General features: G+C 42.3%; 2 protein-coding genes across 5 annotated transcripts; one reads left to right on the plus strand and one right to left on the minus strand.

The window, feature by feature from the left end:
* Window positions 1–28799: 28799 nt before the first annotated feature.
* mbtps1 (membrane-bound transcription factor peptidase, site 1) lies at window positions 28800–148514 on the plus strand. 4 transcript variants are annotated; one of them, XM_073069779.1, is made up of 23 exons: window positions 28800–28874; window positions 58888–59399; window positions 59980–60237; window positions 64033–64236; window positions 66827–66937; window positions 74192–74301; window positions 85331–85447; window positions 88500–88567; window positions 94212–94314; window positions 98572–98723; window positions 106547–106708; window positions 111018–111162; window positions 113012–113200; window positions 118708–118880; window positions 119759–119874; window positions 131447–131603; window positions 133868–133992; window positions 135585–135662; window positions 137216–137356; window positions 139043–139174; window positions 140343–140469; window positions 145644–145774; window positions 147709–148514. In XM_073069779.1, the coding sequence occupies exons 2-23, from the start codon at window positions 59252–59254 to the stop codon at window positions 147900–147902; spliced, it is 3141 nt and encodes a 1046-aa protein (XP_072925880.1). In that variant the 5' UTR covers window positions 28800–28874; window positions 58888–59251; the 3' UTR covers window positions 147903–148514. The 4 variants fall into 4 exon arrangements, with proteins under 4 accessions (XP_072925880.1, XP_072925884.1, XP_072925882.1 ...); XM_073069783.1 differs by having other exon boundaries at window positions 64036–64236; XM_073069781.1 differs by having other exon boundaries at window positions 28801–28879.
* Window positions 148515–190032: 41518 nt separating this feature from the next.
* On the minus strand, window positions 190033–224229 carry LOC140740984 (uncharacterized). The gene is made up of 6 exons (XM_073070623.1): window positions 224031–224229; window positions 212659–212967; window positions 198647–198955; window positions 197191–197292; window positions 194684–194727; window positions 190033–193560 (listed from the first exon to the last, which is right to left on the minus strand). Exons 1-6 carry the CDS (start codon window positions 224227–224229, stop codon window positions 193396–193398), a joined length of 1128 nt encoding a protein of 375 aa, XP_072926724.1. The 3' UTR covers window positions 190033–193395.
* Between the last annotated feature and the right edge of the window lie 64129 nt (window positions 224230–288358).

A 288358-nucleotide genomic window follows, 5' to 3' on the forward strand; every position in this document is an offset into this window, starting at 1 on the left:
ACCAACATACACTCACCACAATCACTGATCACACTGCCCAACGTACACTCACCACAATCACTGATGACACTGCCCAACGTATACACACCACAATCACTGATCACACTGCCCAACGTATACTCACCACCATCACTGATCACACAGCCCAGCGTATACTCACCACAATCACTGATCACACTGCCCAACGTATACTCACCACAATCACTGATCACACTGCCCAACATACACTCACCCGGATCACCGATCACACTGCCCAACATATACTCACCACAATGACTGATCACACTGCCCAACATAAACTCACACGGATCACTGATCACACTGCCCAGCGTATACTCACCACAATCACCGATCACACTGCCGAACATACATTCACACGGATCACTGATCACACTTCCCAACGTATACTCACCACAATCACTGATCACACTGCCCAACGTATACTCACCACAATCACTGATCACACTGCCCAACAGACACTCACCCCAATCACTGATGACACTGCCCAACGTATACTCACCACAATCACTGATCACACTGCCCAACGTATACTCACCACAATCACTGATCACACTGCCCAACATACACTCACCCCAATCACTGATGACACTGCCCAACGTATACTCACCACAATCACTGATCACACTGCCCAGCATTTACTCACCACAATCACTGATCACACTGCCCAACGTATACTCACCACAATCACTGATCACACTGCCCAACATATACTCACCACAATCACTGATCACACTACCCAAAATACACTCACCACAATCACTGATCACACTGCCCAACGTATACTCACCACAATCACTGATCACACTGCCCAACATACACTCACCCCGATCACTGATCACACTGCCCAACGTTCACTTACCACAATCACAGATCACACTGCCCAACGTATACTCACCACAATCACTGAACACACTGCCCAACATACACTCCCCCCGATCACTGATCACACTGCCCAAAATACACTCACCACAATCACTGATGACACTGCCCAACGTATACACACCACAATCACTGATCACACTGCCCAACGTATACTCACCACCATCACTGATCACACTGCCCAACGTATACTCACCACAATCACTGATCACACTGACCAACATACACTCACCACAATCACTGATCACACTGCCCAATGTATACTCACCACAATCACTGATCACACTGACCAACGTATACTCACCACAATCACTGATCACACTGCCCAACATACACTCACCTGGATCACCGATCACACTGCCCAACATATACTCACCAGAATGACTGATCACACTGCCCAACATACACTCACACGGATCACTCATCACACTGCCCAGCGTATACTCACCACAATCACCGATCACACTGCCGAACATACATTCACACGGACCTCTGATCACACTGCCCAACGTATACTCACCACAATCACTGATCACACTGCCCAACGTATACTCACCACAATCACTGATCACACTGCCCAACGTATACTCACCACAATCACTGATCACACTGCCCAACATACACTCACCCGGATCACCGATCACACTGCCCAACATATACTCACCACAATGACTGATCACACTGCCCAACATAAACTCACACGGATCACTGATCACACTGCCCAGCGTATACTCACCACAATCACCGATCACACTGCCGAACATACATTCACACGGATCACTGATCACACTGCCCAACGTATACTCACCACAATCACTGATCACACTGCCCAACGTATACTCACCACAATCACTGATCACACTGCCCAACAGACACTCACCCCAATCACTGATGACACTGCCCAACGTATACTCACCACAATCACTGATCACACTGCCCAACGTATACTCACCACATTCACTGATCACACTGCCCAACAGACACTCACCCCAATCACTGATGACACTGCCCAACGTATACTCACCACAATCACTGATCACACTGCCCAACGTATACAAAACACAATCACTGATTACACTGCCCAACATATACTCACCACAATCACTGATCACACTACCCAAAATACACTCACCACAATCACTGATCACACTGCCCAACGTATACTCACCACAATCACTGATCACACTGCCCAACATACACTCACCCCGATCACTGATCACACTGCCCAACGTTCACTCACCACAATCACTGATCACACTGCCCAACGTATACTCACCACAATCACTGAACACACTGCCCAACATACACTCCCCCCGATCACTGATCACACTGCCCAAACTACACTCACCACAATCACTGATGACACTGCCCAACGTATACACACCACAATCACTGATCACACTGCCCAACGTATACTCACCACCATCACTGATCACACTGCCCAACGTATACTCACCACAATCACTGATCACACTGACCAACATACACTCACCACAATCACTGATCACACTGCCCAATGTATACTCACCACAATCACTGATCACACTGACCAACGTATACTCACCACAATCACTGATCACACTGCCCAACATACACTCACCTGGATCACCGATCACACTGCCCAACATATACTCACCAGAATGACTGATCACACTGCCCAACATACACTCACACGGATCACTCATCACACTGCCCAGCGTATACTCACCACAATCACCGATCACACTGCCGAACATACATTCACACGGACCTCTGATCACACTGCCCAACGTATACTCACCACAATCACTGATCACACTGCCCAACGTATACTCACCACAATCACTGATCACACTGCCCAACATACACTCACCACAATCACTGATCACACTGCCCAACGTATACACACCCCGATCACTGATCACACTGCCTAACATATACTCACCACTATCACTGATCACACTGACCAACGTATACTCCCCACAATCACTGATTACACTGCCTAACATATACTCACCACTATCACTGATCACACTGCCCAACGTATACACACCCCGATCACTGATCACACTGCCTAACATACACTCACCACAATCACTGATCACACTGCCCAACATATACAAAATACAATCACTGATCACACTGCCCAACATATACACACCCCGATCACTGATCACACTGCCTAACATATACACACCCCGATCACTGATCACACTGCCTAACATATACTCACCAGAATCACTGATCACACTACCCAAAATACACTCACCACAATCAATGTTCACACTGCCCAAGGTATACTCACCACAATCACTGATCACACATACCAACATACACTCACCACAATCACTGATCACACTGCCCAACGTACACTCACCACAATCACTGATGACACTGCCCAACGTATACACACCACAATCACTGATCACACTGCCCAACGTATACTCACCACCATCACTGATCACACAGCCCAGCGTATACTCACCACAATCACTGATCACACTGCCCAACGTATACTCACCACAATCACTGATCACACTGCCCAACATACACTCACCCGGATCACCGATCACACTGCCCAACATATACTCACCACAATGACTGATCACACTGCCCAACATAAACTCACACGGATCACTGATCACACTGCCCAGCGTATACTCACCACAATCACCGATCACACTGCCGAACATACATTCACACGGATCACTGATCACACTTCCCAACGTATACTCACCACAATCACTGATCACACTGCCCAACGTATACTCACCACAATCACTGATCACACTGCCCAACAGACACTCACCCCAATCACTGATGACACTGCCCAACGTATACTCACCACAATCACTGATCACACTGCCCAACGTATACTCACCACAATCACTGATCACACTGCCCAACATACACTCACCCCAATCACTGATGACACTGCCCAACGTATACTCACCACAATCACTGATCACACTGCCCAGCATTTACTCACCACAATCACTGATCACACTGCCCAACGTATACTCACCACAATCACTGATCACACTGCCCAACATATACTCACCACAATCACTGATCACACTACCCAAAATACACTCACCACAATCACTGATCACACTGCCCAACGTATACTCACCACAATCACTGATCACACTGCCCAACATACACTCACCCCGATCACTGATCACACTGCCCAACGTTCACTTACCACAATCACAGATCACACTGCCCAACGTATACTCACCACAATCACTGAACACACTGCCCAACATACACTCCCCCCGATCACTGATCACACTGCCCAAAATACACTCACCACAATCACTGATGACACTGCCCAACGTATACACACCACAATCACTGATCACACTGCCCAACGTATACTCACCACCATCACTGATCACACTGCCCAACGTATACTCACCACAATCACTGATCACACTGACCAACATACACTCACCACAATCACTGATCACACTGCCCAATGTATACTCACCACAATCACTGATCACACTGACCAACGTATACTCACCACAATCACTGATCACACTGCCCAACATACACTCACCTGGATCACCGATCACACTGCCCAACATATACTCACCAGAATGACTGATCACACTGCCCAACATACACTCACACGGATCACTCATCACACTGCCCAGCGTATACTCACCACAATCACCGATCACACTGCCGAACATACATTCACACGGACCTCTGATCACACTGCCCAACGTATACTCACCACAATCACTGATCACACTGACCAACGTATACTCACCACAATCACTGATCACACTGCCCAACATACACTCACCTGGATCACCGATCACACTGCCCAACATATACTCACCAGAATGACTGATCACACTGCCCAACATACATTCACACGGATCACTGATCACACTGCCCAACGTATACTCACCACAATCACTGATCACACTGCCCAACGTATACTCACCACAATCACTGATCACACTGCCCAACAGACACTCACCCCAATCACTGATGACACTGCCCAACGTATACTCACCACAATCACTGATCACACTGCCCAACGTATACTCACCACATTCACTGATCACACTGCCCAACAGACACTCACCCCAATCACTGATGACACTGCCCAACGTATACTCACCACAATCACTGATCACACTGCCCAACGTATACAAAACACAATCACTGATTACACTGCCCAACATATACTCACCACAATCACTGATCACACTACCCAAAATACACTCACCACAATCACTGATCACACTGCCCAACGTATACTCACCACAATCACTGATCACACTGCCCAACATACACTCACCCCGATCACTGATCACACTGCCCAACGTTCACTCACCACAATCACTGATCACACTGCCCAACGTATACTCACCACAATCACTGAACACACTGCCCAACATACACTCCCCCCGATCACTGATCACACTGCCCAAACTACACTCACCACAATCACTGATGACACTGCCCAACGTATACACACCACAATCACTGATCACACTGCCCAACGTATACTCACCACCATCACTGATCACACTGCCCAACGTATACTCACCACAATCACTGATCACACTGACCAACATACACTCACCACAATCACTGATCACACTGCCCAATGTATACTCACCACAATCACTGATCACACTGACCAACGTATACTCACCACAATCACTGATCACACTGCCCAACATACACTCACCTGGATCACCGATCACACTGCCCAACATATACTCACCAGAATGACTGATCACACTGCCCAACATACACTCACACGGATCACTCATCACACTGCCCAGCGTATACTCACCACAATCACCGATCACACTGCCGAACATACATTCACACGGACCTCTGATCACACTGCCCAACGTATACTCACCACAATCACTGATCACACTGCCCAACGTATACTCACCACAATCACTGATCACACTGCCCAACGTTTACTCACCACAATCACTGATCACACTGCACAACATACACTCACCACAATCACTGATCACACTGCCCAACGTATACACACCCCGATCACTGATCACACTGCCTAACATATACTCACCACTATCACTGATCACACTGACCAACGTATACTCCCCACAATCACTGATTACACTGCCTAACATATACTCACCACTATCACTGATCACACTGCCCAACGTATACACACCCCGATCACTGATCACACTGCCTAACATACACTCACCACAATCACTGATCACACTGCCCAACATATACAAAATACAATCACTGATCACACTGCCCAACATATACACACCCCGATCACTGATCACACTGCCTAACATATACACACCCCGATCACTGATCACACTGCCTAACATATACTCACCAGAATCACTGATCACACTACCCAAAATACACTCACCACAATCAATGTTCACACTGCCCAAGGTATACTCACCACAATCACTGATCACACATACCAACATACACTCACCACAATCACTGATCACACTGCCCAACGTACACTCACCACAATCACTGATGACACTGCCCAACGTATACACACCACAATCACTGATCACACTGCCCAACGTATACTCACCACCATCACTGATCACACAGCCCAGCGTATACTCACCACAATCACTGATCACACTGCCCAACGTATACTCACCACAATCACTGATCACACTGCCCAACATACACTCACCCGGATCACCGATCACACTGCCCAACATATACTCACCACAATGACTGATCACACTGCCCAACATAAACTCACACGGATCACTGATCACACTGCCCAGCGTATACTCACCACAATCACCGATCACACTGCCGAACATACATTCACACGGATCACTGATCACACTTCCCAACGTATACTCACCACAATCACTGATCACACTGCCCAACGTATACTCACCACAATCACTGATCACACTGCCCAACAGACACTCACCCCAATCACTGATGACACTGCCCAACGTATACTCACCACAATCACTGATCACACTGCCCAACGTATACTCACCACAATCACTGATCACACTGCCCAACATACACTCACCCCAATCACTGATGACACTGCCCAACGTATACTCACCACAATCACTGATCACACTGCCCAGCATTTACTCACCACAATCACTGATCACACTGCCCAACGTATACTCACCACAATCACTGATCACACTGCCCAACATATACTCACCACAATCACTGATCACACTACCCAAAATACACTCACCACAATCACTGATCACACTGCCCAACGTATACTCACCACAATCACTGATCACACTGCCCAACATACACTCACCCCGATCACTGATCACACTGCCCAACGTTCACTTACCACAATCACAGATCACACTGCCCAACGTATACTCACCACAATCACTGAACACACTGCCCAACATACACTCCCCCCGATCACTGATCACACTGCCCAAAATACACTCACCACAATCACTGATGACACTGCCCAACGTATACACACCACAATCACTGATCACACTGCCCAACGTATACTCACCACCATCACTGATCACACTGCCCAACGTATACTCACCACAATCACTGATCACACTGACCAACATACACTCACCACAATCACTGATCACACTGCCCAATGTATACTCACCACAATCACTGATCACACTGACCAACGTATACTCACCACAATCACTGATCACACTGCCCAACATACACTCACCTGGATCACCGATCACACTGCCCAACATATACTCACCAGAATGACTGATCACACTGCCCAACATACACTCACACGGATCACTCATCACACTGCCCAGCGTATACTCACCACAATCACCGATCACACTGCCGAACATACATTCACACGGACCTCTGATCACACTGCCCAACGTATACTCACCACAATCACTGATCACACTGCCCAAAGTATACTCACCACAATCACTGATCACACTGCCCAACGTATACTCACCACAATCACTGATCACACTGCCCAACATACACTCACCCGGATCACCGATCACACTGCCCAACATATACTCACCACAATGACTGATCACACTGCCCAACATAAACTCACACGGATCACTGATCACACTGCCCAGCGTATACTCACCACAATCACCGATCACACTGCCGAACATACATTCACACGGATCACTGATCACACTGCCCAACGTATACTCACCACAATCACTGATCACACTGCCCAACGTATACTCACCACAATCACTGATCACACTGCCCAACAGACACTCACCCCAATCACTGATGACACTGCCCAACGTATACTCACCACAATCTCTGATCACACTGCCCAACGTATACTCACCACATTCACTGATCACACTGCCCAACAGACACTCACCCCAATCACTGATGACACTGCCCAACGTATACTCACCACAATCACTGATCACACTGCCCAACGTATACAAAACACAATCACTGATTACACTGCCCAACATATACTCACCACAATCACTGATCACACTACCCAAAATACACTCACCACAATCACTGATCACACTGCCCAACGTATACTCACCACAATCACTGATCACACTGCCCAACATACACTCACCCCGATCACTGATCACACTGCCCAACGTTCACTCACCACAATCACTGATCACACTGCCCAACGTATACTCACCACAATCACTGAACACACTGCCCAACATACACTCCCCCCGATCACTGATCACACTGCCCAAACTACACTCACCACAATCACTGATGACACTGCCCAACGTATACACACCACAATCACTGATCACACTGCCCAACGTATACTCACCACCATCACTGATCACACTGCCCAACGTATACTCACCACAATCACTGATCACACTGACCAACATACACTCACCACAATCACTGATCACACTGCCCAATGTATACTCACCACAATCACTGATCACACTGACCAACGTATACTCACCACAATCACTGATCACACTGCCCAACATACACTCACCTGGATCACCGATCACACTGCCCAACATATACTCACCAGAATGACTGATCACACTGCCCAACATACACTCACACGGATCACTCATCACACTGCCCAGCGTATACTCACCACAATCACCGATCACACTGCCGAACATACATTCACACGGACCTCTGATCACACTGCCCAACGTATACTCACCACAATCACTGATCACACTGCCCAACGTATACTCACCACAATCACTGATCACACTGCCCAACGTTTACTCACCACAATCACTGATCACACTGCCCAACATACACTCACCACAATCACTGATCACACTGCCCAACGTATACACACCCCGATCACTGATCACACTGCCTAACATATACTCACCACTATCACTGATCACACTGACCAACGTATACTCCCCACAATCACTGATTACACTGCCTAACATATACTCACCACTATCACTGATCACACTGCCCAACGTATACACACCCCGATCACTGATCACACTGCCTAACATACACTCACCACAATCACTGATCACACTGCCCAACATATACAAAATACAATCACTGATCACACTGCCCAACATATACACACCCCGATCACTGATCACACTGCCTAACATATACACACCCCGATCACTGATCACACTGCCTAACATATACTCACCACTATCACTGATCACACTGACCAACGTATACACACCCCGATCACTGATCACACTGCCTAACATATACTCACCACTATCACTGATCACACTGACCAACGTATACTCACCACAATCACTGATCACACTGCCTAACATATACTCACCACAATCACTGATCACACTGCCCAACCTACACTCACCCCGATCACTGATCACACTGCCTAACATATACTCACCACTATCACTGATCCCACTGCCCAATGTACATTCACCAAGAGCACTGATCACACAGCCCAACATATACTCACCACAATCTCTGATCACACTACCCAAAATACACTCACCACAATCACTGATCACACTGCCCAACGTATACTCACCACAATCACTGATCACACTGCCCAACATACACTCACCCCGATCACTGATCACTCTGCCCAACGTTCACAAACCACAATCACTGATCACACTGCCCAACGTATACTCACCACAATCACTGAACACACTGCCCAACATATACTCCCCCCGATCACTGTTCACACTGCCCAAAATACACTCACCACATTCACGGATCACACTGCCCAAGGTATACTCACCACAATGACTGATCACACACACCAACATACACTCACCAGAATCACTGATGACACTACCCAACGTATACTCACGACAATCACTGATGACACTGCCCAATGTATACACACCAGAATCACTGATCACACTGCCCAACGTATGCTCACCACCATCACTGATCACACTGCCCAGCGTATACTCACCACAATCACAGATCACACTGCCCAACGTATACTCACCACAATCACTGATCACACTGCCCAACATACACTCACCCGGATCACCGATCACACTGCCCAACATATACTCACCACAATGACTGATCACACTGCCCAACATACACTCACACGGATCACTGATCACACTGCCCAGCGTATACTAACCACAATCACCGATCACACTGCCGAACATACATTCACACGGATCACTGATCACACTGCCCAACGTATACACACCACAATCACTGATCACACTGCCCAATGTATACTCACCACAATCACTGATCAGACTGCCCAACGTTTACTCACCACAATCACTGATCACACTGCCCAACGTATACTCACCACGATCACTGATCACACTGCCCAACATACAGTCACCACAATCACTGATCACACTGCCCAACGTATACTCACCAGAATCACTGATCACACTGCCCAACCTACACTCATTCCGATCACTGAACACACTGCCCAACCTACACTCACCCCGTTCACTGATCACACTGCCCAACATATACTCACCACTATCACTGATCACACTGACCAACGTATACTCACCACAATCACTGATCACACTGCCCAACGTAAACTCATAACAATCACTGATCACACTGCCCAACCGAAACTCACCCCGATCACTGATCACACTGCCCAACCTACATTCACCCCGATCACTGATCACACTGCCTAACATATGCTCTCCACTATCACTGATCACACTGACCAACGTATACTCAACACAATCACTGATCACAATGCCCAATGAATACTCACCACAATCACTGATCACACTGCCCAACATACACTCACCACAATCACTGATCACACTGCCCAACGTATACAAAACACAATCACTGATCACACTGCCCAACATACAATCGCCCCGATCACTGATCACACTGCCCAATGTACATTCACCAAGATCACTGATCACACAGCCCAACATATACTCACCACAATCACTGATCACATTACCCAAAATACACTCACCACAATCACTGATCACACTACCCAAAATACACTCACCACAATCACTGATCACACTGCCCAACATACACACACCACAATCACTGATCACACTGCCCAACGTATACTCACCACAATCACTGATCACACTGCCCAACAAACACTCACCACAATCACTGATCACACAGCCCAAGATATACTCACCACAATCACTGATCACACTACCCAAAATACACTCACCACAATCAATGTTCACACTGCCCAACATACACACACCACAATCACTGATCACACTGCCCAACGTATACTCACCACAATCACTGATCACACTGCCCAACAAACACTCACCACAATCACTGATCACACAGCCCAAGATATACTCACCACAATCACTGATCACACTACCCAAAATACACTCACCACAATCAATGTTCACACTGCCCAAGGTATACTCACCACAATCACTGATCACACATACCAACATACACTCACCACAATCACTGAACACACTGCCCAACGTACACTCACCACAATCACTGATGACACTGCCCAACGTATACACACCACAATCACTGATCACACTGCCCAACGTATACTCACCACAATCACTGATCACACTGCCCAGCGTATACTCACCACAATCACTGATCACACTGCCCAACGTATACTCACCACAATCACTGATCACACTGCCCAACATACACTCACCCGGATCACCGATCACACTGCCCAACATATACTCACCACAATGACTGATCACACTGCCCAACATAAACTCACACGGATCACTGATCACACTGACCAGCGTATACTCACCACAATCACCGATCACACTGCCGAACATACATTCACACGGATCACTGAGCACACTGCCCAACGTATACTCACCACAATCACTGATCACACTGCCCAACGTATACTCACCACAATCACTGATCACACTGCCCAACAGACACTCACCCCAATCACTGATGACACTGCCCAACGTATACTCACCACAATCACTGATCACACTGCCCAACGTATACTCACCACAATCACTGATCACACTGCCCAACGTATACTCACCCCGATCACTGATCACACTGCCCAACGTTCACTCACCACAATCACTGATCACACTGCCCAACGTATACTCACCACAATCACTGAACACACTGCCCAACATACACTCCCCCCGATCACTGATCACACTGCCCAAAATACACTCACCACAATCACTGATGACACTGCCCAACGTATACACACCACAATCACTGATCACACTGCCCAACGTATACTCACCACCATCACTGATCACACTGCCCAACGTATACTCACCACAATCACTGATCACACTGACCAACATACACTCACCACAATCACTGATCACACTGCCCAATGTATACTCACCACAATCACTGATCACACTGACCAACGTATACTCACCACAATCACTGATCACACTGCCCAACATACACTCACCTGGATCACCGATCACACTGCCCAACATATACTCACCAGAATAACTGATCACACTGCCCAACATACACTCACACGGATCACTCATCACACTGCCCAGCGTATACTCACCACAATCACCGATCACACTGCCGAACATACATTCACACGGACCTCTGATCACACTGCCCAAAATACACTCACCACAATCACTGATGACACTGCCCAACGTATACACACCACAATCACAGATCACACTGCCCAACGTATACTCACCACCATCACTGATCACACTGCCCAACGTATACTCACCACAATCACTGATCACACTGACCAACATACACTCACCACAATCACTGATCACACTGCCCAGCGTATACTCACCACAATCACCGATCACACTGCCGAACATACATTCACACGGACCTCTGATCACACTGCCCAAAATACACTCACCACAATCACTGATGACACTGCCCAACGTATACACACCACAATCACTGATCACACTGCCCAACGTATACTCACCACCATCACTGATCACACTGCCCAGCGTATACTCACCACAATCACCGATCACACTGCCGAACATACATTCACACGGACCTCTGATCACACTGCCCAACATATACTCACCACAATGACTGATCACACTGCCCAACATAAACTCACACGGATCACTGATCACACTGCCCAGCGTATACTCACCACAATCACCGATCTCACTGCCGAACATACATTCACACGGATCACTGATCACACTGCCCAACGTATACTCACCACAATCACTGATCACACTGCCCAACGTATACTCACCACAATCACTGATCACACTGCCCAACAGACACTCACCCCAATCACTGATGACACTGCCCAACGTATACTCACCACAATCACTGATCACACTGCCCAGCATTTACTCACCACAATCACTGATCACACTGCCCAACGTATACTCACCCCAATCACTGATCACACTGCCGAACATACAATCGCCCGGATCACTGATCACACTGCCCAACATATACTCACCACAATCACTGATCACACTACCCAAAATACACTCACCACAATCACTGATCACACTGCCCAACGTATACTCACCACAATCACTGATTACACTGCCCAACATACACTCACCCCGATCACTGATCACACTGCCCAACGTTCACTCACCACAATCTCTGATCACACTGCCCAACGTATACTCACCACAATCACTGATCACACTGCCCAACATACACTCCCCCCGATCACTGATCACACTGCCCAAAATACACTCACCACAATCACTGATGACACTGCCCAACGTATACACACCACAATCACTGATCACACTGCCCAACATATACTCACCACCATCACTGATCACACTGCCCAACGTATACTCACCACAATCACTGATCACACTGACCAACATACACTCACCACAATCACTGATCACACTGACCAATGTATACTCACCACAATCACTGATCACACTGCCCAACATACACTCACCTGGATCACCGATCACACTGCCCAACATATACTCACCAGAATGACTGATCACACTGCCCAACATACACTCACACGGATCACTCATCACACTGCCCAGCGTATACTCACCACAATCACCGATCACACTGCCGAACATACATTCACACGGACCTCTGATCACACTGCCCAACGTATACTCACCACAATCACTGATCACACTGCCCAACGTATACTCACCACAATCACTGATCACACTGCCCAACGTTTACTCACCACAATCACTGATCACACTGCCCAACATACACTCACCACAATCACTGATCACACTGCCCAACGTATACACACCCCTATCACTGATCACACTGCCTAACATATACTCACCACTATCACTGATCACACTGACCAACGTATACTCACCACAATCACTGATCACACTGCCTAACATATACTCACCACTATCACTGATCACACTGCCCAACGTATACACACCCCGATCACTGATCACACTGCCTAACATACACTGACCACAATCACTGATCACACTGCCCAACATATACAAAACACAATCACTGATCACACTGCCCAACATATACACACCCCGATCACTGATCACACTGCCTAACATATACACACCCCGATCACTGATCACACTGCCTAACATATACTCACCACTATCACTGATCACACTGACCAACGTATACACACCCCGATCACTGATCACACTGCCTAACATATACTCACCACTATCACTGATCACACTGACCAACGTATACTCACCACAATCACTGATCACACTGCCTAACATATACAAAACACAATCACTGATCACACTGCGCAACGTATACTCACCACAATCACTGATCACACTTCCCCACATACACTCACCCCGATCACTGATCACACTGCCCAACGTTCACTCACCACAATCACTGATCACACTGCCCAACGTATACTCACCACAATCACTGTTCACACTGCCCAAGGTATACTCACCACAATGACTGATCACACACACCAACATACACTCACCACAATCACTGATCACACTGCCCAACGTATACTCACCACCATCACTGATCACACTGCCCAGCGTATACTCACCACAATCACTGATCACACTGACCAACGTATACTCACCACAATGACTGATCACACTGCCCAACATAAACTCACACGGATCACTGATCACACTGCCCAGCGTATACTCACCACAATCACTAATCACATTGCCCAACGTATACTCACCACAATCACTGATCACGCTGCCTAACATACACTCAACCCGATCACTGATCACACTGCCCAACATACACTCACCCCGATCACTGATCACACTGCCCAACATATACTCACCACTTTCACTGATCACACTACCCAACGTGTATTCACCACTATCACTGATCACACTGCCCAATATATACTCACAACAATCACTGATCACACTGCCCAACCTACACTCACCCCTATCACTGATCACACTGCCCAACATATACTCACCACAATCACTGATCACACTGCCCAACATATACTCACCACAATCACTGATCACACTGCCCAACGTATACTCACCACAATCACTGATCACACTGCCCAACATATACTCACCACAATCACTGATCACACTGCCCAACGTATACTCACCACAATCACTGATCACACTGTCCAACATATACTCACCACAATCACTGATCACACTGCCCAACGTATACTCACCACAATCTCTGATCACACTGCCCAACATATACTCACCACAATCACTGATCACACTGCCCAACGTATACTCACCACAATCACTGATCACACTGCCCAACATATACTCACCACAATCACTGATCACACTGCCCAACGTATACTCACCACAATCACTGATCACACTGCCCAACCTATACTAACCACAATCACTGATCACACTGCCCAACGTATACTCACCACAATCACTGATCACACTGCCCAACATATACTCACCACAATCACTGATCACACTGCCCAACGTATACTCACCACAATCACTGATCACACTGCCCAACATATACTCACCACAATCACTGATCACACTGCCCAACGTATACTCACCACAATCACTGATCACACTGCCCAACGTATACTCACCACAATCACTGATCACACTGCCCAACATATACTCACCACAATCACTGATCACACTGCCCAACGTATACTCACCACAATCACTGATCACACTGCCCAACGTATACTCACCACAATCACTGATCACACTGCCCAACGTATACTCACCACAATCACTGATCACACTGCCCAACATATACTCACCACAATCACTGATCACACTGCCCAACGTATACTCACCAAAATCACTGATCACACTGCCCAACCTATACTCACCACAATCACTGATCACACTGCCCAACGTATACTCACCACAATCACTGATCACACTGCCCAAAGTATACTCACCCCGATCACTGATCAGACTGCCCAACATAAACTCACCCCAATCACTGATCACACTGCCCAATGTATACTCACTACAATCACTGATCAGATTGCCCAACATACACTCACCCCAATCACTGATCACACTGCCGAAAGGATACTGACCACAATCACTGATCACACTGCCCAATGTATACTCACCGGAATCACTGATCACACTGCCCAACATACACTCACCACAATCACTGATCACACTGCCCAACGTATACTCACCACAATCACTGATCACACTGCCCAACGTAAACTCACAACAATCACTGATCACACTGCCCAACCTACACTCACCCCGATCACTGATCACACTGCCCAACGTATACTCACCCCGATCACTGATCACACTGCCCAACATATACTCACCACTATCACGGATCACACTGACCAACATATACACACCACAATCACTGATCATACTGCCCAACCTACATTCACCCCGATCACTGATCACACTGCCCAACATATACTCACCACTATCACTGATCACACTACCCAACGTGTATTCACCACTATCACTGATCACACTGCCCAATGTATACTCACAACAATCACTGATCACACTGCCCAAACTGCACTCACCCCGATCACTGATCACACTGCCCAACCTACACTCACCCCGATCACTGATCACACTGCCCAACATATACTCACCACAATCACTGATCACACTGCCCAACGTATACTCACCACAATCACTGATCACACTGCCCAACGTATACTCACCCCGATCACTGATCACACTGCCCAACGTATACTCACCACAATCACTGATCACACTGCCCAACATAAACTCACCCCAATCACTGATCACACTGCCCAACGTATACTCACCACAATCACTGATCACATTGCCCAACATACACTCACCCCAATCACTGATCACACTGCCCAACGTATACTCACCACAATCACTGATCACACTGCCCAACGTATACTCACCACAATCACTGATCACACTGCCCAACATACACTCACCACAATCACTGATCACACTGCCCAACGTATACTCACCACAATCACTGATCACACTGCCCAACGTAAACTCACAACAATCACTGATCACACTGCCCTACCTACACTCACCCCGATCTCTGATCACACTGCCCAACCTACACTCACCCCTATCACTGATCACACTGCCCAACATATACTCACCACTATCACTGATCACACTGACCAACATATACACACCACAATCACTGATCACACTGCCCAACGTATACTCACCACAATCACTGATCACACTGCCCAACGTATACTCACCACAATCACCGATCACACTGCCCAACATACACTCACCCCGATCACACTGCCCAACATATACTCACCACAATCACTGATCACACTGCCCAACGTATAATCACCACAATACTGAACACACTGCCCAACATACACTCACCCGGATCACTAATCACACTGCCCAACATACACTCACCCCGATCACTGATCACACTGCCCAACGTTCACTCACCACAATCACTGATCACACTGCCCAACGTATACTCACCACAATCACTGATCACACTGCCCAACGTTTACTCACCACAATCACTGATCACACTGCCCAACGTACACTCACCACAATCACTGATCACACTGCCCAACGTACACTCACCACAATCACTGATCACACTGCCCAACGTACACTCACCACAATCACTGATCACACTGCCCAACGTATACTCACCACAATCACTGATCACACTGCCCAATGTATACTCACCAGAATCACTGATCGCACTGCCCAACATACACTCACCCCGATCACTGATCACATTCTCCAACATACACTCACCACAATCACTGATCACACTCCCCAACATACACTCACCCCGATCACTGATCACACTCCCCAACATACACTCACCCTGATCACTGATCACACTGCCCAACATACACTCACCAGAATCACTGATCACACTCCCCAACATACACTCACCCTGATCACTGATCACACTGCCCAACGTATACTCACCACAATCACTGATCACACAGCCCAACATACACTCACCCCGATCACTGATCACACTGCCCAACATACACTCACCCCGATCACTGATCACACTGCCGAACGTATACTCACCACAATCACTGATCACACTGCCGAATGTATATTCACCACAATCACTGCTCACACTTCCCAACATACACTCACCACAATGACTGATCACACTGCCCAAGATACACTCACCCCGATCACTGATCACTCTGCTCAACGTATACTCACCACAATCACTGATCACACTGCCGAACGTATACTCACCACAATCACTGATTGCACTGCCCAACGTAAACTCACCACAATCACTGATCACACTGCCCAACATACACTCACCCCGATCACACTGCCCAACGTATACTCACCACAATCACTGATCACACTGCCCAACGTATACTCACCACACTCACTGATCACACTGCCCAACGTATACTCACCCTGATCACTGATCACACTCCCGAACATACACTCACCACGATCACTGATCACACTCCCCAACATACACTCACCCCGATCACTGATCACACTCCCCAACATACACTCACCCCGATCACTGATCACACTCCCGAAGATACAGTCACCCCTATCACTGATCACACTCCCCGACATACACTCACCCCGATCACTGATCACACTCCCCAACATACACTCACCCCGATCACTGATCACACTCCCCAACGTACACTCACCCCGATCACTGATGACACTCGCCAACATACACTCACCACAATCACTGATCAGACTCCCCAACATACACTCAGCCTCAGTGTCTGTCAGGCCCTCTGCCAGATACTGTAAGCAGTTAACCCTTGCTCCGACCCATTACTCGGTACCCTGTTCTATAATCAAATTTTGAAGTGAATTTGCATATGTTGTCTTATCCAGCTCTGAGATTAATTTTCTTGCAAGCATTTACAATAGAACAAAGAAATACAATATGATCAATGAAAAACTACAAACATTTGTACATACAACACACTGACAAACAGCCATTGGGCAAAAGAAGACAATCTTTGCAGATAGTTAAAAAGAAATCATACATAAACAAATAACATTGGGAGCATGAGTTGTAGAGTCTTTGGACGTGAGTCAATCATTTGTGGAATCAGTTCAACATTGAGCTGAGAGAAGTTATCCCTGTTGGTTCGGAAGCCTGATGATTGAAGGTAATAATTGTTCCTGAAATGTGGTATGGGACCTAGGGCTCCTGTGCTTCCTTCCCGATGTCAGCAACGAGAAGAGAGTATGGCCTGATGGTGGGGATTCATAAATGATGGATGATGATGATATATTCCTCAAACTTCCTCTCACCTTCTATGGGTCTCTATTTCCTCTATCTGTCCCCCCTCCCCCATCAGCTGTTTTTCGACCGCAGTTGTCAACATAAAGACAACTCACTAAACATGATATAGTGTTGAAAAATAGGAATGGTAAATGATGGAGATAGAGTCATAGAAACAGGTCCTTCAGGCCATCTAGTCTATGCTAAACTATTTAAACTGCCTACTCCCAGTGACCTGCACTGGTACCGTAGCTCTCCTTCCCCCCACCATCCATGCACCCATCTAAACTTCTCTTAAACATTGAAATTGAGCTCACATGCACCACTTGCACTGACAGCTTGACCCATACTCCCATGATGCTCTGAATGAAAAAAATTCCTGCATGTTCCCCTTAAACCTTTTCCCTTTCACCCTTAACCCATGACCTCTGGTTGTAGTCCCATCCAACCTCAATTGAAAAAGCCTGCTTGCATTTACCCTTTCTATACCCCTCATAATTTTGTATACCACTATTAAATCTCCCCTTGATCTTCTACAATCCAAGGAATAAAGCCCTAACCTATTCAATCTTTTCTTCTGACTCAAGTCCCAGCAACATGCTTGTAAATTTTCTCTGTACTCTTTCCACCTTATTTACATCTTCCCTGTGGGTAGGTGACCAGAACTGCACAAAATACTCCAACTTAGGCCTTAACAACATCTTATACAGTTTCAACTTAACATCCCATCTCCTGTATTTCAGTACTTCGATTTATGAAGGCCAATGTGCCAAAAAGCTTTTTTTATTTAGCGTCCAGGTAGTGGAAAGAGAAAGAGGTTTGAGGACCTTATTTGTCAAAATGTTATCTTTATTTCAATTAACCCAGAACTGAGTTTTACATGAACATACCACACACAAGTATAGATAAAACCCAGCTAGGTATTTATAATGTTTGGAACCACAACTATATATATATATATATATATATATATATATATATATATATATATATATATATATATATATATATATATATGTATGTATGTGTGTATGTATATATATATATATATATGTATGTGTATATATATATATATATATATATATATATATATGTATGTGTATATATATATATATATTCACTTTACATCTTCTGTTATGACCTGAAAAAAGGAAATTCTGCCAGAACAGTAACTGAAAAAGGATCTGAAAAGGAAGAAAAAATGTACACTGATCAAATTATCAGCTGATTCTTGCATCAAAATATGCTTGCTTCCATTGTGGTTTGTAGAGTGGAGAGTGTGATTCTTTCATCATTACATAGTGGGCTGGGAGAGTGAGCCCTTGGACCAATGTCAAGGAAGTCCAGGAAAGCCAGAATCTAGGGTTTGCAGGGCATGCATGTGCACATAAAAACATCCAGTGAGCGGCAGTTTTGTTGGTGAAAACACCTTGTTAATGACGGAGGACAGAGGAGATTGGCCTGACTGGTTCAAATTGACAGGAAGGCGACAGTAACTCAAATAACGATGCATTACCATGGTGGTGTGCAGGAGAGCATCTCTGAATTCACAACGCATTGAACCTTGAAGTGGATGAGTGACCGCAGCAGAAGACCATGAACATGCACTCAGAGGTATACTGAGTGTAGGTTACCTCTAGATTGCAAAATCTAGGCCAAGTAATTCGTTCCAGAAATCAAATACTTTCAAATTAACAGTTACACTTATTACCTGTTGCATTATACAAACAACGTACAGCACTGGATTTAGGAACATAAGCAATGGATTGAATCCTAGATATATTTTTAACTTGTTACTAGCCATGATGTCGCTACTTGGAATGAACCACATCTCTGGTTACATGAATTAATTTCGGAAAGGATGTGACAGCACTCTAGAGTTCACAGGAGATCTGTGAGGACGTTGCCAAGAATGGGGATTTATATAATGATATAATGCTGCAATAGAGAGGGAGGTCATTCAGCCTTTCATGCTGTTGCCAGCCCTCTTAGAAAGAGCTACCTAACTAGCCAGTTAATCCTGCACTTATTTCCCTTCAAGTATTTAACATATTCCTTTTGGCAGATTATCAGGGAATCTTCTTCCATCTTCCCTTTACCCAGACCATTTCCAGATGAAAACAAATCCACTTCATTTCACCTGTTTTTCCTACCATCTATCCATATTTTTCAGTCAAATCTCTCCAATTTCAGGTAACTGGTTGCCTCCATCCCTCTCAGCCCAGTTCCCCGTCACCGTGTTTCTTCTTCTCCTCCACCCACTCCATCTTCCCATCCTCCACACATTCCCTTCCTCTACTGTTCCCATAAGCCCTCCTCACCTCCCTTATTTGCTCCATTTCCTGTCTTAACATATTTCAGCATCAACGGCTCTCTTGGTGCCTCTACCTGTCACTCCCAGCGCTTGTCGCTGTTTCAAGTCTCCCCTCCTCCATCTGCCTATCAGCCCCTCCTCACCTCGATCGACGATGGCTTGGCAGATGAGTATGTGGCTGAGAAATCGGAGCAGGGGCCAGGTTTTCAGATTTCTGGGTCTTTGAGATCTCTTCTGGGCAAGATATGACCTGCACAAAAAGTACCGGTTACCCCTGAACCTGAGGGGAACTAATCTCCTTCTGGGCAGGTTTACTGGAGCTGTTGGGGAGGGTTTAAACTAGTACGGCAGTGAATGGGAATGGGAGTGAGAGGGCTGAGGATGGAGCAGTTGGTGTACAAGAAACTGCAGTATGTAGTGAGACTGTGAGGAAGATGATAGGGAGAAAATTGCAGTCAGGGGGATGAGTTGAAGTGTAACAGATGCAAAATCAAAAAGGATGATGAATAGAGAACTGAACAAGTTATATTTGAATGCACACTGAATATGGAATAAAGTACGCAATCTTGTAGTGCAGTTAGTATTTGGCAGGTGTGACGTGGGCATCACTGAGTTGTGACTGAAAGAAGATCCAAGAATACATATTTTATTGAAAGGACAAGCAATTAGGCAGAGGGGGTAGGCTGGCTCTGTTGAGAAAAATGAAATCAAATCCTTAGAAAGAGGTGACATGGGATCAAAAGATGAGGAATAATTGTGGGTAGCGTTGGGGAACTGCAAGGGTAAAAAGATCATGAAGAGAATTATATACAAGCCTCCAAAAAGTAGTCAGAACGAGGGATTAAAAATTACAACGGGAGATAGAAAAGGCAGGTAAAAAAGGACAATGTTAAGAAAGACGTGTGGTATTTCAATATGCAGGTCGATTGGGAAAACTGTATCCCAAGAGAGGAAATTTATAGAATGCCTACGAGATAGTTGAATCCTCTAGGGGAAAGGCAATTCTGGATGGGATGTTCTGTAAAGAACCGGATTTGATTAGGGAGCTTAAGATAAAGGAATCCTTGGTAGGCAGTGATTGTAGTATGATAGAATACACCCTGCAGTTTGAGAGGGAGAAGCTAGCGTCAGATGTATCAGTATTACAATGGAGTAAAAGGAATTACAGAGGCATGAAAGAGGAGCTAGCTAAATTTGATTGTAAGGACACACGATCAGGAATATCAGTGGAGCAGCTTTATCTGGAATTTCTGGGGGCAATTCTGGGCTCAGTATAGATAAATCCCAAAGATGAAGAAGCATTTTAAAGTGAGGATGAGATGATAGTGGATGACAAGGGAAATCAAAGACAACATAAAAGAAAAAGAAACGGCATATAATAAAAAATTGTGGGAAGGTAGAGGATTGGGAAGCCTTTAAAAATCAACAGAAGGCAACTATGAAAGCAATAAGAAGAGACAATATGAAATAGGAAGTTAAACTAGCCAATAATATAAAAGAGGATACCAAAAGATTTTTCAGATGCATAAGCACTTAAAGGGAGGTGAGAGTGGATATTGGATTGCTGGAAAATTACGCTGGAGAAGTAGTAATGGGAGACAAAGAAATAGTGGATGAACTTAGTAAGAATTTTGTGTCAGTCTTTGCCATGAAAGACTCTAGCAGTATGCCAGAAGCCTGAAAGTGTCAATGAAAGACTGCATCCAATAGGAAGGGCAAACAACCAATGTGTAATTGACAACAATGGTACAAATACAAAAATGAATAATAAATAAACAAACAAACAAACAGATAAACAAACAAATAAATACATTTATAGGTAGATAGATAGATAAATACAAAGTAAATGGATAGCTGGTTAGATGCCAGATAGATAAATAAATATTGAGAACATGAGATGAAGAGTCCTTGAAAGCAAGTCTATAGGTTGTGAGAACAGTTCAGTGATTGGGCAAATGAAGTTATCTGTTTCAGGAGCCTGATGGTTGAAGGGTAATCACTGTTCGTGAACCTGGTAGTGTGAGACCTGAGGCGCCTGTACCTTCTTCCTGATGGCAGCAGCGAGAAAAAAGCATGTCCTAACAATGGATGCCACTTTCCTGTGACAATGGTACTTGTCGATGTGCTCAATGGTGGGGAGGACTTTACCTGTGATGGACTGGGCCATATCCACTACTTCTTGTAGGATTTTCTGTTCAAGGGCATTGGTGTTTCTATATCATGCTATGATGCAGCCAGTCAATATACTCTTCACCACATGTCTATAGAAGTTGGTCAAAGTTGTAGATGTCATGCCAAATCTTTGCAAACTCCTAAGGAAGCAGAGATGCTACCATGCTTTCTTTATAATTGCACTTATGTGTTGGGCCCAGGACAGGTCCTCTGAAATGATAACACCGAGGAGAAGGTGCTTGGGAAACTGAAAGGTCTGAAGGTAGATCAGATGAATGACACCCCAGGGTTCTGAAAGAGGTAGCTGAAGAGATTGTGGAGGAATTAGTAATGATCTTTAAAAAATCACTAGTTACTGGAATGGTTCTGGAGGAATGGAAAATTGCAAATGTCACTCCACTGTTTAAGAAAGAAGGGAATCAGAAAAAGGAAATTATAAGCCTGACTTGTTTGGGAAGATGTTATTAAGGATGAGGTTTCAGGGTACTTGGAGGTACATGGTAAAATAGAACATCAGCATGGTTTCTTTAAGGGGGAATCTTACCTAACAAATCTATTGGAAATCTTTGAGGAAATAACTGTCAGAATAGACAAAGGAGGGTCAGTGAATGTTGTTTACTTGAATTTTCAGAAGGCCTTTGACAAGGGGCTGCACATGGGACTGCTTAACAGGGTAAAAGTCCATGTTATTACTGGAAATATACTGGTATGGACAGAGCATTGGCTGATTGGCAGGAGGCAAAGAGAGGAAGAAAGGTGACCTTTTCTGGTTGGCTGCCAGTGACTAGTGATGTTCTGCAAGGGTTGGTATTGGGCCCGCTTCTTTTCACGTTATATATCAATGGTTTGGATGACAGAATTGATGGTTCTGTGGCCAAGTTTACGGATGATATAAAGAAAGATGAAGGGGTAGGTAGTATTGAGGAAGCAGGGAGTCTGTAGAAGGACTTAGACAGATTGGGAGAATGGGCAAACCAGTGGTAGATGGAAAATAGTGCAGGTTAGTGGGTATTTTGGTAGAAGGAATAAAGGGGTAGACTATTTTCTAACCAGGGAGAAAGTTCAAAAAATCAGATATGCAAATGGACTTGAGAGTTCTTGTGCAGGATTCCTTGAAGTTTAACTTGTAGGTTGAGTTGGGGGTAAGGAAGGCAAATATTCATTCATTTTGAGAGGACTAGAAAATAGGAGCAAGGATGTAACACTGAGGCTCTATATGGCATTGGACGGACCACACTTGGAGTATTGTGAGCAATTTTGGACCAATTATCTAAGAAAGCATGTGCTAGCACTTGAGAGGGTCCAAAGGAGATTCACATGAATAATTTTGGAAATGAAAGGGTTACTGTATGAGGAGTAGTTGATGGCTCTGGGCCTGCACTTGCTGGAGTTTAGAAGAATGAGGGGGATTCTCATTGAAATTTATTGAATATTGAAAGATCTAGATAGAATGGATATGGAGAGGATGTTTCCTATAGTGGGGAGTCTATGTCCAGAAGGCACAGTCACAAAGGGACATACATCCAGAACAAAGATGAGGAATTTCTTTAGACAGATGGTAGTGAATCTGTGAAATTCATTGCCACAGACGGCTGAGGAGGTCAAGTCATTGAGTACATTTAAAGTGAAGGTTGATAGGTTTCTTGATCAGATAAGATAAAACTTCATTTATCCTGAAGGAAATTATTGTTGCAAGGGTGCTCAGTCAGCAATATATACCTTAAAATACAAAAAGTAAGCATTAAGGTATGAAAAAAATACAAAATGTGCATTAAAAAGTAATAGTGCAAAATACAGATGTGCAATGAAACCATATACTTATACACTTAAAGAGGAGGAGTTGTAGAGTCTTACAGCTACAGGGAGAAAGGATCTCCTGTGGCGTTCAGCGGTGCACCTCAGTGGAATCAGTCTGTTACTAAAGGTGCTCCTCTGTTGTCCAGTACATCATGGAGGGGCTGAGAGAGATTGTCCATAATGCACTGTACCTTCTGCAGCATCCTCCTCTCAGTCACAATCACCAGGGAATCCAGTTCAGAACCAGCCTTCCTGATGAGCTTATCGATCTTCTTGGCGTTAGCTGCTCTCACCCTGCTGCCCCAGCAGACTACAGCGGAGAATAGAATGCTGGCCACCACCAAGTCAAAGAATATCTGCAGCATTGTACTGCAGACATTGAATGACTGGAGCCTCCTCAGGAAGTACAGTCAGCTCTGTCCCTTCTTGTACCGAACCCCTGTATTTTTACTGCAGTCCAGTTTATTATCCAGGTGAGGTATTTGTAGCCCCTGGATGACTTCCTCATTCATTCCCTTGATGGAGATGAGAATGCAGGGTGTTTTCACCTTCCTAAAGTCTACCACCAACTTCTTTGCCTTAGTGATGTTGAGCTGCAGGTGATTCAGCCCACACCACTCAACAAAGTTGTCCACAACCCTTGTACACTCAGCCTCTTAATCCCGGCTGATACAGCCCACAGCTGCCAAAATGTCCAAAAACCTCTGCAGATAGCAGGACTCTGAGTTGCATCTGAAGCCTGAGGTGTAGACGGTGACAGGAATATTCAGGGTGTCAAAGGTTGCAGGGAGAAGGCATAAGAATGGGTTGGAAGGAATAATAAATTGGCCATTTTAGAATGGCGGAGCAGACTCAACGGGCCAATTCTGCCTCCATATCTTATGGTCTTAAGATCAATCTAACCCTTTCCTCCTAGCCCTCCATTTTTGTATCATCCATGTGCCTATTTAAGAGTTCCTTAAATATCCCTAATTTATCTGCCCTCAGTACCACTCCTGGAGCCCATTTCACACACCCACCACTCTACGTGTAAAAAACCTATCTCTGACATCCCCACCCCCCAACCCCACCAATCACCTTAAAATTATTAGCCATTTCTGCCCTGGAAGAAGTCTCTGGCTGTCCACTCGATCCATCTTCTTATCATCTTGTACACGTATCTCAAGTCACCTCTCATCCTCCTTTGCTCAAAAGAGAAAAGCCCAAGCTCACTCAGCCTATCCTCTACGATATCCTCTCTAATCTGGGTAGAAGTGAGTAGTGCGGGGTAAAGGAACTATGAGTTTGGTAGCAGTGGTTTGGGGTTCTCTGGAGTTGTTGAGGTCAGTGATGGTGTTGGTGACAGTTTTCTGATGGTCCGGATTGGGGTCCCTTCAAGGGGTAAGTAGGAGGAGGTGTCTGAGAGTGTCTTAGGAAGGTGGCATCCAACATTAAGGACCTTCACCAATCCAAACATGTTTTCTTCTTCTTACTACCGCCAAGGAGGAGGTGCCGGAGCCTGAAGATCCACACTCACTAATTCAGAAACAGTTTCTTCCCATCCGCCATCAGGTTTTATAACGGTCTATGAACACTACCTCATTATTTTTTGCACTATTTATTTACTTGTAATATATAATAAAGATATGTCTTGCCAGGGTACAGCAGGGTCCAGGCCCAAAGCGTATCAATGCGACAGGGCCTTGGTCCTGGTGCATGGAAGTTTAGTTAATTTGAACGTCAGGCCAGATGTACTGGAAAGACATGGTGTCAGGACTGGAGGGGAGGGTTGGGCCCGTTCTGCTTGCTGCTCCGCGACATTTACTCCACTCTCCACAGAACTTACACTGTAGCTAGGTCCTGCTCCGAGCTCTGTGTCTGTGAGCTCGTTTTTTTCTCTACTTTGTGATGAACTGAAGTTGAGGCTGTGGGCCTGCTCTGGCTGCTTTAGGCTTTGTGTCTGTGGACTCAATTTAGTTCTGAATGCTGTTGCTTGCTTTTATTGTTTGCACAATTTCTGCTTTTTACCCCCTCTCTCCGCACATTGGGTGTTTGTTACTGTTTTTAAATGAGTTATTTCGGGGTTCTCGTTTTTGTGGCCGCCTGTAACAAGATGAATTTCAAGGTAGTATAATTTATACTTGATAATATATGTAATTTGAACTTTGAAATTTCACGCCATACAAGAGAGTGATAATAAACTTGATATTCGTTGGCATAAAATGAGAATCAGGTTCTTGACTTGAAACATCCACTGTCCATTTCCCCCAGCAGATGCTGCCAGACCGTCTGAGTTCCTCCAGCATCCGGTTTGTTGTTCCAGATTCCAGTAACTGTGTCTGTTTTTTTTTGTCCTCCACCAAGGAGGATCCTTCGATAGGAAACGTTTACTCTTCCCACAGATGCAGCTTGACTCATCGAGAATCCCCAGCATTGTTTCTGCAGTCTCCAGAGGTTCTTTCGAGCAACACCGCGGAGACTCGCCAGTCTCGGGCTACGGAGAGTGTTTCTCGCACGGCCCACTAGCGCCCCAGGTGGCAGGACTTCCACGCTTCACAAAAATCCCCGACGAAACCCATTGGTCTTTGGTCTTGTCAGTACAACAGATACGAGGCTGTGATTGGTTGCGATAGCGTCAATCAGCTGGAGGGGGTTGGCCTATTCTGGAGCGGGGTCTGAGGGCAGCTGCAAGAGGTTGTCAGCGGTGCTCGAGTGTTGTGAGGTGAGGTCTGTGCCTTTTTCATCGAGTTGGCGTTAGATGTCGGTCCGACGTCATACACCGGCCGTTTGGAGGGTGACGGGCAGGTTGCTGTTGCCGCTGACAGGCGCCGACCTTCTTTGTGGCCCCCCGGTTAAAGGGACTGCTCGGAGAACAGGGCACTGCAGGCCCTCGGGTGGGTGGGTATGAAGGCCCGGTTTGGGGCTTCAGTCGTCGGCCTTGTGGCTCACTGCAGCCGCTGAGACCGCGCGAGGCCTGCTAGGGACCCGATCTCTGGTAGCGGCAGCGGCTGCTGCTACAGGGAGGGCTTTGGCCCCACAATGGGCCTCGTTGTATCCCTGACTCTTGCTTAGACAGGGCATTTCTCTACACGGCTGGTGAGATCCGTTCTGTTTTTTCCCCCTCTGTGTTGGCGTCCTTGTGTGCTTCATTTGTTAACCAAAACTACAAAAACTGCCTTTATTTTAAAATCGGGCAGCAATCACGTGTTCTTTATTTTTTAATATCGGTACGATCGGTGCTTTATTTTATGGAGGAATAGACAATGGTTGAGATACTGCAATGAAAAAGTACAAAATCTAGTTCGCTAGCTGCGCTCTAAACTTTCAAAAATTAGCTTGAACTGGTATGGACATGAATTTGGTTTGTGAAAATATAAGAAGGGACTACCGTGTTCCGAATTTATTGCCATAAGGTCTTGAACTGGCGTTAAGATACTGTAATTCTTTGTATTTTCTTACCTGCGGCTCTAATCATTAACTTATTTCACTAATTTAGAATTGTAAAGCTATCTTGTGGATTTTTACCTAACGTGTTCTTGTTTTAAGAACAAGCCCCACTCATCTAAATTTTGTTTAAAAGCTTTGAATGGGAGGGGAATTGTGATTATTTTTGGAGTGAATCAATTGAAATGGATACTTCTGGTTGGGATGCATGCTGGTGAACCTGACACTGTGTTTAATGAAACTCTTCCTTTGAGAAGTATTGGGCAAGGTAAATGTAGTTATGCTGAGGATATTTTTGGTATGTCTTATCTGTGACAGCTAGCTCTCCAACACATGTCACTGGAGCAGGTAAACCCCTTTGGCAGTGCACCTCTTCTCCTCACCTCTGATCTAACAGAGAGGGTTACTGTGGAATCACAGATTTTTCTGCTTTTAACTCTCAAATCCTTCTCAAAAATGTTTGCTTTTTAGTTTTGCTTCTCCTAGAGGTCTCAGTCCTGGATTCTACATTTTCAACATCGAAAGAAGAGCGGCATCCTTTTGGATGTTGAGTCCTTTGGGTGCTGTTGGTACTCAATTTCCAGTGTACTGGCTCACAACCAAAAATGGCTGTGACTGTACCATTGTTACAACTAACTTGCATGCCCTTTACAGTGCATTGGATTTCTAGGGTTTTAAATTTTCTTCATTATTATAATAATAGATTTCTTTGTGTTTTCTTAATTTTGGTTTTACTGTACTTAATTTATAATATAAATTTATAGCGTCTGAAGTTTATGGGCTAACTTGTGTTTTTATAACATTTTAATATTTTATTTCCATTGTCTATATGGATTTTACGCATGTGTTTTTACAAATCAACAACCTTTTAAATCTAAAAGGATCTCACTTTTAGTGGAATGCTTATTAGTTGTTGACAGTCCTTGGTACTAGCATCTCAAAATACTTTCTTTTCTTAGAAGATAGAGATGGCTGTGATTTCTTTTTTCCACCACTTGCCTGGTTGATCCCATTAAGCCAACTGAAGTTTGCTTGAGACTGCACAACAATATGAATTGTAAGGAAGGCAATTGGAATTAAAGAGGTGACTACTTTGTGAAAATCTAACCCCAAATATAATTTGTCAATCTCTACAGTTTATCACTGTACTATTTGAAAAAGTTGAGTAGTTTCCATCCCGACTGCGAACAAAGAAATATTTTTGGAGTTCATAAATAGACGATCAGTACAATTATTCTCAAGAAATGTTGCTGTCATCTCTATGCATTTCTGTTGCCTCCAGGCTTTCCTGTTCAGCTTATATAGCTTTGTTCTCCACTACACACGACAATGGATAATAAATTTAGACTGAATTAAGTAAGGGTGGCACTGATAAACTTTTTTTTTGCCATATGCTAACTTTTGCAGCTCATTTTCCTCCTCTAGTCTGTTTGCAATGCCACATGTTTGATTAATTTTCACAAACTGCTTTTTCATTTTTTGTCCAGTACCAGAACTTTTATATAGAATATAAATACATTTCCCTCTCTCCCCCTCCTTTTTTTTAATGCAATATGTATGTTATTCTGTGGAGAACACAGTTTATTACTATCATTTTTTTTAGTTTCTCTTGTATAGATATCAGATAGTCTGGTTTTGCTGTCTGGATGCTATTATGGCTTTACTTTGGATAACAGTAGGGACATTTTAGAGAACTGTTTGAATGCAGTTTAAACTGCGATTTCTTTGTTCATTTCACACTGAAGTAATGTTTTACAGTTAATTTGATAGGTACACAACTAAAGACACATGTTAGTACCTGTATTGTAGTATTTCAGAAGGATGTATAACTGGAAATGGATTGTTGGAATTTTGGATAATTGTTTTAATTTTGAGGGAATTAAGATGAACGGGTATTCTTTTCCATGAACACACAAGTATTCCTGATTTTTTTAAACAGTGTCTTTTTATTTAAATCTGTATGTAGCCTGGTGAAAAATTCTTGGCAAAATAATTTATAAATACATTTGAATAGCATCACTTGATGTAACTCTTTCTAGTTGTCATTTCTTTTCTTAGATGCTGTGATGTTGAGGCTCTATAAGGCACTCATGAGACCACACTTGGAGTATTGTGTGCAGTTTTGGGCTCCTTATTTTAGAAAGGGCATACTGACACTGGAGAGGGCTCATTGAAGATTCCCAAGAATTATTTCAGGAATGAAAGGGTTACCGTATGAGGAACGTCTGGCAGCTCTTTGGCTGTATTCCCTGGAGTTCAGGAGAATGAGGGGGATCTCATAGAAAAATTCTGAATGTTAAAAGGCCTGAACAGATTAGATATGGCAAAGTTATTTCCCATGGTAGGAGATTCTAGGACAAGAGGGCATAACTTCAGGATTTAAGGGCGTCCATTTAGAACTCAGATGCGGAGAAATTACTTTAGTCAGAGGGTGGTAAATCTGTAGAATTTGTTGCCACGAGCGGCTGTGGAGGCCAAGTCATTGGGTGTATTTAAGGCTGAAATAGATAGGTTCTTAATTAGCCAGGGCGTCAAAGGGTATGGGGTGAAGGCAGGGGAATGGGGATGACTGGAAGAATTGGTTCAGCCCATGATTGAATAGTGGAGCAGACTCAATGGGCTGAATGGCCTACTTCTGCTTCTACATCTTATGTCTTATGCTATATGATTGTTCAGTCACTGTGTCAGTTCTGTCCTGTTCAGCAGGATATGAAGGTGTGAGCCATTCTGTCACTAATGAGTTTTGAAAATAATGGATGTTGTCCTATTTGACTTCAGTTCACCTATCTAAAGTGGGTATGAAGAGAATTGCAAATAAAAAACTAAATATCTCTTCTGGGCATCTTCCAAAGATAATAAAATAGAGTTTTATTGTAATCTAGGAGTGAAGTGAATGCTTTTGAAATATGGCTCATTTAATTTTAACTCAAGCTAAACTCTTACCCTCTGTGGTTTGACATTACAGTATCTTGTCTCCTCTGATTAGGAGAGATCTCTTCCCTGTTCACATCTTAAGTAACAGAATGACTTCTGATTCCAACATTGTCTTAAATTGTGCACTGGCTCCCAGACTGTGTTGTGCCCACGTGACTTAACTGTTAACTGGGTAAAAGAGCCCAGTGAGGACTGTGCCTAGCCAAAATATAGTTTTCCTTGCATAGATAAATATCTACAATTTCTCCACACTTTTCTATTTTCTCTTTTCCCCTACACTTTTCCATATAAAACAGAGTGAGGCCATGCTCTTCGGCACCTGACCTGACTGATTCAGTGTCCCCTTCACCATCTGGTCTGATTACATTAAGGTGCTAGGGATCTGGTTCAGAGGGACTGAGGTATACCCTGGAGAATTGGCTGGAGCAGTGGGGAGAGTACTCCCTGTTGATAACTGGGAAGAACCTGGTCATCAGGTGTGGGGTACTTTCAGGACCCATTCCCTACTCCTCCAGCTTGGGAATCAACTGTGCTGTCTTCAGGTTCATCTGGAGATCCTAGCTGGAGCAGGGCAGGTGGGTCACAATGCATAAGTCTCTAAGACAATGGGAGCAAAAAGGTACTCAATATTGTCTTCACTCTGACCACTTTCCTGTATGGCTGCATCAGGCTGTGTGTGGAACCTAAATATATGGGCACCAAGTACCTCTACAAGCTGAGATTCTGTCCCTGGGGTGTTAAGAAGGTTAGGTCTGGCTCTGTTGCTGCGCAACATCCCAGTCACCTGAATGTTGCTGCACTACCTGCCCTTTGTGGAAACATTCATCTGGACTAACTGTTTGACCACAAGTCCACTAGGCAGTGGTCAACAGGGAGCATCCAGCAGGCACTCCAGGAGAAGTGGTCAAGTTACACGGGGGTGCTTTCCTGACCAGTCTGTCCAGACCATCTGTCAGAATACCTCTTCACCAGGCCTCACCAACTGGTGCTGACCGGCTGCCAATGAGAGGGGCCCTCCCAGTCAGATCCTGCCTGCATGCCTGGCACGTCACTCCCACAGCATGCTGTCTGCGGGATGATTGTAGTGGGGAAGAGATGGTGGAAAACCTCTTTGCAGACTGCGGGTCTATGAAGAGGGTATGGAGAAAGATGAAAGGACTTGTGTCGCTGTACATCCTGAGCAGCTGTGTGACAGAGGACTCTGATCTACAGACAGACATACTTTATTGATCCCGAGGGAATTTGGGTTTCATTACAGTCGCACCAACCAAGAATAGTGTAGAGATATAGCAATATAAAACCATAAATAATTAAATAATAATAATAATAAGTAAACTATGACAAGTGGAAATAAGTCCAGGACCAGCCTATTGGCTCAGGGTGTCTGACCCTCCGAAGGAGGAGTTGTAAAGTTTGATGGCCGCAGGCAGGAATGACTTCCTATGACGCTTGCTCAGTGTTGCATTTCGGTGGAATGACTCCTTGGCTGAATGTACTCCTGTGCCTAACCAGTACATTATGGAGTGGATGGAAGACATTGTCCAAGATGGCATGCAACTTGGACAGCATCCTCTTTTCCGACACCACTGTCAGAGAGTCCAGTTCCACCCCCACAACATCACTGGCCTTACGAATGAGTTTGTTGATTCTTTTGGTGTCTGCTACCCTCAGCCTGCTGCCCCAGCACACAACAGCAAACATGATAGCACTGGCCACCACAGACTCGTAGAACACCCTCAGCATCGTCCGGCAGATGTTAAAGGACCTCAGTCTCCTCAGGAAGTAGAGACTGCTCTGACCCTTCTTGTAGACGGCCTGTTCTACAGGCTATCCTCAGAGACATGGAGATGGATACCAGAGCTTCTGACAGATCATCAATTTGGTGAAAAGTGCCCTTTGGTCTGCCCGAGGCTTGTTGATCTGCCAGCACATTGAGGTGTCTGTGGAGAAGTGCTGCCAACTGGCATATTTCCGAGATCAGGGGCACACGCTGAAGCTTGCTGCATGCAACACAAGGGTTTGGTTGGGAAGGCCCACTGTGTAGGGTTCTTTTCCTACTTGAGGGAGGAGTTGGTTTGTGGTAGTGGTTATTATACCACCCAGAGGGCCACATTAGTGGCAACAGTGCTATTGATGTTTAGGAATTTAATAGAGCAGTACAGAAAACATTGATTATGAATGTAAAGAACAAAAAAAGCATTGAATCATTTATTTTTGCAAATATTTTTATTATCTTGTCTAAAAAGCAAAATCATAAATTATGTTCTTTCTGAACATGAATGTTTTAAAAAGACACTGCCTATTTCTAATTTAAGGTGGATACTATAGTGTCTTAAAAGACTTCTGGACAGGTATATGGAGCTCAGAAAAATAGAGGGCTATGGGTAACCCTAGGTAATTTCTCAGGTAAGGACATGTTCGGCACAACTTTGTGGGCTGAAGGGCCTGTATTGTGCTGTAGGTTTTCTATGTTTCTACTTCTGTGGGCAGGCTGACACAAGCTAATCCAGTACCTTTTGTTTTAAGGTCTGCATACACAAACACTTGTTTACTGATGAACTTCAGACAGCCTGATATTATAAATCAGACAGTGTCTGTTCTTGTGCCTCAAATCAGCCAGCCTTCTAGCTTTGCATATCTATTAACTGACTTGTGTGATGTTGGCCTTGTCAACATGCCAAACTGTATTTATGACTTTTTTTGAGTGCTGAACAAACCAAGCAGCATTGTAATTTTTGCTCCAGACCTTTTCATTCTGGATGGTTAATAATTGTGTTAACAGATTAAATAAACTGCTTAAGCAATAGTGTTTAGTTTATCAAAGGAAATGGGAGCCAACTTTCCTAGTATAAAAAATCTAGGCCTGGAAATTGTGCTTGACACAATTGCTTGGTTATGACATAAAGCTATCATTATTTGGATCCAAGTCAGCTTTATAAGGTACTATTCCTAAGCAATTTGCTTAAATAGTCTATTTTCTTGCAACATAAATGTTGTTTGTACCCAGGGATTATCTGCATCTTACGGCAATTTTAGGAATACATTGCTGCATCACAGCAAAGTTAATAATTAACGCTCATCATGAATTTTACTTGGGAAAGTAATGGAGAGTTCTCTTAATGAACTGATGGTCTTTGCGGTGAAGATGTTCTTATAATGTTGTTGGATAGGAACTTGCAAGTCTTTGGCTCAGTGACAAAGAAGATGTGACTTTCCAAGTTGGCGTGATGAGTAAGTCCCTTGCAGGTAATTGTATGGTATACAGTCATTACTGTTGTACTTCTAAATGGTAGAGGTCTTAGGTTTGGAAGGTGTTTTCAAAGTAACCTTGGCAAATGATCATGGTTCATTTTGTAAATAATACATATTGCAGTCTGTATTGGCTGTTTAGGGTCTTGGATGAAGCCTGACAAGCAAAGTGTACTGGACATTGTTCAGTTTCCTGAACATTGCTGGAACAGCACTCAAGACAATGGAGAATATTACAACTTCTTCCTGAGGTGTCTTGTGAATGGTGGATAGTAAAGAGATTTGGTTTGGTCATGTGGGCTTCTGGCCATTGCTGAACTTGACACAATACATTGGAGTGAATCATTGGTCGGTGAGGTTAATTAGATCATTTGCCATGATTAGAAGTCCAGTTTGAGGTCCGGGTCTTTGCTGGGAAGAACAGGCCCCCAGTCCTCGGGGTTGCGTTGCCGGTGGCGGAGTGGGGGGTGTTGTAGTGCGCTTGGCAGAGGATGGTGCTCAGAATGGCTGCGTTGGAGGGGATGGTCGGAGGCTCGACGCACTCGGAGTCCACTGCGGTCGGGGCGCTTTCACTGTGCGCTGCGTCTGCGAGGCTGGGTCCAGCGGCGCTTTCATTGCGTGCTGTGTCTGTGAGGCTGAGTCTGGCAGCGCCGTGGAAGTCCATAGTGGGGGTATTCCCTTCTGCCGCCTGCGTGGGATGACAAATCTATTTGGACCCTGAGGACTTGTGGAAACTGTGTGGTGATTTCTTTTGAACTTATAGTCTTTTAACATCTTTGGACTATTTTTACTGTGCCCATGGTCTTTTAAAAAAAATCAACTATGGTGTTGTTTGCACTGTTGTAACTATGTGGTTTTGTGTGGGCCTTGTAGCTTTAGTTTTTGGTTTGTTGGGTGGTAGAGTTGGTCTCCTGACGGTGTGTCTGGGTAGTCTTGTTTTGTTTGGTGAGTTTGGAGCTGCTTTCCGGGGAACGCGCTAAGATGGTAGCGCAATATTAATATGCAGCAGCCTCTCTGGACTCTGGATTTGGGGATTGCCAAACATTATGTGGATTTTCTGGTGTAGTCTGTTTTGTCGTGTGCTTTTGTGATATAATTCTGGAGGATTGTTGTTTCATTTTTTTAACTGCATTGCAGTTGTGGTTTCGAAATGACAATAAACCGAAATTCAATATTTAGGTTATTCAGGGTCAATTATTGGAAGTTTAGTGGAGCTACTCTTGATGGGCATTGAAGTCTTCAATAATGAGTAGATTTTGTGACTTTTGTTAATCTCGAGTTTCTTCTAGTTGGTGCTTAACCAGTGTTTAATGTGATGAAGTAGGGTTATGGGATGTTACTGTGGTCAGGTTTGACCTGATGTTATAAGATCTCATGGAATCTGGACTCATTGGTGAGGACCCAGAGAGCCATTTTCTTCATATTGTTTGCCATTCCTCAGTCACTATAGGTTGATCACGATGGTGCATTGCATATAACTTGTTGGTGATTTTTTTATGTATTTAAGCTGGAATGTGTGATTCCATGAATAGCTGTCAAATTGCAGCTTGACTATCTGTGGGACAGATTTATTTGGATCAAGTTACTAGATGGTTGGACGAGAGTTTGATGCATCTCCCAGGCTGAGTTTGCTTTTGTTGTGTCTGATTCTACATCTAAAAGTCAATGTCCTAGTAATCAATCCAGTTTTGTTTTACTGTGATAGTGTAAATAAGGAGTTTTCTTTACATTCCAAATTGTGTTTAAGTTTTTAAACTTTCCATGTAATCTGAGTGAGTTATAAGTTAGATTGGCATCATTCTGGGTGAAATTTAGGTTAGTTTGTCTGTGCATATTTGAATACTTTTTGATTTTTTTTTTCTCATTCAGTTCTCTCTTTGCTCTCTGAGGGATACTGGAGAAAATCTCTGACTTTGTGAATTAATTACAATGATGCATTAGTGGTGCACTTCTGAAATGGGGTTGATAGATCTCGTGCAGTGGCAAACTTCCATGTTGTTAGAATCATTGGGTAACAAACATTTGGTAAATTGATAGATTATTGTCACATGAACAGTAGAAAGCTTATTTGCATTTGGTCCAGAGCTTGAATCATAACAACAGTTCCACTGAGGTAGTACAAGGTAAAACAATAAGACTGCAGAATTAAGTGCAAGTGCAGTACAGGTAAACATTAAAGTGCAAGGTCACAGTGAGATAGATTGTGAGGTCAAGTCCACCTTATTGTACTAGGAAACAGTTCAATAGTCTTATAAGAGCAGGGTGGAAACTGCTTGAGTCTGGTGATACGTTCATTTAAGCTTTCATATCATGTGCCCGATGGGAGGGAGAAGAGGGAATATCAGGTTGGATGGGACCTTTGATTATGCTGATTGCTTAACAAGACAACGAGAAATGTAGACAGTCCTCAAAAGGGAGGCTGGCTTCAGTGATGTGCTGAACTGTGACCACAGCTCTCTGCAGTTTCTTGTGATCATGGGCAGAGTAGTTGCCATACCAAGCTGTAGTTCATCCAGATGAATGCTTGCTATGGTGCATCAATAACATTGGTGAGAATCAAAAGGAACATGCTGAATTTATTTCATTTCCTGAGGAAGTAGAGCTGCTGGTGAGGTGTGATGTATATAGGAGCATATGCACTGCTGCCCTTTTTAATTAAATTGAATGATCTTTATTGTCATTATACATAGGTACAATGAAACTCTGTTTGGCTTCCTCTCAGGCAATTAAATAAAGCGGTAGATAAAAACAAGACAGTAATAAAAAAACAGTATTAAATAGATAAGTAGCAGAAAATAAGTTGCAGCAGCACCAGAATATCACAGTAATGAACAAAGTGCCGTTAGTGCAAGTATTTGAGTCCTTGTGTGTGCTCACAGTTTCAATCATTGCTCTGTGGGAATGGTGTGATGGAAGCCACAGCTCTGGGGTAGAAGCTGTTCCTCAGTCCATCTGTTCTGGCTTTTAGTGTCCTGAACCTTTTGCTGGACGGCAGCGGGTCAAACAGGAGTGGCCGGGGTGTGTGGTGTCTCTGGTTATGCTGATTGCTTTCCTCCTGAATCTGCTGGAATAGATGATGTCCAGTCCTGGGAGCTCCATCCTGACAATTCGCTGGGCCGCCTTCACCACGCGATGCAGGTCTTGTCACTCAGCAGCTGTGCAGCTGGCATACCACACTGTGGCGCTGTTGGTCAGGATGATTTCAGTTGTGCTGCTGTAGAAGTTAAGCAACAGCTTTTGTGGGAGTTTGGTCTGTTTCAGCTTTCTGAGGAAGAAGAGTCTTTGTTGTGCCTTCTTTACAAGCAGCGAGGTGCTGGTGGTCTATGTCAACTGTTTTGACAACATAACTCCAAGGAACTTTAGGTTTTCCACACTTTCTGAAGTCAGTGACCAGCTTTTTTGTTTTGCTGACTTAAAGGTAAAGGTCGTTACCATAACACAATGTTGTTACGCTCTCTACCTCCTTCCTGTCCTCTTGACTCATCAAAATCTGAGAAGCAAACTAGAAAAGCAGAATCTAGACACACAGTTGTGAGTGAAAACCCTGTCTTGTGGGACACCAATGTTGGGAATAACTATGGCAGGGGTGTTATGGCCCCTCCTTACTGATTGCGACCTGTTGAATCATATTATGTATATGAAAGAGTAATCCTAGTTACAGCCTATGGAAGGCCATCATGAGAGTGAAAAGGCAATTCTGTGTGAAGTTGGGGACAAAATCGGATGCATGACAGCTTTGGCAGGGTTTGTGACAGACATCCTGTAAGGCAAAGCCTAGCATCATATAAGGCAGTGCTGAGCTAATGAGCTCAATGCCTTTTGTGCATGCGTTGAAAGGGAGATTAACCCTAAGTTTAACAATAAGAGATACATTTTCTAGCAGACATTCACAGTAAGTACAAAAAATACAATAGAAACAACGAAAGATCACACCCAACAGGACAAACAACTAATGTGCAAAAGACAGCATACTGTGGAAGTACAACATTTAATAATAAATAATCAATATGTATTAAAAACATGAGATTAAGAGACCTTGAAATTGAGTCCGTAGGTTTTTGGGGAAAGTTACATGATAGGGTGAGTGAAGTTATCCCTCTGGTTCAGGAGCCTGATCGTTGAGGGGTAATAACTGTTGCTGAACCTGGTGGTGTGGGTCATGAGGCTCCTGTACCACCCTTCTTGATAGGAGCAATGAAAAGAGAGCATGGCCTGGATGCTATGGGTCCTTGATGGACGTTGATTTCCTGCGTCAGTGCTCATGTAGATATGTTCAGTGGTTGTGAGGGCTTTACCCATGAGGGAATGGGCCTTCTGTACTACCTTTTGTAGTTTTTTTCCATTCAAGGGCATTGGTGTTTCCATACCAGGCTGTCATGCAACCAGTCAATATTCTCTTCACTACTCATCTAGAGGTTTGTCAAAGTTTTAGATGACATGCCAAATCTTCACAAACTTTTAAGAAAGTAGAGACGCTGTCATGCTTTCTTCATAATTACACTTGCGTGTCCCAGGACAAGACCTCTAAAATGATAACACAGAGGAATTTTAAGTTGTTGACCCTCTCCACCTCTGATCCCTCAATGAAGACTGGCTCATGGACCTCTGGTTTACTCTTCCTGAAGTCAATAAACTGCTCCTTGGTCTTGCTGACATTGAGTGAAAGGTTGTTGGTTCTTTGTGGTGGGAGACCCACTCCTGGGGTCTCACAACTGGCCGCTTTTCAAAATCCCAAGGACATAGCCTAGAAGAGGAGTGCTCCTTCGTGGCTCTGAGGACGAATCGACTCTATCGTGCTGCCGGTGACTGAAGTGTCACAGGAGAAAATGAAACTTTGGGGACAGCGGAATGGCTGTCGGGGGTTCTGTACGGTAAATTTCTCCCTCTCTCCCATGGGGGGTGGTGGGGAGGCTACTTGGCAGACTTTATCATCGCAAATCAGTGAGGTGTTCTGTTTGTCTCCCCTCTTTCTGAGTGACACCTCTCTGCCCCTTTATGAGAGAGAGCCTGTGGTGCATCTGTGCTGATGGAGACTGTGCAGGAGATTTTGTTACCTATCTGAATTGACTGGGGTGTGCAAGTGAGGAAATGGGGGATTCAGTTGCAGAAGGAGGTATTGAGGCCTTATTGATTAGTTTTGAAGAGGATGATGTTATTGAATTCCAAGCTGCAGTTGTTGAGGATCATCCTGATGTGTGTATGTGTGTATAATGTGTGTTCGCTAACTGAATATTCCAGGGATGAGTGAAGAGCCAATGAATTGGTATCTGCTGTTGTTGATAGGCAGATTGGAGTGGATCCAAGTCACTTCTCAGGCAAGAGTTGATATGTTTCATCACCAACCTTTCAAAGCACTTCATCATATTGGATGTAAGTGCACTTGCATGACCGTTAGATGTTACACTGTACTTAGTATAAAACTGTTTTTAAACAGTTGTTTCAAAGGTAAAGCAATGATCCCCCCCACCAGCAAAAAAAACATCAATTCCCCCCCCCCCCCCCCCCACTGAGCACTCAAGCATGCAAGAAAGCATTAATAAAGATACAGACGTACAGTGCCCCAAAGACTACTCATTCACCCGGTAATTCAACATACCATAGGCGCTGTCTCTCCCTAATAAGGGGACAAGAGGTGTCTCCGTTGTGTGTGTTTGTGCTCAAAAAGAGTGATTTTTGTCACTGGTAGTTGGTAAGAAATAAGCAATAAGACAACTTGGAACTGTTTTGCTCACTGCCGATTTAAGCATTCAGGCTTGGAGAGGCCAGAAATGTCCAAGAATGAAAATAAAGCTATTTCACTACTTCAAGTTAGGAACTACAAAACATTTGATGGTATTGACAGTCATCTTGAATGATACAATGAAAATGAAGATTTCAACACACAAGCTTTGAAAGTGGTCTATTATCTGTACTAGGTGTCTACGCTGATGTTGTTCATTTACTCTTCAATCAAAAGAGCATGGCAGCGTATGCTAGATGAATTCCTTGTCAATAACTATCAGGAACCAATACAGTTTTAAAGTACTACTTTGTTCTGTTTCATTTAAGTACATAATTTGTTACTCAGTTAAACAGTAGTTTGTCTTTTTTTTATACCTTTTTAAACTATTTCCATGAAACTTTTGGCTAATTGGGGCAGCCACTTCATTGGACTAAAATGTTCTTGTTCTGGTCCTGATATGTCATAATTAACTGGAATCAACTGTACTTTTAAGTCATTAGTACAACTCTTGGCTCATTTGAGGTTCTCGTACAGGGATGGTGGTTTTTTGAAAAAATATATTCACTTGCTAGAGGCATCCAATATGGCCTCAGAATGAATAAAGCACTGTGCAATATAGCATAATGGATAGTTTGCTGTACATGCAGTACCAGCGCTAAGAAGTCAGACATGCAGGAAGAACTAAGGTAAATTCTCTGCACTTTGTACTTTTGGTGTTTGTACTCTTTAACCCTTTTGCAGTTCTCTGATCTTCATTTCCAAGGTTTTGGTGTGATAATGAAGTGTGGCAAATGGGTCATTGGGATACTGCTTTCCATCCTCGCAGCTGAAAGACCTGTCAGCTCCCTAAGAGGTGACAGGTGGTCCCAAAATATGGGGCCATCTATTCAGAACTGAGATTAAAAATTTTCACCAATAATTTTCACCGTAAATACCCAAAAGCGTGGTGGCAGCTTAACCATTTGAGTATATTCAAAATAGATTGATCTTTAGATATTAAGGGATCAGTGAAAATAGCATTTGGGGAAAAATCAGTTTAGAGATAATTGAATGGTGAGCAGGTACAAGGGGCCAGTTGGCAAGTGTAGATAGTAACTAAAAGAGTGACTAGTTTAGAGGAGAATAATTTAATGGGATCTTTACTTCATTGTTAAGCTATTTGATGGTATTGGTTTTGGATGAAAGAAATATGTAGATCCAATCAATTTATGATGCTAGTTTGTGAAAAAATGACTTGTACTTTGCTGATTCTAATGAAACATCGAAAGGTATTCTGTTTCATTAGTTATGGCACTGAACCATGAAGATTTTCGGATGAGTAACAAAGGCTTACTCAGAATTGGGTTCTTGAGCAGCATCTTAAACAAGAAAAGGATGATAGAAACAAAATTCCTGCAGCAAGATAGCTGAAGTAATGGTTAATCAATTCAAATCCATATAATGTGAAAGCTGCAAAGTTCCTGAAGGCCAGAGGAGTTTGCAAAAATGGTAACACACATGTCTATGGAGGGGACTTGGACAACAAAAGTGAGAATTTTAAAAATGAGCCATGTTTCTTAATTAGGTGTCAGTGTAGATCAGGAAGAGCTGGCATGAAGATCATGTGATGAACTGAGTGAAGCTATTTGCAGCATGTTTATGTGGGATAATGTTTAGGAGGCTAAATGAGGGCAACATTGGCATAATCTGTAGATAAGACAAAGAATCTGTGTTTGAAAAATGACAATGAACTGCAAAAAGATTCCAGGACAAGTGACCTAAGACTTGGTCAAAGTGGTAGGTCGTTAAGAAGTAACTGAAATGGGACGTGTTTAGTAAGGGGAATTTGGGATAAAGCTAGATGCTGTAACTTAGGTGGAATTTGGGCAGTCTTGGGGATCGAGCTGGAATGTGCACAAAATCTTGTATCTGTGTCAAGCACAACATTGTGTTTAAGCTTGGCGTCAGACAATGTTTTGCAATGGGAATGATTTCCAAGCATCTGATTTTTTTTTGTAGCAGTCAAAGGCAATGGGATGGAAGTTGTTGACATTGGCTGATTATTAAGTTTGCAAAATCTGGCACCATCTACATTTGTTACAAGTGGAGCTGTTGCCCTTTAGGAGGTGAAAAGTAAGGGGGAAAGTATGAAGTAAAGGCTACATTAGGAGTATTAATGTACAGGGTGATCTTGGGGCACCAGTCCATAGCTCTCTGGTGGCAGTGTAAGTAGATGTGGTAATAAATAAGGCATACTGCATCCTTGTTTTCATTGGTTGAGGTGTGAAGCATGGAAGTCAGTTCGGAACTATTTAGGCTACATTTGGTGCATTGTGTGCATTTCTGGTCACCGCATTACAGGAAGCAGAAAAGGTTAGCCAGGAGATTGCCTGGATTGGAGAATATTAGATATGAGGAGAGATTAGATGAACATAGATTTTTTTTCTCGGTAATGTCGGAGGCTGAGGGATGACCTGATAAAAAAATTTATTAAAAAATTTTTGCAGCATTGATATGGTTGGTAGTCATCTTTTCCAAAGTGTAAATGTTGCATGCCAAAGAGTGTAGGTGAGAAGTGGAAAATTTGTAGAAGTGCAAGGTATGTTTTCTTTTAAACTCAGTGATGGTGTCTGGAACACACTGCTAGGCAAGTTTTGGAGATGCTGGGAAGGCAGGGGTCATGTAGTGAATCAGATATGGTAGTAATGTTTAACATGCAAATGTACTATTATAAAATAGAGTTAAGTGCATCATGTGCAAACAGATGGGATTAATTTAATTTGGCATAATGGTTGCCACAGACATTGTGGGCAGTGGGGTCTATTCCTGTGCTGTATATTCTCTGCATACATGCCGTCAGGTTCTGAAATTACATTTTTGTTTATCCTTGCCTTATTCCACTCTGTTAGTCTCATAGTGGAAGGGAACTTGTTCACCTACAAAGGTATTGGATCAAAATAAAGAGCTGAAAGAAGTTACTTGAGGAACAAAAAGATGGGTAAAAGTATGATTAGAAGTTGAGGGCTACTTTAGCACTTTGTTTGAAAAATGTTTAAGCGGGTTGTTTCATCCCAGGTAGTGACTGAGCATGTTAAATGTTGGAGTTTCCTTCTGATAGACAAGTATGGGCCATTCTGTCATAATTCTGAGTTGTGTCTTGTAGATAGTGGAAACTGTTAAACTAGGAGATAAACATTGCATGGCAAGTGATTTGAACCTCCAGTTTGCTCTTGTAGTTACAGTATTAATGTGGCTGGTCCAATTAAATTTCAACTCTCATGTTGTATACTTGAAATTGTTAGGCACAGTTTCCAAGTTTTGAGATTCTACTAAATTCCCAGGCAATGGTAAAAGATTTTAGGAATAAAGCCAGTGGTGAAATGAGCAGACAGGTGACAGTTGAGATTTAATGCACCACTGTCAGTTCTTCATAATTCAGGTAAGAACAGTAAAGAGATAAATAATTTGCTCTGTGTTATACACATTAAAGAGCCAGTAGGAAGTCGTTTGTACAATGCATAAATCATATTAAGTGGCAAAACCAGTTTATTGAGGCAGCTTCTTGTATCCTGTTTCTTTGAGTGTAATAAGTGATGTATACAAAGACAGACTGTTCTACTAAATCTCAAAGTAATTTATCAAGTCTTAGCTAGAGGAAAAGGTGCCCCACTTTTTGGCACAATTCTAATAAATCTTTTCTAGTACCCTATTTGATACCAACCTTTCTGGTTAATTCTGGATACTTCTCAAAGATTACAGTACAGGTGAGGGTACAAACTGATGGCACCAAAGAAATGTGAAGTATTTGTCTTCACTGTAGTAGAGAACTTTAATGGTAGGTTTAATACTGTAAGTTTAAATCCCATGGAAATTTTGAGTAATTAGGGGTTAAGTGTTTTCATCAGAGGGTTAGCAACTGATTTAAAATTGGCAAACAAAGACACTGGGCGGAAAGGAGAGGAACACTGCACAGATACAGTCTTCGATGTACTGCTGGAAGTGTAGTGAACTGATGATCTTGATCATCTTCAAGTTCAGTATGAAACTGCTGGCACTTGCTATTACCGCCCAGCTGGTTACAATTGCCAGGAAAGTTGGTCCAACACTGAATTCAATGAATACAGATGAATGTGAATTTAGGAGGCTACCCACTATTCCTAAATGAAATTATAGGTGTGGAGGACCAAAAGGTTCTTTCATTCGAATGACAGGAAGGACTGTGAGGGAAAGGCAGCTATGGGGTGTTGTCCCTCTGCTTCTATAAGGGATCAATTGTTTAATGGTGTAAATGTTTACAACTATTTTAAAATGCAATTAATGATTAAAACATTTTAAATTTTAATATTTCCACTTAAGTAAACTTATTGTCAGATTGACATGGTTATCTTACATGCAAGACCTCAGCATTCCGGTCAGAGCCTGCTTCCTTTCGGGGTGTGTGGTTGTATAGGCATGTGAATAGGGAGCCATTCAACAGGTCCTGGGTCAATAACTTCAAAGAGACGGTTTCATAAATTTGTGAAAATGGAAAAAATTATAGGACTTTCACATTTAAAGGATTTTGGCAGCTAAGTATTGTTAGCAGGTTATTTATTTGGAGGGCAGCAATTGATGGAGGACAGTCCATACAGATTTTTAGAGATGTGATCAAATTTTTTTTTGAAGAGGTAATTAAATGCTTTGAAAGCAGTGTGGTTGAAATAAGGCCTTTGACAAAGTTCCTTCGTAAAATGCCGGTCTACATGATTTAGAGACTTGGATCCAAGGCAAATGGTAATAGATGAGTGACAGTAGAGTATTGCTTTTGTGCTAAAAAACCTGTGGAGTTCTACAGGAAATGGAGTGGGTCCTTTTCTATTTGTTTTGTACATCTAATGAGCTGAATGTAGAAGGTGTGCAGAAGACATTAAAATAGGTGGTGTTGATAATGAGGAGGGTATTACTGAGCTGCAGAATATATATCAGCTGGAAAATTGGACGGAGCAAAGTAGATTTAATTTAATCTTAATAATCAATATGATTAGGAAGAAACTATTTCCCATGGCAGTGATGTTTAAGATTGAAGGTTTAAGGTGAGGCACAGTGAGGGAGGATTTAAGGAAGAATTCTCTCACCTGGGTGTTTGCAATCTGGAACACTGCCTGGAAAAAGTGGTGGAGGCATATATTCAGATTTCAGAAGCATCTGGATGAGCATGAGAATTGTCTACAGATGAAGTGTTAATAAATGAGATTAATGTAGATGGATACTCTGGTAGGCCAAAAGCCCTCTTTCTATTCTGTATGACTGACTAGTGTCAGTGTTTTACAAGTATTATCAAATGAAATAGGATAGCGAACCACATGTAAGGGAATTGGGGCAGGAAATAGGGAAAAAAAACTTGAGGATGGAAGAAGGTTTGGGAAGGGTATTCTAGAGCAAAGCCACCAACGATGGACTGATTTGTTTCTGGGAAAGTGAATAGTATGAGAGTCCAATTTATGACAAAGAAGATTTCTGATGGACTGAATTGTTATCATTAATTTCTTAACTTAATTTTGAGGGCATAAACTCCTATGTAACAGGTAGATTGAGTGAGATTAAGGGATAGAAGAAAATAAATAGTTTAGATACTTGGAGGTGGTGAGATAGTCACATATGTCCAAACATCTGATATTTTTAGCTGCTGTTCTTTCCTCTTTGCTGGGTTCTTGGTTTATTGCCAAAAGTGAGATTTGATTTTCCTTTGAAGTAATAAAATTGAGAACATGCTGGAGATGAGTGAAAAGATAGGGACAGAAAGATCAAGACAGTCTTGATGAAAGATTATCAGATAGATAGATAGATACTTTATTCATCCCCATGGGGAAATTCAACTTTTTTCCAATGTCCCATACACTTGTTGTAGCAAAACTAATTACATACAATACTTAACTCAGTAAAAAATATGATATGCATCTAAATCACTATCTCAAAAAGCATTAATAATAGCTTTTAAAAAGTTCTAAGTCCTGGCGGTAGAATTGTAAAGCCTAATGGCATTGGGGAGTATTGACCTCTTCATCCTGTCTGAGGAGCATTGCATCGATAGTAACCTGTCGCTGAAACTGCTTCTCTGTCTCTGGATGGTGCTATGTAGAGGATGTTCAGAGTTATCCATAATTGACCGTAGCCTACTCAGCGCCCTTCGCTCAGCTACCGATGTTAAACTCTCCAGTACTTTGCCCACGACAGAGCCCGCCTTCCTTACCAGCTTATTAAGACGTGAGGCGTCCCTCTTCTTAATGCTTCCTCCCCAACACGCCACCACAAAGAAGAGGGCGCTCTCCACAACTGACCTATAGAACATCTTCAGCATCTCACTACAGACATTGAATGACGCCAACCTTCTAAGGAAGTACAGTCGACTCTGTGCCTTCCTGCACAAGGCATCTGTGTTGGCAGTCCAGTCTAGCTTCTCATCCAACTGTACTCCCAGATACTTGTAGGTCTTAACCTGCTCCACACATTCTCCATTAATGATCACTGGCTCCATATGAGGCCTAGATCTCCTAAAGTCCACCACCATCTCCTTGGTCTTGGTGATATTGAGACGCAGGTAGTTTGAGTTGCACCATATCACAAAGTCCTGTATCAGTTTCCTATACTCCTCCTCCTGTCCATTCCTGACACACCCCACTATGGCCGTGTCATCAGCGAACTTCTGCACATGGCAGGACTCCGAGTTATATTGGAAGTCTGATGTGTACAGGGTGAACAGGACCGGAGAGAGTACGGTTCCCTGCGGCGCTCCTGTGCTGCTGACCACCGTGTCAGACCTACAGTCTCCCAACCGCACATACTGAGGTCTATCTGTCAAGTAGTCCACTATCCAATCCACCATGTGAGAGTCTACTCCCATCTCCGTTAGTTTGTGCCTTAAGATCTTGGGCTGGATGGTGTTAAAGGCACTAGAGAAGTCAAGGAATGTAATCCTCACAGCACAACTGACCCCATCTAGGTGAGAGAGTGATTTGTGCAGCAAATACGTGATAGCATCCTCCACTCCCACCTTCTCCTTATACGCAAACTGAAGAGGATCCTGGGCGTGCCTGGTTTGTGGCCTCAGATTCTGTATTATCAGCCGCTCCATGGTCTTCATCACGTGCGACGTCAAGGCAACAGGTCTGAAGTCATTCAACTCCTTTGGTTGTGGTTTCTTCGGTACCGGGACAATACAGGATGTTTTCCACTGTCTGGGTACTCTTCTCTGCTCCAGGCTCATGTTGAAGATGCGCTGTAGTGGTTCTCCCAGCTCAGTCGCACAGGCCCTCAGTAATTGTGGGGAAACTCCATCCGGTCCAGCTGCCTTGCTGGTACAAATCTTCCTCAGTTGACCTTCCACCTGTGCAGCCGTAATCCTGGGCGTGGGCAAGGTCTCCTGTGAGTGGCTATTTTCCTGTGAGGGAAGTAAGCCTGGTGTGGATTTCTGCGGTGAGGATTTTTATATTCAAATTTTTATATCCATTTCTTTATACACAGGTGCTGTGTATAAGTATTTCCAGCATTTTTGATATTTCTGATTGCCATCATCTAGTGGACACGGTGTCCTTTCAGGTAATTGCACAACATGTAAACTGATATGAATATTACTGAAAAGCTTACCAAAATTTTAGAATTTAAAGCAATATATCATGCTTTCATTCATCAGCTTTGCCTTGCTTTGAAGTCAGATTAGAGGATTATTTTTATTAGCTTTGTTAGGTAGTTAAAAACTATTTTTGGAAAAAGTACGTTAAGCAAACAGAAAAGCATACTTTTACTACCGTATTTCATCAAGATCTATTTTGTTTTTTTTCTCTTTATGAACAGGTAGTTAGCTTTTTAACTCTCTTGTTATTGTTTGCCTATTTGTATCAAAGCATAGACATTGGAATTAGAACTATGACCATTTTGTCCCATGAAGTCTTGGCAGTATTTCAATTGAAGCTGTGTGTTTTACTTTCTTTGTGGTTTATGGCAGTGCATTGGTCTTTAATGAAGTTTGGCTGTAAACAATTAGTAGATTCTTGGTATAAAGTATAAAATAGAACAAACTTCTATCCTGCCATGAGTGAACTATTTGTTAGCCATCTGTGGTACGGGAGTGGAAAAAATATATCTGGACTTCATTTTTAAATTAGCTATTTGATGTCCAAGAGCTATGTTGGATAACAATTAGAATACAGAATCCTGTGTGTATAAGAATCCTGAACTTGGAACATTTTCTAGCCTGTAATAATTTCTGCCTTCTAAACGAGCACACAAATAAGAATTGGCTCAATAATCTGACAAGGCTGCTTCTTCATTCAACATAAATAACTATGATTAAGCATCTACATTTAACACACTTTCCAGTCCCATCACAAGGAATTAACTTTGCTGTAGTCTCTCAATCTTGTCTTTCAATATATTCATCAGCTGCAAATCTTTAACCATTTGGAATCACAAATTCCAAATTGAATAGTTTTATCTTGGTGCTGATGGCCAGCCCCCCCCCCCCCCACCTTTTAGATCTTCTAGCAAGATTAAACAGTTTGTCAATGTCCACCTTGTTAGGCTGTCCTGAAATCTGTACATTTCTATAAAGAGCATCTCATATGAGTAACTATCAGTGACATCTTTTGTATTCCTCTTTGTCTGTGAAAGAAAAACAGCACTGTATAATTCCATTTTCAATTTGCAGTCAATGCAGTAGTCATAAAATGTTGTTTTCTCTGTAATGATAAATGAGAAACATTTTACATCGAACACGACAGCACAGTACAGTACAGTTCAGGCCCTTCAGTTCACATTGCTATGCCAAACTTTTAACCTTCCAAGATCAATTAACCCTTCCCTTCCACATAACCCTCTATTTTTCTATAATCCATGTGCCTAACTAAGAGTTTCTTTAATGTCTTTAATGTATCTGCCTCTACCAACACACCTGGAAGGTTGTTCCACACATCCACCATTCTGTGTAAAGAGCTTGCCCCTGACATCTAGCCCTATACTTTCCATCAATCACCTTAAATTTACGCTCACGACTATTTGCCATTTCCACCCTGAGGAAAAAGTCTCTGGCTGTTCACTCCATTTATATCTTTTATCATCTTGTGCAGTTTTATCAAGACATCTCATCCTCCTGCTCTCTAGACAGAGAAGATCTAGCTTACTCAGTCTGTCCTCATAAAACATGCTCTTTAATCATTCAGCATGCTGGTGAATCTCCTCTGGATAATGCTGCTGGATAGCGAATTCTAAGATTCAAACACACAAGAGAATGGTGATTAAGAATTCCGAATTGGGGTAGTGTGGAACTTTGAGTGAAGCAGTAGAGAGAGGCATTTCCATGTGCTAGCTGTCCCTGTTAGCATTAGAGGTCATGGCATTGATGAGGTGCTCTTGGACTGACCCATGTGGGTAAATGCAGTGCAGTTTGGAGATGGAGAACACTGAATCCTAAATGCAATAACAGCACAGAGGATGAATGTTCAGGTTAGTTAATAAGATGCTGATGAATTGAATTGACTTTATTTCATACATCCTTCACATACATGAGAAAAATCTTTATGTTACGTCTCCTCTAAATGTGCAATCATAGTAATTTATAATAAATAGAACAGTCAATGTAACATAGAAATACACTCAATCAGCATGAGTTAATCAGTCTGGTAGCCTGGTGGAAGAAGCTGTCCTGGAGTCTATTGGTCCTGACTTTTATGCTGCAGTACAGTTTCTCAGAAGATAGCAGCTGGAATAGATTGTAGTTGGGGTGACTTGGGGTCCCCAATGATCCTTCAGGCCCCTTTTTCACACCTGTCTTTGTAAATGTTCAGAATCTTGGGAAGTTCACAACTACAGATGCGCTGGGCTGTCCACACCACTCTCTGCAGAATACCGTGATTAAGGGAGGTACAGTTCCCATATCAGGCAGTGATGCAGCCAGTCAGGATGCTCTCAGTTGTGCCCCTGTAGAAAGTTCTTAAGAATTTGGGAGCCCATACCAAACTTACTCCACTGTCTGAGGTGAAAGAGGCACTGTTGTGCCTTTTTCACCACACAGCTGGTGTGTACAGACCACATGAGGTCTTCGGTGATGTGGATGCCGAGGAACTTAAAGCTGTTTACCCTCTCAACCCCAGATCCATTGATATGAAAGGAACTGCTTTGTCCTGGGTGGTGTCATTTATTATTATTATTATTATTACATTTTTAATTTTTTTATTAGTTCAATTTGGGAAAACTTGAGGTAAGCACACTCATTTCTCAATTGCTAGGAACTTTGTGGCTACCGTAGATTCCGGATTATAAGCCGCTACTTTTTTCCCACATTTTGAACAGCTTTGAACTCTGCGGCCTTTAATCCAGAGCGGCTAATACATGGTTTTTTTTCATGCCGCCTCGTAAACATTTTGCCTCATAACAGTAGACCAATAAAATTGATGAGTAGTTCACAGAGGTCCAATGAAATTGTACGATAAATCAAGCGCACTTTCACAATTAAATTATTGTAAATCAGTCATTTGTACTCACCCTCATCAACATGGAAAACACTCGAAGAAAAGCATTGTGCTGCCTTTATGGCAGTTACTTAGTTTATAATATTTTCGCTTAGTAATTCATTTGTTAGTTAAAGTTAGAAGTGTTTTAACTATATTTGTTTTCTGTACTACATCCCGGGATGCTATGACGTCACACCCGGTTTCGCCGCGTCTTGTGGGATATATACGGGAAGGTGGGGGCATTACGCGAGCACATCAGACCCGAGCGCGTCAGACCCGAGCGCATCAGACCCGATTAGACCCGATCGCGTTACGCGAGCGCCTCAGACCCGAGTGCGTCAGACCCGAGCGCATCAGACCCGATTAGACCCGATCGCGTTACATGAGCTCATCAGACCCGAGCGAAAACGCTGCTTTTAAGTTAAAGGCGATCAATAACTTTTCCTGGTAGGCTGCAGTATATATATTTTTACCAGTCGCTAGGAGATATTGGAATGTTGTTCGTGCTGTTCAGTAAAAAAGTATATGCAACGTAATTTGTGTTACCGATACGTATGTATATTTAAAAGTAGCGGTGCGGCCTAAAATCCGGTGCGGCCTTTACAATTAAAAAATTGATTTTATTTCTAAAATTAGAGCCAGCGGCTTTTAATCAGGTGCGCTCTGTAGTCCGGAATCTACGGTATTTATTTTAGTGGTGTTTAGTATTGTGGCTTTCTGGAGAGTTACATAAATATCGTTGTTTAGGCCCAATTGTTTAATGCTATTGCTATTGACACCAGTTGTAGATATTACTATTTGGGCAATAATTCCCCTGTTCATGTTCCATAATCTTTCAGTTTCCTCTTTTAATTCAGCATATTTTTGTTGTTTTTCCACTTATTTCCGTATGTTATGTGTGTTTGTATTGGCTATATCTGTTAATTAAGTTGTTTCTGCTTGTTTTTCCTGCAATGTTATAAGCAATTGGTTATTGTGGATTCCTCTATCTGTAATAATGGATCAGTCATATAATTTGTAGGATTCTGACTTGGATCAGGCTTGTATTTATAGCAAGTTGTGGTGTCTTTTATGAATTTGTATCTTAAAGCAAGGTTTTGGTGAATGATGCCTGTGCCTACTTGCGCCTGTGTAGGTAATCAGATTGGGTTAAACTGCTGCAGGATCCTCTAATGCAATGGATTGTTTCTGGTTTCTCGTGGTATTTTCTACATTTATCATCTTCAATTTGTTGGTCTTTTATTATGTATTTTTGATTACTATTATTGATATATCATGTGGAATAGGCCCTTCTAGCCCTTTGAGCTGTGCTGCTCAGCAACCTCTGATTTAACTTTGGCCTAATCATGGCACAACGTACAGTCGGCCTTCCTTATCTGCATGTTCTGCATGCGTGAATTCAACCAACCGTGAATTGAAAAAACCCAGAAGTGCTCTTCCAGCACTCGTTGCTCGAGCATTATTTGCCTCGCATCTCGTTCGTTCGCTACTTTGTTCCTGTGAAAAAAAGACTCCTGAAAAGCAATTACGTGGTCTAAGCAATTCCTCAAAGACTAAGAGGGAATGTAAAGTGCTATCTCTCGCCGAGGAAGTAGAAATATTAGATCTTTTGAAAAGTGGCATGTAGCTTTCCGAAGTGGGTTGTAAGGTCGGTAAGAATGAATTGAGCATTCACACAATAAAGTAGAAAGAAGCTGAAATTCGTGGTAGTATTAGTGCTGCCCTTACAACGGCAAAAATGGTCTCTGATTCGTGATAAAGTGCTTGCAAAGACTGAGAAAGCATTAAGTGTGTGGCTAGAGGAAATGTCACAGAAGCATAACCCTGTCGATGGCCAAATTATATGTGAAAACGCACTTAGTCTCTATGAGCACTACTGTGATGGGGTTGATGAGAGCGAGAGAAAAGAGTTTAAGGTTAGTAAGGGATGGCTGGCTGGCTCTGTAAAGCGCTACAGCCTCAAGAATGTAAAGATCACGGGAGAATCAGCATCTCATTCATTCACTGCCTGTGTTGTGAGCGAGAGGAACATGTACAGTTTTTTTTGTCAATATTCCCTAAACATTACAGTATAACAACTATTTACATGGCATTTCATTGTATTAGGTATTATAAATAATCTAGAGATGATTTAAAGTACCGTAGATTCCGGAATTTAAGCCGCTACTTTTTTCCCACATTTTGATCAGCTTTGAACACTGCGGCCTTTACTACGGTGCGGCTAATGCATGATTTTTTTTCATGCCGCCAAAAACATTTTGCCTCGTAACAGTAGACCAATAAAATTGATGAGTAGTTCACAGAGGTCCAATGAAATTGTACGATAAATCAAGCGCACTTTCACAATTAAATTATTGTAAATCAGTCATTTGTACTCACCCTCATCAACATGGAAAACACTCGAAGAAAAGCATTTATGGCAGTTATTTAGTTTATAATATTTTCGCTTAGTAATTCATTTGTTAGTATGTTTTCTGTACTACAGCCCGGAATGCTAGACGTTATATCCGGTTTCGCCGCGTCTTGTGGGAAATACCGGTTTGCGATAAACGGGAAGGTGGGGGGGGGGGGGGGGAGCGGCGGAGCCAAAACGCTGCTTTTAAGTTAAAGGCGATCAATAACTTTTCCTGGTAGGCTGCAGTATATATATTTTTACCAGTCGCTAGGAGATATTGGAATATGTATGCAACGTAATTTGTGTGTTACCGATACGTATGTATATTTAAAAGTAGCCGTATTACAGGCACGGTTCGAAAAAAAGCATTTGCAATATGTATTTGTTTGTTACCATATGGATTTAATTAAAAGTTAAAAAAATCCTCACGTGTAATATCTTTCTGTGTAAATATCTCATATTACAACGTGGGACACCTGCGGCCTAAAATCCGGTGCGGCCTGTACAAGTACAAAATTGATTTTCTTTCTAAAATTAGAGCCAGCGGCTTTTAATCAGGTGCGCTCTGTAGTGCGAAATCTACGGTATACGGGAGGATGTGCGTAGGTTATATGCAAATACTACGCCATTTTATATAAGGGACTTGAGCATCCGCTTTTTTGGGTATCTGCGAGAGGTCCTGGAACCAATCACTCGCAGATAAGGAGGGCCGTCTGTACAATGACCAATTAACTTACTAACCAATACATCTTTACCCTGAGGGAAGAAACCAGAGCACCTGGAGAAAACTCATGCATTCCACAGGAGGACTTAGAAACTCCTTACTGATGATGTTGGAATTGAACTGTACTCTGATGCCCTGAGCTGTACTAGCATTGTGCTAACTGCTACACTACCATGGCTTGTTTAAAGATTGGTTGAAGTACATTTTCTGAGGAAGTAGAGAAGATGCCATCATGCTGTTGAGTTCATGCTGTTGAGTTGTGCCCATTGGGATGTTAGCAAACCTTTTTGGGTGTCATGCAGCATCCCATTCATATGAACTCCTTCATGCCAGTGAGTTTCTAGCATGTTAATGGTGGGAGACTTTCTGATAGTATAAATGATAGATATTTAGGCTTCTGCTTGGTGGGAAGGTCATTGTGTAACCAGAATTCACAATCGTGAGCTGATTCATTTGTAAGTGAATACTCTCATTCAACATCTGAAGGAGGAAGGAAGACCATTGATAAAGCTGCTGAAGATGGTTGCCCTGAGGAACTCCTGCACTGATATACTGGAGTTGTGATGATTGACCTCATACAAAAGGGACATAAGTCATGTTTTTTTTGCAGTTATGACTCTAGCAATAAATATTTTCAGTGATAGGCAATGACTTTTTATCAAGATCATTGGTGCCATGCTTTGTCAAATTCTACTTTGAGATCAAGGGCAGTCATGCTTGTCTAACTTCTGGACTTCAGTTCTCAGACTAGTGTTTCGACCAAGGCCTTGATAGTGTCTAAAGCTGAATGGTTGTCTTGCAAACAAGTAAAGGCCTGAAGGGCCATTAGATGCTTTAAATCAACTTTGCTGTAACTATTCACCTTTGGCCTTGTTTGAGATTGGTGCTTGGATGTGAACACAAAGTAGAGTGAGTATTAAATATGAACAGGGAGGGAAAGTAATATGCTGACTGTCATGTCCTGACAAGTTGTAAGTTTTACCTTCTAATAAGATAGTGTGAAAAGCATGCTTTCTTTCAAAGAGATTTGGTTTTTTAAAAACTTTTTTTATGGATGATGAGCAAAATCTGTTTGTTATGAAATGTTGTGAAGTGGTTTGGGTTGTAAGTATAGATGTCACTGTGAGAAGAGTCATTGCTTAGGGTTCCATTTTCCATGATCTCTATGGAGAAATCAATTTTCATTGTGTTCAGTATTATTCACCCCTTTGATTCATCAGCAGTGAAGCCACTTGCATATGCCAGTGATAGCATTCTTGTAGGGGATGATGAACATGGAAGAAGCCGTGCTTATGAATCTATTTAATCTGTGATGTTTAAAAACAACCATGCATAATTATTTTAAAAAAGCAGCAATAGCTAATGTAAGCAATTACTGAAATGCAGGTACACAAATAATTGCAACCATTTAAGCCAAACTCAATTTAAATAGAACATAAAATGATCAATTACTTTTGTCCCTGGCTGCCATTTGTCATTCTGAGTCTGGTGAAATCTGATTTGGGCTTCCTGTGCAGATTACTGCAGAATTACGTTTGCTCTTTTCTACTTTTACTAGATTCCAGAAGTTTTGATAGCTTGCATTTGTCAGCTATCTGTATTTTGTGGTTGCATTTTGTCTCCCTTAAGTTCTTATAAACTGATCAATTATTTTTATTCATAATACATTATTTATATTCTTGATCCATAATTAAACACTGAATCATTGCTTTTATCATTTAACTTCCTCATACCTTCAACTATATCACAGGCCTTACTCTCCTTTTGTGCCCTCAGCCTTTACTCTTCATATCAAATCTTAGTTTCCAATTATTTTTATTTCTGATGGATGGTCATTAAAGTTTAAAAAATAAATCAAAAGTAAATTTATTGTCAAAGTACTTACATGTCACTTATACTATCTGAGGTTCATTTTCTTGCAATTATTCACAGTAGATATAAAGAAGCACAATAAAATCAATGAACAAAAGCAGACAAAAAACCAGTGCAAAAGCCAGCAAGCGGTGCAAAGACAAAAAGAAAAACAAAATAATTAATTAATAAATAATATTGAGTTGCTGAGTCCGTGTTGTGGATTCAGTTCAGTGTTAAGCTGAGTTATCTATGCTGGTTGAAGAGAACCTGAATTGTTCTTGAACCTTTTGGTGTGGGACCCCAGTTTCCTGTACCCCTTGCCTGATGGCAGCAGTGAGAAGAGAGCATGGCCTGGATGTTCTAGATCTTGATTATGATTGCTACTTTCATGTGCCAGTGCTCCTTATAGATATGCTCAATGGCAGGAATGGCTTCTCACACATAATTTTTCACATGACTTGATTATGTCCTGGCCATTTTTTAAAATTGTGTAAATATTAAAGATACTGTGATATTCTTGCTACTTGCAAGGAGTTAATTGATTGTATACCAACTCCCAGGAACCGTCTCTTTATTAATGTATTGGGAGTAGATAAAATTGCATCCAACTTTGTCGTAGAAACGCATTTGCTTTCTGTTTGTTCTTTTAGTTAATATAGCTAAGAAAACTCTAAGTTTGAATCTTAGGTCTTGTGTACGGATGTTCATCTTAATAATTTTTGAGAGGAGTCCTTCTCATATGAGGACAATGTTTTCTATCCCAACACTTTTAATCCTTTTGGAAATTGTTTAGATGGTGACAGAATATCTGCTCTCAAATTAGTTTTAAATTAGTCAGATCAAACTCTTTCCCATCTCCATACAACCTTGTATCTCCCAGAAAGTACAGCTTTAGTAGGCATTAATTTCTCCTTGTAATTTCAACCATTGCATCTATTCAAGTAATTCTTAATTGAAGCCTAGATTCCTTTCATTGAGTTTTTAAATAGCTAGAGCATGACTACTTCAAACCCTATTGGTTTTGGTATGCTCCAGATAGAAAGGCCAACATTGCCTGGGAAGTTCAGTTATTGTCTATTCCTGTCCATAATAAATAATTTTTGCACTCTGAGCCCAAAGTCTCTGAATCTCCGCTGATTTTCATCTTGCTCAGATACCTAACCAGGAGGGAGAGATCAATTCCCAAGAACTATAAAAAAGAAACACTGAGTATATATAAAAGCTTTAAAGAAAAAAGGGCTGCATTTAGAAATTGAAAATACGCTGAAGGCTTGTCTGAAATTTGAGAAAGGCCAAAAAGTTGGAGAAATCGTTTACACATTATTTAAAAGGGCATGGTTCTATTGAAAATCCATTTTAATACATTTATTTGTCCACAGTGAAATCCATTTATCACTGATTTACTCAGTTACTTAATCCATTAGTGTCTTTATAATTTATTGCATTGAACCACGCACTTTTATAATACAACAAAATAAATTAAGAAATCAGGTCAGGCAGCATCTTTGGAGCCATCTGTATTTTATTTCAGATCTTTCAGTGTTCTGTTCTTTTCTTGCATATTCTAATATTTGTAGTCCCTTTGTCATCAAATGTCACAGTGCCCTTTGAGTATCAGTAAACCTGTACATGTACTCTGAATTTTTAACAGTGCAATTGCCTTTTTATGTAACTTCTCATTCTCTTCATGAGAAAATGACAGAGTTGGTGTTAGCAGATTGCATACCTCCTTTAGGGGAAAAAGAGGGAGGAGAAATAAAACATTGCATTGATTAGTGAGAAATACAGTTTTTTGGAAATAATAGGAGGGAATCTCATCCTTTGCTTACTAAGTGGTGATACTGTGTGTTGGGAGATGAAAAAATCTATTAAAATTTGATCTGTTACTGTACTTTTTTTCCTCTTTTTATTAAAAACCTGATCCTTTTCATGTCTTTACTATTTCAACAGAATTGGTCATCTGTCAAGCTACACTGGTGGATTTTCCTTCAGAATTCTCTGCCCCCAACACTTTGTCCTCCTTCCCCCTTAATTGCAAATGGATTCTTCAGTCCACGTCCTTCAACAGTTGTGATTGCAGCAGTTGGGTGCCATGGAGAAGAAGCGAAGAAAGAAATGATAGCCTTCTGAACAAGGCTGCATTGTTAACAATTGCCTCAATATCATGAAAACAAAAGTAGCTTATTTTGCAAACATCTTTTGCAAATTGCACATCAATATGAGAACCTTTATATTAAGGAAAATGAACTGACCCTTGTGGACATCACAAAACGATCGGATTTCTGGGCTTTTGGAAATTTAGGATTCTGTGACCATGAGATTGGAGTGTACCTGGCTGCTGTTGGTTGTGGTGGTATTGTGCAGTGGGGGACGACTTGGTACGGAATTGCGGCACAAAATTTGTCCAAATTGTACCCATCTGACTTTGAAGTTGGAATACACTTCCTCTAATGTTGAACATGGTAAGTAAGTGATCTAGTTTCACACTAAGTAACTAGTTTAACTTTTTTTTTGTCAACTGCATTGATGTAATGTTCAAATATACTGAAATAGCACATTGGGTAGGGTTGGCTGAAGTAAGTGCCTTATTTTCTATTGGGTTTAGAGTTGATTACAATGCATTTGAATAAAGTGGCAGCTTGCTAATGATTTTTCAAATCTAGAGTAGGGTGATGGGAGGAAAGACAGAAGGTTAGAGTAATGATAAGTGGCTTTTATTGAACTGGAGTAAAAAAGAATCCTGAGAGCACATACATCTGATACTTGATGGTTATCTCCCTGAAGAAAGGAACAATTTATTCATCTTGCTGCTCCTTAGAGGTCACAATCACTTTGTCAGCTATCTGTGTTGCTGGTATTTCCAATTATTGCAGTTCCCTGCAGTTTTCCTGACATTCCTTGCTTTTTTCCCCTCAGGATGTAGTAGCAGATTTGAGCTTTTCAATATCTGTTCAATCAGTGCTGATGGGGGTGAATAAAAAAAGTCTAATAGCTGTGTATCAAAGGTAATTTTAATTGTAATGTTTTCTGTTTTAATTTTAGAGTACATTGTTGCTTTTAAGGGGTACTTCACTGCCACAGCCAGGAGTAAGTTTATTTCTAGTGCAATGAAAAATATGGATGTGGTGGAATGGCGAATAGTTCCTCGTGACAATCCTGCCAGTGACTATCCAAGTGACTTTGAGGTGGTACAAATTAAAGAGAAGCAGCAGCACATCGTCTTAACTCTAGAAGATCATCCACATATTAAACGAGTTACGCCTCAAAGAAAAGTCATCCGCTCCCTCAAATTCACAGAGAGTAAGTATAATAAAGTAAACGATATTGATTCAGAATTAGCAAAAATAATATAACAAAATAGTCTGAGGGTAATACAGCATCGAAATAAGCCCTTTGGCCCAATGTATTCATGTCAAACATGGTGTATGCAAAGCTAGTTCCATTTGCCAGTGTTTGGCCCATAACCCTCTTAAACCCCTCCTATATAAATATATATTCAAATATCTTTTAAATGTTGTCATTTTACCGGCCTCAATTGCTTCCTCCGGCAGCTCACTCCATATACACACCACCAATGAGATGAAGAGGCATTTCCCTCAGGTCCTTTTTAAATCTTTCTTCTCACTATAAACCTATTTTTTTTTCATTTTTCTTCCCTAGGGAAAAAAAATCCCTGTCCATTAATCCCTTTCTAGGGAATAAAATCTTAGCCTGTCCCAACCTCCCCCTATAATTAGGCCCTCAGTCCTGGCAGTGTTCTCAAGTCTTCTCTACACCCTTTTCAATTTAATCATATCTTTCCTATAATATATTAGTGTTGGCGTGTGGCCAAGTGGCTCAGGCATCGGTCTAGCGATCTGAAGGTCGCTAGTTCGAGCCTCAGCTGAGGCAGTGTGTTGTGTCCTTGAGCAAGGCACTTAACCACACATTGCTTTGCGACGACACCGGTGCCAAGCTGCATCGGCCTAGCGCCCTTCCTTTGGATAACATCAGTGGCGTGGAGAGGAGAGACTTGCAGCATGGGCAACTGCCGGTCTTCCATACAACCTTGCCCAGTCCTCAGTCAACATCGAAATCGATGGACAGCCGAAGAACAAGATACTACTAAAACTCTCATGCTCTGTTTGTCTGTTTGTGACTTCCAATTAGCCCAAACGGTGCATTACAGCGGCACTTTTTTTGAATGAGTCGACTTAAAATGCGCTAACCTACAGAATGCATGCAAAGTTCAGGGTTATATATTCATATAAAATTGCTCACTCGTCAATCAGCAGGTTCCGCTTTCCACAACCCGAGCCGATTCCACCTTCCATGGAAACCGTGACGCGACACCATGACGCATGTGCACGGCCAGCCTCAGCAGCGCCTCACAATTCTCACAGCAGCGACACCAACCGTAGCAAAAGGGCAGGAGTATCACGTCCATTTAGGAGAGCGTCATCCACATCATCAAGAAAAATCAGCATCCTGGAGGCTTTGGCGTTACTGCTTTGTATCTTCTATCCAGCATTCGGGTAAAAAAAAATGGACAGCCTAATTATACCGTGCGGAAAGAGAAAGGGGACATTATGGTCAAGAGATGACACCAAACATCGTTGGGAGTGGCAAACGCCACTCATTTTCCAACCGAATTCCTTGATTCGGTCGAACTCTCTGGATTGCCAGCACCTAAACTGGAATTGATGAGGGGATCTCCCATCATTTCAGTGAGGGACTTGGATCCACTAGGACTTTGCAATAGAACGCAAATGATAGTGGAAGAACTGCACGACAAATCTCATCGTAGCAAAGATAAACACTGGTGTGTTCAAAAATGACATTGTCATGATCCCAAGAATTACTCTCAATTTATCAGAAGGGGAAGATGTCCTTCTTCAGCGGAGCCAGTTCCCGATACAGTCATGCTTTACTATGACTATACATAGGCACAAGGCCAAACCATGGAGAATGTGTTGATTTATCTGGAGAAACTGGTATTCCAGCATGGTCAGCTGTATGTAGCTTTAAGCCAGGGAAAAAGAAATGAAAGCGTTAGAGTATTCTTGAAGGGTGGCAGATCAACCAGAAATGTTGTCATCAAAATTGTCCTTCGTTAAACGAGGAGGAGCTATATTTGTCTTGCTATGCGTCTTTCTTCTTTAATAAACTGAGTTTTTCTTCTTTAATTTCCAAAGCACATCACATCACTCTGCACTACCTTTCTCTCAAAGGGTGCCCCAACGGGTCACCCGGTTGTCTAGTAGATGATGAAAACTACACAATACTCCAAATGCAGTCTCCCCAATATCTTGCATAACTGCAACATAACATCCCAGCTCCTATTCGCGACACCCTGATGAATTTGGCCAATGTGCCAAATGCCTTATTTACCATCCTTTGTATCTTCAAAGCTGCTTTCAGTGAACTAGTATCCATGCCCCAAGGCAGAACTTTCATTGTGTATATCCAACCCTGGTTTGAGTACTCAGTTCAACACTTTGCACTGACCCAAATTGAAAGCCTTTGCCAATCGTTAGCTCACTTTGCTAGTTAATTGAGATTTCCCTCTGTAATTTTTGATAACCTGTTTGAAAGTTTTTGATGTCACCTATTTTAGTATGATTTGCAAAAACACAAAGTGAGGCTGTATGTGAACAAGAAGAATAAAGTATGGGGCGCATATGTGCTAAAACTTCCAAAAGCAGACCCTTGGACCCACGGTGACAAACAAATTAATGCTCTAGTTTCTGAACTCAATTAATTTCTAATATCTTTGGTATTTGGTTTGCTGAATATTTATTTATATAAAATTACTGAGGTGCTTCAATCATATAATCTGGAATTGCAAAGTGTAGCACTCCCTCAATTTGTGTACTGTACTTACAAATGAAGGAATGAGGAAAAGGGCTTGTTTTGTTCTTGTTTTGCTTTGTTGTTGCTTGTATTGTACTGCTGTACATTGTGGGCATGCCATGTACGCACCAGAATATGTGGAGACTCTTGCGGGCTGCCCCCAGTACATCTTGGATTGCAAGTGGAACAAGCCTACGCTTGTCCCTACACCTCCTCCCTCACTACCATTTAATCCTTCCAGGTGAGGCAACACTTCACCTGCAAGTCTGTTGGGATCTTTTGCTGTATCTGGTGCTCCTGGTGTAGCCTCCTATATATTAGTGAGACCTGATGTAGATAGTGAGTTTGCTTTGTCGAGCACCTTCGCTCCGTCTGCCAGAAGAAAGTGGGATTTCCTAGTGGCCACCCATTTCAATTTTACTTCCCATTCCCATTCTGTCATGTCAGTCCATTGCCTCCTGTACTGTCACAATGAAGGCCACTCTCAGGTTGGAGGAGCAACACTTTGTATTTAGTCTAGCTAGCCTCCAATCTGATGGCATGAACATTGATTTTTTGAACTTACAGTACTTGGCTCTTCCATTCCCCCCCCCCCCCCCCCCCCCACCTTTTCACCATTCCCCATTCCTGTTTTCCTCTCACACCTTCTCTTCTTACCTGCTCATCATCTCCCTCTGGGCACCTCTCCCCCTTCTTCCATAGTCTTCTGCCCTCTCCTATCAGATTACCCCTCCTACAGCCTTTAATCTCTTTTACTGAACAACTTCCCAGCTTTTTACTGCACATCTCCCCATTTCCTGGGTTCACCTATCACCTGCCACCTTGTACTACCACCTCCCCTCCCCCCACCTTATTCTGACTTCTTTCCCCTTTCTTTACCAGTCCTGATAAAGGGTATTGGTCCGAAATGTCAGTTGTTTATTTCTCACCATAGATGCTACCTGACCTGCTGAGCTCCTCCAGCATTTTGTGCATGTTGCTTTGGATTTCCAGCAACTGCAGATTTTGTCTTGTTAATGTCTTGTCTTGGCTGTTAATGGTAACGTATTTCACTATGTTTCTATGCACATCTGATAAATAATCTGAATCTGAAACTTGTACTATAGACTGCCAACAAATTTGATTTAAGCTTTCAGCAGTAAAATATGGTAAATTACCAGATCGAAACCACAAAACAAAAATCAATGTACTATTTGGCAATTTGGTGTAGGTGAGGTTTCTTGCTCCCTTGTATACTTAAATTTTATTTTCATTTTGTTGCAGCAGACTCTGCTCCACCATGCAATGATAGTCGATGGACACAGAAGTGGCAGTCTTCAAGACCTCTGAGGAGAACCAGCCTCTCCCTGAGCTCTGGATTCTGGCATGCTACAGGCAGGCACTCAAGCCGACGTCTGTTAAGGGCTATCCCACGGCAAGTAGCTCAGACTCTTCAGGCAGATGTATTATGGCAGATGGGACATACAGGTAAGTATAGAACATTATGTATGCAAGTAAACAATCTGATGTTTGATAGAAGCTTAAATGAGACTTGGTTTTTGACAGTTCCGACATGATCATTAGATATTTATTTTTGTAGGTGCAATTAGTAATTTTTCAGCTGTGCAAATTTGCTGCAGAGAATAGTATTAATGGAAATGTTATAATTAATGTTATGTAAATCACTATCTTCATAAACTCAATATTTGAGTAAATCTATATTTGGAAACTTGTAAATACACTCTTGGCTATAAGGAACTCATTATGTTGGAAACCCGATCTAAAACTAGTTTTGACTGACCCATCGGTCTTGAGTTTTTAAAAGATGTTATATATTATGCTAATTGTTTGATTTTAAGAGCAATTTGAGCACAAATAGAAGTCAGTTAACATAATCTGAACAAACACTTGTGAAATATGGTGACAAACCTGCCAAATATTTGGGATTCAGTTGGCTTTGGTTAGCATTCCTCCACTTACTGTAACTAGCTTTTCTTTTCATCAGTACTTCATGAAAAAAAATCTATATAGTGTAGAAATCTAGTTTGTGCACTAGAGTCAGTTGTGTTAATTATTTCTTCATTAAAGAGGCTGGACAAAAGGCCCTAGCTGTGATCTTAATATGAAATGCTTAATAGATTCATCAGTAATTTCGGTGTTAAATTGTCTTTAATTGTTTATTAGTGAATTCATTGACTTAGAATAAAAGGTAATCTACATAAAGATAGTTAATATATAATTTCTGTTGGTGAAGAATTTTTTATGCCAAAATATTTGTCATTTCAAAAGAGGCAGTCTGTTTCCTAGAAATGTGGGGTTGTGGCGACCCACTTTTCTGCGCAGGCGAATCGGCTCACAAATAGCCAGTGCGCGGGGGGAGACTTTGGTAATGCACCTCTGATGTCATTTCCGCCCGGAGAGGGCGGGCGCTAGGGTTTAAATGCCAGCGCCGCGAAGTTTGAATAAACTAGTCTCGAAACGACTTACCGACTGCGTGTCATTATTTCAGCGCTGTGTGTAGCTCATCGCTACAGGGTCATCTATAGTTAAAGTGTGTATATGTCTGTGTGTTTCCTTAGATCAGTAATGTTTGTAGCCCACACATTTATTTTAGCACAGTGTGGCTGGATCACTTGATCACAGTTGTGGGGTTGGTTCTTTGCAGTTCTTCACCCTGTGAATACAGTCAAATGAATGATCTTAAAAGCTGTAAATTATTTGACTTTAAATTACTGGTAGATTGTGAAACCTAAATTGCTTTGAAACCCGTTCAACTTGTATCAATTACTATGTTAAATCCAATTTTTCACCTTTGCATGCCCCAGAACAGGTGTAGCAGATTTTCTATCTCAAGTTAAAAGGACCTTGTGAATTTGTTCTGTTCATATGAAGGCTTGTCATCTCCACTACTGTCTTCCATGGACACTTGAATCATGTGTAGTGCTTTTTCTGCCTACAATATTAACTATGTAAAGGCTACTAATAAAGTTCCTGAAGACAGCTGCTCAGTTACCTGTTTACTAGAAGAACTATACCCAGTATTTGATTTATTTTAATATACTCTGTCTTTACAGACTACTTGGCAGATAATTCCATATTTTTAACATTCATTTGCCTTAATTTCCATTTCAAGTCATCTTCTGGTAATACCAGTTGTAGCTTATAGCAAGCAGCAGCAGAGATCATAGAGTTATATAGAGTGAAAGTTGCTCACCATTGACGTTCTGCTGATCAAGTTGTTGCTACAGTAACTTGGTCTTTGTGTTAACCAAAATAAAACATGCATATTTATATAAATGCCATGGAAGTCTTTTATATGAGGCGGCCAATGCTTGTACTCTTGCAATTAAGGATGGGTTGTGGGTGGGGTTCATTATTGTAGGTGAGTGGCTCAGTGAGTCAGACTGTCCACATTTGGGACTGTCTTAGTGGGAAAAAATACAGGCTCTTATAGTTTTTCTGAAAGCTAGTCATTTAAAAAAGAGAGAATTTTGAAGCACTGCAGCTTCTGTTCTGTACTTTAGGAGCTAAAACCCTAAAGGCAATTCAAGAAAAAAAGTGTTTATCTGTTAAATAGCTGGCTGCTCACAACTTGTCTCTTGAGTACAGATATATTTTCCACTCCCCTAAGTTAGGAAGTAAGATATGCTTCCAGTCCTCATAGTAGTCACCATACTTCACAGCTTTGTCTGAAAATCTTAATATATATGTGCCTCTCTTGCTTGTGGGTCAATTAGTGCCTGAATGAATATACCCAACACCAGAATGGACATACACAGGGAAATCTGCAGATGCTGGAAATTCAAGCAACACACACAAAATGTTGGTGGAACGCAGCAGGCCAGGCAGCATCTATAGGGAGAAGCGCTGTCGACGTTTCGGGCTGAAACCCTTCGTCAGGACTAACTGAAAGGAGAAATAGTAAGAGATAGTAGTCTCGGCTCAAAACGTTGACAGTGGTTCTCCCTATAGATGCTGCTTGGCCTGCTCTGTTCCACCAGCATTTTATGTGTGTTACCAGAATGGGCATGCATTGTTTAGATTTTCTGTTTGACGAATTCTCTTTTTAATATTTTAGGTGCTGGTGTAAAAGTAGCAGTGTTTGATACAGGACTTAGTGAAAAACATCCTCACTTCAAAAATGTAAAGGAACGAACCAACTGGACCAATGAGAAAACCTTAGATGATGGTGTGTACACTTGAATTCTACATCTATCAGCAATTTTAATAGGCATTTCTCATTCAGAATATCATGTGTCACTAGCTGAGATTTGCTGGAATTTTGGGCCATTTCTTTTGTGCCCATTAGTAAGTTTTATTTTAAGAAAAAGTTTAAAGGATACTGACTATTTTTCTGCACTGCATTATTTTAAAATTTACTTGATTGAAAAATGCTAACAAAAAGTTCATTTTTGTCCATTTCATAGTTCTAATTGTAGTCAGCATTTTATCTCAGATTGGTATGGTTTGAGTAGATTCATAGAAGGCTATGATCTTATAGACTAACAACCTTAATTTGTGAATAAGGCAAAGTTGTATTTGAGGATTAGTAGCCATTGTTATGAGTGTCAGACCAAGAGATCAGATTTGTGGTTGATGCAACTACAAAGAAATTAATAAAATTGCCTTCCCCGCAGAGAAAGAGGAGCAAAACAAACTGATATATTGTGGTGAGTTACAAGTGGGAGATTTTCAGTCTCTTATGTTCCAGCAGAGTTCTTCAGAAAATCATATGGTATATTTTAACAACCGAAGTAATAACTGCTTTTGCTAAATTATCGGTGTATATTTTCCATACAAATTCTCTGTTTTGGTAGTAGTTTTAGTTCTTAGCAGTGGAAAAATTGGGTCATCACCATTGTCACTAATATCCCAATCAGAGATAACAAATATGTGCACTCATTATGACTTTTCTGGTCATAAAACCAATTTTCCAACTTGCATGTTATCAGGGAAATATCAAGAAACTGACTTGTGCACATCTCTTTCCTACATCAAATGTACCATTTGTTCTTGTTAAGTTATAATACAGCCTTGTGAATGGCTGCATAGAATTTGTTCTTTGCATGCTTTCGTTATCTTATTCTGGGAGTTCTTAGTTTTGCTCAGGAAGATGTCATGGGCAACAAATGACAAAGACCAAGTCCCTGATCTTGGTGCAGTCATGTTGATTCAGCTGTCTGTTATTGTTCATTCTCAAAGATAATACAAATGCAGTGAAGAAGGAACTTAACTGAAATTAACTGAAGCTGCACTTTTTATCGTTTTTTTCTTTATTCTTTCAACTGAAGTTCTGCTCTAGGCTTGCTGTCAAATACGTGTTGTCCTTTTCCCATTATTGTAGAGCATTCTGAGATGTTGCTTGCATGGTGTTACGTTCCCCAGTAACCGGGTGACTTACCAGCAAAGATAGAGAGGTCCGCTGAAGCCTGGTGCTACTATTTTCAAACGTTTTATTTATAAAGGGGCACAAACGTATGGTTAATACAAAACATTCAGATCATATACATCGTCAAAACTCAATCTAAAGCACAGGTGTAGTAATAATCAATCAAAAATGAGCTCTATCGTTGTCTAGGGGATACTGAGTCCAATTGGATATAAGAGTCACTCAAAGTCTGCAGGCTTCCCCGTTTCGGGGACCGCTGGCATTTCACGTGTTGGAGAGAGAGAAAAGGAACACTTGCCTGTCGTCCTTGCGAAGTAAATCCCTGCTGTTAGTTAAAGCGGTTTTTCCTTTTGGGTCCAGCCACAGACTCCCGATCCGGAATCTAACGCACGTGGCTTCCTTCAGAATGGCTTCCCGCTCCGACGGGAAGCGCTATCGTGTCTTCTTCGTGTGTCTCCAAGGTGCGTCTGAGGCCCCGCCTCGGCAGCCCACCCTTTATCTGGACTGGCAGGGTTGTAGATGTCAATCAGGATGGGGGCGAGGCAATCTTTCCCCCATCACCCATCTCACATTGCCCTGAGGGTTTGCACGTATTCCAGTTCCTTATTCCACAAAGGTGTCTCCCAAGACAATGGCTATGTCCAAGGCTTTTGTCTTGCTGAGCGACCAGCCCACATTCCAAACTGTAAGGCTCTCTCTCTCTTGCGATTCTCACAAAGGAGGGGGCTGAGGTCATGACAATGGAAAAGCAGAAGCATAGTGGTCAAGTTACTGCACTAGCAGCCAGAATTTGAGATTGTTGATCTAGGGTCATGGGAAATTTAATTTCAATACATTAAATCGAGAAGTTTATTGTCTCAATAATAATAGCCATAAAACTGCTGGATCGTTATTTTAAAACAATCTTCTTCTTTGAAGTCCTTCAGGGAGGGAAATCTGCTGACATTGACATCAGAGCAAATAATATTGTTGACTATTAATTGCTTGGTTCTGCAGTTGAGGATAGGCAATAAGTTCTGGTATTACCAGTGCTCTTCTGAGCAAATAAGTTGAAAATCTAGTAGTGCTGTGGAGATTTTTACATAAAATAGCTATCTCATAATCCAATTTTCTTTATAAGCTATTAGGAGTAATATGCCTTAAGTACTGCCAATAAGGTATGAAATTTATAAACTAGATGTACTTGTCAAGGGGGCTAAAAAAAAAATAGAGTTGAACTGAAAATATGCTCTAGGTCCAAGGCTCATTTTCTTTTAAGAACCTTCTCCAAGTGGATCTCGTTTGTAATAGAACTAATTGTTAGTTTTATCCCTTCTTTTGTTGAAATAATCCTGAAACATATTCACAAGCATGAAAACATTGCAATTTCATTATTGAAATTTTATCAAATTTAATGTATTGACTAAAGCAGTTATTGTGCATTTGAGTTTGGCATTGAAAATAACAATGTAGTTTAGCACTGAAAAATTTGTAAATTGAACAAGCTGATTACTTATTTTCTTTAAATCTAATCAAAACTAACAAAGACCATTTTTGCACATCTCCTAATGCCACCAGAGAGTTAATCACATTGTGGGACCAGAGTTGCCACAGGCCACAAAACTGGATCAACACGTACAAACAAGCTGGATGAACTCAGCAGGTCGGGCAGCATCCGTTGAAATGAGCAGTGAACGTCATCCTGACAAAGGGTTTCGGCCCGAAACTTTGACTGCTCATTTCAACGGATGCTGCCCGACCTGCTTGTTTGAACACGTTGATTTGACCACAGCATCTACAGAGTACTTTGTGTTCACAAAATTGGATGATTTGCCAGCTTTCATTCCCTGAATTATGATATTGGCACTTCATCATTTGAGGATTTTAGCATTCTGATCATCAGCTTTGTTTATAACATTAAACTTGAGCTCCATTAGCTGTTTTATTGCTGCTCTGGCATCATTGCCAATAGGTGGGTGGAACTATAAAGAAACAAGAATGAGTTGTCAGTTATAGAAAAGACAAAAGCTTAGGGAGCACACACAAAATACTGGAGAAACTCAGCAGGTCAGGCAGCATCTGTGGAAATGAATAAACAAATGACATTTCGGGCCGAGGTCTTCTTAGGACTCAAAATCTTAGACATTCTAGATTTACAACATATTAAAGTCAGCTGGATAAATAGTTACTTAAGATGGAAATGACCATTATTTTATGTTTGAATCTGATGCAGCAATTCAAGGCAAATGTAAGGTGTAGGTTGTTTAATTAGAGTTGGCTGCAGCTGTCATTAGCCGATTGTTCTTTTCCCAGCAAACAATCAATTAAATCACATTCATTCTCTGCAAAGTTAGGTTTAAATTCCTTTTGCAGACTTTCTTAGGTATTTTGCAAAGACTTAGGTATTTGTAGGGTCAGTACTACATCTACAGAAAACATGTGGCATCAATTTTCTTGTTTCTGTTACAATTATTCTTTGGTTACAACTTTTTGAACATGCACTCTGTAATGCAAATACTATAAAAATGTATTTTATAATACAATTTAGGTTTGGCTATGTATTGCTTAACTTTATTAATATTAACGTGATTCTCATGCTTAGTGATATGATTTGGATTTTGTCACGCAATTTGAGAAGTTAGAAGGTTCAGGAGAAAATTTGTTAATCTGAAACATTAACTCTGTTCTCCTCAGGTGATTGATTTGTTGTGTCTTTCCAGTTCTTTTTTAATTTGCTTTCCAGACAAGATTCAGTTTTCCTGGAAACTATTCTTGTACTCACTATTCTTGCACTTGCAATTCTGGAACTTTATATAAAATATCAGGCACTTCAAAACTGAGTTCTAATTCCCTTCAAAACACTCATTTTGAGATGTGATGTCTGTTAACAGTGATTCAGTGCCTAGAAAAAGTATTCACTCCCCTCCCCTTAGAAGTTTTCATGTTTTATTTTACAACATTGAATCACAATGGATTTAATTTGGCTTTTTTTGACACTGATCAACAGAAAAATAGCATTTCTTGTCAAATTGAAAACAGATCTCTTAAAAAGTAATTTTTTTTACAGATATAAAACACAAAATAATTGATTGCTTAAGTATTCACCCTGCTCCTTTAATAAGTCACACCAAATCATCATTTGTGCAGCCAATTGGTTTTAGAAGTCACATAAGTAGTTAAATGGAGAACTGTTTTTCAAGACCCGTGTGCAGCCAAGGTGTATCAATTGATTATAGTAAAAATACACTTGTACCTGGAAGATCCAACTGTTGGTGAGTCAGTATCCTGGCAAAAACTACACCTATGATGACAAAAGAACACTCCAAGCAATCCCCCAAAATGGTTATTGAAAAGCACGAGCCAGGAGATGCATACAAGATAATTTCCAAGGCACTGAATATCCCTTGGAGTATAGTTAATCATCAAGAAATGGAAAGAATATGGCACAGCTGTAAATCTGCCTAGAGCAGGCTTTCCTCAGTGACCGTGAAAGAAGGAGACTAGTGAGGGATGCCACTTAGAGATCTGTGACAACTCTGAGTAGTTTCAAGCTTCAGTAGCTGAGATAGGAGAGACTGCGCATACTACTGTTACCTGGGTGCTTCACCAGTTGCAACTTTACGGGTGAGTGACAAAGAGAAAGCCAATGTTGAATAAAAAATTCACATGAAATCTTGGCTAGAGTTTGCCAGAACGCATGTGGGTGACTGAAGTCAGCTAGAAGAAGGTTCTATGGTCTGATGAAACCAAAATTTTGGCCTTCAGACTAAACGCTATGTTCGGTGTAAGCCCATCACCACACATCATCAAAAAAACACCATCCCTACTGTGAAGCATGGTGGTGGCTGCATCATGCTGTGGGTATGTTTCACTACTACAGCAGGCCCTCAAAGGCTTGTGAAGGTAGAGGGTAAAATGAATGCAGCAAAATACGGGGAAATCGTGGAGGAAAACCTGATGTGGTCTGCGAGAGAACTGTGACTAGAGAGAAAATTTGTTTTCTGGCATGACCCCAAGCATAAAACCAAAGTTACCCAGGAATGCATTAAAAACCACAAGGTTAATCTCCTGGAGTGGCCAAGTCAGAGTCCAGATCTCAATCCAGTTGAGAATTTGTGGCTAGACTTGAAGAGGGCTATTCACTCATGATCTCCATGCAATCTGGCAGATCTTGAGCAGTTTCGTAAAGAAGAGTGGGGAGAAATTGCAGTTTCTAGATGTGCAGAGTTGATAGAGACCTATCCACAGAGACTGAAGACTGTAATTGCTGCCAAAGGCGCATCTACTAAACACTGACTTGAAGGGGGTGAATACTTGTGCAATCAATTATTTTGTGTTTAATATTTGTAATTAATTTAGATCATTTTCTATAGATCAGTTTTCACTTGAACATAAAAGAGTCTTTTTCTGTTGATCAGTGTCAAAAAAGCCAAATTAAATCCACTGTGATTCAATGTTGTAAAACCATAAAACATGAAAACCTCCATTGACAGACTTCAATACATGTAGTTCAAAAGACACAAATGGGAGCAGGGTCAGGCCATTTAGCCCTTTTGAGATTACTCTGCCATTCAACAAATTCATCAACAATCTTCAAACACTATTTTCCTGCTTTATCCCCAAATACTTTAATTCCTGTACAGTTCAGAATTTTTTTTAATGCTGTGAATGCAGTCGATACTGATATGGGTAGAAACTCTCAATTTCTGAGTGAAGAATTTTATGTTCATTTAAGTCCTAAATGCCCTGCTTACTTTTAGACTGACTGCTAATTCTAGATTCCTTCCTTAGGAGATATGTCTGCCTTGCACTGACTCTTTTGAGTCTGCTGGGAATGTTACACATTTTAATGAGATCTCCCCTCATTCTTGTAAACTCTATATGGCGACACCTGGCCTATTTGACCAACTCTTCTTTGAAAGACATCCCACCTTCCCTGGAACCAGTCTGTGAGCCATCATAGCAATTATATAGATTTTTAGATTTTATCCTCAAAGGTAAATAATACTCCATTTGTGATATTACCAAAGACCTTTATTTTTGCTGTTAGACTTTAAATCCTCTAACCATAAATGCCAATATATTATTTGCCTTCCTAATTGCCTGTGCAACAGCATGTTAGCTTTTAGTGACTTGTATACAAAAGCACTTGGGTCCTTTCTGAGCATCAACGTTTTCCAATCTCTTGTTATTTAAAAAAAACACCAAATCTGTTTTTTCCACCAATATAGATAACCTTGCGTCTTTCTACGTTGTACTTCATTGCTATACAACTATCTGCATCACTTGACATCTTCATCAATGCTCTCATTCCCATTTAGTACTTTCATCATTGAATGTTGGATACTGCATTTGGTTCTGTCAGCCAAATTGTCTGGACTGTGAATAGAAATAAACTTGTTTTGCTTATTCACAGATGTAGGCCATTTGACCCATGGGGTTCATACCAGTTGCAGCAGAGCAATTTCATTGTATGATATTCTATATCCCTTTCTACCCATGGCTCCTTACTTCACTGTAGTCCTCCAGTTTATTCCCACTCTGTGTTCACTAATTCCACTTTGATTCTTTTTTGACATTAGAGCAACACTAAGGGCTAATTTACAGGAATGTTTACATTTAACCTACCATATTCTATTGATAAATTTGCATGGCTGTTGGTAGGATTGCAATGCATGGAATCTAGACAGAGCATAAACCATACATAATTGTCCCTGTCTCTGCATTGATATGTTATTTTGGTAACCTTTTCCTTGTAGTTTGCAAAAATGGTAAAAGTCATGCAGAAACCATTGGTTCAAATGTTACTTAGTTCCTTAGTGGAAAGGAACTATGACAGCGTTAATTTAAAAAAAAAGCTGGTATTGGTATGTTCTCAAGAGATGTGTCTCAAAAATGTGCTAATGCTGTACGAAGATATATGATTGTCTCATTGTTGGGTATGTCTTCTTTGGTAGTAGAATTTTAAGAAAATCATGCTTTTTCTTCTGTATGATCATGAATGATATCTGACAAATGTACTGATGCCATCTATGCTGATATCTTAATGTATTTTTGCTTTTCTGTTGACATTAGGCTTGGGGCATGGGACATTCGTTGCAGGGGTGATTGCTAGCATGCGGGAATGTCAGGGATTGGCACCAGATGCAGAGCTACACATTTTTAGAGTCTTCACTAACAATCAGGTAATGATTATTTTCTAACCGGTCATTGTAAGGGTTTGAGTCTGAGAAAAAGGGTTCACATTTTGATTATTTTTTCTGAATGAGCTGTAACTGTTCTTGTGGACTGAAAATTCTCCAGAAAATCTTTTAACTGAAGTATTATTTTTAACACATTGATAAAATACATTGTGGATAGTTTAATAAGGTATTCCTTAGGATATAGAATGCCATGTTATTCATTAGGTGAAAGTCATCTTTGTAAATTGAAGATAAACCCTCCAAAGAAATAGTTTTTTAAAAAACTCAGAAACTGAGGAATTATTGTGTATTGTATTTTGAAGAGCTCAGCTTCCAAAGTTTAATTACTGTATTTTTTTAACAAAGAACCTGATTACTTAAATAAAAGTATGAGCTGATCAAGTGACCCATGCAAATTGTCGTAAGTAAATTCATTGGTTTAAACTTTTTATAACTTGGATTAGCAGTAAAATACAGTAATTCCCAATTTCTGAATGTTTGCTTTAATTTTTCAGTTCAACGTCCTTTCTTGATTTTCAGGTCTTAAATTTTATTTACAAAGCTAGCTTTCACTTTATGAATAATTCACCACTCACAGTCTAGGAATACATTATATCAAAAAACTTGCAATGTGTTTTATCCTGCTTTTGATTTTAATGAAATTTCCATTAAAGCATTTTCCAAGAACATATTATTTTTGTAAATGAAGGAATGCTGTATTTTTAATGAAAGTATATCCTTTACATGGGTGTAACATCTCAGCTAAAAATCAATAGCTGGCTGGAGCACTTAAAATTCAGCTGGCGTCCAGGAATTACAGTCAGCCCTCCTTATCCGCGAATTCAACCAACCACAAATCATGAAAACCTGGAAGTGCACTTCCAGCACTTGTTGTTCGAGCATGTACAGACTTTTTTTTCTTGTCATTATTCCCTAAACAATGCAGTATAACAACTATTTTGCATAGCATTTACATTGTATTAGGTATAATAAGTAATCTAGAGATGACTTAAAGTATACGGGGAGGATGTTCATGGGTTATCGTGGATCGGGATTGAAAAAAATCGGAAGTTCTCTTACTAAGTAAGTCGGAACAGGTACATCCGGTATTATTTAGCGTCAGTTAGTCAAAGGTTTGCATTTGTATATAGTATATATTTTACCTTTCTATGCATATAAAACACTTAAGAAAGTTATCTTTCAGTGCCGGGTTTGGAAAGTTCCCGAGTTCAATCTAGTGACAGATCGCTATCGAGTGCGCACTCCACCGTGCCGGGTTGATGTAGAGGATCAAAAATCCAAAACCCAATAATTAAACCACTGCGTTGCTTAGTAATAATTGTAGCTTTCATCGGGGCACAGCCTTTCTCACTTTATCCTTTAAAATTGTTCCGATTGTTGACCGACGTAGCCTGTTTTCTAATGACCGATGGAGTTTCACCTCTTTCTGATTGCTTGATTATTTCCACTTTATTTTTAATCGTGATCATGATTATTTTCGTGAACAGAAACACTGCAGATTCAAATCTCTGCTGCTGGGTCCTAATGTCTGCTGCACTGAGACAGGTTAAATAAAGTTTTGGGTTCTGCTGGGTCCTAAGGTCCACCGCATTGAGACAGGTTGAATAAGGGACTTGAGCATCTGTGAATTTTGGTATCCGTGAGGGGTCCCAGAACCAATCCCTCGCGGATAAGGAGGGCCGACTGTACTGTAAATATAAATGTTGGCTTGATCTCTAATCACACAGGCTTGAGTCTGTATTCTTGCTAAATGTTTTGGAAACATTAGTTCAGTCATTTGCCTGCCGAAGCAACAGGTCTACAGCAGATGCTAACTTGTTGGCTCTTCACACAACTCTGAAACATCTGGACAGCAAAGGTGCATACTTCAGGATGCTCTTTATTGATTACAGCTTGGCATTTAACATCTTCATCCCCTCTAAACTAATCAGTAAGCTCAAGACCTGGGCCTCAATACCTCTTTGTGCAATTGGATCTTGGATTTTCTTACTTGTGGACCTCAGTCAGTTCAGGTTAGCAAAAGCATCTCCTCCACAATCTCCATCAGCACATGGATGTGTACTTGGCACTCTATTCACTTTACACCTATGACTGTTTAGCTAAGTTCAGCTCCAACACCACATACAAGTTTGCTGATGACACCGCTGTTAATGGCTATATCAAAGGTGGTGATGAATCAGCATATAGGAGGGAGATTGAAAATTTGGCAGAGTAGTGTAATAACAACTCAATGTCAATAAGACCAAGGAACTGATAGTAAACTTCAGGAAAGAGAAACAAGAGGTTTATGAACCAGTAATCATCGGAGGATCAGAGGTGGAGGTCAGTAACTTTAAATTCCTGAGTGTCACTATCTCAGAGGACCTGTCCTGGACCCATCATACAAATATAATTGCAAAGAAAGCCCGACAATGCCTGTACATCCTCAGGAGTCTGTGGAGATTCAGCATGTCATCAAAAACCTTGGAAAACTTCTATAGATGTGTGGTGGAAAGTGTACTTACTGGCTGCATTATGGCCTGGTATGGGAATACCAGTGCCTTTGAGCGTTAAGTCCTACACGAGGTAGTGCATTTGGCCCAGTACATCATGGGTATTACCCTCCCAACTACTGAGCGCATCTACCTGAAATGTTGCTGCAGAAAAATGGCATCCATTAGAGATCCTCACCACCCAGGCCTTGCTCTTTTCTCGCTGCTGTCATCAGGTAGAAGGTACAGATGCTTCAGGACTCACACCACCAGGTTCAAGAACAGTTACTACCCCTCAACCATCAGGCCCTTGAACAAAAAGGGATAACCACTCTCATTGAGGACTCTTTTATGTTGTTATTCCATGCTCCATATTTATTGCTATTTACTTATCATCTGCATTTGCACAGTCTGTTTACAGTTCCCGATGTTTACAGTTTGTGGATCCTGTTTACAATTACTGTTTTATAGATTTGTTAAGTGTGCCCACAGACAAAGAATCTCAGGGTTGTATATGGTGACATGTATGTACTCTGTTAATAAATTTTATTTTGAACTTAGAACTTTGAATGGGATCAGTGGGTAAAGCATCCTTGGGAAATGGGGTAAGGACAGAATGAACAAATAATTAAAATCACAGATCTTAAATTCGGGCTTTAGATAATTGAACAAGAAACTTGTATTGCTAAGCATCATGAACTTGTTTCCTGGGTTGCGTGTGATTTACAGGGATTGGCAGTGGGTGAAGGGGGTATGATTTAGCAGGTCCATTAGTTTGTATTGGTGGCATTATGTAGATACCCTACAACTTGACTCCTCGTTGTAATCAGCTAATGGCTTTGTGATCCCATGGTATTTTCTTCCATTCCTACACCTGAAGACATTTCATTGTGTCTTACACTTTATTTTAATGAAGGGTCATTCTGTTCTGAGTGTCGAATTATGAATTAGTGAGATCACATTCATGAAGCTAGCCTTTCAGAGGGACTTAATTTCAAATTTGGATGGAATAGAAAGTCACTAACTTAAAAAACATTAAGGGAATGATATTCAAGAGAAATGAGTGCACAGTTTAAACTTTAAGCTTTAACTGGGCAAATTCACATTACTGAAATATTTCACAACCAAATAGACAAAACAAGGACTTTGTCCTTAACAGACTCTAAAATAACTGCATGCCAAGTTCAAAACACAGGCCAATATTCCTTATACAGCTGTTAGAGAAATGCATATTTTTTAAGGAAAGCAATATTTAATATAATAAAATATTTTGGAAATAGAATCCCTCTTTTAAAGCCAACTTCCAGACTGCAATTCACAAACTACCTCCACCCTTCACATGCATCAATCCAACCTGCTTATTGAGTAATAGGTTCAAATTCCAGGTGTGTTTTTCAATTTGTAATTAAATACTGTTGTAACAAGTTTCAAGGGCATCTTTCTTTTAATTAATCCAGTAGGATATTGGCAAATGAGTTGTGTAATCTGAACGGTCTGTCCCTTTTCAACTTAAATTCTAATCAAAAGACAAGTTAAACACACTGTGAGCAAATCCTACTTGGATATGGGCCAACCGGGAAATGTTTAATGAATATTCATCTGCTGGTGAGCCATTTCAAATGCTGTCATTTTCTTTGATCTGATTGTATATGTGAATTAGGAGCATGTTACATACCCTCTCAAGCTTTCTCTGCCATAAATTCATCAGATTGTAACCTGAATACTGCTTTCCCATCTACCCATAGTAACATTTCAATCTGTTGCTTATCAAATATATATTTACCTCTTGCTAGAAAATATTGTATTGTCCTTTGAAGAAGAGAAAATCCACTAAGTTCAATACTTGGGGGAGGGATGGGAGATTTGACATTTTTTTTACTGTTGTAAATGGGCTCCCCTTTTTTTAAAAACAGTGAAACCCTAGTTCTAGATTCTCCCACAAAAGAAGACCCTCTCCTTATCTATCTGTCATGACCCTTAGGATGTTGCTTTTCCATAAGATATAGGAGCAGAATTCAGCCATTTAGCCCATTGAGTCTGCCCTACCAATTCATTAAGGCTGATCCTATCAAGAATCTTATAAACCTCTGCCTTAAATATACATTAAAAACTTGGCTTCTGCAGCTGCCGGTGGCAGTGAATTCCACAAATTCACCACTCTCTGGCTAAAGAAATTCCTCTTCATCTCCATTGGAAAAGGACAGCCCTCTATTCTGAGGCTGTGTACTCTTGTTTTAGACTCTCCCACCATAGGAAACATTCTCTCCGCATCCACTCTTATCAAGGCCATTCACCATTCAATAATTTTTCTCATTCTTCTGAATTCTGGTAAATACAGGCCCAGAGCCATCATACACTCTTCATTTGACAACCCATTCAATCCTGAAATAATTTTCATGAACCTCCTTTGAACCCTCTCCAGTTTTAGCACATCCTTTCTAAGATGAGGGGCCCAAAACTGCTCATAATACTTCAAGTGAGTCCTCACCCATGCTTTATGAAGGCTTAACATTACACCCTCGCTTTTATATGTAGTTCTCTTGAAATCAATGCCAGCATTGTATTTGCCTTCCTCACTACGGGCTCAACCTGCAGATTAACCTTTAGGGAATCCTGCGCAAAAACTCTCAAGTCCCTTTGCACTTCACTCTTTGTATTTTTACTCCATTTAGAAATTAGTCAACCCTTTCATTTCTTCTACCAAAGTGCATGACCACACTCATCTGCCATTTCTTTACCTAGATACACTAGTAAAATTTATAAGACTACTAGACAGGTATATGGAGGAATTTAAGGTGGGGGGCTATATGGGAGGCAGGGTTTAAGGGTCGGCACAACATTGTGGGCTGAAGGGCCTGTACTGGGCTGTATTGTTCTGTGTTCATTCTCCTGATATGTCTAGGTCCTTCTGTAGCCTCTCTACTTTCTCAAAACTACTAGCTTCATATCATCTGCAAACTTTGCAACAAAGCCATCAATTCTATCATCCAAATCATTGACATAATGTAAAAAGAATTGGCCCAACACAGACCCCTGTGGAACACAGTTAGTCATTGGCAGCCAGCCAGAAAAGGCTCCCTTTACTCCCACTCTTACCTCCTGCCTATCAGCCATGCTAGAATCTTTCCTGTAATACCATGGGCTTGTAGCTTGTCAAAGGCCTTCTGAAAATCCAAGTACACAACATCAACCAATTTTCCTTTTGTCTATCCTGTTTGTTATTTCTTCAAAGAATTCCAACAGATTTGCCAGGCAAGATATTCCTTTGAGGAAACCATGCTGACTACGGCCTATTTTATCATGTGCCTCCAAGTACCCTGAGAACTCATCTTTAATAATCAAATCCAACATCTGAGGTCAAACTAATTAGCTTATAGTTTCTTTTCTTCTGCTTGCCCTTCTTGAAGAGCGGAGTGACATTTGCAATTTTCCAGTCTTCCAGAACCATTTCAAAATTGAGTGATTCTTGAAAGATCATGATTAATGCCTCCACGATCTCCTCAGTAACCTCTTTCAGAACCCTGGGATGTACAGCATCTGAGTCCAGGTGACTTATCTACCTTCAGACCTTTATTTACCAAGAACCTTTTCACTAGTTATGGTAGCCTCACACACTTCATCACCCCTGACACCTGGAACTTCTACCATACTGTTAGTGTCTGCCAGAGTGAAGACTGATGCAAAATACTTACTCAGTTCTTCTGCTATTTTTTTTGTTCCCCCATTACTACCTCTCTAGCATCGTTTTCCAGCAGTCTGATATCCACTCTCACCTCTCATTTTCACTTTATAATTGAAGAAACTTTTGGTATATTCTTTTTTTCTATTTGCTAGCTTACTTTCATATTCAGTCTTTACCATAATATTTTTAGTTGCCTTCTGTTTGTTTTTAAAAGCTTCCCAAGAATTTTTGCTGTATCTATATTAATTTTTGCTGTATTTTCTACCCTCTTTTTGGCTTTTATGTTCGCTTCCCCTGTTAGCCACAAGCCCCTGTTTGTCATCTTTCCTTTAGAATTATTCTTCCTCTTTGGGATATATCGATCCTGTGCCTTCCAAATTATTTCCAGAAATTCCAGCTATTGATGCTCTGCATCATCCCTGCCAGTGTTATTTTTCAGTCAGTTCTGGCCAACTTATCTCTCTCGTGCCTCTGTAATTCCCTTTACTCCACTGCAATACTGATCCATGTGACTTTAGTGTCGCAACTTTCAGGGTGAATTGGATTGTATTATGATCATTTGTCCCTCAGGATTCTTTTACCTCAAGGTCTCTAATCGGTTCTGGTTCATTGCACAGCACCCAGTCTAGAATAGCTGATCCCCTACTGGACTCAGCTATGAGCTGCACTTAAAAGTCATCTTGTAGGCACTCTAGAATTTTTCCCTCCTAGAGTCCAGCACCAACCTGATTTTCCCAATCTACCTGCTTATTGAAATCTCCCATGACTATTGTAACATTGCCCTTTTGGCATGTATTTTCTCTGTCCTGTTGTAATTCGTAGGCCATATCCTTACTATTGTCTGGGGGTCTGTATGCAACTCCCATCAGGGTCTTTTTACCCTTGCAGTTCCTTAGCTCTATCCACAATGATTCAATGTCTTCCTACCCTAGTCACCTCTTTCTAATGATCTTACTTAAACTTTTACCAACAGAGCACTGCATTAAGAAGTTGGAGGTGGAACTAGATGAACTCCGGAGGCTGAAGGGGTGCTAGCTAAGACATACAGAGGTGTAGTTACACTCAAGGTGCAGGACACAGGAAACTGGGTGACAGTCAGGAAAGGAAAAGGGGTTAAGGAGCTAGCGCAGAGTAACCCTGTAAGCTCTTGCTTGCCTTTTCAATACAATGTGTATCCTTGGACATTAAGCTCCCAACTATAATCTTCTTTTAGGCATGACTCTGTGATGCCTACATCTGCAATACGCTGCAAGTTCGTCTACCTTATTCCATATACTGCATGTATTCAGATACACCTTCAGTCCTGTATTCACCCTTTTCAATTTTGTCCGCCTTTTACGTTGCAACTCATCCTGTTAACTGCAGTTTTTGCCCTATCGACAACCTCTCCTCATGCCTCTGTTTGTCAACCAGCTACCTCATCTTCAGAACTATTACCTACCTTTTCCACGATACATCTTGCATTGAAGTACATACAGCTCAGTACACTAGTCATACCATGCTCAATCTTTTGAATCCTAACTTTGAGGTCTACCAACATCTGCCTCCATAACCTGTTCCCATCCCCCTGCAACTCTAGTGTAAACCTCACTGTGCAGCATTAACAAACCTTCCCGCTATGATATTAGGTCCCCACCAGTTCAGGTGCAATCTGTCCCTTCTTTACAGGTCCCACTTTCCCAATGATCCAAAACTCCCAATGCAGAACCTTGTCACTCGTACTACCCATCTCATTGGTACCTATATGCACCATGACTTCTGGCTGTTCACCATCCCACTTAAGAATGCTGAAGACTTGATCTGAGATATCCCAGACCCTGGCACCTGGAAGGCAACATACCATCCGGGAATCTTGTTCTCGCTCACAGAACCTCCTGTCTGACCCCCTAACTAACAACTCCTCTATCACTACAGTGATCCTCTTCTCCCCCTTCCCTTCAGTGCCCAAGACCCAACTACTGAGACTTTCTTCTGTTAGGTTATTTTCTACCCCTCCCCTGACTGTATCCAAAGTGTCAGTTGTTGAGGGGATGACCACAGGGTTACTCTGCGCTAGCTCCTTAACCCCTTTTCCTTTCCTGACTGTCACCCAGTCTCCTGTGTCCTGCACCTTGTGTGTAACTACACCTCTGTATGTCTTAGCTAGCACCCCTTCAGCCTCCGGAGTTCATCTAGTTCCACCTCCAACTTCTTAATGCAGTTTGTTAGAAGCTGCAGCTGGATGCAGTTCTCACAGCTGTAGTCATCACTGGAGGTCTCCCTGATTTTCCATATCCCATAAGAGGTGCATACCACTATCCTGCCTGGCATCTCTACTGTCCTAGCTGTGCAGATATAAAGAAGAAACTTGAGATTTTCTTTCCTTTGCTTTCTTTAACTGAGCTAAAGCCTCAAGATCACTACCCGGGTGACTGTGTCGACCCAGATGATGGCTGCTGCATTTGTCCCTGCCTTTGCTTTTGCTAATTAATCCTAAGCGCTGATTGTTTGCTGGTCAAAGCTCTTTTCACTGTAGCCACCCACTGCTGCCTTTTATCCTGGGGCAGTAGACCTGATTGAAGTCCTCTCTCAAAACTTTCAATGTCTGATTGGCCGCTGGTCAAAGCTCCTCTCATTCTTTGAAATTGCATCTGATGCATGTCACACTTTCACAGTCTTTCTTCGGAAAGCAACCATCCCCATTCTGTGTAAAACTCCTTTGTAGCCTGCTTCCTAAACTTTAATCATGAGTGGTTGTTCTGGCTTGCTCTTGCACAGTACTTGTTTGTACTTCAATTAAGTACACGTTTGTAGATCAATACTGTCTTGTAATGTAAATGAAGCATAAACTTAATTTCTTCAATTCATCAAGCAAGAAATAGCTTCTTTTATATAGATATTACAAGTAATACAAGCCTTTTCCAAGTCATTCACCAGGAAACCAAATCCTTCTGCATCCTCTTGCCTTTCACATTGGTATTTTCTCTTGTCAAAATAGAAAGCTTCACAATTCCCCACATTGCATTCTATTTCCCTGATCTTTACCTATACAGTCCACTTACCAATTTGTCTTGGAAACTTGCTTGTATGTGCTTCTCAATCCCTGTCCTATCTATTTGTGTCATCAGCAGATTTAGTAATCATGCATTTGATGCTTTCATCCAAATCATTTTTAGAAATAGTTGAAGCTCAGCAAAGGTGCTTGTTTGTCAGATGCCATTAACACATTTTAAAATAAATTGAATGTACCGGTACTTCTATATCCTCTTCTCCTACTCTGATGTTTTTGAAATACATTTGGCTCACAATTTAACAGGAAAATCATGACTACATTGATTTGCTATTCACTAATCAATTGAATTTTATTGCTCCTCCTGTCCTCACTTGTTAATTTTATTCATTATCAGATGTCCTCTAAACTTCAGTCCACGTGACTTTCTACATTCTGTACCTTGCAATCATTAAGAACAGTGCAATGTTGTGGTTCATTTAATTCTCACTCTTTCACCTACAAAATGTAGAAATTAACAGCATCTTGTGCCAACCTCCAACATCATGAATGGTTGTCCTGGCTTGCTCTTGCACAGTAATTGTTTGTACTTGTTCAAGAGAGCTTGGAAAGATTCTTCACATGATGTTTAACAAATGGAATGTATTTCAGTTAGGGTAAGCAAAACAATGTCTTCTGAATTGTTGTCATAACAATATCTTTTGAACTGTGTCATAGTTGTTTCTGGTAGATTTTTCTCTTGGAGTACTGGAGGGGGCAGTTGAGTGGTTGTGTGGAAGTTTGCTTCAAGATTGATGTCATGTGTTGCTGTCCTCCAGCAAATAGCTTGCATGATCAAAGTAACAGCTGGATGGTTTGGGTCATCCTTTGTCTATGGAAGAATCTCAAGAGTAGGAAGATAAATGGATGGGAAATTAAAAAGGAAATCTAGTGGTGACTCCAGTGTCTAGGTAATTTGGTTGTCTTTAATTTTGAAGCATCCATCAACTCTATAAACAAAGTTGTGCACGGATAGATGGGTTTACATCCTTTTCCGACAGCCCTAGGGTATCCTAGTAGCAGGGGGATCTAATGATTTTGATGTGCATGCTTTTTAATATGCCTTACTAGCTGCCACTTAGATTTACAAAGTGTGTATGTTTGTTGTGGCTGTAAAAGGAAGATTTTTAAGAACTCATTAACTTGCCTGACTTTGGAGTTTCAATTTTCAAGAGTTTATTTTATTATTTGTTAAAATCCCATAATCTCTTCAGCAGGTGAGGACTTTACAAATTTCTACAAAGAACAATGAATAACAGTGGAGAAACTGAAAATGGGGATTTTACTTAATATTAAAGCACGATATTGGAAGAACTCAAAATGGTACTTCAGCTAGCATAGGCAAAGCAATGTCTTTGAAGTTTTTGTCATAGTTGGTAGATTGTTTTCTTAGGAGATACCTCAGTGGTTGTATGGAAGATTTAGAATTTAAAAACTCAGTTGATGCTTCAGGTTAGTCTTTGTCAGGACATTATTTTTGAGTTTTGGGGTAAAACTCTGGATCCTTTTAACATTTCATGGCAATGGCTCGGAGATTAGCATGGAATGGCATCCAATTTTGTGTGTTACTCAAGATTTCCAACATCTGCAAAATCTCTTGTGTTTACAATTTGCCATTGAAATATTTTGTCACCGTAGGGCCATTTCAAGATGTGCTGCTTGCTGTTTGATTGGGTTACAGCACTGTTGCTAGTTCTACAGGGATTTATAACAAATAGGGTAAAAGGAGTTGGTGGGACGTTGAGTGCACAGGAGTCTGAATTAGAAATATCTAGTATGTTAGAAATGTAGTCCTGAAGTTTTATTAAGGAATCTGATTTTATTATACAGGTGTCTTATACCTCCTGGTTCCTGGATGCCTTTAATTATGCAATTTTGAAGAAGATAGATGTTCTGAACCTCAGCATAGGAGGACCAGACTTCATGGATCATCCTTTTGTTGATAAGGTATGTTTTGAAATTAAATTTGGTTTATTATAGCATGTACAGAGGTACATTAAGAACACTTGCCTTGCATATTGCTGATACAGATATATTCATTACACAGTGCATTGAAGTAGTACAAGTTAAAGCAGTAACAAAATGCAGAATAAAGTGTAACAGCTACAGAGTGCAGTGCAAGATTATAATGAGGTGGATTGTGAGTTCTAGGGAACCATTCAATAGCCTTATAATGAGGTAGAAGTTTAATTCCCAGATACAAAACTTCTCCACAAATTGCCGTGAAGGGGTGGAGATTTGATGGTTAGGAATTTTCAATTTATTGAATGAAGTACCCTTCTCTATTTTCTTTTTTTGATATTACTCTTAGGTGGAAACTTAAAAGTTGTCAGCTTGGTTCCATAAGAAGCAGTTTTTCATTGACATTTGGTGGCAGTCTGCAAATCTACCAAGTGCATAGTTCCCATTTTAAACTGTTGCTTAATTTATTTTTTTAAATGTTATTCTTACAAAATATTGTGATTTGTATTTCAAGATCTTTCATGAATATTTTAATACAGACTTCAAAATGCCATTTTTTCATGGAGCCAGCAATTAAATTTGTTCTCCAGGGATGGGTTATCATGAGTGTATTGTGTCATTGCTGATAAGGGGCACACGGGACTTCATGATTTGGATGGTGAAGAACTGAGGTGCATGAAACAATTGAGGAGCTGGCATTGAAAAGTTGAGGCCAGCATGGATCTGCTTTGATCCTGATGAATTCTGGGGCAGAACCTGTTGACTTAGTCTTCCTATTTTTTTTTTGATGTACCTCGTCAGATAGGCATTAGCCCAGTATTAAAACCCTCTATTTCTCTTGAGGAATCTGTTGAGATGTTAAACTAGTGCCATAATCTGTGTTTTCACAGATGTGAGTGTTGCAGTAAATAATCCAATTTTACATTTATGTAAATGTGGCGAGTCATAAAAAGCATGTTTTAGTGCAGTTTAATAAAGATTTGCGGTGGACCTATTTTAACCTTTTGTTTTGCATTCAGTAAGATGTCATTCAGTAGATTTATGATCATCAGACTGTGCAGTAAGCAAAAAATTAGCAGGATGGATAGCCAGCTCACCACATGACATCTTTGCATATAAGCTTTGCTATTCAGACTTTTGAGCATTGTTGTCCCTCAAGGATGTGCGGTGAGAGTTCTGTGATCACAATTTGCATGAATGATCTGCAGTTTCTAATTTGTGGAGCTTAATATTGCAGTTGGTATACGTAAGGAAAGCAAAATATTACGGTAACAAATTTGGATCATCTTTACATTTGGGAAACTTGCTTCAATGTAATTAAGTCTGGTTTCACATTTTGGTGTGAATACTAAGGGTCATGTGAAAATAAAAATATAAGGATTATAGGAATACAAACATTGCTAAACACCACACACAATGCTGGAGGAACTCAGCAGGCCATGCAGCATCAATGGAAAGGAATAAACAGTCAATATTTTGGACCAAGACCCTTCTTCAAGTCTGTCAAGGAAGGAAAAAGATGCTAGAAGTAAAACCTGGGAGCAGGGGAAGGAGGACTAGCTAGAAAAGTGATGGGTGAAACCAGGTAGGTGAAAGGTTAAAGGGCTGGAGAAGAGGGAATCAGATGGGAGAGGAGAGTTGACTAGGGTGAAAGGGAAGAAGGAGGGCCACCAGGAGGAGGTGATATGTATGTGAGGAGAAGAGGTAAGAGGCCACGGAAGAGAATACATTATCAGAAGGAGAAATCGATATTTGTCCCGTCAGGTTGGAGGCTACCTAGATGGAATAAGAGGTGTTGCTCCTCCACCCTGAGAGTGGCACCACATTATAACCAATCTCATTACATATTGCTAATTTCTTTTATTGAGGTTAATAAGGTCTTTTTAAGAGATAGCAAAGCCATCCATGGTATCATTTTGTCAAAACAACTATGAATTGTTTTTAGAAGGATGGAATTTGCAGAACAACAATGTATTTAGTCTTGAATAAAAGTGCCCAGCATTGGCTGCTGCCTCTGGAAAAGCATACAAGGGCACTAGGAAATTTGTTTAAGATATTTTGTTCAAGAATTGTTGCATCTTGTAGTTGTGTTACTGAAAATTCACTTTTGTAAGGGTCGTAAATTGTGCATGCACAAGAGAAAAGGCAGACGGAAACCTACTGAAGGCAATTAAGGGTGTCGAGTATTCTTGAGGAAACTTCTCTCTTCAGAATATGATCGTAGTGGATGAGGCAATGATATAGATGCACATGAGACCGAGGTAATGGAGGCTTATGTTGAGCAGAGCTACATAAGGAATGGTCCTATAATGTTCAAGTGGAGGTAGCAGGGTCTCAGTGGACAATTGTTTGTGCTGTATATTTCATTTTGCAGATGGGTGATTAGTTCATTGTATCTGACTTAAGTAAATTTTACTTCATAAATATTTTCTATAGTTACAGAAAATGCACTAGATTAACAGTGGTACAGTATTCTTATTTGATGATGCATCTTGTTGGAGAAATGTGCTGGGACTCTTCATCGTGGTTTATCTTGTTCTATATTCTGGTGCTGAAAGCAATTATTCCTTGGTAGTGCTAAGTTGAAAAAGCCTGAAGGCTTGTTGGCATAGACATGCTTAGCCTACGCCCTGGTATTGAAATTAACCATGGCATCACTATTACAAAGATACCTGACCTATATTAAATTTACTGCTCTGATGTTATTCATCTTAAAAAGATAAAAAAATACTTGTTTTGCTCTTCTTCATCTGTCACCAATAATATTTGTATTATTAAATTAAGAAATTATATTTCTAGCTAATGTGTGGTTTGTTATTTAACATTTTGTATTGTTACATTTTGGTTAATTTGAAGGTACAGTGGAGGTAAGTTGCTGTTTCTAACTTAAAGCAAACCTAAAATGATTATATACTGAATGAAATTACTGTGATAATGTTCCTCTTTGTGAGGTTGCAGGTTGGAGGGGAAGGAAGTGAGGTGGGAGATAAAGAGATAAGTTTGGTTTTAATTTCATGGTGTTTTTTACCCCCTTTAGGTTTGGGAGCTGACTGCTAATAAAGTGATCATGGTCTCTGCAATTGGTAATGATGGGCCTCTTTATGGGTGAGTTTGCTGTAATTGATCTTGGTTATGAAATTCGAAGTTCGAGGCTTGGTTACAGCACTGACAAAGCTAATTGTGCTTTCGTGTCTAGCTGTAGGATTCTGGGGAAAAGTAGTGTTTCTGTTTGCAGCCAATAAAGACTAGTTTTTTATTATTACCTGCAGTTGCTATGGGTCAATAGATAAATCAAGGTTAGAGTTAAGAAGTTGGATGAATTTGAGCTGCATTTCACACCTACTTGTAGACTAGTGGTCACCAGCCTTTTTAAGCCCAAGATTCCCTACCTCGGCCTTAGTGAAAGGCAAGATAGAGGTACTAAATTGGTTAGTCACAGGCATGCACACCGGGCAGAAAAGACCGAAAGTAAAACCCCGCAACCTGGATGTAGAAATAATGTATGTACACTCTGTAGTTTCACTTAATAGAATCGGGAAGATTAAGCCAAAACCGATTTGCAGGAAAAAAAATCGGTATGTACACGCATGCACGCACACATGCCCACGCAGGGCTTCATGGTAGTCTTTCTCGGGGTAAACACAAGTGTCCCGTATTTGACTGCTTCTTTTGTCCCTTATTTGGGAGTGAGAAATTTGACTCATAACTACAGACAGCCAGTTTGAGGCAGTCTGTGAGGTGTCTGTCAGTAAGACAGCTCCTGTACTTAGATTTCATAATTTTCATCTGTTGCAGCACAGCGCCCTCGCAAACCTCCTGACAGACTGAGTATTTGAATGGACTGTTTACTGTGTTAGACTGAATGTTGAATCTGTCACGTTTTTCAGGTGTTTTCTATTGGTAAACTGTTACTGAGACACTAGTATAAGTTTCAGAGGTACGCAAGATAATGACACCATTGTTTTTTGTTTCCCAGTCATTTACATTTGGGGAATGTTGGAATTTAAAGGGGGAGAAGTGTTCTAACGTGAGCATTATAAAGATAAGTTAATACAAATTAGGATAATGATAATATAGCAATTCCCCCCGCTACAGAAGCTGTTTGTAAGAGAGGTTGCTTCCAGGTTGTGGGGTTTTACTTCCGGTCTTTTCTACCACGGTGCGTGGCGGGGGAGCTACACACATGCGCACTGGGCAGGAAGAACGGAACTAAAACCCTGCAACCCGGAAACAATCTCTCAACAGTATTTGTGTATTTATTATTCATTTTTTGCGGGATCTACTGGGAAAGTTTCAAAGATCGACCAGTCGATTGCGATCAATGGGTTAGTGACCAGTATTTTAGACCATTGTCCAAACTTGTTAATGACAAATATTAATGACTGTTAACTTTATAATTGACAGTCCACAAAACATCTTCGTTTTCTGCTGCTAAGTGCTGGATGGAAACACTAAGCATCTGAGGCTACATCCACACTAGACTGGATGATTTTGAAAACGCCGGTTTCACGTAAAAATGATAGGCGTCCACACTATGTGTTTTTGAAAATATCTCTATCCACACTGTAACGGAGATTACGGCGAATCTCTTCCTCCTACGCATGTCCAGGACACATCTACTGAAAACAAGCGACATGTTTGGTGTCGAATCTCACCGTAAAAGTGCGCGTTTGTGTAGTTACAGACTAGAGAAACTTAAAACGATGGACAGCTGTTGGCTTTCGCGCAGGAGAACTTAAAACTAAAAAAAAACAAATACTGGAGCGTATGGCGACAACTGACAGGGAGTTCACGAACAGATGGACCCAGCTGATGACGAACATTGAAAAACTGACTAACTCTGTTGTATTCATAAAGCTTCTTGTTAAATGTATAAAACATGTCTGCATCAGTGTTATCTTGTACTAACTCTTCCGACTTCAGTCTCGTTGCTGTCTGCTCTGAAATTGTTAGGTTGCGTTCAAGAAAACTGAAATAGCGCGCTGCCGTCTGATAGCGTTTTCAGAAGTCTCTGGTTACCCCGTCCACACTGATCTGCCCAAACAATGTTTTCAAAAATATCCAGCCTGGAAAGCGTTTATGAAAAGCTCCAGTTTCGGGGGATGAAAACGCCGTTTTAGTGTGGACAGAGTGTAAAAACGAAGAGAAAAAGCTTCGGTTACGGATTTATCTGGTGTAGTGTGGATGTAGCCTGAAATATAATAACTGCACTGAGTTTCATTGTGTGCTGTAACTAGAATGCAAGTTATTTTTTATGAAAATAGTCTCACTCACTTAAACCATCAACTTTGCATTTGTAATACATTCGGCAGTAGAGCCATAACAGGAAGCAGAATGCTGAGGCCAGTTTGATCAGCTATTACACTTGAACTGCAGTGCAGAAAGGGTTGGTTGAGCCACTGTCCACGCCAGTTGCATAAAACTACTTTGAATAATCTCAAATTGACCATGCAAGGCCAATTTCTCCTTCCAGTAATTTTTTTCCCCTCCCTCTTCCCTCTTCTTGTATTCCATACTCTGGCCTCTGTCCTCTTAGCTCTTCTCCTCACCTACCTATTACCTCCCCCTGGTGTACCTCTTCCTTCCCTTTATCCCATAGTCCACCCTTCTCTCCTATCATATTTCTTCTTCAACCTTTTACCTTTACTACCTACCTGAGTTCACCAATCCTATAGCTGATCCTATTTTCCCTTGCGTCATCTTTTATTCTGACGTCTTTCCCCCTTCCTTTCTAGTACTGAAAAAGGGTCTCAGCCCAAAATGTCGAATGTTTATTCATTTTCAGAGATGCTGCCTTACCCCCTGAATTCCTCCAATATATTGTGTGTTGGTTTGAATAATCTTGCCTTTCAGTAATATTCCCTTATCCCACCAGTTTGGTCTCCCAAGTAGATATCAAAATAGTTTTGAAAACATGAGTGTTTTTGCCTGTATATATTGTAAATGAATTCTAAACCCCTACTACAACTGACCTGAAATTATTTTTCCTCTGCTAATTATTCACCGATTATGCCCATGTGTTTTTCCTTTCCCCACCAACCCAACTATTTTTTCAAGTGTCTCAATTTTTTAAATCAATTGATTGCATTAATAGTAGTTTTCAGGATTATGCTTCTGGACTTAAAAATGCTTCTTTCTAAAGAATAGTTAAAACCTGAGCAATTTTGTTTTTCAGGGAGGAGTTGCTATTCGACTTGTCTTCAGGTTAATTATAAATGTCCAAATGTAATTTGTGGATTATTTTCAGAAATTCTTTGATTTGATATTTATTTGTGGGATGGAAACAGTACCTTACTGGGAAAGTACACTGAACTGTTTCCATGCTCATTCCATTCCCTTTATTAGAGAATGCGGTTTCAGTTACATGGATCTTGCTCTCTGGAATCCTGAATCCTTAATCCTTTTACTGACTGCATCTGAATGAACCTTTCTTATAAATATTGGGAGATGCCACTCAAAAATAAACCTATATTGCAAGTCTTAAATTATTTAAAATTTATTGATTTACTTACAAACCCCATTTCCAGAAAAGTTGGGATATTTTCCAAAATGCAGTAAAAACAAAAATCTGAGATATGTTAATTCACATGAACCTTTATTTGACTGACAAAAGTACAAAGAAAAGATTTTCAATAGTTTTACTGACCAACTTAATTGTATTTTGTAAATATGCACAAATTTAGAATTTGATGGCTGCAACACTCTCAACAAAAGTTGGGACAGAGTTAAAATAAGGTTGAAAAGTGCGCAGCATATTCAAGTAACACCGGTTTGGAAGACTCCACATTAAGCAGGCTAATTGGTAGCAAGTAAGGTATCATGACTGGGTATAAAAGTAGCATCCATCAAAGGCTCAGTCTTTGCAAGCAAGGATGGGTCGTGGCTCACCCCTTTTGCCAAAATTCATGAGAGAATTGTTAGTCAGTTCAAAAGGAACATTTCCCAATGCAAGATTGCAGAGAATTTAGGTCTTTCAACATCTACAGTACATAATATTGTGAAAAAATTCAGAGATATCTCAGTGCGTAAAGGGCAAGGTCGGAAACCACTGTTGAACGCGCGTGATCTTCGAGCCCTGGCGGCACTGCCTAAGAAACCGTCATGCTACTGTGACTATTATAGCCACCTGGGCTTGGGAGTACTTCGGAAAACCATTGTCACTTAACACAGTCCGTTGCTGCATCCAGAAATGCAATTTGAAACTGTATTACGCAAGGAGGAAGCCATACATCAACTCTATGCAGAAATGCCGGCGAGTTCTCTGGGCCCGAGCTCATCTCAGATGGACCGAAAGACTGTGGATCAGTGTGCGGTGGTCAGAGAGTCCACATTTCAGCTAGTTTTCGGAAAAAACGGGCATTGAGTTCTCCGTGCTGAAGATGAAAACGACCATCCTGATTGTTATCAACGAAAGGTGCAAAAGCCAGCATCTGTGATGGTATGGGGGTGCATCAGTGCCCATGGCATGGGTGAGTTGCATGTATGTGAAGGTACCATTGACTCTGAGGCGTATATTAGGATTTTAGAGAGACATATGTTGCCATCAAGGCGACGTCTATTCCCGGGACGTCCATGCTTATTTCAGCAGGACAATGCCAGACCACATTCTGCACGGGCTACAACAGTGTGGCTTTGTAGACATAGAGTGCGTGTGCTTGACTGGCCTGCTGCCAGTCCAGATCTATCTCCTATTGAAAATGTATGGCGCATCACGAAGACGAGGATCAGACAACAGAGACCACAGACTGTTGAGCAGCTGAAGTCTTATATCAAGCAAGAATGGGCAAAATTTCCAATTGCAAATCTACTACAATTAGTATCCTCAGTTCCAAAATGATTAAAAAGTGTTATTAAAAGGAAAGGTGATGTAACACAATGGTAAACATGCCTCTGTCCCAACTTTTGTTGAGTGTGTTGCAGCCATCAAATTCTAAATTTGTGTATATTTACTAAATACAATTAAGTTAGTCAGTAAAACTATTGAAAATCTTTTCTTTGTACTTTTGTCAGTTAAATAAAGGTTCACGTGAATTAACATATCACAGACTTTTGTTTTTATTGCATTTTGGAAAATATCCCAACTTTTCTGGAAATGGGGTTTGTAGAATCAACTAAAATTGCACAAAACAACATCATGTCTTTCTCCTATGAGTTTGACTATTGCTCTGTGGGTGTACCTACACCTCAGGGACTGTAGTGGTTCAAGAAGGCAGCTCATCACCACCTTCTCAAAGGCAGCTAAGGATGGGCAATAAATGCTGGCATAGCTGGTAACACCCACATTCTGTAAATGAATGAGAAAAAAAAAAATTGCACTATAGTTTCTCGATTCTGAAGGCTGTGGATTCAACTTTGCTTTGGCATTTGAGTGTGGTCAGAAGTTGTTAGTTTTTAGCTGATATGCTTAAAGCTTACCTCTCCATGTTAGTATAAAAAGTTGGATTGGCAGTAATTGCAGAAGGTTGAGAGTTTTAAACTCTTGACCTGCATGAAGACTTCTGGAATGTTCATTATCATAAACATGTTTATGGCATCTTTGTGCACAAATTAGTATGTTTAGACCTGTCTATTTTGCAGTGGTAAAACTTCAGAAAACACATTATTAGTTGCCAGACATTTAAACAGAATTTAGAAAAACATGAAAGTTATTATGTTTGCTATGACTTGACACAGCTAAACGATAATCCTAGTTTATTAACTCATTCTAACCGTAATTGTTTTGACTCTAATGTTGCTTCATCTCTTCCAGTACTCTCAATAATCCTGCTGACCAGATGGATGTAATTGGTGTAGGTGGGATTGATTTTGAAGACAACATGGCTCGATTCTCCTCCAGAGGAATGACCACTTGGGTAAGTTAGCAGTGAATTGTATATCTCTTACTTGCAGATTGACCACAGGAAAGACCAACACATAAAGCTCACATGTACTTGACTTTAGCAGTATTGTATAGCAGTGGTCATTCCTTCCGTATCTTTCTGAGAACTGACCTATTTCCAGCAGGGACCTCAAGGCATTTGTCCCTTTTATACCCTCTCTGAATTCGTTGGATGGGTAATTGATTACTGTCAAGGTACCCTCCAAGGCCAATGTTACAACCATTATAGTTACAACCTTATTATAGTTCGTTCAATTGTCATTCAACCATACTGTAATAACCATGGATACCATAGAACCATAGAACATTACAGCACAGAAACAGGTCTTTTGGCCCTTCTTGGCTGTGCCAAACCATTTTTCTGCCTAGTCCCACTGACCTGCACCTGGCTCATATCCCTCCATACACCTCTCATCCATGTACCTGTCCAAGTTTTTCTTAAATGTTAAAAGTGAGCCCGCATTTACCACTTCATCTGACAGCTCATTCCACACTCCCAACACTCTGTGTGAAGAAGCCCCCCCTAATGTTCCCTTTAAACTTTTCCCCCTTCACCCTTAACCCACGTCCTTTGGTTTTTTTTCTCCCCTAGCCTCAGTGGAAAAAGCCTGCTTGCATTCACTCTATCTATACCCATCATAATTTTATATACATCTATCAAGTCTCCCCTCATTCTTCTACGCTCCAGGGAATAAAGTCCTAACCTATTCAACCTTTCTCTATAACTCAGTATCTCAAGTCCCGGCAACATCCTTGTAAACCTTCCTTGCACTCTTTCAACCTTATTACTATCCTTCCTGATGCAACCAGTCAATATACTCTCTACCACACATCTATAAAAGTTTGTGCAGGTAGAAGGGATTTGGTGCCATTAACTTAATTAGTTTGGCACAATGTGGGCAGAAGGGCTAGTTCCTGTGCTGTACTGTCCAGTAAATGAAAGAACAGTCAAGATTGCATGTGATCTTTTAACGGAACTTGTGTGTTGTTGTGTTCCCAATTGTCTTGTGTCATTGTCTCAAGATGGCAAAGCTGGTGGGCTTTTAAATGCTTTAAAGGAAATTTTGACAAGGTGCCAAGCTGCATTTTATAAGTGATGATGAATGTTGATGGTAGAGGGAGTAAATGTTTGCATAGGACGGTGGTTAGTATGTCAATCAATTGGGCTGCTTTGTCTATGGTAGTGTTGAACTTTTATGTGTTGTTAAAACTGTTTTTATGCAGATCTGTGTGTAGCATCTTGGAATGTTGATGTGCACTTTGCCGTAAACTTCTCCATTTCAGAGCATTGCAGTGTGTAACTTCAGTTCTTTGTACTTTTCAAAGCAAGTAATCTTGTACTTCTCGAGGCTGTTTTAAACCTGTACAATGTATGACTAATCTCACATTTCTAAAGTTTTATCTGTTTCATGTTTCTCCATGTTCAGTGCACGACTAAATGTGGTCTTGTATGCATATTATCTGACATCAACCACACATATACATTTAGTGTTACTTAAAAACAAGAGAGCATAAGCAGAGCAAGTCTGCTATTCAGCATACTTAAGAGTGATCAAATATCTTAATGGCATATTCCTGCTCTCTTCCACTGTCCTTGTTTTGTCTCAAGGAATATGTCTATCTCCTTAAAACTACCTTGGCCTTTATAGTTTTTATGTGAATTCCAGACTCACCATCTTCAGCTCTGAGGATGTCTACTTGCAGTCTTCAATCTCTTCCCTGTAATCTGAATCTTTGACCCCTCAGAAATCTAAACTGCATCCAGTCTGTGGGTTTGCTACAGTGTTGCTTTGGTTAATGTCATTGCCCCATAGCTCTAGACACCCAGATTTAACCTTGACCTTAGGTGCTGACTCAAGTGTCTGCACATCCTGTGTAGAATTATAAGATGTTCTGGTCTCTTCCCACCTCCCACAAATGTGCTGGTGAGTTAATTGTCCTTGGTGTAGGTAAGAGGGAAGAAATTGATGAGCATGAGAGAAAGAATAATATGCAATGATAGAGGGAAATAAGGAGATGGAGAATGGGACCACTGTGATTACCCTGCTGGGAGCTCATGGAGTTATTAAGCCAAAACAGTCTCCAGTGCCATAGAGGATAAGTAATCTTTTTACTTCAAGACACAGGTATACAGCTTTAAGTTAACGGTGCTTCCTATTTACTGTCATGCATAAAGAATACAGGGACTGTTTAAATAAGAGTAGGGGCGTTCTTTATGTTTTCTATTTGACATTTATCCCTCAACCAACAATACTAATTATGTGATCATTACGTCATTCGTGATCGCAAAACTTTGCTGTTTAGATTCATTGAGAAGTACAACACAGAAACAGGCCCTTCAACCCATCTCATCCATGCCAAAACCATTAAAACTGTCTCCTGCTATTGACCTGCACCAGGACCATAGCCCTCCATACCCCTACTATCCATGTACCTATCCAAACTTCTCTTAAACGTTGAAATCGAGCTTGCATGCACCACTTGTGCTGGTAGCTCATACCACACTCTCACAGCCCTCTCGATGAAGAAGTTCCCCTCATGTACCCCTAAGTTTCTCACCTTTCACCCTTAACCCATGACCTCTGTAGTCCCACCCACCCTCAGTGGAAAAAGCCTGCTTCTATTTACCTTATCTATACCCCTCATAATTTTGTATACTTCTGTCAATCTCCTCTTAATCTTCTGCGTTCTCAAGAATACAGCCCTAACCAATTCAATCTTTCCTTATAATTCAAGTTCTCTAGAGATGGCAATATTCCTTGTAAATTTTCTCTGCAGTTTTTCAATCTTATTTACATCTTTCCTAAAGGTAGGTGACCAAAACTGCACACATACTCCAAATTAGGCCTCACCAATATCTTGTACATAACGTCCCATCTTCTGTGTATGTGTATGGCTCACTACAATTTTGACACAGGTCCTCCCCCTTTAGCCGGATGGTTGTGTAGTGGCATCCACACCGGACTTAAAAGCAATTGGTCCTGCGTTCGAATCCAGCCAGCTCCTTGCATGCTTTCCTTCCATGCTGGGTTGAGCACTGAGCTAGCAACTCACCCTTTTAAAAAACAAACAAACAGATAAATGCTAAAGTAATGGCAAGGTTGCCGCCTGATGCACCATAAGGCACGGCGAGGAACAACAATATCTCAGGTCCTCCTCAGGTTATGGCAGTGTTCTATTCCTGTGGTGTTCATAATCTGAATAGTTTGTAAATTGGTTATGCAGTCGTAATGCAAGTTTCCACAGCAGAATATGCCTGTAGCCCCAGAGTAGCCCCCCAAATGGGCTGTTTTCCCTTACAAGTTGGGTGCTCATAATCCTTGGAGGATCTGTATAATAATTCATTGCCAGTTAATCTATTACTGGTCTCAATTGTACAATTCATTCTGAGATGATAGGTCATAAGTTCAGGTCCAACTAATAATCTGAGTATAGAAATCCAGTTTTTTCACTCCAGAGGAATATACTGAGGGGATTATGCTTTGACAATTGTGTTGCTAGAGTGAGCTATTCAAACAAGACTGTGTCCATTCTCTCAGCTGAATGTTAAAGAACCTAGCTACATAGCTATTCTTTTTATAGGGCAACATTTGCTTGGTGTTCTGTTGTGAAAATTCATTATTTATAAACAGTTTTCTAATAATCCCATTGTTGTATTAGGGGCTTTCTGTGCACAGATAGACTAGTATCTTCCTACATTAAAACAGTAAATGCACTCGTGAAAAACTTCATTGGCTGCAAAATACTTTGAAAGGGGGATATAAAAGGCTCTGATTTTGCAATTGAACTGCGCAAGAGCCTTGAGGATTTAAAAAGCACTAAAACAAATGCAGCTTTGACTTGTGTAAGGCATTTGAAGATTTCTGTTGCATGTGTATCTGCAATTCTGAATGATCTGATGCAAGTATATTTAATTGACTGTTCAACCTATTTGTAAAGAAGGTCTAATGTTTGGAAACCCATAATGAGTACCTTTTTGTTTCAATGTTGTATTTTCAGAGCCCAGCCCATAGTTAAACAGCATGTGCTTGAAATGTAAAATAAAAATACTTTGCTTATGTTAGTAAGGTGGTGAATACCAGATAAAATTATTGCTTGTACTCATTCTGCTCAGCATTGACCATTTGCTAATGTTAGTGTATGATATTCTTCCAAATTTATACACAAATTAACATTTGTGGTTATTGCATTTGAGTTCTTGCCAAATGAATGCTTGTTTTTCTTCCTATAGGAGCTTCCTGGTGGTTATGGCAGAATGAAACCAGACATTGTGACCTATGGCTCTAGCGTGCGAGGCTCTGGTATGCAAGGAGGTTGCCGTTCGCTTTCGGGCACTAGTGTGGCATCGCCAGTGGTGGCTGGTGCAGTCACTCTGCTTGCAAGGTGAGTACATCTTGATGTGATTGCAAGCAAGTGGATATTGCACAAAAAATTCCTGCTCTTTGAATGTACTGTTCTACTTGGGCTTCAGGATTCTGACACCCAATGGCAATGGCCCACACCTGAGCCTGAGTGATGGAAGCCTTAATGAAGCACTATTCTAGTCGGACTTAAATGCATGTCTACTTTACCCAAGGTGCCAAAAAGAGCAATCAGAGGGTTAGGTTTTAAGTGGCAATTAAGAATATGGGTTAAAGATTAAAAAAAACTAGTCTGGAATTTCTCTAGACTAGGACAAGCCCAGTACATATGAATAAGAGAAGCCTTGCCCCCTTTACACTTGTCAAAAATTGGACTAATGTCAGGATAAAACCGCGATAATTTAGTTTTAGACATATGAGCCCTATGTATAACCTTAAACTGCAAAAGGCAGTGGCGAGCACATAAAGAGGTTGAGTTAACTGACTTAATAATTGAATCCCAAACCGCATCAGATAAAGAAATATTTAAATCATGCTCCCAGGCAGTTTTTTATCTTTATCCCATATTCTTAATTGCCACTTAAAACCTAACCCTCTGATTGCTCTTATTGGCACTTTGAGTGAAGCAGACATGCATTTGAGTCCAACTAAACTTTGAACATTATCTTTTGCCTCTCTTTTGGCTAGATGGTTAGTTCTTCTCAGGTGGAGAGATGCTGCCGCACCCACTCATGCTCAATGGCTTAGTGATATTACGTCCTGTTTAGACCTTGAAAAGATTCATTATTCACTTCTCAATTCGGACATAAAGTTTCATAAGGTGTGGGGACCTTTTCTTGAATACTTTCATTACACTATTTAGATTAAGTTTATTCTTTTTTTTGTACTATAATCCCTTACTTTCAGCTTTTTTTCTTGTAAGTTTTTTATGGTTTTTTTTGATGTGAATTACATTATAATTTTGGTAGTAAGCATTATATTTTCTTTTTATATGTATTTACAGCCTGGGATCAAACACTCCGATTATTAATTTTTCTTTTACACATTGAAGTGGTTGGCCTGGAGTTTTGTAGTTGGAGGGTGGGGAGGATACTAACTTTATATGATTTTATTTTGGGTGTTTTTTCCTTATTGTTATGAATTATATATTAGACACGTTTGTTTTGCACTGTATAAATCTCCATTTTGTTGACGGTTTTTTTTGTAGTTGTAGGAAGTCATAAAAAAAAATAAAAAAGCCCTATTTTGAGTCTATCACAACAGCCAATATTGCAAAAGTATCTGTAGCTCACCAGCACATCACTAATGAAACTCCTGTAAATTGTGTGTCTGCTCTATCAAGAATTATCATTATTTTCAAGTTTGGAGTAGGATTACACTTTTCTACCCGTTGTATGGAAAACATCCCATGAGTGATGTAACCACTATCAAATTACATACAGGATGCTTCTGTATTTTGAGCAAACAAGGATTATTATCTGTAAATATTTAAAACAGCTGCTACTATAAATTTATCTCAAGATTACTTGGTGGCTTCTGGGAAGTACTGACAGATGGGGTATATGAATACTCTCCCAAGTGAGTTTTAAACAGCTATTAAGACTTTTGAGGAAGTTTTGGGATTGGCTCTTGCAAACTTCATATTGAGTAAATAAAATAACCAAGTTAGTCTAAAATTCCATTTAAAAAAAAATTAGTTCAAATTATCTTTAGTTAGTTTGACCTAGAAGCCTTTATGCATTATGGTGTTCAGTTTGACAAAACTTTGGCTTGCAAGGTGATTACAGGTGTTTTCCCCTTTTGCCTTAGTACATTAAAAAAACGGGAGTGACAGTAAGTTCCTTAAGATTGCTCTGCCACTCCGTATTGATCTGTCCTAAACTTATCTTCTTTTGTACATTTTCCCAATAGCCCCCAAATCCCTAATCATTCTAAGATTTAAATATCCTTAATGATCTAGTCCTCTATAACTCCATCATGGAGAACTCCAGAGATTCGCCACCTGCAGTGCAGAAACTGAATATAAATGACATCTTTGCCTTCTGAAGATTTGATTGTGATAATCTGAATCACCAGAGTAAGTATGTTCTATGTCATATGAAGTGGGAAATCATGGACTTCCATCTTCTCTATCCATGGCCATGATTGTTCTTGACAAGTTTTTCTATAGAAATGGTTTGCCAAAGCCATTGGGCAGTGTCTTTACAAGACAGTGACCCCAGCCATTATCAATACTTTTCAGAGATTATCTGCTTGGCATCAGTGGTCACATAACCAGCACTTGTGATCTACACCATGCTCATACAACCATTCACTGCCTGCTTCCGTGGTTACATATGACCCTGATCAAGGGATAAGTGGGTGCTGTACCTTGCCCATGGGTGACTTGATTAGCTGTTAAAAAATGGGAGGGATAAGAAATATTAAATGCAAATCTGTATGGAAACTCAGATTGTACACTACAATGGGTACAATTAGTACAGTGTCTTGGCTCTTATCTGCAATGACTTAATTCATTCGGTTAATCGGCTGAAATATGCGGGTTTCTGCCACTTCCCATCAGGCAGCATGCAAACTTGGGGAAAAAAAACTCTGGACAAGTGGCCTGACTTAATGTTGAATTAGAGGAGGAGTTTTCTGGTGCAGATTTTGAGGAAATGTCGAGAATATAATATAATACATTTTCCCTTGACATTGACATTTTCATTTTTAAAAAGGGGGTGGCAAGACATTATCAAATAGAAACATAGAAACGTAGAAAACCTACAGCACAATACAGGCCCTTTGGCCCACAAAGTTGTGCCGAACATGTCCCTACCTTAGAAATTACTAGGCTTACCCATAGCCCTCTATTTTTCTATTTTTATCCAAAAGTCTCCTACAAGACCCTATTGTATCCGCCTCCCCCACTGTTGCTGGCAGCCCATTCCATGCACTTGCCACTCTCTGAGTAAGAAACTTACCCCTAACATCTCCTCTGTACTCCCCAGCACCTTAAACCTGTGTCCTCTTGTGGCAGCCATTTCAGCCCTGGGAAAAGGCCTCTGACTATCCACACGATCAATGTCTCTCATCATCTTACACACCTCTATCAGGTCACCTCTCATACTCTGTTGTTCCAAGGAGAAAAGGCCATGTTCACTCAACCTGTTCTCATAAGTGAGGCGATCAGAACTGAGCACAGTACTCCAAGTGGGGTCTGACCAGGGTCTTGTATAGCTGGAACATTCCCTCTTGGCTCCTAAATTCAGTTCCACAATTGATGAAGGCCAATACACCATACACCTTCTTAACCACAGTGTCAACCTGCGCAGCTGATTTGAGCGTCCTATAGACTCGGACCCCAAGATCCATCTGATACTCCACACTGCCAAGAGTCTTACCATTAATACTATATTCTGCTATCATATTTGACCTACCAAAATGAACCACTTCACACTTAGTTCTGGTCACCTCAGTATAGGAAGGATGTGGAAGCATTGGAAAGGGTACAGAGGAGATTTACCAGGATGCTGCCTGGTTTAGAGAGTATGGATTATGATCAGAGATTAAGGGAGCTAGGGCTTTACTCTTTGGAGAGAAGGAAGATGAGAGGAGACATGATAGAGGAGACATGATAGAGGTGTACAAGATATTAAGAGGAATAGACAGAGTGGACAGCCAGCGCCTCTTCCCCAGGGCACCACTACTCAGTACAAGAGGACATGGCTTTAAGGTAAGGGGTGGGAAGTTCAAGGGGGATATTAGAGGAAGGTTTTTCACTCAGAGAGTGGTTGGTGCGTGGAATGCACTGCCTGAGTCAGTGGTGGAAGCAGATACACTAGTGAAGTTTAAGAGACTACTAGTCTTCTACTATATGGAGGAATTTAAGGTGGGGGGTTATATGGGAGGCAGGATTTGAGGGGTCGGTACAACATTGTGGGCCGAAGGGCCTGTAATGTGCTGTACTATTCTATGTTATATGTTATCTGGGTCGAACTCCATCTGCCACTTCTCAGGTCAGTTTTGCATCCTATCAATGTCCCGCTGTAACCTCTGACAGCCCTCCACACTATCCACAACACCTCCAACCTTTGTGTCACCAGCAAACTTAATAACCCATCCCTCCACTTCCTCATCCAGGTCATTTATAAACATCACAAAGAGTAAGGGTCCCAGAACAGATCCCTGAGGCATCCCACTGGTGACCAACCTCCATGCAGAATATGACCCATCTACAACCACTCTTTGCCTTCTGTGGGCAAGCCAGTTCCGGATCCACAAAGCAATGTCCCCTTGGATCCCATGCCTCTTTACTTTTCAGTAAACCTTGCAAGGGGTACCTTATCAAATGCCTTGCTGAAATCCATATACACTACATCGACTGCTCTTCCTTCATCAATGTGTTTAGTCACATCCTCAAAAAATTCATTCAGGCTTGTAAGGCACGACCTGCCTTTGACAAAGCCACACCGACTATTCCTAATCATATTATACCTCCAACTGTTCATAAATCCTGCTTCTCAGGATCTTCTCCATCAACTTACCAACCACTGAGGTAAGACTCACTTGTCTATAATTTCCTGGTCTATCTCTATTCCCTTTCCTGAATAAAGGAACAACATTTACAACCCTCCAATCCTCTGGAACCTCTCCCGTCCCCATTGATGATGCAAAGATAATCGCCAGAGGCTCAGCAATCTCCTCCCTCACCTCCCACAGTAACCTAGGGGTATATCTCATCCAGGCCCGGTGAATTATCCAACTTGATGCTTTCCAAGAGATCCAGCACATCCCCTTTCTTAATATCTGCATGCTCAAGCTTTTCAGTTTGCTGCAAGTCATCACTACAATCACCAAGTTCCTCTTCCGTAGTGAATACTGTAGCAAAGTATTCATTAAGTACCTCTGCTATTTCCTTCTGTTTCATACACACTTTGCCACCATCAAACTTGATAGGTCATATTCTTTTACGTCTTATCCTCCTGCTCTTCACGTACTTGTAGAACGCCTTTGGGTTTTCCTTAATCCTGGCCGCCAAGGCCTTCTCGTGGCCCCTTCTGCCTCTCTGAATTTCCTTCTGAAGCTCCTTCCTATTAGCCTTATAATCTTCTAGATCTCTAACATTACCTAGCTCTCTGAACTTTTTGTAAGCTTTCTTTTCTTCTTGAGTAGATTTATTACAGCCTTTGGACACCACGGTTCCTGTACCTTACCATAACTTCCCTGTCTCATTGGAACGTACCTGTGCAGAACTCCACACAAATATCCCCTGAATGTTTGCCACATTTCTTCTGTATTTTTCCCTGAGAACATCTGTTTCCAATTTAAGCTTCCATTTTCCTGCCTGATAGCCTCATAATTCCCCTTACTCCAATTAAATGCTTTCCTAATTTGCCTGTTCCTATCTCTCTCCAATGCTGTGGTAAATGAGATAGAATTATGATCACTATCTCCAAAATGCTCTCCCACTGAGAGATCTGACACCTGAGCAGGTTCATTTTCCAATACCAAATCAAGTACAGCCTCTCCTCTTGTAGGCTTATCTACATATTGTGTCAAGAAACCTTCCTGAACACAAATAACATACTCCACCCCATCTAAACTCCTTGCTCTAGGGAGATGCCAATCAATAATTGGGAAATTAAAATCTTCCATTACGACAACTCATATTATTACACCTTTCCAGGATCTGTTTCTCTATCTGCTCCTCAATATCCCTTTTACAATCGAGCGGCCTATAAAAAACACCCAGTAAAGTTATTGACCCCTTCCTGTTCCTAACCTCCTACCACAGAGATACCGTAGACAATCCCTCATGATGTCCACATTTTCTGCAGCTGTGACACTATCTCTGATCAACAGTGCCTTGCCCCCACCTATTTTTTCTTCCCTCCCTGTCCTTTCTGAAACATCTAAAACCCGGCACTTAAAGTAACCATTCCTGTCCCTGGGCCATCCAAGTCTCTGTAATGGCCACCACATCATATCTCCAAGTACTGATCCAACCTCTAAGCTCATCCGCTTTGTTCACAACACTCCTTGTGTTAAAACAGACACATCTCAGAGCTTCGGTCTGAGTGCGTCCTTTCTCTATCACCTGCCTATCCTACCTCATACACGAAGAAACTTGCTGTACAAAACAGCGGTCAGCCCCTAGATGGAATGGGTTTAAGGCATTGGTTAAGATTTGAGTGATTCTTTAAGCTAAAAGATGTGTTACTTAAGGGGTATGGTGACAGAGACACTTGGGTGCTGCAGATGAATTTTAACAAGCACTTCATGTGTCTTAACCAAAAAGCCAATCAGCCAAGAGCTGGAAAACATTGGATCAGGCAGCCTTTTTTTTTGTCCACCATAGACAATATGGCATATAGCTTCCATCTTTTTAGCCAACTTATTTACTTTTTTTACGATACAGAAAGAAGCCATTTGGCCAGTGGGTCCATACTGGCTTCCTGCTGAGCACTCCCAATCTTTATTTCCCTATAGGTCTACAATTAATTCTCTCTCACAAGCCTTTCAACTCACCTTTGATTCTTTTCCTACTTGTCTGTTCTGATGATACTTTAAATTAGCTAAATTATCAGCAAAGCACTTTTAAGAAACCCACACAGTCATGAGAGAATGTTCAAGCACCTCAGAGTGCACCAAAGATCTTAATTAAACCTTGGCTGCTGAAGCTACGAGACAGCAGCATTAACTTACGGATTGCCATGCTCCATTAGGATTTAACTTGTAATATGTGCCTTTTTCTTTGATTATCCCTATCTGAAGAAAGGTGTATCTTCTGAATCTGTACCTCTGCCATAGCCGGTTCTGCACATGCCATGTTTATGTCCTTGTATAATTTAGGTACATGATCTTTGGACCTTTTTACCCTCGATTTTTCATTACTACTTTATATATGTTATCTTGAACTCTGGGAAAGCAAGCTTGCATTCTACAAGTCACTAAAATAGAAAATAAGGACATCCATTTAATATCCCTCTGGTTAGTTATTAGTTCCTGAATTCATCATTAGTTCTTTTAAAATCAAGTTTGAGGTTTTGCAATATGGAAAGATGTTTGGAAAGGGCACAATGTGGATTGATCAAATAAAACTTTGTGCTAATATTTGCTGTACTCTTGCAAATTGCTTTACACCAGGATTTAAGCTAGTGGGCAGTTACAGGTACAAGACACAGTTGCTGGATTTGATTCAAGTTTTAGTTGGTTTATTTGTTAACCACATAGCAAATGGTTTAAGTTGGAGCTGATCCAAGACTTGGGAGTCTCCAAAGGAAATCTTATCTAATTTTTTTCCAAAGCAAATGACTAAGTTATCAGGTGTGGTTTCAAGCAAAAAGTTTTGGATAACATTATTGAGCTATTATTTCCAGCCTTCATTAGTTGTTGGTCTAAATGTTCCTTGCATGAGTTTTGCATGTATGGTTCTTGATAGTCAAATACATTTTCTGCTCCTTTCTAGTGATTCTTTGTGCCGAAATAAAACATTGTAATCTGCTGTTGACCATGACCTCTGATCTAGTGTCTATTATAGAAACTTTGTAAGAAATCTTGTAGCTGCTTGTATGTGAGAACACACAGCAAGATTTTATATAAAAAAACTTGACACTAAACATTTGGTTGAATTACCTTGTTCAAACAAAAGTGTTGGGATCTTTCAAATTGCTGTGATTGTGATCTCTTTGATAAAATGTTCCAATAGGTTTTTGAAAAGGCAAAGTGGCTTTTGTTGGAAATTTGTATTTTAAATTTTCCAAGTTTAACTGAGAAATCCCACTGTCTATAGAAGTTTTGTGTGATAAAATGGAATTCCTCCTTTAAATTTGTTCTGATTGAACTTGCTCTGTCTTTTGCCAGCACTGTACAACACCGTGAGATGGTAAATCCTGCCAGTATGAAGCAAGCATTAATAGCATCTGCTCGCAGACTACCAGGGGTCAACATGTTTGAACAGGGACATGGCAAACTGGATCTACTGAAGGCATACCAAATTCTCAAAATCTATAAGCCTCAAGCCAGGTGAGTCCTGAAGTGGATAAGGATAATTCATACTTTTTCCACATCTGTCATGCCCATCTTCCCAGACAAACAACTTTATTTCTGTTGTTAATAGTTTTGATTCTGTATTGTAAATGATTTTTGAATACCTATAGCTCTACCTTGGATATCTTGACTGTTCTTTATGCAAGTATCATCATCCCACTGATTCAGCTTTGTTAAAACTGCTTTGAATACTGTTGTCGACAAATGTTTTCCAATTACAGCGTATTGCTTCTGTGACATCAGGCTGCTTAATTATTGGAGCTTGGATAACTTCAGTCTCTCCCCAGAAGCTCAAGATCTTTTGCAGGTCATTTTTACAACCATTGTATCCTTGTTAGTGTGGTTCACACTGGGCATACCTTAAACCTTTAATCACCAGTTAAGGCTGTTGACAGCTGACTCAGCATGATGGCCAGTTTCTATCCTTTTATTAAAATACTTATCAGTACCCTTTCAGATTTGACAGTTCTTAATATTGGTTTTATCTTTCATTCCAATAAGTACATTTTTTCATATAGAGTCTTGGGTATTGCTGGAAAGATCAACATTTACTGTTTCCTTGAACTGGGAACATGGGGGTCAGGTAACTCGCATGGTGGCATTGGAATGGAACTTACAGTGCTTTGGCTGGGGATCCAACTAATATAAGAGTCATGAGACTGCAGGTGCTTGAACCTGGAGTAACAAACAATCTACTAGAGCAGGGGTTCCTAAATGGCTCAGTTAATGGTAGGGGTCTGTAGCATAAAAAAGGCTGGGAGCCCTTGTACTCGAGGAACCTGAGGTCAGGGAGCATAGAACATAGAATAGTACAGCACAGTACAGGCCCTTCAGCCCACAATGTTGTGCCAACCCTTAAACCCTGCCTCCCATATAACCCCCCACCTTAAATTCTTCCATATACCTGTCTAGTAGTCTCTTAAATTTCACTAGTGTGTCTGCCACCACCACTGACTCAGGCAGTGCATTCCATGCATCAACCACTCTCTAAGTAAAAAAAACCTTCCTCTAATATCCCCTTTGAACTTCCCTCCCCTTACCTTAAAGCCATGTCCCTGGTGCCCTGGGGAAGAGGCACTGGTTATCAACTCTATCTATTCCTCTTAATATCTTGTATACCTCTATCATGTCTCCTCTCATCCTCCTTCTCTTCAAAGAGTAAAGCCCTAGCTCCCTTAATCTCTGATCATAATGCATACTCTCTAAACCAGGCAGCATCCAGATAAATTTCCTCTAAAACCTTTCCAATGCTTCCACATTCTTCCAATAGTGAGATGACCAGAACTGGACACAGTACTTCAAGTGTGGCCTAACCAGAATTTTATAGAGCTGCATCATTACCTCGCGACTCTTAAACTCTATCCCTCGACTTATGAAAGCTGACTCCCAATAAGCTTTCTTAACTACCTTGTCTACCTGTGAGACAACTTTCAGGGATCTGTAGACATGTACCTCCAGATCCCTCTGCTCTTCCACATTATCTTTGGATAGTGGACATCATCTTTGGATGGAAATGGATAGTTGATATTTTGGATTGCGAAAGAGCTGATGTTTTACATTGAAGACCCATTTGTCAGAATTGCATTAATTGAAACAGTTCTAGGTGATCTTAGTTCTATAAGCAGCCCCATACAGTGCTCACTCAGATCTTGTTTGACATAGAGCCATCTGCAGTAGATTAATTTGGAGAATTTTGAGGGCAAATTCTTTATTATAATATGCCCTTTATTCTCTTGCCACCTGTTGTAGTCCCAGCTGTGAAATGATAGGTTTAATCAATAGTTTTAGTATTACTAAATAACTTTCTGTGGTGGACATTGAACCCTCCTCTTTGATGTATGACTGTTCACTGTACTTTGCAGCATTGTACATAGAGAAGTACTGATTAGCTGAGGGAGGGCAGAATGCTGAGCCAGGAGCCTGACGTTTTTTTCTGACAGTATTTGCAAAATTGTTTCTGAAAATTAAATTTACCTCTACTTTGTATGGAATGTGATAGTTGAAGCTTTTCTTTTCTGAATTGCTAGGCAGTAGAGGCCAGCATTTAGCTGCCATTCTCTTTTCATGTTAATCTTTCCCATGAATCATTTGCATCTTAATTTTAACTTCAGTGCTCCAATCATTTTGCCATTTTTTTTACATCATTCATCAGGTATCTTGGAAAGCAATGTAAGAGTGAGCTGTTTACATACAGTGGCTAGAAAGTTTGTGAACCCTATAGAATTTTCTCTATTTCTGCACAAGTATGATCTAAAGTGTGATCAGAACTTCACATGTTCTAAAACTAGATAAAGTGAACCCTGTTTAATAAAAAACATTATACTTGCTCATTTATTTATTGAGAAAAGTGATCCAATTTTACCTGTATTTGTTGGAAAAAGTACCATAGATTCCGGACTACAGAGCGCACCTGATTAAAAGCCGCTGGCTCTAATTTTAGAAATAAAATCAATTTTTTACTTGTACAGGCCGCACCAGATTTTAGGCCGCACCGGATTTTCGGCCGCAGGTGTCCCACGTTGTAATATGAGATATTTACACAGAAAGATATTACACGTGAGGATTTTTTAACTTTTAATTAAATCCATATGGTAACATAAACAAATACATATTGCAAATGCTTTTCTTCGAGTGTTTTCCATGTTGATGAGGGTGAGTACAAATGACTGATTTACAATAATTTAATTGTGAAAGTGCGCTTGATTTATCGTACAATTTCATTGGACCTCTGTGAACTACTCATCAATTTTATTGGACTACTGTTACGAGGCAAAATGTTTTCGGCGGCATGAAAAAAAATAATGCATTAGCCGCTCCATATTAAAGGCCGCAAAGTTCAAAGCTGTTCAAAATGTGGGAAAAAAGTAGCGGCTTAAAATCCGGAATCTACGGTATGTGAAGCTTTCCTTTCAGTAACTGGCGTGATCCCCTTGTTCCCTCAACGATTGCAAGCTGTCTAGGCCCTAAGGCAGCAAAGCAGCCCCAAACCATGATGCTCCTTCCACCGTGCTTCACAGTTGGGTTGTGGTTTTGGTGTTGATATGCAGTGCCCTTTTTCTTCCAAATATAGCAATGTGCATTTCTGTCAAAAAGTTCTAACTTTTGTCTCATTTGTCCACGAAGCATTGACCTAGAAACATTGTAGAACATCCAGGTGGTCTTCTGCAAATTTGAGACATGCAGCAATTTTGTTTTTAGCAGAGCAGTGGTTTCCGCCATGATGTCCTTGCATTCTTGTTTGGTATTTTTCTTACAGTGGACACTTGAACAGAGACTTTAGCAGGTTTTAGAGATTTCTGCAGGTCTTTTACTGTTCCCCTTGGTTCTTTTTCATCATGTTCGGCATTCCACATTGTGCTCTCGGTGTGATCTTTGCAAGGTGCCAACTCCAGGGAGATTAGTAATAGTTAGGGCTGAGTTTCCTCCATTTGTAAACAATTTCTCTTACCGTGGACTGACAAACACTCAGGTCTTTAGAAATGCTGTTGTAGTCTTTTCCAGCTTCGTGCATCTCTACAATTCTTCTTCTAAGATCCTTTGAAAGTTGTTTTGATTGAGGCATGGTGTGTGTTAACAGACATTTCTTGAGAACAGCAGGCTCTATCAGTAACCTGACTTTGTCTTTTTTATAGGGCAGGGCATCTCTACAACCCACACCTTCAATTTCATCTCATTGATTGAAACACCCGACTCCAAATAGCATTTTTAGAAGGCATTGCCCCATAGGTTCACATACTTTTTCTAGCAAATACATGTAACATTGGATCATTTTCCTCAATAAATAAATGTTTTTTGTTATTTATTTTATTGGGTTCTCTTTATCTAGCACTTGCATGAAGATCTGATCACATTTTTCAGTCAAATTTATGCAAAAATAGAGAAGATTCACAGGGTTCACAAACTTTCTAGCTCCACTGTAGTTCAATGACTTGCTACTTTATCAGAAGTAAATTCTACTACCTGTTTGGCATGGACTCTTGCATTGAGTGCTTTACAGATGGCAAACGTTGTTATTTATTATGCTGTTGAAAGAATGAAAATAATCTTTATTATCATTCTTTTTTAAATCACTAAGCAGTTAGTAGTCTCCTTTGAAATATTTGCATCCTTGATGCTAAAGAATCCAACAACAGTTATTTAGGGTTCAGATATTTGCTTATCAATAGACTGAAAATTGAATTACTACTTTTTTTGTAGACCAAACTTCATTGCATCCAGCTGTGCTGTGGTTTAATGAAATTAAACGTACATTTTAGTGTGTTAATAGTCAACTCTTTTCTTCCAGCTTAAGTCCAAGCTACATTGATCTGACTGAATGCCCTTACATGTGGCCCTACTGTTCCCAGCCAATCTATTGTGGAGGGATGCCAACTGTCGTCAATGTAACCATCTTAAATGGTATGGGGGTCACTGGTCGGATTATTGACAAGGTAAGCATGATTGAAATTATGAAATTTGTAATATAGTTTAAATTCAAGTTTATTGTCATTCAACGCCATATGTGTATACAGCAAATGAAACAACGTTCGTCAGGACCGAGGTGCATCCTTATTTTATTTTTTGGTGCTTGAATGCTATAGCTCACACACAACACAAAGTAATATTAACATAAATAAGTTAACAAATAGTAAAACATATTTCCGTAATATTAACATTTAGCATAAGGTGTATCACTAGTTCAAATTGAAAAGTAAACAGTATAATGCTTATGGTGCTTAATAGTGATGAGACCCAGGTGGTGACAGGGAGTTCAGTAGTCTTACGCTGAGGGTGGTGGTGGAAGAAGCTGTTTCTATCTTAACAATCTTTGTCCTAATGCTGTGGCACCTCCTGCCTGATGGTAGGGGTCAAAGAGATTATGGGAGGGATCCTTGATCAATGCTAAGGGCACTCTGATAAATATCCTAGCTGGGTGAAAGAGCGATCCCAGTAATTGTGCCAGCAGTCCTTGCAATCCTTTGTAGAGTCTTGTGATCAGATGCCCTGTAAATCCTGTACCAGATGGTGATGCAGCTGGTTAGGACACTCCTGTACAGTAGTGCTCCTGTTAGAAATTGCTTAGAACAATGGGAGGGAGAGCCTTGCTCACCTCAGTCTCTGTAGGAAATGGAGGAAAATACCTCTATAGGAAACACTAATGCTTTCTCTTGACTAGAGGTAGTATTGAGGGGCTAGGTGAGATCATCTGTTATGTACACTCCCAGAAACTTGGTGCTCCCAACACTCTCCACATAGGAGCCTTTCATATACAGTAAGGAGCGGTCAGCCTACACCTTCCTAAAGTTCACAATCATCTTTTTGGTTTTGTCCACATTGAGACTTAAATTGTTGTGCTTGCACAATTTTACAAGCCACTGTACTTCCTCTCTGTACACCATCTCATCATTGTTGTTGATGAGGCCAACCACTGTTGCGTCATCAGTGAACTAACTCAGTTTGAGCTGCATCTGGCAGTACAGTCATCCTTCAACAGTGGACTGAGTACACAGCCCTTAGGGGTGCCGCTGCTCAGCGAGATGGAGTTGGTGATATTGCTACCTACCAGCTTCTAAGGGATGATTGTATTAAACACCAAGCTGAAGTCAATAAGCAGCACCTTGGCGTGTGAGGCATAATTTTCCATGTGCAATTTTCTTTTATTTTCTCTTATTGAAGTACTTTTGTTAGATTTGATTACATTTTTTAAAATGGTGTGCATAATGAATTGGGAATCTAATACTTGGCAATAATATGGATATTATTCCTACGCTTGTTTGAGCAATATATAATTTGTGTACCTAAATTCCTTCAAAGGACTGATTGTCTTACAAAGTAAGACACCAAATAAAAGGCTTTGTTTCATTGACACTGATATGAGTATTCATTGTTACAATCAAGACCTGATTCATTGTGAAGCAAGAAAGGACATGGGAGCAGTACCAAGCATACCTTAAAAAAATTTAGCTATTGACTTGGCGAAATTGTAATAGCGGGCTGTGTGTGCCAAGAAGCATCTTAATAGACTGTTGAGCAACCCAACAATCAACAAATGAGATCAAAGCTCTCTATTCCTGTTACATCTAGTCTTAAATGGTAATGAGCAATTACAAGTAAAAGGAGCAATTGGGGCTCAATAAGCGAGTGCCAAAGATGAGGCTGTTCACAGCTTTATTCAGTGAGAAGGACTGAGTGGATAATGGGTCTTGTCTTTCTGCCATGCTTCCCATTGTAGCAGCCAATATTATCCAATTTGATCAGCTGCATCATATAAAGAGCTTTAAATGTACTTTTCTTTTCTAGCCCATATGGCAGCCATATCTGCCCCAGAATGGAGACCATATAGAAGTTGCTTTTTCCTATTCTCAAGTCCTCTGGCCTTGGTCTGGATTCCTAGCTATATCTATATCTGTCGCAAAGAAAGCTGCATCATGGGAAGGCATTGCTCAGGGTCACGTGATGGTAACAGTTGCCTCACCAGCTGAAAATGATGTAAGTGCATCTGTATTTTTTTGGTGAAAATAGTAGAGTTGAATTTTAGGAATCTAATGTCGTGTATTTTAACTGTCAAAACTGACAGGTACAGTCTGAGTAAGTTCTGTAATATGAAGGGAATATCTTAAGACTACAGGCAGTCCCTGGGTTACGATTGAGTTCCGTTCCTAAGTCCGTCTGTAAGTCGGATTTGTACGTAAGTCGGAATAGGTACATCCGGTATTATTTAGCATCAGTTAGTCAAACATTTGTCTTAGTATATATTTTATCTTTCTATGCATATAAAACACATAAGAAGCGTATAGTGTGTATTTCAATAATTAAACCACTCTTGCTTATTAATAATTGTAGCTTTCATCGGGGCGAGGCCTTTCACATACTCCATTATTCTCACTTTATCCTTTAAAATTGTTCCAATCAGTGACCGACTGCGTCTCACCTCTTTCCGATCACTTTATTATTTCCACCTTACAGTATTTTCAACCATGATCGTTTTCTGTCAATGGAACAGATACAGTACGTACTGTACTGTACACTGCAGGCGACGCGACATGAGCTGCCCCGGGTCCTAAAATCCACCGCACTGCGACAGGTTAAATAGGGATAAGTGGGGGCGGTGCTGACCCAAATACGTACAGTTAAACATCTTAAATATAATAATACAGTACTGTACATAATACCGTAATAATAAAAGTAACTACATATGGTTGCATTGATGTCTTGCATACCGGTAGGGGCATTCGTGAGGTAACATTATGATGGACCTGGTGCTGCAGAGTCAGGCTTTGATTCTGCTGCTGGAGACGGTTGGTTGAGTTGTCCGTAAGTCAGATGTTCGTAACTCGGGGACTGCCTGTACTGTCAATAGCTATCTCCTCTGCTGCTTAGTTACCAGACTTTATGTACATTACTTCAGGCATCTCTGTGCTATGACCAATGTTAGCACCAAATCTGAAGTTGCAAAAAAAAAGTTATGACTTCTGTGCTTTAATGTGGTTTAGTCCCCTTATTTTTAAATGAAAGAGCCTAAAAAACCTGATCTCCACAGTTTGAAGATGTTGCACTTTTATTTGAGTTCATGTGGAAAATGAATCAGTTTTAAGATTTAAGATGTTAAGTTCTAACATCTGCTGATACAAAACAGGTAGGAGGTGCAGAGCTGGGAGGTGTTAACTATTTGTGAATTGGGTGTTTGCCAAGTTGATTGACGGATGTAACTAGTGGTATGTGTGAATAAAGTGAGTTATAAATGGGGCAATAAAGTAGGCTTAAAGGTACAAGGATGCTATCCTTCATGAACTGATGCAGAACTTATAAGAACAGGAAGTTAACACTAGAAATGTACGTATTGTAGTTGGATCACAATTTAAATGTGCTGTGCAGCACTGGTTGCTGCATAACATGAAAGAAGTGTATGTATGAGAGGTTACAGAAATGTACAAAAATTGCTGGGACTATAAAATTGTAACTACAAAGGAAAAATTAGTTTAGTTAGAATTTTCTTTGGAACTGAAGTGGCCTAGAAGAAGCTTATTGACGTCTATAAAATTAAGTCTGTAAAAATAATTGGAAGGAGACCCATTTTCTGTAGTAACAGGGTCAGTAATCAGAATGCACAAATGTAAACTGATAACCAAGGATCAGAAAGTAGTTGAGAAACTTTTTGTTATCCTGAGAGTGATTGGTGTCTGGAACTTCTCACTTACAGGTTGATAGAGGAAACACCTATCACATTTCAAAGTGATAATAAATTTACTTTGAAAAGTACATGTATGTCACAATATACAAACCAAGATTCATTTTCTTGTGGGCATACTCAATAAATCCATAGTAGAATAATAACCATAACAAAATCAGTGAAAACTACACTAATCTGGGCGTTCAACCAGTGTGCAAAAGACGACAAACTGAAAATAAAATATAAAGAAAGAATAATAATAAATAGATGAGCAATAAATATCAGGAAGATATTTATCTAAGGATGAAGAGTCCTTGAAAGTGAGTTCATAAGTTGTGGGAGCATTTCAGTGATGGGGCAAGTGAAGTTGAGTAAAGTTATCCCCTTTGGTCCAAGAGCCGGATGTTTGAGGGATAATAACTGTTCCTGAACCTGATAGTGTGAGTCCTGGGGCTCCTGTACCACCTCCCTGATGGCAGCAACAAAAAGAGAGCATGACGTGGATGGTGATGGGGGGGCCCCTGATGATGGATGCTGCTTTCCTGCAGCAGCGTTTCATGTAGATGTGCTTAATGGTGGGGATGGCTTTACCCATGATGGATTGGGCCACGTCCACTACTTTATATCAAGGACATTGTGTTTCCATACTAGGCTGTAATGCAGGCAGTCAATGTATTCTCTACCACACATCTATAGAAGCCTGTCAAGGTTTTAGATATACAGAATCTCCACAAGTGCTGATGTGCTTTCTTTGTCTTTGGATGCGTGCTGGGCCAAGGACAGATCCTCTGAAATAATAACATAGAGGAACTTAAAGTGCTGAGCTCGCCACCTCTGACTCTCCGATGAGGACTCGCTCATGGACCTCTGGTTTCCTCCTCCTGAAGTCAATAATCAGCTCCTTGATCTTGCTGACATTGAGTAAGAGGTTGTTGTTGTGGCTCCATTCAGACAGATTTTCAATCTCCCTCCAATTTACTGATGTATCACCACCTTTGATTCAGCCTCCGACAGTGGTGTCATCAGCAGACTTCAGTATGCCCTTGGATCTGTGCTTAGTCACACAGTCATGAATGTAAAGTGAGTAGAGCAGGGGGCTAATTACACAGACGTGGTGCACTGAGCTGATGGAGATTGTGGAGGGAGGTATTGCTAATCCAAATTGACTGGAGACGAAAAGTGAGGAAATCGAGGATGCAATTGCACGAAGAGGTATTGAGGCCAAGATCTTTAAGTTTATTGATCATGGTACTGAATGCTGAGCTGTAGTTGATAAAGAGCATCCTGATGTATGCACCTTTGCTGTCCAGATGTTTTGGGGTTGAGCGAAGAGCCATTGGGATAGCATCTGCTGCAGACCTTTTGCTCCAGTAGAAAAATTGGAGCAGATCCAAGTTGCGCCTCAGGCAGGAGTTGATGTGTTTCATTACCAACCTCTCAAAACACTTCATCACTGTGGATGTAAGTGTTACTGGATGATAGTTATTGGGCACCAGTATAAGTGAAGTCTGCTTGAAACAGGTTGGTACCTCAGACTGCCAAAGCGAGATATTAAAGATCTCAGTGAGCATTCAAGCCAGTTGTTCAGCATGGGTCTGAAGTACTTGACCGGGTACCCTGTGTAGGCTAGATGCTTTTCATGGGCTCACACTCCTGAAGGTTGCTCGTATTTCGGCCTCAGAAGCTGAAATCATAGGATTATCGAGTGCTGTGGGAATTCGTGATGGTTCCTCCATGTTTTGACAAAGCCAACTTCGAAGTCATTGACCTCATCTGGGAGCGAAGTCTTGTTGTCACCTATGTTACTTGATTTAACTTTATAAGAGGTGATAGCATTTAAGCCCTGCCACAACAGTTGAGCAATTTTGCCCTTGAGATGACTTTCTGGAGATCATACCTGGACCTTGTGTAACTTTCTTGGTTACCAAATTTAAATGCCTCTGATGTGGCCTTCAGCAGATTACGGATCTTATGGTTCATGCAGGGTTTCTGGTTGGTGAAGACTCTGAAAGGGAAGATACATGCTGAGATTGCAGTGAGAGTTATTCAAAAGAGGTACATTTAGAAGTAGTGTATATAGCACGCAGAGCATCACCATGATTCACCAGCACCTTTTTGTATCTGTTTTAAACAGTAATTGGATATGTACTGGAAGAGCTATGAATTGAAAAATGTGGATTCAGTGCTGGTAAATGGAATTAGGCTAGAGAGTTGCTTTTCCCCACTGGGACAAGCTAGATGGTTATTTGTTTTAAATTTTTCTTTTTCTGTGATCAAACCCATGGCTGCAATGGATCCTGAGTCCCCGTGATCAATGACAAAGTCAAACAATCGATCGAGAGATCTGATGTGGAGTTAGCAATTTACATAATGCCTGATCTTTACAGAGGGCCATGGTGCCAATTTGTTTTTCATATATAAAAACTCTAGAGGCAATACATCACATGATACTGTGGCTGAGGTCATTTTAATTCATATGCAGTTTATAATTTTCAGTGTTATGTTCTCATTTTATTGCAAGAGATCATTGAAATGCTTCCATAATAGTAAGTCATCATCTTTTGCTCTAATTTTTATTGTTAAGTAATTAAAGTAAGCTCTGCATATTAATATTATCTCGTTGGCAAATGAAAGCCTGACAAAAATTGTCTGGTCCTCTTTCCATTTGGGTTTGACTCCTTCAGGAAATTGTGCAAGCACTTTAAAATGGGCACGTAATACCATTTCTGCTTTGCCCAATTTATACATAAAATACAAGTTTGTGGGCAACGATACAGAGTCATAGAAGAAGGAAGCACTATCAACGTATCCTTTGACTTCCGGTCAAGATGGTACCAAACTGCGGCTAAACAGGGAGGGATATGAGGAAATTAGAAGTCAGGCCGAGTCCAGGCCTCCGTTCCACATTTGAATCCAAGCGATGTGGACACGTGACAAAGGACATATGAGGTCAGATGTTGACCTGACAGACTGGCGAGGATGAGGGCTGGTGCCCACACCCCACCAGGTCAACGCCAGAATGTGTGGTGACACTTGGCGGAGCTGCCCCAGCACATCTTTAGGATGTTGGTTGTAATACTAACAACACATTTTGCTGTATGGTTTGATGTGCATATGATAAATATGAATCTGAGTTCATGTTTTCTAAATGTGCTACAACTTCAGTTACCTAGAATTTGACCTGTTTGCTCTTTTATTTTGAACATAGAGTTTAGAAAGTGTATATTGTTACCTATGATATCTTTCGTAAGAAACTTCAAGCAGGATTATTCGTTTTTCAAAACGCTAAACTTTATTAGAAAAAAAACTTTGCAGGACAAGATATGCAAGTGCATTCTTTTTCTAGTCCTGTTGGATGCACCAAGGATTCCATTCTTGGATTCAAGGATTCTTCCACACCAAAGAAATTTGCAAACTTCAGAAAACCTTTTCTTTTGGATCATGCCAAAACCATTATCGATAATCCAGGCTTTGTTTACTAGGAATTCCTACAATATGGCATTTTAATGGATGGCTGAAACCTCTGGGGTACCACCATGGCTGGTTTTGTTTGAAGCTAGTGTCTTGTAGATAATTAAAATGGCTATCGTGCCTGCATTCGAGATGGTTACTGACAAATGGTTTATAATTTGAATGTGATTTTGCTCCTTTGTCATATATGAAATCCAAATATTTTGGTTGCAGGGTAATTGGAGCCAAATTGCATTTGTATTTTTATTTGGTTCACAGATTATCCTGAATAAAAAGCAACCAGTGTTATGACAGTCTGCATTAAGAGTCCCTCTGATGCTCATCAGTCCTATAATTTCTTCACTTTTCTCAATAGTCTAATAATGGCAATGAAGTGACTTCAACTGTGAAGCTGCCGGTTAAGGTGAAAATCATTCCAACACCACCTCGCAGTAAGCGTGTTTTGTGGGATCAGTACCATAATCTGCGTTACCCACCCGGTTACTTCCCAAGGGATAACCTACGCATGAAAAATGACCCACTAGATTGGTAAGTTTCTGCATTGTGCACCTGTTGAACTTTACTTTTTTTAAACCCTTCCACCACTATGCCACAGTGAGAAGCTGAGAAGAACTAAGTTGGCCATGTAGAAATTATTAGTACAAATATATACTAGGTTTGCAAAATTTTAAAATACTATTGTTGGTAACAATGTAATTTCTGGAGAAATGAGAAATGGATTTTTCCCTATTAGGCTGAAGTAGATGAAAACATCTCAATGACATGAACAGGTCATCTTAAATTCAAGCCTGATTCTTGAATGCAAAAACAAATCCGAAACTGAATATCCTGTTGTGAATGAATTCTCTTGTGACACCTGCTGAGTCTCAGATTGTGATCTTCATGGATTACTTCACAGATGCAAGAAGCTCAGTGATATTTTGGACAAGACAACCCACTCTCATCACTCGAAGCATTCATTCCCTCCTCCATTTTGTATTGTGTGGTACAATACACTATAGGATGCAGTTACTTGGATTTTTCTCATGGAAAGACCGCTGCTTACAGATGTCCATTCTTGTGTGTGTTCTTAAATCCTGGGACTTCCAATTCAAAAGTGTTAAAAGAACTGCGGTAATTGTGAAGGGAGCTCACCATATTTTGGGCAGCAGGGATGGCAATAAATGTTGCACTTGTCAGTGATGCCACATCCTGACAATGTATGAAGAAGAACTATATTGTCAAAAGTCTTCTCAGAATACATAAACCTAGTTTATAAATTTATATTCTATTTGTTTGCTGCTGTACATTGTAACCCCACACAGTCATCATCATCATGCTCTGCTCTGTGAATTAAAATTTACTCTAAATGTTTATTTCAGGATTGAGGGAGACTTCTAATGTGCATTTTAAATTCTTTTTGTCAGGAACGGTGACCATATACACACCAACTTTAGAGATATGTACCAACATTTGCGCAGCATGGGATACTTTGTGGAGGTGCTTGGAGCTCCCATTACCTGCTTTGATGCCAGTCAGTATGGTATGTTTCACCTATGTAAGCAGACAGTTAATTGGGAATATGTAGAAGGTTTGTGCTCAAAAAACATTTGATTTTTTCCAATTGCTGTACCTGTGTCCTACTGCTTCTGTTCTAACTAATTTTCAGAAATCCCAAGTATTGAATCTCAAACGTGGCACCCGTCAGGGATGCCCCTTAAGTCCCTTTCTCTTTGATTTGGCTATAGAACCTCTGGTGATAGCATTTCGAAATTGTCCTGAATTGACCGGGATTTGGAGAGGGGGTGTTGAGCATAAAGTTTCTCTCTATGCTGATGACTTATTACTCTTCTCTCAAATCTGTCTACATCCTTACCTCTAATGTTTTCACTTCTTGACCAGTTTAGCCAGATCTCTGGCTATAAACTCAACTTACATAAGAGTGAACTTTTCCCAATTAATAAAGAAGCACAAGAACTAATATTTCGTGATCTCCCTTTTAAAGTAGTCCATAATCAATTTACTTATCTTGGAATTACAGTCACAAGGAAGTTTAAAGATCTCTTTCGTGAAAACTTTGTCAATCTTTCATATGCTATAAAACAGAGTCTGGTACAATGGTCACCTCTATCTATGTCCTTGGTAGGTCGTATTAATGTTGTTAAAATGTATGTTCTCCCCAAATTTTTATACTTATTTCAATCTATCCCAATTTTTATTCCTAAATCTTTTTTTGATTCCTTAGACTCTATTATTTTGTCATATCTGTGGCAGAATAAGCGCTCTAGAATTAATAAAATCCACCTCCAAAAATCTAAAAAAGAGGGTGGCATGGCTTTACCTAACTTTCGCTTATATTACTGGGCAGCTAATATACGTTGTGCTGCCTTCTGGTCTTTCTTCCACGGTCAACCCGAGTGCCCTAACTGGGTGGCAATGGAGTTGAGCTCCACTGAAGAATTATCTATATCTGCACTTCTTGGCTCTGCATTCCCTAGCAGTCTGCCCAGATCAATAGCTAATCCTCTGGTTAGACACACTTTCTGTATATGGGCTCAGTTCAGGAAATGCTATGGTTTCCAGGGGTTTTCCGTTTCTAGCCCTGTCGCACATAATCGCCATTTTTTTACCTACTACGTACAATTCAGCATTCCATGTTTGGTACAGGAAGGGCATTAGACATTTTGAAGATCTCTTCATTGATAATCGCTTCGCTTCTTTTCAGCAGCTCTCCGTTAAGTTCAACCTGCCTAACGCTCACTTTTTCAGATATCTCCAAATCCGACACTTTACTGCTCCTTTAATTCCTAACTTTCCTGAAATGCCTGCGAAAAATGCTATGGACTTATTTCTTTCCATTAATCCACTAGGTAAAGATTTAATTTCAATTATCCGAGATAAACTAGCAGCCTTACGATGGGCCCCTGTGGATAAAATTAAAAAGGCCTGGGAGCAGGATTTAAATATCTCCTTATCCGAGGAGAGCTGGGACTCAGTTCTCAAATCGGTTAACTCAACCTCCCTTTGTGCTCGCCATTGCCTCTTACAGTTTAAGATTGTTCATAGAGCCCATATGTCTAAATCTAAACTATCTCGATTCTACCCTGGCATTAGTCCATTCTGTGATAAATGCAAGAGGGGCGTGGCCTCTCTCATCCATATGTACTGGCTCTGTCCTAGCTTGGAGAAATTCTGGAAAGATGTCTTCACTACATTATTGGGTATTCTGAATCAGCACCTAGAACCTAACCCCTTAATTGCTCTGTTCGGTTTTTGGGGCGAGACAGATTTATGTCTGGGTCCGACCAAATGCCGAATACTATCCTTTGCCTCTCTCCTGGCGAGACGCTTGATCCTCCTTAGATGGAGAGATGTTGCCCCGCCCACTCATGCGCAATGGCTTAACAACATTATGGCCTGCTTGGACCTCGAAAAAATTCATTATTCAGTTCTTAATTCGGATCTAAAGTTCCATAAGGTCTGGGGACCTTTTATCGAGTACTTTCATAACCTTCCTCTTGACTAGGGTTTTTTTTTCTTTTTCTTCTTTTCGGTCTCTTGCTTTCAGCTCCCTTTTTTTTCTGGTAGTAGGCATTATTATCCTCTGTTACTAAGTGTATTCACAGTCTGGGAGTTTGACTGTCCGGACTTATACTCTTTATACTGTGTGGTGGTTGGTCTGGAGTTGTTGTTGTTTTTTTCTTGTGTTGTGGGGCTTGGGGAGGACACTAAGCTCACTTGTCTTTAATTTAGGTGCTTTTTTGTTAAATTCTTTTCGTTTGTAGCATATTGTTATTGTATGCTTAATCTTGCACTGTATTAATGCTCCCCATTGGGATTTGGGGTTTTTAATTTTATAAAATGTTTTGAAAGACTAATACATTTTTTTTAAAAAAGAACAAAAAAAACATTTAATTTTTACGTTCGTATTAAATCTTCAGATCATGAGGACCCAAATTTTCAATTAAGATTTTGTTTTGATTGGGACTTTCACTGTGGAATATTCATGTGGGAATAGTCAATTTCTTGATCTATCAGTTTTTAAATTTTGGTTGCAAGAATAGTTAAAGTGCCAACCTAAGTTCTTTAAATATGTGGTTAGATGCTTAAAAAAACAGTTGGTATTGCAGGCATATCTGATGTGATTGGGTAAATAGACTGCTGTTAAACTTAGCTGTTCGTTTCCTTCATTGATAGCTGGGAAAGAAGAGAGAAGGAGTTTTATACAGATGAAGTTATGGTTTGTTGACGAATTTTGAAGGATGTAGAATATTTATGGTTTTTTCAACAGCTGTCAATGTTATTTGGTTTAAAAATAACCTGGAGGTTGCTGTGAATTGGTAAAGTGTTATTTTGTGAAGAATCTGGAGGTTGTTTCTTATATACAACAAAATGGGAAAGCCCATTTCCTTTTTTTTCTTCTCCAGCCACTCAGTGTTTTGTCTATGTGTATGTGTCAGTGTCAGTCAAATAAGCTGGACAAAGTTGAAATATACAGTGCCTATAAAAAGTATTCTCCCCCACCCCCTGAAGTTTTCATGTTTCATCGCTTTACAACATTGAATCACAGTGGAATTAATTTGTTTTTTTTTTGACACTTTAGTGTCAAAGTAAAACAAATCTCTACAAAGTGATCTAAATTAGTTACAAATATAAAACACAAAATAATTGATTGCATGACACACCAACTCATCACTGGTGCAGCCATTTGGTTTTAGAAGTCACATAATTAAATGGAGATCTGTTTTTGGAGATCTGTGTGCAGTCAAGGTGTTTCAATTGATTGTGGTAAAAATACACTTGTATCTGGAAGGTTCAACTACTGGTGAGCAACATCCTGGCAAAAACTACACCATGAAGGCAAAAAAATACTCCAAACAACTCCATGAAAAGGTTATTGAAAAACGCAAGTTAGGAGATGAATGCAAGAAAACTCCGTCACTGAAAATCCCTCGGAGTACAGTTAAACTATCATCAAGAAATGGAAAGATTATGCCACAGCTGTAAATCTACCTAAAGCAGATGTCCACAAAAACTGACTGTGGAAGAAGGGGACTAGTGAAGGAGGGCCAGCAAGAGACTCATGACAACTCTGGATTAGTTATAAGCTTCAGTGGCTGAAATGGGAGAGATTGAGCATACAACGACTGTTGCCCGGGTGCGTCACCAGTTGCAGCTTTATGGGAGAGTGGCAAAGAGAGTGGCACTGTTGGAAAACAATTCACAGGAAATCTCAGCTAGAGTTTGCCAGAAGGCATGTGGGAGACTCTGAAGTCAGCTGGAAGAAGGTTCTATAGTCTGATGAAACTAAAAGTGAACTTTCTGACCATCAAATTAAATACTATCTTTGGCATAAGCCAAGCACCATAAATCATCAAAAACACACCATCCCTTCTGTGAAGCATGATGGTGGCTGCATCATGCTGTGGAGATGCTTCACTGCAGCAGGCCCTGGAAGGCTTGTAGAGGATAAAATTAATGCAGCAAAATACAGAGAAATCCTGGAGGCAAACCTGACACAGTCTGCAAGAGGAACTGTGACTTGGAGAAGATTTGTTTTCCAGCAAGACAATGACCCCAAGCATAAAACCAAAGCTACTCACGGCTGGCTTAAAAAAAAAGTTAATATTCTGGAGTGGCCAAGTCAGAGTCCAGACCTCAATCCAATTGAGAATTTGTGGTTGAAGCTGAAATAGCTGTTCACTCACAATCCCCATGCAATCTGACAGAGCTTGAGCAGTTTTGTCAAGAGGAATGAGGAAGAATTGCAATGTCCAGATGTGCAAAGCTGATAGAGGTGTAACCACACATGTAATGTATTGCGTGAGTATTCGTAGGTCAGTGTGCATATGATGTCAGGACGTAGGTAAGAAAAATGGAAGTCTGTTGAATAAACGTGGTTGTTCAATATACAGCGGTGTCTGAGTCACATCAATACTACATGGTGTAAGAAGAAATCGCAAAAAAAAAGAAAAAAGGAAGAGAAGACACGTAAAAGATGCTACAGTTACAGCCACCGTCAAGTTTAAGCCTACAAAGTAATCTTGCTGAGAACTAGAAAATATGGATCCAGAAGTTTGAGCTGTTTTGCACCGCAAGTGGCGTAGCTGAAAAGACGGAGAAAGTGCAATGTGCTGCATTTCTGCATGTGGCGGGGGAAGAGGCAGTAAAGGTCTGCAACACGTTTGTCTTCCAAGATGATGAGCAAGATAAAATTGAAGTGTTGAAGTAAAAGTTTCAAGGTTACTGCGAACTGAGAAAAAAACTACCATACATCTGACACGTTTTTTATGAGGGCTCAAGGACCAACAGAGACCATAGACGCCTATGTAACAAATTTGAAGAACAATGCAAAAGACTGTGAGTTTGGACAACTGCATGATTCTTTAATACGTGACAGGATTGTATGTGGCATATGAGATGATCAAGTGAGAGGCAGGCTATTGAGAGGCAGATCTTACATTAGAAAAGGCAATTGATGTTTGCCGTGCCAGCGAGATCACGCTAAGTCAGGTTAAAGTGCTCAATGAAGAGATTGCACAAAATAAAAACTGTGAAAACTGACAAGAGTAGGACAAAGCCAGCTCCACAGGACGATCAAAAGGAAGTTATCTGCAACAGATGGTTATAAACATGGATACAGAAAATATCCAGCCTTTGGTCAGAGATGCAAGTTATGCCAGAAAAGAAATCACTTTGCAAAGATGTGAAATCGCAGGAGCACACAAGGAAAATGCATGCTGTGTAACAGAGTTGAGAGCAACAGTGACATGTTCATTGGCACAGTTGAAGTGGAACAAGAGGTATGCATCAAGAATATTGACAATGCAGAGATGGAGGATGAAGATGATTGGACTCAAGATCTGATCATAAACAGGAGGAATGTGACATTTAAGCTTGACACTGGGGCAAAGTGCAATGTAATGTCAGCAGAAACTTTCAACTCACTGGACATCAGAGGAAGACTGAGATAATCCACCTGCAAGCTTGGTACATATTTCGGCCACAAGATGGCGCCATTAGGAAAGAAACCACTCACCTGTGTGTACAAAGGACAAAAACACAAGATAGAGTTTGAGATAGTACAGCAACATGTTCCAGCAATACTGGGCAAAGCAACATGCACAATGCTAGGCCTGGTGAAGCGAATCTATGGTGTTGAGAAAGAAAATGACATTCTCAAAGACTTTGTTGACTTGTTTTCTGGATTAGGATGCTTACCAGGGAAACACCATATTCAGATTGATCCAACTATTGAGCCAGTCATGCATGCCCCGAGAAAGATTCCAGTAGCTCTCAGGGATCAAGTAGTGGAGGAGCTACACAGAATGGAACAGATGGGAGTCATAACGAGACAAATAGAACTGACCGACTGGGTGAAGAGTATGGTGACAGTGGTCACAGAAAAAAAGATGAGTATTTGCATGGATCCACAAGATCTCAACTAAGCCATCAAAAGAGAGCACTATCCGCTGCTCATGGTTGAAGAGGTTCTCTCCCGCATGCCTAATGCGAAACACTTTTCAGTATTAGATGCAAATCAAGGTTTCTGGCAGATCAAGCTGGATGAGGAAAGTTCCAAATTAAGCACTTTCAACACACCCATAGGGAGATATTGTTTTCTGCGTCTACCCTTTGGGATTTCTTCTGCATCAGAGGTATTCCAGAGGTCCGTGGCACAAATGATTGAAGGCCTGGATGGGGTGGTCAACATCATTGATGATTTGCTGATATGGGGTGACACAATTGAGGAACATGATCAGAGACTGAGGAAGCTCCTGGAGAGAACACGTGAATACAACCTAAAACTGAGCAAAAGTAAATGTAAGATCAGACCTACAGAGATCAAATACATAGGTCGCGAACTCAGCGCTGATGGGCTAAAACCAGATAATGAAAAGGTCAGGGCTGTGGTACAGCTACCACCACCCGAAGACAAGTAAGGACTATTGAGGTTCATAGGCATGATACAGTATCTTGCCAAAATCATAACCAACTTATCAGAGGTCAGTGCTCCACTTCAAAAGCTACTAGAGAGCAACACTGAATGGCATTAGGAAGACGAACTAAAGAAAAGTTTTGACACATTGAAGCAGTTGGTTACCAATGCACCAGCACTCAAGTTCTATGATGTCAATAAACTGGTGACGATGTCTGTGGATGCCAGTTTGGAAGGAATAGGTGCTGTTATACTGCAGGATGGGAGGCCTGTGGCTTATGGATCACGAGCACTTATGGACTGTCAACGCCAATATGCTCAAAGCGAGAAGGAATTACTCGCCATAGTTTATGGGTGTGAGAAGTTCCACCAGTATGTATATAGCAAAGAAATCCAGGCTGAGAGTGATCACAAACCACTTGAGAACATCTTCAAAAAGCCACTCCACCAAGTTCCTATGAGTTTGCAAAGAATGCTTTTTTAGGCTACAGAGGTACACTCTCACAGTCACCTATAAGACAGGAAAAGAATTGTACATCGCTGATGCTTTGAGCCGTGCTTACCTCAAAGGGCAAAAGGAAAAGTTGCTAGGAAGAGACCTGGAGGTCAACTGGGTTACACCTCAGCTACCCATCTCTGAGGAGAAGTTGAACATGTTCAGGAAAGTGACTGCAGATGATCTGAAGTGCAAATGCTAAGAGACATTACAATGAATGGATGGCCAACAGAAAGAAAAGATGTTCCAAAGGAAATGCAGAAATACTGGACATTTAAAGAGGAAATTAGCTATGCATCAGGACTAATGTTCAAAACGGCAAAACTCATCGTACCCACCCAAATGAGACAGGAAATGCTCAACAGAATTCATGAGTCTCATCTGGGGATAGTGAAATGTAAAGAAAGAGCAAGGAACATTCTCTATTGGCCATGCATGTCAACTCAGATAGAGGACATTGTGTCTCAGTGTGCTGTCTGTAATGAAAACAAAAACAGCAATCCAAGAGAGCCTCTGCTTCCCCACCCACTACCAGGAAGACCATGGGAGAAGATTGGCACAGATCTCTCACTACAATGGTGCAGAATATCTGCTTTGTGTGGACTACTATTCAAAATATCCGGAGATCACCAAGTTAAGTGACACGTCCAGTCAAGGTGTCATTACCACAATGAAGTGAACATTCGCAAGACATGGTATTCCAGATATTGTCGTCAGTGACAATGGTCCACAATATGCCAGTGGTGAGTTTAGAGGGTTCTCAGAAAGCTGGGAATTTCAACATGTTACTTCCCGTCCAGGGCACGCTCAGTCTAATGGACAAGCAGAGAGAACTGTACAAACTGTCAAGAACATGCTCAAGAAGGCACAAAGCAGCAACGGTGACCCTTACATTGCTCTGCTTGAATATCACAACACACCGATTGAGGGTGTGGGGTTCTCTCCTGCACAGCTGTTGATAGGGCATCATCTGAAGTCCAAACTGAAGTCTGACATCCACAACTCTACTGACTCCTGAAGATAATGCTCAAGTACATGACAAGCAAATAAAGCAAAAGAGCTACTATGACAGACATACAAGACAGTTGCCAGATCTGCATACAGGTGAAAATGTCAGAATACAGAGAGGAGACACTTGGCAACCAGCTGTGGTTGTGAACAGAAATCAGCAACCAAGATCCTTCATAGTTCGCACGCCAGATGGAAGAGTCTACAGGAGGAACAGGAAGCATCTGCTGAAGACAGGCAAGAGGAAGTTCCCACGTACAAATGCACAGGACATTACCACAGATACAAGACATGGAAACAAATGACACCAAGAGTGATGCAGACCACAAAGACACAGAGGTCACTCGAGAGACTGACACTGATGTAGGACAAGCAATGTCACAGTTGTGTTACACACGGTCTGGGAGACAAGTCAAACTTCCAGCTAGATACAGAGATTAGATCTATCTACGGTCTCACACAGTTTGAGGCAAAGTCACGCATGTTATAAGTTCCAAGGTGTGAAATAAAAGGTTTATAAGTCTATGTTAATAAAAGAAAATACACTGCTGTTGGTATTGTAAGATACAATGTAGAATACAGCATAAGAAGTTAAGATTTTTTTTAGCGAGCAAACACGAGGAAATCTGCAGATGCTGGAAATTCAATCAACAACACACAAAATGCTGGTGGAACACAGCAGACCAGGCAGCATCTATAGGGAGAAGTGCTGTCGACGTTTCAGGCTGTGACCCTTCGTCAGGACTAACCAAAAGGAAAGATAGTAAGAGATTTGAAAGTAGTGGGGGGAGGGGGAAATGCAAAATGATAGGAGAAGACAGGAGGGGGTGGGGTGAAACTAAGAGCTGGAAAGGTGATTGGCGAAAGTGATACAGAGCTGGAGAAGGGAAAGGATCATGAGACGGGAGGCCTCAGGAGAAAGAAGGGCGAGGGGGGAACACCAGAGGGAGATGGAGAACAGGCAAACAACTAAATATATCAGGGATGGGGTAAGAAGGGGAGGAGGGGCATTAACGGAAGTTAGAGAAGTCAATGTTCGTGCCATCAGGTTAGAAGCTACCCAACTGGTACATAAGGTGTTGTTCCTCCAACCTGAGTTTGGATTCATTTTGACAATAGAGGAGACCATGGATAGACATATCAGAATGGGACTGGGACATGGAATTAAAATGTGTGGACACTGGGAGATCCTGCTTTTTCTGGCGGACCAAGTGTAGGTGTTCAGCGAAATGGTCTCCCAGTCTGCGTCGGGTCTCACCGATATATAAAAGGCCACACCGGGAGCACCGGACGCAGTATACCACACCAGCCGACTCACAGGTGAAGTGTCGCCTCACCTGGAAGGACTGTCTGGGGCCCTGAATGGTGGTGAGGGAGGAAGTGTAAGGGCAGGTGTAGCACTTGTTCTGGTTACAAAGATAAGTGCCAGGAGGGAGATGGGGGGGACGAGTGGACAAGGGAGTCGCGTAGGGAGCGATCCCTGCGAAAAGCAGAAGGGGGGGAGGACGGAAAAATGTGTTTGGTAGTGGGATCCCGTTGGAGGTGGCGGAAGTTACAGAGAATTATACATTGGACCTGGAGGCTGGTGGGGTGGTAGGTAAGGACAAGGGGAGCCCTATCCCGAGTGGGGTGGCGGGTGGATGAGGTGATTTTTTTTTTAGTTTATGTCATGACTCTTGCAATGTAAGAAAGGCATACCTAGAGGCATTGTTTAGTAATTCATAGTGTTGTAAAAAAAATATCTTGAGAAGGGGAATGTAATTTATTGTGTAATTACATAGGTCAGAGTGCGTATGACATCAGGACGTAGGTAAGAAAAATGGAAGTCTGTTGAATAAACGTCGTTGTTCAATCTACAGCGGTGTCCAAGTCACATCAATACTACAGCAGAGACTGAAGGCTGTAATTGCTGCCAAAGGTGCATCTACCAAATAATGATTTGAAGGGGATGAACACTTATGCATTCAGTTATTTTGTGTTTAATAATTGTAATAAATTTAGACCAATTTGTAGAAATTTGTTTTCACTTTGGCATGAAAGTCTTTTCTGTTGATCAGTGTCAAAAAGAGCCAAATTAAATCCACTCTGATTAAACATTGTTAAACAATAAAACATGAAAACTTCTGTGGGGTGGAGGGATGCTTTTTAAAGGCACTGTGCATGCCAATGTAGATTAATAGGAATGCTCTACCTTTTACCATGCTTTGTAAATGTTGTCACATCTGATATAACTTCAGTAGCTAGACAATATGGAGAAAAACATTCTCAATAAAATATGTCATTGAATTTTCACTCAAGATTGAACATTCGCTCTTTCTCATTGTACTTCTATCTGCAGATGTGGTGACCCTTTCCTTTCTGTGTACTTGTCCATTTCTCCTTTCTTATCTCAACTGATAATGCATTTTCATATCAATTTGTTTCCACAACAGGACTTTAAAGCAAATAGATTGTAATTGAATGAGGGTATCTGTGAGTTATATCAATGGAGACATTGAGCTGAAATGTTGGGGTCAGTTCAAAAATAATATTGTCTTGATTTTGCTTTGATGCTTTTGCTGTTTTGTTCTACATTATTGTGTTCCTAATATCCATTATTGCACTCTTTTCAAGGCTCCTTGTTGACACTTGCCTAGTTTTATGTTCAGTCCACTCCCAAATGTAGTACTCGCAGTAACTGAGGACAGCAGTGTGATTAATTGTGCTTTAGAACTCTTTGGGGTAGCTTTGTTCAAATATGATGTACCGTAGATGTCGGATTATAAGCCGCTACTTTTTTCCCACATTTTGAACAGCTTTGAACACTGCGGCCTTTACTACGGTGCGGCTAATACATGATTTTTTTTCATGCCGCCAAAAACATTTTGCCTCGTAACAGTAGACCAATAAAATTGATGAGTAGTTCACAGAGGTCCAATGAAATTGTACGATAAATCAAGCGCACTTTCACAATTAAATTATTGTAAATCAGTCATTTGTACTCACCCTCATCAACATGGAAAACACTCGAAGAAAAGCATTGTGCTGCCTTTATGGCAGGTATTTAGTTTATAATATTTTCGCTTAGTAATTCATTTGTTAGTATTTTCTAGTTAAAGTTAGAAGTACTACATCCCGGGATACTATGATGTCACATCCGGTTTCGCCGCGTCTTGTGGGAAATACCGGTTTGCGATAAACGGGAAGGTGGGGGGAGCGCATTAGACCCGATCGAAAACGCTGCTTTTAAGTTAAAGGCGATCAATAACTTTTCCTGGTAGGCTGCAGTATATATTTTTTTTACCAGTCCTAAGGAGATATTGGAATGTTGTTCGTGCACTGTTCAGTAAAAAAGTATACGCAACGTAATTTGTGTGTTACCGATACGTATGTATATTTAAAAGTAGCCGTGTTAGAGGCACGGTTCGAAAAAAAGCATTTGCAATATGTATTTGTTTATGTTACCATATGGATTTAATTAAAAGTTAAAAAATCCTCACGTGTAGTATCTTTCTGTGTAAATATCTCATATTACAACATGGGACACCTGCGGCCTAAAATCCGGTGCGGCTTGTACAAGTACAAAATTGATTTTCTTTCTAAAATTAGAGCCAGCGGCTCTTAATCAGGTGCGCTCTGTAGTGCGAAATCTACGGTAATCTGTGATTTAATGTTTTGCTGTTTATCTTGCAGGTACGCTGCTGATGGTAGACAGTGAAGAGGAATACTTTCCTGAGGAAATTACTAAACTGAGGCGGGATGTTGATAATGGCCTTTCTGTCATAGTCTTTAGTGATTGGTACAACACATCTGTAATGAGAAAAGTGAAATTCTATGATGAAAATACAAGGTAAAAAGATAATGTATTTGACAATGTAAAGACATTGTCATTTAAACTTGCTACTTTTGGAGGTGTAAGATTCTTTCTATGACAGACTATTTTAACTAAATATATGTGAGTTAATACATTAAGATAAACTAATGTCTACTGCTCCAACTTCTTTGTTGTATTTTTAAATTACTTAAAAACTGTTTTGTTCAAGTTGTTGTTCAGTGAGTATTCCCATTACAACAGGGGTCCCTAACCACTGGGCAAAGCATGTGCTACCGGGCTGCGAAGAAACAATATGATTTGGCGATATGAAACGATATAAGTCAGTTGCACCTTTCCTCATTCCCTGTCACGCGCCCACTGTTGAACTTGAACGTGCACGAGGTTATTACGCATGCAAAGTCATCAGTCACCTAAACACAGTGATACCCTCGCGCCAGGGATCACTGGTTGGCCTCGGGTAACTGGCTGCCTTGCGCGGCCGGAGAGAAGTGCCGATGCTGCTAGCCTGGAGCGCGGACAGATGGTCACCTCCTCTAAACCTGTTTAGCACACCGAATGTTAATGGGGAACCCGGTGCTAAAATATTCGCAGACGACCTAATTTGGGCTCAGGGTTTCATAAGTAGCAGAGCAGCTACCTTGCTGCGATCTACTGAAAGTCATCCCTTGAGCCAAACTTTTGTTGGCCAATAGATCCTCCCTACCTACAGAGGATGTGGGCACGTGCCTTGTCGCACTCCTCGCTCGATCAGTCGCTTTCTCCGGACTGTGACCGCCGTGGCCCTGGTACGGGGACCTCTGGCCCTTACTTTGTCCTCTCACTGGTGTGTTGCAATGATTTTATATGTTCATACGAGGAAAATATGCGCTGTGTGTTTAATATCCAAACGTTACTTAAAATGTTATGATGCTATTGACTTATAAATGAGTTATAATTGACAACGCTATGTTCATGCTGGAAAATATGTGCTGTGTGTTTAATATTAAATTGGGTAGATACACACAGTTTTGTTTCTAAAAGGGTTTATTAGCCATTTATAAGTGACTTATAGTTGACCACCTATATTCTGGAGGATATTAACACCCACACACCCCCCCCCCCCCCCATCCAGCTGGTCTGCAAGAATATCGTCAATATTAAACTGGTCCATGGTGCAAAAAAAGGTTGACCCCTGCATTACAAGATATATTGAAAGATCATTTCTGTTACCTTGGATGAGATTCCTAAAAGTTTATCTGAAAGAAGATGTGTGAAGATAAGACCATAAGACATGGGAGCAAAATTAGGCCATTTGGCCCATAGAGTCTCTCTGCCATTCCATCATGGCTGATTTATTATCCCCCTCAACTCCATTCTCTTACCTTCTCCCTGTAACTTTTGGCACTCTAACTAATCAAGAACCTATCAACCTCTGCTTTAACTGTACCCAATTTTTGTGGCTTCCACAACTTTTCTGTGTCAATGAATTCCACAGATGCACCACACTCTGGCTGAAGAAATTCCTTCTTATCTTTGTTATAAAGGGACATCCTTGATTCTGAGGCTGTGCTCTCTGGTTCTATAGGAAGCATCCTCTCCACATCTACTCAGTCTAGGCCTTTCAATATTTGATAAGTTTCCATGAGATCCCCCCCCCCCCTTCATTCCTCAAACAGGTCGAGAGTCAACAACCACTCCTCTTCCATTAAGCCTTTCATTCCCAGGATTATTCTCATGGAACTCTTCTGAATTCTCTCCAATGCCAGCACATCCTTTCTTAGCTGAGAGCAGGTGATAGGTGAGACCATGTGAGGGGGCAGGGGGATTGAAGTGAGAAGCTGGGGGTGGTAGTTGATGGGTGGAAAAGATGAAGGGTTAAAGAAGAGGAAAATAGTCCATTGAAAGAATGGAAGGAAGAGGGAAACTAGAGTGAGGTGATGGGAAGGTGAAGAGAAAAGAATGGGTGAGAAGGTAAGCAAAATGGAAATAGAGAAAGAGGAGGAAAATGGGAGAGATTACTGGAATTTGTACTCCTTCCATTCCACCCCTCAACCTTCTTATTCTATCTTCTACTTCCTTTCCAACCTTAGTGAAGGGTTTTGGGGAAGCTTCAACCACTTATTCTCCTCCATAGATACTGCCTGACTTGCTGAGTTTCTCCGGTATTTTGTGTGTTGTCCAAGATTTCCAGCAAAATATTTTGTGTCTAAGATTTGGTAGACTAATCCATGTGTTACATAAGTAGTTTTCCCTCTTGAACTAAGGTATTACTTATTGTATGCTTGTCTCTTTTCCTTTAGACAGTGGTGGATGCCAGATACTGGAGGAGCAAATATCCCAGCACTCAATGATTTGTTGTCAGTGTGGGGCATGGCTTTTGGTGATGGCTTGTATGAAGGGGATTTCAGTATGGCAAATCATGACAGTAAGTGTTGATTTGAGGTGGCTATAGAATGGTTATGTACATTTATAGAGGTACTTCACTTTGAATGTTCGTGGATATGCTATTAATTTTCAGGAAAACTGTTTCATAAGTTAATGTATGAATTCACCTGCCTGGGTTTAGTGTGCATTTTAGCATAGGACTGTTGAAATTTTCCCTCAAAGACAGTGGATGAAGCTCAGTAAAGTAAGAATGTGCTAGAAATCACCAACCTTTAACAATGTGGAATCTGCTTTTCGGTTCAACAGAGTTAGGTCCGGGCCAGGATCTGCAAGCCTACATTTGAATAGAGAACAGGCTGCAAAGATGGGAAATTTCTTCAGAAAAGATGTTTTTTTAAAAACTGTTTACTATGTTGCGATGACCACAGTGCAAGAAGCTGTGGGTGGGGGTGATTAATGGAAGAGCTAAAGTGCTAAAGAAGAAATTTAATAGGAGAGGAAAGTAATAAGGTACTGGAACCTGTTCTCTGCAGTCTTAAGGCTGATTTATTCTTGTGCGTACGGGCTATGCCGTAGCCCTGATTTTCACTTCTGTGTCGCTCTACACCGTAGCGAGCATGTGCCAAGACGCTAGTTGGCAGTGGCGTTTCTATGCCCCTGTGAGTTTCTTTGTGAGAGACATGGGCGAGGAAATGCATTTCAAACATTTTCGCATGTCGGCAGGTAGATTTAACGATTTGGATTAATCTATTTTGCATCGGTGTACAGACATGGCGGAGAAGAAGCAACCGGAAATGCGTAAGAGGAAATGCAATGCTACCAAGCAGACTAATGACAGTTGTTGCGGTCTGCGTCGCCGTGACGCATGAATTATTTTTTTGTGGAGGTGCACGTCACTGTACGGCGTAGGGTACACAGTACCTATGGCGTAGATGCGATGCACAAGTATAAATCAGCCTTTGGGGCCACCATGATACCATAGCTGTTAGTGTTACACTTTATGGCATGAGTAACTGGGTTCATTTTCTGCCTCAGTCTGTAAGGAGTTTGAACATTCTCCCGTGACCACATGGGTTACCTCTGGGTGCTCCAGCTTCCTCCCACAATCCAAAGACATGCGGTTTTGGAATGTGGAAGGAAACCAGAGCACCAAAGAGGAATGGTTCCACATTTCAGAAGGATAGATAGACTACGAAAGGAAAATGGGTTGTAATATGATATTAAATAAGGAGCATAAGTTCAAGGCTAAAAATTGTAATTGATTTATCTAATTGTCTAAGGAGCAGAAAACATTAGGAGTTGTCTTCTATCTTTCAAATAATCAATCCAGTAGTATAGCTAATCAGTCAAAAAATAAAGGCCTTGAGGTGAATGTTTTAAAATCACTGCAGAACTACATGTCTATGTCAAATAGTGCTTGTGAAATAGTAAGGTAGGATTCTTGGGTACCCACTTTCGCCACAGAATCTATGGCTTTATCTGAGCAGTTTCATTTGCGCTGGTGCTCAAGTTATTGCATAGTATTTCTGTTACAATAATGCAAAATCAGATTTGTGTTTTAGGCAATTTTGTGGATTTTCATCATACCTTTACAGTATTCAATAATAAAAATTAATCATTTTTTCCTTTCAGTGTATTATGCTTCAGGAAGCAGTATTGCTAAATTTCCAGAGGATGGACTTGTTCTTGCTCAAACTCTAAAGGATCAAGGTAAAACCTTTAGTTTATCAATTGTATTTTAGTTTTTCTGTGCACAGTTCAAAGTCAGTGGTAGGGAAAGTATCAAAATGTAGTATTTCTCTGATAATATCTTCCTAAAGAAAGCTAGCTTTTTTCACCAGCACTGCACCTTAATTGCCTATTTGGCTGGTTAAATATTAACCTGTTCTTGGATTGGTCTTGGGTTGTGATTATGTTATCTGCAATAGAATGAGACAAGAATCCTGCAATGTTTCTATGATGCTGCTGTAAGCAATTTTTTTTGTCATATCTGTACTTGTGCAAATGACAAATTCGACTTATCCAGCAGTGAAAGAAGTCCATTCTGAGCAATCAATCAGATCTGAAGAAATGATGAGAGTTCAAGACTGGGCAAAAGAATATCTCAATCAATTTCAAACTGCAGATGGAGATTAGGAGAGGATTGTGGTTCTTGGGTTTGAATGACATAGGAAAGAGATTCAAAAGGTTTGCTTGCCATGGCAGAACAAATTTTTAAAAAATTGCTCTAGAATTGTTGCAGAGCAGCTTGATTGATATAAATGTCAAACTTGGTTATCATGAGCTGTAATTTCTGTGAAATATCTCAGTGCCACTGTATCTCTTCAAAGATTTTGTGTAAGTCCAACTCCAGTTCCTCTGGCATTTAATTTAACAATAAATCTGATTAACTTGACAGGCAGATATCCCAAGGGCACCAATAATTTGTTCAGCTTTAACCCTGCAAGAAATGTAGAAAACAAGTCAGAGCCAAAGAAGCAATTATCAAAGTAAATCATCTGTGGGACTAAGTTGACTAGACCTGTACAATAGAGTTTTGAAAATATTTGAAAACCTGGCGTTGCACAACAGGCTTGATGCTAGAGGGATGTCCACCCTGGCTTATTGAGTCTGGAATAAGGGGTCACAGTCTTGTGAAGGAAAGTGGTGAATTTTACACCACAGAAACCAATTCATTGACTATTTAAAAATTTGCTAATCAAGGCATCAAAGTAATATTGTTGTGACAGCAAATCAGTTATCATATTGAATATGGAGCAGGTATTTGTGGTTGAATGCCCATCTGCCATTTTTTCATTTTGTAACCATTCGTTTTGCATGGATGGCCTGACTGGAATCATTTATTTAAATCGTTGAAGGCCTGTTTATCAAATGTGTATTGCTAATCACTCAATTTGTGAAGCAGAATGTACATACAAGGACCTTTTGCTTGAACTGCAGTTCTTTTTATCCAGATAGACTGGGGCAAGTATGTAGAGGACATGTTTAAACTAATGATTAATACTTATTCTGTGTGTAATAAGAGGCAAGATCTCAAAGATAATTTCGTATTTCTAGCATTTATTACTTATTTATATCTGCAGAAAGTTAGTAACTTGCAGTTAAGGCAAAAATTACCATAACAATCTAAATTGAGCAATTTCTTACGAAATTATTTGTTCCACTTTATTTTTTAGATTTTTTTCAAATTTAGTTGAATGTACAAGTTTAAAATATATGGCGCTTTGAAGTCAGCAAATTTCAATTTTGATATTGTCTTGCAGGACTCGAAGTCTTAAAACAAGAAACGGTTGTGGTTAAAAATGTCCCTGTCCTTGGGTTGTACCAGACTCCGTCAGATGGTGGGGGGCGGATTGTCTTGTATGGAGATTCCAATTGTCTTGATGATAGTCACAGGCAGAAAGGTAAAAAGTTGGTTTGTATTTTACTTTTGTGGAAGTATCATTAAAAGCTTTGAGGAAATCTGTAATTTTCAGATGCACTCTGTTCCACTGTCACAAATTGTGATGGCTCCTGAAATGGTGTCTCAAGAATGGAATTGGGCATCATAATTAGTCACAGCTGTTGACCTTCACAACATACAAAACTGATGGATTCAAACTTATTAATCAAAAATTATGAAATAATATAAAACCTGATTAAAATATTATATAAAATAAATATTATAAGGAGTATCTTTCTTTTAAACCTGAAGTGGTAAGATACTGATTCATAATAATTAAGGCACTGCTGTAGCTTGTTAGTTGAATGTTTAATTACTGTTAATTAAGTAATTACAATAATTTGCAATATTTATTGTTAAAGGATTGATTTATTTTGAATTTCTCAACTGTAATCTAACCTGTAATCTGCCTCTGTCATTATTGTTCCATGTCTGTGGTGGTTTAAATTTTAGAAGTGAACTGCAAACTTGATTTTGGAAAAGCTAGACTTCTATTTATACTTAAATCTTTTATGTAAGGCATGATTTTGAATATTAAAATAACAGTGGTTTGAAAATTGCCTTGAGACAGAAGATCCGGCTAAAAAGAACTTTGCCATTATCTTCGTTAATGAATCACAGATCATCAGACAGCCCGGTCATTTAATTAGACAGCTCCTGAGTTGGAAAAAGCATGGTATCTTTTTGAAAATCAGATGCGTATCTTTTCATTGATTCAGTTTCGATTTCATAAAATGTTAGTTATTTTCCCATATGTAGCTAATTACATACGGTACCTGAAAAAGTAAAGTTAGACCATTCATGAAACTTGCTGCCTTCAGTTCTTTCAATAAGTATTGTTGTGGAATGCCATTTCTGTTGTTTATCATTCTAATCAATCTGCAGAGTACCATCATCTACGAGGTTGTAGATCACAAACTTTGCAGTGAAACACTGCATTATGGGCAGCCGCAATGGTTCGTTATTCCATTTCCACCATGTCACAGTGCATCAATTAATAAATATTCAATATAGTTAACTGTAATGATCATTGAAGACTGGCTTAAATGGAATTGTTTAATATTTTTCTTTCCTTGATGTGAAGTATCTCAAAATACATACAGAAGATTTGACAAGGCTAACCATATTGTTAAATCTGTTTTCATTGCTTTTCAGAGCACAGTAGGGTGCTGTATTAATTTAAATGTAAAATTCTTGATGTTGCTTGTGGCCCTTGTGCCAATCATCTTGTATTGTAATTGAAAAATCAAACAACTGCAGATACTGACTATCTGAAATACAAGTAGAAAATGCAGGATGCATACAGCAGGTCAAGCAGCATCTGTAGATGCTGTTCTGGGTTGAATTTCTTGCAACTGTATCACAGATGTTGTCTCCAATCTTGTTCCAGTGGATTCCTTGAAGATGTATTAAGCTGCAGGTGGATTAAAAAGTACAGATAAAATTGATTTATTGTCTGTCCCGCTCCTAGTAGTTTGTTTAGCATGGTATAAGTATTTCAAGAGTAACTTAATGTTTTATAAAAAAGGGAATTTTGCAATGTACCAATTGATGGAGAGGTTTAATGAGCTTTATACTTTTTTTTGTCACAGTTATCTTGGATTATTTTGCTTGAAAGTTTATCTGGAAGTTTGTCCTGTATTTGCAGATTGCTTCTGGTTGCTTGATGCCCTTCTTCAATACACTTCATATGGAGTTATGCCCCCAAGCTTAAGCCACTCTGAAAATAGACTGCAGCCTCTCTCTGGGACTGATCATCCACTGCCTGAGCGGATGGAAGGTGAAGTAAAGTAGAACAAATGAGACGCTCTTTCAAAGTTTGTTCATTGTTCCAAGTAACCATTTGACAATGGTATAATAAATGGAGCATTTACCTTGTAGTGACAGAACCTTGGGTTTGATCCTGACCTTTGGTGCTGTCTGTCTGGAGTTTGTGTATTCTCCCTGTGACTGTAGAGGTTCTCTTTGGGCATTCTCATTTCCTCACATATACCAACAAGGTGCATGTTAGTAGGTTATTTGGCTATGGTATAGAAAGATAAACAGAAACTTCTGTGACATGCACATCAACAACGTAATCATGTACAGTAAAATACTTTGTTTATTTCCAAGGATGTGCTAGGGGCAGCCTGTAAGTGTAGCATTGCTTCCAGCACCAACGTAAGATGTCCACAACTTACTAACCCTTGCCTGTACGCCTTTGGAATAAGAGAGGGAACTGGAGGACCCAAAGAAAGCTTCACAGTAGCAGGAATTGAACCCTGATCTCAGAGCTGTAAAGTGTTACCCTAGCCCTACACCATGATACCATACCAGGAGATGATGATAATGCGCATGTGGCAAAAATAATATGGGTAATCAGCAGTTGGCACAGACTCAGAGGTTTGAAGTGCCATTCCCATTCCGTGTGTTTCTCACATTGCTGTAAGGCCTGCCCATGTATTAACTTCTATGTTATTGATATTAATCTAATATTTATTAATAAGAGATTTTTGGATAAGGACTGCAATATTCCATTATTTATTAATTAAGACATTTCTAAACTTGAATCTACTTTGAGTATGTAATTTTAGATATTTGAGGTACTTCAACCATGACAAACTTGTTAAATTTTATTGTATTTTAATTAAATTATTTAAGTTATTAGTGATAAACCTCTGAAGACTAACAGATATTTGCACCATTGCTTGCCTCTTAAATTAAACACTAGTAAATTGACAGAAATGCTGTTATGTTCCATCTCCATCCACTGGTGTAAGTTTGATGTCAAGTCATGGAAGAAAAACTCAATTAAATTTTTTCATAAGAAAAAATACTTGTATATGCATCTGATATGATGCTACTTAGTTGAATTTTTAAAAAATTAATTGTATACCCCAAATCATTTATTCTAAAGCTTTTTGTCTTGCAGAACTGTATTGTGATTTTAATTTTATTTAAATTTTTAGGCAATCATTTGTATCGATTTTCCAAGGTTCTTGAATCACATCTTGCAGATCCGAAGCCACGTCCTCTGCCAGCATGTCCTCATTTATCCTGGGCCAAACCTCAACCTCTAAATGAAACGGCACCCAGGTAAGAACAGACAAGCTGACACAACTTGATGTGCACTTATCATAAAGTGACATGACGAAACATGAGTGTAATTTAAAGAAGTTCCACATGGAGTACATACTTGGCTAAACATAATTTTCATTTCCATGTTACTTGGAAGGCAAAGACTTGATTACAGAGAAGAAGAATATGGACAAGCAGGAGGAATAAAATTTTTGGAGATGTTATTCAGTCATTTTTATTTTCCATTCTTCACTGACCTTATCTGCCAATATGCCACTCTGTTTTTTAAGTTTCCATTCTTGTATACAGTCTTTGTGGTTCTTTAAGGGAACTTTAAAGTAGGGGAAGAGTTGGTAAGTGAGCATTTTTCCTACTGCTTCTGGATCTTGGATGTTGATTGAATCACGGAAGTCAGCCTTGTATGGTGCTCAAGTATGAGTATAAAATTTAGTGAAGAAGGCAAATAATAAAATTTAGGAATCTGATAGCATCTGGAGACATTAGAATGAAGTTTATTTGTGTCAAAGGAACTGGAGTTTAGCCAGGGATATAGAAAGATTTTTAAAAGTGAGGAAGGCCTGTCAAATTTTCAATGGAAATTGTGATTATTTAGGTTATTAGGCTACTTAGCAAGGACCAATTAAGAGAAGTCATGTTTTAGTGGAGCGGCCATAAATTGGGGAACTGAGGATCAAGAGTGAGAAGAGGTGGAGCCTAGGTTGAGGTTTTTGTCAAGTTTTTTTTTCTTTATCAGTGACTACCTAGAATAGCCAAAATGGATCTTAGGTCAGTGGTGTGCTCCACATGGGATCTGGGATACCTGCAATCTCCCTAATTGTTGTAAGAAGTGCATCTGGGTGCAAATCCTTACAGACCACATTAGGGAAATGGAGCTGGATGACCTTCGGCTCATTCAGGAGAATAAAGAGGTGCTAAGAGCTACAGGGATGTAATCACACCAAGGTTGCAAGGGTTAACCCACCAGGGGAAAGCCACAACAGTCAGGACTCTGGCACTGAGTCTGGTTCTGTGGCTCAGAAGGGAAGGGGAAAAGAGAATGAGAGCAGTGTGATAGAGGATTCTGTAGTTCAACAGAGGCAGTTATTACATAATCTTGGAGAGAGATAGGAGCAAATGGTATGGGAAAACAATTGGGGGAGGGTGAACTTTTAAACAGGAACTTGGGAGCGAATATTAGGAACGGGTGTATTTGGGGAAATACACAACAGAAATGTGCAAGTTGTTTTAGGGAGCATTGTGTTCTGGATAGGTTTGTCTCATTGAGGCAGGGAAAGGATGCTAGGGTCCAAAAGAACTATGGTTGACAAAAGAAGTGGATCATCTAGTCAAGAGGAAGAAAGAAAGATACTTAAGGTTTTTGATGCCAGGATCAGACAGGGCTCTAGAGGGTTACAAGTAGCCAGGAAGGAGCTCAAGAATGGACTTAGGAGAGCTGGAAGAGAACATAAGAAGGCTTTGTGAATAGGATTAAAGAAAACCCCAAGGCATTCTGTAGAATGAAAAACAGGAGGATGACTTTCACAAGGGACGGACTAATCTTGGATAGAAAAGAAAACGTGTCCAGAGTTAGGAGGTTGCGGAGGTCCATAATGAATATTCTGCTTCACTATTCACCAATAAGAGGAACATTGATGAATGTGAGGACAGTGTAAAACAAGCTGATATGTTGGAACCTGTTGATCTTCAAAAAGATGATGAGCTGGCACTTATAGGATAGATAATTCCCAGTGCTGGATGGGATATACCTTGGGTTACTGCAGGAAGCAAGGGAAGAGATTGCAGTGATTTTTGTGTCCTGAATGGCCATAGGAGTAGTACCAGAAGATTGGAGGGTGGTAAATGTTACTCCTTTGTTCAAAAGAGTTAATAAGATAACTGTGGGTATAATAGACCAGTGAATTTTATGTCAGTGGTGGGCAACGTATTGGAGTTGATGACAACATATTGGAGAAGACAGAATTTATGAGCATTTGGAGCATTGTCTGATTTGGAATGGTCATGCTTCATGAGCTCGATTGAATTCTGTGAGGAAGAGGCCAAGTACATTGATCAAGGCAGAGCTATAGATGTGGTGGCAATGGATTTTAATAAGGTGTTTGAAAGGATACTCTATTGTAGGCTCGTTCAGAAAGTCGAGAAACTTGGCTGTCTGGATTCAGAACTTGTTTGCCCACAGAGGCAGAGGGTGGCCGTAGATGGAGCGTATTCTGGCTGGAGGTCTGTGACCAGTGGTGTTCTGCAAGGATCTGTTCTGGGACGCTTGTTCTTTGCAGGTAGTGTAGAAGGTTGTCGTAGGTTGCAGCAGGACATTGATAGGATGCAGAGCTGGATGAGGAGTGGCAGATGGAGTTCAATCCGGAGAAGTATGAAGTGGTACACGTTGGAAGGTGAAACTTGAGGCAGAATGCAGGGTTAATGGCAGAATCCTTAACAGTGTAGAAGAAAGGTAGGATCTTGGGGCTTGTATCCACAGATTTCTCAAAGTTGTTTAGCAGCTTGATAGGGTGGTTAAGGGTGGTAACCTTCAATAATCAGGGGGATTGAGTTAAAGATCCATGAATTAATGTTGAAGTTCCATAAAACTCTGTTTAGACCACACTTGGAATATTGTGTTCAGTCTGGTTGCCTTATTTTAGAAAGGATGTTGAAGCTTTAGAGAGTGTGCAGAGGAGATTTACCAGGGTGCTACCTGGATTGGAGAGCGTGTCTTAATAGGACAGGTTGAGTAAGCTAGTAATTTTCTCTTTGGAGCGAAGGAGAATGAGAGGCAACTTAATAGAGGTATACAAGATTATAAGAGGCACAGATCGAGTGGACAGCCGGAGACTTTTTTCCCTGGATGCAGATAGCTAATATGAGGGAGGCATAATTTTAAGGTGATTGAAGGCAAGTATTGGAGGAATGTCAGAGGTTAGCTTGTAACACAGAGTGTGGTTGGTGCATGGAATGAACTGCCAGGAGTGGTGGTAGAGGCAGACACATTAGCTACATTTAAGGAACTCTTGGATAGGCACGTGGATAAAGGAAAAATAGAGGGCTATGTGGGAAGGAAGTGTTAGATGGAGTAGATGTGATGTTCTAATGGAATGTGTGACTTTAGTATAGAATATATATTATTTAATGTTCATGTTGGTTTGTGATTTCATTAGCAGTATAACCTGGAAGGAGTTTTATAGAAAATTATTATTAAAGCTATAATATTGTTGAGGTCGTTGGCACTTTCTGTCAGTGTTTAAGACACTGGTAATAAGTACTAGTGCAAACTCAAAGGTAGTTTAGTATTACCCACCATTGGAAACAGTCTGTCTTTCACTGAGGTATTCTGCACTTTTCAGTAACCTGCAGTTTTCCATTCCACTTTCATGTTGACCTATCTGTCTGTGGATTCTGTAAATTGTTCTGATGAAGCCTAGTGTAACCAGAACTTCATCTTCCCTCTAAGCATGTGACAACCTTCATAACTCTCGTTTTGTCTTTCTGATGGGGTCTTCAATCTGAAACTGGTGTTTTCCACAGAAGCTGCTGCTCTGTTGAATCTTTCCAGCTTTCTCTGCTTTTATTTTAATTTCCCTATGTGCAGTTATTTTAGTTTCCCAAGTGCTAAATGCCACTGCTCTATCACATACTTCTGTGATGTTAGATTTCAAAAGCAAAAGATTTGGCAAGGAGGTGGGTTTAAGGAAGTTAGAGGATTATGAAACAACCCAGTTTTCAGTGATTCACTAACAACATTTTTAATGTGTAAGAATGTCCAATCTTTAGTTGAAAGATGAGAGGATTAAAGATGGGTGATTAGCCATGGAGGTGTTTGTTAACAAGGATGAGGATTTTAATTGAGACATTGTTTAGCTTGAGTCCAATGTGCATAATTGAAGAACTGGGTCCTTGTTACAATACAGACACCATGGTACAAAATTTCAGGTTACAAAATTTAAATTGGGCTAGAACAAAGAATTCACAAGGAATCTTGTTTAGTGGTGAAAAAGAAGCATGGGCTAAGAGTTTAGAAGTGGACAGTGAGGGGTGGGGGTAAGGGGCAATCTGGTTTTGGATATCTTAACAGCACAAATGGTAGGCATAAGCTCATTCTGTTAAGTCTAGCCATAGGATTGCAAAAGATCTAGTTCAATTTATTATCACAAGGAGAGAAGCATTTGGTGGTTTGGAAGCATTTCATGGTGGGGCTAGATACAATGGCTTATGCCCATGAATATTTAGTTGGAGGAAATTTCTGCTTCCAAATGCTGTATGTTGGTCAAGCAGCCTTGACTTAGACACACATTAAGAAAGGTGATGGTAAGTTAGTGCTGGAAGTTAACAGTTCTTATGATGTTTGAGGACCTCATTTTGATGAGGAAATAGGAGAGATCCCATAAATGGAGCCAGAATAGATTGGGATTAGTTCTATTAGCTAATAACTAAAATGCCCAGCAATCAGAATCTGTTTTTTTATGTAAAGATAACTAGAATTGTGGTTAATATAATCTATACTTTTTAAATGTACATTGCATTTACAAATTAAAAACCTAGTGAATTATCTAATGTTCTCATTGGTCCAGCCCTTACTCTGAGCAGGTAAACTAATTCTGATATTGAATAAGACCATAAGTAGAATTAGGTCGTTTGACCCGTTGAGTCTGCTCCACCATTCGATTAAAGCCATTCTCCTAGAAAATCATAACACAGAAAAAACATGAATCATGTGAATCAGGGCATTACAACATTTTAATTTTTTTATTTCCCAACTGAACCCTAGTTAACCACATTGCAGCGATTAAAATGTAGCTGGTTTATCTTGTAATTTTTTTTTCCCAAATTGCCAGAGAGTGTACAGATTTGGACTTTGATGTAGAAGTATGTAATGAGACAAACACTGTTTTATCAGGACTTAAAAATACAAGTTACAGACTTCAAGTGTAATTTTTGCTCTTTGCCAAAGTTTCTTGATATCTGATATGAAGCCTTTTAGTCCAGGTTTAAATTATTTTAGTAAGCAGTGGTTTTTTTTCTTCTGAACTTTGTCTTCTTTTTGCATAGTCTAGGAAGGCTGATTTCTATCCAAAGTTTAACGTGCTAATTTTGCAAGTTATGAATATTGCTTAAAATAGTAGTAATTGTATATAAGCTTGTACCACATATAAACATGTTTCTATATTATATTTCCCTCTCAGTAACCTTTGGAAACATCAGAAATTGTTGTCTATTGACTTAGACAAAGTGGTTCTGCCAAATTTTAAGCAAAACCGTCCCCAAGTGCGACCTTTATCACCTGGTGAAAGTGGGGCGTGGGACATTCCTGGAGGTAAGTGCTTCAGAAATATTTCTAGAAATATTTAACTCTGGACTGACTCAAATCAATGTTAGTGGTTTTTTGATGTGTGAATCAGGAAACTAGCAGGAAACAGGATGATTTGTGTAGGTGGATTCCAGTGGCTCATTCTGCAAGTAAATTTATACATTACAAATGGGTCTGTTTATTGTCACTGAAGTTAGATTCAGACTTATTGTTGGACATGCTCTGGTGTGAAATACCAACTGTTCTTGCTTGCTTTCGGCTATCAGCGCTGACTTAAATGTTGAAGTCCAGAATAGACCATAAGACAAAGGAGCAGAAGTCGGCCATTCGGTCCATCAAGTCTGCTCCGCCATTTCATCATGAGCTGATCCAATCTCCCCTCTAGTCCCATTCCCCCGCCTTCTCACCATAACCTTTGATGCCCTGAATAAAGCAGTGCCTTTATTCCTGATGTCTTTGATATTTGGGTGGCACTAAGTGGTAGTGTGCTTAATGGAGGATGCAAGAAATCTGAGTAAGTTAAATATAGTTGCAAATCTTCAAAAAACAAGTACAGTCTAGCTTCCATTTATTATTTGGTTGCTTCAGTAGGAGCTTTTTTTTAAGCATTAATTAGTTATTACAATAATGATTTTTTAGAGTGGTATAAATCTGCAGTAAATACTTCATGGTGCTAAAATATTTAGGAAGTGACACATGATGTAAAATTGAGAATAATGTAATGGAGAAATGTTATACTGGTGTACAAATACATGTCTGTGATTTTGTTGTTTGAAGATTTTGTTACTAGAGAAAATGCTGAAGTATGATGGTGTTAACAGAACCCTTGGTAAATAATAGGATTGGACAAGGCCATCAGATTTATGCGAGGAAACAACCACTGCTTTTTCTCATGGAATTTTTTGAGATTGTAAAAAGCAGACCAAGCCAGTTGTTATATATTTAGACTGTTTGAAGGCCTTTGGGGGAGAAAAAGTGCCATGGCAGAGATTATTAAACAAAATTAGGGTGCACAGTAATGTGGATAATATAATGGCATTGATTGATGGTTGGTTACAAGGCAGAAAACAGAGGAATAAGCAGCATATGTTTAGGTTGGGAGGCTACACTCAATGAGCTGCAGTATGGACTGGAGCTATGAACCCCGCCCTTCCAATGGAGGGTAGTTGTGTGGACTGTGACGAGGATGCAAAAAGATTCAGGTTGCTAGGAGAACATGCAAGGATATGGCAAATGGAATACAATAAGGAAAATTGCACGGCCATTCACTTATGTAGGAAAGATAGAAATTGGTGTCACACTGAGAAGTGTCTAGGGAAGCATGAATATCCTTGTAGGTAGATCACAGATCACTAACAAGCAGCTGCATCAGGCCAACAAGAAGGGAAATGTTATCTGGCTTTTATTGTAAGAGGATTTGAGTACAAATGTAGAAGGAAAAGTGGTCTAATTATATAGAGTTTCGGGTAAGATGCATCTGGAATCTAGTCTCCTGAACAACGAAAGGATACCCTTGAGACAGTGAGTTTGATTACGAAGAGAAATTAAGCACATTAGGTGTCTTCTTGAATTTAGAAGAAAGAAGTGATTGTGCTTAGGCATACAGAATACTTAATGTGCTACAGCGAGTAGATGCTGGGATGAAACAAAGATAGTAAAATACAATATGCCAAGTGTTTAGATTAATTCTTGCATGTGGCACAAATATATGTCACTATAAAATAATTTAAAGGTTGATACTATGGTGTCCATTTTGAAACTGCAAGAGTAGGAAAGGCTGCATTTTTGGGTATTTCAAGTCAACAAAGTTTAATTAGTTTGCTTAGCTACCTCTGTTGATTAATTCAAGCATCAGTCCAGACTTAATTATGGTTTGTCTACTTTGTCGTCTTCATCAAAGTTGGGTGCATTTGCAATTAATTTTAATTTTTGTTTTTAAGGTATAATGCCAGGCCGATACAACCAAGATGTGGGACAGACAATTCCAGTCTTTGCTTTCCTTGGTGCTATGGTAGTTCTGGCATTCTTTGTGGTTCAAATAAAGTCAAAGAGCAAGCCGAAGAGACGGAAACCACGGGTCAAACGTCCTCTACTACTTCAGCAGATGCACCCGCCAAAGACTCCTACTGTGTAATTGTGCAATGGACACCAGCTAATCAAGATCCATCCAGGGAACAGAATTCTGCAGTCAGCAGCTCTTGAAAAGCATAGTGCTTCATTTAAGACAAAAACTACACAAGGCACTTGATTGGTTTGTTGCCATTTTTAAACACCCAGAGGCTGTGTGAGGATACCAAGTTTGAGGATATCTTTTCACAGCAATCATAACTACCAAAAACATTGTGTTTGGTTGCTCTATATTTATATTTCTCTAAGAGCAGAATTGTAAACAGATCAGCCTGTACAGACATTGGGATCTCTTTCTTCAGTTCTTGGTTTTATTTTGTCATCATGTCAAGCAGTTGTTTTGTTACAAGGACATTTATTGACGTAAAATGTATTTTGTAACATGAATCTGCAACCTTGCCATGCTTAAGAATGAATTGCTGATTTTTTTGGATATTGTGCACAGTGGCACTAGACAGGAATAATGGATTGAGGAAACTGTACCAATGGGCTCTGTGCTTGAAATGACTTATTTTTATAAAATGGAAACTACCATAATTCACTGTAAATATTTAAAATGGCAGTTTGCAATCTATTTTCACCATTGTCGGTGGAATAAATTTACAACTATCTGCAAGTATATACTGTCTGAAAAGTTGATTAGGTTCTTGCTCTTTCTCATTGTAAAAAAAGTATGGTGCATCATAATATGTCTAGTAGTATGATGCTTGGAGCTTCGAAGCATCCTTTTGCACAGTGTTATTGAGTGAATTATCATGGCAGTATGATCATTTACTGTCTTTAGATTGTCCAAACAAGACGTGTCTATATAATTTAGGTTTGTGAATGCGTAGACTTTATTCGATCATACGATGCATTTCACCCTCTGATTAGCAGGCCATAAGTCATAAAGCAAGTCTCATTGGACTTGGTGATTGCATATCTTCATGTCTCTGCTCCCCTTGGGCCCACTTTCTGTGAAGTTATTGAACAGTTCTGGGGATTGGTGGTTTTAACTTTTTCTTGTAGCGTGATGCCACAATGATTAGTTTCATTATTTAAAAATAGTAGAAGCAGTAACTTGGAAACATGACATGAGGCGGAAGGAAGGATTTATGGAGAAATTAAGGTAGCAATTGAATAGAATCAAATTCATTAATATCACTGACATTTGTCATGAAAATTGTTTTGCAGCACAGTACATTAGAAATGACAATGTTACAAAAATACATAGTGCAAAAGAGGAATACTGAGGTAGTGTTCATGGACCGTTCAGAAATCTGATGGTGAAGGAGGGGGAAGAAGCAATTCCAAAGACATTGAGTGTGTGTCTTCAGGCTCCTGTACCTCCTCCCTAATGAGAAGAGGGCGTGTCCCAAATGTCTTCTATAGGCACCATTTTTTGAAGGTGCCCTCGATGGTAGGGAGAGTTGTGCCTGTGATGGAGCTGGCTAAATTTACAACACTCTGCAAGTGCTTTTGATCCTGAGCATTGGAGCCTCCATGTCAAATAGTGATGCAACTGGTCAGAATACTCCCCACCATTCATCTGTTTTTTAACAACTGTTGTTTTCCAGGAGGAAATCCTATCCTACCTGTTAACAGACAAGAAAAAGTCTGCAGATGCTGGAAATCCAAGCAATGTACATAAAATGTTGGAGGAACTCAACAGGCCAGGCCTACTGCGAAGCCTCTTCCAGTGATGCCTACACTGAAGAAGTTCAGAACCTCCATTGATACCCCTGCCCCACCCTTACGCCATCCCTATCTATAATTTTAGTCTGGTTCTCTTTCTCTCCTTTCCCCCCTCACTATAATCTCCCCCAGCCCTACCTTTCTTTCTCTTTTATTTCCCTTAATTCTCCACCTTCCCCCTAGTCCATTTCCCTCCAGCCTATCACTTCCAAGCTCTCTACTTCATCCCTCACCCCACTTCTTATCCCCCCTCGGCCATCCCATGTTACTTCACTCCTGATGAAGGGTTTCGGCCCAAAACGTCGTCACTACCTCCTCCCATAGATGCTGTTTGGCCTGCTGAGTTCTGCCAGCATTTTGTGTTTTTAACATCTATGGAATAATCTTTTTCCTATTGATGCTGCCTGGCCTGCTGAGTTCCTCCAGCATTTTGTGTGTTGCTACCTGTTTAATTTGAGGAAAGAATGAAATTTATAATAAGTTTCTAGGTTTTCGGTGCAGATGGTCTTTAATGTACCTTTGTATTGCACTGCAATCTGCCCATCTTCCACCAGGTGGTGCTTCACATAGACTGTCCATTTCCAAGAACTGGTGACATCCAGTGGCAGAAACTGGTACTGCAACGAGAAGTGCATTACTAGTTATTAAACTGTGTTGCTAGATTATTGCAGTTTCAAAGCAGAACTGTGGATCTTAGTCTGTAGGGTCATGTAGCCACTGCAGACACCACTTAAAGCTTTTTGTTCTTTGACAAGAAAGGATGTTATTTTATTTTGGAAAAGACATTGTTAAGAAAGATGCATTTTGAAGTAATTAAGGTATGTGAACTAACTCTCTAGTGAAATACATGCCCCATTCTCAGTTTTGAGTGGAGTAGTCTAAGTTTCAGTTAATCAGATTGTGAACAACTGAAATACAAAATCATAGCAAATGTGTAGATGTACAGGCACCGACATAGCCAGAATAAAACTAGAATGCAGAACAAGGGGCAAGGACTCATGGTAAGTATTTAGCTGCTTCAGGCTTAGATGAGAAATTTCTGAACATAAAGGGTTGCAAATTGTTGGAGTTCTTTACCTTGGTGAGCTCCAAATACTACTAGTACTACTATTATTATTATTATTATTATTATTATTATTATTATTATTTCCAGCAGTTTAGATGTATCTGGGTGTATTACTGCCCTCCACAGGATGTACATTTAATTACAGAATTTCAAGAAACTCAAATTCTAAAATATAAACTAGTTGCACAGAAACAGAACTTTTCAAACAGAACAAATTAACTTTTCAATCAGATGGTGGTTCACTTGGTGGCCAAACAAAGATTTAATAGAAAAACAAAATACATTTAAGCCAGACAGCCTCTTGGACAATATTCTTCTTTCAATTTTATATTGATTACAACTCAGCAAAACATGCTGAACTGTCTCTGGACTACCAGTCACATAATCCAGTAGGATGTTTTCCTATTATCTTTAAGTAATAGTTTAGCCCACAATGCCCCAACCTAAGTCTTGTTAATTTCACCATATCTCTATGATTTAAAATGTAACAGTGAGACCTTTCTAACTACAGGGTGACTAGAAAAGAAATACCTCTCCTTTAATTCATTTTTCCAATCCTCTTGCCAAATACTTAGTTATTGTGTATATTTAATCCTAAGAGCTTGACAGCTGAAAAGAATGGGATTGTGTGTAGAGTGAATTAGTTTATTCAGCACCACGTACAATGAGCATACTCCTCTGCCAGTGGGTATATGTGTCTGATTTTAGCTTTGACCTGACTGAGAGCATTGATCTGTGTTTTAGTTCCATTTGAGGAAACAACAAAGGAAGCCCAGTATTAGTGATTTTTGCAAAATATTCTAGTTGGTACTGAAATATCCTGAAAGCAACCAAACTTATTACTCTGTTCTCATCAGCCTTTAGCACCTTTAATATAGCAGAACTGTTCCAGGACAATTCACAGGAGTGTTATTAAGAAAGAAAAACAGGCTTGATCATAGGATGTTTTTGTGTGATACTTTGGAAGAGAAGCAAATTGATTTTTGTTGGGAAAGGGCTTTTCTCTTTGGAACAATGGAGATTGAGAATGACTTGATTGAGGTATACAAGATGGTGAGAGACATTGATTGATTGAATAGCCAGAAACCTTTTGTCCCCAGGACGATGGTGGTTAATACGAAGGAGCATAACTTTAAGGTGATTGGAGGTAAGTACAAGGGGGAAGGATGTCAAAAGTAAGTTTTTTTTTCACACAGATCGTGGGGGGTGCATGGAATGCCCTGCCAAGTGTGGTAGAGGCAGATACATTAGGGGCATGTAAGGCACATGCATGATAGAAAAATTGAAGACTATGTAGGAGTAAAGGGTTGAATAGATCTTGTATTTTGTTAAAAGGTAAACACAACATCGTGACCTGAAGCCCCTGTACTGTCCGGTTATTTTCAATTATCTATGTTCTATGAATTCTAAGTCTTCAGTGCTGGGCAGCAGAAAAAAAAGGTTAAATTCAGAAAGGGTGCAGAAGTGGAGCAGAGCCACAAATGTTTATTTGAAAGTCCATTAAACTGCAAATGAATTTGCAAGTTCTGGGAATCTGAAAGGTTAACTACTAAAGCACCATCAACATTGAGTTTGATGATGGAACTGGAGGATGTAAATCATTGTTTATGAAACAGTTAAGCAATTTCAATTTCTCATGGCGTAGAAAGGAGTAGAAACACCTTTAGCTATTATACAATGTAGAGAATATTGAACAAGAACTTCTTAGCTCTAGGAATGTACTTCATACCTTTCCAATTTCCATAGCAATCAGTAACTGCCCCCAGTTACTCGCAATTTTTGATGTGTCATTCTGTCTGTAAGGGAAATCTTAAGTTGCATTGAGCAAGAAAATTGAATGAATAACTAACAATGCTTCCTGACATGACACAAAAGAACCCAAAATAGCTTATTCTGCCATTTAATTGCTTAGCTGAAAGTAAGGAGTTTCTGGGTCTAACATCTTTGCAAATCTTTCAAGTGAATTTTCAAATGAATAAATAATATTCCAAGCTTTGTCTGTTCCAAGTCAAACAAAACAAGCTGCTGGAGGAAACACCTGTAAGAGAAAGGGAAAGTTGCAGTTTCCCTAAAACGTGATTTTGCTCCTGGTCCGAGCATCTGCAGCCTCTTGTGTACCCTCTTATCTTTTCTATTTCATAAAGTTTTTAAATCTCTAATCTCCAAAAAAGTCTGTGATTCTTTTGCTCTTCCTTGTGATTCCTTCAATACTCTAGGCTTTCTCTGTCTTGGATGCTGTGGTTTAATATTTACTTAGTGGTCTCATAGGCTCTAACTTTTTGGCTTGAATTTAGCTAATTCAGCAAGGTTTGCTGATGGGCTTTCTTGATTTCTGAACTGCATACATTGAGTATCAACAAGTCCTTTCCTTCCACTGATGCTGCTCGACCTGCTGATTTTGTTTAGTAACCTGTTTCACATTACGGCATCTACACCCTGTGACTGCATTCAGTATCAGGCAGGTTGTCAGCCAAACCCATGGTTAATTCCAAACTGATCAAAGGTTGATTCCATTGTCTCTTGTGTGGAGCATTTTACACTCTGCTTTAAAATTCATCCTGGCCATTATGCTGCCCACACTTTCTTCAATTGGTTTCATGTCTTGTATTACCTTTGTATTATGACTTTTTTTTTCTCATACCCACCCTTCATGGTATCTGTTGTCAATTGCACTGTTCCTGAAATGATTTCTGCAATTTTAAATGGCAGAGATCCTGTTGCCACACAACAGTACTTACCTCCACCAAGCAGTGTCAATGAAAAATGTGTTGCAATTTAATAGAGATCTGCTCACTGGAGCTGACTGTCCATTGAAGTAGTTAAATTCAGTATGATTCTTTGGCTATCTGATTTCACCAAATGGCTAACATATTGACATTCCAGAAGTTTGGAATAAAATTGAGGTAGAACTGCATATGTCCAAATGCATCTGAATGTTAGACAATCTCTAGCTGATATTGATTAAAAATTCATTTTTTATCCCTTGAATTACTTGCATGAATTGGTTCAAATGAATGTCCATTTTTTTTTTATTCTGTAGAACACATAGCATCCTCTGACCATGTGATAAGAACCAAGGGTATTTATTGATAAGTGTTAGAAGTCACTTTTGGGTGAGGTGAGTTCAAGGAAGGTCTAAATTACTTTGTGATTCCACTCCATTACATATGTTATCAGAATTAGGTTTATTGTCACCGGCATGTGGCGTGAAATTTGTTAATCTAGCAGCAGCAGTTCAATGCAATACATAATATAGAAGAAAAAATAATCAATTACAGTATATGTATATTGAATAGATTTTAAATTGTGCAAAAAACACAAATACAACATAGAACAATACAGCACAGTACAGGCCCTTTGGCCCACAATGCTGTGCTGACCCAAATACCTTGCCTCCCATAAAACCCTCCAACTTAAATTCGTCCATATACCTGTCTAGTAGTCTCTTAAATTTCCCTAGTGTATCTGCCTCCGCCACTGACTCAGGCAGTGCATTCCACGCACCAACCACTCTCTGAGTAAAAAAGCCTTCCTCTAATATCCCCCTTGAACTTTCCACCTCTCACCTTAAAGCCATGTCCTTTTGTATTGAACAGTGGTGCCCTGGAGAAGAGGCGCTGGCTGTCCACTCTATCTGTTCCTCTTAATATCTTGTACACCTCTATCAAGTCTCCTCTCATCCTCCTCCTCTCCAGAGAGTAAAGTCCTAGCTGTCTTAATCTCTGGTCATAAGGCATACTCTCTAAACCAGGCAGCATCCTGGCAAATCTCCTCTGTGCCCTTTCCAATGCTTCCACATCCTTCCTATAGTGAGGTGACCAGAACTGGACACAGTACTCCAAGTGTGGCCTACCAGAGTTTTACAGAGCAGCATCATTACCTCATGACTCTTAAACTCTATCCCTCGACTTATGAAAGCTAACACTCCATAAGCTTTCTTAACTACCTTATCTACCTGTGAGGCAACTTTCAGGGATCTGTACCCCCAGATCTCTCCTCCTCCACACTTCCAAGTAATCTGCCATTTACTTTGTACTCTGCCTTGGAGTTTGTCCTTCCAAAGTGTACCACCTCACACTTCTCTGGGTTGAACTCCATCTGCCACTTCTCAGCCCACTTCTGCATCCTATCAATGTCTCTCTGCAATCTTTGACAATCCTCTACACTATCCACAACAGCACCAACATTTGTGTCATCTACAAACATGCCAACCCACCTTCCACCCCCCACATCTAGGTCGTTAATAAATATCACGGAAAGTAGAGGTCCCAGAACCGATCCTTGTGGGACACCACTAGTCACAACTCTCCAATCCAAATGTACTCCCTCTGCTTTCTGCAGGCAAGCCAATTCTGAATCCGCCTGGCCAAACTTCCTTGGATCCCATACCTTCTGACTTTCTGAATAAGCCTACTGTGTGGAACCATGTCAACTGCCTTACTAAAATCCATGTAGATCACATCCACTGCACTACCCTCATCTATATGCCTGGTCTCCTCAAAGAACTCTATCAGGCTTGTTAGACATGATCTGCCCTTCACAAAGCCAAGCTGACTGTCCCTGATCAGACAATGATTCTCTAAATGCTCATAGATCCTATCTCTAAGAATCTTTTCCAACAGCTTTCCCACCACAGATGTAAAGCCCACTGGTCTATAATTACCCGGACTATCCCTACTACCTTTTTTGAACAAGTGGACAATATTCGCCTCCCTCCAGTCCTCCGGTACAATTTCCGTGGACAACAAGGACATAAAGATCCTAGCCAGAGGCTCAGCAATCTGTTACCTCGCCTCGTGGAGCAGCCTGGGGAATATTCCGTCAGGCCCCGGGGACTTATTTGTCCTAATGTATTTTAACAATTCCAATACCTTTTTTTACTGAGTTAAGTATTGTATGTAATTAGTTTTGCTACAACAAGTGTATGGGACATTGGAAAAAAGTTGAATTTCCCCATGGGGATGAATAAAGTATCTATCTATCTATCTACCTCTTCTGCCTTAATATCAACATGCTCCAGAACATCAAACTCACTCATACTGTCCTCACCGTTATCAAGTTCCCTCTCATTGGTAAATACCAAAGAGAAGTATTCATTGAGGACCTCGCTCACTTCCACAGCCTCCAGGCATATCTTCCCATCTTTATCTCTAATTGGTCCTATCTTCACTCCTGTCAACCTTTTGTTCTTCACATAATTGAAGAATGCCTTGGGGTTTTCCTTTACCCTACTTGCCAAGTCCTTCTCATGCCCCCTTCTCGCTCTCCTTAGTCCCTTCTTAAACTCCTTTCTTGCAACCCCATATTCCTCAATAGACTCATCTGATCCTTGCTTCATGTATGCTGCCTTCTTCCATCTGACTAGATTCCACCTCACTTGTCAGCCATGGTTCCTTCACTCTACCATTCTTTATCTTCCTCACCGGGACAAATTTATTCATAACATCCTGCAAGAGATCCCTAAACATCGACCACATGTCCAAAGTACATTTCCCTGCAAATGCTCCAAATGCTCACCCACTGAGAGATCTGTGACCTGACCTGGTTCGTTACCTAATACAAGATCTAGTATGGCATTCCTCCTAGTCGGGCCTGTCAACATACCGTGACAGGAATCTGTCTTGGATGCACTTAACAAACTCTGCTCCATCTAAACCATTGGAACTAATCAGGTGCCAATCAATATTAGGGAAGTTAAAGTCATGCATGATAACAACCCTGTTATTTGCACCTTTCCAAAATCTGCCTCCCAATCTGCTCCTCAGTATCTCTGCTGCTACCAGGGGGCCTAGAGAATACTCCCAATAGAGTAACTGCTCCCTTCCTGTTCCTGACTGCTACCCATACTGACTCAAAAGAGGATCCTGCTACATCACCCACCCTTTCTGTAGCTGTAACAGTATCCCTGACCAGTAATGTCATCCCTCCTCCCCTCCCCCCCCCCCCCCATCCCTTTTTAAGCACTGAAATCTAGGAATATTGAGAATCCATTCCTGCCCTGGTGCCAACCAAGTCTCCGTATGGCCACTACATCATAATTCCATGTATCTATACAAGCTCTCAGTTCATCACCTTTGTTCCTGATGCTTCTTGCATTGACGTACATGCACTTTAGCCCTTCTACCTTACTACCCTTATGCCTTTATTCTGTTTCTCTTTCCTCAAAGCCTGTTTATATGTTAGATCTGGCTTTACTCCATGCACTATACTTACAGTTCTCGCATGACCTTTATCCACCTCCACCTCACCATCTGCTCTAATACTCTGGTTCCCCTCCCCCTGAAAATTCTAGTTTAAACCCCCCCTGAGCAGCAGTAGCAAACCTCCAGCAGTAGCAAACCCATCGGAACAGGTCCCACCTTCCCTGGAATAAGGCCCAATTGTCCAGAAACATGAAGCCCTCCCTCCTGCACCAGCTCCTTAGCCACGTATTTAGCTGCATTATCTTCCTATTCCTAGCCTCACTAGCACATGGCACGTGTAGCAATCCTGCGATTGTAACCCTGGATTGCAAGGTCCTGTCCTTTAACTTTGCAGCTCCCTAAATTCTCTTTGCTGGACCTCCTCCTTCTTCCTATCCACGTCATTGGTCCCTACATGGACCATGGCATCTACCTGTTCACCCTCCCTCTTGAGAATACAGAGAACTCGATCCGAGATATCGCGGACCCTGGCACCAGGGAGGCAACAGACCATCCGGGATTCTCGATCTCTTCCACAGAACCTCTTATCTGTTCCCCTCACTATCGAATCCCCTATCACTACTGCTCTCCTCTTTCCCTTCTGAGCTGAGGGTCCAGTCTCGGTGCCAGAGACGCAACCACTGCAACTTGTCCCTGGTAGGTCGTCCCCACCAACAGTATCCAAAATGGTATACTTATTATCGAAGGGAACGGCCACAGGGATGCTCTGCTCTTTCCGTCTATTCCCCTTCCCTCTCCTGACAGTCACCCAGCTACCTGCCTCCTGACTGTTAGGGGTGACTATCTCCCTGTAAGTCCTGTTTATTTCTTCCTCTGCCTCATGAATGATCTGAAGTTCATCCAGCTCCAGCTCCAGTTCCCTAACTCGGTTTGTCAGGAGCTGCAGCTGGGTGCACCTTTTACAGGTGTAGTCATCAGGGACAATTGTGCTCACCCTGACTTCCCACATACTGCAAACGGAGCACTAGACTGCCCTAACTGCTGCCTCCATTACCTACTTCTAAGCTAATTAGATTAATTAAAGGAGCTTACCCAGCCTCACCTGACTGGGAGCAAGTTCGTCCTGAGCCTCTGTTCGCCAAAGCCTTCCTACTCTGTCTCCCACTACTCCCGCTCCATTAATCTGCTTGCTCTTTAAACTCTCCCGTTGCCTCACGGGCTGATTTTCACATGCTTGCGCAGTCGTGTCCAGTTCAAACTGCTGAAGAAAATGGAAACTGCAGAGGAAAATAATATATATTTTAAAAAGTGAGGTAGTGTCCAAGGGTTCAATGTCCATTTAGGAATCAGATGGCAAAGGGGAAGAAGCTGTTCCTGAATCGCTGAGTGTGTGCCTTCAGGCTTCTGTATCTCCTACCTGATGATAACAGTGAGAAAACGGTATGCCCTTGGTGCTGGAGGTCCTTAGTAATGGATGCTGCCTTTCTGAGATACCGTTCCTTAAAGATGTCCTGGGTACTCAGTCAGCTCCACCTTGGGTACTAGCCTACAAAGTTTACAACCCTCTGCAGCTTCTTTGGTCCAGTGCAGTAGCCCCCCCCCCCCATACCAGATAGTGATTCAGCCTGTCAGAATGCTCTCCATGGTACATCTATAGAAGTTTTTGAGTGTATTTGTTGACATACCAAATCCCTTCAAACTCCTAATGAAGTATAGCTACTGTCTTGCCTTCTTTATAACTGCATTGATATATTGGCAGCAGGTTAGATCCTCAGAGATCTTGACACCCAGGAACTTGAAACTGCTCACTTGCTCAACTTCTGATCCCTCTATGAGGATTGGTATGTGTTCCTTTGTTTTGCCCTTCCTGAAGTCCACAATCATCTCTTTCGTCTTACTGACATTGAGTGCCAGGTTGTTGCTGTGGCATCACTCCACCAGTTGGGATATCTCACTCCCATACGCCCTCTTGTCCCCACCTGAGATTCTACCAGCAATGATCGTATCATCAGCAAAGTTATAGATGGTATTTAAGCTATGTCTAGACACACAGTCATGGGTATATAGAGAGTAGAGCAGTGGGCTAAGCACATACCCCTGAGATGTGCCAGTATCGATCATCAGTGAGGAGAAGATATCACCGATCTGCATAGATTGTGGTCTTCTGGTTAGGAAGTTGAGGATCCAATTACAGAGGGAGGTACAGAGGCCCAGGTTCTGTAACTTCTCAATCAGGATTGTGGGAATGATGGTATTAAATGCTGAGCTATAGTTGATGAGCGGCATCCTGGCATGGGTGTTTTGAGTTGTTCACATGTTCTAAAGCCATGTGAAGAGCCATTGAGATTGCATTTGCCGTTGACCTGTTGTGACGATAGACAAATTGCAATGGGTCCAGGTCCTTGCTGAGGCCAGAGTTCAGTCTCGTCATGACTAACCTCGCAAAGCATTCCACCGCTGTAGATGTGAGAGCTACTGGGCGATAGTCATTGAGGCAGCTCACATGATTCTCCTTAGGCATTGGTATAATCTGCTATTTCTTTGTCTATTCTCCTAATCCACGTCCTTCTATAGGCTCTCTACTTCCTCAAAACTACCTGGCCCTCCACCTATCTTCAAACTTTAAACTATAGTCATCAAACTTTGCAACAAAGCCATTAATTGTATCAATGATATGTAATGTAAAAAGAATCAATCCCAACACAGACTGCTGTGGAACACTACTGATCCTAGGCAGCCATCTAGAAAGGGCTCACTTTATCCCCACTCTGTGCCTCCTGCCTATCAGCCACTGCTTTATCCATGTTAGAATCTTTCCTGTAATACTATGTTAAAGTATGTTAAAGCTTGTTAAGCAGCTTCATGCATGGCACCTTGTCAAAGGCCTTCCGAAAATCCAAGTATACAACATCAACTGATTCTCCTTTGTCTGTCCTGCTTGTTATTTCTTCAAAGAATTCCAAGAGATTTGTCAGGCAAGATTTTCCTTGAGGAAACCATGCTGACTGGCCTTTTTTATCATGTGGTCATTACTAATGACTCAACGATTTCTTCAGCCACCTCTTTCAGAACCCTTAGGTGTACACCATCTGATCTAGGTGACTTATCTACCTTAAGACTTTAGCTTCCCAAGAACCTTCTCCCTATTAATGGCAACTTCACTCACTTCTCCCCACTGACACTCAAACTTCCAGTATACTGTTAGTGTCTTCCACAGAGAAGACCGATGCAAAGTACTTATTCAGTTTATGCACTATTTCTTTGTCCCCCATTATTACCTCTTCTGCACTATTTTCCAGCAGTCTGATATCTACTCTTGCCTCTCTTACATTTTATATATCTGAGGAAACTTTTTGTATCATCTTTAATATTATTTGTTAGCTTAACTTAGTATTCTATTTTTTCCTTCTTTATGGTCTTCTTTTAAAAGTTGTCTTTCATTGGTTTGGCTTCCCAATACTCTAACTTTACACTATTTTTTTGCCCTATTTTATGCCCACTCTTTGGCTTTTGTGTTGACTTTGACTTCTTGTCAGCCACAGTTGTGTCATCTTGCCTTTAGAATACTACTACTTCTTTGGAATGCATCTATCCTGTGCTTTCCACATTGCTCCCAGAAAATTCCAGCTGGTGTTGCTCGATCGTCATCTATGCTAGTGCCCCTCCAATCAAGTTTGGCCAGATTCTCTCTCATGAGTCTGTAATTCCCTTTACTCCATTGTAATACTGATACATCTGACTCACTTCTCCTTCGCAAATTGCAGGGTAAATTCTATCATATTTTGATCACTCACTGTAAGCTCACCAATCAATTTGAGTTCATTGCAGAAGACTCAGTCCAGAATAACTGATCCTCTAGTGGGCTCAACCACAAACTGTTCTAAAAAGCCATCTCATAGGCATTCTACAAATTCCCCTCTTGGGATCGATCAGCAACTGTCAGGTTGCTGACAATGGTTAATCTGCAGGTTGAGTCTGTGTTGAGGAAGGCAAGTGTGATGTCAACATTCATTTTGAGAGGACTAGAATATAAAAGTAAGGATGAAAAGTTGAGGCTTTATAAAGCACTGGTGAGGCCTCACTTGGAGTAAAGTGAGCAGTTTTGAAAGAACGTGCTGATATTGAAGAGTGTTCAAAGGTCGACTACGAAAATGATTCCGGGATTGAACGGCTTATCATATGACACACAGTTGATGGCTCTGTGCCTGTAGTCACTGGAATTCAGAAGAATGGGGGAGGGGAGAATCTCATTGAAATCTATTGAATGTTGAAAGGTCTCGATATAGTGCATGTGGATAGGATGTTTCCTATGGGAGAGTCTCAGACCAGAAGAGACAGCCTTCGAATAGAGAGATGTCCTTTTAGAATGGAGATGAGGACTTCCTTTAGTTAGAGTGGTGAATCTGTGGAATTTGGTGCTAAGGGTGGCTGTGGAGGTCAAGTCATTGGGTATATTTAAGGCAGAGGTTGATAGATTCTTGATTGGTCAGGGCATGAAATGATACAGGGAGAAAGCAGGAGACTGGGGCTAAGAGGGAAAATGATGAAGCCATGATGAAATGGTGGAACAGATACAATAAGGCCAAACAGCCTAATTTTGTTCCTATGTCAACAGAGCCATGTATTCCTTCCCAGTTCTGCATCATAGCTCTTGTGGTTGCAGCATTTTAACCAGGTCAAACAAAGACAGTCCTGCCTAAATTCCACCAGCATGTTGATTTTGCTACCGGAGGTGAAGATACACTAGACCTGGTTTACACTAACATACTACCTACCTATAAAGTAGACCTTCCAACCCACATTGGACTCTCAGATCATTTTTCTGTAATATTAATTCCAGCCTACAAACGAGCTCTAAAGGTGGTGAAACCCTAGCCTGATGGTGCAACCTCGGCAGTTCAGGACTGCTTTAATAATAGGAACTGGAGAGTGTTCGGGAGAGGTCGCTACCTATGGCAACCACATTAACATCGAGGAATATGTGGATTCTGTGACCAGCTACATAGAGAAGCATACTAAGGATGTTGTCATCACTAAACACGTGCGGGTGAGGGCAAATCAGAAGCCATGGCTTACCGCAGAGGCTGAGAGATAGTAAAGCTGCCTTTAGATTGGGGGCTGCGACAGCTCCCAAGGAAGGAAGAATTGTGCTTTCCCGCTGCATCAGGAAGGCAAAATGGGAGCATTCCCAGAGAATTTACAGCCGCTTCTGCGATACCAGAGACATGAGGCGCACGTGGCAGGGAATTCGCAGGATTTGAGTCCAGCCTGCGCGTCAGTGACCAAGCTGCTTCTCTCCCTGAGAGGCTGAAGGTCTTCTACGGCCGGTTTGATGCTAGTGAGGAAGGCACCCCAGGGGAACAGACGCTTGGTCTGGCTGAAGCTGAGGTAAGGAAGACCCTGTCCAGATTTATCCCACGCAAAGCTGCGGGGCCCGGTGATATACCAGGTCGGTTTCCGAAAGACTGCGCAGCCCAGATGACAGATATATTCAACATCTCTCTGGAACAATACCTTCTCCCCTTGGCTTTCAAGAGGGCAACTTTCGTTCCAGTGCCAAAGGCAGCGACAGTATCCTGTCTAAATCACTATCATCCGGTGGCATTAACATCAACCATTATGAAATGCTTTAAGCGGCTAATCATGGCTTTTTCCCTACTACACTGGCCTTTTTCCAGTTCACTTATCACTCAAATCGATCCACTGATGATGCCTCAGCTGTCCACTCTGTCCCGTATGCCAGACTGCTGTTTATAGACTTCAGTTCAGCGTTCAACACCATCATACCCCAGAAACTGGTAGGGCAACTGTCCTCGCTGCGTCTCAACACCTCCCTCTGCGACTGGATTCTGGACTCCCTAACAGTAAGGTCACAGTCAGTCCGTGTGGGCAGTAACGTGTCTCGTCCCATTATGCTGAGCACTGGCACTCCCCAAGGTCGTGTGCTCAGCTCGCTGCTGTTCCCACTGCTGACGCGTGACTGTAGCGCAGGATCCTGCTCAAACCGTGTCAACAAGTTTGCGGATGGACAACAGTGGTTGGCCGCATCAAGAACGATTATGAGTTAGAGTGTAGAGAGGAAGTGGGCGGCTGAGAAGAACAATCTACGCCTGAACGTGGAGAAGGCAAAGGAAATCATTGTGGACTTCAGGAAGGGTCAGACAAACCATCCAGACAAACCTTCTTTCCCCTTCCTTTCCAGTCCTGATGAAGGGTCTCGACCCGAAAGGTCAACTCTTCATTTCCCTCCATAGATGCTGCCTGACCTGTTGAGTTCCCCCAATATTATGTGTGTTGCTCAAGATTTCCAGCATTTGCAGAATCGCATGTCTTCACTATAATTTAACAAATCTAACACAGATGAGCAAATATATAGATTACACCCTGAATGCATTCCATATGAAAACTGTCAATTTGAATACGTTTTGAGGTTTCATTACTTTGTATAATTAAAATTAAAAGGTGGCTAATTCAGGTTGAATGTTGCTCTGGATATTCAATACATCACTTCTAAGTGGTGTAAAACAAATGAAAGCAAGAGTTTGGGTCCCTGTAACTTTCAAAGTTGGTTTCAGTGTGATGGAACCGATGACTTTAAAAGAACAGATTTTTTTTCTGTAGAGTTGCTTCACCTATAACTGCCCCAAGTGTGCCAAGGAGTGGCCTTGGCAGGAAGTGTGTCAACTTGCTTGCCTGACAGAGGAAAAATGGATACCTTATGAAATGCAGCTGTGCAAATTAATAAGCAATGGGGCAAAGTCACACTAAAAGGTGTTTTATAATTTTTGAGTTTTAATGGAAAATTTGCAACTTAATGTTGTAAGAAATACTTCTTGCCTCTTTCCTTCTATTTAAACACCATATAAACCATTGTTTTGTACTTCCTGGATAGTTAAATCAAAAAAATGAATTTTATCAGATGGTTGGTATCCTGTTGACTTTGGCATGTTGGTTAAATAATTGAATGCAAACTGTTATTTTAGAAGTGATTGTAGAGAATTTTGGAGTTGGAAAAAGAATCGAGTTGCAGAAGAGTTCCTAATGAAGTCATGAGGAAAGAGTAATTTAGTTTTTCTTATTTTTGATTCTGGTGTTATGAATGAACAAAATCTGAGAGGTTAAATGCAAGCAGCACAGAGATAAGTTTGTGTAAACGCTGGAATTTCCAACAGTTTTAATTGTAGTAGAGATGCAGGGTGTGATGGAAACAAAAATTGCAGATGTAGCTAGCATGAGTTAAATAATAATGTGGGACTTAATTCTACATTGACCAAACCAACCAAATATGCAGTAATTGTCAGGTCACAAATTCAAAGAAAAATTTAAGACGTTTTATAGCTCAATATATTGAGGAACCAATGAAGGGACAGGCAGAGAGAGTTTGTTAATGGAACTTAAGAGAATAACGATATAGAATTTTATATTAAAATTAAAAGCTCAGTCTGGAACTTGGGTGAACAAATTATGAAGGCATGAGTTACACAATTGACTATGAAAGACAAGGGAACTACACCTGAAAACTAGTTTGTCCCCACCTTTGCAGAAGGACCTATTGGAAATAGTAAACAACTGAAGCTTCTTTTGTTAATGAAAAACGCAAGGAAATTGATTTGTAAGTACTGTAAAACTTTTGATTAGACCACATTTGGGATATTGGGTATGATTCTGGAAGGATGTGAAGGGCTTGGAATGGTGCAAAAGCAGTTAACCAGGATGTAGCCTGGATTGAAGAGTATTAGCTGAAAGGAGATGTTGGAGAAACTTTGATTGTATTCTCCACAGTTTTGGAGGCTGAGGGGTGATCTGGTAGATTATAAAATTGTGAGAATCAAAGATTTGGTGGATAGTTGGTACTTTGCCCCAGAGTGGACTTCTCAAAGATTAGAGGGCATGGTTTTAACATTTACTGGAGATGTGCAAGGCATGTGGTCTGTGTTTGGAATGTACAGCCATGAGAGGTGACAGAGTTGGATACGATGGCAACAATTAAGAGCTATTTAGAAAGATAGAAGATAAAGGCATATAGACTATGTACAGGAAAATGGGATTAGTTTGAATTGGCATCATGGCTGGCACAGATATCATGGGCTGAAGGGCCTGTCTTCTCCAAGGAGACTGATTAATCCCTAGGATCTGATGATTCATGTCCTGTGGTTTCGACAGAAGTTGCTATGGAGATAATAAATCTCACCTGCCTAACACCTCCCTCTGGGATCCCTCCTCCTTCCCTTTCTCCTATCGTCAACTTTTCTCTCCTATCTGATTCCTTCTTTTCCAGTCTTTTTCTTTCTACCCATCTAGTTTCACTTATCACCTTCTAGCTATTCTCCTTCCCATCCCCCCTCCACCTGGCATCTTCCTCCTTCCTCTCCAGTTCTGAAGAAGGGTCTCAGCCCGAAATGGCAACTGTTGATTTAATTCCATAGATGCTGCCTGACCAGCTGAGTTCCTCTAGATGTGTGTGTGTGTTGCTTTAAATAACCTGACATGTTTGCCACAGACTAGATGTTGTCCCAATATTGGGATACCACTGTAGTGTAGCGATTCGCATGACGCTACTACAGCCCGGGGGGGTCGCAGTTCGGAATTCAGTGCCGGTGTTCTCTGTGGAGAGTTCGTACATCCTCCCTGTGGAATGCATGGGTTTTGACCGGGTGCTCTGGTTTCCTCCCACAATTCAAAGACATACCAGTTAGTAGGTTAATTGGTCACTGTAAATTGTCCCATGGTTAGACAAGATCAACTCCTGCTTTTATTCTTCACAGTCTTTATGCAAAACCTCTAATGCCCCTCTCCATAATGCTCTGAGTAAGGGACAATTGAAGATTTCAAAATAGAATACAATGGATTCCAGATAATTGGGACACATTGGGTCACTACATTTTGCCCCAATTATTTGGAGTTTCATGAAAATAGTTAAAAAGGTATAAAAAAAAGACAAACTACTGTTTAACTGAGTAACTGGTTATTTATTTAAATTAAATACAGAATAAATCAGAACATTACAAATACCTCTACAGTACTATAAAACTCTGTGTTCATTCCAATGTATGCTCCTGGGTTCTTTTAATTGACGGCAAATGAACAAAACCTGAACAGACTCTGAGTGCAGACAGATAATGGAGTATCATCGTGCAATGTTTTTGATGATTGCATCCTCCAAATCTTCAACTTCATTGTAACATTGATTGTCGATACTGTGTCTTTAAATTCTTCCTAATACCAAACTTGTTGAAGTAGTGAAATTATTTCATTTTCACTTCTGCCCTTTTCTGGCATCTCCAAACCTGAATGCTTGAAACTGTTTTTTGAACACAAACACATGCAGCTGACGCTATCTAAAAACTCAAGGTTTGCTCGAGGTTTGGTGTAAAGCCTAACTGATGCTAGTTAGAAATTTCGACATTAGTCTCCTGTCTCAGTTAATGTCCCAACTAAACTAACAGAATCCTGGCTATTTTCTTGATTACTGTCTGTACTTTACGTGAGCAGCTGGCCCAATTAACTGGAATCCACTGTATTATGCAACAGCAGATATTATGATAAGGAAACAAATGTACCTGCCAGGGTTCTTTATACTTGTGTCACTAATTCTTTTCATGCTGTCTCCCAGTGACCAGATAGTGGTCTTTATGTCCAGAGAACAGATTTGGAGAAGTTGTGTGTTCAGTATCTGTCTTGTTCAGGAAAATCAAAGAAGCTCTCAGTTCTATTGGGATTGTCTGTGAGAATGGGAAAACACTGATGCTCAGGGTGAACACTGTGGTAACAAGCCTTGCACTATGATGACACTGCTTCTGAGCTGTGATGCAATAAAAGATGAAGCTAACAGTGTTTGGATGTCCTAAAGTGCATTCTTGCCCCAAATATGAGGTGTTAATATCACACTCCATAACAGGTTGTCCAAGTGCAAACTATGCTGTTGCATTTGCTGTTATCAAATCTCTTACTGGTGCCCTGATTTAAATGGATTTTGTAGAAAGAGGTGCGCTATTTTCACTCATTGCCCTACAGCTGAATGGCAAAAGCTGACTGGCAAAAAAGTTTACAATAAATAGAAGGAAAGGCAAGTTGAAAATTCAGTTCGAGGTCTGATTGTGTCTCCACCAAATTTACAATCGTACCAGAGTACTGGGCTGCAAGTAAGCGCACATGCACAGCAGCCAAGAGTTGATGTATCTGCAAACATCTGTGTAACTTACTAAACCTAATGTTTAGAATGTTCTTGCTCTTAAAGAAAAGATATGCAGGAAAGAAATCATCTGTCAGATAGTGTGGAAGAAAATAAAGAGGAAAATTAAATATTGTCATGCTTGACTAGCTAAGTATTGGTCAGGACTTGGGTCATGGGGGTGACAGGTTAAGATGCAGACACTGCCTTGCTGGTGCAAGCTAACAACAGCTAGCAATAGATCATGCCAGTGATGAGATATTGCTAACCTTTGTCTGAAGTTGTCTTGCTAATAGAGGAACTGACTGGGGAGGTGCAATTTTAATTTTGTGTATCATGTGGGAACATTGGTAGACTTGCTGATACCAACAAGTGCTTCTTGAAGTCACTGACCAAGTATGTTTGGATGTTGGCTATTATCTGAGATGTAACCTGACATTGACAGAATCATAAGATAATGGCTCCCTGTGATCACGTATTAAAGGGTTAACCTTATACCGAGGTCTGTGTCTATTTCTGTGCCACAACGGTAAATTGGCGATGCAATTCTGTTACACTAAAGCATGATAAATGAGGGTAAATTCTTCAACAGGTAGCTAACATTTTTATTAACATTAGTATCTTTTTATAAACTTTTGTTAGTACTTCTCATCCCACTTACATTTCCAACCCTGAAACCAAGATGATTATAGCAAAAGTTTCTCCCTTTTTTTCTCCATAGTGACCTTTCCTTGTTTATTGGCTTGGACGGAAGTAAAGGTAGCTGCTCACCTTCAGTTAGCCAAGAATCCTGACCTATAAAATAGATTCCATACTGGGAAAGCAGGAGATGTACCACTGTGGATTTCATTGCCGCTTAGTATGGTGAATTAGAGATGTCATGCGTAATGCAATCTGATTTGGTCCAGACAGAACCGAACTCAATGCTACAGACCTCCTTCAATGCCCTCATTCATATTCTTAGTGCTTGCATTTAAGTTTAAAGATAATTCTTTCTTCTCTTAATCATCGTTCCTTCAAAACTGATTAGTTCAAAAATACTAACACAAGCATGCTGGAATTCCATTACTATTGTGGGTAATTATATGAACTAAAAACAAATGCAAATAGCATTTCAAAGATCAGGCAGCATCTGTGGATAGTTAATGTGTCAGATCTGAGGCCTGTAGATATGGGATAATGAAATATTTTTGAAGCTTGTGTTACGTTCCCAGTAACCGAGTGACTTACCAGCAAAGATAGAGAGGTCCGCTGAAGTCTGATGCTACTATTTTCAAACGTTTTTATTTATAAAGGGGCACAAACGTATGGTTAATACAAAACATTTAGATCATATACGTCGTCACAACTCAATCTAAAGCACAGGTATAGTAATAATCAATCAGAAATAAGCTCTATCGTTGTCTAGGGGATAATACTGAGTTCAATGGAATATAAAAGTCACTCATAAATTTTCAGGCTTTCCCGTTTGGGAACCGCTGGCATTTCACGTGTTGGAGAGAGAGTGAGTGGTGAGAAAGAAGGAACACTTGCCCGTCGTCTTTGCAAAGCAAATCCCGGTTGTTAGTTAAAACGTTTTTCCTTTGGTTTCAGCTACAGACTCCCGATCCGGAATCTAACGCATGTGGCTTCCTTCAAAATGGCTTCCCGCTCCGACGGGAAGCGCTATCGTGTCTTCTTTGTGTGTCTCCTTGGTGCGTCTGAGGCCCCGCCTCGGCAGCCCACCTTTTATCTGGACTGGCAGGGTTGTAGATGTCAATCAGGGTGGGGGTGAGGCAATCTTTCCCCCATCACCCAGCCCACGTTGCCCTGAGGGTTTGCACGTAGTCCAGTCCCTTATTCCACAAAGGTGTCTCCCAAGACAATGGCTATGTCCATGGCTTTTGTCTGGCTGAGAGGCCAGCCCACATTTCAAACTGTAAGGCTGCTCTCTCTCTCTCTCGCGATTCTCACCAAGGAGGGGGCTGGGGTCATAACACCTCCCCTCTTAAAAGTTTTTTACCAGTGGTTAAAAACAAGTTGGTGTAGGATTTTTGGAATCTAACATACTACACAAGCTTTTCTCTTCACAGAGTACTACCGTTATACATTCCAGTCAGTATCTAAACAGGTAACAATTACAGTGCCCCTTTCTTTAATATTTTAACATCACGTACCGTACTAAAGTCTGGTAGCATCAAACTTCAGCTCAATAACCACCTTATTTATTTATTTTCTTCAGCAACACAACTAAGGAGGTGTGATCTTAGCTTAGGTGCATCTACAAAAGTTTATACAAATACTAATCGTTTCGGTCGTGTTATTTCACCGGCAGGTCTCCAAAGGGGTTGTCTTTATTATTCACAGGCTTTGGCGCAAACCTGTACAACCGGCGTTGCTGTTTAAAAATGACAATTTCTATTAACCATTGCCTCTTTCCCGGGGAGTCCCCCCGTGGGGAACTTGAGTAATTTGGCGAGGTACTCTCCCGCCTTTCCTTTCCACGAGGGTTATTCTTTTAACTCCGTGTCCCCAACCTAGTCCATCATGGGAATTTCCACCCAATTCTTTAATGCTACACAGGTAGTTAACCCTTTTGTCAGGACCATGCAGGCTGATGTGTTTCAGTTCGAACCTTTTTCTCCGGCCGCATTTAAATTTCGGCTTCCTCACAGCGCTTTCTTGAATAACAATAGCGTGTGAGGCCCCTTTACATTCCAAATCAACCTGTAATCGATGCGCAGGCATCAATCTAGACTTTAACTTTTTTTCATTCGATTTGGGAACTACAGATTTACCGTTCTCCTCCACAACAACAGTTATCTCCCCATTCATAAACTCCACCTTAACTCTGAACACCCCCTTCAGCACAGACACCTTCTTCCCCGAACCAAGTCTATCTGATCCAAAAGGACGGCCGTCTCGTCCAGCTGAGTCAAATACCTCAGACTTTTTCTGAGCTCCGTGACTAGGTTTAGGACCACGGGCATCCCCATCTTGGACACACTCAAACGGGGCATTGGCCTCTTCCAGGCTTTTAATACCCATACCCTTTTCAAATTCTAAATTCCCCTGATCCTCCCAGTTACTCTCTGGGCAACTCACTTCCAGAGTAAACTCAACCCCTTGGGCTGAAACAACCTCATCTGCCAACTCAGCCGACTTCTTCAAGGTAATGGCATCCTTTTCATCGAGGACTGCCCTCATTTCATTATCGGGAACACCTTTAGAATCATCCATGTCCAACCCTGGACCTTTTAACAGCTTTATCTGTTTCTCATCTTTATTTCCTACCTCTAGGACCTTTTTCTTCGCTAAGGGGGAATCTACCTTCTCTCCCTTACCCCCTTTTACGTTACTATTCCTCGTTTTACCACCCTCGAAACCCTCGTGGCACAGGGTCAGTAAAGACGTCTGGGCCAAATCAAAACTGGCCAATTTTAAACTGCTCGCTTTCTCAGCTGCCGCTCTCGACAGGCTGCGAGTGTCCACGCATGCGGGATAGCTCGGGGACTCTATGGGCGGGGCCTCAACTCTCACGGGCTGGGTTGTCAGCTTCACGGCTGCACCCATCTTCCCACCCGCTAGGTCGTTACCCAGAAGGACGCCCACGCCTTCCCCCAGCAACTCCGGCAGGACCCCCAGTTCCACTGGTCCCAACACCAACTCACAATCTAGAAGGACCCTATGCAAAGGCACTACCTCGGTCCAGTTTCCTATGCCTCTCAGGGCTACCTCGCCCATCGGAGGTCCGAATGGTAATACGTTACGGCTAATTAATGATAGCTCCGCCCCCATGTCTCTCCAAATCCGTACGGGGATTGGCGGGTCCCCCTTCCTCACAGACACGGTTCCGCGTGACAGATAAATCTCCGACCCCTCGCGCTCTCTGCTCCCCTGGGACCCTCTTGCTGATTTTCTGATTACCACTGCACACCCGATAGGGATCGCTGCTCTCTCTCTCTCTCTGGCTCCTTTCTCGGAGCAAAGCATTTAGATGCAATATGACCCACCTTTCCACAATTAAAACAGGTCAAGCCAGGACCTCTCCTGCCGTCTTGCCTCTTTTCCTCAATTTTACCACTAGCTCCCAGCGGGATCTCCGCCTCAGCCGGCGGGCTTTCTCTACCGTTCCCACGGTCTCTCTGGTAACTTTTTGGCGAGGAAAACTTTGTCTTGTGGGTTAGGGCATATTCATCTGCGAACCTAGCAATTTCTGAGATGGACTGATTCGTCCTCTCATTCAAATACATCCGGATCTCTTCCGGAACACAACCTTTAAATTCCTCAATCAAAAATAACTCCCTGAGATGCCCACAGTTCTCGGCCACCTTTTCCGCGGTGCACCAACGGTCCAAGAGCACACCCTTCTCATGGGCTAGCTCGGTATATGTTTGATTCCACCCTTTCCTTAAATTTCGGAACCTTTGTCTATACGCCTCAGGTACTAACTCGTAACTTCGGATAATGGCCTCCTTTACTTGGTCATAATTCCCTTCCCCTTCCGGGGGCAACGCTGCATATGCCCACTGTGCTTTCCCTCATAACACACTTTGTAACAACGCCACCCACTGCTCTCTGGGCCACTTCTGATTCACTGCCACCTTTTCAAAAAGCAAGAAATAACTATCAACATCTGTCTCCTCGAATAGGGGGACCAACCTCAACGCCCGACTAACATCAAACCCCTCCTCTCTGTCTACCCCTTGAGCTCTTCGCTCTTGTCTTCGCCTGTCCAGCTCCAATTCATGGCTCCTTTGTTTCTCTTTCTCTTCTGCTTCCAGCTGCTTTAGCTGGAGCTCATGACCCCGTTTTACCTCTAATTCCTTTAGTTTGAACGCCTGCTCCCTTTCCTTTTCCTTTTCTTTCTCAACCCGTTCCTCAGCCCGTTCCTTTTCCTTCTCGGCTCGTTCCTTTTCCTTCTCAGCTGCTTCTAGCTGCTTTACTTTAAATTCATGTTCCAACCTTACTTTCTCCAACTCTAACTGATCTGTCCCACTCGCTAATCTCTTTTCGGGGATATTTTCCAAATCCTCAGCTGCAAACACCTTCTTCCCAATGTAATACAGATTTATGACCCTTCGCACTTCCTGCTTTTTCATTGATGACCTCACCTCTGCGAGGTCTAACTCCTTTGCCAGATTTACCAAGTCTAATTTGGTAGCCGCCCCTAGCGCCTCTACAGTCGGGTTTCTCATAAATTCATCCGCATCCATCTTTGCTGGTTTCCTGTCTGGCTACCTGCCTAACCAGATTTAAGTTTGGACTTACAGCCCGATTCACTGAACCTCCCCTTTTGTTTCAAATCCCGGGACGAGGCCCCACTTGTTACGTTCCCAGTAACCGGGTGACTTACCAGCAAAGATAGAGAGGTCCGCTGAAGTCTGATGATACTATTTTCAAATGTTTTTATTTGTAAAGGGGCACAAACGTATGGTTAATACAAAACATTCAGATCATATACATCGTCAAAACTCAATCTAAAGCACAGGTATAGTAATAATCAATCAGAAATAAGCTCTATCATTGTCTAGGGGAATACTGAGTCCAATGGAATATAAAAGTCACTCATAAATTTTCAGGCTTTTCCGTTTGGGAACCGCTGGCATTTCACGTGTTGGAGAGAGAGAGTGGTGAGAAAGAAGGAACACTTGCCCATCGTCTTTGCAAAGCAAATCCCTGTTGTTATTTAAAACGGTTTTCCTTTGGTTTCAGCCACAGACTCCCGATCTGGAATCTAACGCACGTGGCTTCCTTCAAAATGGCTTCCCGCTCCGACGGGAAGTGCTATCGTGTCTTCTTCGTGTGTCTCCTTGGTGCGTCTGAGGGGCCGCCTCGGCAGCCCACCTTTTATCGGGACTTGCAGGGTTTTAGATATCAGGGTGGGGGTGAGGCAATCTTTCCCCCATCACCCAGCCCACGTTGCCCTGAGGGTTTGCACGTAGTCCAGTCCCTTATTCCACAAAGGTGTCTCCCAAGACAATGGCTATGTCCATGGCTTTTGTCTGGCTGAGAGGCCAGCCCACATTCCAAACTGTAAGGCTGCTCTCTCTCTCTCTCGCGATTCTCACAAAGGAGGGGGCTGGGGTCATAACACTTGTTGACTAAGGCAGGCTCATGACGTGAGAAATTTAACAAGATCTTTGGAAAATGCAGTTAACCTTTTTCTTACTTTCCTTGTCTGCCTGCACAGCATTTTCACTTTTCTTTATAAATCTGGAGAAGGATGAAGAATAGTGTATTTCTTTGAGAGCAATGACCCCCCTCCAGCACAATGTATTGATCTGTTGTTTGCACATGTGCTATTGTCTACGCACGTGCATGTTCTCTTCATCGTTGCAATGTGATTACACCGGTTTGTGCTTTCATTTAATTGATATGTAGTTTTGCACAGACACAATAAACAGGTGACAAGTATGAACCTGAATGTCAGAAAATATCATGAACTACACCAACAGTTACAGGACGAAACAGCGATAGTTAAACAGCACAAAAAAGTCATCACGCACGCTAACAAAGTCGTGCGTGCAGTATAGTACACAATGAAAGATACACTGAATTTAAAGTGAAAATAACGTGGCGATGGCTTCAGTCAGGAAAGTTGATGGATTTGATAGTACTAATGAAGGCCGGGATTCGTAGATTGAGAGTGTGGAACTGCATTGTAATGCGAACAATATGGAGAAGCAAAATTAAGGCCTTAGGCTTCTCAGCTTAGTGTGTGCAAGGACGTACAGCGTCTTATGCAACTTTGTAACTCCTGCAAAGCCAGTAAGCAAGATGTTCGATAACATTGTTACAATTTTACAAAATCACTTGAGACCTAAACTGCTGGTAATAACTGAGAGATTTAGATGTAACAAAAGGAACCAGTCAAAGGATGAAAACATTTCTGAATACATTGCAGAACTGTGCAAACTTTCCCAGTACTGTGACTTCAGAGATGGAATTTCTGAAGTATTAAGGGACAGGCTTGTAGGTGGTATGTATAGTCAAAGCACTCAAACAAGGCTACTGTCAGGAAGAGACCTAACCTTAGAATGAGCATTGACCATTGCATTACCATTAGAGACGGCAGCAAAGGATGCAGCAGAACAAGAGAAAAAGAGTTTAAAATGTGAACCACACAAAATGCCTCTGCAAAAACCCAAAAATGTTATCAATGTGGCAAACCTTCCCATGATGCAAATGACTGTTGGTTCAAAGAAAAAGTCTGCAGAAAGGGTCACATCGAGGGAGCATGCAAGACAGAGAAAAAAACTACCAAAGAGAAAAAACACACAGAGCGAAAAGTTTCAAACACAGAGCTACGCAAAAGCATAAAGTGACCAAATGTGAAACAGAATCAGACAACACAGAGTCTGACAAAGTGATCTGTCATGCCTAGAACTGCATAGTATAACTGAAACAGATCACAAATTCATATGGATCACAGGAGATGTGATTGGTGTCAAACTGAAAATGGAGCTGCATATAGGATCAGTTTTGTCTATCATTTTAGAGACTGACTAAAACAGACTGTTTTCTAAGATAGAATTAGAAAAGACCTAGACCTCAGTGATGCTAAAGACTTACACAAGTGAAAAAGTGTCTCCCAAAGGCAAACTAAAAGTAAATGTGAGGTATGGAGACCAAACACATCAGTTAGAACTTCATGTATTGAAAGGTGGAGGGCCAGCACTTTTCAGACATGAATGATTGAGAACAAATCAACTCAATCAAAGCTCTCAATGTGACATCAACAGGCAATGGCAGCCCAAATCGTGGCACTAACCAGAGACTGGCACAGCTGCTTAGTGCTAATGAGAAGGGAATTGGTAAACTGAAAGGCATGAAGGCTGGAATTGAACTGGATGAAAAAGCAACACCAAGATTCCATAAAGCATGTCTAGTGCCTTACGTACTACATCCTAAAATGGATTAATTTCAGAGCTTGGAGGCATTTGCCATTCTCACGAAAGTTGAGTGAAGCAATTGGGCCACACCCATTGTCCTGATGATCAAGAAAGGGGAAGCGGGAGATGTTCGTATGTGGGGATTTCAAAGTGAGTATCAACCTGGTGCTGCATGCTGTACAGTATGCATGAATAGAGTACATTTTTGCATCTTTGGCAGGGAGGGAGACATTTCAAAGATTGACTTGTCACAAGCCTATTTGCAAGTGGAGGCTGAGGATTCAAGCAGGAAGTTTCTCATGATCAACACTCACAAGGGACTGTTCCAGTATAATCATCTCATCTTTGGCGTCACATCAGCTCCAGGGATTTTGCAAAGAGCAATGGACCAAGTGCTCCAAGATATCCCAGGAACACAATGTTACCTTGATAATGTCATTATGACTGGCAAAAATGATGGAGAGCACCTCCAAGAACCTTGGTAAAGTGCTCACCAGGCTGTGAGGATGGTCTGCGTGCAAAAAGGGAGAGAAATGTGAGTGTTTCAAGAATGAAATCTCATATTGGGGACATGTCATTGACAAGCAGGGTTTGTAAGTTATAAGAGAAGATTGAAGCAGTGCTACAGGCACCCAAACCAGAAAATGTGTCGCATCTCAGGTAATAATTGGATCTTGTAAACTACTACCACCGGTTTTTCCTAAACATTGCTACAGTGCTACATCCATTGAATGCACTGTTACAGACAGGAGCAAAGTGGGAATGGTCAGAAATATATGAAAAAGCATTAAAGGAAACAAAGAGACGAATATCATCGAATGAACTGCTTACCCATTATGACCCATCAGACTGGTGTGAAATGTGTCCCCTTGTGGCATTGGAGCGGTTTTGTCACACAATGGATCTGTGCACCTAATTTCGTTTGTTTCAAGATTATTGATGAGTGCAGAACCCAACTATGCACAGGTCGACTGCAGGTCTACTATGGGAAATAAAGAAGTTCCACTGCTACCTCTAAGGACAAAAGTTTACGCGAGTGACAGATCACCAGCCCCTTGGGTCCATTTTCAATCCCAGGAAGGGAATTCCAGTGATGACTGCTACCCGGATACAACATTGGGCACTGTTCCTTGAGCCTACTCTTATGACATAGAGTTCAAGGTGCCAAACAACACAGCAATGCTGATGGCTTGTCACATCTTCCACTACTGGTAACTGAGGGAAAGTTCTCATACTGTGACCCGGCAGACATGTTCCACACCACGTTGGCGGACCAGCTGCCAGAAACAAATTCTGAAATATAAGAAGAACCAAGGAATGACTCAACATTGTCAGAAGTCTATGACATCGCCTTGCAAGGATGACCAGCTCTTGGTAACCCTATGTTTTCAGCACTCAGTGAGATGAGACCAACTGTCGGTACGTTAAAGAACGCTGATGTGGGGATCTTGTGTTGTGGTTCCCTCTAAGCTGTGTACCAGAGTGGTAGAGAATCTGCATGAAGGACATCTGGGTACGATCAAGATGAAGAGTCTCACCCGGAGCTGTGTGTGGTGGCCAGGAATAGATAAACAAATGAAAACTTGGCCAAAAACTGTTTGGGATGACAAAAATTTCAAAATGCACCCTCACAGGCACCGTCACACCTATGGGAGTGACTGTCGTCACCATGGCAAAGAGTACGTATTGACTTTGCTGGGCCATTCACAGACTCCATGCTTCTGATTGCTGTGGATGCTCATTTGAAGTGGCTGGAGGTTATACCAGTAAAGAATGTCTCCACCCTGAGGATAATCTTCACCAGAAATGGCTTACCAGAACAAATTATGAGTTACAACAGACACATAATAAATGACAGAAGAATTGCAGCTGTTTATGAAGCAAAACGGCATCAGACATTTCAAGTCAGCTCCTCACCACACTCCAACGAATGGGTTAGCTAAGAGGTTTATCCAAACGTTCAAGAAGTCCATTAAAATGATGGACAAGCAGGACATTTCTCTACAGCAGAAGGTGGACAACTTCCTTTTTGTGTATCGGAATTCTGTTCACGTGATGACAAATCAAACACCTGGAATGCTGTATCTGCGATCTCGCACGGACTTCCAAAAGGAAGTACAGAATAAACAGTTCAGCCAGTTGCCAAATGAAGCAGCAAGGAGCTTTGAGATTGGACAGTAAGTCCAGTCCACGATTATCAAGAAGACAAGTGTGCACCCAGTAGGATAGCTACAAGAACTGAACCACTGATGTACACAGTGGATGTTGGAGATCAAACATGGAGATGTCATGTGGACCAGATACTCAATGTTCCACTGGAGAACACATCTGAGTTGATTGCATCCAACAAGATGGACACATCATAGTCACTGGACTTACCTCTCAGTGATGATCATGTTACTGACAACAAAGTGATATGGGAAGCCCAGAACATTGTCTTAGACAAGACACCTACCAAACTTGATGCCACTCCACAGATCCAGAGGCACTATTCTAAAAGAAGCAGAGTACCACCAAAAGACTGAACCTTTAGGACTGTGAAGTTAGATGTGGACTGTTATTGTGAAAGCAGGTTTATTTGGAATATGAGTTTATGAATGGGAAATTGAACATTTTGTGCATGTGCAGTTTTATGGGGGAGGAAGTGTAATGCATGGATTATGTCTTTGAGAGCATCACGCCTCCCCCTTTTAGCACTATGTGTTGATCTGTTGTCTGTTCATGCTCTGTTGTCCACACTTGCACACTGCTTTCTCTCTGTTGTTGCAATGTGAATGCAATGTTAAAGCCATGCGTGTTTTTACTCACTTGATACGTAGTTGTGCACAGACACAACAAACAGTCTCCGAGGTCTGATCAGTTGCTTGTGATGTCCAGAAATGGTCTGCTGATTGGTTTGAGACTGGAGTACAGCAACACAAGTTGACCTCTGAACCCCTTTGTTCAATGTGGCCCAGAGGACTGAGTATTTTATTCACCTTCACAATATATTTTCTCTGTTTGTGATGCTTTGCCATCTTAATAATTGTGCTTTGACGCATTAGCCATGCTCTTGGTCAGTTTTTGAACTAAACAAGTCAATGTCAGGGTATAATGAGGATTATCTGAACAAGAGCTTTTATTTTTGGCTTGTTGGAAAGAATCGGTTATGTACTATTGTGGCTGTCTTGTCACTGAAGTGCATATTAGGAATAAACAATGTTTATTAGCTAGAGGACCTGCTGAAATAGACTGAACACAGCCAATCCACAACATTCTGATCCCTGAATTGAAATTGTTTTCAGTAGCACAAACTGTTCTACTCGTATCCCCCAACTGCTTCCATCTTCATCTAACCCATCTTCAGATTTGTATTTTTTAGAAGAGTACAGACCCTTCAGCCCACAATGTTGTGCCAACCCATATATCCCCCCCACCTTAAATTCCTCCATATACCTGTCTAGTAGTCTCTTAAATTTCACTAGTGTATTCGCCTCCACCACTGACTCAGGCAGTGCATTCCACGCACCAACCACTCTCTGAGTAAAAAAACCTTCCTCTAATATCGCCCTTGAACTTTCCTCCCCTTACCTTAAAGCCATGTCCTCTTGTACTGAGCAGTGGTGCCCTGGGGAAGAGGCACTGGCTGTCCACTCTGTCTATTCCTCTTAATATATTGTACACCTCTATCCTCTCATCCTCCATCTCTCCAAAGAGTAAAGCCCTAGCTTCCTTAATCTCTGATCATAATGCATATTCTCTAAACCAGGCAGCATCCTGGTAAATCTCCTCTGTACCCTTTCCAATGCTTCCATATCCTTCCTATAGTGAGGTGACCAGAACTGGATGCAGTACTCCAAGTGTGGCTTAACCAGAGTTTTATAGAGCTGCATCATTACCTCACGATTCTATCCCTCGACTTATGAAAGCTACCACCCCGTAAGCTTTCTGAACTACCCAATCTACCTGTGAGGCAACTTTCAGGGATCTGCGGACATGTAGCCCCAGATCCCTTTGCTCCTCCACACTACCAAGTATCCTGCCATTTACTTTGTACTCTGCCTTGGAGTTTGTCCTTCTGAAGTGGACCACCTCACACTTCTCTAGGTTGAACTCCATCTGCCACTTCTCAGCCCACTTCTGCATCCTATCAATGTCTCTCTGCAATCTTCAACAATCCTCTACACTATCCACAACACCACCAACCATTGTGTCATCTGCAAACTTGCCAACCCACCCTTCTAACCCCACATCCAGGTTGTTAATAAAAATCACGAAAAGTAGAGGTCCCAGAACCGATCCTTGTGGGACACCACTAGTCACAACCCTCCAATCCGAATGTACCCCCTCCACCATGACCCTCTGCTTTCTACAGGCAAGCCAATTCTGAATCCACCTGGCCAAACTTCCCTGGATCCTATGCCTTCTGACTTTCTGAATAAGCCTACTGTGTGGAACCTTATCAAGTGCTTTACTAAAATCCATGTAGATCACATCCACTGCACTACCCTCATCTATATGCCAGGTCACCTCCTCAAAGAACTTTATCGGGCTTGTTAGACACAATCTGCCCTTCACAAAGCCACGCTGACTGTCCCTGATCAGACCATGATTCTCTAAATGCCCATAGATCCTATCTCTAAGAATCTTTTCCAACAGCTTTCCCACCACAGATATAAGGCCCACTGGTCTATAATTACCCGGACTATCCCTACTACCTTTTTTGAATAAGGGGACAACACTTGCCTCCCTCCAATCCTCCGGTACTATTCCCGTGGACAATGAGTACATAAGGATCCTAGCCAGAGACTCAGCAATCTCTTCCCTTGCCTCGTGGAGCAGCCTGGGGAATATCCCGTCAAGCCCCAGGGACCTATCCATCCGAATGTATTTTAACAACTCCAACACCTCCTCTCCCTTAATATCAACATGCTCCAGAACTTCAGCCTCACTCATATTGTCCTCAGCATCATCAAGTTCCCTCTCATTGGTGAATACTGAAGAGAAGTATTCATTGAGAACCTCGCTCACTTCCACAGCCTCCAGGCACATCTTCCCACCTTTATCTCTAATCGGTCCTACCTTCACTCCTGTCATCCTTTTGTTCTTCACATAATTGAAGAATGCCTTGGGGTTTTCCTTTACCCTACTCACCAAGGCCTTCTCATGCCCCCTTCTTGCTCTCCTCAGCCCCTTCTTAAGCTCCTTCCTTGCCACCCTATATTCCTCAATAGGCCCATCTGATCCCTGCTTCCTAAACCTCATGTATGCTGCCTTCTTCCATCTGACTAGATTCTCCACCTCACTTGTCACCCATGGTTCCTTCACCCTACCATTCTTTATCTTCCTAACCGGGAAAAATTTATCCCTAGCATCTTACAAGAGATCCCTAAACATCGACCACATGTCCATAGTACATTTCCCTGAAAAAACATCATCCCAATTCACACCCACAAATTCTAGCCTTATAGCCTCATAATTTGCCCTTCCCCAATTAAAAATTTTCCTGTCTATTCTGCTTCTATCCTTCTCCATGATAATGCTAAAGGCCAGGGAGCAGTGGTCACTGTCCCACAGATGCTCACCCACTGACAGATCTGTGACCTGACCCGGTTCGTTACCTAATACTAGATGTAGTATGGCATTCCCCCAAGTCGGCCTGTCAACATACTGTGACAGGAATCTGTCCTGGACACACTTAACAAACTCTGCCCATCTAAACCATTGGAACTAATCAGGTGCCAATCAATATTAGGGAAGTTCAAGTAACAGGGTTATCTTCTTATTTCTAGCCTCACTAGCACGTGACACATGTAGCAATCCTGAGATTGCAATCCTGGAGGTCCTGTCCTTCAACTTTGCACCTAACTCCCTAAACTCTCTTTGCAGGACCTCCTCCTTCTTCCTATCCACATCATTGGTCCCTACATGAACCACAACATCTAGCTGCTCACTCTCCCTATGAGAATACGGAGAACTCGATCCAAGATATCATGGACCCTGGCACCAGGGAAGCAACAGACCATCCGGGATTCTCGATTTCTCCCACAGAACCTCTTATCTGTCCTCCTAACTATCGAATCCCCTATCACTACTGCTCTCCTCTTTCCCTTCTGAGCTGAGGGTCCAGTCTCGGTGCCAGAGACGCAACCACTGCAACTTGTCCCTGGTAGGTCATCCCCACCAAAAGTATCCATAACGATATACTTATTATTGATAGGAACGGCCACAGGGATGCTCTGCTCATTCCATCTATTCCCCTTCCCTCTCCTGACAGTCACCCAGCTACCTGCCTCCTGGCTGTTAGGGGTGACTATCTCCCTGTAAGTCCTGTTTATTTCTGCTTCTGCCTCATGAATGATCTGAAGTTCATCCAGCTCCAGCTCCAGTTCCCTAACTCGGTTTGTCGGGAGCTGCAACTGGATGCACCTTTTAGGTGTAGTCATCAGGGACAATTGTGCTCACCCTGACTTCCCACATACTGAAAACGGAGCACTTGACTGCCCTAACTGCTGCCTCCAGAACCTACTTCTAAGCTAATTAGAGTAATTAAAGGAGCTTACCCGGCCTCACCTGACTGGGAGCAAGTTCGTCCTGAGCCTCTGCTCGCCAAAGCCTCTTGAGCCAAAGCCTTCCTACTCTGTCTCTCACTACTCCGACGCCCGCTCCATTAATCTGCTTGCTCTTTAAACTCTCCCGCTGCCTCACAGGCCGACCTTTATGCGCTTACGCAATTGTGCCCCGTTCAAACTACCGAAGAAAGGTATTATATACAACACCCCCCCCCCCCATTCCTAATCCTTCTTCTTGCTGTTGAAAGATTGTATGATAGCAATGGAAACTTCCCTTTCTCACTGGTCAATTAGTTAATACAAACTTTTAGTCATTATCTCTGAATGTTAGAATGAAATGCAGTATCTGCTGACTTGTAGCATCCTTGAATCATCTTTTATTAATTAGTGAGTTATGGGCGTGTCTGGCTGGGTCAGAATTTATTCTCTGTGGCAGAGGAATGAATTCTATAATACCACAATTAATTTTCTCAAAAGCACTGTGAATTTATGCCAGCATGCAGTAAAGCCTTGAGGACCAGCAGTTGAGTTACTTGTACTTGGTATCCATGCCTATGATAGCTAAAGGCAATTGGTATTCATGTTTTCAGCTCCCATCTAGAATCCAGATCACAGTAGAAATGTTCTCTGTGCCATTTATCTTGTGCACATTTTCATCGTCATTGAGACATTGTTTTGGATTTTGTATGGGTGGGGAAACAATTTTTGGGTTAATTCAGTGTATTTTCTCAATAAAGAAGCTCTGTGCTCTGGGTTCAAGCAAGATGGTTATGTGGGATTCACAGGGTGTGTGCTTCTGTCACAGTAACAAGATGCCTAAGAAGCCCACTGCAAGTGATCAGTCAATGTATTCAATCACAGACATCTCGGTCATTGACCAGTACTGGCTTGACAACCAATACTGGTTATACACCTTCAGTGAATGGCTTTTGACCAGTATAATAAAACATACCATTCTGTAACAGCATATCTTCTTGTACAAGGAAACATTCCTGTAACCATATACACAAAGCTGGGTGGCAATGTGAAATGTCAGGAAGATGTTATGAGAATGCAGGGTGGGTGAGTGGGCAAATGTATGGCAGATGCAGTTTAATGTGGATAAATGTGAGGTTATCCACTTTGGTGGCAAGAACAAGAAGGCAGATTACTATCTAAATGGAGTCAAGTTAGGAAAAGGGGAAGCACAATGAGATCTAGGTGTTCTTGTACATCAGTCAATGAAAGCAAGCATGCAGGTAAAGCAGGCAGTGAAGAAAGCTAATAGCATGCTGGCCTTTATAACAAGAGGAATTGAGTATAGGAGTAAAGAGTTCCTTCTGCAGCTGTACAGGGCCCTGGTGAGACCCCACCTGGAGTATTGTGTGCAGTTTTGGTCTCCAAATTTGAGAAAGGACATTCTTGCTATTGAGGGAGTGCAGCGTAGGTTTACAAGGTTAATTCCCAGAATGGCGGGACTGTCATATGTTGAAAGATTGGAGCGACTGGGCTTGTATACACTAGACTTTAGAAGGATGAAAGGGGATCTGATAGAGACATATAAGATTATTAAGGGATTGGACATGCTGGAGGCAGGAAGCATGTTCCCGCTGATGGGTGAGTCCAGAACTAGAGGCCACAGTTTAAGAATAAGGGGTAGGCCATTTAGAACAGAGATGCGGAAAAACTTTTTCACCCAGAGAGTGATGGATATGTGGAATGCTCTGCCCCAGAAGGCAGTAGAGGCCAAGTCTCTGGATGCATTCAAGAGAGAGTTAGATAGAGCTCTTATAGATAGCGGGGTCAAGGGATATGGGGAGAGGGCAGGAACGGGGTACTGATTGTGTATGATCAGCCATGATCACAGTGAATGGCGGTGCTGGCTAGAAGGGCCGAATGGCCTACTCCTGCACCTATTGTCTATTGTCTATATTGTCTATTAAGTCTGAAATTTTGTATCTGTGCTGAGATAACTTTCATGCTGACCATCACAGTTAAAAATGTGAGGTTTATATTCTAGTCTGATGGAAACTGAGTTGTTTCTCTACTTTGAGCTTCTTTATAAAATTTCTTAAGATTCATTTCCTTGTATAATATAATGTCTATTCACCTGTCTTGGGTAAATAAAATTAACTTGTGGTCTGGTAAGATCTTATCTTCTATTCTTTAAGGGATGGAGAATGATGAAACTTTCTTTGTTATAACTCTTGACCTTTTCTATGGTTTTAGGTACATATTGGAAAGGAAATTACATTTTCTGCATTATGATGAGATACTGCATTCCAAAAAAGGAATCAAATTTGTTCCCCAATTTTGATATAAGAGTTCCCATAGTACAATATGAACTGAGAAGACTCATAATAGCTGATGTTCTGGTTGCTAGCTATTCCTCATTCAGTCTCTGATATTATCTCATTTCCATCTGATATTAGTGAGCTATTGCTTTGTACAAATTGGCAGTCAGATTCCCTCCTTCATAACAGTGATTACACAGCCAAAGCATACATGCTCTGGAGCCAGTGAAGGACATTCTGGAGAAATTAAAGATATACTCTATGAACAGAAGATCTGTTTTGCAGGAAATTTTAATTCTGCTCCTGGGAGTGGAGTGTCACAAACCTGAGAATATATATGTTTTTTAATATCCACACAGGGCAGGCATGTCATGTTTTGTAAACAAAAACAAAGTTGTAGTGGTTGTGCTTCCCCCACAACAGGATTGTTTTCCAACAACTGCTTTAAGCTCGTGCAATGATAAAGGCCACTTGAATGTAGGACTGGAGAATAAACTGATTGATTTGAGTAAGAAGCCAATGTCTTGTGGCAGGTTAAAAAAATCAGTTTTTGAAAGGGTGAGTAAATTCAAATTATATTAATGAACATCTAGACCAGGGGTTCCCAACTTTTTTTATGCCATAGACGTCAGGTTGGGAACCTCTGATTTATGACCTTCTTCCTGCAGCGTTTCCACTTTCAGAGAGGTTTCCTGCTGTGCAGTTGATCAACTTTCTATAGTTTACTGACATCCTACGAAATGTGGGGCAGAATTGGAAGCTGGCACATGTCGACTTTCATAACTCCATGGAAAGGTAATCTACAGCAGGTAGTCAAGCAGATACATCTAATTCCTTTTGCAACTAATTACATAATTTTGGAGAATGTGACATTTGGTGTGTAAGAACTTTGAGGTAAATTATCCACTTTTCTTTCACCTCCAGATCTTACAGTAATTTTCAGGAAACTATTTACCATCATTTTGGTTAATATTAAGCTAAAGTGTTGGGAATTAGGTTCCAGGAAACTACAGCAAGACCTGGAGGGGAAAGAAAAGTGAATAATTTACTTCAAAATTTGTGTTGTTTATGTATATCAGGCTCAATTGCTTCACTTGGCTCCCACATCATCTTGTTTATGGTGATGTCAGTCCTGGCCTCTCTATAGACTGTATTAGTATTCTAACAGGCACTGAAAAGTTTTTCTTCAAACTCTATGTCCTCTCCATCTGCTGCCAGTGGTGATGCCCCTATCCACAACCATTTTCTACATTGACCTTATCCATAATTGCACTAACATTTCATTCATAAATTTGGTTTAGAATGTTTTACAATATTTACATTACAGCATAGCAGACAGTGAGCTATTCTGCAAAGCTGGTTGGCTGATGAATGAAGAATTTAGAGTGCAGTAGTGTTTTGTTTTGTTCTGAGATGTTTCACAAGACAGCTCAGCACAAAGGAGTTTTCAAGAGTGCCCAGCCCCTTTGTTCCTCATACACTCTGTTGCTTAGCTTGCAAAGAGCAGTGGCATGATCTGTTCTCTTGGGGTGGAAAGGTTGATTAACTTCAACAGACAAAATGTTAGCACACACTTTGCTCAGTGCTGTAGAGGTGCTTCACCATGAAGAGACCTTGCCCCAGTGGACTCATGGATGTAGTCCAGTGTGCTGTGAGTCAGCATTGCTCTCAATGTGAGTATTTAGCACTGTAGATATTATCACCCAGAAGCCACCTGTCAGCTTGCTGTCATGTCACAGTGGTAGTGAGCTGCTGTAACATGAAGATGTAGGGCCAAGGAAGAGCCTATTCCTAAAGCAATACAATCATCCACTATTCCAGGATGGAGCAGATTTCATACATCACCCTTCATAACAATATGCATCAGGTCGGTAACAGCCCATACACTGAGAAAGTTGCCTTCCTACTGCAGCCCCATGTTCTCTAAGAGCTGGTCTCTGCCTAAAATGTTTGTGGCTCTCCAAGAGCTTTGATGACCTCCAATATGCAACAATGGACAGAAAGCTGCAAGCTCCTGCAGATATCCACAGTCATGTGTGCATTGTAGCGGGAATGAGAGAGACAGCTGGCATGTTTAAATAAGGATATTCCGTATTCTAGCACAGATGTCATAGACCACTGCAACACAGGAACAGGCCCATCTAGTCTATGTCAAGCTGATCTGATAAAGCCTATGCCTTGAACTGTTCCTTGCCAGTGTCATGCTCCGGTCCGTGAAATCCGCATTCTGGTTCATGGTCCGGTCCATGTTCCTTATTCCAGGTTTTCCAGTTTCCCCCCATTTCTGTTGAGGCAGCTGATTCTCGTTTGGGCTGGCTTCATAAATAGCTTCAAAATTCAGCATCTGGCTGCTGGATTGTTCCTGTTTAAACCCCCTGTCTGTATCCCTTCCCTTCACCTTCCTCCTGGAGCCTCACCCCACCTGGATCCTTGCCCTGCCTCACCTGAAACCTTGCCTTCACCGCTGTCAAGTTCAACCATCGGAGCAAGATAAGGAACTGTCTTTCCTTGTTTTAAACTGTCTCTGTGTCCTTGCCTTTGCTAGGTAGGTCCTGCTGTTTGCCACTACCTAGTGTTGGGAACCATCTTGTTGTATTCTGCATTCTGTGTAATGAGCCCTGGCCCTATGTCCTGTACCCAAGGAGAGGTCCCAGCTCTGTATTCCATGTTCCTGTCTCTCCCTCGACCAAGGCTCTGCATTCCTGTCTCTTCCTCGACCAAGTCAAGGCTTCAGGGTCTCGTCCAGTCCTAGCCATGTCCAAGAACCTTGTCCTGTCCAAGCCCAGGCTCCTAGTTCTCAGTTCCATGTTCTGGTTCCGCTATCCTAGTCAAGTCCTAGCCCAGGCCCGGAATCCTTGTCTCATCCAGGATCTGTGTCATGTCCAACATCCTTTCTTCCCCACTTTCCTTGCTTCCTTCTCATGCCTAGTCCTGTTCCTGGTAGTTCAGTGTCTGTGTCTTGCTTTTGGTTCCACTCCCAATGCCCCCCTTATGACAGCCAGGGCTTAGTTTGACGATTTGGCTGGGACTAGCATTGGGATCCTTTCTCCTTCCATGCTATCACCTCCTCGTCCATCTACTAGAGCTTTTCCTGCTCCACTGGTGTCTAATTCCAAGCAGGATGCCCATGTACACCACCAACACCTTGGAGCAACTGCTTAGTGCATAACAAATTGAGTATGTCTCATTCCACTCATGGTAGACATTTGCAACTTAGCCGGAATGTACCAATATGTAAAGTTTCCTCATACACACGACAGAAAATACTCCCACTCTTTCTCTGTATGTCGTTGCTATTAGTGTACCAGTTTGTGGAAGATCCCCCCCCCCCACCCCATAATTGAGTCCGTCTGTGCACATTTTTGCAATTTAACTGGTAGACATCACAATCTGATAAGGAAACTCCAGTTCACAGATTCACAAGAGTGTTGTAAACTTGGTCTGATCCATCACAGGTACAACTCCCCCCCCCCCCACCCCCATCAAGGACATCTTCAAGAGGTGCTACCTCAAGAAGGCAGCATCCATAACTAAGAACTCTCACCACCTGGAACATTGTCCTTTTGATGTCACTTCTATCAGAGAGAAGGTACAGATACCTGAAGACCTACACTGAATGATTGCAAAACACCTTCCTCTCCACCAGGTTTTTGAACAGTCCATGAACACCACCTCATTATTCCTTTTGCACTATTTATTTTTAAAATTTATAATAATGTTTGGCTTTGTATTGTACTGCTGCCTCAAAGCAACATATTTCATGTAATGCAAGTCAGTGATAATAAATCTGATTCTGATCCCCTCAATTAGGGTTCCACAGTCCCACCAGTATAATCCCGCCTCTATTGTTTCTTAATGCTGAACAGATAAGATCTTCTTGCTTCTCTCAGGACATTCTCTCTGTCCAAAAGTCAATATACTCCTTGGTCAATACTGCTTCACTCCCCTTTCTTCCCTTCCCTGTCTTTGCTTGTATCCAGGAATATTTAGAAGCCATTCCTTCCCCTTTGAGGTGAGGTTCACCATGCCTGCCAGCATTAGCTTTGTTTGCTACATTTCTTTGGTTATAGAGAATAGCTTTAAACAGATCTTAGAGCTTTTTGATCTTTCTCTCCATCTGATTCTGTCCAAAAGCTTTCCTGCTTTGGTTCTTTTTCCCTCCCCAAATTCTTTTTTGCAACCTTTTTCTTTTTTCCTAAATTAGTTTACACCTTCCCACACAGCATTTGTGTGATGGTATTTGTCCAAATCCTGCATTCTGACGGGCCTGCCAAATCCCACCGATCCATGTATCCATACACCGGAAGACTTGCAGTTTCAGTGACCAAAGTATGTGCTTTACAGCAAGTTGATGGTCTTCCCTGGTAACAGTCCATAGTTCTGTTAGCAGCTGCTCAGGGTGAACCACTGCATCTATTCCAAACCTTCTTGTCGGAAGCACTACCCATGAGAAGGCATAGTTTAACTTAATTAACAGTAATATCATCGTAAGTTTTATTCTATACCCACCAGAGTACTTCACACTTTACCAATTTGAAGGCACTTTGTAATTCTCTGCTTCTTTGCTTAAAGCAGATGTGGTTAACGCCACTTCTTGAACTCCTTTTAAGCGTGATGAAATCGCAATCATGAATTGTTGTTCCTCCCTTGATGGAAATTTGTTATTGAAATAGAGAAGCTTTCAAATGAGCTGTGATTTTACTGGCGATGGGCAGAAACAGAAATAATTAGCTCTGCAGTAGCACTGGGCTACGTGCAAAAATGAGAGATTAGCTTTATTTGTCACATGCACATTGAAGCATACAGTGAATTTTCTGTGTCAGTGTGCACACATCGAATCAAGCAGATCAAACCAAATTAGTGAAGCCCACAAATGTCATCACACTCACAGCATGCCACACCCCGTTAATCCCAAAAGTTCTTAGAATGTGGGAGAAAACCGGAGCACCCGGGGAAGTGCACACAGTCATGGGAAGAATGAGCAAAACTTCTTATGGACAGCAACAGGAATCTAACCCCAGTCTAACAGCCAGTGTGCTGAGAGAGGGTATTGCAGTTCCACTTTAAAATCCTTCTTTTAAATTGGCTCTCACTCATCGTGTTGTATTGGCAGGTGGATGTTGCTGCAAACCAAAGGACATAAATGTAAATCATATTTCTTAGGCAGTCCCTAGGGATTGAAATGTCAGGTTTTGTGACCTCTGAGGGGACTGAGGCCGATATGGAATGGGAGACTGCCAGACTTGAAGCTGGAGGTAACTGGTGAGGCAAAGGATAGTCTTTGAGCTAATATATTCCTACTGCTGATGAGGCAGGGCTACCGAAGCTCCTGATGCGTAGCCTTGAAGTTCTCCGTATTATGCTGCTGTTCCACTTCGAGCAGTCATGCGGCAAAGGAGTCTGTGGCAATATTACATTTCTTCGAGCAAAGCTTGGGACTGTCCCTTAAACCTGAGCTTCTCTCTATCTGGGGATCTCTTCCCTTGAAATTAAAGTGCTTGTTCTGGAGTCTGGTGTTAGGCATGCAGCTGCTGTGACCTGCCCAATGTAGTTGATTGAGCTTGTTATGTATGTGCGGAAGAAGAGCCATAACTGAGTAGTATGATTAAACGTTTTCACTGAGTCATTTTAGCCATGGTACACACTGGGCAACTTTCAGTGTGGGAGTGACAAGCCGGGCCTCACCAAGGCGAAAGACGTGCACACTCAAAACCCCACGCAAAATAAAGGCTTCTGCATGTGGGAGGCCCAGTTGATTCACTGGGCGATGTGCACCTGCCACGTACTCACAATGGATCTGATACAGTTCAGAGTGTTACTAGGACCTCAGTACTTCGATGCTGTTTCACTAATCTTTCATGTGAACTTGAAGGGTCTTTCAGAGACAGTAATTGTGTTATTTTCCCAGTTCCTTGAGGAGCCTGCTGTAGGTAGACCAGGTTTCAGAAGCACGCGGCAAAACAAGGGTTACTGCTGCTGCGAGTTCTCTGCCCATGTCTGAGGTCTTGATCTTTGAATATCCGTTTCATCAGTCAGCCAAAAGGTGTACTGGTGCATTGAAAGCTGCTGATTTTCATCATCAGTGTCCACTTTCATCCTGAACTGACTCCCAAATTACAAGGAAATGGTCCATGTTCACCAGAATCTCATTGTGAATCTTTATTTTCAGAGGGTGCAGTGTTGCAGTGGGGAGGGGGAGGAGTGTAAAGGACGGTTACCTTCCTGATGCAGAATGTAAGGTCTATTCCCTTGTTGCAGTGAGCTGAAGAGCAGGGGCTCCTGTGCCTGACGCCACTCACATGCAAAATATATTAGCAATACTTAAAGTTTGAATGTTTTAAGACATTGTAATACCAAAGAGCCTTTGATCAATTATTTTAATTTTAATGTAGCAATAAAACATAAGCTGAAAAAGCCTTTAAAAAAAATTGAACAATTCTGATGTTCAAACGCTTGAGTCTAGACCTAAAGTTATGTTGAAGTAACTCTAACTAAAGACACAAAGACCTTTCTTTTAACAATAAAGTCAAAGACGTGGAGAAATGTTTTCTAATCTACACATTGTGCTGTATAGTTGTTGTAAGTCTTATTGAACTAACATGCTTTGATCTATTATCTGATTAAATTTAACTCTCCACACTAAAAATGTTGAAACTAGAATATTATTTGTTTGTCTTTCTATTGCTGAACATTGCCGTAACTTCTGTGCTGGCTGCCAGGAAATTCCACTGAGATAGACCAATTTCTCTTTGAGCACATATATTGCCTAAACCAGTCCAAGGCCTATAAGTCATGTTTGTACTTCTTCAGGAATGTGTCCCTCATAGTGCAGAGCTTATGGTTGTATCATAAGCAAGATTGTTAACTGCTCCCTAACACAATACGTTGTCCACAATTAATGGTTTTTACACCACAGTACTGACTATGTGCAGATGGTGCTCACCATATTGTTTCATGGGAGTTACTGGGAATTATCCAATGAATTGCCTCATTCACCATTTTGTTAACAAATACCACCATCCATTCCATCTTGCATGGCTTTTTAGGAATTCTTATATTGTTTGAAATTAATCTCAAATTGCGATTTTAGAGTTTTGGCAGAATTCGGGAGAAGAGAATGAATACAAGGCACTCTGTCTTTGAGGCTGAATTGATCCTGCACAATCAATACACTGATGAAAACTCCATATAGCTCCTGATATTGAAGTAATGTGCACATTTTACGAGCCTATGACCACTAGAAAACAATGAAGCATTAGAAAATGAATGATTAGATATCTATTGCTCGGCTATGTAAAGGAATCCTATATCAGAAAATAGACAACTTCTCAACAACATATTTAAAAATCTGAGGTATGGAGGTTAATTTTAATTTTCAGGAATTAAACTTCCAATTCAAATTAATGGGGCCTTGATTAAATTAAAGGAGTTGTTGTATCAGAGACCATCAGTAAAAGGAAGAATGATTCCAATGGATTGCTGTGCTTAGACCTAGCATAATCCTAGTGGGCAGAGTAGCCTCCAGTGTAGTAGTAAGTGCAATTAAATTTATTGTACAAACAGGAAAAGGAGTGGGACCAACTTGCTATCTCACTCTTACAGCTATACATGTGTAACCACTCCAAGAGGTTTTGATGGTGTGTAATTTGTTTAATTTGGCGCCAAGGTTGGCATAAACATCATGGCCCAAAGGATCTGTTCCTCTACTGTTCTACAGTTCTATGAACAGCCAGTTATAGAGCTGATTCACCATGGTATGTCTTATAAATCACTTTTACATGGATTTCAGAAACATACCTGTACATTTCTTATGTAACAGTAATGTGGTTTTCAGTGGAATGCAGTCACATTTCTCCAGATTAAATTTAAGCTCTTGATTAATTTGATGTTTTATCAGGGTACGTTTGGACTTGCTGTTTGCTTTACTTTCAAACTGCAAACTGATTGATCCAGACAAAATGTTCCTATTCCACCATTGATGCTGAGCTCTCTATAAAGAAGCTGCTGTCTAAATTTTATCGGTCACTATATTGACAGCATTATCTTGGTTGGATCTTCTGCCAAAAAATCTTCCAAATACAGCTAATACATTGTTTGAACTAAGCTCAGAGCATCTTTGCCTTAAAAGCCCCATAATGGGATCTGCATAGTTATAGGTTATAGACTGGTGCACACAGTAACCTATCTGTTACTCAGCACTTGCAACTCTTTGCACTACTGAGTCTATACAAAATGCTCCTTCATGTCCAGAATACATTTCCTTTTATTACTGGCCACCACTTGTCCTCTTCCTAATTTTCCCAAACACAATCCAATCTCTGATTTATATTTACCACTTATTTTTACACAGCTAAGGAAAATGGTCCCATGAGTTATGGTGCGGTATTTTCTCTATCATCAGAGCAAGGGTGCTAGAGACTTGGGTCGGACTACTTGTAATTTACAACTAGCCCACTTTATAGCGTGCTAGGAGTTTTAGTGAGGCTATTGTCGCAAACACAAGTTGCATCACATTATTTTCTAGTTTCTGGCACAGATAGAAGTTTGGCTGACTGGCAGGAGGCAGGGGGAATAAAGAAGGCCTTTTCTGCTTGGCTGCCGGTGACTCTGTGTTGGGCCCACGTCTTTTAATATTGTATGTCAATGATTCGGATGATGGAATTGATGGCTTTGTGGCCAAATCTGCAGACAATTCAAAGATAGGTGGAAGGGCAGGTAGTTTTGAGGAAGCAGGAAGTTTGCAGAAGGACTTAGGTTGAGAGAATGGACAAAGAAGTGGCCAGTGAAATATAGTATAGGGAAGTGTATGATCATGCACTTTATTAGAAGGAGTAAAGGAGTAGTCCATTTTGTAAACAGGGAGAAAATCAATAATCAGAGATGCAAAGGGACTTGGGAGTCTTCATGCAGGATTTCCTAAAGGTTAACTTGCAGGTTGAATCGGTGGTATGGAAGGCAAGGCGATGTTAGCATTCAATTCGAGAGGATTAGAATAGAAACCCAAGGATGTAATGCTGAGGCTTTTTAAGGCACTGGTCATACCACACTTGGAATATTCTGAGCAATTTTGGGACCCTTATGTGCTGGCATCGGATAAGGTGCAGAGGAGGTCCACAAAAATGATTTTGGGAATGAAAGACCTATAATATGAGGGGTATTTTATAGCTCTGGGCTGATACTTGCTCATTGAAACCTATTGACTCTTTACTAAAAAGGCCTAGATAGAGTGGACATGGAGAGGATGCTTTCTCTAGTGGGGAGTCTAGGACCAGAGGGCACAGCCTCAGAATTGAGGGATATCCATTTAGAACAGATGAGGAGGAATTTCTTCAGCCAAAGGGTAGTAAATCTGTGGAATTCATTGCCAGAGGCAACTGTGCAGGCCAAGTCATCGAGTATATTTAAAGTGGAGGTTGACAGCTTTTAGATTAGTTGGGGTGTAAAAGGTTACAGGGAGAAAGCAGGGGAATGGGATTGAGGGGGATAATAAATCAGCCATGATGGAATGGTGGAATGGACCTGATGGGCAGAATGGCCTCATTCTGCTTCTATGAATACGGTCTCACTTTTAACATGCAGGAAGACATTAGGAAAATATGCTGAAGAGATTGCAACATCTAAAAGAGTTGTTAATATATATTTGATATTTAAATCTTTGGACCAACTAGGAATGGAGAAGAACCTTATTGTCGTATGTGGTCCAACGCTGTTCCGAGTTTCCATTGTTCTGATGGCCCTTTCTGCAGCTCTATCGCGGTTTGAATTGTGGAGCAGCATAAATAGCCTTGCCAAATCCCTTCTGCCTTCTTGGGGGGACATGGGGGCATTGTGGTTTCTGGTTCATGTTGTTGGGCACTGTGCCTTTTGCGAGACCTCTGGGAGTCATCCTTTGACCAGGTCGCATCTGCGTATGCTAAAAGGTAATATTATAACAGAGGTTAATAAAATGTTGACTGGGAGCACTAAAATCTTCAGAGGTAACAGAGTTTTCTTTTGATTGCCTTTGCCTTGTGTTGGAGGCATTAAAATCCTATGGCCTCACTGACCTGCATCAATGAAGGTTAACACTGCCAGGTTTCCTAAGGGCCATTTCATTTTACTCCTTCCCCTCTGACCTACTACTCCTGCCTGACACTCAGATAGAAATATTCATCATATTTGAATGAGCTTTTGACAAAAGATGGATCAGTTTTGCTCACTGCCTCAAACCGCCCACACCTACCTCCAGTTAAAATCAGAGCCTATCATGGTAAAATCACTTGGAGTTAGAAAGGGCCTTTCTACTTTTCTTGATGACTCATGCCTTTGGCTCCTATCACTCTGGACCACTCTTATCCATGTACTGCACGAACTTACCTATATGCTATGGTATCTACCTCAGCTGTTTTCTCTTACAATTCATTCCATATATACACCACCCTCTGACTGAAGAAATTGACCATCAGCTTCCTTTTTAAAATATCTTTCTACTCTCACTTTAAACCTATGCCCTCTAGTTTTGGTCCCCTTCCCTTGAGGAAAAGTCTGTACATTCACCCAACCTATGCCCCTTGAAACATAGAAAACTGGAGTTCATTAAACAGAACTGCTTCTATAGATCAGACAGCATCTATGGGGAGCAATAATCAGTCAAGACCCGAAATGATGACTGTTTATTGCTCTCCATAGCTGCTGCCTGACTTGCTGGATTCTTCCAGCAGTTGCTCTGGATTTCCAGCATCTGCAGAATCTCTAGCGTTTAGTTCTTCTGTACAAGGTCTACCTGGAAGCTGAGGGAGGCTTTTTTGGATCATTGATCTTTCACTAATTATTTAAACATACTGAGGAAATTCAAGTTCCAATCTTCATATTTCCTTACAAGATGAAAGGAGGCCGTTCACCCATCAAGTTCGTGCCAGTCCATCATGTTTAGGGCACAAATGTAAACTGAATGTTAGTTGCCTTTTGACCTGTTCCTTCCTCACAGTCTACATTTTGTACTATTTAATCCATATTGTGAACAAATTAGAGTTGCTGGTAATATACTGTCTGCTTACCATCTCTTTAGGAACACTTCTGTATTCATCACGTCTTCTTTTGCCTGGTATAAATTAATTGACAAGAAACATAATTGTTAACATGTTCTGTTGAAAGATTAGAACAGATTTTTTTTTGAAAGAAGATACATAGGAGGACGTTGATTTAAGTCAGCATTTCTCAATTGGGGTTCCGTGAGAGTTCATGATTTTAAAGAATAAACATTACTTTTTGAACTTTGCATGATGCTGGCACTTGCAGTGATGGGCAACTCTCTGCAAGGCCGTGGAGAAAATGTTTTGACTTCAAGTGACAAGATTATTGGATTTAAAAGGAAACCACTGCTGCTTGGGCTTGAGAATGGGTAAGATAGCAGAAAGTCTTGAAAAGCACCTGGAAGAACTGCAGAACAAAATTGAACAGTATTTTTCCTCACTTTCAACACAAGTGTATGTCTGGGTGAGGGACCCTTTCACTGAATCTTCTGCTCAGCCCGAGAACTGGACTTTGTGAGAAGAGAGAAGAGGAAGAACTTTCTGAGCTGCTCTCTGAATGTGCACTCAAGATGAGATGTACTGACCTGCCCATGGACAAGTTCTGGATTTCCGTCAAAGAATATCCTACCAGTCATAGGAAAGCAATGAACATAGTGCTGCAGTTTTCAACTTCTTACATGTGTGAGCACACATTTTCTTGTTTAACAAGCATCAAGAGCAAGGATACAAATAATCTCATTTCAGTTGATAGTGAAATCCTGTGTGCTTATCTCAAGTTTGACTCAGAATTATTTGTACAGAGGTTTCACATGCAAGGCCTATATTTAGAAAAATAGAGGGCTATGGGTAACCCGAGGTCACTTCTAAAGTGAGTACGTCTTCGGCACAGCATTGTGGGCCGAAGGGCTTGTCTTGTTTTCTATGTTTCTATACTTGAGCCTGATCATGTCACTTTGTTAGAAAATGCTTTTTAAAAAAGTCTTGTATAAAATTGTGTCTTAGGTTATACTTTTATTCAATTTGCTTTGGATTACGGCTTTTAGTAACTTTACTATTCAATATTGTCAATAAATTTTCATGTTGTATTACATTAATTAAAATTAATTTGCAACCTTTATTTAAATTAAGTCTACTGAGCCTACCTTTAGACAAGTTAAATATCATTTTGGCTTAAGCCAATTATTTAACAGAAATTTATTCAGCTTTGAAAATTAGTTAGCTGTAAATGACTGTTGTATGATTGATACAATGGCATGGTAGCATAGTGGTTAGAACAATGCTTTACAGTACCAGTGACCTGGGTTCAAACTCCTGTAAGGAGTCTGTATGTTCTCCCCATGACCATGTGGTTTTCTCTGGGTATTCTGGTTAACTCAACAGTCCAAAGCCATACCAGTTGGTAGGTTAATTAGTCACTGCAAATTGTCCCATGATTAGGCGAGGGTTAAATCAGGGGTTGCTGGGCGGAATGGCTCAAAGGACCAGAGGGCCTTCTCTGCACTGTATGTCAATTGGTAAATTTATTGGATATTTATATGATGGCATGCTAATATCAGATACAATGCTCCACTTGCAGAAATATAACACATTTTTCAATGCCAACTATTTTTAGTAAAAGCCAAAACATGTAATATAAGTTTATTGCTACAAATGAAATTGATACAGTTAATGGAGTAATTTTTAGATTTTGACTAATGCAGCTGGATCAAAAAGCAAAGTAATGCAGCTGTAGAAATCTGGAATAAAACGGGATATTGGAAGCGCTCAGCAGGTCAGGCAGTAATGAGTAATCCTAGTACTTAGATCATGAGTGAGATGACAGTAAATTGTAACACTTTTTTAGAGATAGAGCATGGTGGCTGACCCTGCTGTCCCAATGAGCCCAATTACACCTGTGTGACCAATTCTCCTACTTATCTCTACGTGTTTGGGATGGGAGAGGAAACTGGAGCACCTGAGAAAATCCAGGCAATTATGTGAAGACTGTAGAAACACATAGCGGCAGTGGGAAGAGAACCTGGGTTGCTGGCACTGTAAGACAATATCCTCCTCTGCTGCCAGGTTTTGAACAATTCTTAACTCGGCTGGAAGTTAATTTGCTCTTTGTTGGGGTTTGGGACATTTACCCTGGTGCAGACTGTGGGTAGTTAATGAGGATATGGTTGGGATTTTGATGCTATTGATAAAAAACAGTAAAACTGGTTCAGGACTACTGAATGGAGCAGATCAATCAGAAAGGGGAGCTAATGAATAACATGCATTGCTTCTCTTGCTGTTAACTGAAGAATTACAAAAACCCCAAGGTAGACCAGCAAGTGAGGAGGTTGTGGTAAATGCTGTTGTATTTACTGTACTTAGGCACAATATCAACTTCCCCATTAGCACAAAACCCACTCTGCCGCTTCACTGAATTATCAGTTAAATCTGAGTACAGAGACTTAAGATAAATTCTATAACGTTGCCTCAAATCATTTAAAGTAGTTTTGAGAAATATACAAGGTGTAAATAGTTTACCAGTCTGGCTCACTTACGCTTGCATACTAAACATATGACTGTAAGGAAGAGGAGCAGAATGAAGGCTGCAGTCGCTAAACAGACGTAGATCCACCAGGGGAAACCAGCTGTTTGTCTCTCTGCAAAGTGCAAATATATTACACCATTAACTACTTACACCAGACCACAAGAAATGTGAACAATATACCTGCTTTGGGTGTCGATATGCAAAGTAACAATAAGATTTTATCTGACAATACCACATCCTGATTCATGAACACTCGGGTTGTAAATAACACTGGCTTGTACGTCAGATGCAATTTCTAAAGTGAACTCTGGGAAGGAACGGGGCAATGGGTAGCAGGGGCCAATTTTAGTTTCAATAGGATCCCGGTTCACTGATTATCCACAAATATTGCTTCCTTAAAGCGATTGCAACTGCACTAAAATCAAAACGTTGTAAGTTATTTCTTTACAAGCTTGAAAAAGAATGACACATCGCGTTGCTAAAGAGCATGAAATGCAATTTCGGAATCTTCCCTCTAGGTCCTTAGAAATGAAAGTCAGGATCAGGCACTAGAGAGTGGCAGTTGTATCCCTACCCCAGTGGCAGGTGAGGGGGAGGTGGCAGAGAGCGAGCGAGACTGTGTACTGAATTTGGAGCGTAGTTTCATGTGTGGGCTGGCTGGGAAAAATGCTGCTGCTTCGGGATTCCGGAGTGTAACTATATTCTCTCCTTAACGCTGAAAGGAGATATAACGTAATTATACAGTAAGGGCGAGGACATTCGGCCCACCGTTGGACGCTCTATCCAATTAGTTATTTTGCACTGTAATTTCCAATTGCCGTGGAAATTTTCCTTCCCAATGTAAGTGTCAATTTCCTCGGTGGAAGTTACTGCCCCGAGGCACTTTGAGACACTGCGAGCTCTGAAAGACTCGCTCCGTGGTGCCAGTTCCCTCTCGTCAGCCTAGCCATTGCAACAGTCTCGCCAGGACAAAGAGGTGGGAACATCCCAACATTTTGCTTAGGATTTCATCCTATATTGTGGATGCACATGAACGCCTAAATGGTCGGGAATATAAAACTCAATTGATCCGACGGACTCAGTATTAGGTATCTGGCTACCAAGAATTTCATGCGAGCTGTTCAATTACCTCTCCGACACACTTTTAATTGACTGTTTTAAGAGACGTGTACACAGTAAGGACAGAGCGGACCCGGTACTTCACGGGAGCGCGACCACCCGAACCAGGCCAGTTATAAACAGAGGGAAGCTGGGTTTATATCACCCTGTCATCCAGATGCCGAACTATCAGCATCTCTGTGATCGGAAAGCGGGGTTCATTGAACTCCGCTCCAGTCCCGCCAATCCAATTGTTGCCATCGGATCCACGTCCCGAGGGTTGCCTACAAAACCGCCATCCTCATGGCAAAAGCAAAACATCCAATTACATCCACATAGCCCGGCGAACACTACAACAAGAACCGTACCTTCAGCGCTGGAAATGTACGTGTAATTTTGCTTTAAAGTCTTGTTGCCGGGATAGGTGACTTGGCAGGTGTACACTGTCGCGTTCCTGGCTTGACCCACGACCTCATATGAGCTGGAGATTCGGAAGAGAGCTCCCTGCAACGGCTCCACGTGTGGCTTGGCGCCGCTTCTAACCTCCGTGTTATTCACCAGCCATGCAAACACCAGCTCCCGGGACTGCGATCTGGCAACCGAACAGACAAGCCTCAGGATCGCCGAAGAACCTTTCGGAACCGGCATGGAGGCAATCTGCGGTAGGTTCAGGGCAGCTTCAACACAGGTGGGAGAAATGGAGTGAATTAGCAATTCCAGACTTCATTATTTTTCATTCTTATTTTACATTGTAATAACCAGTTTATTTTGTTCTTGCTATTATTGTGCACTAGTTTATAATAAAATATATTATTTGTATAATAATCAGATTTTATTCAATTATATGTTTATTTTCTCAGTCTTATTTTGTATGGTAATATCAAACTTATTCTCTTATTATTATTATTATTTTTCAATATTTCATTATAAAACTTGTTAGCATTGTAATCAGGTTTTATTCAGATTTTCAGTCTTATGTTTGCTTTGTAATATTAAATTTATTCTATTCATATTACGATTATTTTGCACAGTTTTTATAATAAGTTATTCGTTATTATTATTTTCTGCGACCATTACATCGTCATTTTTGCCCGTTTGCTCCTGCCTACTATTACACTGTAGAAGGAGCAATCGGTGCCTTTTCGCCACCGTGAGATTTCATGGAAATTCCAGCCCTGTTTGCAAAATCGGTCGGAACCCCCGAGCCTCGACAATGTTAACACTGCCGGTACAAACAAGTCTCCTCTCACCGGGATTCGCACCGAGCTAGTGACGCACAGATCCCGCCCCAGCTCTACAAACGGTCGCGCTGTGTTGAATGATTTCAGTAGATAAACCACACCATTTCAGAATGACTTGGGCTCAAACACCAGACCGAACACACCGATACTGTGTCTACAACACTGACGAATAATTAATTAGATGATGTTTGTTCCCGACCGAACGGCATAGATAAGATCCCAGCTTCATCCGCCGCCCTTTCTCCGGGACTTAACCGTCCCATGTAGCCATCAGATTCAATTCGTCTCCCCGGTGTTAACCCATAAACGTCGCGTGTAAAAATAGAAAATCAAGAGGTAATTTGCAGCAGATGGTAATCTGTGGAAGAAAAACAGTTAGCTTTCCACCGCTGTCTGTTAACGTAACCGATAACGCATGGTTCCTGCAGTTTCTGTTTTTATTTCCGATTCCAGCATCTGCACCTTTTCTTAAAGTCCATCTCTTCGTGGTTGGAAACAAGGTTGAGTGTATGGGCACGGGATCACCAGAATGAAATAAGGAGTCTTTAACGTATAATCTTCTCCTGAGATGCAGCAGTCCGCACAAGCGTTGCTTTTTGGGCCTTACTAGAACTTCGGCTTGCTTGGAGCTTTACAAAGCCCTTCCAGGCTCCGAATTGTTTCATGTCAATGTTGCCCGCTGAACGCTGTCTTTTTCCCGCCCTTCCCATGTATACAGGGGTCTTCTGCGATTTGCAGCAGAGGGTCCAATGCTGTGCTTTTTCATTGGATTGATAAGGCAGCACGTGGTGACCGGCATGGAAGGATGCAGCGGGCACCGGGCCGTGGGGCCAGCAGCTCCATCTGAGCGGTTTACTGGTGCGAGGGAATTTCATTTATAGAGGCATTCAGTAATGGAGATATGAAACAGATTCAATAGTGACCACCAGGTAACCATCTATACTCATCCCAGGTACCAGAACATTGCTGTTTATGCCTTGCTAATTCAAGCCATCCTCTATTGCTGTGAGCATATCTCCCTCCACCACCCCTCTCGGGCAGAGAGTTCCACATTCTAACTACCCTTCCCTCTGGGTGAAAAGATTGCCTCTCATCCACCTATCCTTTAAGCCCCTGTCCTTCAGTTTTAGATTCTTTTTCTACCATGTCTATGCACTTTCATAAGTTTGAGGCTTTAAACCAGGGGTGTCAAACTCATTTTAGGTCACGGGCCGGTTTGAGCAAAATGCAGCTTCATGCGGGCCGGATCAGTCGGACGCGTGCGAACGCAGCTTTCGTTGCCTCCGTTTTTTCAGCCTGCTCTCATGTGTCTCAGTCTCTGCTATAAGTACAAAGTGTTTCACTTTACAAATTCCGTTTCTTATGAAGAAGACTGCCGAGCAAGACTGCCGAATAAACACTAAAACCCTGAAAACCTGGTACCTGAATAAACTCAGCATTAGCCATATCATACGCCATAGGCGCTTCGATTACTGGGGCCAGCTTTAATAGTAATTAGATATTATCTCGCGGGCCAAAGATAATTCCACGGCCCGCGGGCCTTGAGTTTGACATATATGCTTTAAACAGCTTCTTCCCCACCCCTCCTCCACCCAGGCCTCCTCCTGTCCAAAAGAGCAAACTTGGAGTACTGTATTCAATCTTTGCTCACTCTGAAACACCTTATCACAGACAATACCACTTTGAATCTCCTCTGCACTCTCTCTAATGCAATGATATGCTTCTCATGGTGTTGCAACTGGAACTGTATAATTTTTCAGCCTCATCTCGTCTCATCCACTACAGTGTTAGCTCCTTCCTGGGCCCAATCACAAAGAAGGCAAAATAAGAGCTATGCGTTATTAGGAGTTTCAGGCAATTTGGAATATCACCACTTTCTACAGATGTATTTCTAGGGTTGCATCACCATATGGTATGGAGGGGTCACTGCACAGGGTCAGAAAAAGCTACCGAGAGCTGCAGACTCAGTCAGTTCCATCAAGGACTTCTTCAAAAAAATGAAACCTCAGAAAGGCAGCATCCATTGTTAAGGGCCCCCACCACCCAGGACAGGGTCTCTTCTCAATACTACCATCAGACAGGAGGTACAGGAGCCTGAATACACACACTCACCACCTTAGGAAGATCTTCTTCCCCTCTGCCATTGGATTGCTGAACAGATAATGAGCCCATGAACACTACAGCACGGTTTTGCTTTCTTTTTGCATTAATTTAATTTTTATATATTTTTACTGTAATTTATAGTATAGATTATGTATTGCACTATTCTGCTGCTGCTAAACAACAAATATCAAATTTCTTCCTTCCTCTACCCCCCCCCCCATCTTTTTATTCTAGAATCTTCTTCCTTCCACTTCAGTCCTGAAGAAGGCTCTCGGCCCGAAATGCCGACTGTTTATTCATTTCCATAAATGCTGTCTGACCTGCTGAGCTCCTCCAGCATTTTGTGTCTGTTGCTTTGGATTTCCAGCATCTGCAGATTTTCTTGTGTTTAAAATTTCATTACATATGTCAGCGATAATAATCCTGATTGTAATTCTGATTTCTGATTTTCCACTTCTTAGTCTATTTTGCCTGGTCCTTCCATTGTCTAACGAGCACTCATTTCTAATTTCCCATTTCTTTTCTTAGTTGATCAAATGAAAAGACTTGGTGTTCACAAAAGGTGCAGTGGGCATGAGGGTTTGGAAAATGTCAAAGTCAATTAAGAAATTGAGAATGGCGAGTAGAATCCCTGAGTAATCTTGTAAAAAACATTATAGCAAAAAGCATTAAGAAGCTGGTAAGGAATGCGGGCTGTGTCGTGGGCAAAGTACTGGAGAGTATAACATTGGTAGCAGAGCGAAGGGCGCTGAGTAGGCTACGGTCAATTATGGAAAACCCTGAACATCCTCTACATAGCACCATCCAGAGACAGAGAAGCAGTTTCAGCGACGGGTTGCTATCGATGCAATGCTCCTCAGACAGGATGAAGAGATCAATACTCCCCAATGCCATTCAGCTTTACAATTCAACCGCCAGGAGTAAGATATGTTAAAGTGCCGGGGTTAGGACTCAATGTATTTAAGTAAACTACTTAAGAACTTTTTAAAAGCTATTATTAATGCTTTTTGAGAGGGTGATTTTAGATGCATATCATATTTTTACTGAGTTAAGTATTGTATGTAATTAGTTTTGCTACAATAAGTGTATGGGACATTGGAAAAAATGTTGAATTTCCCCATGGGGATGAATAAAGTATCTATCTATCTATCTATAAATGGCTAGCAAAAGTTAATGTGGATTCCTTAACAAGTGGGATATTTTAAAAAATGGCAGTAAAATTCAAAGAAATATTTTTATGTCCATGCTCACAGAAGGCACAGAAATAATGAATAGCAACAGGTCTAGAGAAAAAAAAAACAATAGTTAAAAAATGAAGAAATTAATTGAACTAAAAAGTTGTATCCCAAGACTTTGAAATAGGTGGCCAAGCAGACAACAGTTGTCACCTTCCAAAATTCCAGATTCTCGAACAGTTCCCACAGACTTGGAGGTTATGTGTAAACCAACTGTTTAATAAAAGAGGTCAGAGAATGTAGGGAAACCACAGACCAGTTACCATGTAGCAGTTGTAGTAAATCTACTGTACTCTTGTTAAGGATTTGGTAACTTGGAACTTGGAAAATATTAATAGGAGAGGGCAGAGTCAATACAGACTTCAGAAACAGGAATCATGTTTTAAAATCTGTTAGGAACTTTTAAACTAGTAAATGGCTTCACTTGTAAATAGTAGGACAAGCTAGATGATGTGGTGTGATGGCCATCAATAAAGATGTCACCCAAGAGATTATTAAACAAAATTAGAGTGTAAAATGTCGTGGTTATTATCAGGCACTTGTGGACTGAGGAAACAGAGAGTAGGAATAAATTATTGTTGATTGGAGACTGTGACTAGAGGGGTGCTGCATGGATCAGTGCTGACTGGTTCCATGCATTTACAGTCTATACCAAGAGTTTGATAGATGCAGGAACATAAAGAGCCATAGAGCACTACAGAATTGAAACCAGCCCGTCAGCCCATCTAGTCTGTGACAAACTGATATTTTGCCCATTCCCATCACCTCGCAGCTCCCATAGCCCTCCATAACCCTGCGACCCAAACTTAACCTAAATTTTAAAATCCTTGTAAATTTTCTCTGTACTCCTTCAGTGGATATTTTTCCTGTAGGTAGGTGACTGGAACTGCACACAATACTCCAAATTAGGTACGTAGATTCAGTGAATCGGCAGAGTTTGAGGGTTCTCGGTCTGTACTCACCGGAATTCAGAAGGATAAGGAGGGATTTCATTAAAACCTATCGAACGTTGAAAGGCCTAGACAGAGTAGATGTGGAAAGCATGTTTCCCACGGTGGGAGCGTCTAGGGCAAGAGGACACAGCCTCAGGATAGAGGGGCGCCATCTCAAAACAGATGCAGAGAAACTTCTGTAGTCAAACGGTGCTGAATTTGTGGAATTTGTTGCCACATGCAGCTGTGGAGGCCAGGTCGTTGGGTGTATTTAAGGCAGAGATTGATAGGTTCTTGATTGGATATGGCATCAAAGGTTATGGGGAGAAGGCCGGGAACTGGGGTTGAGGAAGAGAAAAAAAAGATCAGACATGATTGAATGGCAGAGCAGACTCGATGGAACAGATGGCCTAATTCTGCTCCTATGTCTTATGGTCTTATAGCAGGTGGAATAGAATGCAGAAAACATAAAGTTTAATAGGAAAAGCAGGAAATCAAAATATTTTTAAAAAGATGTGAGATTGGAGGCTCCTGGTGTTCTGAGAGGTCTGGGTTCTCTTGTACATCAGTCACATGCAAGAAAAACGTGTAAGTAGGAAGATAAATTGTATGTTGATGTTCATCGCAAGAGGATTGTTACATTGGATCCAGATCTGGAATATTGTGTACAACTGCGGTCTTCCAATCTATAGAAGGATACACTTGGCAGTAGAGGAGGTGAACTGAGGTTTTCCAGATTGATTTCTGGAATGAGATGCCGCTAAGTTGCCTGAGCTCACACTCGCCAAAATTTCAAGGACTAAAGCATATAGACATCTTACTGAGCTTGAGGGGGCAGATAAGGGCATGAAATTTCCTCTGGATGTGGTGTCAAGAAACAGAGATCTTTGTCTCATGTAGAGGGAATGAGAGAGAGACATGCAGAAACCACAAGGTTTTGGAATGTGTCCTGGCCTCAGCGAAAACAAAGCCACTGATAACGGCCATTGTCTCTTGGAGACGGAATTGTGTATTGAGTACTGTACTATTCATTGAAGCCCCTCAGGGGACGACCAGAGTGGGCTGGTTGAGGGATTGCATCATCCCAACCTGATTGACATCTGAGACCCGTGAGTAAGGATAAAAGAGGGTCTGGGGAACAACCCCTTTAGACGCACCAGGAGAAACGCTAGAAATCCCGTGACAGCGTTTGATAGCAACAGCCGGTGGGGGGCTCGTGTGCGTCCTTTCCCTTTGCCTGGGATTGGCGGCCTCACCACGGAAGAACGGCTTTAGCTAAAGGAGAAGCCACAAGTGAATGGCCACACTAACGGAACTCCCGAAGGATCAAAATCATAAAAGGAAAAGCCAGCAAGTTTCTCAAAAATCTCTCTCTCTCTCTCCAACCAAAGGCTGCAGCCTGAATGAACTGAGTGACTTTTATATTTCCATCGGACAATACATTATCCCCTAGACAACGATAGAGCTTATTTCTTATTGATTATTATTATACCCGCACTTTTAGATTTAGTATTGACGACATATATTATCTGTATGTTTGCATTGATATTATTTTTGTGTATTTTTACTAATAAATACTGTTAAAAATCATACCGTCAGACTTCAACGGACCTCTCTATCTTTGCTGGTAAGTGACCCAGTTACGGGGTTCGTAACAATATTAACGGATATAAAGTTAGACACGGAATGGTGCAGGAAAGTGCTGCTTAGGTAAGAGAGGAGTCATGGTCTGGGGTGGATAGTGGAGCAGACACAGCCATATGAATTACCTATTCCCCATTTCCATTCCTTAAGTTCTAACAAAAATGCATTACTTTCACTCATTTACTCTTCCACTCCTCTACAGTTCCTTACCAGAAACTGAGGCTTCAATGCCATAAAGTATTGTTGGTTAAAGTACCAAGTGAAGTTTATACCTAACCAGACCAGTTTGCCCACAAATGGACCATTGCTTCCAACACTGATGATGGCCCCCAACCTTGGTGCTTGCCATTACCCAGCACATTTCACTCTAAACCTTTCACCAGTCTCCACCAGTGTCTCTACCTATTTGCCAGAACTAATGCTGTCATCATCTTCCATCACCCTGTGTACTACAAGAGTTCCCAGTGCCCTCCTTCCACTGTCTGAAACTGTGGAAACTGCTGGATCCTGAGCTCCGTCCTTCGGAACACAGCACAAACTCTGATTTCCCTGGTTTTTCTCTCTCCCTCTCTGCTGGTGAAGCCATGACCATGTTACCAATGTGCAAGGCTCCATTTCTCCACTGAACTAATCCAAAGTCTACATATTTAAATCCTCACCACTGCGTTCATCAGCTTTCCCCAAAAATCCATTATCTGACCATTCCTTAGCTATTTAGTTATTAAATTGACATCCATATCATCAGGGTAGAAATTTATACAGAGTGTAAACATTATTTTCTAGATCAATATGTTGAAGAGCCAAATGGCGTAAAGGCTATTTTAAGTTGAATATTATGCAATGAAAAACTATTGGTATTATAATTAGTCTTCTCTCAAACCCATAGTGTAGCTAGTTTGAGAAAAGATTAATGAATATACAACAAAAAAAAATCACATTAATTCAAAGCTTAGCCTGAAATTAGGCTCTTAAATCTAAGCAAAAGAAACTGAAGATATGGGATGTGAACTGTGTCAGGCAGGTTTTGAATAACTACATTAATATACTTGTCTTTAAAGAAACAAAAGCTAACTTTGTAAAAGTAATTTACAACAAATATATCTTTCCTTAAAGCATAAAAGGAAAAAAATCTAACCACGGTGATCTAAAGAAGTTAAAGATCAAAGGCAAAGATTTATAAATTTGCCAAACAGAGCAGTTAGCCAAGGACTGAAAAATTTCAGTATTCAGCAAAGGTGAAATAAGAAATAAAAGACAAGAAAAAATAAATATGAATACAATTCAGCAATAGGCTGTAAAATAACTGTACACAAATGAGATCAAAAGTTAATGTGAGTCTTTTATAGACTGAGGAGAACTTAAGTCAATAAATTCACTAGCCCTGATAACCGACATCCAGAGTTTCCAAGTGGCACTTGTAGAGATAATAGACAATTTCAAATTCCAAATAGTCAATTTCCAAATCTCATAGATCCCAGGCTGTTCCCATAGACTGGAAGGTGACAAATGTAACCTCACAATTTATGATCGGAGTGGGTAACAAAAATGTGGAAAGAAAGACAGTTGAGGAGAAACGTGAGGCAGTCCACTTTGGTAGAGAAAACAGATAGCAGTACTATTTTTTTAAAAGGCAAGAGAATAGAAGAAGCTAGTTTTCAATGGACCTGAGAGTCTGTATTTGTGAACATTAAAAGTTAACCTGCACAGAAAACAAAAATTTGGGAAAGCAAAAAATATTGGTGTTGCAAAGGGAATTGGGGACAGGGGCAAAAGTATTTTATTGGAATTAATTGCAACTCTAGTGAGACTGCAGGTACTCATCAGGTCTCCCCACCTAAGGGCAGATACAGTATGTGAAGAAGGGCAGTGTGCAAATGCAGTGTTTGTGGGATAGGCAGAAATTAAGCACTCTAGCGTTTGGAAAAATGATAGGAGATCTTACGAAAACATATAATATTCTTACATGACATCAGATCTAGGACCTATAACCTCAGGGTTGGTTTGCAACTGAGGTGAGGAGAAATGTCTTCACACAGAAGCTGGAAAACCTGTGGAACTCCCATCACAGAAGGGCGTGGAGTTGTAGGTGTAGGAACGATCTTTCCCCTGCCTATTGTGTATAGAGCCAAGAGTCACAATCTCGGAATAAGGGGTCCAATATTCAGGACTGTTTTTAAATTCACAGACAACACAAAGATTGACATTGTGGATAGCGTAGAAGTTTGCCAAAGGACACCATGAGATAATAGATCAGTTGCAGATATGGTCAGAGAAATGGCAGATGGAGTTCAGTCCTGTCAAAGGGGACCTGTGCACCTTGAGTGATCACAGGTAGAGGGGTCAGTACACTGCTAAAGGCAAGATCCTTAACAGCACTGATGCTCAGAGGGATCTTGGGATCCGAGTCTGTAGCTCCTTGAAAGTCATTGCCCAGATTGTTAGAATGGTGAAAAAAGGCATTTGGCAAGCTTGCCTTTGTTAGACAAGGTATTGAATTCAAGTGTTGCAGGTATGTTGCAGATTTATTAAATGCGAGTTAGTCTGCATCTGGAGTATTGCATTCACTTCTGGTTAGCAGATTATAGGAAGGGTATGGAGGCTTTTGGGAGGATGAAGAAGGGATTTACCAGGATGCTACCTAGATCAGAGGGCATGTGCTATCTGGAGATATTTGACAAATGGGTTGTTTTCTCTGGAGCAGTAGAGGCTGAGGGAAGAACTGATAGAAGTTTATAAAATTATGACAGGCAGCTTGTAACCACCACCCCTCCAACGGTCAAAATCTCTAATACTAAAGGGCATGCATTTATGTTAAGAGGGGTTAAGTTCAAAGGAAAGGTGTGGAAATTTTTTCTTTTACATAGAGAGTGGTGGGTGCCATGAATGATGGTAAAAAAGCAAGTATGATTGAGGTGTTTATGAAACTCTTAGATCTGCCCATGAATGTGCAGGAAATGGGGGGGATATGGACATTGTGCAGGCAGAAGGGGTAGGTTTACTTAGACCTAGTTTAACTAGTTTAAAACAATGTCATGGATCATAGGGCCTGATCCTGTGCTGTATTGTTCAAAATGCTAGAGAAAACTTATCTTTCAGCAATAAAGTAGTGAAGCTTTTGAATTCTCTGTGCATAACTGCTCTGGAAGCTCAATTACTGAGCACACTGAACTCAGAAATCAATAGATATTTGAGTCAATGGATATGGAGTTAGCAGGAACAGGGCACTGAGGTCAAAGATTAGCTGCTGCCTTTCTGAATGTGCAGAGGGTGCTAAGAGCTGACAGGGTTACTCCTTTTGGTATTCAGAAGTACGTCTACCTCTTCTTTGATGATGGTCTACAGCTTGGCCTTTACTGCCTTCTGTGATGGAGAACTTCATTGGTTTACCAGCCCAAGTATGAAGGCATTTTCCTTGCACTCATTTCTAAATGTATACCCTGTACCATGAGGCTTTGGCTCCTGTTCTAGACAGTCATCATAAACATTCAACTTATATTCAGTCTGTTTCATCCTGTGAGAATCTCTGATTATTCTTTTCCATCGAGCAAACCTACCCAATCCCTACCATCCTAGGATCAGTTTAGTGACACTTCTTTTGCATTTATTCCATGGCAAGAACATCTATCATCAGTTGAGGAGATGAGAACTACACATAAAACTCCAGGAGAAATCTCAATAAGGCCCTGTATAATTGCAGCAAGACATCCTGTACCCACAGTCTCTTGCAATGAAGACTAATTTGCCTTCCTAAATGATTCTTGTACCTGAATGGTTGCTTTTGATAAGAAGTTTACAGGGACCCACTGTCCCATTGCACCTCCCCTTTTCCCAGTCCATCTCCCTGCAGATAATAATCTCTCCATCAATCAAAATGGATAACCTCACATTTATCCACATTATCTGCGTTTATTGTGCAGTTGCACAGCTTGTCTATGTCACATTGCACCCTTTTACAATATGGAGGATTTGTTCTCTCTCTCTCACTCAGTCACTCACTCCCTCACACGCTCTCCCTCCCTCCCTCTTCTCCTCCCTCTCACTCAGTCACTCTCTCCCTCACACGCTCTCCCTCCCTCCCTCTTCTCTCTCTCTCTACATCTCTGTCACTCTCTGTACATCTTTGTTGCTCTCTCTCTCTTACTCCTCCACCCTCTCTCCCCCCTCTGCCTCTCTCTCCCTTCCTCTCTCTTTCTCTCTCCTCTCTCTCTCTATCTCCCTTTTCTCTGTCACATACATAGTAGACAATAAACTATGATTTTGATGAACGTACTCTAACTAGTTGGTTGTTGCTATCTAACGCTGCATAGTTGGATTTCAAACCCTCTTGCCGTTCCTTCCAAAGCGCAAGAGGTTCAGCTGACGGGAGCGCCGGCATCTGACATCGTCTTGGCCGGGAATAACCAGAAACTTGGCAAATTTCAGCCCTCGCTGCATGAGGTGATTGAAGCAGAGCGCCGCCGATAAAGCAACGGCTTTATTTCACGGCCTGATTCCCAGATCTTCCCAAGATCTTTACTCTCTGCACAGCGAGGCCACCTTCTCCGGAGGGAATGGGAGCTGGTGCTAGGACCTCAACTCGAGAACTGAAGGCTGAAGGAACCAATGACTGTCTGCAGAGGCAAGAAACCGCGCGAAATGCGGGAGAATCCTTGTCCCAGGTACCAGCTTGTATGTAACAAAGGATTAACACTTCCCTCCGACAGGTGCCGCGCTTTCACAAATCTTCCTGGGCTTTTGAAGTGTGGAACTCGGGTTCAGATGCCGCAGATAAGGGTTTGATCCTCCCGATATGTAACCCCCAAGTTTGTTGATTGTTTGAAATTTTCTGCGTTTTTAGATTTTTTATACCATTCCGGAAACTTTCCCGATTCTATTGAATTCGGCTGCAAATTAGGCGCAACAAATTTGCCCGAGTCTCATACGCAGCATTAAAAAATATTAAACACATTTAAATAGTCACTGATCTCCAGACGAATTTACTGTGATATAAACGGGCCAGGGTTGATGGATTATGAGCGGATTATCTTCATCAAGTCATGAAATATTATAACATAAGATATATCCAAACCCTTCATTAACTATCGAGTAATTGTAATACGTCGCGAGATATATAATCTCCCTCCCTCTCTCTCTCTCTCTCACTCACACACACCCACATTCACACACACAGGGAATCGTCTCAGCGCCGTTTTTTATTTAATTCTCTTTTGCAGAATAGCACGTGGTTTGGGAATCGCTCATTAATTTTGTTCCGTTCGCTTGATAATTTTGCTCTTGAGCTGTACCCGTAAAGGGATCAGTTCAGACAAAACAGTGTCCCCACACGACACGCAAGCAGACCTGTCCCATACAGCGACGGAGCAAGAGGTGTTGCTAATAGAACAACCCCCGGTAAAATCGTTAAAAACTGGCTGGCGGTATTTCAAACTGCAGCTCGGCAGAACTGTGGAATGAGCTCACTCCTCGGGCTAAATCACAGGCTGGGTGCTCGGTGGGGTTTCTCGGGAGTGTCTCCCATCTCTGTCCCGCATGCATGTCTTCGTCCTCGGGCCGCTGCCCCGGAGATCCGTCCGCCAGATCATTTACGGTTCCAATGTCACTGGCGCTGAATTAAAAGCAAATCTTTCTGTGAAGGTTTGCTAGCGCTCGAGGCGTCTGCATTTTACTGTCAAACGAGATTGTAGATCCCCAGATATGCACTCATACCAGTGCCACGCAGGTCGCAGTTATACGAATCAAAGTGTCCAGGTTTGAGGGCACCCTGCTAGTTCAGACTCACGGGCTCTTTCTCTTCTGCCCGGTGCCAAAGATGACGACTGATTTAAGATGGGAACATCTCCCAGGAACCTTCTCATTAACTTACTATACCTGCAAGACGACTTCAGAAATAGAAGCAGAAGGAGGTGATCCTGCCGCTTCAACCTGTTCATCCGATCCTCATGAAATGGCTGATGGCCCCCCCAGCTCCATTTTCCTGCACTATCCCCATATCGAAGTTCAAAAGTTCAAAGTAAATTTATTAATCGAAGTGCGTATATGTCACAATATTCTACACCGAGACTTATTCTCTTGCAAGTGCCCGTAATAGAACAGAGAACTACAGTCGAATCAATGAAAAACTGCGCACAACTCCGGATAAACAATCTATGTGCAAAAGAAGGTAAACTGCAAATATAAAAACACCACTACTAATAATCTAATAAATAAAAATATATGCCCTGATTTCCTTAGAAATCTACCAATCTACCTTTTGAATTAATACGACAGAGTCTTCCAGGATTTAACAGCCTCTCGGTGAATAAATTTCTCCGCGTCTCTGTCTTGAATAATGTACCCGGTAGCTCTTATCCTGACACTGCTTCCCCTCCCCACCCCTCCTCTAATTTGAATCTCTTCAGGCAGGGAAAACCTGCATAAAATATGACAAACCCTTGAAGAATTTATCAATTAATTTTGAGAGCTCCTCTCATCTAACCTCGGGAATATGGGCCCAGTTAGTAAAATCTCCTTACTCCCGTATTCATATCCTATATTAACGAAGACTAACATACCAACAACCCCTTGGTCGCATGCAATCCACTTAATCTGGCTCTTGCCGATTTGTGAACAAGCCCACCCCGGTCGCTTTTAACAAATGCTCCGCTTTTTTGCTCTATGCACCAAGTAGATGGTCTCCCATTTTCCACGGTATATTTCACCTGCCGTGCTCTCTCTCGCTCAGCCAAATCCTCCCGAAGTCCCTTTCCTAACACACACAGACACTGGTTTAATATGGCCAGAAAACTTGGAAATGTGACGCATTTGTTGATATCAGTGTAAATAGCCGAGACCCAAATGGTACAGCCAATCGCAGTCTGCCAAGACCGCTTTATTCCCTCTCTTTGCTTTTAGTTCCATGCCAATATCTTGCCGCAGTTCCAAGCACTCTAACCCTGCAGGCCAGCCTTTGGCGCTGGTCATGAAGAAATACTCTCCTAACTTCCAAATGCTTCACGCCTTCCCGTTCACCCTTACCTCGTTTTATAGTATAGTTTTATAGTATGGTAACAGGTTCTTGGTAACAACATTGACCGTTTAGAACTCATTCATACTGATCCTACACTAATCCCTTCTAATTCTTCCCACCTTCCCAGATTTTACCACTCCCCAGGGCTAGTGAACCTACCGACCCCCCGAAGAACCGTTCCAGGTGCACCGCTGTGTAGCGGGCGTGCTGTGCACTCACCGAGTACTAGAAGCTTCGTGCCGGTCCCTTTGTACAATTTCCTTTCATATGTTACACTGCAGTAATACCGGCCGGAGTCGGAGACTCTCAAATTCTGAAGGTCAAAAGCTGAGCTGTAATAATTCCGTTTGGTAAAGCTGAACCGTCTGTCACTGTTCGGGTCGAGGAAGGAGCTCTCGCCGTCTTTCCACCAGCGCACTTGGACGTTGGCATCCTTCCGCACGAACCTGAAAGCGCAGAAGAACTTCATCGTTTCTCCCTCGTAGTGGGTCTTGTTGCTGGGGAGCTGTGTTACTGAATTACTGGAAACTGGAAGGAAAGAAAGAAAAATCAAATTTATGGAGCATCTGTGGAGAGAGAAGCGGGGTTAGTACTAAAGAGTGGCGATCCCCAGACACGAGAGACGGCAGATGCTGTAATCCGGAGACAAAACAAAAAGATGATAGAGCGCAAACGACAACCTTCCTTTCCACCTCTACAGCCGCTGTCAGACCCGCCAGTTATTTTTTCGCGGCCAGGAGAAGCGCCGCTCGGGACGTCCAGCAATCTTCCGATCTGGGGTGAAGAGAGCGATCCATCCCGAGAAGAAGGAAAAATAGTTAAGGCGAAAGAGCAGCAACGAGCCAAGGAAGAAGCAGAGGCGACTCAACCAACCCCGTAGATCCATGTATTGGAGCAACCCACCTGCCGAAAGGACAGCCAGCTTTATCAGTGAGGCCAGAACGGTTCGGACAGCCATGTGAAGAGTGAGCAGCTGGACCGCTGAATGAGAGCAGCTGGTGCCAGTGAGGCAAAAAGAGAGAGAGAGTGGGTGGGGGGGCGGGGACGGGGACGCAGCCCGGAGATGCGGTCTCTTCTCGGCACCCGGCTCTCAGCAGCTGGAGCGGCGACCACAGCCGGCAAACTGACAGATCTGTCCGAGAGATAAAGGCGGATCTCGTAAATGTTGAGTGTTCAGACGCCAGCGCGGATCGAAACCGCGACTTTTCACAATTGCGAGTACCCCGCTGACAGCAGATCTCCACACTGAGCCACCTTTGAGCGAACTCCGGGTTACTGCCTGGCCAGTGAAGGAAGAGGAGCAGGACAGGGAATCTAATGTTATCTGCAACACTTGCTCCTGCTTCTGCAGAGATAAAAACAATGTTTCAGGTCCATGTTAAACGATATTTAAAAGTCATTTGGACAGGTACGTGGATAGGAAAGATTTAGAGGGATATGGGCCAAACGCGGGGAAATGTGATTGGTTGAGATGGGCATTTTGGTTGGCATGGAGCAGTTGGGCTGAAGGGCCTGTTTCTGTTATCTGTGTGACCTTTCACCAGGAGATAGAGGAGCATGATACACGTAGAACTACTTTGTTTCACGCTGTGTCCACCAATGTTTTACCAGAAGAGGAAGTCCTAGGACTTACGGTCATTCAGGTCATTGCCTGGCATTTGAACCCAGTGCCCACTCAGATGCAGAGGCAGTGTGTTTTTGCAGCAAGATCAGACAACATCAGGACCTGGCAGGCGTACAGGAGAGAGCTGGAGAACAGGCGTGGGCAGAGCAGCACACGGGAGGTGTGGAGAGGCATGAAGAACATCACGGGCTTCAGTCATCCGAGCTGGAGAGCCTCGGAATGCAGCTGTGAATGAGCTACTGAGTTAACCAATTCCTCAGTAGGTTTGACAATTGCCTTCCTGTTCACACTTCCCTCAGCACACCAGTCCCAATGCTCCCTCCACCAACGCCTTCCCTCCTCCCTCCTCCCCTGCCAGTTCAACACGTGGATGAACAACACAGGCTACCACTGTCTACATCCCCTCCTCGCCCTGCACCTACCATCCACACTTCCACATACATACTGCTATCGTCCCGATCTTCACCTCCGCCCTCCCCAGCCCCCAGCTTCCACCAACCCCCCAGTCATCATGGACTCACGTTCACTACTGAGCAGGTGGGAAGGGCTCTGGGGAAACTCAGACACGGCAGAGCATTGGGACTGGATGATGTGAACCCCAGGGCCCTGAAGGAGTGTGCTGAGCAGCGGTGTGGAGTTCTCCAGTGCATTTTCAACCTGGGAAGGGTCCCAATTGTGTGGAAAACATTGTGTGTAGTTGCAGTACCCAAGAAGGGCAAACCAAAAGTCTGGAATGACTACCATCCAGTGGTGCTGACCTCACACATCATGAAGACCTTAGAGAGGCTGGTCCTGGCTCACCTGGTCAGAGCAGCCCTCGATCTCCTACAGTTTACCTGCCACAAGCACACTGGAGCCAACAATACTGTCACAGAGCCTACTCCCATTTGGATAAGCAGGGCAGCACTGTGAAGATCATGTTTTTTGATTTCTCAATGCCATACAGCTTCATTGCTGGGGGATAAAGCTCCGTTCAATGCATATTGGCATTTCCATTGTATCCTGGATAATGGACTACCTGAATGGCAGACCACATTTTGTGCAGCTTCAGAGCTGTGTATCAGACATGACTATAAGCAGCACTGAGACCCAACAGGGGACTATATTGGCCCCTTCTTGTTTACCCTGTATACCTCGGACTTTAGATACAACACTGAGTCATGTTATCTGCAGAATTTCTCTGATGACTCAGCAATGGTTGGGTGTATAAAGGGAGGATGGGGGGATGAATACAGGGCCCCGGTGGAGAACCTTGTCAAATGGTGCAAGCTGAACCAACTGCAGCTCAACATCAGTAAGACAGAGGAGGTGGTGATGGACTTTAGGAGGATTAAGTTGGCATTGCTCCCTGTTACTATTGATGGTGAGGACCTACAAGTACCTGGAGGTACACCTGGATGGCAGACTTGAATGGAGCACCAACACAGAGGCTGTGTGTAAGGAGGGCCAGAGTCACCTCTACTTCTGAGGGGATCCTCTGTGTGCCATCTTGGCTGAACAGAAGAACACTTTTAGTAATAGACTAAGACAACTGTGCTAGTCCAAAGAGCACTATGTGAGGATATTCTTACCCTCGGCCATTAGACTCTGTAATGAGTCAACCTATACCCAGGGAAGCAATGACCCCTCCTGATAGACTGTTTGAGGTAGCTTATTTTTTATTCTTTATTACTTCTCTTCTAATATTTATATATTTGCATATCTGTGCACTTATAATACTACTGTGGCACAAATTGCCATTGGGATCAATAAAGTGTCTATCTATCTCTGTCAATTTCCACCAAGTTCCAACTGACAGCCAATAAGAGTGGTCTAACTATTTTCATTTGACATTCAGTCCAATTGCTTTACCATTTTCCAGTTACCCATTACCAACAGCTTGATATCACCAGTTACTAGGAACCAAACTTAACTAGGTACTAGAATACACTGGAGCATACAGTGCGGAGTGGTACCAGCACTTGATCTCATCAAGTCTTTCCACTCAGAAAATACACCAGCCAACATTTGTTATTCCTGTAGTGTTTGGGGATTGGGCTACAGTCACACCAAGGAATGTTTGTTGATATGAATAGACCTCCAAATACAATGAAGAAGCTGGACTTCATAAATAGCAAAGCAGTCCACTTGCTTGCCATCTCTCCAACTACACAGAGTATTTATTCCTACCCACTGCAACTATGCTGCACGTCAGTGCAACACACACAAAATGCTGAGGAACTCAATAGGTCAGGCAGCATCTACGGAGGGGAATAAACAGTCGATGTTTTGCGTCACAACCTTTCATCAGGACTGAAAAGGAAGAGGGAATCAGATTCTATGCTATCAACTTCTCATGGCATCCTTGGCAGTGACTGGGAAAAGGAGAATCCTGCACCATGAAACATTACACATCTACATGAAACATTATTACAGGAAAGCAACATCCATCATGAGAGACCCACATAACCCAGCACATGCTCCCTTCTTGCTGCTGTCATCAGGATGAAGGTACAAGAGCTTCAGGACTCACACCACCAGATTCAGGAACAGTTATTACTCCTCAACCACCAGGCTCTTGAACAAAGGAGATAAGTTCTCTCAACTTCACTTGCCCTGTCATTCAAATGTTGCCACAAATTATGGACTCATTTTCAAAGGGTGTCATCTAATGTTCTTGATATTTATTGTTTATTTATTTATTATAATTCTTTCTTTCTTTTTGTATTTATATAGTTTGTTGTCTTTTGCACACTGGTTGAACACCCAAATTGGGATTCTGTTAAGGTTATTACTCTATTATGGATTTATTGAGTATGCCCACAAGAAAATGAATCTCAAGGTTGTATATGGTGATGTATATGTACTTCGATAATAAATTTACTTTAAACTTTGAAATCTATTTGCATTTCAGTTTTCGCAGATGCAAAGAGGAGCTGATATTTTTGTCACATATATGAAGAAACAAATGCTAGAGTTTATTAATAGCCTAGTTTCCATTCAGACTGCTTGCAACTGCAAAGTATTAATAGTTTGAGCTTGTAAAATGTTGGGGAAAATGACCACTTTATAATAGTTTAAATGAATTCATTCTGAAAGGTTTTATCAGACTAAAACATTTCAGAATTTTGGTATAAACAATGTTTCTACATTAATTTTAGTGTATTTACTGCTTTATAAATTAACAAATCCTGTATAAAATTAAATTGGAATTGTTTGTTTACATTCTTTAAAGCTTTCTTCAGCCTTCTCTCCTTAACATTTTTTCAGAAATGTATGTAACCACTTGGATTTATGTTTATTAGTTAGTAAATCATCAAGTTCTTCACTTGAAAATTAAAATATTTCCATGGCCATACATTTCATAAATTCCTGATTTGAAAAATAATTATAAGATTTGTGAATATCTGCAGAGCTCAGCGAAAAGTACAGTAAATCTTGACAAATACATATGTTTTGATCTTTAACTTCAATTTAACCAACAATATGTAGTTGCAATGAAAGCAACACGAGTGAATCTGCAGATGCTGGAAATAAATAAAAATGATGAAGGGTTTCGGCCCGAAACATCGTTATTACCTCCTCCCATAGATGCTGTCTGGCCTGCTGAGTTCTGCCAGCATTTCATGTTTTTTTATTTGCAATGAAAGCATACTGTTTCTATCTGAGTGTCTCCACAGAATGATTCACATTTTTACAAGAAAGATCTATTTCTCTCCTCTGTTGATCATCCCTTTCCACAGTTTTACAATGACAGCGAGATCTGATAATTCAATGTTACTTATTTTTAAATGTCTACATTATAATTAGAGGCAATCTTCCTCCTTGTCAGGACTTTGGATATTTTTGCACAAACCCTGTTTTGGTTGAGTACAGTATTTTTTGATGAAGAAGTTGGCAAAAACTTATATAAAACAAAGAAGAAGCCAATTTTTAAAAAGGTGTCAGTTCCCAGAGATTCTAATTGCTGGGCATTGTTCTGTTCATCGATTCTGAGAACCAGATGATATCTTCATTGCAGCTGTTTTGTGTTTCACAGCAATGTATTATGAGTGAAGGATTTAATCAACAAAAACTTCAACTGAAAATCTAGTGGTACGTGTGGTGAGAATGAGGTTCTCAATAACAGCTAAACTGCTATTGTTTCTGATTGTGCTAGTCAACAGTATTCAAGTTTCAAGCAGATTGGCAAGTTTATTGTCATGGGCATATGGACCCAGGGTGTAAGTGCCATGAATGTATTATTTGGAATTTAGCAAGTCTAATATGTTGTTCTACATGTGCAATGACGAGAAAGTAAGCATGTCTATAGGAAAGTAACCTCTTTTTATCTTCTGCCATTCCTGCTTTGGATCATTTCTTCCCCTTACTCTACACATTATGCTCTACAAATTGGAGGGCCCCAGAGAACCCACATGGCAGTCTTTCTTCAGCCTTTGTGGTTGTGTTCGACTCTCTAGGGTGGGCCAGAGGAAAGAAAGCAAGCTGCCCTTTAGATCTGAGACTGCAGGAGCAGTAATTTCTTGGCTCCGTCACCAAGTATAAGGTGACCTCCAACTCTCACACTGGCTGGAGCTGGGAACAGATCACCAATCCTCTGGGAAAACTGAGCTGGAAATCTTGAATGCAATGCCCCTCTAATGGGAGTTACTTCATTCTAAGCACCGCATTGTATTAAGGAAGTTCAGTATTCTGTACTTACTCAGGGAAATTAAATGCAGAGCCAAATAAAATCCTAGCGGAATCTCTACAGTGACACAATTCCCCAGTTACTTTTTCACATTCTGGACCACCTCACTGTGGGAATACAAGACCCAGTTAAATCGAACTGCTAATCATACTTAGTATCCAAGCAATTAACCAATCACATGAGTACCCACCTTGTGCTTGGCTTTGGCTCTCTTACAATCTCGATAAAGTGCTTTCCAGAGACATGTCAAACTGTTCCTTCGAAGGATGATGCAACTGAGCCCGGCAACTCCATTCTGCGTGGCCTTCAGTGTATATGTAGGTGCCCTGACTGTATCCCCATCTGGAGCAGTAGTTTGCGTTCGGGGGGGAGGGGGGTATAGCTATATCGTCCTTTTTGTTTGCCGTTGATTCCATGGTAACTACCCAATAGTTATTGCCATTGTGGAGAGTATCCTCACAGCAGCCATTACAGTCTGGTTTGTTTTGGTGCAGCATCCTCTCACAGCGAGCTGTCAAGTCAGCAGAAAATGTCATTGGTTGTAGTCTACCATCACTGCAGGACCTGTACATGTCCAGGACAAAGTGGCAGTGCAGTGCACTTTAGATCTGAGAGTGCAAGGGCAGCAATTTCTTGGCTCCTTCACCAAATATAGGGTGACTTCCAACTCTCACACAGGCTGGATCTGGGAACAGACCATTCCCCTGGGAAAATTGGGCTGGAGCTCTAGAATACAATGCCCCTCTATGGGAGTTCCTTCATTCTATGCACCACTTTGTATTAAGGAAAATCATTGTGGACACTACCCACCCTGCAAGCTGCCTTTTTCAAAAGCCTGCTTCTGGCAAGTATGGTTGGGATATTTTAAAAAAAAACTTTTCACACCATCTTAAAAATTTCTTACTCCAAGCAGTTAATCTGGTCAACCATTCTAGTTAGTCTCCAGACTCCCCCTCCCCCCCCCAATCTATTAGCCCTGTCACTACATTGCACTGTAAACATTTTAAACCATTTCTATAATGCTGTTTACAATGTAAATACATGTTAATACTTATATATTTATCCATAGTTAATTCCATATCCATATTTTACCCTCTATTTTTATATTACTCTTTATCAATTTTGCATGTTTTTGGCTTTGATGCCTGTCTCACCCTGACCTACACACTACAACAAATTTCTAATACATCTAAATGCGTTTGGCAAATAAAGTTGATCCTTAATAAAAGCCAGCAGCTTCTCTCTCAGACCATTGAACTGGTGCTTCCAGTGGTACAGATGATCACCCATTGCTATTTGTGTTGATAATGGGTTGTCCTTTCCAGCAAGAAGCAAAATAGCACATTGTCTTTTGGATGCATCTGCTCTGGTTGGAGAGTTTATGAAAGCTGAGATACGTTGGTTAGGCCATGTACAGTAAACATAGGGGTGTTCAGGAATGTTGTTGAACAGAAAGATCCTGGAGTTAAAGTCTATAGATCTCTGAAAGTGGCAGCCCTGGTGGATAGGTGGTGAAGAAGGCATACTTCACCATCCAGGCCATTCTCTCTTCTTCAGGAAGGAAGTACAGGTGCCTTAAGTCCCACAACACCAGGGTTCAGTAAAAGTTACTACCCCACAACCTACTGTATGAACACCCTTTCAAGAACTCTACAATGTATGTTCTCAGTATTACTTATTTATTGTATTTGCATTTTGCCATCTTTTGTGCATTGACTGCCAATCTTTTTTGTAGTTTTTCATTGATTCTGTTGTTTTTCTTTGTTCTACTGTGAATGCCTGCAAGAAAAAGATTATCAGGGTATTATATGATGACGTATATGTACTTTGATAATAAATTTACTCTGAACTTTGAACTTTCATCTGTCAAGACCTAGATGATAAAATTTGGGAGATCATGTTGCAACTTTACGAAACACTGATTAGAGCTTACGGGGAGTATTGTGTGCTGTTCCGGTTAGCACAGTATGAGAAGATGTGGTTGTGCTGGAGAGGGTGCAGAACAGATTGAATAGGATGATGCCTGGATCAGAGGACTTTAGTTTTGGAGAGAGATCAGATAAGCTGGGCTTGTTTTCCGGAGTGAAAGAGGCTGAAGGGTGACCTGGTAGAGGTACATAATATTATAAAAGGCATAGATGGGGTAGGTGGGCAGAATCCTTTCTTCACAATAGGAGTATGAAAAGCAAGAGGGTTCAGATTGAAGGTAAGAGGAAGGAGTTTTACACTGGATGTGAGACACAAACGAGTGTTTGAGTATTGGTAATTGAATGGAGGTGTAGCTGACCCTACACATATTGGTAAAAATAATATTGTTGTCAAATTGTTGTAAGGATATTTACAAGGAGCAGAGTGTGTATGGACAGTGCTGCAATTGTTAGGAGATGGGTTTTAAGTACCTGTGAAGATATTAAATGTTTTCTAATAGAACATCCATTGTGTCTTGCTCCTGACAGTACCAAACTTTATCTTCCTCTCCTACATCCTTTCTTGATTAATTTGGGGCTATAGAGTGAATGAGCACTACAGCACAAAAACAGACCATTCTTTGGACAAGAACCAGCCATCTAGCCTGTACCAAACTATTTTTCTGCTTAATCCCATCAACTAAGAGAGCTTGGGATTTTAGAAATGGAGGACCTCTTTGTCTCCTCTCCCCCTCTTCCCCTGGCAGATTATAAGTATTGAGGTATGGAAATAGAAGGAATTGCAGATGCTGGGATCTGGAGAAGACTCCAGAAGAGCTCACTGGATCAAGCAACACATGTAGTGGCAAAGGGAGGGTTGACTTTTCAAGGCTTGATGCAGGAGACACCAACCTCGTCTTCCAGTTGTTTTTCAAGTCAAGTGAAGTCAAGTCACTTTTCATTGTCATTTTGACCATATCTGCTGGTACAGTACACAGTAAAAGCGAGACAATGTTTTTCAGGACCATGGTGCTACATGAAACAGTACATAAACTACTCTGAACTACATCAAAACAACACAAAAAAATTACACTAGACTACAGACCCACCCAGGACTGCATAAAGTGCACAAAACAGCGCAGGCATTACAATAAATAATAAACAAGACAATAGGCACAGTAGAGGGCAGTAAGTTGGTGTCAGTCCAGGTTCTGGGTATTGAGGAGTCTGATGGCTTGGGGGAAGAAACTGTTACATAGTCTGGTCGTGAGAGCCGGAATGCTTCTGTGCCTTTTCCCAGACGGCAGGAGGGAGAAGAGTTTGCATGAGGGGTGCATGGGGTCCTTCATAATGCTGTTTGCTTTGCAGATGCACTGTGTAGTGTAAATGTCTGTAATGGCAGGAAGAGAGACCCCGATGATCTTCTCAGCTGACCTCACTATCCGCTGCAGGGTCTTGCAATCTGAGGTGGTGCAATTTCCAAACCAGGCAGTGATGCAGCTGCTCAGGATGCTCTCAATACAACCCCTGTAGAAAGTGATGAGGATGGGGGAGGTGGGAGATGGACTTTCCTCAGCCTTCATAGAAAGTAGAGACATTGCTGGGCTTTCTTTGCTATGGAGCTGGTGTTGAGGGACCAGGTGAGATTCTCCGTCAGTTGAACGCCAAGAAATTTGGTGCTCTTTACGATCTCTACCGAGGAGCCGTCAATGTTCAGCGGGGAGTGGTCGCTCTGTGCCCTCCTGAAGTCAACAACCATCTCTTTTGTTTTGTTCACATTAAGAGACAGGTTGTTGGCTCTGCACCAGTCCGTTAGCCGCTGCACCTCCTCTCTGTAAGCTGACTCATCGTCCTTGCAGTTGAGACCCACCACGGTCGTGTCATCGGCGAACTTGATGATGTGGTTCAAGCTGTGTGTTGCAGCACAGTCATGGGTCAGAAGAGTGAACAGCAGTCCATTTATTAAGGTGCCAGCTCCTGTGGCCAATAAGTTGGTACAAAGATAAGTAGAGCAAAGTCATGGTGCCTCTGACCTTTACAAAGTAGTGCCAAACCATCTTCTATGTATTTGATCGACCTGCCACTGTAAGCACTAATCACCAGAAGGGGGAAGGATGCTGACTGTCGATAATGTTCTATGTTCTTTAGTGATTCTCAACAATTTTTCTCCAGCGAAAAAAAATAAAAATTGTTTCAGGCATCCGGCAAATGAGGATAATCATCGGTGGGTGTGGAGTCCTGACTGGTCGGTTTTCTCTGCCACCGGCTTTCCCTAATTGTGTGATGCTCTACACTTCCTTGTTGTGGGGGTCTCAGACCCATGAACATCAGGCACTTATCAATTACAGAGCAGCCAGGAATCTCATGCACATATCACTGGCTCGACGTTGGCGAGTTCCGACTCGGGAGCTGAAAGGAAGGATCAATGTCAAGTTCCTGAACAGTTTACCTTTGGGCATCCGTGACACCCACTTCTCCAAACCCCTCCAAATTGTGCTTTCAGGTAACCATAGAGAAGGACTCTTCTTCTGTCAGACTGATTCCTCTGAACTGCCATTGATACTCGGTCTCCCTGGTTATGCCAACATAACACACAGACTGATTGGTCTCTTAAAGCGGTCCAGGCATGGCGACCAGGATGCCTGTCTACCTGTCTCTGTCCAGCTCAAGTTCTGGTCCATGAATCCCCTCCTGTGTCTGCTAAGGATATGGACCTGTCTGGAATTCCTCCTTAAGATCTTGAGTAAAAAATAAACACCTCCCTGCCTCCACAACGGCCGTACAACTGCACCTTTGACCTCTTACCCGTTTCTAGTCCTCTCTGGGGCTGACTCTTTTCTGTATCTCGTCTAGAAACGATGGCCATGAAGAGTACATCAAGGAGGTTTTGCCCTGGGGGGTTTATCTGTCTGTCAAGCTCTCAGCCAGGAGAAGGCTTCTTTTTTCTGAACAAGAAGGATGGTAAGCTACATCCCTTCATTGATTATTGGCCCTAAACAATATCACTGTGAAGAACCGCTGTCCTCTGCTTCGAACATCTCCAGGGAGCAACAATATTTTCCAAAATAAATCTGTACAATGCTTCTAATCGATTCGTATCAGAGAGGGGAGAGTGGAAGACACCTCTACTGACCTCTATGAGTACCTTGTAATGCCCTTTGATTGGCCAATGCCCCCGCTGTTTCTCAGGTCTTAATCAAGGATGTGCTCAGGGGCATGTTGAATCAATTAGTTTTTGTGTATTTGGATGACACTCTGGTCTATTCCCGCTCTCAACAGGAACACGTCCAGCTTGTCCAGAGCTGGTTTGCAGCCAGCTCCTCGAAAATGATCTGTACACCAAGCCAGAGAAGTGTGAGTTCCAGGTGTTGTTTTGGGGTTATATACTTACCCCATCCAGGATTCAAATGGACCCAAGTAAAGTTCAGGCTGTTATGGATTTGCCCAAAACATTTGCGGTCAAACTGGTGTGACGCTCCATGAGGTTTGCGAACCTTTATCGCTGCTTCCTTTGAAATTTCAGCTCTATCCCGGCCCCAGTAAATGCACCCACCAAGAAGGCCTCTGCAGGATTCCACTGAACCAAGCATTCTCGGAACTAACGCGATGCTTCAGCACCCAGACCCATCCCAGCCATTCATTGTCGAGGTGGATGCATCCGATGTTGGCATTGGAGCTGTGCTCTCTCAGTGTTCTTCTGCGCACAGCCAGCTGCATCCCTGTTCCTTTCTTTCCTGTCTCTTGTCTTCGGCTGAGAGCAACTTTGATGTTGGGAACTGAGAACTTCTGGCTGTCTTCGAGGTCCTGGAAGAATGTAGACACTGGCTAGAGGGGACCGAGCAGCCTTTTTTAGTTTAGACAGATCATGAGAACTTCACTTACATCCAGGATACTAAAAGATTCAACTCGCGTCAAACCCATTGGGCTCTCTTCTTCACCCATTTTAATTTTATCCTTACCTATCATGATAGAGGTGTGTAAGATGATGAGGAGCATTGATCATGTGGATATCCAGAGCCTTTTTCTCAGGGCTGAAATGGCTAACATGAGAGGGCATAGTTTTAAGGTGCTTGGAAATAGGTATCGTGGAGATGTTAGGGATAAGTTTTTCGCACAGAGATTGATGGGTGTCTGGACATCGGTGGTGGAAGCGGGTACAATAGGGTCTTTTAAGAGCCTCTTAGAGAGGTACATGGAGCTTAGAAAAATAGAGGGCTATGCGCTAGAGAAATTCTAGGCAGTTTCTAGATTAAGTTACATGGTTGGCACAATATTATGGGCCGAAGGGCCTGTAATGTGGTGTAAATTTCTATGTTCTATGGTCCCAGGAGCAAGAATGCCAAGGCTGATGCTCTCTCCCAGCAGTCTGATGACAATGCCGATCCACAGCCCATCCTTCCTCACTTGTGCGTTGCTGCTCCAGTGATTTAGGGAATAGAGGTGGAGGTGAGTGCTGCCCAATAGACGGATCCAGGCCCAGATGACCTCCCAGCTGGCTATTTGTCACTGCTAGGATGCACTCCAAGGTGTTGGAATGCTGTCACTCTTCAAGTCTGCCTGGCCACCCGGGAATTCAACGGACTCGGAAGTTTACGAAGGAACGATTTTGGTGGCCATCTATGTTCCATGACTTCATCTCTGCCAGTCTCACCTGCACTCAGAACAAGATGTCAGACCAGTACCATATGGGCCTGCTATGTCCACTGCCTGCTGTGGCCCACCACCCCTGGTCCTATCTCTCGGTAGATTTCATCTCAGAACTGCGGGAAACCCTACCATTCTGGTTGTTGTGCATCGATTCTCCAAGGTTGCTCACCTCAGTTCCTGTTGACTCGGGAGACATCGTGACTGATCGAGGACCACATTTCACATTCTCTGTTCTCTGGTGGGAGCTGCAGCCAGCCTTCTGTCTGGTTTCACCCCCCAACCTAATGGTCAGACTGAGAGAATGAACCAAGAGCTGGAGGGAAACCTGTACTACCTTGCCTCTTCCAACGCACTTCCTGGAGCTTCCAATAGGTTTGGGCAGAGATTGATCACAATAACCTCTAGTCGTACTCCGCTGGCATGTCCTCCTTTGAATCCGGAAGCGATTCCAGTAGCCGCTTTTTCCTGACCAGGAGAATGAAGTGGGAGTTCCTGTTGAATTTAAGATGTAACCTGAGTGGTAGAGTGGTAAGGCAAAGGGTTCCCCGTGATAACATATAAAAGGGTTAACCATATACCAATGTCTGTGTCTTTACTTCTGATTGATAACAGGGTAAATTGGTGATGAAATCCTTTGACTCAGGTTGATGGGTCAGAAGCTTCTGTTTGCCATCCCCAGATGCTACCTGTCTTGCTAAGTGCTTCCAGCATTCTCTGCCTTAAGCTGCTGTAGGTGACTAAGGCATTTAGCAGTGAACACCAACGTTCATTGACGTGGACAAGGTTATAAAAGAAATATCATCAGGCACTGACAGGACAGTGTGTACTTTATGTTGATAACCAAGGCAGGAGATGAATGGAGAGTCTTTTGGGAAGAATGAATCACAAACAGCAACTTATAAACTGTGTTATTTAATTTGAAAGTGTTACTAATTTGAAAGTTAAGTGCAGGGAATCCTCAAGGGTGAAGGTGAACAACCGGAAGTGGTTGTGCATGTCAGCATTGGGAAGAAGAGGAAGGACATTCTGCAGTGGGACTTCAGAGAACTCGGAAGAAGGCTGTAAAGCAGGACTTCCAGGGTGGTTATCTCTGGTTTGCTTCCAGTTCCTCGTGCTGGAGAGAGCAGGAACAGGGAGATAATGGATCTGAATGTGTGGCTGAGGAACAGGTGCAGAAAGCAAGGATTTACATTCTTGGACCACTGGAATCCGTTTTGGGGTGGGGATGAATTGTACAAAAGGGACGGGTTGCACCTTAATAGGCAGGGGACCAGCATTCTGGCAGACAGGTTTGCCACTGCAACACAGATGTGTTTAAACTAAGTAGTGCAGGGGAGGGGATGAACTGGAAATATAAAGATGGAGTTAAAGGGAAAGTGAAAATAAGAAAAGTTAAAAAGGACAACAGAATCATTGGAGTAGAAAGCTCAAGAAGAGATCATACAGTATGGCCAAGTGAAATAGGAATTGATATGAAAGGAGAGGGGAGTAACGAATTAAAAGTATTATATATGAATGCACTAAGTATAAGGAATAAAGTAGATGAGCTGGAGGCTCAGTTGGAAATTGACAAGTACGATGTTGTGGGAATAATAGGGACATGGCTTCAAGCGGACTGGGCCTGGGAAATGAATATTCAAGGATATACATCTTATTGAAAGGACAGACTGACTGGTAGAGGGGGTGGGGTGGCTCTGTTGGTGAGGAATGATATTCAGTCCCTTGCGAGAGGGGACATAGAATCAGGGGATGTAGAGTCAGTATGGATAGATCTGAGAAATTCTAAGGGTAGAAAGACCCTAATGGGAGTTATCTACAGGCCCCCAAACAGCAGTCTGGATGTAGGGTGTAAGTTGAATGAAGAGTTAAAATTGGCATGTCATAAAGATAATGATACAGTTGTCATGGGGGATTTCAACATGCAGGTAGACTGGGAGAATCAGAATGGTACTAGACCCCAAGAAAGGGAGTTTGTGGAGTGCCTCCGAGATGGATTCTTAGAACAGCTTGTACTGGAGCCTACCAGGGAGAAGGCAATACTAGATTTAGTGTTGTGCAATGAACTGGATTTGATCAGGGACCTCGAGGTAAAGGAACCATTAGGAGGTAGTGACCATAATATGATATGTTTTAACCTACAATTTGAGAAGGAGAAGGGAAAATCAGATGTGTCAGTATTAAAGTTGAACCAAGGGAACTATGGAGCTATGAGGGAGGAGCTGGCCAAAGTTCAATGGAACAATACCCTAGCAGGGAAGACAGTGGAACAAAAATGGCAGGTATTTCTGGGAATAATGCAGAAAGTGCAGGATCGGTTCATTCCAAAGAGGAAGAAAGATCTTAAGAGGAGTAAGGGGTGGCCATGGCTGACGAGGGAAGTAAAGGGCAGTATAAAAATAAAAGAGAAGAAGTATAACATAGCAAAGATGAGTGGGACACCGGAGGACTGGGAAGCTTTTAAAGAGCAACAGAAAATAACAAAAAAGGCAATACTCCAAGAAAAACTGAGGTACAAAGGTAAACTAGCCAAGAATATAAAGGAGGATAGTAAAAGCTTCTTTAGGTATGTGAATAGCAAAAAAAAGTTAAGACCAAAATTGGGCCATTGAAGACAGAAACGGGTGAATTTATTATGGGGAACAAGGAAATGGCAGACGAATTGAACAGGTACTTTGGATCTGTCTTCACTAGGGAAGACACAAACAATCTCCCAGATGTAATAATGGCCAAAGGAACTAGGGTAAAGGATGAACTGAAGGAAATTTATATTTGGCAAGAAACAGTGTTGGATAGACTGTTGAGTCTGAAGGCTGATAAGTCCCCGGGACCTGATGATCTGCATCCCAGGGTACTTAAAGAGGTGGTTCTAGAAATTGTGGATGCATTGGTAATCATTTTCCAATGTTCTATAGATTCAGGAATAGTTCCTGCTGATTGGAGGGTGGCTAATGTTGTCCCACTTTTCAAGAAAGGAGAGAGAGAGAAAACAGGGAATTATAGACTGGTTAGCCTGACGTCAGTGGTGGGAAAGATGCTGGAGTCAATTATAAAAGAGGAAATTACGACACATTTGGATAGCAGTAGAAGGATCAGTCCAAGTCAGCATGGATTTATGAAGGGAAAATCATGCTTGACTAATCTTCTGGAGTTTTTTGAGGATGTAACTATGAAAATGGACATGGGAGAGCCAGTGGATGTAGAGTACCTGGACTTCCAGAAAGCTTTTGATAAAGTCCCACATAGGAGATTAGTGGACAAAATTAGGGCACATGGTATTGGGGGCAGAGTACTGACATGGATTGAAAATTGGCTGGCTGACAGGAAACAAAGAGTAGCAATTAACGGGTCCCTTTCGGAATGGCAGGCTGTGACCAGTGGGGTACCGCAAGGTTCGGTGCTGGGACCGCAGTTGTTTACAATATACATTAATGATTTAGATGAAGGGATTAAAAGTAACATTAGCAAATTTGCTGATGACACAAAGCTGGGTGGCAGTGTGAAATGTCAGGAGGATGTTATGAGAATGCAGGGTGACTTGGACAGGTTGGGTGAGTGGGCAAATGTATGGCAGATGTAGTTTAATGTTGATAAATGTGAGGTTATCCACTTTGGTGGCAAGAACAGGAAGGCAGATTACTATCTAAATGGAGTCAGGTTAGGAAAAGGGGAAGTACAATGAGATCTAGGTGTTCTTATACATCAGTCAATGAAAGCAAGCATGCAGGTACAGCAGGCAGTGAAGAAAGCTAATGACATGCTGGCTTTTATAACAAGAGGAATTGAGTATAGGAGTAAAGAGGTCCTTCTGCAGCTGTATGGGGCCCTGGTGAGACCCCACCTGGAGTATTGTGTGCAGTTTTGGTCTCCAAATTTGAGGAAGGACATTCTTGCTATTGAGGGAGTGCAGCGTAGGTTCACAAGGTTAATTCCCAGAATGGCGGGACTGTCATATGTTGAAAGATTGGAGCGACTGGGCTTGTATACACTGGAATTTAGAAAGATGAGAGGGGATCTGATTGAAACATTTAAGATTATTAAGGGATTGGACACGCTGGAGGCAGGAAGCATGTTCCCGCTGATGGGTGAGTCCAGAACTAGAGGCCACAGTTTAATAATAAGGGGTAGGCCATTTAGAACAGAGATGCGGAAAAACTTTTTCACCCAGAGAGTGGTGGATATGTGGAATGCTCTGCCCCAGAAGGCACTGGAGGCCAAGTCTCTGGATACATTCAAGAGAGGGTTAGATAGAGCTCTTATAGATAGCGGGGTCAAGGGATATGGGGAGAGGGCAGGAATGGGGTACTGATTGTGTATGATCAGCCATGATCACAGTGAATGGCGGTTCTGGCTAGAAGGGCCGAATGGCCTACTCCTGCACCTACTGTCTATTGTCTAATTATCAATGGCAGCAGCATTTCTTCCAATACAAAAGTATGTTATGATTGTTCTTATTTAACAAGAAAACGTGTCAGTTTGCTTTTGGAATTTAGCAGTACAATGCAGGACAACCTAAATAATCTTTCCTTACACTCATGCTTACAAATACACGAGTAAACTTTTTCAGAAAAAAGTCAATGCGATGTTAATATTATTGTTCAAAGCCAGCTCTCTTTCAAGCTGAAATACCGCATTGTGACGTTCAGTCCATTAGAAATGATCTCTGAACTTGATAGTGTGAGCGATGCATTCTTTGATTTCCATTGTATGAATGCTGTATGTTCTTTAAAATGTTTAGCTTGAGTTCTCTGTCTTTCATCTCGATGGTGTGAGTTCTGTAGGTTCACTTTTACTCTATTGTGTTACTAATTTCTGAACTGATATTGTTAACTGACCCCAGTGAGGTGGAGGTGTATGCCTCATGATCAGGTCCTCTTAGTGCACAAATGTGTCAGTGGTCTCCCAATCCTGCTCACCAGACCAGGTAGTGATGTACATCCTACCCCACTCTTCTTTACAAAACTGCTCAAGCTCTGTCAGATTGCATAGGATCGTGAGTGAACAGACCTTTTCAAGTCCAACCACAAATTCTCAATTGGATTGCGATCTGGACTCTGACATGGCCACTCCAGGACTTCGTTGTTTTAAGCCATTCTGGTGTAGCTTTGGTTTTATGCTTGGAGTCATTGTCTTGCTGGAAAACAAATTTTCTCCTGAGTTGCAGTTCTCTTGCAGATTGCATCAAGTTTTCCTCCAGGATTTCCCTGTATTTTGCTGCATTCAATTTTCCATCTACCTTCACAAGCCTTCCAGGGCTTGCTACAGAGAAACATTCCCACAGAATGATGCAGCCACCACCATGTTTCACAGTAAAGATGGTGTGTTTTTGATGATGTGTGGTGTTTGGACACTTCGTTTAGTCTGATGGCCAAAAAGCTCAATTTTGGTTTCATCAAACCATAGAATCATCTTCCAACTGACTTCAGAGACACCCACATGCCTTCTGGCAAACTCTAGCTGAGATTTTTTCAACTGTGGCTTTCTCTTTGCCACTCTCCCATAAAGCTATGACTGGTAAAACACCCAGGCAACAGTTGTTGTATACACAGTCTCTCCCATCTCAGCCACTGAAGCTTGTAACTCCTCCAGAGTTGTCATCAGTCTCTTCCTGGCCTCCCTCACTAGACCCTTCTTGCATGGTCACTAGGTAGATTTACAGCTGTGCCAATTTATTTTTATTTCTTGATGATTGACTTAACTGAACTCCAAGGTATATTAAGTGATTTAGAAATTTTCGTGTATCCATCTCTTGACTTACACTTTTCAATAACCTTTTTGTGGAGATGCATGGGGTCTTCTTTTGTCTTCATGGTGTAAATTTTGCCAGGGTACTGACTCACCAGCAGTTGGACCTTCCAGATACAGGTGTATTTTTACCACAATCAATTGAAACACCCTGACTGCACACAGATCTCCAAAAACAGATCTCCGTTTAACTGATTATGTGACTTCTAAAACCAACTGGCTGCACCAGTGACGATTTGGTGTGTCTTATTAAATGAGGCAAATACTTAAGCAATCGATTGTTTTGTGTTTTATATTTGTAATTCATTAGTTCACTTTTTAGAGATCTATTTTCACTTTGACACAAAGAAGTCTTTTTCTGTTGATCAGTGTCAAAAAACCCAAATTAAATCCACTGTGATTCAATGTTGTAAAACAATAAAATATGAAAACTTCCAGGGGGTGGGTTGAATATTTCTTTTGGGAACTGTAAGTACTTGAAAGAAAGACATCAATCACTCCCCACACGAAAATAAAAAGCAACAAAAACTTGCAAACCCGCAAAGCCCCCAGCCCCTCCCTCGCACAAAAAATAACAGATCGTCCAAACTTCCAGCTCGCTGACCTGCAACAAGAAAGAATAGGCGAGAATACAAAAAAAGCTTGGTGAAGCTGAGAGAGGCCAATACGAACCACAGTTCAATCGATACACCTCAGAATTTTGAGAACATCTCCAAGAGCATCGGGACCAAGAGCATCTGTAGGTGAACTAGCGACCTCTCTGAGGAAAGCATCTTGAAGCAACGGCCTCTCCAAGGGCTAGACTCAAACCAGTGGTCTCTCTGAGGGCAGCAACACAAACCAGTGGCCTCTCCGAAGAAAGCTGCATGAACCAGCAGCAGCTTCTCTGAGGAAAGCAACACAAACCAGCAGCCCCACCTGGCCAGCTTCAAAAAGTCACTAAGTATCTCTTGTAGAACCAGAGGAAGTAACACACTGGACCACTGTCATACTAAGTTCAAGAGTGCTTACCGTGCTATCCCACGCCCTCACTTTGGGAAGTCTGATCACCTGGCTGTACTTCTACTCCCTGAGTACAGGCACAGACTGAAGACTGCAGCACCAACAGTGAGGACCAAGAAGGTATGAATAAAGGACGCACAAGAGTGCCTACAGGACTGCTTTGAATCAGTGGACTGGACTGTATTCATGGATTCATCTTTGAATCTGGATGAGTTCTCTGCAGTTGTTACTGACTTCATTAAAACTTGTGTGGTTGAGTGTGTGCCTATGAAAACTTGCTGTGTATTCCCAAGCCAAAAACCATTGCGGAACCAGGAGGTTCGTCATCTGCAGAGGGCTAGATCTGCGGCAACTAAATCTGGCAACCCGGGTCTGTACAAGAAAACCAAGTGTAACCCTCAGGTTCGGCCAGCATGCGTTAGTCTAGGGAAAGACAGCCTCTGGCCCAGACAAACTTGAGAAATCTTGTTTGTGTGGATGCTAAGTGATGTGTTGCCCAGTTACAAATCCATACCACAAAATATCAAACAGTACACCATATGCAATGAAATTATTTATAATTCTTAACTTGACTATAGGGTTAGTAAAGAAAACAAAAAGAAAAAGGGCCTATTTTAATGAAACAGACTAATGTGCATGTTGGAGCTCATGATTTTCAATCCATTCATTCCTCATCGACAGCCACTGTTATCTCCATTCATAACCCAAATGCTGCAGCTGCAGAGAAACCATTACATTAGCACTGAACCCTTTCCTAGGGCATTACACAAGTATGACTTGTGGAGAGCTATCTCAAGAGTGAAGAGATAATTCCGAGTGAGGTTGGAGGTGACATCGGATGCACATCAACTCTGGCAAGGTTTGCAGCACTTTACTTCTGACAAAGAAACACAACATCATGAATGGTAGTGATGCTTCACTACCAGACAAGTTCAACGCCCTCTTTGAAAGAGTAAAACCACAGCTATGAGGATCCTTGAGCATTCTGTGACCCTGTGATCTCTGTCTTGGAGGCTGACGTCAGGCTGTCTTTCAGGAGGAATGAACCCCAGCAGAGCGCCAGGTCCCGACGGAGTATCTGGTAAGGCTATGAAAAGTTGCAGCAACCAACTGGCAGGAGCATTCAAAGACATTTTCAATCTTTCACTGCTAAAGCCAGAAGTTCCCACCTTCTTCAAAAGGGCAGCACTTACACCAGTGCCTAAGAAAAGTAGTGAGAATTGCCTTAATGACTATCATCCGGTAATACACATCTGCAGTGATGAAATTCTTTGAGAGGTTGGTCATGACTAGAATGAACTCCTGCCTCAGCAAGGACCTGGACCCAATGCAATTTGCCTGTCGCCACAGTAGTCTATGGTAGACGCAATCTCAATGGCTCTTCCAAAGCCTTAGATCACCTGAACAACACAAACACCTACAGTATGTCAGGATGCTGTTCATTGACTATAGCTCAGCACTTAACACCATCATTCCCACAGTCCTGATTGATAAGCGACAGAACCTGGGCCTCTGTACTTCCCTCTGCAACTGGATCCTTGACTTCCTAACCAGAAGACCACAGTCTGTGCGGATCGGTGATAACATCTCCTCCTCACTGATGATCAACACTGGTGCACCTCAGGGGTGTGTGCTTGCCCACTGCTCTACTCTCTCTCTACCCATGACTGTGCAGTTATACATTTGCTAATGATACAACCATTGTTGGCAGAACCTCAGATGGAGAGGAGAGGGTGTACAGGAACAAGATAGACCAGCTAGTTGAGTGGTGTCACAGCAATAATCTTGCAGACAATGTTAGTAAGATCAAAGAGATGATAGTGGACTACAGAAAAGGTAATACGAAGGAACACAAACCAATCCTCATAGAAGGATTAGAAGTGGAGAGAGTGAACAATTTCAAGTTCCTGGGTGTCAATATCTCTAAGGTTCTAATCTGTTCCCAACAAATCGATGTAGCTATAAAGAAGGAAGACAGCGACTATATTTCATTAGGAGTTTGAGGAGATTTAGTTTGTTTCCTAAAACACTGGAAAATTTCTACTGTTGTACCATGTAGAGCATACTGACAGACTGCACCACTGTCTGGTTTTGGAGGGGGGTAGGGGTGGGAGGGAGGCTACTGCACAGGATCAAAAGAAGTTAAGTAAAATTGTAAATATGTCAGCTCCGTCATGGGTACTAGCCTCCATAACAACCAAGACATCTTCAAAGAGTGGTGCCTCAGAAAGATGGCATCCATTATTAAGGGCCCCATCACCTAGGACATGTCCTCTTCTCATTATTGCCATCAGGAAGGAAGTACAGAAGCCGGAAGGCACACACTCAGCGATTCAGGAACAACTTCTTCCCCTCTTAGTATTTCTGTTTTACATTACTATTTTTAATTTATCTATTCAATATACATAATATACACTTACTGTAATTCATTCATTTATTTTTTCTATATTTATCAGCTATTGCATTGTACTGCTGTCATTAAGTTAACAAATTTCACGACATATGCCAGAAAGATTAAACCTGATTCTGATACTAATTCACTAATGTGATCATTGTGTGTTCTCTGAATTTGATAGCCTGTGTGTTAATTGACTTTGATAACATGGTAACTAACCAGTGTGAGCACTATCTTCTTTAAACCATTGTCCAAGCTCTCTGTGTTCCCTGATCTCAGTAGTGCATTCAGCACTGTCTCGCAATTCAAAGGAATGAGAACTTCGCCTTGACACAGCTTGACAGAACGAAGTTAGTGCATCTGTGAATATTATGGAGTAATTGCAATCAAAGCGTGTGCAATCACTGAATTTGATAGTATGACCTTTGTGTTTTGTTAGAAATTAATAATGTAGTCACAACAGGTACTATGAACAAGATGGAATGATCACCGTGTGTTCTGTGAACATGATGAAGTAATTACCATATATTCACTGCATTTGTTACATTGAACACTCTGTGTCCTTGAACTTGATAGTATCAGCACTTGTGTTTTCTTTGAAGTCGGTAGTGTTTCCCCAACCTCGTATTGTGTCCACTGGGTTTATTTTCTGAATTTGGAAATGTCTTCTTGGAGCTTAGTAATGTGAATGCTGTGTGTTCTACGAACTTCGAATGCCCTCTCTAAGAGAATCCCTCAGGGAAGGAGTTCCGAAGTGTGGGCGTATTTGGAGAATCAGAATCAGGTTTATTTTCACGAACAAACGTTCTGAAGTTTATTGTTTTGCAGCTTCAGTACACTACAAGGCATAAAAATCATAAGCAACACACAGAAAATGCTGGAGGAACTCAGCGGGTCAGGCAGCATCTATGGGCCGAGACCCTTCATCAGGGTCTGTTTACTCTTCTCCATAGATGCTGCCTGACCTGCTGAGTTCCTCCAGCATTGTGTGTGTGTTGCTTTGGATTTCCGACATCTGCAGATTTTTTCTTGTTTGTGATAAAAATCATAAGTTACAAAAATAGATAAATAATGCAAAAGATGAAGAATGAAGTGGTGTTCATGGACCATTCAGAAGAAGCTGTTCTGAAACCATTAGGTGAGGATCTTCAGGATCTTGTACCAATGGTAGCAATGCAAGGATAGCAGGTCCAGATGGTGAGCGTCTTTAATGATGATACCGCCTTGTAGAGGCACCAGCTCCTGAAGATGTCATCACTGGTGAGAGGGTTGTGTGATGGAATTCCTGTGGATAGGATGCCTATACATTATATCAGAGAAAAGGTGGGATGTAGTTTCACTGTGCCCTGGACCAGTATTATCTGCTGAGTTAATATCAGTAAATAACAATAGCTTATTTAATCATTTACATTTTTGTTTGTGGCAACTTACTGCACTTAAATTGGCAGCCACATATTTTATGCATGACTGTACTTGTAAAGAGCTTGAAAAGTTTCAGGAGTTCAGTTTTAGGGAGAGATTGGATTGGCTGGGTTTGTTTTCATTGGAATTTGGGTTAACTTTATAGAAGTATGTAACTTAGGAGAGGCATAGATCATAAGACACAGGCTCTCTTCTCAGTATGAGTGAGGGGCTACAGGAATCTGAAGACCCACATTCAACGTTTCGGAAACAGGTTCTTCCCTTTTGCTCTGAGATTTCTGAATAGTTCATGAGTCTGTGAACACTACTGCACTATTCCTGTTTTGCACCATCTCTCTTTCTCTCTCCCTATCTGTCTATTTACTTAGATAATTTCTTGTAATATTTATATCTTGTACTTTACTGATGCCACAAAACACATTCACTCAGTGGTTACTTTATTAGGTACCTCCTGTACCTAATGATGTGGTCACTGAGTATATTCCTGGATGTTCATGGTCTTCTGCTGCTGTAGTGTAGCCCATCCATTTCAAAGTTTGATGTGTTGTGCCATCAGAGATGTTCTTCTGTACTCTACTGTTGTAACTCGTGGTTTTTTGACCTAGTATCACATTTCTGTCAGCTTGAACCAGTCTGGCTATTCTCTTCCGCTTTCTCTCATTAACAAGTTGTTTTCACCCATAGAACTGCCACTTGCTGGATTTTTTGGTTTGTTTTTTTGCACCATTTTCTGTAAACTCTAGTGACTGTTGTGCATGAAAATCCCAGGAGATCAGCAGTTTTTGAGATTCTCAAACCACCCCGTCTAGCACCAACAATCATTTCATGGTCAAGTCACTTAGATCATATCTTTTTCCCTTGCTGATGTTAGGTGTGAACAACAACTGAACCTCTTAACCTTGTCTTTTATGTCATGAACCTCAACATCATGCTCTTATGTGTTGAGTTGCTGATACATGACTGGCTGATTAGATATTTGCATTAATGAGCAGGCATACCTAATGAAATAGCCACGTACTGTATGTCAATGTGATTCTGGTTCTGTTTTGATGATAACACTTTCCACACCTGTCCACAACAGAAGCAGGCACAGTTAGTTCTGATTTTCCTTCCCTTTTGCCTGCTTTCAACTATTGCAAAACCACATCCCTGCTCACATTTCCCTTTCTCCCACCCAGACCATCGATAGGTTCTGTAGACCCAACCTTCCATTTGACTGTCTTTTGTATTCAATCCATTAATTTAACTTCTCTCTTTCTCTCTCCACAGACACTGTCTGAAGTGCTGGCTGTTTCTGTTTTATTTTCCCGTTTATTGCACTTTGACAGCCAGCTTTATAGAATAAATGCCGCACCTTCTCTGAGCTTGGTTGCATTGTCTCTGCTCCAGTGGTTTCAGAACTTTGATCTGCCTGAACTCAGAAGTCTGATTAGACAGTCGACATTTTCCAACTAACTTGGTGTGTGACTGGAACTACTACTGTCTGCATCACTGAGAAAGGTAATCTTTTCACCCCTAATGGAAATAAACAGTTTTCATTCAGTTGGATGATCATGTTATCAACAGCATGCAGAATTTGTGTATCAGCAAAGGCCAACTAATCTACTGGGCCCATTCTGCAGTGTTCCCAATTATGGTGAGCATCATAACTCCAATTCCCGCTCCATCTCTCCTTCACTCACCCTTATCTCATTGTTAAGCTGTCTCTGTGTAGGTATTATAAAGAGGGTAATTAGAAAGAGCATTTGCTACATTCAATTTTGACCGCTGAGAGTGGTCAGAAAGAAGTTGCTGGAGACAGGAACATTCTACTTTCTCATGCAGCAGGTCTGTGGTTAATTCATCAGCCTCAAACTACTTCCAATGACTGGTGATCTCCAGTGAAAACAGAATGGTTCTGACATCCACCCCGATTCTCTGTAATGGCTCTTGGTCCTTCCTAACCCCTCCAGTGCCCGCCATGGAACAGAATCCACTCTCAGTACGGAGGCCTCTGACACGGTGCTGCTCGTGAGATAAGAGCCCATGGTTTTACATGAAAGATACTAGCCTGGATAGAAGTAAACACACATAAAATGCTGAAGGAACTCAGAAGGTCAGGCAGCCTCAATGGAAATGAATAAAATGTCGATATCTCGGGCGCAGATGCCTGGTGTACTGAGTTCCTCTAGTATTTTGTGTGTGCCGCTTTGGATTCCCAGCATCTTCAGAATCTCGTGTGTTTCTGAGCATGGATAGAAGACAAGCCTGAGGCAAAGACTAGGAGTAAAGGGGGCCTTTTCTGGTTGGTTGCCAATCACTAGTGGTGTTCCACAGGGGTCGGTGTTGAGATTTGTTTCTTTTCACAATGTACGCCAATGATCTTGATGACTTTGTGCACAAGTTTGCAGATGATACAAAGATAGGTGGAGGGGCAAGTAGTGCTGAAGAAGCAGGGAGACTGCAGACGGGCTTGTGGACAATGATGTGGCAGATGGAATATAGTGCAGGGAAGTGTATGCTTATGCACTTTGATAGAAGGAATAAAGGCATAGACTATTCTCTAAACTGGGAGAAAATTCAGAACTCAGAGGTGCAAAGGGACTTGGGAGCCTCGTGTAAGATTATCTAAAGATTAGTTTGCTGGTTGAGTCAGTGGTTAATGCATTTCAAAGATTGAAATTCTGAGAGGACCAGAAGATAACAGAAAGGAAGTAATGTTGAAGCTTTATAAGCCACAGATCAGAGCATACTTGGGGTATTGTGAGCAGTTTTGGGCCCCTTATCTAAGAAAGGATGTGTTGGCATTGGAGAGGGTACAGGGGAGGTTCAAGAGAATATGATTAATCTTGAAGAATGGGTGGGGGGCTGTCATTGAAACCGCTTCAAAAGTCCAATTTAATGTCAGAGTAATGTATACAATATACATCCTGAAATGTTTTTTTCTTCGCAAACATCCACGAAAACAGAGCAGTGCCCCAAAGAATGAACGACAGTTAAATGTGAGGACCCCAAAGTTCCCCCACAGTTCTCCCTCCCGCGCATAAGCGGCAGTGAGCGACAATACCCCCTCCACTGGCAAAAAAAGCGCACCTGCTACCAAGCACACGCATGAGCTAGGCGATAGCAAAGATCCAGACCGTGCAGTTACCCCAAAGACTATCGCATTTCATCCGGCATTCGACAAACCACACGTTCTCTCTCTCTCTCTCTCTCCCATTTTCACAGCGAGCGGGAGACATAACAGCAACCCGCTGGTTTACGATGTTAAAAAGGCCGTTTCATCACTTTTTACAAACTCTGTGCCTGAAGGTCGCAAAGATCTCGGATCTTCGGGCCCACAGCAAAAGATTTTCCGACGACACACGAGTACTGAAACGGCTAGATTGGATGCGGAGAGGATATTTTCTTTAGTTGGGGGGGGGGGGGGGGGGGGGGATGGAGTCTAGGACCAAAGGATATAACGTCGGAATATAAGGACGTCCCTTTAGAACAGAAATAAAAAGGAATTCCTTCAGCTAAAGAGTGGTGAATCTATGGAATTCATTGCCACAGATGGCTGTGGAGGCCAAGTCATTGGGTGTATTTAAAGCGCAGGTTGACAGGTTCTTGATTAGTAAGAGCGTCAATGGTTACAGGGAGAAGTCAGGAGAAAAGAATTGAGAGGTAATAATAAATCAGCCTGATGGAATGGCGGAGCAGACTCGATGGGCCACATGACCCAATTCTGCCCCTATGTCTTATGGTCTTACCTCGTCATGTTCACATTGTCCCCTGGCTTTTGATCTTCATACGCAGTAAACTGGAGCCTTTGGGAAACAGCTTTCTATCTGCAGCTTTTAAGGGTGAGCTGTCATGTGAGGGACTGGTGCAGGACACTGATCCCTGAACACAGTAACCGTACTCCTGCGCTCGCTCTCAGCAGGCAGATCAATAGATAATCTTCAGTAGTTTATTGTTGTTCAGTAGCTTCTGATAGCCAGAGCTGAGTAATTCTTTAGGGCCTTCCATTTGTCTATTGTTCTTGAAGCATTGACTGTTTGCTATGTATGTGTTTAGTTATGTACAGTACATTTTTAATCAACTCTGCCCAGGGCAGAACCAGACATACGTTGTGAAATTCGTTGTTTTGTGTCAAAGGTACGGTACAATACATTAAAAATTACTGTAAGTTCCAATAAGAAATATATTAAAAATAAATAAGTAGTGCAAAAGAGAACAAATGGTGAGGTAGTGTTCATGGGTTCACAGACCAATTGGAAATCTGAAAAATCAGGGGAAGAAGCTGTTCCTTCAGCATTAAGTGTGTGTCTTCAGGCTCCTGAACCTCCTTGATGGTAGCAATGAGAAGAGGGCATGTCCTGGGTGCTGGAGTTCTTAACGATGGGTGTGACCTTCTTGAGGCATCGCTGACTGACGATGTCCTTGATGCTGGGGAGGCTAGTGCCCGTGACGGAGCTGACTGAGTTTGTAATCCTCTGCAGCTTTTTCGGATTCTGTGCATTGGCATCTCTATACCAGACAGTGGTGCAGCCAGTTAGAATGCTTTCTATGGTGCATACGTAGAAATTTGCATGAGTCTTTGGTGGCATACAAAATTTACTGAACATTTTCATCAAATATAGTCCTATAGCGAGGGATCCCAGCTTTTTTATGCCATGGGCCATTATCATTAAGTAAACTCCTGGTTGTGAATCCCTGCTCAATAGAGATAGAATGATCCTTATGTCATTTGGACCATGCCTATGGCCTGTATTGTGATCGTATTGTTATCACTGCCCTCTAGTGGATATGGAACATAGCAGCATAATAGTTCAATGAACAGTGTATTTACATCCTATGAGTGGGGCTGTTATGATATAAATCAGATATCTTTATTCCAAAAGAATAAACTTTCAAATGTATAAGACAGTGGAGAGGTGATTGGACACAAAAGTCATAAGATAGAATGAGGAGCTGGAAATGGAACCTATTGCTGTTCACCTACCATTCAAACTAGTCCACTGATGATGCCATGGCCTCTGACCTCCACTCAGTCCTGTTCCATCTGAAAAACAATACCTCATACACCAGGATGTTGTTCATTGACTTCAGTTTGGCATTTAACACGATCATCCCTCAGAGGCTGGTGGGTCAAACGTTCTCGCTGGGACTCAACACCCTCTGAGTAGCTAGATCCTGGACTTCTTCACAGAAAGACCCCAGTCAGTCCAAGATGGCAGCAGCATCTCAAGCTCCAGTACACTGAGCACTGGTGTGCCCCCTCCCACCCTCCCAGGGTTGTGTTCTCAGTCTACTGCTGACTCATGACTGCATTACCTGATTCAGCATCAAGTTAGAAACATAGAAAACCTACAGCACAATACAGGTCCTTCGGCCCACAAAGTTGTGCTGAACATGTCCCTACCTTAGAAATTACTAGGCTTACCCATAGCCCTCTATTTTACTAAGTTCCATGTACCTATCTAAAAGTCTCTTAAAAGACACTTTTGTATTCGCCTCCACCACCGTTGCCGGCAGCCCATTCCACGCACTCACCACTCTCTGAGTAAAAAACTTACCCCTGACATCTCCTCTGTACCTTCTCCCCAGCACCTTAAACCTGTGTCCTCTTGTGGCAACCATTTCAGCCCTGGGAAAAAGCCTCTGACTAACCACACAATCAATGCCTCTCATCATCATGTACACCTCCATCAGGTCACCTCTCATCCTCCTTTGCTCCAAGGAGAAAAGGCCGAGTTCACTCAACCTATTCTCATAAGGCATGCTCCCCCAATCCAGGCAACATCCTTGTAAATCTCCTCTGCACCCTTTCTATGGCTTCCACATCTTTCCTGTAATGAGGTGACCAGAACTGAGCACAGTACTCCATGTGGGGTCTGACCAAGGTCCTATAGAGCTGCAACATTACTTCTCAACTCCTAAATTCAATTCCATGATTGATGAAGGCCAATACACCATACGCCTTTTTCACAGAGTCAACCTGTGCAGCTGCTTTGAGCGTCCTATGGACTTGGATCCCAAGATCCCTCTGATCCTCCACACTGCCAAGAATCTTATCATTAATACAATATTCTGCCATCATACTTGACCTACCAAAATGAACCACTTCACACTTATCTGGTTTGAACTCCTTCTGCCATTCTCAGCCCAATTTTGCATCCTATCAATGTCCCACTGTAACCTCTGACAGCCCTCCACACTATCCACAACACCTCCCAACGTTCATGTCATCAGCAAACTTACTAACCTATCCCTCCACTTCCTCATCCAGGTCACTTATGAAAATCACGAAGAGTAAGGGTCCCAGAACAAATGTTTCTGCTTGGAGGATCTAACTTTCTTAATAAACTTGCAAATTGTTTGAACTTGTCTTTTGAACCTTACAAAAAAAGTTGAAATTAAGGTAATGGTTTTGGTGAAGTCAGCTGTGAAACTGCTGTAGGAATTAGGCCACGTTACTAGTGGATATTTTATTGATATTCTAGCTTTGTCAGCCAGTCAGGACAGGCTTGTGCTGGTGTATTATTTCCTGAACAATGAAAATAGCCAGGCAGTGCCTAAAGCTATGTACACCTTTTGTATAGTGTAGCTCTTGAAACACTTCTTATTGGAGGAATATGTACAAGAATCTAAGCTACAAAACAAGATAACTGGCTGTGCCCCAGACTGTCCCCCCTTCAGAAATCTTGACCCATCTGGAACAGTCTTAAATTGGCACTACACAGGGGAATGGCAAATGGCCTTCAGTATAAGGTAGAGTATGACTGGAGCAGCCATAGCCAAAACACTTAACCAACAGCAGAGCGTATCCTGACAATAAATCTATCTCATCCTGTCCCATTTATCCTTACTTCAATCTCCAAGATTTTAAAAGTGCAGCTTGTATTCCCCACCCTCTATCTCATCACTGCAATACCACCTTGGTGACTTTCGCCTTACAGAGAGCTCAGCACTGTAGTCTGGGTGGGGTGACTGATCTGCATTGGGGTCTGGGGTATGTTCATCCCCAGAGGGTAAGTGAGGCAAGGAAAGAATAAGGCAGGTGGTCATGCGGAATTAAATGCATTAGCTGGGCTGACTGAACCTCTGGAGGAGTCCTGCCCAGGCCTCGGCACACAACCATGAAGGAAGTGCTCATGAGCTTTGTTGGAACACTTGCTGACACAGCATCTGTTGGCCAATCTTTCAGTGTCCATTGGAGTAGACTGGAGTTCTAGTTTCTCACAAGTTCCAAGTGTTGGAACATCATCTTCAAAGGGGTGTACACTAAAGTCCAGAAATCTGATTTCTAGCAGGTTTCAAGGCTGGAGATTGTTACCCTCCAAGGCTTTATAAGAGCACAGGCCTGCCTTGGATGATCCCACAGTGCCGCAGGTAATGCTGAGAAGGTGCGGTGCAGAGATGAAGCTTGCTGGCCCAGAGGTCAGTGCCTGAGGCCAACTGTAGTTGCATTCACTTTCTGCTGCACAGGGGGCTGGAGGCCAGGCACAGGTGCACAGCCAGGCATCGAGGCTCCGATGGTTTAGGAAGAAAGAACAAAAGATCAGCTTTATTTGTCACAAGTACATTAACAACTAGACTTTCTGAAGAGAGCTGGACTATGCACATCTATACACAAAATATTCTACAGATGCACAGTAAGAGAGCATCATGCCAAGCTGCTTCACTGCGTGAAATGCAAAGTGCACTGTGGCACACAGGAAAGCTCTACGAAGGGTAGTCAAAACTGCCCAGTGCATCACCGTCACCAGCTGGGAGATGTATACAGAAATGTGCAGGAAAGGGGCCAGCACCATCATAAAGGATCCTACCCACCCTGCTCATGGACGGTTTGTCCCACTCCCATCAGGGAGGAGGCTACATAGCATCCACGCCAGGACCTCCAGACTCAAAAACAGGTACTTTCCCCAAGCAATAAGGCTGATTAACACACACACATATATATAATTTTTATTGTTACTATTGTGTTCCTTATCTTTCTGTGATTTTTTTGTGCTGTATAGGATCTTCTCCTTAACACTTGTGTACTAGAAATGACATCAAATCAAATCAGTGAGAATGGTGCTGGGAGCAGTCTACAAGTGTCACCACGCTTCTGTTGCCAATATATCATGCCCACAGCTTCCTAACCCTAACCAGGTCATCTTTGGAAATGTAGTTATGGGGAGGACATACAAACTACTGACAGACAGCATCAGGATTCGAACCTCAATCTTACAGCTGGCACTGTAAAGTGCGGCACGAACTGCTGTGCTACCATGCTGCAGTACTCTACTGTACAGCTCAGCCACTCTGCCTTGTGAATGCATCTTGGTTTATTTTGTGCTGGCCTTCACTTCAGCACTCCAGCCAAATGGAGGCTGTGATATTCAGCGAGGTTGGGGGTGCGGGGGAGGTAAGATGTGTAAGTTTTGCTGTGGGAAAGTGCCGTCGGGTTTATTGGCATTGGCTGAGGCAGCCTGGCTAGAAGACTGCTTCCTTCTTTCCTGATCCTCCCCTTCCTCCTCCTCCTCCTGCCACTTCTTGTTTTGCTTTGTAGCAGCTCACTGTGCAGCTTCTGGAGAGAGATGAGACCTCACAATGCTCAGGTAGCAAGCAATGTAGTATGTGGTCTGACAGCTCTGTTTAGTGACTGCTGTTAAGTTGGTGGGAATGCTTGGGCATGCTAGAGATCTACTGAACTCTTTTCACGTGGCTTTGCATTTCCGCAGGGTAGATAGATTACAAACTGTCAACAGGGGAAAGTCCTTGTTTCCGTATAGCCTTTGCTTGGTTTGCTGTGGTCAGTCAGCATCCAACCCACAAGTAGTTGCTGATGCTTTTCTATTATGCTGATATTGCTGAATGCCCGTTCAGTTGCGCAAATCCAAAAGAGGATGTTTGCTGCAGCATTGAGCCCCACTGGCATCAAATCAGCTTTGCAGGCTGAGTAATAAAATCATAGAACTCTACAGAACAGAAACTGGCCCTTTGGCCTATCTAACCCAAGCCAAGCTATTAATCTGTCTAGTCCCATTGATTTGCACCCTAACAACAGCCCTCCATACCCCCCCAAATTTCTCTTCAATGTTGAAATCAAACCCAAATCCACCACTTCCACTGGCATCTCATTTTACACTCTCACCACCCTCTGAGTGAAAAAGTTCCCCCTCATGTTCCCCTTGAGCATTTCACCCTTCACCCTTAACCCATGACCTCTAGTTGTAGTCCCACCTGACCTCAGTGGAAAAAGCCTGCTTGTATTTACCCTATATATACTCTATATATTTACCCTATATATACACCCTATATATTTACCCTATATATACCCTATATTGTATTTACCCCTCATAATTTTATATTCCTCTTAACAAATCTCCCCTCATTTTTCTATGCTCTAGGGAATAACATAACATAATAAATAGAAAGTCCTAACCTATTCAATCCTTCCTTATAACTCAGGTCCTCAGGTCCTGGCAATATTCTTGTTAACTTTCTTTATTTTCTCTGTACTCCTTCAATCTTATTGGTCTCTTTCCTGTAGGGAGGTGTTGGGAACTGCACAGAATATTCCAAATTAGGCCTCACCTATGTCTAATACAACTTTTAACATAACATCACAACTCTTGCCAAAAACACTTCCACCTTATCTACTTTTGCCACAAACTTACAAGGAATTTTGAATCTGTATTCCCAGATCCTTATGCTCTACTGCACCCTCTGTGCCCTACCACTCACCATGTAAGTCCTACCCTGGTTGGTCCTCCCAAAGTGTAACACCTCATACTTGTCTGCATTAAATTTCATCGGCCATTTTTCAGCCCATTTTCCCAGCTGGTCCAATTCCCACTGCAAGCTTTGATAGCCTTCTTTGCTGTCCACTATACCCCAAACTTGTGTCATCCTCAAATTTGCTGATCCAGTTTACTACATTCTTATCCCGATCATTGATGTAAATAACAAACAACAACTGACCCAGCACTGATCCCTGCACCACACCAGTTGTCACGGGCCAACAGTCAGAGAGCATGCAACCATCTACTACCACTCTCTGATTTCTCCCTCAAAGCCAATGACTAATCCAATTTACTAGCTCATCCTGAGTGCCAGGCTACTGAATCATCTTGACCAACTTGTCAAAAACCCTGATACAGTCTATGTAGACAGCTTTCACTGCCTTGCCTTCATCAACTTGCCCAATAACTTCTTTGTAAAGCTCTGTAAGATTGGTTAGACATGACCTACCATGCATAAAGCCATGTTGACTCTTCCTATTCAGTCCCTGTCTAACCAAATACTTATATATCCAGTTCCTTAGAAGACATTTCAATAACTTACCCACTACAGATGTCAGGCTCACCAGTCTATAATTTCTTGGCTTATGTTTAGAGCCTTTCTTAAGCAACATAACAACATTAGCTATTCTTGAATCTTCCGGCACCTCACCCATTGCTAAGGATGGTTTAAAGATCTTTGCTATGGCCCCTACAATTTCTGTACTTGCCTCCCAGAAGGTTGGGGAATACCTTGTCAGGACCTGGAGTTTTATGCACTCTAATTTGTCTCAAGACAGCTAACACCTCCTCCTCTGTAATCTGTATACCTCACTACTGTTTTGCCTCACTTTTATAGACTCTGTGTCCTGAGGAAATACAGATGCAAAAAATCCATAAAAGAACTTCATCTCTTTTGGCTACATGTGTATAGTACATGACCACTCTGGTCTTCCAAAGGACCAGTTTTGCCCTTTGCTATCCTTTTGCTCTTAATATTGTAGAAGCCTTTGAGTTTCTTCTTCACCTTGTCTACTATAGCAACATTATGCCTTCATTTGCCCTTACTTCTTTCTTAAGTGTCTCTTGCACTGCTTCTACTCGTCAAATCACTCAATTGTCTCTGCCATGCACCTCCTGCTTTTTCTTTACCAGTGCCTCAATATCTCTTGAAAACAGGGTTCCCTAAACCTGTTATCCTTGCCTTTTTGTCTGACAGAAACATACGAACTCTGTACTTTCAAAATTAGACTTTTGAAGGCCTTACACTTACCAAGCACACCTTTGTCTGAAAACAACCTGCTGCAATCCACAACTGCAAGATCCTTTCCAATACCATCAAATTTAGAATCTCAACCCGAGGAACAGACCTATCCTTCTCTATAATTATATTGAAACTAATGTCATTATGATTATTAGATGCAATGCATTCCACTACACAAACTTCAGTCACCTGCCCTGCCTCATTCCCTAATAGGAGATCCAGTATCTCACTCCCTCTAGCCGGGACCTCTATATATTAATTAAAGAAACTTTTCTGAACATATTTGACAAACGCTTTCCAATCCAGCTCTATCCTATCCATAATGGATGGGAATCCCAGTCAATATGTGGAAAGTTATAATCACCTACTATCGCTATGTTTCTTGCACCAGTCTGGAATTTCTCTCTGAATTTTCTCCTCTAAATCCCTCTAGCTGTTGGGGATATAACCCCATTAATGTGCCCATCTCTACCAATACAAAGCTCTACATAATTGTGAAGGTGAGATTTGAAATTTGAATCACCACTGATTATCAAAATCAAACTCAGATTTTGGTCCAGTGCTGGGAAATCTGTATGCTGTTCACAAGATCAAGAATTTGGATTAAATTGTCCAAAAGTAAATCCTTGAAATTGGGCAACTCTGAACAATCATAAAAGGGCATCCTGGAACTAGGGATACCTTTTCCTCATTGCTGTTTCTTTCTACAGATGCAAATGTTTCTGCTTGGAGGATCTAACTTTCTTAATTGTTACGTTCCCCAGTAACCGGGTGACTTACCAGCAAAGATAGAGAGGTCCACTGAAGCCTGATGATACTATTTTCAAACATTTTATTTATAAAGGGGCACAAACGTATGGTTAATACAAAACATTCAGATCATATACATTGTCAAAACTCAATCTAATGCACAGGTATAGTAATAATCAATCAAAAATAAGCTCTATCGTTGTCTAGGGGATACTGAGTCCAATGGAATATAAGAGTCACTCAAAGTCTGCAGGCTTCCCCGTTTCGGGAACCACTGGCATTTCACGTGTTGGAGAGAGAGAGAGGAAACACTTGCCCATCGTCCTTGCGAAGCAAATCCCTGTTGTTAGTTAAAGCGGTTTTTCCTTTTGGTTCCAGCCACAGACTCCCGATCCGGAATCTAACGCACGTGGCTTCCTTCAGAATGGCTTCCTGCTCCGACGGGAAGCGCTATCGTGTCTTCTTCGTGTGTCTCCTTGGTGCGTCTGAGGCCCCGCCTCGGCAGCCCACCTTTTATCTGGACTGGCAGGGTTGTAGATGTCAATCAGGGTGGGGGTGAGGCAATCTTTCCCCCATCACCCATCTCACATTGCCCTGAGGGTTTGCACGTAGTCCAGTTCCTTATTCCACAAAGGTGTCTCCCAAGACAATGGCTATGTCCAAGGCTTTTGTCTGGCTGAGCGGCCAGCCCACATTCCAAACCGTAAGGCTGTCTCTCTCTCTCTCTCTCTCTTGTGATTCTCACAAAGGAGGGGGCTGGGTTTATAACATAATAAACTTGCAAATTGTTTGAACTTGTTTTTGAACCTTGCAAAAAAAGTTGAAATTAAGGTAATGGTTTTGGTGAAGTCAGCTGTGAAACTGCTGTAGGAATTAGGCCACGTTACTAGTGGATATTTTATTGATATTCTAGCTTTGTCAGCCAGTCAGGACAGGCTTGTGCTGGTGTATTATTTCCTGAACAATGAAAATAGCCAGGCAGTGCCTAAAGCTATGTACACCTTTTGTATAGTGTAGCTCTTGAAACACTTCTTATTGGAGGAATATGTACAAGAATCTAAGCTACAAAACAAGACAACTGGATTTGCCCCAGACTATCACCCCCTTCAGAAATCCCGACCCATCTGGAATAGTCCCTCTGGCCTCTTCCCCTCGATTCTTCACTAACTGCTTTCAATGTGTTAAACATACCAGTTCTTCTCTGCTTTTATTCCCTATGAACTTACAACCTTCATCTCACACGACCAATTTCAAGGTCTTCTACAAGCCTGTTGACAAGGTTAGCGCTGCAGTTTGGTGAGTTGATCTCTACTTCATGGAGGCCGAGCACCCCCTTGTACTACCCTCTGGATCACAAGCAGAAACATCCTGGGAGACCCATCATTCTTTGTCCCACAAAATTTATTTCTTCCTACCTTGATTCTATTCCTTGTCTCTCTGTCCAATTTCCCGCCACTTACACCTGCTGTAGTTCTGACATCTCCCACTGCTTTGAGTATCCTGGTCCCAACTGCATCACAGACACTCAGTCCCGCTTCTTTTCCATCCTAAACCAAGCCCTTCCATGTCTTTCTTGAACAGAGGCACAATCACTCCCATTCACTGCCATTCTAAACCTGACTAAACTTTGGTTACATTGTACAACATCTCCTTTCATTGTACTCTCCTTCCTCCAGGTCAATGGTGTCACTATGGGAGGCTGTATGGGTTCCAACTATGCTTGTCACTTTGTGACATACTGGAGCCAGGCCATATCTCAGTCCCACTCAGAGCCCTGCCTCCTCTTTCTCCTGATGACTGCATTGAGGCTGCTTCTGCTTTTATAGGGAAGTCATGAGACTTATTACACATGCTGAGCCCCGATGAAGGGTCTAGGCCTGAAACATTGACTGCTTTTTGCCTCCATAGATGCTGCATGATCTGCTGAGTTCCTCCAGAATTTTGCGTGTGTTGCTCTGGTTTTCCAGCATCTGCAGAATCTCTTGTGTTTATTATAGCTGCTTCCAGTTTCCACCCTGCTCACACTTACAAATAATTCAACCCTAACTCTTCTTCCCATCTCTCAATATTTCCACCTCTGGGGATGGCTTAGCAGTCATTCTGTCACCAGCTCACTGACTTCCACAGCCCTGCCAGAATTCTATCCCATTCTTCTCGTATTCCCTTTTCCATTGTTTCTACTCTGATAAGCTTGACATGCCAATGCTTTTAAGAAACTTTCCTTATTCCCTGACCCTGGCTTCCCCATTGCCACAGTTGGTGGGCTATCAGATGTATCTCTTCTGTGTCCTCACACTACTGCTCTCACTCTTTCTTCTCCCAGGAAGAACACATATTATTCCTTGTCTTCACCTTCCAATGCACGTGCATGCTTAACTTCATGCACATAATTTTGACTCTCTTCTTTGGGAATCCAGCTCCAGACACATTAGAACATTAGAAAAGTTTAGACAAGAATAGGCCATTCAGCTCAACAAACCTTGCCAAATTTCTACTCACATAGTTTGTTGAAATAACCATCACGTTTAGATTTTAAAGTCTCTAAGGTACTACTCTCAACTACACAACTAGGTAGTTTGTTCCATGTGTCCATAACTCACTGTGTAAAGAAATACATTTCTGATGTTAGTCTAAAATCTCCCCTTAATCAGTCTCCACCTTTGGGCCCATGTCCTTGATGATGGATTAATTTTGAAATAGCAGCTGGCATCCACTTTACTTCTACCCTTAATGATTTTGAACACTCTATCATGTCTCCTCTCATTCTACATCTATTTAGGCTAGAAAGATTTAATTCTTTCAATCTTTCTTCATACCTCACACCCTGCAGACCTGGAATGAGTCTAGTCACCCTTCTCTGAACTCTCTCCAGTGCCTTCACATCCCTCACACAATGTGGAGACCAAAATTGTACACAGTATTCGAGGTGTGGCCTCACAAGCATATTATACAGCTTAAGGAGAATGTCTCTAGACTTGAACTTCACTGAATGGACATTCTATTAGCCTCCAGAATCACTTCTGTGCATTGTCTAAATATTGATAGTGATGCTCATAACATCAGGATGCTCAAGCTTTCTCATATGGTGCACTTTCTAACTCAAGACCCGCCCACATTGTTCATTTATATCTAATATTTCTACTTGTTATATGTAATACTTCTCATGAGGTACCTTGTCAAAAGCCTTCTGAAAGTCCAAGTAAATGATATCAACTGCTCTATTGTTATCAAAAATTTTGGTTGCCTCTTCATAGAAATATTATTAAAACATGATTTTCCTTTTCTGAACCCATTCAGGCTTTCTGTTAACATGCTTGTACTTATTGTCTGCTTTTCCATCTCATTCTTTATTATTGTTTCCATTATCTTGCTTGTTGAGCGTACTGGTCTATAGTTACCAGGGTCAGTGTAGTCACCTTTCTTATATATTGGGACAATGTTAGCCTATTTCTAGTCCTTACAGATTCCACCACTCAATGACTTTTGAAAAATACATGTTAGGGGCTTGCATATTTAATCACAGACCTCTTTAAGTACCCTTGGATATACAGCCCCTATAAAGTTCATGTTTTATAGTTTTACAACATTGAATCACAGTGGATTAAACTTGGCTTTTTTGACACTGATCAGCAGAAAATTACTTTTGTATCAAAGTGATGACAGATCTCTACAAAGTGAACTAAATTAATTACACATATAAGACACAAAATAATTGTGTGCTTAAGTATTCACCCCCTTCAAGTCAGTATCTAGTAGATGCACCTTTGATAGCACCTACAGCCTTGAGTCTGTCTAAATAGGTCTCCTTCAGGTTTGCACATCTGGACACTGCAATTTTACTGATTCCTCTTTACAAAACTGCTCAAGCTGTCAGCTTGCACAGAGATCATGAGTGAATAGCCAGTTCCAAGTCCAGTCACAAATTCTCAATTGGGTTGAGGTCTGGACTCTGACTTGGCCACTCCAGGACATTAACTTTGTTGTTTTGAAGCTATTTCTGTGTAGCTTTGGTTTTATGCTTGGAGTCATTGTCTTGCTGGAAAACAAATCTTCTCCCAAGTTGCAGACTGCATCAGGTTTTCCTTCAGGATTTCCCTGTATTTTGCTGCATTCATTTAACCCTCTACCTTCACAGGCCTTCCCGAGCCTGCTGCAGTGAAGCATTCCCACAGCATGATGCAGCCACCACCATGCTTCACGGTAGGGATGGTGTGTTTTTGATGATGTGTAGTGTTTGGTTCCGCCAAATATAATGTTTAGTCTGAATACACAAAAGCTCAATTTTGCTTGCATCAGACCATAGAACCTTTTTTCCAGCTGACTTCGGTCTCCCACATGCCTTTTGGCAAACTCTAGCCAAGGTTTCATAGAAACATAGAAAACCTACAGCACAATACAGGCCCTTCGGCCCACAAAGTTGTGCCAAACATGTCCCTACCTTAGAAATTACTAGGCTTACCTATAGCCCTCTATTTTACAAAGTTCCATGTACCTATCTAAAAGTCTCTTAAAAAACCCTATCATATTTGCCTCCACCACCGTTGCCAGCAGCTCATTCCACACACTCACCACTCTCTGAGTAAAAAACTTACCCCTGACATCTCCTCTGTACCCACTCCCCAGCACCTTAAACCTGTGTCCTCTTGTGGCAACCATTTCAGCCCTGGGAAAAAGCCTCTGACTATCCAATGATCAATGCCTCTCATCATCTTATACACCTCTATCAGGTCACCTCTCATCCTCCGTCACTCCAAGGAGAAAAGGCCGAGTTCACTCACCCTATTCTCATAAGGCATACTCCCCCAATCCAAGCAACATCCTTGTAAATCTCTCTTAGTATCTTTCCTTTCAGTTAGTCCTGACGAAGGGTCTCGGCCCGAAACATCGACAGTGCTTCTCCCTATAGATGCTGCCTGGCCTGCTGTGTTCCACCAGTTTTTTGTGTGTGTTGCTTGTAAATCTCTGCACCCTTTCTATGGCTTCCACATCCTTCCTGTAGTGAGGCAACTGAAACTGAGCACAGTACTCCAAGTGGGGACTGACCAGGGTCCTATGTAGATGCAACATTACCTCTCGGCTCCTATTTTCAATTCCACGAAGGCCAATACACTGTATGCCTTCTTAACCACAGAGTCAACCTGTGCAGCTGCTTTTAGCATCCTATGGACTTGGACCCCAAGATCCCTCTGATCCTCCACACTGCCAAGAGTCTTACCATTTATACTACATTCTGCCTTTGTTGAAGATTGCTGATGATACTTGCGGTTGGCCTCATCAGTAACAATGATGAGTTGGCAAACAGAGTAGGTAGAGAGGCTTGTCAAATGATGCCAAAACAACAACCTGAGTCTCAACGTGGACAAGACGAAAGAGGTGATTGTGGAAGTCAGGAAGGCACAAGTTGACCACTCTCCATTACACCTCAATGGCTCTGTCATGGAGAGAATGAAGTGCACAAAGTTTCTTCATGTGCATATAACAGACAATCTAAGCTGGACCCACAACACCTGCTCACTAGTCAAGATGTCTCCACGCTGATAAGATTGAGGCGTGCAAGGCTCCCCATCCCCATTCCAGCAACTTTCTACAGGTGCACTATCCAGAGTGTCCTGTCTGGCTGAATCGTTTTGTAGTATGGAAGCTGCAAGATACCAGGCTGCAAGACCTTAAAAACCACAGAAATGATCATCCGAATCTCCCTCTCCCATTTGTGACATTTACCCAGAATGTTGTATATGCTGGACCCAAAGTATTGTTGAAGCTCCCTGCCACCTATGCCACAGCTCTTTGATCCACTGCCATCAGGAAGGAGGTACAGGAGAATCAGATTGGGTAGCAGTTTCTTCCCCAGGCTGTGAGATTAATGAATACCCTGCTAACCATCGGTCTTATCACTAAGACAGCAAACTGTTTACTGTTTACCTGCTCTGTCCACTACATCAGAATCAGAAACAGGTTTATTATCACTGGCATGTGTCATGAAATTTGTTAAGTTAGCAGCAGCAGTTTAATACAATTCGTAATATCGAAGAAAAAAAATCAGAGTACAGTATACATATATTGAATAGATTAAAAATTGGGCAAAAACAGAAATAATATATATTTAAAAAGTGAGGTAGTGTTCAAGGGTTCAATGTCCATTTAGGAATTGGATGACATAGGGGAAGAAGCTGTTCCTGAATTGCTGAGTGTGTGCCTTCAGGCTTCTGTATTTCCTACCTGATGGTAACAGTGAGAAAAGGACATGCCCTGGGTGCTGGAGGTCCTTAATAATGGACGTTGTCTTTCTGAGACACTGCTCCCTGAAGATGTCCTGGGTACTTTGTAGACTAGTACCCAAGATGAAGCCAATTAAATCTATGACCCTCTGCAGTTTCTTTCGGTCCTGTGCAGTAGCCCTCCCTCCATCTCCAATAACAAGCAGTGATGCAGCCTGTCAGAATGCTCTCCACGGTACATCTACAGAAGGCTTTGAGTGTTTTTGTTGACATACCAAGTCTCTTCAAAATCCTAATGAAGTCACAGTCACAGTCTTGCCTTCTTTATAGCTGCATCGATATGTTGGGACCAGGTTAGATCCTCAGAGGTTTTAATAACCAAGAACTTGATGCTGCTCACTCTCTCCACTTCTGATCCCTCTATGAGGATTGGTATGTGTTCCTTTGTCTTACCCTTCCTGAAGTCCACAATCAGCCCTTGCATCTTACTGACATTGAGTGCCAGGTTGTTGTTGCAACACCACTTCACTAGTTGGCATATCTCACTCCTGTACATCCTCTCGTCACCACCTGAGATTCTACCAACAATGGCTGTATCATCAACAAATTTATAGATGGTATTTGAGCTATGCCTAGCCACACAATCATGGGTACAGAGAGAGCAGAGCAGTGGGCTAAGCACACACCTCTGGAGAATATGCACTTTGAATTATATTTTATTAACTTATATGTATTGTGAGTGCACCACAGTGTGGAGGAATGTTGTTTCATTTGGTTGTATAAATGTACAGTCAGATAACTATAAACTTGAACTTGAATTTACAGATCTTTGTATTATTGTAATACATACCATAATACACATCACCTTAAGTGTGACAGCTACTGAAATACTACATTTTTATTCAGAAAATAGCCTGAATGAAGTAACTTGTGAATCTGTGCAAGTACTTGGTATGATGGGCTGTGACATACAACATCGTGAGTAAGCCTGGGCTGAGATGGTGCCCTCATTCTTCTCCAGGACAGGTTTGATGTGAGGTCATTGGAGCTGAAGGTGTCTGAGATTCACAAGGCCTCCTGATCTGTGTCTGGAATAGCTGTCAGCTACACCAGAAGAAAACGGAAGAATGGTTGAATTGGCAAAGCTTTTTCTGAGTCCCTGTTTCAGAAAGTCATAAACTGGTGCAGCAGAATAGAATCAGTCCATCAAATGGGCCTTTCATGTATTTAGTACATCTCCCTTGTTCTCTTCTTGTCAGTGAAATATTTATCCTCCATTCCCTTTTTGAGGACTTCATTTATATTTCAGAATTTTATCATCATGTGTTTTTTGCTATTGTGAAGGAAGTATAACAGGGAACGAGCAAGAAAGCTATCTTCAAATTCAACCTGGGATTACCTGCAGTATTGTATTTAAATTTAAAAATACTCATGGTCCTTTGTAGCACAGAGCAGCATAGATTGGGAGGCTGCTGTCTGCAAATAATCAGCAAGATTGTAGTGTTATTTTGTCTGTGTGACCATGGAGGATGAGGTACAAGTAGGAGGTAATGGCTGGAAACTATGGACGAGTGCAACTGGATACCCCAGGGGGAACACAGTGTCTTTGGTTTGTCCAAAGTAACCATTCCTTGTTTTCTTTTAATCTCCATGTTTTGCTACAATCTTCACCTACTCATTTGCAGCACAAAAATCAGAACAAAGTTTGAAATAATAGGCTTTACAAATGGGAAATATAAACACTGACAGTCTGGCAAACCTAGTGGAAGCTGTGTTATGGAACACTGCCAGTAAGTACAGTTTGTATAATTCTTTATCCTTTGTAATTGTTGAATGTGGTTGTTTTCCATTGCACCAACTCACCACAGCAAATTCCTCATACACGTCAATGTACATGGTGAATGAAGTTGCATTATGACCCTTGTTTAAAGGGCTAGGAGTACATGTACTTTTGTCCTGTTACAAGATGTTTGCTCAGGACAGTCACTATTTATTAATTTTTTCACTTAAGGAAAACTGCATTCCAAAATGAGTCTTCTGGCAATTAGAGTGATTTGGAAATAAAGGGAATATTATGAAATAATTTGAGTTCATTAAATATCTGAGCCCCAGAGAATATTCTCATGGAATAATAATTCATTCAGGGAACAAAGCTATCTCTCAGTGGAATGATGCATGGTATACTACAGAAAATAACAATAATCAAATTGTATGCTAATGAGGATCTTGATCTTCTTTGCTATTTCACTGGTAGGCACAACCTGATTCAATATTCTGCACATGTTCATGAAATTCCATTGTTTTCTTGACCTGTGTGGTGTCAGTGGTCCAATGATCTTCCTATTCTATAATTCTGTGAAAAGTTCTGGCAATCATTCAGCATCAGAAGGATAGGAAGAATTTATTGGTGCATAGGTCTTACAGTGTTAAACTCCTTCTCTGTCTCTGTTCACTCTAGGGCACTACTGGCAAAGCCACTGCCTCACAGCACTGTCCTGTCTCCCTATGACCAGGAGGGTTTCCTCTAGATGATCCACATCTTAGGTGGAATTGGCTGCTCTAAATTGCCCCCTGCATAGAATGATAGAATCATTGGAGCTGATGAGAATGCAGAGTGTTATGTATCCCGTAACTGGATCACTTACCAGCAAAAATAGAGAGGTCCGCTGAAGTCTGATGGTACCGTTTTTAAACGTTTTTATTTATAAAGGGGCACAAAAGTAAGGTTAATACAAACATTCAGATAACATACGTCGTCAATGCTCAATCTAAAGTGCAGGGATAGTACTAATCAATAAGAAATAAGCTCTATCGTTGTCTAGGGGTTAAACGATTGTCCAATGGAAATATAAAAGTCTCGTCAGTTCATGGAGGCTTTTAGCCGTTTGAGGGACCGCTGGGTGTTCACGGGTTGGAGAGAGAAAATAAACTTGCCAGCCTTCTGGACTCAAAGCGTGAGATCGAGAACGGGAGTTCCTCGTTGTCAGTCTGAAATCCTTTCGGGGTTATTAGCCACTCGATTCCCTAGCTAGGGGATCCAAATCACACGTGGCTCCAGAGCAGCGTTCCCGTTCTTACGATGAGCGATGGTCTCCGTCTGGTGCGTCGCTGGAGTACCGCCTCCTGCAGTCTCCGTTTTATCATGGCTGGCAGATTTGTAAATGTCAATCAAGGTAGGGTGATACCATCCCCACACCACATTGCCCGAGGGTGTCCATGTCCCTGATAGCTGGTACGTACTATAGAGTTGCAATTCACACAGGTGCCTCTAAGAACAATGGTCAAATCCGTTGCATTGTCTCTCATTTCCTGGGTCCAAGACCCGAATTAATAGCGATCTTGTGATTCTCAGGAAGGAGGGGGCTGGTCCCGCACCCTTCGGCCCCTCAGAGCTGTGGTACATTCATAACACCCCCTTTCTTCAGAGCGTTTTCACCAGTGGTGGAAACGATGTGATACAGAGTCTTACTGGATTTTTGGAATCTAACACAATACACAAGCTTTTCATTTCACTACAGAGCTACTCAGTTATACATTTAATTCAGCATCTAGATAAACAATCCGCTAGCATATTATCACTCCCCTTAATGTGCTGTATCTTAATATCGAATTCTTGCAGCATCAGACTCCAGCTTAATAACCTCCTGTTTTTATTTTTCATATTGGCCAGGAATACCAACGGGTTGTGATCGGTATAGACCACTAGGGGTTTTTGTGCTGGACAAATGTACACTTCAAAATGTTGTATCGCCAACACAAGTGCCAACAATTCCTTTTCCACGGTAGAGTAATTCCTCTGGTGTACATTGAACTTCCGAGAGAAATATGCTACCGGGTGCTCCACTCCATCCCCTGCTTGCTGTAAGAGGACTGCTCCTGCAGCCTCATCACTGGCGTCCGTCGCCAAGGAGAAAGGGGCTAACAAATCGGGTGCTTTTTAACACAGGGTGATGGCACAATATGGCTTTTAATCTTTCAAAGGCATCCCGACAAGAATGACCCCACTCAAATTTTTCCTCCTTCCGTAGGAGTTTTGTAAGGGGGAGCGCAATGTCCGCGAAATTTTTACAGAATTTCCGATAGTATCCCACCATGCCCAAAAATCTCCTCAGGGCCCTTTTATTGTAGGGTACAGGGACCTCGAAAATAGCCCGGACCTTCGCCTGCACAGGGGCCAACTGCCCTTCTCCCACCACATACCCCAAATAGGTGATCGTGGCATGACCAAATTCACTCTTTGCGAGGTTTACTGTGAGGTGGGCTGCCGACATGCGGGTAAACAGATTTTCTACAGCCTCCAGGTGCTCCCCCCAGGTGTAATTCCAAACCACCACATCGTCAAGATAAGCCTTGGTGTGGGTTAACACCTTTATCACAGCGTTTATCATCCGCTGAAATGTCCCTGGTGCATTTTTCATCCCGAACGGCATAACGTTGTACTCGTACAACCCGGACGGAGTGACAAAGGCTGAAATCTCTCGAGCCCTGTACGGAACGCACCAGTACCCCTTTAACAAGTAAATTTTTGTGATGTACCTCGCCTTCCCCACTTGATCAATGCAATCATCCACCCGGGGGATAGGGTAAGCATCTGTCTGGGTGACCGCTTTGACCTTCCGGTAATCGGTACAGAATCTTATGGTACCGTCCGGTTTTGGGACAACCACGCAAGGAGAAGCCCACGCGGAAGAGGATTCGCGGATTATCCCAGCAGCTAGCATATGTTCAATCTCCTTTTCTACTAGCTGGCTCTTTTCAGAATTCATCCGATATGGGGCCTGTTTTATAGGTTGGGTTGAGGTAACTATCACATCATGTTTCGTCCCACTACACCTTCGGGGAACATCTGGACATAAGTCTGCATGCCGGTTAATGAGCTGTATTACCTGCTCCCGCTGTTCAGGCTTTAAGTGGCTAACTTTCTCCGCAAGGCTTGCCAATACTATAGAGTTCTCCGATCTGGTGGGGACTATACCTATCTTTTCAAACCGTTCTGGTCCCTCCTTACCATCCTCCTCTACCTCATTGGCTTTCATGGCCACACCAACCACCGCGGGGGTGGTTTCATGGTACCCTTTTATCATGTTCACGTGAACTAACTGGGTCGGCTTTCGCCGGTCGGGGGTTTCGATCACGTAATTCAGCGAGTCTATTTTCTTACACACTGTATATGGTCCTTGAAATCTCGCCTGCAGGGGGTGGGTAACTACCGGGAATAGGACCAAGACCTGGTCGCCTACGTGAAACTCTCGGGCTCTCGCTTTTGGGTTATACCACTGACTCATTTTTTCCTGAGAGTCTTTAAGGTTTTCTTTTGCAGCCTTTATGCTTTATGCAGCCTTTTCCGGAATTTCAGCACATAGTCGATCACACTGACTTGGACGGTCGGGCTAGACCACTTTTCTTTCAGTAGGGTTAGGGGTCCCCTGGGCCTGTGACCGAAAACGAGCTCAAACGGACTAAACCCCAGGGAGCACTGGACTGTATCCCTTACGGCAAATAACAAAAGGGGTAAAGCCTCATCCCAGTCTCGAACGTTCTCCTGACAATAAGCTTTAAGCATGGTCTTTAGGGTAGCGTGGAACCTTTCCGACGCTCCTTGGGACTCCGGGTGATACGCAGGGCCAGAATCTGTTTTACCCCTAACCGTGTCATCATCTGCCGAAATGCGCTAGACGTGAATGTACTTCCCTGGTCCGATTGTATCTCCTTTGGCAGCCCCACGGTGGTAAAGAATTTAATAAGGGCCTTCACCACCACAGAGGTCCTAATATTACCCAGAGGCACGGCCTCTGGAAATCGAGTAGCGGCACACATCAGGGTCATGATATACTGCCGCCCACTCGCAGTTTTAGGTAAGGGTCCCACAAAATCCACAATGATTCGGGAGAAAGGCTCCTCGCATGCGGGGATGGGTCGGAGGGGGGCCTTAGGGATAACTTGATTCGGCTTACCCACCACTTGGAATGTATGACACCTTTTACAATACTCAGTAATATCTTTTCTCAGGTTTGGCCAATAGAACTCTCTCTGAACCCGATTCACTGTCTTCATTATTCCCAAATGCCCACCTAAAGGTCCCTTATGGGCTAAGTTCAAAATTTCGTCCCGATATACTTTCGGAACTACTATCTGATGTACCACCGCCCAGTCCTCATCGACCGGTACCGCGGGGAGCCTCCATTTCCTCATCAACACCCCCTCCTTCAGGTAGTAACCCTCGGGTTCTGTCTCAATCTCGGTCTCAGAAAGAACCGACTCCCTCAAGGCTGTCAGCTCCTCGTCATTTCCCTGTTCCTGTACAAACTCTCTTCTCCCTAAGGGCAGGTCTACCTCCCCCCCTGTTCTCTCTCCTCCCTCCCTACTCTCTGGTTTACCTTCCTCTGACCCTCGCTGGTACAGAGTCGGTAGAAACGTCTCGGCCAAATCAAAACTGGCTAAATTTAAACTGCTCTCATTCTCAGCTGCCTTTTTCGACATGCTGCGAGTGACCGCGCATGCGGGATAGACCTTAGGATCTGAGGGAGTGGCCTCAACCCTCGCAGGCTGGGTTGTCAGCTTCACGGCTGTACCCATCTTCCCACCCGCTAGGTCGTTACCCAGAAGGACGTCCACGCATTCCCCCGGCAACTCCGGCAGGACCCCCAATTCCACTGGTCCCGACACCAACTCGCAATCTAGAAGGACCCGATGCAAAGGCACCACTTCGGTCCGTTTTCCTATGCCTCTCAGGGCTACCTCTCCCGTCTGAGGTCCGAATTTTAACACACTACGGCTAATCAATGATAGCTCCGCCCCCGTGTCTCTCCAAATCCGTACGGGAATTGGTGGGTCCCCCTCCCGCAAAGACACGGTTCCTACGGAACTAAACGTCTCCTGCCCCTCCTGTATGCAATCTACCTGGGGCCCTCTCGTCGATTTTCTGATCGACGAAATACAGCCTATAGGGATAGCTGCTTTCCCTTTTTCTGGCTCCTTCCTCGGAGCGGGGCATTTTGATGCAATATGACCCACCTTCCCACAATTAAAACAGGTCAAACCAGGAAATCTCCAGGTTTCCGGCCTGCTATCCTCACTTTTCCTGCTAGCTCCCGGCGGAGTTTCTCCCTTAGCCGGCGGGCTTACCCTACCGTTCCGACTGTCTCTCGGGTAACCTTTTGGCGAGGAAAACTTTATCCTGTGGGTTAGGGCATATTCATCTGCGAACCTAGCAATTTCTGAGATGGACTTATTCGCCTTCTCATTCAAATACATCCGGATCTCCTCTGGAACACACCCTTTTAATTCCTCAATCAGAAATAACTCCCTGATACGCCCATAATCCCCGTCCACCTGTTCCGCGGTCCACCAATGGTCCAAGAGCACACCCTTTTCATAGGCTAGCTCTGTATACGTTTGATTCCACCCTTTCCGTAAATTTCTGAACCTTTGTCTATAAGCTTCAGGTACTAGCTCGTAACTCCGGAGAATGGCCTCCTTTACTTTGGCATAATTCTCCCTTTCCCCTTCCTCGACGGCCAAGGCCGCATATGCTCGTTGTGCCTTCCCCTTTAACACACTTTGTAACAACGCCACCCACTGCTCTTTGGGCCACTTTTGATTTACTGCCACCTTTTCAAAAAGCAAGAAATAACTATCAACATCCGACTCTTCGAATGGAGGTACTATCCTCAACTCCCGACTAACATTAAACCTCTCCTCTCGATCTAACCCTAGATCTCTTCGCTCTTTCTTTAACTTCTCCATCTCCAAGTCATGTTCCCTCTGTTCTCATTTCTCCTCATACTCTCTTTGCTTTTCAGCTCGTTCCCTCTCGTTCTCGGCTTGTTCTAGCTCTTTTAGCTGAATTTCATGCTGTCTTTGCTTTTCAGCTTGGTCCTGCTCTGTTTTCACCTCTAACTCCTTTATGTGGAACGCCTGCTCCCTTTCTCTCTCAGCCGCTTCCAGCTGCTTTATTTTAAATTCATGTTCCAACCTTAATTTCTCCAACTCTAGCTGATCCATCCCACTAGCTGGTACTTTTTCAGGGATATTTTCCCATACCTCAGCTTCGAACACATTCTTCCCAATGTAATACCGAGTTATGGCCCCTCGCACCTCCCGCTTTTTCATGGACGACCTCACTTCTGTGAGGTCCAATCCCTTCGCCAAATTTAACAAGTCTGATTTGGTGGCCGCCTCTAGCGCCTCCACAGTCGGGTTTTTCATAAATTCATCCACGTCCATCTTTGCTGGTTTCCCGTCTGGCTACCCGCGTACCAGATCCAAATTTTTTGACTTACAAACCCAATTCACTGCCCTCCCAATTTGGTTTCAAATCCCGGATGAGCCCCCACGTTGTTACGTATCCCGTAACTGGATCACTTACCAGCAAAGATAGAGAGGTCCGCTGAAGTCTGATGGTACCATTTTTAAACGTTTTTATTTATAAAGGGGCACAAAAGTAAGGTTAATACAAACATTCAGATAACATACGTCGTCAATGCTCAATCTAAAGCGCAGGGATAGTACTAATCAATAAGAAATAAGCTCTATCGTTGTCTAGGGGTTAAACGATTGTCCGATGGAAATATAAAAGTCTCGCCAGTTCATGGAGGCTTTTAGCCGTTTGAGGGACCGCTGGGTGTTCACGGGTTGGAGAGAGAAAATAAACTTGCCAGCCTTCTGGACTCAAAGCGTGAGATCGAGAACGGGAGTTCCTCGTTGTCAGTCTGAAATCCTTTCGGGGTTATTAGCCACTCGATTCCCTAGCTAGGGGATCCAAATCACATGTGGCTTCCGAGCAGCTTCCCGTTATTACGAGAAGGATGAGCGATGGTCTCCGTCTGGTTCATCGCTGGAGTACCGCCTCCTGCAGTCTCCTTTTTATCATGGCTGGCAGATTTGTAAATGTCAATCAAGGTAGGGTGATACCATCCCCACACCACATTGCCTGAGGGTGTCCATGTCCCTGATAGCTGGTACGTACTATAGAGTTGCAATTCACACAGGTGCCTCTAAGAACAATGGTCAAATCCGTTGCATTGTCTCTCATTTCCTGGGTCCAAGACCCGAATTAATAGCGATCTTGCGATTCTCTTGAAGGAGGGGGCTGGTCCCGCACTCTTCGGCCCCTCAGAGCTGTGGTACATTCATAACAAGAGAGAATGAGAAATTGGATTAAAGTTGATTGTTGGCTGAATGGCCTGTTTCTGTGCTCTATGTCTCTGTTTCTCCACAGTTCTACTGTGTGCCTCACTGGCCAGGTGAAATAGAATCCTAATATTAGTTCAGGGAACATTGCACAAAATTCCTCTCTGACCCCTGAAACAATAAAGCAAGTTTGCAGAGGGCATGAGAAGAGGTGGCACCATCCCTGTTCATCTGTTTTCCCTTCAGAGCGGGAGAGGTCCAATGCTCAGCCAGTCCCTTCACAATGCTTGCAACAAGTCTTTCCCTCAAGCTGTACAGCAACTCTTCATAAAATGATTCTTCACTGCATTTCACGTAACACTGTCCTCATCACACAGTGATGTCCCCATTCATCTCATGGGATCTCCCGCAGTTCTGTAATCTCCAGGGAATTTCAGCTTCTGTTCTGCCACTAGCCTCATCTGTGGGGGTAGGTGCACACTCTGCTGAAATTCGTGATAAATGGTCTTGGCCCAAAATGGTGACTGTACACTTCTCTTCATTGATGCTACCTGACTTGCTGAGTTCCTCCAGCATTTAGTGTGTGTTGCTCAGGATTTCCAGCATCTGCAGAATCTCTCATGTTTATGATAGGGATCTTGGCCCTCGGGGGCACTGTAATTTCTCCCCCTCAACACACACGAACACACCATTTCCCAGTGGAAAACCTCAGAGTTGCTGAAGCCACCTTTGTGATTAAAGAATGTCAACGCGTGTATCCATCAAATAATGCAGAAATTCGATATCCCTTTCCTCCCGAGGGAGCCTAACATGCAGAGGTTGAACGTAGTTAGATCAGGACCTTAATACACATGGCAAGTAACAGCTGGCCACAAATTGCCATGTCCAATATATATGAGAATTTACACTTGATGTTCATAAGTTCATGCAAAGAGGCTATTCGGCCCATGAAGTCTGTGCTGGCTTTCTGTAAGAGGAGTGCACTCCCCTTTCCTGAAAGTGCTTTCCTTTAGGATGGGTAGTGTTATAGAGGCAGGGAATCTGAAGAAGGATTTTGGGCAGATGGGGGGTGGGGGGAGGAAAATAAATGGCAAATGGAAGACAGCATAGCCAAGTCCAGAATCATGCACTTTGCTGTGAAAAATAGGTGTTGATCTATTCTCTGAGGCCAATTCTCTGGATGCTTTCAAGAAGGAGCTAGATAGGTATCTTATGGATAGGGGAATCAAGGGATATGGGGACAAGGCAGGAACCGGGTATTGATAGGAATTGATCAGCCATGATCTCAAAATGGCGGTGCAGGCTCGAAAGGCCGAATGGTCTACTTCTGCACCTATTGTCTATTGTCTATTGACCACTTTCTAAATGAGCAGACAACTCTGGTGCAGATTCCCTACAGGTTAACTTGCAGATTGAGTTGGTGGTAAGAAAGGCAAATGCAATGTGCACATTCCTTCTGAGAGGATTAAAGTATAAAAGCAAGGAAGTACTACTGAGGTTTTATAAGGTGTTGGTTACACCACATTTGGAGTATTGAATAATTCTGGGCTCCATTTAGAACAAAGGAGAGCATAGCACTGGATAGGGCTATCCGTCCACGGTGTTGTACAGATAAGGAAGGCTGTACCAGCCCCAGTGAGGATTCAAAGAAGGTTTACAAGAATGATCCTTGTATGAAAGGCTTTACCTATGGGGAAAATTCAATGTCTTCAGGGCCTGCACTTGATGGAGTTCAGAAGGCTGGTGTTGGTGGGGTGGGGGTTTGACCTTATTGAATCATATCAGATACCAGATACTGAAAGGGTTGGATAGAGTGGGCATGGAGAGATGTTTCCATTACTGAGAGAGTCTAGAATCTGAGGGCACAACCTCAGGATAAAGGGACAAAGATGAGGAATATTATGTCTTGTAACTCCAAAACATAAACATTAACTTAAAATGGAACAAGGGAGCCGAGAATATGAGTCTAAGTTCGTTGTTTTTTTACTTTAAACGAGGTGTATATATATATATATATATATATTTTAAATTGTCCATTCAGGTCTAAAGATTTAATCGCTGTGGAGGCTTTCTTCCTCTTGTGGGATAACATCTTTCCTGATAAGGGGGAATCTCTCTGTTTGCCAGGTGAGACTTGTGACAGTGAAACAATCTCAGGTTGTGGGGCTTCCTCAGTAGTGGTTGTAGGAGTTGACTCTGAGACTACAGGAAGTGGTACTGGAAACCCTTCCTCTCCTTTTCAGTACGTTTCAAGAGGTTTCAATAGGTACATTTAATGTCAGAGAAATGTGTACAATATACATCCTGAAATTCTCGGCTCTTCTCTCTGGATCTACTTTGATCCTTGCTTCTCTTCTGGTCCCAGCTTCTTACTCTCTCTCTCTTCTCTCCTTTTCAACTTCTTGCCTGGCATCCCTACTGTCCTACTGAACAGATATGAAGAAGGAAGGAAAAAACTTAACCCAGAGCTTTTCTTTACTTTCCCTGACTGAAGCCTCAAGATCACCACTCTGACTCTGTCCACTCAGATGATGGTCACTGTGCTTGCCCCGCCTTCCTTTAATTTGCAGTTGTAAATCAAACAAATGGATTGATTGCTGGTTAAAGCTCTGTTATGCTGTCACAAGCCACTGCTCACTTTTTCTTCTCAGGCAGTGGACCTGAGATGAATCACCTCCTCTCAAGCTTCCATTGACAGGATTGTAGTTGGATCGCATGGTTTTGACACATTCATGGACCAGAATGGTCCTTCCTTGGTCTAATATGCTTTCCAACCAGAAGCATAGAGGTTGGCAGAACATCTGTTTTCACTCTGTTGGGCAACAGTTAATAATGTACAGATTGGAGACAGTTGTGGCATCATTCAGTACCTTTCTTAATTTGCTTTCAGTTGACTCTATTATAGAGGATGTGGCATTCAAATGGTGTATGGATCTTTAATCAAGTTTTAATTGTCTCAGCCACTCATGCCCTCACTATGCTGGCCCTCCTGTTTTTACCACATACAAGCCAAATATGGCTTGCTGGTTGTTGTGTTACACTGTTACAAATATCATATCCATGGGAATTGCCTTTCCTCCAGTATAAATTCTTGGTTGGATATCTGCTGGTTTCAGTTTGGTATCTTTGAAATGCCACTCAATCTTATTTTGTGGAATGAATGAAACAGCCGAGCCAGGGTCCAATTCTATTTTAAATAATTTGCCTTTCACTTCTGTTGTAAGCCATATTGCTTGTCCATTGTTAGTTTTCACATTGTAAATCTCAAGTCTACTCAGCCCCGTCTCACTCTCAACATTATCAGATTTTTCATCAGTGGCATGCAGATTAGTGCTCTTTTTGAAACAGCAACTTGACTTTTTATCTTTTTCTCTTCCCTATGCAGTCCATTTATTTTTGTCTGCCTGACATGCTCTTTGTATGTGTCCTACTTTGTTACATTTTCTGCAAGTTTTGCCTTTAGACTGAAATTGGTCTGGTCTATGTGAGCCCCTGCCACAACGGTAACCCAATTTGTTCGGACAGGCTGGTTTTCTGTTCAGACGTTGCAATTTTCTTCACACTTACTTTCATTCCTGTCTGTAACTCAATTGTTTCTCACTCTGCTGTTCCCATTGATACAGCAATTCCAACTGCATTTTAAAATGTAAATTGTGCTTCAGTTAGGAGCCATTTTGAATGCTTTCTTAAAAGATTCCACAAACTGAACAATCTCAGAAAGGATTGGAGAGAGTCCAGAAGAGGTTCAGGAGGATGATTCCGAGAATGAGTGAGTTAACATACGTTTGGCAGCTTTGGGCCTGTACTCACTGGAATTTAGAAGAATTGGGGGGGGGGGGGGGGGGGTTGGGGATCTTATTGAAACCTACCAAATGTTGAAAGGACTAGATAGGGTGGATGTTTCTTATGGCGTGGATATCCAGAACTAAAGGGCATAGCCTCAAAATTGAGGGGTGACTTTTTAGAACAGAAGTAAGGAGGAATTCCTTTAGCCAGAGAGTAGTAAATCTGTGGAATGCTCTGCCACAGACTGCGATCGAGGCCAAGTCCGTGGGTATATTTAAGGTGGAAGTTGATAGTTTCCTGATCAGTCAGGGCATCAAAGGATATGGCGAGAAGGCAGGTGTCTGGGGTTGAGTGGGATCTGGGATCAGCCATGATGGGATGGTTAAATTAATCAGCAAAAGAACCAAAAGTGACACAAGGAAATTCATTTTCAAATCAGTGGTAGGTTTGCTTCTGGAATTCACTATCACCCTTGAAGGCATATTTAATCTTTACTGTAAATTTGCCCAAAAACACCCGGTCTCTGTCAATGGCACCAAATTTCACAGAGTCACCACCCCCTGGCTGACTAAATTCCCCATCATCTCCTCAGAGTAATTTTGATCAGTCTTCTCTGCACCATCTCCAAAGCCTTCACATCCAGACCTGGCCATGATATTCTGGTTGTAGATGAGCCTGTGTTTTATAAAGATTCACTGTGACTTTGTTGCTCCTGTTGTTATGCCTTGGTGTATTCCCATATGTTTTTTGAACATAAACGAAGATAGGAATAAAGGTATTTTTAACATACCTTTCCCTGCTTCACCCTGTGATCAATCACTACCTGTATGATCTCTGAATTCTCTCAACATTTTAACTATAGTTTACACCTTTACTCTCCCCACCAATGTGCATGAACCCAAACTTTATTCTGTCCAAAATTTGCTCAAAGTCCATCTCTGTCTGTCCCTAACCCTGGTTCACCTTACACTGTCTTCTAGGCCATCTCCCTTTCCCATCAGTCTCAGCTCCACCCTGCTGTGTCTCTTTCAGATCTGCTCTAACTCCATCCTGCCCTCTTCTTTTCTCGTCTGCTTGAATGCCACCCTGTCCCTCACCCTTTCAGGTCTGCCTCAGCTCCACCCTACTCTCTCCCTTTCACGTTTGCTTGAACACCACCCTGCTGGGTCTGCACCTGGTTTGCCTAATACACTCAGGCTGTCTGGCTGCTTCTCCCTATTGTCCACCTCCTCTCTGACCTAAGTGATTCTCTGCCACTTTGCTCTGCCTTCTCAACTTGCCTCTACTTCCCCCTACCTGGAGTGCTGCCTCGCTACTCTGTACATCTTCATGTTACTTGCTTCACTTCCAAACACCCTGCTGTCGACGCCTCATCTTGTCCCACATTCCTGGGTCAGCTGCCCCATCCCTAATCCTGGTTCACCCTACATGGTCAACTAGTGCTTCACCATTTCATGTCCACACAGCTCTACCCTGCCAGGTCAGTTTACTAAAACAACTTAGTTGTTCCCAAATTCCAGATTAGGAATTGATTTTAAATTTCACTTCTACCATTAATCTGGTTTCTGTTAGTCCTGTATTATTAGCCTGGCAATCTAGCTTCTGTACCACCACAGTTTCCAGACAAAACACTGAAGGGCTGATTTCTCTGTAAAATGAGTTTCTTCCTAAAAAGAGGATGGATTGTTTAAATATACAATTCTCACCTTTAATGAAACCTCACAGTGATGCATAAATATTTGTCTATTCCAAGACAGAGATTCAACCAGCATCAGTGGTGGTCTCCATGGCACCCAATCAGAAAAATGGGGCCTGGGGCCTAAGGCTTAATAACCACTATTTCCAAAGTTGACAATTTAGCACATTGAACATTATTACCATTTATAACCATAGTTCTATATACTCCCAACCATTCCTAGAGCTATACCTTCAGTAACTATTGACATAAACTGAGATAATTATAGATTCCTTTGGATTCCCATGGCTGGCAGTTTCCCTTCTCACCATATGTATCTGTGGTTCCTGAGGCAAGATTGACAGCCCACCCCAGCACTCCCAGTGGCTTGTGCTATTTACTGTATTTGTTGTAAAATGCTTTTGTTGGATTACGGCAGGATGTTCAAGTTCATTTATTGTTACATTTTAGCTTGGGTAGTACAGTTATTCGCATGTGTATTTGCGGATCACCCTGACTTTAACCAGGGTGTGCAATAATCACCTCCTCCATCTGTGTGTGACTGAGTGGGTTCTCTCCCTGGGTCCTAGCGCCTGGTCGGATTTTGAGCTTGATGCAATAAAGGTGTCAGTTGAGCTGAATGAACTTTTCTTGTCTGTCACCATGGAGTGAATGCTCGCCACATTGGGTGTCAGGAGTGAGATTAGAGATTGAAGAGTTACGTCATATGGAGTACCTTAAGACCCAAGGAATAAGCTGAGGGACCGAGCAGTATGCTCCCCCACATACCCCTGGGCTGGGCTCCTGAAGATGGGACGCCGACCTTGAGGGAGGATCTGAGAACCGAGGATTGTGCCTTCCCAGGGAACCCCAAAGGGGCGAGCGTACCCAGGCTCCCCAACCCGGGGGACACGGTGGAGCACATCACTCGCCTCCCTGGCCACCGCATCAGGGAACCCAAGACGCTGCAGCCATGGAAGGACGGGAACATGACAGACACTACCGATGCCACCGGAGCAGGAGGAAGACGAATAGACCTCAGCAATTCATGGCATTAAATCCACCCTGAAGTTCCCCAGGTTCAACGGTACCAGCTGCCTGGAACCTTACCTGGTTCAAATCAAACTTGCCACATGGTACAACGCGTGGAACCCCACTGAAATGGTGGCGCACCGTGCCTTGGTGCTGGAGGGGGATGCCCTGTGGGCCCTTCTCAAGCTAACGCCGGTGGAGCAGCATGACTATAGGGCCCTCATAGCAGCATTTCGAGCAGAGGCCGCTGGTGGAAGCGATGAGGAAAGAACTGGGCAGCGGACGGTGCCGTATGGGAGAAAGCTTGGGGCTACTGGCAGCAGATCTTCCACTGCGCCCGGAGTGGCTACCCCCAGTTCCCTCCCACAGCCCAGGAAAACCTTGCTTCTTCACACCTTTGTAAAGGTGCAGAACCGGAGCGCCTTCGGTAGCATTTTCGCCTGACTTCACCATCAGCGCTGGCCGAGCTGGAGAGGGCAGAAGCAATTTTAGCCCCCCAAGGTGTTCAGCATTCCCCCACATGCCGCCAGCCCGGGCTTGTGTCACCGAGGCGGAGCAGGAGACTGACGAGGAGAGGCCCGTGAGAGATCTGACCAGCGCCACGTGCCACACAATGATCTCGGCCTTCGGTGTGGTGAGGCAGGCTGTGTGGCCCGGAACAGCCCCGCATCAGCGCCACACCACAGCCAGCAGAAAACACTGAGCAGGCGGCGCACCTCCAGTGCAATCCCTCTGTTGTCGCCTCCTGGAGAGGGCGTTTGGGGAAGAGCAAGGCTTTTACGTGGACTGTATGGTGGAGGGTATCAGATACCGTGCGTTGGTGGACACAGGGTCAACCATCACCATCACCCGTCCTGGTGTTCTCCCCAACACGGAACAGCCGCCCCCGCCTGGGTGGACAACAACGGCGGCCCAGCTGGCTATGGTCATCGGCGACTGTGGGGCGAAGCGAGGGAAGAGGTGGCCGCGTATCGCAGTGGGGAGAAATGCAGTGGAGCATGAGGTGCGGCTCGCCGACATCCGTGACTCTGGCATCCTTGGCCTGGAGCTGCTGTCCCGCTCTCCCGCGTGGATATGCCGGGCAACACTCTACCTCGGCACTGAAGCCGTGGCTCTCCGGCAGGGCAGCTCCAGGAGGCGGATCTGGTGGGGACAGCAACAACCACCACCGGTCCACAGCAGCCAGCCACAGTGCAACGCACCCCTCAGCTGCCCAATGCAACACAGTGGAACCAGGGGCAAGCGATGGTGACAACGGTTCAGCTGACGGCTGGCGGTGAGGTAGACCTCCCAGCCATTGACTGGCAGCTGTGCAGCGATCCCGTGCTGGCCTGAGTGAAGGGACGGCTCTGGATCCAGAGACCACAACCCAATACTCCCGGTGGGGCACACTGGAGATGCACGACAGGCTGCAGTTCGGGTGGTGGCGGTTTTCCGTTGGCGACAGACGTCTCCTGCAGTTTGTGACTCTTCGGGGACTCTGCCTCCGTGCACGGTCTGGTGGGGGCCGGCCATTTCAGGGTGGCAAGGACATTGGGCAGGCTGTGTGAACGTTCCATCGGCCTGGGTACGGGCAGGGTGCGGAGCTGTTCGCGCACTGCTGCGACGCTTGCAAGTCTCAGAAGGAACCGGGCCGCCAGTCTAGGGCACCAGTGCAGCAGTACATGGTGGGGGACCCAGTATGGGTCTACTGTCCCTCCTGGAAGAAGGGACTATCCCCCAGGCTGGGAATTCACTGGAAGGGGCCGGGAGAGGTGCCCGACAGCTTCTCCGATGTGGTATATCGGGTGGAGTTGCCTGAATGGCAGAAGGCAGTGGTGCTGCACCGGGACTGGCCAGCAACATATCGGCCCTTGGCTACGTCTGACCCAGCGAAGGAAGTGGCACTCTGGGTCTCCTGCCTCTTGCCTCACCAGACAGTGCATGCCATGGGGGGAGCTACAGCGCCCCAGGTGTCGTCAACCACCGCCAGGACTTTTGGACTTGGTTGTGGACTCTGGGCACTGGAGACAGCTGAACCCTCAGGTGGGGACAACGTGCTGCTTTGGTGTGGGGGTGTGGTCAAAAGCCTGCCCGAGCATTCCTAGTGGCCAGCGCTATTTATTGTTCTTGCTTTAAAATATTTTTGTTAGTTTATGGTGGGAAGTTCTGGTTCATTTATTGTTACATTTTAGATTGGGTTACACAGTTATTCACATGTGAGTCACCCTGACTGTAACCGGGGTGTGTAATAATCACCTCCCCTGTCTGTATGTGACTGAGTGGGTTCTCTCACCGGGTCCTAGCGCCTGGTCTGATTTTTATGCCTGTTGCAATAAAGATGTCAAAAAAATTAATTAAAAAATAAAGATGTCAGCTGAGATAAACAGCTTTTCGATTCTGTCATCATGGACTGAATGCTAGCCTCATAACGTTTAACAGAATCTATAATAATATATGAAGTATATGCCTGACTATTCTTCCAGTCCAACTAAACCCCCACCCCCACTTCTTCCCTACAGCTGTAAACTATTTCCTTTCAAGTACATATCAAATCCCCATTGAAGGTTAATGCACACAAAATCCTGGAGGTATTCAGCAGGTCAGGCAGCATCTATGGAGAGGAATAGAGCCAATGTTTTAAGCCGAGACCCGTCATCAGGACTGCTGACTCCCACTGATGGACAGCACACTGCAGGACACTGATGGACACTGCAGGACACTGATGGACACGCCAGTACACTGATAGATACTGCAGGACTCTGATGGACACTGCAGGACATTGATGGACACTGATGGACACTGCAGGACACTGATAGACACTGCAGGACACTGATGGACACTGATGGATACTGCAGGACACTGATGGACTCTGATGGACACTGAAGGACACTGATGGACACTGCAGGGCACTGATGGACTCTGCAGGGCACTGATGGATACTGCAGGGCACTGATGGATACTGCAGGATACTGATGGACTCTGATGGATACTGCAGGACACTGATGGACACTGCAGGACACTGAGGGATACTGCAGGACACTGATGGACTCTGATGGACAGCACACTGCAGGGCACTGATGGATACTGCAGGGCACTGAAGGATACTGCAGAACACTGATGGACACTGCAGGACACTGATGGACTCTGATGGACAGCACACTGCAGGACACTGATGGACACTGCAAGGCACTGATGGACACTGCAGGGCACTGATAGACACTGCAGGACACTGATGGACACTGCAGGGCACTGATGGACTCTGATGGACACTGCAGGGCACTGAAGGATACTGCAGGGCACTGATGGATACTGCAGAACACTGATGGACACTGCAAGGCACTGATGGACAGCACACTGCAGGACACTGATGGACACTGCAGGGCACTGATGGATACTGCAGGGCACTGATGGATACTGCAGAACACTGATAGACACTGCAGGACACTGATGGACTCTGATGGACACTGCAGGGCACTGATGGATACTGCAGAACACTGATAGACACTGCAGGACACTGATGGACTCTGATGGATACTGCTGGACACTGATGGACACTGCAGAACACTGATGGATACTGCAGGGCACTGATGGATACTGCAGGACACTGATAGACACTGCAGGACACTGATGGACTCTGATGGACAGTGCAGGGCACTGATGGATACTGCAGGGCACTGATGGATACTGCAGAACACTAATGGACACTGCAAGGCACTGATGGACAGCACATTGCAGGACACTGATGGACACTGATGGACACTGCAAGGCACTGATGGATACTGCAGGACACTGATGGACACTGCAAGGCACTGATGGACAGCACACTGCTGGACACTGATGGACACTGCAGGGCACTGATGGATACTGCAGGGCACTGATGGACACTGCAGAACACTGATGGACACTGCAAGGCAATGATGGACAGCACACTGCAGGACACTGATGGACTCTGATGGACACTGCAGGACACTGATGGACTGATGGATACTGCAGGACACTGATGGACACTGAAGAACACTGATGGACACAGCAGGACACTGATGGACACTGCAGGGCACTGATGGACACTGCAGGACACTGATGGACTCTGATGGACACTGCAGGGCACTGATGGACACTGCAAGGCACTGATGGACAGCACACTGCAGGACACTGATGGACACTGCAGGGCACTGATGGGTACTGCAGGGCACTGATGGATACTGCAGAACACTGATAGACACTGCAGGACACTGATGGACTCTGATGGACACTGCAGGGCACTGATGGATACTGCAGAACACTGATGGACACTGCAAGGCACTGATGGACAGCACACTGCAGGACACTGATGGACTCTGATGGACACTGCAGGACACTGATAGACACTGCAGGACACTGATGGACTCTGATGGATACTGCTGGACACTGATGGACACTGCAGAACACTGATGGACACTGCAAGGCACTGATGGACAGCACACTGCAGGACACTGATGGACTCTGATGGACACTGATGGACTCAGATGGATACTGCAGGACACTGATGGACTCTGATGGATACTGCAGGACACTGATGGACACTGCAGGGCACTGATGGACTCTGATGGACACTACAGGCCACTGATGGACACTGCAGGGCACTGATGGATACTGCAGAACACTGATGGACACTGCAAGGCACTGATGGACTCTGATGGATACTGCAGGACACTGATGGACACTGCGGGGCACTGATGGACACTGCAGGACACTGATGGACTCTGATGGCCACTACAGGCCACTGATGGACACTGCAGGGCACTGATGGACACTGCAAGGCACTGATGGACTCTGATGGATACTGCAGGACACTGATAGACACTGCAGAACACTGATGGACACTGCAGGACACTGAGGGATATTGCAGGACACTGATGGACTCTGATGGACAGCACACTGCAGGGCACTGATGGATACTGCAGGGCACTGAAGGATACTGCAGAACACTGATGGACACTGCAGGATACTGATGGATACTGCAGGACACTGATAGACACTGCAGGACACTGATGGACTCTAATGGACACTGCAGGACACTGATGGACAGCACACTGCAGGACACTGATGGACACTGATGGACACTGCAGGACACTGATGGACTCTGATGGATACTGCTGGACACTGATGGACACTGCAGAACACTGATGGACACAGCAGTACACTGATGGACACTGCAAGGCACTGATGGACAGCACACTGCAGGACACTGATGGACTCTGATGGACACTGATGGACTCAGATGGATACTGCAGGACACTGATGGACTCTGATGGATACTGCAGGACACTGATGGACACTGCAGGGCACTGATGGACTCTGATGGACACTACAGGCCACTGATGGACACTGCAGGGCACTGATGGATACTGCAGAACACTGATGGACACTGCAAGGCACTGATGGACTCTGATGGATACTGCAGGACACTGATGGACACTGCAGGGCACTGATGGACACTGCAGGACACTGATGGACTCTGATGGCCACTACAGGCCACTGATGGACACTGATGGATACTGCAGAACACTGATGGACACTGCAAGGCACTGATGGACTCTGATGGATACTGCAGGACACTGATGGACACTGCAGAACACTGATGGACACTGCAGGACACTGAGGGATACTGCAGGGCACTGAAGGATACTGCAGAACACTGATGGACACTGCAGGATACTGATGGATACTGCAGGACACTGATAGACACTGCAGGACACTGATGGACTCTAATGGACACTGCAGGACACTGATGGACAGCACACTGCAGGACACTGATGGACACTGCAGGACACTGATGGACTGATGGACACTGCAGGGCACTGAAGGATACTGCAGGGCACTGATGGATACTGCAGAACACTGATGGACACTGCAAGACACTGATGGACAGCACAATGCAGGACACTGATGGACACTGCAGGACACTGATAGACACTGCAGGACACTGATGGACTCTGATGGACACTGCAGGGCACTGCTGGATACTGCAGAACACTGATGGACACTGCAAGGCACTGATGGACAGCACACTGCAGGACACTGATGGACACTGCAGGGCACTGATGGATACTGCAGGGCACTGATGGATACTGCAGAACACTGATAGACACTGCAGGACATTGATGGACTCTGATGGACACTGAAGGGCACTGATGGATACTGCAGGGCACTGATGGATACTGCAGAACACTGATGGACACTGCAAGGCACTGATGGACAGCACACTGCAGGACACTGATGGACTCTGATGGACACTGCAGGACACTGATGGACTGATGGATACTGCAGGACACTGATGGACACTGAAGAACACTGATGGACACTGCAAGGCACTGATGGACAGCACACTGCAGGACACTGATGGACACTGCAGGGCACTGATGGATACTGCAGGGCACTGATGGACACTGCAGAACACTGATGGACACTGCAGGGCACTGATGGACACTGCAGGGCACTGATGGATACTGCAGGACACTGATAAACACTGCAGGACACTGATGGACTCTGATGGACACTGCAGGACACTGATGGATACTGCAGAACACTGATGGACACTGCAAGGCACTGATGGACAGCACACTGCAGGACACTGATGGACTCTGATGGACACTGCAGGACACTGATAGACACTGCAGGACACTGATGGACTCTGATGGATACTGCTGGACACTGATGGACACTGCAGAACACTGATGGACACAGCAGAACACTGATGGACACTGCAAGGCACTGATGGACAGCACACTGCAGGACACTGATGGACCCTGATGGATACTGCAGGACACTGATGGACACTGCAGGGCACTGATGGACTCTGATGGACACTGCAGGACACTGATGGACTCTGATGGATACTGCAGGACACTGATGGACACTGCAGGGCACTGATGGACTCTGATGGACACTGCAGGACACTGATGGACTGATGGATACTGCAGGACACTGATGGACACTGAAGAACACTGATGGACACAGCAGGACACTGATGGACACTGCAGGGCACTGATGGACACTGCAGGGCACTGATGGATACTGCAGGACACTGATAGACACTGCAGGACACTGATGGACTCTGATGGACACTGCAGGGCACTGATGGACACTGCAAGGCACTGATGGACAGCACACTGCAGGACACTGATGGACACTGCAGGGCACTGATGGATACTGCAGGGCACTGATGGATACTGCAGAACACTGATAGACACTGCAGGACACTGATGGACTCTGATGGACACTGCAGGGCACTGATGGATACTGCAGAACACTGATGGACACTGCAAGGCACTGATGGACAGCACACTGCAGGACACTGATGGACTCTGATGGACACTGCAGGACACTGATGGACTCTGATGGATACTGCTGGACACTGATGGACACTGCAGAACACTGATGGACACAGCAGTACACTGATGGACACTGCAAGGCACTGGTGGACAGCACACTGCAGGACACTGATGGACTCTGATGGACACTGATGGACTCAGATGGATACTGCAGGACACTGATGGACTCTGATGGATACTGCAGGACACTAATGGACACCGCAGGGCACTGATGGACTCTGATGGATACTGCAGGACACTGATGGACACTGCGGGGCACTGATGGACACTGCAGGACACTGTCCAGCTCTGATGGCCACTACAGGCCACTGATGGACACTGCAGGGCACTGATGGACTATGATGGATACTGCAGGACACTGATGGACACTGCAATGCACTGATGGACTATGATGGATACTGCAGGACACTGATGGACACTGCAGAACACTGATGGACTCCGATGGACACTGCAGGGCACTGAAGGATACTGCAGGGCACTGATGGATACTGCAGAACACTGATGGACACTGCAAGGCACTGATGGACAGCACACTGCAGGACACTGATGGACACTGCAGGACACTGATAGACACTGCAGGACACTGATGGACTCTGATGGACACTGCAGGGCACTGATGGATACTGCAGAACACTGATGGACACTGCAAGGCACTGATGGACAGCACACTGCAGGACACTGATGGACACTGCAGGGCACTGATGGATACTGCAGGGCACTGATGGATACTGCAGAACACTGATAGACACTGCAGGACACTGATCGACTCTGATGGACACTCTAGGGCACTGATGGATACTGCAGGGCACTGATGGATACTGCAGAACACTGATGGACACTGCAAGGCACTGATGGACAGCACACTGCAGGACACTGATGGACTCTGATGGACACTACAGGACACTGATGGACTGATGGATACTGCAGGACACTGATGGACACTGAAGAACACTGATGGACACTGCAAGGCACTGATGGACAGCACACTGCAGGACACTGATGGACACTGCAGGGCACTGTTGGATACTGCAGGGCACTGATGGACACTGCAGAACACTGATGGACACTGCAAGGCACTGATGGACAGCACACTGCAGGACACTGATGGACTCTGATGGACACTGCAGGACACTGATGGACTGATGGACACTGCAGGGCACTGATGGACACTGCAGGGCACTGATGGATACTGCAGGACACTGATAAACACTGCAGGACACTGATGGACTCTGATGGACACTGCAGGACACTGATGGATACTGCAGAACACTGATGGACACTGCAAGGCACTGATGGACAGCACACTGCAGGACACTGATGGACTCTGATGGACACTGCAGGACACTGATAGACACTGCAGGACACTGATGGACTCTGATGGATACTGCTGGACACTGATGGTCACTGCAGAACACTGATGGACACAGCAGAACACTGATGGACACTGCAAGGCACTGATGGACAGCACACTGCAGGACACTGATGGACTCTGATGGACACTGATGGACTCAGATGGATACTGCAGGACACTGATGGACTCTGATGGATACTGCAGGACACTGATGGACACTGCAGGGCACTGATGGACTCTGATGGACACTACAGGCCACTGATGGACACTGCAGGGCACTGATGGATACTGCAGGACACTGATGGACACTGCAAGGCACTGATGGACTCTGATGGATACTGCAGGACACTGATGGACACTGCGGGGCACTGATGGACACTGCAGGACACTGATGGACTCTGATGGCCACTACAGGCCACTGATGGACACTGTAGGGCACTGATGGATACTGCAGAACACTGATGGACACTGCAAGGCACTGATGGCCTCTGATGGATACTGCAGGACACTGATGGACACTGCAGGGCACTGATGGACACTGCAAGGCACTGATGGACACTGCAAGGCACTGATGGACAGCACACTGCAGGACACTGATGGACTCTGATGGACACTGCTGGGCAGTGATGGACAGCACACTGCAGGACACTGATGGACTCTGATGGACACTGCAGGACACTGATGGATACTGCAGGACACTGATGGATACTGCAGGACACTGATAGACACTGCAGGACACTGATGGACTCTGATGGACACTGCAGGACACTGATGGACAGCACACTGCAGGACACTGATGGACTCTGATGGATACTGCAGGACACTGATGGACACTGCAGGGCACTGATGGACACTGCAGGACACTGATGGACTCTGATGGACACTACAGGCCACTGATGGACACTGTAGGGCACTGATGGATACTGCAGAACACTGATGGACACTGCAAGGCACTGATGGCCTCTGATGGATACTGCAGGACACTGATGGACACTGCAGGGCACTGATGGACACTGCAAGGCACTGATGGACAGCACACTGCAGGACACTGATGGACTCTGATGGACACTGCTGGGCACTGATGGACAGCACACTGCAGGACACTGATGGACTCTGATGGACACTGCAGGACACTGATGGATACTGCAGGACACTGATGGATACTGCAGTACACTGATAGACACTGCAGGACACTGATGGACTCTGATGGACACTGCAGGACACTGATGGACAGCACACTGCAGGACACTGATGGACTCTGATGGACACTGATTGATGGATACTGCAGGAGACTGATGGACTCTGATGGACACTGCAGGACACTGATGGTCAGCACACTACAGGACACTGATGGATACTGCTGGACACTGATGGACTGATGGACACTGCAGGACACTGATGGACAGCACACTGCAGGACACTGATGCACTCTGATGTACACTGCAGGACACTGATGGACTCTGATGGACACTGCAGGGCACTGATGGACACTGCAGGACTCTGATGGACACTGCAGGGCACTGATGGATACTGCAGGGCACTGATGGATACTGCAGGACACTGATGGACACTGCAGGTGACCAGGACTTGCTCTGGCTGATTTTTATTCTTTTGCCAGCCGCCTGAAATCTGCTTTCTTGTACTGCCACTCAGAATCAGGTTCACTGACGATGGAACAGCCTCCAGAACCAGCTTTTTTGTTACTTATCCTGTAATTTATCAAATCTCCCCTTTTCTTTTTCTCTTCTAGAGTCAGATACCCCAGATCCACAGTCTCTCCCTGTTATTTAAATCTCTCTTCTCCCAATATACTAGTCTGCACATTTATTTCTACTACCAAAGTGTATGACCAAGCATTTTCCAAAGTTGTATTTCATTTGCCACTTTCTTGCCCATTCTCTTAATCTGTCTAAGACCTTTCACAGTCTTTCTGTCTCATGAACACTACCTGCCCCTCCACCAATCATTGTATCATCTGCAAACTTGACAACAAATCCATCTATTCCATCATCTAAGTCATTGTATAAAAAGAAGAGGTCCCAACACTGACTCCTGCGGAACACCTCTAGTCACTGGCAGCCATCCAGAAAAGGATCTTTTTATTCCCACTCACTGCCTCTTATCAATCAGCCAATATTTTAACCATGCCAGTAACTTTCCTGTAATACCATGGGCTCTTAACTTGGTAAGCAGCGTCGTGTGTGGCACCTTGTCAAAGGCCTTCTGAAAGTCCAAATATACAATATCCATTGCATCACCTTTATGTATCCTACTTGTAATCTCCTCAAAGAATTCCAACAAGTTAATCAGGCAGGATTTTCCCTGACAGAAACCATTCCACACCTCATCCTTAACAATTGACTCTAACTTCTTCCCAAACCGCTGAAGTCAGGCTAACTGGTCTATAATTTCCTTTCTGCTGCCTTCCCCCTTTCTTAAAGAGTGGAGTGACATTGGCAATTTTCTAGTCCTCTGACACCATGCCAGAGTCCAATGATTTTTGAAAGATCATCACTAATGCCTGAACAACTGCTATCGCTACCTCTTTCAGAACCTTAGGGTGCAGTACATCTGGTCCAGGTGACTTGTGTACCCTTTAGGCCTTTCAGCTTTTTGAGCACCCTCTCCCTTGCAATAGTAACTACACTCACTTCTCTTCCCTCACACCCTTCAACATCTGGCACACTGCTAGTGTTTTCCACAATGAAGACTAATACAAAATACTCATTTCGTTTATCTGCCATCTCCTTGCCCCCATTATTATTTCTCCAGCCTCATTTTCTAGTGGTGCTATATCCATTCCCATCTTTCTTTTATTTTTTTACATACTTGAAAAAGATTTTACTATCCACTTTGATATTGCTTGCTAGCTTGCTTTCATATTTCGTCTTTTCCCTCCTAACGATTCTTTTAGTTGCAGACTGTAGAGAAGGGATGGCCAACCTATGGCACATTGGATGATTAGAAGTGGCACATTGCACCCCAGTGATAATAATAAAAAAGTAAGCCTACTCATGCAAAAAATATTAACCAAAAACTGATCTGTAGGAAAAAAAATCTATAACAAGATTTCAAGTAGCTTAGAGCTAGAAATGGGTTTTACTGAGAATAAATCTAAAACTTAGCAATTACTTTTAGCGATTTTATTAATTTGTGCACATCTTTTCGTGAATGTTATCTTCTTTCACATTAATCTGTTTTCACTTTAAAAAAATGTTTAATGAGTCAAACTAGGAAAGAAGGACTTTTGTTCTGCAGTCGTTCCATAACCGTTCAATACACGTTTGATACTTGTTTGATCCTGCGGCACCAGGCAGCTGCACCAGCGGTGCGTCGCAGGTTTTTGCCAGTCAGTTTACAATTGACACTCTATGCTACGGAGTTGTGTTTTGTTTGTCCTTTGTGAACATTTGCAGTTTTGTACTTTTTCAAAAATTAAGCCTTGTTTTTACATTCAGTTACCCATCACAGTGCAGAAGAAAATGAGCAAAAGAAAAGCAGAAAGTGATAGTAAGCATGAATTCAATGAACAGTGGGAAAATGAGATCTTATTTATAGTGGGTCCATCAGGAAAACCGTTGTGCATTGTTTGTGAAAACACTTTCTCACATAATAGAAGACATGATCTTAATTGACACTATAAAACACAACATCAGACTGAAATAGGAAAACTGAAGATAGTGCTTGGGTCTGAGTTACGGAAAGAGTATGTGATTAAGAAAAAGAAAGAAAACAAAAGAAGACGAAATATATTTGTTAAAAGTCTCATTAAGGTAAGTAATGTTTATCTTGTTTTATATGAAATCAATATATTATATAAAAATGCTAAATATGTCTATATTAACATATTTTTACAAGAATTGAATGGGGGTACAAGAGTTGTATGGCACATCTGAAAAGATTGACACATCAAATGTAAAAGGTTGGCTGCCCCTGCGGTAGAGTTTTAAAAGCTTCCAAATGCTTTGTATTCATGCTAATTTTTGCTTTGTTTTAAGCACTCTCTTCTCCTTTTACAGTAGCTGTCCTGCACCTCATTTTCCCAAAAGTTATGTCATTGCTGATCTGCTCTCATCCCTGCCAGCATCTCCTTCCAATTTACTTTGGCCATCTCCTGTCTCATAGCACTGTAATTCCCTTTACTCCACTGAAATACTGCTATGCCAGACTTTATTTTCTCCCTATAAAATTTTAAGTTGAGCTCAATCTTATTGTGATCACTGTCTCCTGAGGGTTATTTTACCTTAAGCTCACTAATCACCTATGGTTCATTACATAGCACCCAATCCAGTATAAGTGATCCTCTAGTAGGCTCAACAACAAAATGACAAACTACAAATAGGACCTAATTCACCCAACCTTTGTACCCATGTTAGTCCTCTCAGTCCAGAAATCATTCTGGTGAACTGCTTTACTAACCAACCTTTTCCATTCCCTTTCATTTATTTTACTTTGATGCTTCTCTGGCTTTATTCCTGGTGATGTATTCCTGCAGTCTTTGCCACATGGTGTACAACAGGGATGCCAGACTGCCTGTAGTGACCTCCAGAAGCAGAACTTGTATATACAGAATCATTATCAGAATTCATATGTACTGAATCCAATAAAGTTCGAGGTAAATTTTATTATCAAAGTATCAAATATGACACCCTATACAAGCCTGAGATACATTTTCTGTGGGCATACTCAGTAAATCTATAGAAGAATAGCTACGAGCGGTAAGGGGATTAAGTAGTGCAGGGTTCCCCTAGCAACAAGTATACTCCTTTGCATATTGCTGAGGGCAATGACCCATCAGACCATGGCAGCAGCAGCCAGGCTGGTGGCAGCTGTGGCCGGCTCTGTGGCTCGACAGGGAAGGGTAAAGTTAGGCAGTGCAGTAGTATTAGGGGAGTCGATAGTTAGTGGGACAGATAGGAGATTCTGTGACTGCAAAAGAGACACCAGGATGGTTTGTTGCCTCCCGGGTGCTCAGGTCCATGACGTATCGGAGTGGCTGCAGGACATTCTCAAGCAGGAGGGGGAACAGCCAGAGGTCACGGTGCATATTGGCACACATGACATGGGCAGAAAAGGGGAAGAGGTCTTACACAATGAGTATATAGAGTTATGGGAAGAAGCTGAAGAGAAGGACCTCCAAAGCTGTAATCTCCGGATTACTCCCTGTGTCACTGGCTAGTCCAGGAAAGAATAGAGTGATACCACGGATGAATGAGTGTCTGAGGAGATGGTGCAAGGGACAGGGTTTCAAGTTCTTGGATCATTGGAGCCTTTTCTGGGGAAGAGGTGACCTGTACAAGAGGGATGGGTTGCACCTGAACTAGAAGGAAACCAATATCCTGGCTTGCTGATGCTATGTGGGAGAATTTAAACTAGTTTTGCAGGGGGCTGGCAACTGGAGCCCAGGTCAGTAAGGGAAGGATCAGACCAGAAGGCACATGCCAGGGAAAGTATTGAAAGGCAAATCAAAATAACAGGCATGATTGGTCAGATATTTTGAAGTGTGTATATTTTAATGCCGGGAATATTATGGGTAAGGGTAATGAACTTAGAGCATAGATCAGTACATGGAACTATGATTTTGTAGCTATCACTGAAACTTGGTTGAGTGAAGGGTGATTAATGTATCAGGGTTTCAAAGTTTTAGAAAAGATAGAGAAGGAGGTAAAAAAGGGGGTGGAATTCACTACTAATCAGGGACAATATCACAGCTGCACCCAGGGGACACAGAATGGAGGGGTCAGACATGGAGTCCATTTGAGTGGAACTCAGGAATAGGAAGGGAGCAATCACACTAATGGGACTGTACTACAGAACCCCCCAATAGCCACTAGGACATTGAGGAACAGATATGTAATCAAATTAAGGAAATGTGTTGTTATCATGGGGGGATTTCAACTTTCCTAATATAAACTGGGACCTTCTTAGATGTGAACATGCTTGAAGCTATCATTAAAGAAGAAATAGTGAAGCACCTGGAAAGAAATAGATCCATCAGGCAGATGTAGCATGGATTCAGCAAAGGCAGGTCCTGTTTGAGAAACCTACTGGAGTTCTTTGAGATATAACAAGCACAGTGGATAGAAGGGAACGGATGGATATTATTTACTTGGATTTCCAGAAGGCGTTCGATAAGGTGCCACATAAAAGATTATCCATTAGGTAAGGATGCATAGAGCTGGGGGTGATGTATTAGCATGAACAGAGGATTGATTAACCAATAGCAAGCAGAGATCTGTGATACATGGGTGCTTCTCTGGTTGTCAATCAGTGGTGAACGGTGTGCCGCAGGGGCCGGTGCTGGGCCTGCAACTGTTCACAATATACATTAACAATCTGGAAGAGGGGACCGAGTGCAGTGTATCTAAGTTTGCTGATGACACTAAATTGAGTGGAAAAGGAAATTGTACAGAAGATATGGAGAGTCTGCAGAGGTTAAGTGAGTGGGCAAGGGTCTGGCAGATGGAGTACAATGCTGGTAAATGTAAGGTCATCCACTTTGGAAGGAAAAATGGAAGATCAGGTTACTATTTAAATTGTAAAAGATTGCAGCATGCTGCTGTGGAGAAGAACTTGGGAGTGCTTGTGCATGAATTGCAAAAGGTTGGTTTGCAGGTGCAGCAGGCTACCAAGAAGACAATTTGAATGTTGGCCTTCATTGCTAGAGGGATTGAATTGAAGAGGAGGGAGGTTATGCTGCAACTGTACAGGGTACTGGTGAGGCTGCGTCTGGAGTACTGCATACAGTTCTGGTCTCCTTAGGTGAGGAAGGATATACTGGCCTTGGAGGTGATGCAGAGGAGGTTCACCAGGTTGATTCCAGAGATGAGGGGTGTTAGACTATGAGGAGAGATTGAGTTGCCTGGGACTGAACTTGGTGGAATTCAGAAGGATGAGAGGAGATCTTATAGAAACATATAAAATTATGGAAGGGATAGATGAGATAGAGGCAGGATAGAGATGGAAGGTGAGAGTAGAACTAGGGAACATAGCCTCAAGATTCAGGGGAGTAAATTTAGGATGGAGGTGAGGAGGAACTGCTTTTCCCAAAGAGTGGTGAATTTGTAAAATTCTCTGCCCAATGAAGCAGTAAATATACTTAAGTCAAGGTTGGATATATTTTTGCGCAATAGGGGAATTAAGGGTTTAATTAAGGAATTAAGGGAATTAAGGAAAAGGGATAGGTGGAGATGGCCAGATCAGCCATGAACTTATTGAATGGTGGAGCAAGCTCGATGGACCAGATGGCCTACTCCTGCTCCTATTTCTTATGTTCTTATATATGAACTTTTGGAAACCCATTGCCTAATTAGGGAGAGCCAACATGGCTTTGAGTGTGGCAGGTTGTACCTTACCAACTTCATTAAGTTTTTTGACAAGGTGAGGAGAGAGACTGATGAGAGTAGGGCAGTGGATGTTGTCTACATGGATCTAACTAAGGTGTTTGACAAAGTCCCTCATGGGAGGCTAATACAGAAGGCTAAGGTGCATCGGATCTGCGGCGAATTGGCCGTTTTTGTTTCAGAACAGACTTGCGCATAAAAGACAGAAGGTAGTGCTAGAAGGGATATATTCAAGCTGGAGGTCTGTAATTAGTGGAGTTCTGAAGGGATCTGTGCTGGAACCTCTGCTGTTTGTAATGTATATAAATGACCTGGATGAAAATGTAGATTGGTGGGTTAGTAAATTTGCGGACTGGTGGAATTGTGGATAGTGTAACAGACCGGCAAAGAACACAATTCGATATAGATCAGTTGCAAGTATGGGCTGAGAAATGGCAGATGGAGTTTAACCCAGATAAATATGAGGTGAAAGGGTAAGATTCTTAACAGTGTTGCTGAGAAGAGAGATCTTGGACTCCAAGTTCATAGTTCCCAGAAAGTGATTGCACAGTTTAATAAGGCTGTTAAGAAAGCTTATGGAATGCTTGCTTTTATCAGTCGAGACACTGAGTTCAAAAGTCAGAAGGTTATGTTGAAACTTTAAAACTCTGGTTAGCCTGTATCCATAGTATTGAGTACGGTTCTGGTCACTCCACTATAGGAAGGATGTTGAGGCTTTGGAGAGGGAGCAGAAGAGGTTTACCAGGATGCTGCCTGGTTTAGAGGCATGTGCTATCCCGAAAGACTGGATAAACTTGGGCTGTTTTCTCTGGATCGTCTGAGGCTGAGGGGAGATCTGATACAGGTTTATAAGATTATGAAAGACATAGATAGAGTGGACAGGGAGTATCTGTTTGCCAGGGTTGAAATGTTTAATACCAGACACATGCATTGAAGGTGAGAGGGGGATGGTTCAAATGGGATGTGAAGGGCAAGTCTTTTACTCAGAGTGGTGGATGCCTGGAATGCACTGCCTGGTATGGTAGTAGAGGCAAATACATCAGAGTTTTTAAAGAGATGTTTATATATCCACATGGATGAAAGGAAGATGGAGGGATATGGACATGGTGTAGTTAGGAGGGATCAGTGTTTGGGTGTTTTTGATTTGCTTTTTAGCTGGTTCAGCACAACATTGTGGGCTGAATGGCCTGTGCTGTACTGTTCTATATTCTATGTTCTATGACAGAATCAATGAAAAGCCCCCAACTGGAGTGTTCAACCAGAGTGCAGAAGAGAACAAACTGTGCAAGTACAAACAGAAGAAACAATAATAATAAATTAATAGGCAATAAATATCAAGAACTCCTGTTTAAGTACAGTTGGGGGGGGGAGGGGAACCTACCTGGAGGGAGCAACAGTGGTCGTGCTTCTGGCCCTGTGGCTCAGAAGGACAGGGAAAGGAAGAGGATGGCAGCAGTGATAGGGGATTCTATAGTTAGGGGGTCAGACAGGTGATTCTGTGGACGCAGGAAAGAAACACGGACGGTAGTTTGTCTCCCAGGTGCCAGGGACTGGGATGTTTCTGATCGCATCCACGATATCCTGAAATGGGAAGGTGAACAGTCAGAGGTCGTGGTGCATATCGGTACCAACGACATAGATAGGAAAAGGGAGGAGGTCCTGAAAACAGACTACAGAGAGTTAGGAAGGAAGTTGAGAAGCAGGACCTCAGAGGTAGAAATCCCGGGATTACTGCCTGTGCCATGTGACAGTGTGTATAGAAATAGAATGAAGTGGAGGATAAATGCATGGCTGAAGGATTGGAGCAGTGGGCATGGATTCAGATTTCTGGAACATTGGGACCTCTTTTGGGGTAGGTATGACCTGTACAAAAAGGATGGGTTGCACTTGATTCTGAGGGGGACCAATATCCTGGCAGGGAGGTTTGCTAAGGCTATTGGGGAGAGTTTAAGCTAGAATTGCTGGGGGGTGGGAACTGAACTGAAGAGAAGGAGGAAGGGGCTGTTGGCTCACAAGCAGAGAAAGCTTGTAGGGAGTGTGACAGGGAGGATAGGCAGGTGATAGAGAAGGGACGCGCTGCCGATGGTTTGAGATGTGTCTATTTTAATGCGAGGAGTATCATGAACAAAGTGGATGAGCTTAGAGCGTGGATCAGTACTTGGAGCTATGATGTGGCCATTACAGAGATTTGGATGGTTCAGGGGCAGGAACGGCTACTTAGAGTGCCAGGCTTTAGATGTTTCAGAAAGGACAGGGAGGGAGGCAAAAGAGGTGTGGGCATGGCACTGTCGATCAGAGGTAGCGTCACGGCTGCAGAAAAGGAGGGAGTCATGGAGGGATTGTATACTGAGTCTCTGTGGGTGGAAGTTAGAAACAGGAAGGGGTCAATAACTCTATTGGGTATTTTTTTAGAGCACTCAATAGTAACAGGGACATTAAGGAACAGATAGGGAGACAGATTCTGGAAAGGAGTAATAATAACAGTGTTGTTGTGGTGGCAGATTTTAATTTCCCCAATATTGATTGGTATTAGATGGGGTGGAGTTTGTTAGGTGTGTTCAGGAAGGTTTCTTGACACAATATGTAGATAAGCCAACAAGAGGAGAGGCTGTACTTGATCTGGTATTGGGAAATGAACCTGGTCAGGTGTCAGGCCTCTCAGTGGGAGAGCATTTTGGTTCAGGTTAGGAAAGCATTTAATTAGAGTAAGGGGAAATATGAGGCTGTCAGGCAGGAACTTGGAAGCATAAATTGGGAACAGGTGTTCTCAGGGAAATATATGGCAGTAATATGGCAAATGTTTAGGGGATATTTGCGTGGTTTTCGGCACAGGTACATTCCAATGAGACAAGGAAATGATGGTAGGTACAG

This window comes from Hemitrygon akajei, chromosome 17 (genome assembly GCF_048418815.1).
Source record: "Hemitrygon akajei chromosome 17, sHemAka1.3, whole genome shotgun sequence".
NCBI classification, from domain to species: Eukaryota; Metazoa; Chordata; class Chondrichthyes; order Myliobatiformes; family Dasyatidae; genus Hemitrygon; species Hemitrygon akajei.

Coding starts and splice junctions, on each gene's coding strand:
- mbtps1 (XM_073069779.1), top strand. CDS start 59,252: ATGAGATTGGAGTGTACCTGGCTGCTGTTGGTTGTGGTGGTATTGTGC. Junction 66,938..74,191: donor TGAGAAAACCTTAGATGATG/GTGTGTACACTT, acceptor TGTTGACATTAG/GCTTGGGGCATGGGACATTC. Junction 94,315..98,571: donor CCAGAGGAATGACCACTTGG/GTAAGTTAGCAG, acceptor TTCTTCCTATAG/GAGCTTCCTGGTGGTTATGG.
- LOC140740984 (XM_073070623.1), bottom strand. CDS start 224,229: ATGCTTGGTTCAGTGGAATCCTGCAGAGGCCTTCTTGGTGGGTGCATT. Junction 198,956..212,658: donor CACGAAGCTTCTAGTACTCG/GTGAGTGCACAG, acceptor CCTGTGTTGAAG/CTGCCCTGAACCTACCGCAG. Junction 193,561..194,683: donor GAAGTGTTCCTAAAGAGATG/GTAAGCAGACAG, acceptor ATTACCTTTTAG/CATACGCAGATGCGACCTGG.